This window comes from Suncus etruscus, chromosome 7 (assembly GCF_024139225.1).
Source record: "Suncus etruscus isolate mSunEtr1 chromosome 7, mSunEtr1.pri.cur, whole genome shotgun sequence".
Classification (NCBI taxonomy): domain Eukaryota; kingdom Metazoa; phylum Chordata; class Mammalia; order Eulipotyphla; family Soricidae; genus Suncus; species Suncus etruscus.
The window spans coordinates 41,110,761-41,399,118 of record NC_064854.1 but is presented as its reverse complement, the minus strand read 5'-3'; the positions used below and the strand labels follow the sequence as shown (position 1 = coordinate 41,399,118).

General features: G+C 44.6%; 2 protein-coding genes, 4 non-coding genes and 1 pseudogene across 7 annotated transcripts; 3 read left to right on the top strand and 4 right to left on the bottom strand.

The window, feature by feature from the left end:
* Positions 1 to 24,617: 24,617 nt before the first annotated feature.
* On the top strand, positions 24,618 to 24,720 carry LOC126015317 (U6 spliceosomal RNA). The gene has a single exon (XR_007498194.1). It is a non-coding gene; the product is annotated as a U6 spliceosomal RNA (small nuclear RNA).
* Positions 24,721 to 39,986: 15,266 nt separating this feature from the next.
* On the bottom strand, positions 39,987 to 40,124 carry LOC126014813 (small nucleolar RNA SNORA51). The gene has a single exon (XR_007497802.1). It is a non-coding gene; the product is annotated as a small nucleolar RNA SNORA51 (small nucleolar RNA).
* Positions 40,125 to 125,510: 85,386 nt separating this feature from the next.
* On the top strand, positions 125,511 to 190,329 carry TP53BP2 (tumor protein p53 binding protein 2). 2 transcript variants are annotated; one of them, XM_049776420.1, is made up of 18 exons: positions 125,511 to 125,554; positions 152,115 to 152,262; positions 159,839 to 159,952; positions 165,109 to 165,191; positions 169,047 to 169,148; positions 170,720 to 170,894; positions 172,377 to 172,558; positions 172,939 to 173,103; positions 173,427 to 173,655; positions 175,499 to 175,609; positions 176,406 to 176,554; positions 178,757 to 179,138; positions 181,124 to 181,899; positions 183,505 to 183,642; positions 184,358 to 184,491; positions 185,179 to 185,345; positions 186,222 to 186,421; positions 189,564 to 190,329. In XM_049776420.1, the coding sequence occupies exons 1-18, from the start codon at positions 125,528 to 125,530 to the stop codon at positions 189,603 to 189,605; spliced, it is 3,324 nt and encodes a 1,107-aa protein (XP_049632377.1). In that variant the 5' UTR covers positions 125,511 to 125,527; the 3' UTR covers positions 189,606 to 190,329. The 2 variants fall into 2 exon arrangements, with proteins under 2 accessions (XP_049632377.1, XP_049632376.1); XM_049776419.1 differs by having other exon boundaries at positions 178,676 to 179,138.
* On the top strand, positions 152,811 to 153,001 carry LOC126014905 (U2 spliceosomal RNA). The gene has a single exon (XR_007497854.1). It is a non-coding gene; the product is annotated as a U2 spliceosomal RNA (small nuclear RNA).
* Positions 190,330 to 195,945: 5,616 nt separating the features above from the next.
* CAPN2 (calpain 2) lies at positions 195,946 to 257,859 on the bottom strand. The gene is made up of 21 exons (XM_049776654.1): positions 257,587 to 257,859; positions 252,201 to 252,270; positions 222,101 to 222,219; positions 221,228 to 221,361; positions 219,326 to 219,494; positions 217,824 to 217,907; positions 216,745 to 216,830; positions 215,911 to 215,985; positions 215,145 to 215,305; positions 212,776 to 212,945; positions 210,941 to 210,952; positions 209,906 to 210,117; positions 209,292 to 209,328; positions 208,415 to 208,480; positions 206,720 to 206,777; positions 203,982 to 204,046; positions 203,109 to 203,177; positions 201,965 to 202,043; positions 200,414 to 200,530; positions 199,760 to 199,818; positions 195,946 to 196,214 (listed from the first exon to the last, which is right to left on the bottom strand). Exons 1-21 carry the CDS (start codon positions 257,821 to 257,823, stop codon positions 196,191 to 196,193), a joined length of 2,103 nt encoding a protein of 700 aa, XP_049632611.1. The 5' UTR covers positions 257,824 to 257,859; the 3' UTR covers positions 195,946 to 196,190.
* A 23,147-nt stretch (positions 257,860 to 281,006) lies between these two features.
* Positions 281,007 to 281,139, bottom strand: LOC126014675 (small nucleolar RNA SNORA51). Its single transcript, XR_007497677.1, has one exon. It is a non-coding gene; the product is annotated as a small nucleolar RNA SNORA51 (small nucleolar RNA).
* A 1,824-nt stretch (positions 281,140 to 282,963) lies between these two features.
* LOC126013435 (pre-mRNA-splicing regulator WTAP-like) lies at positions 282,964 to 284,200 on the bottom strand (annotated as a pseudogene).
* Positions 284,201 to 288,358: the final 4,158 nt, after the last annotated feature.

Sequence of the window (288,358 nt, the reverse complement as noted above, 5' to 3'; positions counted from 1 at the left end):
TCCAAATTTTAGCAAGCTAAACCAACACATTTCTTATTTCAAAGTTAGTGAGTAAGCAATGTGGGAAGAGCTCAATAAGAAACTCTCCTTCCTGATTTCTCATAAGGCTTCAATGGCTTCAATCATGGCCGATGTCTAAAGGCTCACCAGGGAAAGGGTAAGCTTCTAACCTCACTCAGATGGTTATTGACATGTTTTCCTCCTTGATTCTTACTACTTGCTTAATCAGTGTCAGTAAGAGGTATGTCCTCTTATTAAAATGTAAGTCACAATCTTCCAAAATTCAATGTTGCATCATAAAATTGTGTCTGGTTTATGTTACTGGTTGTTGAGAGATATCTAATTCCTTAGAATTTCCAGAGTTTAAAACTGTCTTTTTCCTTAAACTGAAGTGATAGTACAGGGGTGAAGAATCAAATAATTAATAATTGAGCTGAATGGAGGTGGATGGATCTTTCTCTCTGCCACCCCAGGCCACGTGGCTCCGCAACCCCCATCCAGCCAGCGGGTCCCAGGCCCAGGTGAACGGCGGAATCAGACTCATCCAGAGACAGGCATCAACTTTATTCATGCCCTATTCACCACATGTGTGTGGTCTATATCATAACCAATTAAGCATTCAGCCATTCTAGGCTCCCCTGCATCTTAATTCCTTTCAGCCATCTTCCTTTGACCTCCATCCTGGTCAAAGACCAAAAGAGGCAAAAACCCAAAAGCCAGAGAGCCCAGCAGGGCAGAGAGGACCCCTAATCCCCTGGCTCCAAGGCTTATCTACCTATTCCAAGACACCCCCCAGGAATGGGCGGGGTCTTGCAGGTAAGGTCACACCTAATATTCAGTTCCCAAGACCCCTCCCAGAAATGGGCGGGTCTCAGATAGGTACACCTACACAGGGGTTACACTTGTTTTGTATTCTACCTAATCTTGTTTGAATTTCCAATACCACATATAGTTTTTGGAGCACTTCCAGGAATTATCCCTGAACAGCGTTCGAAATAGCCCCCTGAGCACAGCTGGGAGTACCTCCTCCACCCCAAAGTGTGTTTGTTCTTCATAGTAGGCTTGTTGACCACCTGAAATGATGCTAATGGGTTATTTAGTACTAAAAGAGATTTGAGGGTTAGAGTTGTGTTTCTGCACCCCCCCACACACACATGTGCAATGCAGTGGTTAAACCCAGTGGCTCACACATGCAAGAAGGTGCTCTACTATATGAGGCACTAGAATGATAGCACAGCAGGTAGGGCAAACCTCTAGTCTAGAGGGTTGAAATTTTTAGCTGAATCTCCAGGTAGAGAAAGTGTTGGACATAGAGTTCAATCTCATGATCAATGATTAAGTCACTTATGCCCTGGGCATGATACTTTTATAAAAATTCTAGACTTTAAAGCTCTAGTGAATTCTTGAGTGAACACATTGGTGGGGGAGCTTTATACATCTTGGTTCCACAGAAAAGGGCACAGAAGTCATTTGACACTGTCAGATATTTGATCATATATGTCCCTTCGCTGGACCTAATTTTTGTCCTTTATGACAGAACAGTAATAGTATAGTACTTTCCTGACCACTGTGAGTTATTCTAGTGAGTTATTTAAGTGAAAGGGATAATAAGAATTTTCTAGATCTTTTACTAAAAAATAAATAATGATAAGAATAAAAAGATACTGTATAGATTGGGAGAAAATACTTGCCTACCACTCAGCAGAGTTACTATCCAAGACATATAAAGCGTTTGTAAAACTTAGCAACAACAAAAACAACACAGTCAATCCCAGAAAAGATGGAGAGAAGAGAGGAACAGAAACTTTCTCTAAAAAGACACAGAGACAGCCAATTGGCATATGGAAAAATGGTCTGCATCATTGATAATCAGGGAGGTGTAAATCAAAATAACAATGAGATATCATTTTTTACACTAGTGCAACTGGCACACATCAAAAAGAACAAAACAACCAAAGTTGGCAGAGACATAGCATAAAGGAACCCTTATCCATAGCTGGTGGGGATGTTGACTGGTTCAACTTTTTTGTATATGTGCTACTGAAGCAAGCACATGGTTCAACTTCGTGGGAAAGCAACAATGATACCTCTCAAAAACAAACAAACAAACAAACTAAGAATTAAGCTTGTATATGACCCAGAAATTTATTTCATGACATCTCCCCAAAGGCACAAAAGCTGTTTAGAAAAGACATTTGTACTCTTTAAGTTCAATGCAGCAATAGACAAAAGCTGCAAACAATCCAAATGTACAAAAACCAGATGATTGATATAAAAAACCTTGATACATATACACAATAGAATACCACTATTTCATAACAAAGAAGAAATCATGCCATTTGCCACTACATGGATGGAACTAGAGGATATATGTTGAAAGAAGTCAGTCAGAAGGAGAGAGAGGAGACAGAAATGATCACTATCATTTTGAGGATATAAAGAAGCATAGTAAAAGAATGACAAATGGTCAAAAGCAATAGAACCCAATAACTGGTCTACAAAACTGAGTTTTCCACAGCAGGAAAATGTGTGTAGATGGAAAGCTGATGGGGAGAAACCCTGAGACATGGTGGAGGTAAATGCACACTCTGGTAAGGGTTGTGGGTTGAAATGTTGTATGCATGAAACCCTATTGTTGACAGCACAGTATTATAAATCATGACAAAAGTAAAGTGTGTGTGTGTGTGTGTGTAAATTTTCTTAATCTGTTGTTTATTGCTCGGAAGTGACAGTGGCTTGGCTTCCCAAGCTTGTAGTTGGCAGTTGAATTGCAGGAAATACAGACAATCTTCTTGAAAACTGTGCCCTTAAATCTATGGTGTCTGCTTTCATTCTAGGTGGTTGGCAACTGATTGTGGTACAGATTGCACTTAATCATGAAGCAATAGCTCCTGAGTTTTGCTGTGATTCTGTGCAGTAGCAGCGAGTCAAGAGGCTCAGCCACAGCAAGGAGAGGAAATTACATAAAAGAACGAATACTGGGGCTGGAGTGATAACACAATGGGTAGGGCGTTTGCCTTGCACTAACCTACTCATGTTTGATTCTGGCATCCCATATGGTTCCCCAAACCTGCCAGAAGTAATTTCTGAGCACAGGCCCAGGAGTAACCCCTGAGCACTGCTGGGTGTTCCCCCACAAACAAAACAAAACAAAACAAAAAGAACAAATACAAAAAAAAAATAAGAGTACCTTGGGAGCCTGTCAGAAGTATTTCAACACATTGAATACAATGCCTTGTTGTGTTGGGGATCACCAGGACCACTGATGCTTAGGGTGCTTACAGCTCAAAACCTGGCCATGTAGAGGGTCTCCAGATATGTCCTCAAGTGGCATATCTTCAGATACAAACATAGCAATCATTCTTTGGGAATTTATAAACTGTCCACAGAGGATGATTTGTCTTAGAAAATTGGATCACAGTGGAAAGAATAATTTGGTGTTGTCTGGTCTAATTTTACATGTTAGAAATTCTTTCAAAATTTTTGTTTTATAGATTAAAAATATCTTCTTGGCAGTTGGAGAAATTATACATTGGGTCAGGTACCTTGCAGGTGGCTGATCGAGGTTCTAACCATGGCACTCCATGGTTTTTTCTGAACCCTTTAAAAGTTATCCTTGAGCTTAGAATCAAGAGTATAAACAGGTATGACCCAAAAATCAAACTAAGCAAACAAACAAATAAAAATCAACCCCTGGTTTTACGATAAGAAAACTTAAGTTTAGTGAAGGCATTATCTGCGAGGTAAGCAGTGAGTCAATGGAACCAGTGTCAAGGTCAGGACAAGAAACCAAGGCTTTTTCTCAGTACCATGCTAACTAAATGATCTAATCTAACCACCAAGTAAATTAAAAGAGTGGTAGATAAATGGTTACATTCCTTAGAGCATATTTACAAAGCTTCTGGCTCCTTTGCAGGGCAGAAAATGTTATAATGAAAGTCAGGTTGGGCCAAAGATTTAGAAAAGCAGAGATTTTAGCTGAGAAAATTATTGACAGCTTTTTCTTCACCTTCATGTGTTGATTTTTTAAATTGGAAAATCAAATTAAAAAGGAAATAAAGAGGGGCCGGAGAGATAGCATGGAGGTAGAGCATTTGCCTTCCATGCAGAAGGATGGTGGTTCGAATCCTGGCATCCCATATGGTCCCCTGTGCCTGCCAGGGGTGATTTCTGAGTGTAGAGCCAGGAGTAGTTCCTGAGCGATGCCAGGTGTGACCCAAAAACCAAAACCAAAACCAAAAAACAAACAAACAAACAAAAAAGGAAATAAAGAATAAAGGATTTTAGAGACTAGAAAACAGAATGCAGAAGCAAAAGAGAATGATAATTAGGAAAATAGTTTAGAGTATTAGTATATTCTCTAAATTGGTCCATAGAAAAATTTAGCTTTTGTAGGGGTTCCCAAGTGGTGCCCTGAGGTTCAGGGGGCCACCTTTGGCAATACTCTGTAAATCAGGCAATCAATTCAGTGTTAGGCACTCAAGATGGATGTTGCTTGAGCCTTGTAGTGTTGGGGACACTAGGACCATTGATGTTTAGGAGGGCCTCCAGGTCAAGACTAGACAATATTAGACAGTCTTCAGGGTTCTACTTGAAAGTGCTAGGGCAGGGAGAATTCAGTACAAGGAATAGAACCAGGGTCAGTACTATCTCCCTGGTCCTTGATTTCTGCTGTTTGATTGAACAGCATTGAGATGAGTGGCAGAGTTCAGAGTAAGTGCGGAAGTGATTATTTCACAGTCCACAATGCATTAGCAGAAATTGGATGATGAGCTGAAGTGGTTTGACCTCAAATAAGATGGGTAGAAAAAAAAATGCTATTAGGACATCCTAAAAAAGCTATTTGTGGCTTTTGCAATGAGTTGACAAAATTGCTTCAATTGTGGCCTGTGAACAAATTGTCCAGAAACAGCAGCCACTGAGAGTTACAGAAGCTGGAGGGAGTGGGCAGGAAGCAGTGCTGTACTGTAGTCTCAGCAAAGACCATAGGCAGCTTACAAAGTCAAGTGAAACCTTCAGATTCAGGACAGAGATCTGGTTAGCAGTAGGATTTTTGAATGAAGCAAGTCATTATATGATCTTCACCAAAAGATCACGACCTTCCATGTATAATTCAGAACAGAAACTTCCTGCGCTTTTCCTCCCCCCTAGTCAGAATCTTTTACTTTATCCAAAGGCAGACTTACATATTCTTCAGTCTCTCTGTGACCTTCTTGTCCTCATGCTGTTCCCTCATTTTTAGTTCAAATCTCCCTCAGTTTTTCTGGACTAGGTAAAAATTGCTCTTTTCTGGAAGTTTTATCACATGACTCCACTTAATCATGGAATAAAAAGCTTAGCACTGTGCTAATTGCCTCATAGTCACTCAACTTAATCCTTACCAGAGGAAGTAGAGACTTGTTACTAAAGAAGACTCAGCCCTAAGGAGCCAGTGATTTGAAAAGAATTCCAGAATCAAATTTCCCAAGACTTGATGCAGCAAACAAAATGAAATATTTAAAGCCATAAGCCCCACAAGTTACTAACAATTGTGTTTATATGTGTGTCCATGAAGGAAAGCAATAACTCTCCTAAAAGATTATTATAATTCTCAAAAAATCATGACATATCTTCGATACCAACATAGCAAACATTGTTTGGGAGTGTATAAACTGTCCAATATTTATTGTTTGGGGATCTGAATTAGTTTGGTGACTAATAATTTTTTTTTTTTTTTGGTTTTTTGGGCCACACCCAGTAACGCTCAGGGGTTACTCCTGGCTATGTGCTCAGAAGTTGCTCCTGGCTTGGGGGACCATATGGGACACCGGGGGATCGAACCTCGGTCCGTCCAAGGCTAGCGCAGGAAAGGTAGGCACCTTACCTCTAGCGCCACCGCCCGGCCCCGGTGACTAATAATTTTAAGTTATGTCTGATATGAAGTGATTTCTGCCCTAACTAGGAAAGCAAAGCTTATAATCATATTGGAAACAAGGCAGAGGTCAACTTTTGCTTCTACATTGTCCCTCACTCCTGCTGACCTTCTTACAAATTAAGAAACAGAAACAGTGAGAAATTAAAGTAATTTGCTTCTAGTCACAGGGTTGGCAAATGGTGGAACTGAGATTTGGTTGTAATCAGTAAAGTTCTGCTTAAGAATGTTGTTAATGCAGAGTTTCTCAACTTTTTTCCCCAATTGTGGTCTCCCTTTGACCTTCTTGTGCCCCCTTGGTTGTATTGATTGACACCCCTCTATCTCATGCTGTGGCCCCTCATTTTTGTGTATTTTTCATCCGTAGCCCTCCCTTTGTGTATTCAAGGGGCCCAAGAGAAGGGCCACAGGACACTGGTTGAGAAATGCTGCTCTAGAGAATCTCCCTTCTCAGAAAGTAGTTCAGTCAAGCTGTACCATTCATTTCTTATTGAAGAGATGAAGTGATAGCACAGCAGGTAGAGTGCTTGCTTTGCATATAGCAGAGCCTGGTTTGATCCACAGTGCCCCATATGGCCCCCCAAGCTTGCCAGTAGTTGAGTGTAGAGCTGGAATTGAGCTAGGAATAATCCCTGAGCACCACCAGGTGTGGCCCCAAAACAAATATCAAACAAAATACCCACAACCATTCATTGAGTGACATCAAGGTCTAGGCTCTTATTTCACTTTGCATGTGTTTATCTTACTTCCTCACTGGCTTAAGCATTAGTCTAGCACTATGCAAGTAGTTACTGCTTTATTAACATTTGTGGAATGGGTAAATCACTTTAATTTTATTTCCACAATATTCTACCCCAATAGTCATTATCCAATGCTTGTTATTCCTCAAAACTCACTATGCTCATGGTTACTAAAAGTACCTGCCTCATTGTTTGTGAGATCTTATTTGGGAGCAGCTACTCCTATACCTGAACTGAAGAATGTCTCTATTGGGGAAGGCCATTCATTCCCAGCTGCACTGCAACCAGGTGCCGGAGCAACTTCCAGATGGAGGAAGAAAGGGAACACCCTCGATCTAAGACAACCAGACAAATTGAAGCAAGAAATGCTTCACTCAATGAAATGTCACTCAATGGAGTGACAGCTGTCACAGCCTGGTCATCCTCACATCCAGTAGCATTACGTGTGTGTGTGTGTGTGTGTGTGTGTGTGTGTGTGAATTGAACCTTGCATATACTAGGCCTGTGTTTTACCTCTAACTCTTGTCCCCTTCCCCACAGCATGATCTCTGAACAAAAGTGGTTCCTTGGAGCGGAGTGATAGCGCAGCCGGAGGGTTTTTGCCTTTCAAGCGACTGATCCAGAACGGACCTCGGACCTCGGTTTGATCCCCGGCGTCCCATATGGTCCCCAAGCCAGGAGCGATTTCTGAGCGCATAGCCAGGAGTAACCCCTGAGAGTCACCAGGTGTGTCCCCTCCCCCCAAAAAACATGGCTCCTATTAGGATCCAGAAAGAGTTTCGGTAGGTAGAGGAATGTTCTGGCAGGTTATCTTCCTTCTTACTTGCATTTCTGAACTTCCAGAACCTTCTGAAATGAAACTGAAGGTCAGATTTATGCCATCCCAGATCCAAATAGCACTGCAACAGCAGTGCATTGAATTATCTGGTCAACTGAAGAATGGTTGTGGGGATCCCCTGAGGATTAAAAACTCTCTCTTATCTCTCTCAATATATATCTCTACCTCTATCTATATATAGATATATATCCTGGCAGGCTCGGTTGACCATATGGGATGCCAGGATTTGAACCATCATCCGTCCTGAATCGGCTGCATGCAAGGCAAACGCTCTACTGCTGTGCTATCTCTCCGGTCCCTAGACTTCTGTTTTTAAACTTTTATTTACATGTTTATTTACCGTAGGTTTGGGGGTCACACTCAGCAGTAGTCAGAAGCTACTCCTGGCTCAATATTGAGAAGCAGACTTCTGCTTTACTTATGTTATTATTTTAAGTTTGCTTATTATTTATTTGGGAGGCTCACTTGGAGATGCAGGGGTCACTCCTGGTTCTGTATTCTGGGATCATTCCTGGCAGTACTCGGGGATCATATGTGATGCTGGGATTTAACCTGGGTCTTCTACATGCAAGGAATGGCCCCTTGTCAGCACATCATTTAAGGAATAAATAGGTCTGGGGTCCAGAATGATAGAACAGTGGATAGGGCATTTGCCTTGCACATGGCCTACCTGGGTTGAGGTGTGATCCCCCAAGCACTGCCAGGAGTAATTTCTGAACACAGAGCAAACAGTGATCACTGAGCATTGCTGGGTGTGGCCTCAAAACCAATAAAAAGAAAGAAAGAAAATAGGAAACAAAGAATAAAATAGTTCTGGTCTGGAGCAATAGTGCAGCATATAGGGTGTTTGCCTTGCACATGACCAAGACAGGGTCAATCCCAGTATTACATATAGTAGCCCCCAACCCCAAATCACCACCAAGAGTGATTCCTGAGTATGGAACCAGGAGTAAGCCCTAGGCAGCACCAGATATGGCCTCCAAAACAAATGAAAACAATAAACAAAAGGATTATTAGCGAAGAACATTCTTTTTCACCTCATCCCATTTCTTTCCTCAGAAGCAATGATATGTAAATCTTTTTATTTTTTTTGGTTTTTGGGCCACACCCATTTGATGCTCAGGGGTTACTCCTGGCTATGCGCTCAGAAATCACCCCTGGCTTGGGGGGACCATATGGGACGCCGGGGGATCGAACCGCTGTCCATCCTACGCTAGCGCTTGCAAGGCAGACACCTTACCTCTAGCACCACCTTCCCGGCCCCGATATGTAAATCTTTAAGCCACTTCCTTGGCTATTTATTTTTATCATTTAATGTTTTTGGTAGAGAGGCATGCTCAGAAGTGTTCAGGGTTATTTCTAGTTCTGTGCTCAGGGCCCATCCTGGTTGTGCTTGGGGGCCCTGTAGAGTATTAGGGATCAAACACAGGATGTTTGCTTGCAAAACAATTATCCTACCCACTATATCAACTCTCTGGCCCAAGTATTTACTTTCTGTATTCAAACAACAGGCTTAGATTGTTATTTTTTGGCCTTTTCATCTTTGACATTATAAAGATTTGTAAGCCTCTTTCATACTGGCCCCTCTATATCACTGTCACATAAATGCATACACCCCAACCTGGTGAGAGGTCAAAATTGCCACTATTAGAACAATGTAAGAGTATTTACTCTTCACTGCACAGCTCCCCCCCCACTAGTTAATAATTATCCTGTTTTTAAAAAAGCTGTTGGACTAAGAAGCTATTTCACATAGTAGAACACCTGCCTAGCATGTAAAATGCTCTCTCAATCCACAGCCATCCATGCCCCTACCCTCTGCCTGAGCATTTCTGGATGTAGCTTGGGTGACCTCCAAGCATCAAAATTATCACAGGGAACAACTTCAGGCCCTCTGAGAACCACTAATGTGGTCCAACCTCTGAATGGTTCTTGAATAATTCTTCAGTCTACTTATTCTTCATATTCCTTATCATTTGGCTCTACTTTCTCAGAAATGCATTCAATTTTTATTTTTCAAGCTTTTTCTGAAAAAATCCATTGCTGCTTCTGGTCTTAAAATACTCTGATTTCATGAATGCATTATCTTCTCAATTTTTATCCACACCGGGAATCAATACAAATGTCTAGACTTAGCTACTTCTACTTGTCCAGCCCTTGCACTATCTTCTAACTTTTTGAAGTTATTCGTTAGAGTGTGCAACTTATTATTATATACAAATCGTCTGTTTCCCTCCATTGATTTTTTTTTGGGCCACACCTGGCAGTGCTCAGGGGTTTCTCCTGGCTGTCTGCTCAGAAAAAGCTCCTGGCAGGCACGGGGGACCATATGGGACACCGGGATTCGAACCAACCACCTTTGGTCCTGGATCGGCTGCTTGCAAGGCAAACACAGCTGTGCCATCTCTCCGGGCCCTACATTGATTTTTTTTTATGGGGAGAGGGACTTCCAAAATGTGCTCAGGAGGTCTGGGTACTGCACTCCCAGCGATTCTTGGCTAACAGGGATGGTGAGGGTTTGAGATATGCAGTGCTGTTTGGGCCTTTAAGAGCCATTGATTACCTGATTGCTTTAGTAGTGCTCAGGAACTTCAGGGCATAATCAGCAGTGCTGAGGGACCATTTGGCGCTGGGAATTGAACCAGGGCCTACTGCATTCAAGGTAAATGCCTTAATCTCTCCAGTCCCTGTTCTTGCCTTTGTCCTTTTTTTTTTTTTTTTTTTTTTTTTTGGTTTTTGGGCCACACCCGGTGGTGCTCAGGTTACTCCTGGCTGACTGCTCAGAAATAGCTCCTGGCAGGCACGGGGACCATATGGGACACTGGGATTCGAACCAACTACCTTTGGTCCTGGATCGGCTGCTTGCAAGGCAAACGCCGCTGTGCTATCTCTCCGGCCCGCCTTTGTCCTTTTTTGTTGTTCAATGCTTTTTGTGGTGATCTGTTTTCCCTGCCAAGATGGGAAGACTTAGCGGTCTCTCTTGGTTTTCCCTTCACCTCCCATTATTGTCTTTGCTATTGTTGAACCCCTGAGCTCACTCACACACACAATTGCGCTGTGGTACTCATAGATGGCTGCACACTGGACCATGGAGCTTTCACACTTGGTTTTGATGCTGGTTGAGGGTCTTTGCTCACTGCATTTGGTGGCGATGCTTTGAAGATTTTACACTGTGGGTCGCGATAGCACTGGGCAGGCATGGTTTTGTGGGATAGCACTCAGGATCTCAGTTCTATAAGACAGCCACTCTACCACTAATCTCTGGATCCCTGACATCTACTTATGTAGGAAAGTTATCCTTGGAGTCCTGGCATCTCGTCCATTGCAAAGATCAAACCCAACCTAAACAGTTCCCAATTTTTCATCCACATAGCCAAGCCTGAGTGACAGGATAGCAAGCAAGCATGTGGTTCTTAATAAGGAGGAAAAGGGGACAGATATTGTGGGAGTCAGGGAGCACTTTGTGTTCTGGGGTACCAAGAATAACATACCAAGAAGAAAACCCTGGATAAGACTAATCAATTGACTTGTCTTTCAGGACCATTGCCCTGTAGCTCAAGAATGCAGCCCTTGGGGCCGGTGAGGTGGCACTAAAGGTAAGGTGTCTGCCTTGCAAGCGCTAGCCAAGGAAGGACCGTGGTTTGATCCCCTGGCGTCCCATATGGTCCCCCCAAGCCAGGGGCAATTTCTGAGCACTTAGCCAGGAGTAACCCCTGAGCGTCAAATGGGTGTGGCCCCAAAAACAAAAACAAAAAAAGAGCGCAGCCCTTCATCTCTATGTGCTCAAAATATCCTCTAATCCCATCTTAATCTTTGTAGCCTAGACCTTTTTCCTAGGGTCTAGGGCTAGGTCCTTCTAAGACTAGCTGGATTGCTAGTTTGAAATAACAAAGAAATAATGAAAAAGAAAGTTACCTTGACTGCAAGCCAGAAACTGGTTTAAGAGCTTAAAAAGTGCCCTGGACAAGGATGAGGCCAGGAATTTACTTAATCCCATGTGCCATGGGTAGACTTTTAGAGGCTATTCTTGTTTTCTGCTCAGAGATTATTACTAGTAGGGACCAGGGGGCCATATATAGTGCTGGGGATTTAACTAAAGGTTAGAATCAGGGTCAGCACCTTATCCACTGTATTTCTCTCTTCACCTACTCAGTCTCTGATATTTTATTGCTAATATTGCTGCTCAAGGATGCTACCATACTGCCAATCAAAGAAGAGACACAGCAATGAGTCAAAAAGCTTTACTGGGGCTGGAGAGATAGCACAGTGGCAGGGCATTTTGCCTATCCAGGATGGACAGTGGTTCTAATCCAGGCATCCCATATGGTCCCCGAGCATGCCAGGAGCGATTTCTGAGTGTAGAGCCAGGAGTAATCTCTGAAAGCCACCAGGTATGACCCAAAAAGCCGAAAAGCCAAAAAGCCAAAAAAAAAAAAAAAAAAAAAAAAAGCTTTACTGGGGTTTGGGTGCTAGTAGAGCAGGTGGTAGGGCATTTGCCTTACATGCGGCTGACCCAGTTCGATCCTGGGCATCACTGCTGGTTCCCCAAGTCTGCCAGGAGTGATTCCTGAGCACAGATCCAGAGGAACCCCTGGAACCACCAAAGGTTCCAGAGGAACCATCAGGTGTGACCCCAAAACCAATCCCCCCAAAAAAACTTTACTTAGCTGCAGAGACAATTCAATGAACTGAACACATATTGGAGGCCCAGGTTTGATCCCTGTCATTGCTAAGAGCAACCATTAAGCACAGAAGTTCTGAGCATTGCAGTGTATAGCCCAAAGACAAAAAATAAAAAATAAAGAAAAAAGAAAAGAAAAATGAAGTTGGCAGCGAACTCTAGTTCTCAAAACAACCACCTTATTTGCACAGTCACAAGAACAGTCAAGAAAGAGGGGGCTGGGCCGGAGTAATAGTACAACACGGGAGGGCATTTGCCTTGCATGTGGTGAACATGGTTTGATCCCTGGCATCCCACATGATCCTCCCAAGTACAGGCAGGTGTACTTCCTGAACACAGAGCCAGGAGTAAGCCCTGAGCATCTTTGGGTGAGCTTGATATGGACTCAGAGCCACATACATCCTACAAACTTGAACAAAGTGAGGGTGAGGCTTTGGGGGAAGGGTAACCTGACGATAAACTGCCCTTATCTTTTTTTGCTTGTTTTTTTATGAGTCACACCCTGCTCTACTCAGGTCTTACTCCTGGCTCTGTGCTCAGGACTAAATCCTGGCAGGGCTTGGAGAACCGTATGAGGTGCCAAGAATAGAACTCCAGTTGGCTGAGCACATGGCAGGCACATTACCTGCTGACTGATGTCCTTATCTTTGAGCTTCAGGGCAAAAAACAGTTGTCTTGGTTTTATTAGGACAATTTTCATTTTCCTTTTGTAACTTGTTCCTTTAAATAATCTGTTCTGTTGATTTTTTACGTTTTTTAAGAGGCAGCAAAAGTAAACAGAATTTAGTCTGTCCACATAACTTAGAAGCCTCTCACCTACCTTTCTTACTTAACCCTTTGCTTCTTTGAGCCTATTCTTTTGTGTGTGAGTTTGTGTGGCATTTGTGTATGTATGTATGTGTGTGCGATTTACTTCCAAGTAGTGATCAGGAGGCTGGGAATGAGTTGGAAGGTTGGAGCACTGGTGATTATTGGCTAACCAGGCTCGGAGTTCAGTACAAGGGTCCAAGGATTCTGCTCAGACTCTGCTACTAGGGAAACCTGGGTCAACCCAGTGATGCTGGGGTTCTTCAGGGTCACACCTGGTCACGCCAATAGGAACCTCCAGGCTTTCACTGTAGGGGTCACCAATTAATACTGGGAATTGAACCCTTTACAGCATGTACCCTATACTGCCCTATCTTCTTGTCCCAAGCCTATTTCTTCCTTTTTCTTTGACTGTCTTATTCCTGGCTCATGCTTACTTAGGTTCTATTTCTTGCCTTTTTTTCTTATAGAATTTTTTAGCACTAAGAAAATGAAATTAACAGTGATATAATATATATTTCAAAAATTTGATGTATATATAAAAATGCATTATATATGTTTCTTTTTTTTTTTGGCTACACACAGAAAAGATGTATATATAAAAATGCATTATATATGTTTCTTTGTTTTTTTTTTTTTTGTTTTTTTTTTTTTTGGCTACACACAGAAAAGATGCTCAGGGGTTGCTCCTGGCTTTGAGCTGAGGAATAATTCCTGGTGAATCCTAGAACCATATGAGATGCCAGGGATTGAACGTGGGATGGTCGCTTACAAGGCAAATGCACTACCCTCTGTACTATCTCTGTTACCAATAGTAATAAACTTTTAAGGTCCTATAACTAAAATTAACTGCCTAACTGAATAATACAAAATCTAAAACGTACTACTCAACAGCTACACATATAAAAACAACTGTGAGATTGTCATAGCTTTTTGTAACTTTGTCTTTCTCTTTCCCTCTAATTTAGAAGCACTTTCTGGAGTTTTTTTTTTTTTTTGGGGGGGGGAAGGGGGTCACACCAGGCACCACTCAGGCATTACTCCTGGCTCTACACTCAGGAATCGCCCCTGGCGGGCACGGGAGACCATATGGGATGCCAGGATTCGAACCACTATCCTTCAGTGTCTAAGGCAAACACCCTACTGCTTCACTATCTCTCCCGCCCCACTTTCTGGAGTTTTAACAATGCCCACAAACACAGGTACTATTGATTCCTCAATTATTGTAATTGTTTTGTGTATATATTTTTATTTTTGAAATTTACCAGTGGCTGCTGCTTTTTCCTCCTTGGCTTATAGTCGAGTCACTAAGTTTTTCCAGTTTTTAGGATAAAATTAGGGGGCTTGCCTTATACTTGGGTTGGCTTATTCTCGAGTATATACGGTACTTACAATAGCCAGAATCTGGAAACAACCAAGATGCCCTTCAACAGATTAATGGCTAAGGAAACTGCAGTAAATATACACAATGGAATATTATGCAGCTGTCAGGAGAGATGAAGCCATAAAATTTTCCTTACATGAATGAATGTGGAAACCATTATGCTGAATGAAATAAGTCAGGAGAGAGATAGACACAGAATAGTCTCACACATCTATGGGTTTTAAGCAAAAAAAAAAAAAAAAGATATTATTGTAATAATGCCCAGAGACAACAGAGATAAGGGCTGGAAGGACCGGCTCTCGATGTGAAGCTCACCACAAGAGTGGTGAGTATAGTTAGAGAGATGATTACACTATCAGGACAATGTTAATGAGTGAGAGAAATAGAATGCCTGTCTTGAATACAGGCAGGGGGTGGGGAAGGAGGGAAATGGGGGACATTGGTGGTGGGAATGTTGTACTGGTGAAGGGGGGTGTTCTTTTTATGATTGAAACTCAACTACAATCATGTATTTAATCATAAGTGCTTAAATAAAGAAAATTACAAAAAAATCCCCACAGGGGCAGGCGAGGTGGCGCTAGAGGTAAGGTGCCTGCCTTGCAAGCGCTAGCCAAGGTTCAATCCCCCGGCGTCTCATATGGTCCCCCCAAGCCAGGGGCAATTTCTGAGCACTTAGCCAGGAGTAACCCCTGAGCATCAAACGGGTGTGGCCCGAAAGACCAAAAAAAAAAAATCCCCACAAACAAACAAAAAAAATCCCCACAAACAAATAAGTTTGTTACTGTGTTTTTTCTTTTTTGTTCTCTTCTCTTCCATTTTATTTTTTTCTTTCCTTTTTTTTTCAGTAACTTTGCTTTCACAAGTGTATTATGATTATGTTAACTATGCGATGCATTTTCTTAAAATAAATAAAAATAGAAGCACTCTTTGGAGTTAAAATGAAAATAGACAGATCTGAGGCTTGAATTTGGTGAGTGTGACAACCTTCTCAGGAGAAGCTACTCTGATGGATTCTCTTGACTCTGATTGGGCCAAAATTGAACTTGAAGGACACCTTTTTCACAGATAAGGATCCAGGCCCTGGGCAGAGTGGCAGCCAGTGGAGGCTGCACAATACAACCCATTTCAAACTCTCATCTCTTTGCTCTCCATTGTCATACTAAAAATACATCCTTTGAAACTTGAACAATAGTATAGTGAATAGGACATTTGCCTTGCACTTGGCCAACCCAGATTTGATCTCCAGCATCCCACATGGCCCCCCTTGTCCGCCAGGAGTGATTCCTGAGTGTAGAGCCAGGAGCAACCACTGAAGATCCCTGTGTGTAGTCCAGAAACAAAGAAACAACAAAAACAACCCCCCCCCCCCAAAAAAAAATCCCACAGGACAAGAGCAATAGTACAGCGAATAGGGTGCTTGCCTTGCATGTTGCTGACAAAAGTTTCTTCCCTGGCTCTCCCATATTATCCCTGGCACTCCCTGAGCCAGCCACAGTGATTCTCAAGTGCAGAGCCAGGAGTAACTCCTTAGCATTATTGGATATGGCCCCTCCAGAGACAAACACCTAAAAACACCCCCCAGGACATTTACCCATCACATATACATTTTCTATATGTGAGATGTGTGTCCACTGCATATGTACGCCCATCTCCCTCATGAATGTACATGAGTTTCCTGAAAAACTACTAGGATGTATCTTATCTATTAAGTCATTCTATTTCTTCTGCTTAAAATCAGGAAATACTCATTCCTACATGGGCTACATTGATAGAAGTAGAATGCTCAGATCAGAGGAGAGGAAAGGGTCTTTCTCAGTAGAAAAAAATAGGAAAGCATTCAAGACAGTTCATCTGTCTGCTGATACAAGCTGTTAGAACAGGCCAGAGTCTGACTGTTAGAACAGGCAACTGCTACAATTCTTCCTCATCTTGTGACTTATTTTTAGGTCAAAGTATCCTTCAGAGATGAAAGGCTTATACATGTGATTTAGAACCACCTTTCTCCCTTCTTCCAATGAAACTGAGAGCTGGCTGATCAGTGCCCGGGCAAGTTTTCTAGCCAATCTGCCCAACGCCCCACCTAGAATTTCTTCTCACCTTCCACGGTAACCATTTATTGTCCAAACTACTATGTGATTTGAAATCTAGTTGACCATTAGATGTTTTCAAATTAGATCAGAATAATAGTTTTCCCTTAGAATGGAATAAAGTTTACATGCTCTGCTTGTAAGCTTGTAAATGACTTTGACCTTCCTGGAGCCAGCACACCTCTAGCACCTCTCATGCTCAGGTCCTAATGCAAACTTAACTTGCCACCCACAGAGATAAAGACACTGTTGACTCAGCAGCAGCAATTCTGTTGTGTCATAGTTTTATTCAGTGCTTAATGCCAGAAACCTCACATGTGCATGGCATGTGCCCTATCAATGAGCTATACCTGATGATGTACATCCAAAGCGCTTTTAAAAGGCCGGAGAGATAGCACAGTGGTAGGACATTTGCCTTGCATGCAGCTGATTCAAACAGATGCTGGTTCAAATCCAGGCATTCCATATGGTCCCCTGCGCCTGCCAGGAACGACTTCTGAGTGCAGAACCAGGAGTAACCCCTGAGTACTGCCAGGTGTGATCCAAAAACAAAACAAATAAATCAAGTGCATATAAGAGCTATGCTTATGACTTAGGTTATGAGAGTCTCTCATTGGTTTCCTAGAATTCTTATTCTAAAACTGGTTTAGTTTCTATGTGAGTCCTCAAGTTCCGTATTTCAAATGAACTATAAAAGACTACTGATGTTCATAATATTCAATTTTTTTTTGAGAGAAAGGGCATACCCGGTGACACTCAAGGGTTACTCCTAGCTCTGTGCTCAGGAATCCTTCCTGGCAGTGCTGAAGGAACCATCTAAGATCCCTGGGATCAAACCCAGGTCAGTCACATGCAAGGCAAGTGTCCTACCCTCTGTACTATTGCTTCAGTTCCTCCAGTTTCTTTTTCTTTTTCTTTTTTTTGTTTTTGGACCACACCCGGTGACGCTCAGGGGTTACTCCTGGCTACGTGCTCAGAAGTCGCTCCTGGCTTGGGGAACCATATGGGACGCTGGGGGATAGAACCACGGTCCGTCCTAGGTAGCGCTGGCAAGGCAGACACCTTACCTCTAGCGCCACCACTCCGGGCCCTCCTTCAGTTTCTTTATTGTGCAGTTTAAGCAGATGGTTCTAGGTTTGTCTCCCTCAAAATTCATGTCCTGGCTAAGTTTCGCTTTCCTTGTCCAATGTTACGCATACTACTCTTCCAAAGTTTTTCTTCCTGCACTGAATGCCATCTTTTGTCCTGTCCCCTCATTGTTCTTTCTTACTCAGTGGTTGATGTCCCTTGCCCTGCTCCCCACAGTGCTCCAGGTCTGAAGTTTGCTGTTCTGGGTGTGTTGCTGAGGTTCTGGCTCCCCTACTCTTTGCCTCTTTTCCTTTGTTTTCCAGTTATGTGGATGCAGGTGAGAAATGGAGCTTTTTCTGCCATAGGCCTTGTAATGGGTCAAAGAGGAAGTTTCCTTTCCTGGCTCACTTTTTTTTTTTTTTGGTCTTTGTGTGTGGGAGGCACACTCTGTGACACTCAGGGATTGCGCCTGAGTGTCTATGGCTATGCACTCAGAAATTGCTCCTGGCTTGGGGGACCTTATGGGATCGAACCGGGGTCCATCCGAGGCTAACGTGGGCAAGGCAGATGCCTTACCGTTTGTGCCACCATTCCAGGCCCCTCACACCCGGTTCCCTTTTATGTGCTGGTATCTTTGTACCGTACTCTCTCTAACCTCCCCAGTCTCTCTCTCTCTCTCTCTCTCTGTCTCTCTCTCTCTCTCTGTCTCTCTCTGTCTCTCTCTGTCTCTCTCTCTCTCTCTCTCTCTCTCTCTCTCTCTCTCTCTCTCTCTTACTGGCCTTGCCTCTTGCAGGTGAGATTTTAAATAAGCAATCAAATAAACTATAATACCTGCTTCCTTTCCCTGCCTCCCTCCACTTTTCACTATAACATAACTAGCTGTAATATATAAACCTCACATATTATGTATAAAATATAAGGTCTATAGGAACTCAAATGTTCTCACACACACCCCAATTTAGAATATCTGTATGATCACCAAGTCTTTGTATTTTTATTTGTCTTTATTAATTAATGAATGGTGGTCTTGATCATTTCATACTAATAACATCTCTCCCTTCCCCACTCTGCAAGTGTTGGTCTGGTCCAAAAATCTAATAATCATAATTAAGAAAAGAATCATAAAAGTCTATAGTGAAGAAGGTGTTGTTTTAAATGAAACTGACCAGGGTTTAATATTGATATTCTGCATTCCACATGGTCCCTGGAGTCCTACAGAGTGATCCGGGGGCCGGTGAGGTGGCGCTAGAGGTAAGGTCTGCCTTGCAAGCGCTAGCCAAGGAAGGACCGTGGTTCGATCCCCCAGCATCCCATATGGTCCCCCCAAGCCAGGGGCAATTTCTGAGCGCTTCGTCAGGAGTAACCCCGGAGCATCAAATGGGTGTGGCCAAAAAAAAAAAAAGAGTGATTCTGAATGCAGGGTCAAGAGTAAGCCCTGAGCACCATTGGATGTGGCCTCAAAACAAAACAAACAAGCAAAAGGATTTGTGAAAATCAAGAATCTATGAAACGATTTAAATATTCTGGAATAAACTTAACCAAAGAAGGGGCCGGAGAGATAACACAGCAGTAGGGCGTTTGCCTTGCATGCGACTGACCTAAGATGGACCTGGGTTCGATTTCCGGCATCCCATATGGTTCCCCGAGCCTGCCAGGAGCGATTTCTGAGCATAGAGCCAGGAAGAATCACTGAGCAAGGCCGGGTATGGCCCATCCCCCCAAAAAAATTAACCAAAGAACTAAAGGACAATTTAGTCTTTACTTTAACTGACAATTACAATGTATATTGAAATTAAACAAAAGAACTGGAAATATATTGCATGCTTATGGAATGAAAGAATCAACATTGGATGGAGAGATAGCATAGTTGTAGGTTGCCTTGCAAGCAGCTGATCCAGGAGGGATGGTGGTTCAAATCCCAGCATTCCATATGGTTCCCTGTGCCTGCCAGGAGAGATTTCTGAGTGCAGACCCAGGAGTAAACCCTGAGGGCTGCCAGGTGTGACCCCCCCCCCAACACACACCAAAAAAAAAAAAAAAAAAGTAAAAGAAAAGAAAAAGAAAAAGAAAAAATCAACATCATTAAAATTATTCTGTATTATAGCTGGAGCCATTGTACAGTTGGTAGGGCATTTGCCTTGCATGAAGTTGACTCAGGTTTGATCTTGGGCATCCAATAGGGTTTCCTGTGCACCATCAGGACTAAGTGCAGAGCCAGGAGTAACCCCTAAATACCTTCAGGCGTGGCCCCCCCCAAAAAAATATTTGAAACTGGGGGCCGTAGGTATTGCCTTGTACACAGACAATCCAGGACGGATGGTAGTTCGAATCTCAGCATTCCATATGGTCTTTTGTGCCTGCTAAGAACAGAGCCAGGAGTAACTTCTGGGGGCCACTGGGTGTGACCCAACCCCCCTCCCCAAAAGAAACTGTAAAAGGGCTTGGTTTTTTGTTTTGTTTGGGGCAACACCAGCGGGGCTCAGGCCTACTCCTGGTTCTGTGCTCAAAAATTACTCCTAGCAAGCTAGGGGGATCATATGGAATGCCAAGGATCAAACCCAGGTCAGCCATGTGCAAGGCAAACACCCTACCCACTGTATTATTTCTTCAACCCCTGTAAAACACCTTGAGAAGCAAAACACTCCTGAGGAAAATGGACAGAATTGGGGGTATCATGATTCCAGACAGCAGACTGTACTACAAACAACATGGTATTAAAATAAAAACACATTTTTTCATGTTCTATAATATCTTCTATTTATCTATTTATTTCAATTTTTTTAAAAAAATAAAGTGACTGTGAAATTACTAAGTTATTCATGGGGCTGGAGTGATAGCACAGTGGTAGGGTGTTTGCCTTGCATGCTTCTGACCCAGGATGGACCCAGGTTTGATCCCCAGCATTCCATATGGTCTCCTGCCAGGAGTGACTTCTGAGTGAGAACAGAGCCAGGAGTAACCTCTGAGCACCGGTGGGTCTGGCCCAAAAACGAAAACAAAAGAAAACAAAAATTATTTATGACTAAGTTTCAGGTGTTTCAATGCCAATCCATTTCCTTCCAACAATGCCCTCTACTTCAATGGCACAGAAAACAAAATAAAAATCAAATGGAACTACACCATTTGAAAGTTTCTGCACAGCAAAATAAACTAGCATCTAAAAGGAAAAATATCCACTAATTGGACTAGAGGGTCCAATTAGGTAGTGTCTAGTAGAGAGGGCTCTTACCTTGCATGCAGCCAACTGGGGTCAGTCCCTGCCTCCCCATATGGTTTCCGTGCCCTACCAGGAGTGAACCTTGAGCACAGAGGCAGAAATAAGCTCTGCAGGTGTGGCCAAAAAATCAGACAAACAAGAAGTTAAAAACTAAATTCACGTTGGGAATATGATTTAAGTGGGTGAACATATATTATGCACGTGCAAAGGCCTGGATTCAATAATCACCACCACTGAGCAACACCAGGTATGGTGCTGGTGACTTCTGAGTATGATCAGAAGTTGTCCCCACAATAATGGAAAAATAAAATGAGACTGAAAGGATTCACTGAATAGAAGCAGGTATTTGTACATTATAATTCAGGCAGGGATTAATAATGTTCAGGAGCCAGAGAAATCAAGAAAAATTTTTAAAAAATAAAATAAAGAAAAGAAAAATTCCTGCCTTGTCTGCAGCTGATGAAATTAATCCCCAGCACCACTTCTGGTCCCAAACCCTGCTAGGAATTCCCTGAGGACAGAACCGGGAGTAAGCTTTGAGCACTGCCAAGGTGCATCTACCACCAAAAAACAACAAAACCGAAATGAAATCCCCCCCCCAAACAAAAACGAAACCATACAAAAAACAAATAAGGAGTTAATATTCAAAATATATGAAGTAGCAACAAAACTCAGAAATATGAAAACAAGGGGCTGGAGCAGTGGTGCAGGCAGTAGGGCATTTGCCTTGCATGTGCTAACCTAGGACGAACCGCAGTTCGATCCCCCAGCTTTTTATATGGTCTCCCAAACCAGGAGCAATTTCTGAGAGTATAGCCAGGAGTAACCCCTAAGCATCAATGGGTGTGGCCCAAAAACCAAAATAAAATAAAAACAGATTAAAAATGGAAATATTTGAATAACTACTTCTCCAAAGATTACATATAGATGACCAACAGGTACAAAAAAATGTTCATTTATTACTTAGAAAGTGTGACTAAAAATATTATTTTAAAAAACCACAATGAGCTACTACCACATGTCTCTGAGAATGGCTATTATCCAAAAGACCAGAAACAACAAGTGTTGGGAAGAATGCAGTAAAGCAAAAACACTTATATACTGTTGATGGGAATGTAACCCAGTGCAGTCATGGAAGTGGTACAGTGATTCCTCAGAGCTTAACAATGAATGGGTGAGCTACAGAGATGGTACAATTCTTGAGGCATTTGCCTAGCATGTGGCTGTGGTTTGACCTTGACTCAAATCTTGCCACTGCACATTGTACCCTGGGCACTGCTAAGTGTACCAGGGGCACTGCCCCTGAATACAGAGCCAGGAGTTGCCCTGAGCACAAAGCACAGCCAAGTATGGCCATTGAGTGCCATTAGGTATGACCCGAGATCCAAACAATAAGCAAAATAAGATAAATTAAAAAAAAAAAAAAGAATGGGAGTATGGCTCAGTAGTAGGGTATGTGTGATCTATATTGAAGACCATATATTTGATTCGATTCCCAGCAACACACACACACACACACACACACACAAATTAAAAATCAATTCCATGTGATCTTTTATCCCACTTCTGGGTACTTACCAGAAAAAACACAAGAACATTAACTTGAAGAGCTCATGCACTCCTGTATTTGTTGCATTGTTAATAATAGCTAAAAACTATTCCCAGCTCTTGGCTATTGTAATTGACTGAAAAAATGAATAAAGAAGATCTATTAAGGCACTTGGATGTAGCTGACCCTTTTTGATCCCCAGCATGATATATGGTCCCCTGACTACCACCAGGAGTGATCCTTGAGCACAGAGTCAAAAGTAAGTCCTAACGTGGCCCAAACCCTGGCCAGCCCATGCCATATGATCATAATGTGTGTATAAGATGGAATCTTCTTCATATACAGAGAGAGGAAACCCTGCCATTTGCAATAACGTGAATGGACCTGTTCAAATGTGAAATGTGTCACCTATTTTTCTTCTATTGATTTGATATTTTAAAACTAAGATTTTTGGGGGTTAAGGAGGCCACACCTGACTGTGCTCAGAGCTTATTCCTGGTGCTGTGCTTAGAGGTCACTATTCATGATGGGGCACTATATGGGAGACCAAACCCAGACCACATGGAAGGCAAGTGCTTTAATACCTGTATTATCTCTCTGGGCCAGAATTAAAGATTTCTTGAAGTAAGATAACAAATGTCCATTGCAAGGTGGTTGTAAGGACCCCTCTCTATTCCTCCAAGAAATCATGCAGACCTCCTCCATGTACAAGTTACCCCTAATACATTTCTACTTATCTCAAGGATGTGCCCACTTCTAACTTCGGAATCAAATCACCCTGCTCAATAGTAGGTTATGTAAGGAAGTATACACTAAAACCCTTAGCCACTGATTATGTGTATATTTGTCCTATAAGAATTAAGGAGTATGGGGCCGGAGCCACAGTACAGTGGGCAAGATACTTGCCTTGCACATGCCTTGCCAGCCAGAGTTCTGTATACAGTATCCTGTAGGGTTCCCTAAACCCTAGCAGAAATAATCCCTGAGCTCAGAGCCAGAAGTAACTCCTGAGCATCTCCAGGTGTGCCCCCCAAACCCAAACAAACAAAAAAGTATTAATGATTGTGGGGTAGGAGAAATAATACCGGTGTAATTATTCCTGCATGCCTGCAGAGCTCCAATCCCCTGACCATCATCCGGGGTCAATCCTGAGCACAGAGCCAGGAATAGACCTTGAGTTTTGCTGGGAGTGGCCCAACACCACCATCAAAGATTAACGATTGTGTTTGTGACTTCATAAATATGTGTGTTGTTATTTATTTATTTATTTATTTTTTGGTTTTCGGTTTTTGAGTCACACCTGGCAGTGCTCAGGGGTTACTCCTGGCTCTAGGCTCAGAAATCACTCCTGGCAGGCTCATGGGACCATATGGGATGCCGGGATTCGAACCACCAACCTTTTGCATGAAAGGCAAATGCCTTACCTCCATGCTATCTCTCCAGCCCCTGTGTTGTTATTTATTTACACTATGAGTTTAGTTATGGTATATATATATATCATATATATATATATATATATATATATATATATATATATATATATATATATATATATATATATATATATATGATTGGTACTGGGCTTATGATGGTGTTGCTCACAAAAAAATCAGGCTTTGGGGCCAGAGTGGTGGTGCAAGTGGTAGGGTGTTTGCCTTGCACACACTAACCTAGGATGAACTGTAGTTTGATCCCCCGATGTCCCATATGGCCCCCCAAACCAGAAGAGATTTCTGAGTGAATGGCCAGGAGTAACCCCTGAGCATCACTGGGAATGGCCCAAACCCCCACCCCACCACCAAATCAGGCTTTGTTTAATGGCTGCCTGATGGAAAGGGTTTTGAAAACAGCAAATTGTGGCAAAGGTTTTGCACACGTTGATTTTGTGATTTTGTTGGTTTTGAATTTCTTTCCTTCTTTTTTTCCAAATGTGTTTGTGTTGGGTGCATGGAGACGTGGGGGTATATCTGACAAAGCTGGGGATTACTCCCTGTCCTGTTCCCAGAGATGCTCAGTGCTGGGATTGAACTAGAGTAGGCCATATGCAAGGCAATCACCTTAACCTTAATCCCTTGTGCTGTTTCTTCCATCTAGTGCATGTGATTTTCAGTGATGTAAACCTTAAGCCAACATAAAATTATAATGCAACATAACTTCAATTTAACAGTAAAAAATATCTTTGTTCGCTGAACAAATGTTACAGAGTAATTCTGTTGCCAGAAATCAAGAATGGATCAGGGAGAAGGGATATAACTCAGTGGAAGAGCACTTGCCTTACATATATGCGAAAGGCCCTGGATTCTATCTCCAACGGTAAGATTAAAAAAGTAATCATGTGCTCGCTTAGCACATATACTAAAATTGGAATGAGACAGAGAAGATTAGCATGACTCCTGCACAACGGTGATATGCAAATTCGTGAAGCATTCCATAAGTTAAAGGAAAAAAAACAAAAACAATCATGGGCCTGGAGCAAAAGTACAGTGGTAGGGTGTTTGCTTTGCCAGAGGCTGACCCAAGTTCAATCCCCAAGCTTCCCATATGGTCAGTACCCCATGCCTGCCAGGAGTGATTCCTGAGTATAGATCCAGTAGTAATTCCTGAACATTGCCAGGTGTGGTCCAAAAACTAAAAAAAGAAAAGAAAAGAAAATCGAGGGACTTGAGCAAAAGTACAGAGAGTAGGGATCTTGCCTTGTATATGGGTAAGCAAGGTTCCTTGTCATCTCATATGATCCCCTGCACCTCCCAGGAGTACTGAGCCAGGTGTAGGCCCTAAACATTCTACCCTACTGTCCAAAAAAAAAAAAAAAAATAGGAATGGATTGGGACTGGAGCAATAGTACAGAAGATAGGGTGCTTGCCTTGCATGCCCCAACATCCTATATGAACCCCTAAGTACTGGTAGGAGGACAGAACCAGGAGAGTGACCCCTAGGAATCACCAGGTGTGGGCCCAACCATGCCCTTCCTAAAAGTAATTGGATTTGGAGAGGTGATCTAAATGATTGGTGCTGCAGACGTGTTGCATTGCTAAGCAGAACCTTCATTGGATCCGGGAACCTTTCACAGGGAGAGAAGCGGGAGCACGAGTGGACAAATATGAAATATGAAAATGAAATAAATGAGACCACACAAAATGCATTGTATGGGGACGAGAGACAAATTTACTTTTCAGCTGATGATATTTATAAGCACAAACTCTGGTATGCAAGGTGTCCACAAAGAGCAGGAGAGCAGTACAATGGGGAACCAGGCCTTAAATTTACATATTAAAAGACCGTTCTTCAGGTGAGAAAGAGCTCTGCTGGAGGGCAGTGACACCAGAGTTAGAGATGTTTTTGGCTTAGCAAAAAGCAGGTTTTTCAAGGAGAAGAGAGACAGAGATATTTATGATGTTTATGTAGTAGCCGGAAAATAGATTTTAGGGGGGGAACGGAAATAATTGTTTACCATCATAGAGCTAGACTCAGAAAAACAAGCTGCTGGCGCCAGGTTATACGAACTAGCCAGCAGGGAACTTTTGGCGGGTTTTTGGTACTGACATTTCTTTGTCTGTAGTAAAGCTGAGGCTGGATTTCTTTTCTCTTTTTCTTTTTTTTTTTTTTTTTTTGTGGTTTTTGGGTCACACCAGGCAGTGCTCAGGGGTTATTCCTGGTTCCAGGCTCAGAAATTGCTCCTGGCAGGCTCGGGGGACCATATGGGATGCTGGGATTTGAACTGATGACCTCTTACATGAAAGGCAAACGTCTTACCTCCATGCTATCTCTCCAGCCCCTGAGGCTGGATTTCTATAGTGTCCAAATAAAGAGAAAATGTAATGTTACAGCCATGTTGGAACTACCGCCAATGATCCACGCAAAGGGTCAAATGATTGACTTTGCTAAGCGGGCCTTTTGGCAAATAATTCTTTGGGAGGAAGGCACTGCCCCAGGAAGGCAAAACCCATGCCTGGTGCGTGCCCCCCCTAAAAAAAAAAAAAGCAGGGGCCGGGCGGTGGCGCTCGAGGTAAGGTGCCTGCCTTACCTGCGCTAGCCTAGGAGATGGACCGCGGTTCGATCCCCCGGCGTCCCATATGGTCCCCCAAGCCAGGAGCGACTTCTGAGCGCATAGCCAGGAGTAACCCCTGAGCGTCACCGGGTGTGGCCCAAAAACCAAAAAAAAAAAAAAAAAAAAAAAAAAAAGGAATGGATTGGGGCTGGAGCAATTGTACAGAAGATAGGGTGCTTGCCTTGCATGCCCCAACATCCTATATGATCCCCTAAGTACTGGTAGGAGGACAGAACCAGGAGAGTGACCCCTAAGAATCACCAGGTGTGGGCTCAACCATGCCCTTCCTAAAAGTAATTGGATTTGGAGAGGTGATCTAAATGATTGGTATGTAGGAACACTGGGTTCCATGCTTGGCAACACATAGTCTCCCAGTATTACTGGGGGTGGCCCCCTAGCACTGTCCAGAAGTCCCCAAGCATCATCAGATAGGGACCCTCCAAACTGTGCCCTCTATTCCTGAATGAACTAGGAGTCCAGGGAGGCATGTTGACAGGGAGAAATTCACAAGTCCAGCCAAGATCATCAGACCCAGGATCCAGCATCCAAACAATGTTGATAACGTTCCTTAGGGCACACTTGAGCCCTTGCATGTGTGGCATAAGCTTGGAAACCATTTGCCATTGTCATTCCACCTGAGCAGAAAGGGATAAAATTCTGGATCTATCAGCTCTGAGGGGCCATATGTTTTTCAACTGAATAGAAGCAAAACCATATGGGGGGAGGGAAATCAGAACTCTGCAGTTAGGGTATACTTCTACCAGAACACCAGTGAATTAATCTTTAGTGACATTCCTGGGAGATAAAGCACACTTGGGGTTGTAAATGCCCCTGTATCATGTTCAGAACTGATGGAGCTAAATTCAAAAATAGTTTTTCCTACTTGGTCAAAAAATGAGACACAATTCCCCAATATTGGGGTGTAGATAATTCTTCAAGCCCCAATCCCGAGGGGAAAAGGGAAGTGGGTCTGAAACAGGGCCACCACAGGAAATAATCTAAACTAAACTGGAGAGATGAAATGGGTCAGGGAATCCTTCTACTATGTGGAGAGAGAGTGAGATCTACTGGAGCCAAAGTCTATTGGGTAGAATAGGATCAGCCCCATGGGTGGAGAGCAGCTTGAGGTAGAGAGTCTATTTAGAGCAGGGGTCTCAAACTCGTGGCCTGTGGGCCGTTTGTGGCCCTCCGTACAACATTTTGTGGCCCACAGCCGGCCTTCAAATATCACAGTATTCACGATTATTCACTTACCCAATAATAGTAATAAAAATCTCATTAGTATGAAAAAATAGCATTAAACATTCGCATACCCCAAGCAGTTCTGTTCGGGGTATGCAAATGTTTAAAGCAATTTTTTGTGATTTTTTTCTTTTTTTTCTTTTTTTTTAGGTTTTTGGGCCACACCCTGTGACGCTCAGGGGTTACTCCTGGCTATGCACTCAGAAGTTGCTCCTGGCTTCTTGGGGGACCATATGGGACGCCGGGGGAATCGAACCGCGATCCGTCCTAGGCTAGCGCAGGCAAGGCAGGCACCTTACCTCCAGCGCCACCGCCCGGCCCCGTGATTTTTTTTCTTACTAATGCGATTTTTTTTAACATATGTATAAATTGCTTTAATCCTATACTCAATTCTTCTGAGGACAACCATCATGCACAGAGTATATAGCAAAAAACATCATTGTTTGGGTTGGAGAGATAGCATGGAGGTAAGGCATTTGTCTTGCATGCAGAAGGTTCGAATTCCAGCATCCTGAGCCTGCCAGGAGGGATTTCTTTTTTTTTTTTTAATATAATTTTTATTTTGATCATAGTGTCTTACATATTGTTGACAATAACATTTTAGGTACATATTTACATAAAATCAGGGTGGATTCCCATCACCAAATTGTCCTTCCTACCCCTCCGTTTTTGTCCTACCTCCCATTTCCTCTTCCCTCACCCCCAGGGCGGCTAGAATATGTGGTCCCCTCTGTATCCAACCCACTACTTAGTAGTCTTGCACCTGTTTGGTCTTGATGCCTCCCTTATCTCCCCCTCTAACTGTAGGCAGGACTAGCTAGTTCAAGTTGCGTGGTTTTGCCTGAAAAAGAGAAGATAAATAAACTGGGGTAAGAGTCTAACTAATGCGATTTTTTATTGTGAATATTCAGTAAGCGAATAATCGCAAATACTTTGCGCGCCTAGTGCAGACGTCATTTCCGCTGCTCCTGCCTGCTGTCCCTTGCATTATCGGAGACCTAAGGGAGAGAAGGGAGAGAAGTTTATTACAGAATTAGATTTTGTCATATCTTCATCATGACTTCATCAAAGCCTGCAGTGAAGAGAAAGATTGATGATGAGCACAGACAATTTCAGGAAAAGTGGGAGACGCTGTATTTCTTTGTTGAGCACAGGGGCATCCCCACATGTCTTATTTGCTCAGAGAAAGTTGCAGTGCACAAGGAATACAACTTGAAATGCCATTACTCAACTAAACATGCTGAGGAATGTGCAAAATATCAAGGAAATGAGAGAGCCAAATGGGTTGCCAGTCTTAAAGCATGTCTAATGAGGCAACAAGATTTCTTCAAGAAAGCAACCAAAGAGAATGTTGCATCAGTCAAAGCTAGTTAGTGGTTAGTGAGATGATTGCTAAGGCAGGAAAACCATTCACAAGAAGGAGAGTTTGTTTAAAAAATGCATGTTACAGGCTGCAAATATTATCTGTCTGGAAAAGAAAGGTCAGTTTAGCAAAATCAGCCTTTCTGCCAACACTGTGGCAGAGCACATTTCTGACATGTCAAGTGACATTTATCATCAACTGTGTGAGAAAGCCAAATATTTTAATGCATACTCAGTTGCTCTTGACTAGGGCACAGATATAACAGACACTGTGCAGCTCACAATTTATGTCCGTGGTGTTGATTGCAATTTTGAATTGACAGAGGAGCTGCTCACAATAATTCCAATGCATGGCCAGACCACTGCTAATGAAATTTTTCGGCATCTATGTGTTGCCATTGAGAATGCAAGTTTGCCATGGAAGAGGTTTGTTGGAATAATAACTGATGGAGCACCATCGATGACAGGAAGGAAAATGGACTGGTGGCACTTGTTCCAAAAAAACTTGAAGAGGAGGGTGTAGAGAAGGCCATTGCTCTTCACTGCATTCTCCATCAGCAGGCCCTTTGCAATAAATGCCTGCCGTGTGACAATGTGATGTCTGTTGTTGTGAAATGCATCAACCAAATCAGATCCAGGGACTTAAAGCACAGGAGGTTCTGTGCTTTTTTTTTTAGAGGAAATGGAGTCAGAATATGGAGATGTGCTCTATTTCACCGAGGTACGTTGGCTCAGCAGGGGAAATGTCCTGAAAAGATTTTTTGAGTTGAGAGAAGAAGTGAAAGCCTTCATGGAGAAGGATGGAAATGCTGTTTCTGATTTGAGTGATCACAAATGGCTCATGAACTTAGCTTTTCTTGTTTACATTACACATAAGCTGAATGTACTAAACAAGATGTTACAAGGCCCGGGACAGCTTATCAGTGCTGCCTTTGACAACGGGAGAGCATTCTCCACAAAACTTGTGTTATGGAAATCCCAGCTTTCTCAGACAAACCTTTGCCATTTCCCAGCATGCAAGGAACTTGTGGATGCAGATATACCATTCAGTGGTGAGAAATATGTTGATGCTATTTTTAAGCTAGAGAAGGAATTTGATCACAGATTTGCAGACTTCAAAAAGCAGAGAGCCACTTTCCAAATTTTTGTGGAGCCCTTTTCCTTTGATGTGCAAGATGCCCCTCCTGTGCTTCAAATAGAGCTCATTGATCTGCAATGCAACTCTGATCTCAAAGCCAAGTTCAGGGAGATTGGTGGAAAAGCAGACATGCATGGCAATTTTTGAGAGAATTGCCCCCCCCCCCCCAGCTTCCCTGAGCTTTCCCAAATGTTCAAGCATACCATGTGGAGCACATATTTGTGTGAAAAGTTATTCTCCACATTGAACTTACAAAATACAGGTCAAAATACTTGTCAAAATACAGGTCTAGACTTAATGATGATTATCTTCAAGCCATACTGAGGGTCTCAACTGCTTCCTCTCTAAAGCCAAAAGTGGTTCAGATTTGTGAGAAGAAGCGCTGTCAAGTCTCTGGCAGCAAGGAATAGGCAAAAGATGCCATGTTCAGAAGAACTGTTCATGATCTTCACTCAATGTTCTATTCATGTTCAGAAGAAACAATTAAAACGGTTAACAATGACGTTTGAGGACTTTTTTTTTTTGTGAAATCCCTTATGCGGCCCTGCCTCACTCCGACTTTGCCTCCTGCGGCCCCCAGGTAAATTGAGTTTGAGACCCCTGATTTCGAGGTTCTTCCCACCCATGTGGGATTTAGATATGGAAGAAAGAAGCTATCTTTGATTATGGTGAAGACAGTTAATCCAATACTGGGAACCTAGTTTAGTGGCTTCTTTCTCTTTCTCTATAGGTAAAAGTGGAATACTCCCCTTTTTTTGCTTTTGCAAGGATAGGGGGCTCTGATAGAGAGTGCTCCATGAGTCACCCAAAACATTTTTATTCTCCTGAGAAAGTTTGGGTGACCATAGTTGAAATGTTCAGTGACCCTTGATCGGGTCCTGAGTCCTGTAGTTTGAAATAATAAATGACTACCCACACTGAATTCACTGAAGGCGCAGCCACCTTTCGACTCTGTGTGTGTGTGTGTGTGTGTGTGTGTGTGTGTGTGTGTGTGTGTGTGTGTGTATTTGGACTACATCCAGCTGTGCCCAGGCCTTACTCCTGACTTTGCACTCAGGAATCACTCCTAGTGGGACTCTGGGACCATATGGAGTGCTAGGGATCGAACCTGGAATCTTCAATCCTTGGAAGTTCTGACCTTCTTTCTAAACCTTTTAATTTTCCTAACTTAAACTCATTTCATTTTTAGGAAGTATTATTGCTCCTCTTGATCTAGTCAAACAAGAGGTTTGGTTTTCTTTCCTCAACACAAGGGTTTGTACTAAAAAATAAAAAAAAGTGGGGGGGAGAGGTTTTTTTTTTTTTTTTACATTTTCAGTAGACTTGAGTATAATAAATAACCATATACTGGAAACTGTCTTGCTATCTTGGAAGTGAGGGGGAGGAAAGGATAGCAACAGAAAATTACATAAAATAGTTTCTGTGGTTGAAAAAAAATACTTGCAGAGGTTTTTTAATTAAATTCTTCTTAGTAGCAACTTCACATAAAGCCTGAACTATTTCAGGAACCTGAAAGTATTTTCTTAAAGACTCTCAGCGAAGAATTTATAGTCACTTAAGACATTTAGGCAAACACTTAAGGGTTGAATTTTTGCTAGATTCATTCTCCATTCTCATATGTTCTGTTCTAAAGGATTAAACCCCATGGTGATTGCAGAATACTTTGGGTTGTTTTGTTTTGTTTGTTTTTTGTTTTTAAGCCACACTTGGTGATGCTCAGGGGTTACTCCTGGCTATGCACTCAGAAATCGCTCCTGGCTTGGGGGACCATATGGGACACCAGGGGGATCAAACTGCGGTCTGGTCCATCCTAGGCTAGCGCCCACAAGGCAGATGCCTTGACACTTGCGCCACTGCAGAATGCTTTTGATTTTTAATTTTATTTATTTCGGTTTTTGGGCCACACCCAGTGATGCTCAGGGATTACTCCTGGCTATACGCTCAGAAATTGCTCCTGGCTTGGGGGACCATATGGGACGTGGGGGAAATCAAATCACTGTCTGTCCTACGCTAGTGCACGCAAGGCAGATGCCTTACGCCCTGCGCCACCACTCTGGCCCCTAAATTATATTTATTTGTTTTGTGATGCCAGGCATAAAACGCTGAACTTCACACATAAAGCAAGTTTTCTTTTCTTTCTTTCTTTTTTTTTTTGGTTTTGGTTTTTCGGTCACACCCATTTGATGCTCAGGGGTTACTCCTGGCTAAGCGCTCAGAAATTGCCGCTGGCTTGGGGGGACCATATGGGATGCCGGGGGATCGAACCGCGGTCCTTCCTTGGCTAGGGCTTGCAAGGTAGACACCTTACCTCTAGCGCCATCTCACTGGCCCCACTTTTCTTTTCTTTTTTGTTTTTGTTTTTGTTTTTGGGCCACACCCAGTGATGTTCAGGGGTTGCTCCTGGCTTTGCACTCAGAAAATCACTCCTGGCTGAGGGACCATATGGGATACAGAGATCAAACCACGGACATCCTAGGTCAGTCACGTGCAAGGCAACCGCCCTACCACTGCACCCCTGCCCATAAAGCAAGTTTTCTACCTCTAAGCAACATCCCTGACCTTATATATTTTATTATGGGGATGGGACGAAGCTAGCTTACTCCTAGCTCTGTGCTCAGGGATTGCTTCTGGCAGGCCTTGGGTGGAATCATACACAGTGCTGGGGATCAAACCAGGGTTCAGCTGAATATAAGACAAGCTTTATCCCTGAACTGCCTCTTTAGCCCTGTGCTTTGATTTTTTTTTGTTCTTGGGCCACACCCATTGACACACAGGGGTTACTCCTAGCTCTGCTCTCAGAAATCACTCCTGGCTTGGAAGGGACCATATGGGGGTCCTGGGGGATTGAACCGTGGTCCAACCTAGGCTAGCGCTTGCAAGACTAGGATTTTTAAATAAAATCATGAATTTATTTACCTTAAAAAATATATTGGGGCCAGAGAGATAGTAGAGTGGTAGGGCATTTACTTGCACATGGCAGACCTGGGACTGCCCTGGGTTTGATCCCTGGCATCCCATATGGTCCCCGGTGTCTGCCAGGAGTGATTTCTGAGCGCAGAGCCAGGAGTAATCCCTGAGTGCCACTGGGTGTGCCCCCCCCCCCCAATTGTCTTCTTTTGGGTCATACCTAGCAGTGCTATTTGTGTTGCTGGGGATTGAGGCAGGGACAGCCCCATGTAAAGCAAATACTTTGATTCATGTATTATCTCTCCAGCTCCCAGGAAAATTAACTCTTAAAGGAGGCCGCTATAGTCTGTAAAACTCTAGTTTATGTTTGGAACCCATTTTTATATTTGTAGTGCATCATAAAAAAAATAAAAAAAGGGCTGAAGACATAGTATAGCAGGTAGGGCACTTGCCTTGCACCTACCTGACCTGGGTTCAATTCCCTATATCCCATATGAACCCCAAACACCATCAAGAGTAGTTTCTGAGCTCGGTACCCCTTCTGCCAGCCTGTTGGCAGAAGCATATGATCATTCAGACCACTGGAATTGTCAATGACTCACTACAGGTCTCACTCAGCGAATACGTTTTGGCAAATCACTACATCTTTTTATCCCTCTCTTTCTCTCCCTCTCTTTCTCTCTTTCTCTCTTTTTCTTTCTGTCTTTCTGTCTTTCTTTCTTTCTTTCTTTCTTTCTTTCTTTCTTTCTTTCTTTCTTTCTTTCTTTCTTTCATCTTTCTTTCTTTCTTTCTTTCTTTCTTTCTTTCTTTCTTTCTTTCTTTCTTCTTCTTTCTTTCTTTCTTTCTTTTCTTTCTTTCTTTCTTTCTTTCTTTCTTTCTTTCTTTCTTTCTTTCTTTCTTTCTTTCTTTCTTTCTTTCTTTCTTTCTTTCTTTCTTTCTTTCTTTCTTTCTTTCTTTCTTTCTTTCTTTCTTTCTTTCTTTCTTTCTTTCTTTCTTTCTTTCTTTCTTTCTTTCTTTCTTTCTTTCTTTCTTTCTTTCTTTCTTTCTTTCTTTCTTTCTTTCTTTCTTTCTTTCTTTCTTTCTTTCTTCTTTCTTTCTTTCTTCTTTCTCTTTCTCTCTTCTTCCCTCTACTTCTTTTTTCCCATCTGTCCTTTACTCTTCATCCATTTAATCTATTGCACTGTATTTAATTATTCTTTTCTCTTCTCTCTTATCTTTTGTTTTCCCTTCCTTTCTCTCCTAAGCCATATCTTAACAAATTATTTATCTTTTCTTAACTCAGTCATATCTTAAGAGCTTAGACCCAGACTATGAGGGTCAATCTAAGAATAGAACACTAACATCTGTCTTTATGTGGGCATGAGTTTGTAGACAGTGGACTCCTTTTTGATTGCCAAACCTAAATTGCAAACAAGCCATGTTCAAGTTGTATATAGCCCCTCTTATATATTACCCCTCTTCCCCCCCCCTTTCAGAAATCCTTCTAGCATCTCATCTTCAAATCCTGACTCATTATCCTTCCTTATTTAACCTTCTTTATTAATAATTATAATAATAATCTTTATTAATAACCCTCCAGTTATTAGCCTAGTAAGGATCAACCTCCTGCTCCAATAAACCACAACCAAGCACCCAAATCAAAAGGACACCCTCGGGGCTGGAGAGATAGCATGAAGGTAGGGGCAGAGGCAGGTGGTAGGAGCAGGGGACAAAGTGACTGCTAAAGAGTAGTTTCCTTTGGAGTGAGGGTAAAAGGATGTTTTAAAAGTAGACTACAGGGGCAGGAGAGATAACACAGTGGCGTTTGCCTTGCAAGCAGCCTACCCAGGACCTAAGGTGGTTGGTTCAAATCCTGGCGTCCTATATGGTTCCCCATGCCTGCCAGGAGCTATTTCTGAGCAGATGGCCAGGAGTAAACCCCTGTGCACTGCAGGTTTGGCCCAAAAACCAAAAAAAAAAAAAAAAAAAAAGTAGACTACAGAAATAGTTGCAAGACTGAATATATTAAAAACACCATTGTAGGGCTGGACAGCTAAGCTGGAGGTAGAGCGTTTGCCTTGCATGCAGAAGAATGGTGATTCAAATCCTGGCATCTCATATGGCCTCCCGTGCCTGCCAGGAGTGGTTTCTGAGCATAGAACCAGGAGAAACCCCTGAGCGCTGCCGGGTGTGCCCAAAAAACAAAACAAAACAAAACAAAACAAAAAAGAAAAAAAGGAAGGACACACCACCAGCCCCACATCACATGTCTTGGCAAGAAATTACAACCAACCACCCCTGCTGATTCATGCTTCACAGCTCTTCTCACCTTCCTAATCATGGACTGTTGCATGCCACTGACTCAGTCCCAGAAGGACCCCAGTTCATGAACACTTCTCTCATGGTTACAATAATTTTGCAAACTCAACAAGACACGATGTGTGATGAAAAAATGCCCTGGACTCCACCCATCACAAGAACACCTGAAAAAACTCAATGGGGAAACCTATATTCCCTCTATGTGTTTAATACCTCTATAATAATACCTCCTAGTCTGTTTATTCCCCAAAAGTAAGTCAGCCTCATAAAAAGCATTTTTCTTTAATGCATTTTAAAAAATGTATTTTTATTTATTTTTTCTATTATATATCTATGTGGATATAGATATAATTTTTTTCCTTTTCTCTCTATCTCCAAACTCACCTGTTCTGGTTCTGCCTGGTATGAAAATCTACAAGAAAAGTCTTGCCTGGGATAAAAGTTCAGGTGAAAATCAGGGCACAAAGATTGTGCAGACTAATCATTCTTACCTCCAAATCCACCAGAAATATAATATGTCACCATATTCTTTTGCATAGGCACTCTAAATAAAGGGAAATATTATGCTCAAAAACAAGCTCTTATGTATTAGGGATAAGAACCCATATATTTTTTTAAAAATACAGGGTCCCCTCCCACTATAAGCATATGCATTATAGACCAACTTAGACTCCTCGTGATTGGACAGCAACCGTCCAATCCAGAACCCCAAATCCCAGACTTGGAACTGACACAGGTCCCAGCAACAGCACCAGGAACCAAACTCCTCTGGTGGAAACTCTGAATACCATCCCAGCACCAAGTTGCACCAATTTTAACATGAGATCCTGACATGAGGAAACAGCAACAACTTGAGCTAAGAGAGGGCTTGTCCCATCTTAGCATCTAACGATATGATGCAACCAGGAGACATGTCATCCTTTGCCCTAAGCAAAAACCTAAATCGCTATCTACAGAAGACCGACTTTGACAAATATGGACTGGACAGAACCTATCAAGAAACAATGAGGAAGTTCCTAGCCTAGGCCTTGGCCTAGGATTTGTACAAAAACCAAGATCTCTAATTCCAGAGGTCTAACTTTGACAACTGCAACTGAGCAGAACCTTCTGGAACTCTGCTGAAAGACTATATCCTAGACTCTGTCCTAGGTTCTGAATAAAACCAAGACCACTAATTACAGAAGACTGATTACAACAACAGTGATAGAACAGAACTCCTAGAACCATAATGAAAAACTTTCTTCTAGCCTTCACCCTATGATCTACGCAAATAACAAAATCTCCAGCTACAGAGGTGGGATGTCATCAACCACATCTGAGTGGAAAGTTTCCTGACACCATAAAAAAACCTTAGGGTGTGCAAATGAATGAGCATGGAGCCTTTAGTTGTTCCCATGGTAGTATGCTTCAAGAGAAGAAAAACCCTATATCTCTTAGGCCAATAGAATTCCCACAGTAATTTCCCCAATATTTACCGTGCCTATGCAAAAAACAGAAGAAGAAGAAGAAGAAGAAGAAGAAAGAAGAAGAAGAAGAAGAAGAAGAAGAAGAAGAAGAAGAAGAAGAGGAGGAGGAGGAGGAGGAGGAGGAGGAGGAGAAGAAGAAGAAGAAGAAGAAAAGAAGAGAAGAGAAGAGAAGAAGAAGAAGAGAAGAAGAAGAAAAGAGAGAAGAGGGCCCGGAGAGATAGCACAGTAGCGTTTGCCTTGCAAGCAGCCGATCCAGGACCAAAGGTGGTTGGTTCGAATCCCGGTGTCCCATATGGTTCCCCGTGCCTGCCAGGAGCTATTTTTGAGCAGACAGTCAGGAGTAACCCTTGAGCACCGCCGGGTGTGATCCAAAAAACAAAAAAACAAAAAAAAGAGAAGAAGAAGAAGAAGAAGAAGAAGAAGAAGAAGAAGAAGAAGAAGAAGAAGAAGAAGAAGAAGAAGAAGAAGAAAAAGAAGAAGAAGAAGAAGAAATACAACCTTTTTTTTTTTGGTTTTTTTTTTGGGCCACACCCAGTGACGCTCAGGGGGTTACTCCTGGCTATGCGCTCAGAAGTCACTCCTGGCTTGGGGGGACCATATGGGACACCGGGGGATCGAACCACGGTCCGTCCTAGGCTTAGCGCAGGCAAGGCAGGCACCTTACCTCTAGCGCCACCGCCCGCCCCCCCCCCCTTTTTTTTTTTAAGAAGTTGCTTGTCTGGCTTCTTTTTTATTTTCCTTTTCCATAGCTGATGGTTTTGGTTTTCGGTTTATTCTGAGTTTATTCTTTTTGTAATCTTGTTGGTACTCTCTGTTGTTTTTTGTTTCTGTTTTGTTTTGTTTTTACTACCTTTTTCTTTCTTTTCCCTTCCTTTTTCTAAATGGATATTTATAACACCTAGATGGACTCCTCCTAGTTTTTCTCTTTTTGGTTTGCCTTTTTTTTTCTTTTCTTCTTCCCCCAATGGTACCAAGGTCAGACAGTCGAATGTTTATTTGGTGGAAGTAAAAACTGATCAAGCATGAATACTAAATCCAAAGTCAACAACAACAGAATCAATACCCAATCTACAACAAGCTGTACAAGGGGGGAACAGTTGCATTAGCATTATGGGGGTAAAGGAGGAAGATGTGGGTTGCATGCTGGGAACAGAGGGTGGAGGGAGGGACAAGACTTGTGGTGCGAAATGCCCCTCATTCATTGTCACTATGTGCCTCAAATATTACTGTGAGGAGAATTGTAATTCACTTCGACCACAATAAAAATTTAAAAAAAATAAGAGAGTAATTTTTTTTTGGTTTGTTTTTGGGTCACATCCGGGCAGAGCTCAGGGGTTACTCTGACTCCACACTCAGAAATCACTCCTGGCAGGCTCGGCTGGGACCATATGGGATGCCGGGGATTCTAACCAATGCCTTCTGCATGCAAGGCAAATGCCTTACCTCCACACTATCTCTCCGGCCCCAAGAAGAGTAATTTCTGAGTGCAGAGCCAAGAGTAAGCTACTGAGCAATCACCAGGTGAACTTCTCCCAAGTTCCTTCCAAAATAATAAAAAAGGGGGTGGCTGGAGATGTGGCACAAGCGGTAAGGTGTCTGCCTTGCCTACACTAGCCTAGAATAGACTGTGGTTCCAATTCTTGGCGTCCCATATGGTCCCCCAGCCAGGAGTGATTTCTGAGCGCATAGCCAGGATTAAACCCTGAGTGTCACAGGGTGTGGCCCAGGCCCCCAAAACCAAAAACCAAACAAACCAAAATAATAATAATAAAAACCAGGGCTGGAGAGATAGCATGAAGGTAAGGCTTTTGCTTGCATGCAAAAGGACTGTGGTTCGAATCTCAGCATCCCATATGGTCCCCTGAGCCTGTCAGGAGCGAATTTCTGAGCATAAAGTCAGGAGTCACCATCTGAGCGCTACTGGGTGTGACCCAAAAGCAAAACAAACAAAAAACCCACAACACCACCACTATTAGAAATTGTATACAGTCTTGTATGTGTGGTATAGAGGAGGAAAATGACTGAAAGTTTTGTTTTCATAATAAACAAGTCTTGCTTTTTTGGGGGAAAAGATGCCTTTTCTGTGAGTCAAGATTTGTTCAGATAGTATTTTTTTCTGCGGATGGATAGATAAAGAGCTCAGCAGAGTTGTTTTGTGGGTCTTTCATGGGCTCTGCGTAATCAGAATAGAAAATGAGAAGCTGCATTGATTAGTGAAGCTTAGGATTTGCTGAATCTTGGAAGAAATTCTTATATTACAGAAAGTTCTGATGAGTGTTATAACTGACTGAAAAAATTAAGGAAAAGAAAGTGTCTTTTGGGGAGGGGGGGGAGTTTGGGTCACACCCAGCTGTGCTCGGGGTTCCTCCTGGCTCTACACTCAGAAATTGCTCCTGGCAGGCTTGGGGGACCATATGGGATACGGGATTCAAACCACCCGACCTTCTGCATCAAGGCAAATGCATTACCCTCCATGCTATCTCTCTTGGCCCAGGAAAGTGCCTCTTAAATGAGCAAATAGCAATGGAACATTCATGTCTCTGTCTCTGTTGCCAAGATTTGGGATGTTTAATGGTTTACTGAAGCTCCCTCATTTCCTGTCCTGCTCAGTGGCTTTTATTTCCCTTCATAAAGAGGAGTTTGGGGTTTCCTTGAATATTAGAGCTCTCACTGTCACCTTCTGAAATCTGTCCATCACAAAAGAAGAGTAGATATCCTTGTAGTGTTTTTGTTTTTGTTTGTTTGTCCCCCCCCTCCAATACTGTTTTAGTTTGTTTTTCAGTCACACCCAGCAAGGCTTGGGGGTCTACACCTGGATTTGTGCTCAGAAATTGCCTCCTGGAAGGCTTGGGGGACCATATGGGATGCTGGAGACTGAACCACAGTCCATCCCTGGGTCAGCAGTGTGCAAGTCAAATGCCCCTACCACTGCGTTATCAATCTGGTCTCTCCCTTGTCAGATTCTTGTTTTTTTTTTTTTTTATTTTGTTTGTTTGTTTTTTTTTTTTTTTTTTTTTTTTTTGGTTCTTGGGTCACTCCCTGTAGTTCTCAAGGTTACTCCTGGCCTCTACACTCTGAAATTGATCTTGGCAGGCTTGGGGACTATATAGGATGTCGAGATACGAACCACTGTCCTTCTGCATGCAAGGTCAATGCCCCTACCTCCAATGCTATCTGTCCAGGCCCCTCCCTTGTAGATTTTTTTTCTGAATTAAGAGATTTTTATTTTTATTTATTATTAATTTTTGTCCCCCCCATTTACAATACAGACCCAAGGCAAAGGGCCTGGTTTGAGGTGTATCTGGGGAGCATTTACTGTACCCTCCTCTTTCTATACAGTCAGTGTAAATAACACAGGCCTGTGGTAAGCATTGGGAGGCCCTCCCTTGTAGATTTTTAAGATACTTAACATCTATTACCTCTTTGTATGGCTAGTATCAAATGTTATTTTATTTAACTCAAGCTTGAAAAAGTGGATTTACTAAAATCTCTCTCCCTCTCTCTTCCTTTCTGGCTTGGTCTATGTCCATAGAATGTATTAGCAGAGCTGAAAGAAACATGATTTGTATATGTTGCCAGAACTGTCTAATACAAGTGTATCAGAGAGGGTTTCTGGCGGCAGGTGTTTGAATTTATATTACTAGCATTATTGTATTTTATTTTTATTTATATTTACTTTAAAGGTTTTTTTTAAAAAAAATTTTTTTAGCACAGTGGTTTACAATAGTGTGCCATGATCAGGGTGCATAGAAGCAGACTTTCAATCACCCAGCACCACAATGTCTTCTTCCTCTCATCATTGCTTTCTAGGTTCTCTGTAAGGACAACCCTAACTCTGTTTCTCTGCTCTGGTAAGCTCCACTTTTATAGACTAGTCAGTTTGGTAGACTTTTAGGGAAGTATGAGGAAGCCACCCATGTCTGCTTAAAGTGCTTAACAAATTGGCCTGCATACCATTCGGGACAAGCTAGTCTTATTTATTTATAAATGATATGTACTTTTTGGCGTTTTGTTTAATTTTGGGGCCCCCAAGCCAAATCAAACAAATAAAATCACCTGCAGTGCTCAGGGATAACTCTCTGATTCCTGCTCAGAGCTTACTCTTGCTTTGGTTTAAGGGCACTACTATCTGTAGAGGTACAGTGAATGTTGGCCAACATGGCCACCTGCTGCTTGTACCTTCTTATTTTGTGATGGGGCAGAGACTCTTGAAGTTTTAGGACTCATGGGCCATTCTTGGCCAACTGTCCTGTTGGTTATTACACAGGACATGAGGCTATGATGCTTCCTGGCCTTTCCAGTGCTGAGGATACCAGTCACTGGTGGTGCTGGAAGTCTCCAAGACTCTACTCGTTAAGCCACTCGGGACTCTATATTGTGCTGAGAATCTGAACCTGGGATTGGGTAGATGCTAGGCCTGCTCCTTAACTTCTTGTATCATCTCCTTGGTCCTCTGATTCATACTTTTTGTTAATTTAAAAATTAAAGTTTTTTAAGCACACTTGGCTAATGTTTAGGAATCAATCACTCCAGATAGGGAGGGGATTGAGGGGATCATATGTCTGAACCCAGGTCATTGAACCCAGGTTCCAACTGCACAAAAGGTATGCACATGGCATGCTGTACTAGCTCTCCAACCCTATACTTTTTTTTTGGGGGGGGGTCACACCTGGCAGTGCTCAGGGTCACGCCTGCGTTCTACACTCAGAAATCGCTCATGGCAGGCTCGGGGGACCCATATGGGAAGCCTGGATTCTGAAACCACCATCCTTTTGCATGCAAGGCAAAGGTCCCACCTCCATGTTATCTCTCGGCCCCAGCCCTATACATTTTTATTATGCATAACGTAGTTAAATTTCAGGACTAGAAAAACCCTAACATTTTACATATATAATATATACTTTCTTTTTTTTTTTTTCGGTTCTTTGGGCCCACACCCGTGACGCTCAGGGGTTACTCCTGGCTATGTGCTCAGAAGGTTGCTCCTGGCTTGGGGGACCATATGGGACACCAGGGGATCGAACCGCGGTCCGTCCAAGGCCTAGCGCAGGCAAAGGCAGGCACCCTTACCTCTTGCGCCACCACCCGGCCCACATTTACATATATTTTAACAATTGTCACATGTAAATTGAGAAAAGGGTCTGGGTGGGTGATATGATAATTCCAAGGAGAGACATGGGCTGTAAGCTCAAGATCATGAATTCAACCTTAGCTACTCTTGGTCCCCAGAACACTACCAGGCATCGGTCCTAAAGTTCCCCTAGCACCCCTGGACCTCAGCAGCACCATATTGCTGGATTTCTGACTCTTAATACTTAAACTGTTTGGCCCATTGTACAAGCTGAGTAGCATAGGAAGAGATCCAGGAGCACTGCCTGGGAGAGATTCCCCCCCTCCACAAAAAGAGCTTTCAGGGCGGCGAGAAAGCATGGAGGTAGGGGCTTTGCCTTGCATGCAGAAGAACGATGGTTAAAGTCCGGGCATTCACTATGGTCCCCGAGACTGCCAGGAGTGATATTCTGAGCATAGAGCCAAGAAGTAACCCCTGAACACTGCCGGGTGTTGACCCAAAAACAAAACAAACCAACACCAAACAAACAATAAGAGCATTCAAAATGGCCAAGGGATTTTCAGGGTGTTCCCCCATCTCACTCATAAAGAAGAAAACAGTAACAAAAGCAAATTCATCCAGAAAAACAAAAAGCACAAGAGAAGTAGGATATCTGGGAACCCCAAAAATCATTCCTTTTGTTTATCTTCATTCCTAGGTGTCCTTTCTTTTCCTACCCCTTTGCAGATGTCTGCAACTGCTGGGGTTCAGACCCCAGCTTGCAGGGCCTGGGGATGTAGTGGTTGTGCTTGTGGTGTCCTGAGGTTGTACTTGTTGTGAAACACAATGTGAGCTCTCTGAGGTGGCTTGTTGACTAGCAACGAGACTTCTGAACCTTCTGCAAGCAGGTACGCCTTCCTGCAAAAAATCACCACACAATAACCTGTTTTAGAAAACCATGTCACTTTCATGACACCCCCTCCCAAGTAAAACAAAGAGGAAAAAAAAAAAACCCACACGCATCATTCATCCAACAAATGTGCTTTGTTAATACAACCAGCCCAACAATCCTCTCTCAATCCAAGAGGTGAAAGAGGGGTCACTGGAAATCGAGCTTCTCCTGGCACTGGCTTAGGGCAAGGGTGCCAGTTATTCCCATCTTTCTAGTCAATCGTTTGAAAACTTGTCAAACTTCATGTGACATGTCATTCACCCCCTGCAAATCCTCTCTCCCCCCCTCCCTCCCTCCTTCCCTCCTTCCCTCCACCTCCCCCTTACCTCTCTCTCCACCTTCTCCTCCTTCTTCCACCACCGCTTCCCTCACCTTTTCTCTTCCTTCCTCTTCTCTCTCTCTCCTCTCTTCTCTTCTCTCTCTCTCTCTCTCTCTCCTCTCTCTCTCTCTCTCTCTCTCTCTCTCGTTTTTTGGGTTACACCCCAGTGACACTCAGGGTAACTCCTGGTTCTGCACCTCAGAAATCGACCCCTGGCAGGCTCAGGGGACCATATGTGACGCTGGACATCGAACCCAAGGACCAGTCCTGGAACCAGTCTTGGGTCCAACTGGTCCCTGGGACCAGCTCTGGCCAAGGCAAACACACTATCTCTGTGCTAGCACTTCAGCCCCTGCAAATCATTGTCTTAAGCTCTCAAGAAAAGAAAAGCTGTTTATCATTTGGTTGAGCTTAGGGGAAATAAGGCTGGCTTTGAAACCCTGCAGAATTCTTTTCCCTTCCTGAAAGGAACACACTGATAAACGAGGAGACCTCTTGCAAAATCAGACTACACTAAAAAAACAATCTGTTTAAAAACAAAACAAATCAAAAACCCACAAAACAGATCGAACTCTGTGTTCCCTCATAATGAAGAAACTGTGAGAGGTTACATAACAACCCAATGACAATCAAGTGGGCCTTGTGAGTTCATAAATTAGCCATGAATGTCAATGCATTTGCTTCCCTGAATCAGAAACCTAATTTGTCTAGATTAGAAGTGTTTGAAAAGCAAGGCCTCAGATAACATAAAACAGGAGCCCAAAGGAAATCAGCATTTCTCCTCCTGCTATCTAACCAGGCTTTCTTTGATTGTGAGGTTTACCCAGTGAGGCGGGACCCTGGATCCGCCCTCCTCTTCCACATCTCGCCTTTCACTCTTCTTCTTTTGTTTCCCCTGTAGCTACGCAATGGGCCTCTAGAGCAACTCTTTTAAAAGACTCGGCTTAGAATTCATTACTCTACGCATAGCTTCCATATTCCTCCCTGTTCTCAGGTCTGATTATGCTGCTATAAACTCTCTGGCTCAGGCTCTCTATCTATTCTCATCCTCCCTGTACTAAGATTCCTTCTACTGATTCTCTTGCTCTAGTTCTTGCTCCATCTCACCAAACAAAGCGATCACTTTTTCTTTACTTTGTTGCTGGTTTTCCCTTTTCCAAATGGAAATAGACAAATGATAATAAGTTTGTGAAGGATAGAGTGTTGGTTCTGATATCTCTTCAACTATGACTATCCCTGAAACAACCCCATCATGCCACGTAATTGTACTTTCTTTTTGTGTATGTGGAGGATAGTTAAGATGAACAAGTTTTATTTTACTGCAGTTTATTTTAATGCAGTTTCTCCCTCAACTGCCTTGGACCCTGCTAAAGTGCTAACATCACAGATAAAGGTAAACCTAAGGATCTGAGCACGTTAGGCTATGATATTTAATTTTGCAGAATTTCTCTGGCTTTGTTTATTTTTTACTTTTAACTTTTGGCCATTGGGGGCACTCCTGGTGGTCTCAGGGTTTTCCTCCTAGCACTGCACTCAGGAATCACTCCTAGCAAAGGTTCAGGAAGCATTTGCAAGTGCCAGGGATTCAAACTGGGGGTCAGCTTCATACAAGACAAGCACCTTACCCCCTCGTGCATATCTCTGTTTTGATTTTGCTTTTTTTGGGGGGAGAGGCACAGCGGTGGCACTCGGTTTACTCCTGCCTCTGCACTCAGAAATCTGCTCCTGGCAAGGCCTGGGGAACCATATGGGATGCCGGGAATCGAACCGGGATCTGTCTTGGGCTTAGGCCATATGCAAAGACAAATGCCCTTTTGTTTCTGGTATTGCTTTGGCCCCTGGTTTGTTATATTTATTTATTTAAGTTTCTTTTTTCTTCTCTCGTGAGTAGATGCCTGTGATAATAGATTCATTTCTAAAACCCAGAAAACCAAAAACTTCAGTCACTTTATTAAAACATCTCAAAGCTCAAACAGTGATGATATTGAGTTTCTTCCCAAGTACCCAGTGGCCTGAGAAGAGTAGCATCCTCCTCAATATGCTTGTCCTAATAATGATCACATCTGTTGTTTTACTTAAGCCTGCCCATGGTTCTCAAAACATTCCAATATTCTTTTATCAAAATATTTTACTTAGCAATTATTTTTTAAACTACCAAATAACATGCCTTAGTTAAAACTTAGCAAGAACAATGACTGTTGATGAAAATGCAAGCTCCTACCACATTTGACTGCTAACATCCCAAACGGTCAGTGTACCGTATACTTCAAAGCCAAATTAGCATTTGGGGGACATGGATGGCTTCTGGAAACTGAGGCCTCCTGGGGTGTGATACGAGGACCCTTTCTTGAAAATGAAAGCAAGACTTCTTGAAAAGCTGGAATAGGGCCCGGAGAGATAGCCAAGCGGCGTTTGCCTTGCAAGCAGCCCAATCAGGACCAAAGGTGGTTGGTTCGAATCCCGGTGTCCCCATATGGTCCCCCAGTGCCTGCCAGCAGCTATTTCTGAGCAGACAGCCAGGAGTAACCCCTGAGCGACGCGGTGTGTGACCCAAAAACCAAAAAAAAAAAAAAAAAAAAAAAAAAGAAAAGGCTGGGAATAAAGGAAAAAAGCTGGTAATTCCTTGCAATTCAGAATCCCTCAGAGGGATCATTGCAGCCTGCTTTGTGTTCAGTTACTAAACGCACTGGGGATGCGGTGTGAATAACACCAATGCCTTTATAATTGGATTCCCAGGTCTGCAGAGATAGTATAGAGGGGAGGATGCTTGTCTTGTATGTACCACACCTGGGCCTAGGGCTGGGATTCTCCATGTACCATATAAGTTCTGTAAGGTATCCTCTCCCCCCAACTTTCTTGTTATATCCCATTTGAATGATCAGAACTGTCCCTCACACCTGGAATGGGCAGGTAGAGGAGGCTGCCTGGGGGGGAGAGAGGGGATAAGGAGAGTTAGAGTCGGCAAAGGGTCAGTCAGCAAGGAAGCCTGAAGAGCAGCTGAAAGGAGACAGCTGCAAAGAGAGCTGGAAAAGCGAGCAGAGAAAGTGGCTAACTTGGAAATTTAGCATAGAAGCATGTGAGAAAATGTACATGGCAGTTAGAGCCGTGAAATAAAGCTGGCTGATTCCTGGAAACTTCATCTGACAACTTTGTGAATTTTTTCTACCATCAGACCCGCTAGGCCGTAGGGGCTTTGGAGCTTGGCTGAGCAAGAAAGGCCCTCAACCTCACCACACAACTCTAGGACACATTAACTTAAATATAACACACATGGTTCCTGATACCTACTGGGACTGATCCCTGAATACAGAGCCAGGGGGTAAGCCTTGAACACAGCCAGGGTACAGCTCACATTAAAAAAAATTTTTTTTCTTTACTCTTCCCACAAAAAGAATTGGACTCTCACAGTGGATGTTGGATAAGGCCATTTATCTATTGTATTCAAATGGTGTGTTGTGTGTGTGTGTGTGTGTGTGTGTGTGGCGGGAGGAGAAGATGGAGCAAGGGCACACCTGGCTGTGCTCAGGACTGTGCTCAGGGATCACTCCTGGCAGTACTTAGGACCTGTGTGGGGGTACTGGGGATTGAATCAGGATTGGTTATATGCAAGGCAAGTGCCTTATCTGCTATAACTATCACTCTGGCCCTCCAAATGTATTTTTAACATATAGAGAAAGGCATGACACAGTATAAAAGGAGATTTTTTTCAAAGGGAAAAAAGGACTAGATTCTCCCTGCTCCCCCACCATAAATTTCTTCCTGAAAGCCTTTCTGCAAGTGCTTCTCCTGGCTGCATGGATATAGATTCTTTTTCTATTATCTGCAAAGCTTTTATCCTTCAGCTACATATATATGACCACTAGAGAAGCTCATGGCAAAATCTCCCAGCCCTGTGGAACTAGAAGTCATGAGTTTGGATCTCTGGTGCTACCTACATGCAGCAAATAGTAGGGTTCTATCTATGATGTTTTGGTACCTCTACCCTGGCACCCCCCAATTAAGGGTTCAATATCTGGCATTGCCAGGTGTGTGTGTATAGCAACTAAAGTGTGTGATCCCAGCAAGTACTACTAGATACAGATTCTATGTGTGTGTGTGTGTGTGTGTGTGTGTGTGTGTGTGTGTGTGTGTGTTCTTATGGTGCAATAGGGACATTACAGGGATCCTATGTGAACTACAGCTTCAATGTGCTTGAGTAAAACACCCCTAATTGAAGGAGTTCAACCCCAGGCCAATTTGTGGGTATGTACCACAGATGCTTGTGTGATATATCCCCTGTCATCACAATGCCCACCAAGGGGAGGAGGAAATCATGTTTAGAAATGTGTCCCTCTTTACAGAAAACAGCTTTCCCCATATTGCATTTCGTCATCTGCTCTGGTTTGTTGGCTCTTATAAAGCACAGGAGAACAGGGTGTGACAGGGAAGGGCCAGGGCTTGTTGTTGATATATCGAATAGACATAAAGTTTGTAAGACTTTCCTCGGAAAGAAACCATCTTTTCTCAGGACCCAGAGTGACAGTACAGTAGGTGTAGCATTTGCCCTTCCAAACGAGCTGGCCCAGGTTTGACCCCTGAACTCCATATGGTTCTCTGAGCACTGCCAAGAGTGATCCCTGAGGTTCAGAGCCAGCAGTAAGCCCCTGACTACTGCCTGGTGTGAACCCAAACCCTTCTTCCCCCCATAAAAAGAGTGGCTGGAGCCATAGTACAGTGGGCAGGATTGTTTGCCTTGCATGCAGCCAACCTGAGTTCTAATCCCAGGCATCCCATATGGTCCCCCCCCAAGTACTCGCCTGAAAATAATTCCTGACAGCCAGGAGCTAAGAGTAAGCCTGGAGCATGGCTGGGGCTTGGCTCAAAACAAACAAAAACAGGGGCCGTGTGGTGGCCGCTGAGGTAAGGTGCCTGCCTTGCCTGCCTCTAGCCTTGGACGGACCGCGGTTCGATCCCCAGTGTCCCATATGCGTCCCCCAAAGCCCAGGAGCAAACTTCTGAGCACATAGCCAGGAGCAACTCCTGAGCGTTACTGGGTGTGGCCCAAAAACCAAAAAAACAAAAACAAAACCAAAACAAAAACAAACAAAAACAAAACAGAACAACAAAAATGTCTTTTCTCCTTGAAAATAAAAACCTAATCAGATAGGGGGGCAGTGGAGAGCTCAGATCAAAGGGCAATTTCAGGTCTTTGGCCTGAGAGATGAGATTCTTTACCCTCCCCAGAAGACTGACTGATTAATCAATAAAATGGAATATATGGGAATGGTGGCCTTCTCGGGAAGAATCTCACAGTGCCCATGCCTCTCTCTGATGCCTTGGTTCCCCTATGCAGAAAGTGGCAGACCCATGTGAGATCATTTTCCCTTTTGGAAGAGGATTTTTCTGTCCACCTGAGTTTTATCTACTGTTGTATATGAAATATTTTCCGTAAGATTATTCTTTGCCTGTTGTCCAACCTTGGACCTTCCAGCGTGGAGGCCGTTGTTGAGAGCCCGAATAAATAGTTTTGGGAGCGAGGTGTTCAGGGTCCTTTTGCCAGAGTAGGCTGGCTCACCCCATGTGTTTTGGAGCTAGCAGCAGGCTGACAAAGGGACTCTCTTCGCCCCAGCCTTTTACCCCTTAAAACCCTCCTGTCTGTGTGGATTATTTGCTGCAGATAAATATTACCCAAGATCTCTTTCCCAAAAAGGGTCAAGGGGATGGGAATCAATTTTTCATTCTGGGAGCTCTTTGCGGATACACAAAACAACCAATAAAGGAGTAGTAAATGGAACCTACAAATGGGTGGGTAACAATCTACTCCTCTCTACCATTGAGGGGTCACACTTGGTTGGTGATGAGGGTTTAATTTCTGGCTCAGGCAAGGATGGGGTGAGATGGGCTGGTGATTTTCCTAGTTCACTAAGGGCAGAGGTCATTTTATACTCTATGGTGAATCAATGTGTGTGGGTCAAGTATGTGCAACCCAAGCTAACCTGAGTGGCAGTGGCTTATTTTAAAATTCTTGTCTCTGTGAATGATTTTTGTGTTTTTTTTTAACTCTTTATTTTTATTGGGTTTAGTATTTAAACTGCTGACCATGGTTTCTCATGTACCTGCCACAATCACAAAAACAATCGGAAAATGGCAGGAATGGTGACACTTCCATTGGCTTAATCTCATATGTTTCCAACAGTTTTTGTTTTTCAGGTCACAAATTTTCCCCAATCTGGGAAGTGGCAAGAGGTGTTCAAGGGTATACCCAATAGTGTTTCACAGGGACTATATTTTTGGCTCAGGATCACTCTGACAATGATCAGGAGACCATATGTCCAGGGATCCTCAAACTATAGCCCATGGACCACATTCTGAGATCCTTTATCCAGCCTGAAGGATTGTTTTTGCTGTCATTATGTGTCCCTGTTTTAGCAGCTGACTTCGTCCCCTGGGCGCACAGTGTGCATGGGATTGTGCGCCTCACTCTCAGACTTCCCTTCCTCCTCTGTCTCTCCAATTCCTCCTCTCAGTCCTCAGGCCAGGGGACTCAAACTACAGCTCGCCAAAAAGTAGGCCCCATAGATCCCATTGAAATACTGGCAAGTTTGTTGATTTAAACTTTTACTTGATCTTCTTTTTAAATATTGTTTTTTTTTACTTCAAAATAAGATATGTGCATAGGAAGTATGCATAGGAATTTGTTCATAGTTTTCTTTCTTTTTTAGTAATTTCTTTATTTAAGCACCATGTATTCAAACAAGTTGGATTTTAGTCATAAAAGGAACACCCCCGCTTCACCAGTGCAACTTTCTCTCCAATAATGTCCCCCATTTCCCTCCTTCCCCATCCCCCTGCTTGTCTTCGGGACAGGGCATTCTGTGGGTGGATGTTGTATCCTTACGTTACTGTTTCCTTGAGTGCAGAAGCTTACTTAGATTAATGTTAGTACCATTTGTTTTATCTCTTCTTCCACTTATTTGGACAGTGGTGCTTCCTTCTTGAAGGTTCCTTTAGTCTCAATGTTATGGAGTGTTTTGCCTATATTTTCTTTTATATACCTTATGGTTCTGGGTCTGATATCAAGGTCTTTAATCCATTTGAATTTGACCTTTGTGCATGGCATTAAATAGAGGTCTGAGTTCTCTTTTTTGCATGTGGCTGACCAGTTACCCCAACACCACTTATTGAAGAGGCTTTCCTTGCTTTATTTTAAATTTCTTGCCCCTTTATCAAAGGTTAATCAATTGTATGTCTGGGAGTCATTCTCTGAATACTCAAGTCTATTCCTTTGATTTGAGGGTCTGTTTTTATTCCAATACCATGCTGTTTTAATGACTATTGATTTTTAATACAATTTGAACTTGGGGAAAGTGATGCCTTGCATCTTTGTTTTCCTAAAGGTTGCTTTAGCTATTTATGGGAGTTTATTGTTACAAATAACTTGCAGGAGTTTTTGATTCACTTCTTTGAAGAATATCATGAGTATCCTTAGAGGGATTGCATTAAATTTGTGCAATGCTTTGGGGAGTATTGCCATTTTATGTATTTATTTGTTTACTTATTTGGGCCACACCTGGTGATGCTCAGAGGTTACTCCTGGCTATGCACTCAGAAATTGCTCCTGACTTAGGACCATATGGGACACTGGGGATTGAACCCAGGTTCATCCTGGGATCTGCTGCATGCAAGGCAAACACCCTACTACTGTGCTATTGCTTCGGTCCCTGTATTGCCATATTAATGATTTTAATCATCCCAACACATGAGCAGGGTTTATGTCTCCATTTACTTGTGTCCTCTTTTATTTCTTGAAGTAATTTTTTTGTAATTTTCTTTATATAAGTCCTTCATCTTTTTAGTCAAATTGACTCCAAGGTATTTAAGTTTCTGGGATTTTTTTAAAAGTCTATTTTTTCTTTATCATTATTTGTGTATAAGAAGGTCATTGATTTTTTTGCATATTAGTTTTATAGCCTGTCACTTTGCTATATAAATCTATTGTTTCTAGAAGTTTTTGATAGAGTATTTAGGGTTTTCTAAATAAAAGCATCATGTCATCTGCAAACAGTGAGAACTTGGACTTTTTCTTTACTATCTGGACTGCCACTTGATTATTTTTCCTTGCCTAATTGCTATGGCAAGTAATTCCTGTACTATTTTAATAGAGTGGCAAGAGGGGGGGCAGACTTATCTTGTGCCAGATTTTTTTTTTTTTTTTTGGGTTTTTGGGCCACACCGGCAGTGCTCAGGGAGTTACTCCTGGCTGTCTGCTCAGAAATAGCTCCTGGCAGGCACGGGGGACCATATGGGACAACCGGGATTCAAACCAACCACCTTTGGTCCTGGGATAGGGCTGCCTTGCAAGGCAAACGTGCCTGTGCTATCTCTCCGGGCCCTCTTGTGCCAGATTTTAGGAGAAAAGGCTTTCAGTTGATCTCATTAAGTATATTTGCCATGGGGCTTGTGGGTAAATGGCCTTGACTCATATTTGAAAAGTTCCTTTCATTCTGTTTTATTGAGAGTTTTAAGATAAATAATAAATTGAACATTTTTCAAATGATTCCCTCTGCTTCTACTGATATGATCATATTTTTTAATGTTTCCTTTTGTTGATATGGCATATTACATTCATTGAGTTGTGTATTTTTTTAAATCACCCACGAGTTGTGTATGTTAAACTATCCTCGATCCCATCTCTAGAAATGAACTTAGTTGGTCATGGTAATTGATCTTCTTTATAAAGTGTTGGAATCCTATTGTGCTAGGATTTTGTTGAGGATCTTTGCATCTGTGCTCATCAGGGATATTGGTCTTGAAGTTCTCTTTGTTGTGGCATCTCTGTCTGCTTTTGTTATCAGGGTCGATTTTAGCCTTATTTTTTTGTCACACCCCTGAAGATGTTCAAGGGTTAGTTACTCCTGCCATGTACTCAGAAATCACTCCTAGCTTAGGGGACCATATGAGATGCCGAGGTCCATCCTGGATCATCTGCATACAAGGGCAAATGGTCATACCAATGTGCCTGTTGCTCTGGCCCCGTTTAGCTTCTTGATAACTAGTTGAGAGTGTTTTTCTTTCTTCAATTTCCTAGAAGAGCACTGAAAAGGATTGGTAGTAGGCCCTCTTAAAAGGTTTGAAAGAATTTGTTAGCAAATCCATCTGAACCTGGGGCTTTTGTTTTGGAAGACTTTTGATAAACCATTTTAATATTTCCTCAATGTGATGGGTCTTTTCAGATATGCTTGATCATTACTTTTCTTTTTGTTAGTTTTTGGGCCCACCAACCCCTGGGTGACACTTGGGGTTGCTCTCATCACTATGTTCAGAAATTACTCAGAAAATTTCCTGGAAGGGCTCAGGGTACCATATGGAATGCCAGGGATCAAACCCGGATTGGCTGAGTGCAAGGCACCCCACCCAGTCTGGCTGGGTGAAGTACTCTTGGTGAAACATTCATTACATTGAGTTTTGTTACTATTGTCACCACTGTGCTATTGCTCCAACCTCCCTTTTCATTTTTAATTCAGTTTATTAGTTATTTTTTGCCTCTCTCTCCCTTTCTTTGTGAGTTTTGCTAGTGGTTTAGCGATACTGATTATTTTTCTTTTTCTTTTTTCTTTTTTTTTTTGGTTTTGGGCCACACCCAGCGGGGCTCAGGAGTTACTCCTGGCTGTCTGCTCAGAAATAGCTCCTGGCAGGCACGGGGGATCATATGGGACACCAGGATTCGAACCAACCACCTTAGGTCCTGGATCGGCTGCTTGCAAGGCCAACACCGCTGTGCTATCTCTCCGGGCCCAGTTATTGCTTTCATTGATCTTTTGGATTGTTTTTTGGATTTCCAATTCATTGATTTCTGCTCTAAGCTTTATTATTTTCTTCCACCTGTCTATTTTTGGTTCATTTTGTTGATCACTTTCCAATCTTATAAGCTGAGTTTATTAAGTTGTTTATACAGGCCCTTTATTCCTTCCTGATGAGTACTTGCAGAGCTATACATTTTCCTCTTAATGGGGTCGGAAAGATAGCATGAAAGTAGAGCGTTTGCTTTGCATGCAGAAGGATGGTGATTTGAATCCCAGCATCCCATATGGTTCCCCAAGCCTGCCCCATGAGAGATTTCTCTGAGTGTAAAGCCAGGAGTAACCCCAAAAAAACCACCAAACATCTCCACTAAAACAAACAAACATTTTCCACCTTAGTAATGCTTTTGCTCGTTTCTCACAAATTCTGATATAATTTGTGTCTTTACATTTGTTTTCAGGGATCTCTTGATTCCTCTTTGTTTTACATCTCTGACCCACTGGTTGTTCAGACTTAGCTGTTTAATTTCTAGGTGTTTAAGGTTTTCCCTCTGTGTCTAGTTTGTAATTCACTTCTAATTTTCGTTCATTATAATCTGAGAAGGTAATTTGTTATAATGTATATTTTTTTAATTTTATAGAGGTATGTTTTATGAGCCAGTCTGTGGGTCTATCTTGGAGAATGACCCATTATGTATTAGAGAAAAATGTGTATAGTTTTCTGGGGATAGAGAGCCCCATCTACTAAGCCACTTTCTTCCATTTCTCCTTTCAGAAGCAATATATTCTTGTTAGCCTTTTAGGCTTAGTGGGATCTAGAAAGAGGTGATAGGGTGATATTGAAATATCTCAGTATTATTGTGTTACTATTTCTTTCTTTCTTTAATTTTGTCAGCAATTATTTTAAATATTTTTGGTCCCTTTGTGGGTGTGCAAATGTTTAGGAATGTGATTTTTTTTTGTTGCATAAATCCTTTGATTATTAGGAAATGTCCATCTCTGTCCTTTATAACCCTTTTAAAGTCTAAAGTCTGTGTCATTTTTTTTTTTTTTTGGTTTTTGGGCCACACCCAGCAGTGCTCAGGGGTTACTCCTGGCTGTCTGCTCAGAAATAGCTCCTGGCAGGCACGGGGGACCATATGGGACACAGGGATTCGAACCAACCACCTTTGGTCCTGGATCGGCTGCTTGCAAGGCAAACACCACTGTGCTATCTCTCCGGGCCCAAGTCTGTGTCATTTGATGGCCACTCCAGCCTTTCTAAGGGAGCTTTTTGTGTGGATCATTGTTCTCCAACCTTTGACTTTGAGTAGTTTTTGTTTTGACTATTCATATGTGTTTCTTGTAGGCAGAAAAACATTGGAATCAGCTTTTTGATCTGTTTTGCCATCCTGTGTTTCTTAACTGGTGCATTTAGTCCATTAAGGTTGAGAGAGATAATTGTCATGGGATTTATTAGTGTCATTTTTTTTTTGGTAAGAGTTTGGTGTGGGGCTGGGAAGGTGGCACTAGAGGTAAGGTGCCTGCCCTGCAAGCGCTAGCGTAGGACAGACCACGGTTCGATTCCCTGGCATCCCATATGGTCTCCCCAAACCAGGGGCGATTTCTGAGCGCATAGCCAGGAGTAACCCCTGAGCGTCAAATGGGTGTGGCCCAAAAACTAAAAAAAAAAAAAAAAAAAAAAGAAAAGTTTGGTGTGTCTATTGGTCTGTCTTGTCTTAAAATAGAGCTTTTTGTGGGGCCAGCGAGGTAGCGCTAGAGGTAAGGTGTCTGCCTTGCAAGTGCTAGCCAAGGAAGGACCACGGTTCGATCCCCCGGCGTCCCATATGGTCCCCCCAAACCAGGGGCAACTTCTGAGTGCTTAGCCAGGAGTAACCCCTAAGCATCAAATGGGTGTGGCCCGAAAAACCAAAAAAAAAAAAAAAAAAAGACCTTTTTGTTTGTCTTTTTTTTCCTAGTTATTTTTTTTTTATTTATTTTTTTTTTTTGGTTTTTGGCCCACACCCGGTGACGCTCAGGGGTTACTCCTGGCTATGCGCTCAGAAGTCGCTCCTGGCTTGGGGGACCATATGGGACGCTGGGGGATCGAACCGCGGTCGGTCTCCTAGGCTAGCGCAGGTAAGGCAGGCACCTTACCTCGAGTGCCACCGCCTGGCCCCTTTCCTAGTTATTTTTTTATTAAATATATTTTTATTTATTTATTTTTTTTTGGTTTTTGGGCCACACCCTGTGACGCTCAGGGGTTACTCCTGGCTATGTGCTCAGAAGTTGCTCCTGGCTTCTTGGGGGACCATATGGGACGCCGGGGGATCGAACCGCGGTCCGTCCTAGGCTAGCGCAGGCAAGGCAGGCACCTTACCTCCGCTCACCGCCCCCCCTAAATATATTTTTATTTAAGTAACATGATCATATTTGGGTTACAGTCATAACCAGAACACCCCCTTCACCAGTGCAACATTACCCCCTACCCCTTCCCATCTTCTGCCTGTTTGTTTGTCTTTTTAAGGCTGGTTTTTAAGTCTGTAAAGTTTCTGAGCTGTTGTTTATTTGTGAAGATATGTATACTTCCTTCAAACCTGAATATAAATCTGGCTGGGTAAAGTACTCTTGGTGAAACATTTATTTCATTGAGCTTTGTCACTATAGCCCACTACTGCCTTTGGACCTTGAGGATTTCTTGTGACAAATCTGCTGTAAATCTTAAGGATGATCCTTTAAATGTTATTTCCATTTTTTGAACCTACTGCTTTCTGTATTCTATCCCTATCTTTGGGATTTGTCATTGTGACTAGGATGTATCCTGGGTACTTTCCTTTGGATCTCTTTCTGCTGGTATTCTTCAGGCATGAAGAATTTTTGCATGCATCATTCTTTCACTCTGAGAGTTTCTCTACAATGATGTCCTTGACTGTTGATACTTCATGGGGATTCTCTTTCTGGGTCTCTGGAACTTCAATGATTCTCATGTTGTTTCTGTTCAGTTTATCAAAGACTTCTTTTTCATCTGTTCACATATTTTGAGGATTTTTTTTCCATTGCTTGACTGTTTAAGAATGTTTTTCAACCTCTTCTGTGTATGGAGTTGTTATGCACTCATCTTCCAGCTCACTAATTCTCTCCTCAGTTGCGGTTACTCTGTTGGAGACGTTTTTCAGGGAGCTTTCCATTTTGACTACCAAGTTTTAAGTCATGTTTTTTTCAATTTGAAGTTTTCTCATTTCTACTTGATTCTATTTGTGTTTCATTCAGCTCATTCCATACTTGATTTGAGATCTAAGAGCATCCTCTGTGTTTCTTCTCTAAAGTCTTTACTTTATCTGAGAGGTTAAATAGGTGATTTGTACTTTTCAGAGCTACCATCTTCATTCTCTAAGCATAGTAGAGGCCTGCATTGTTTTCCCATTGTCATTATTGTAGTGTAGTGTTTTCTACATGTCATCCTGGGGTTCATTAACTAAAGTGTATGGCCATGGGTGCTTCTCTGGCTCTGTCCTTGATGGAGGGTGTCACTTATGTGGCCTGTTTATAGTTTTGTTTAAATTATAGTCTGGCCCTCCAATGGTCTGAGGAACAATGAACTGGCCTCTTGTACAAAAAGTTTGAGGACCCCTACTGGCATATATGGTGCACATACATTGAACTGGGGCTCAGCCTCATACAAGGCAAATGTTTTAATCTTTGCACAATCTCTCTAGCCCTGAGATTAGTTTTTGGAAATTTGTTTTAGAAACACACCCAATAAAGCAAGTAGGGCATTTGCCTTGCATTTACTCAACCCTGGTTTGATCCCTCTATCCTTTGTTTCTCATATTGTTTCCTGAGTACAGCCAGGAATAATTTCTTAGTGCAGAGCCAGGAGTAATCCCAGTGCATTGCAGGGTGTTTGACCACCTTTCAAAAAGAGATCTACTTGGTTATCCTGCCTTCCCTCAAGAGTAGTTTTAGACAAAGAATGTGCCTCAGTGGTAGAGAATACACCTTGGCCTGTATAAGACAATGGGTTTGGGTCCTAACACTAATCAAAGAAAAGAACATTGGTGCAGAAGTCAGAGACAAATTTTTTTTTATTTGGTTTTTGGGTCACACCTGGCAGTGCTGAGGGGCTCAAGGGTTCCTCCTGGTTCTATGCTCAGAAATTGCTTCTGGCAGGCTCGGGGGATCATATGGGATGCCAGGATTTGAACCACAGTCTTTCTGCATGCAAGGCAAATGCCCCACCTCCATGCTCTCTCTCTAGCCCCGAGAGAGACAAAATTTTTATTTTGTCACTTCCATGGAGAATGTCTTCCAGGTCTTTCATGGAGCAGTTCTTAGAAAAGTGAAATGCATGAAACTTTCTGTGACTTAGTTACTTTATTTATAACAATGGGACTATTATAACCTATAGGTCTTTTTTTTTCTTTTTTTTTGGGGGGGGTCACACCCGGTGGTGCTTAGGGGTAACTCCTGGCTGTCTGCTCAGAAATAGCTCCTGGCAGGCACGGGGGACCATATGGGACACAGGGATTCGAACCAACCACCTTTGGTCCTGGATCGGCTGCTTGCAAAGCAAACGCCACTGTGCTATCTCTCTGGGCCCCCTATAGGTCTTTTTTTTTTGTGAAGTAAACACTATGATTAAAATATTGCCATGAATGTTCTTATTGTCAATGCTATCTTGATATTTTTATGTAAAATTTTTGGCTTGTTTTTGGGTTACCACAGCAGTGCTCAGGCTTCATTCTTGGCAGTGCTCAGAGAAAAATATGAGGTGCCTAGGATGAAACAAGGATCGGTTGCATGTCATAGAAACACCTTAAACTCTCTTCTTGCTCTCCAGCCCTATATTGATTATTAATTAGAGTAAAGTTTCTATTGTTATACTTCAACAGCTTAAGAGTACTATAAGTTCAAAGAGTTTGACATGTAAGCAAGCACTCACCTTTGTGACCTGCACAGAGATGAATGGCTGGGTGGTGAGTGGTGGGGAGAAGCTCCAGGACTGATGAGGACAGCCCAGGATTCACCTCCTATTCAGGAATTACTGTGCTAGCTCCACAGAGCCCAACGACCTGAGCCTGTGGCCTCAAATACTGCTTCACTTTAACTTACATTGGCAAAGCTGGAGATAAGATAGGGCTCTTGATTGTCCTTCGATTTTTGTGTTTTCCTTTTACTTATTTTTTAACATATTAAGTAAGCTCAATCTTACAAAAATTTTTCAAAAACAGTTACATTCTTTACACTTCACTTTTTAATATTTTGCCACATTTTTCTCATTCCATTTCTTATATAAATTAATATTTTTCTTTTTTGGGGGGGCCACACCCGGCGGTGCTCAGGGGTTACTCTTGGCTGTCTGCTCAGAAATAGCTCCTGGCAGGCACGGGGGACCATGTGGGACACCGGGATTCGAACCAACCACCTTTGGTCCTGGATTGGCTGCTTGCAAGGCAAACGCCGCTGTGCTATCTCTCCAGGCCCTAAATTAATATTTTTCTAACTGAAATAGTTGTGTTCCTTTGCTTCAAAATAAGTTAGCAAACATCTCCTAAGAACCAGGGAAGACTCTTTGTTTCATATTGAACGGTGCTCACGACTTACTTCTGGCTTTCTGCTTAGAGATCATTACTGCTGTGCTTGGGGGTGGTGGGAACCAAATAAGGTGCTGGGGATCAATACCAGGTAGGTAGAAATTTTATTTCAAAACTACATTATTTAAACACCATAGTTACAAAGTTGTTCATTATAGTTTTTTTCCACAGTTACAAAGTTGTTTATGATTGAGTTTCAGTCATACAATGTACACCACCCTTCATCAGTGCACATTTCCAGGTAGGTCTTGTGCAAGGCAAGCACCTAACCATGTACTATTGCTCCAGCTCTTAGGAAAGACTGTTATAGAATATTAGTTCCATGATAAAATTCTGGAAATCTAACCTTGATAGAATGCCTTTATCTAATGTATATAGTCACTCATATTTTATCACTTAACTCAATAATTAACTTGAAATGACTTCCCAACCTCTGCTGACCATTCTGAGTTTATTTTTTAGAAGTGTTTGAGTTACAGTACTAGAAGGACATGATCAAACTGGGTCAGCTACATGCAAAGAAAATTATTTAATTCTTGTACTATAACTTTTAAAAGTGTTTTATCTATTCACTCAATACCCATCAGCTAAGGGGCTAAAATCTAAGATATACAAGGTACTGATGGAACTTAACAAGAAGAAAGCATCTAATTCCATAAAAAATGGGGAGAAGAAATGAAAAGACACTTTCTCAAAAAAAAAATACAAGTGGCCAAAAGACACATGAAAAAATGCTCCACATTACTAATCATCAGGAAGATGCAAATCAAAACAACAATGAGGTACTATCTCGCCACATCATAAAGAATAAGAACAGGGGCCGGGAAGGTGGCGCTAGAGATAAGGTGACTGCCTTGTAAGCTCTACCAAGGAATGGACTGCGGTTCGATCCCCCGGCGTCCCATATGGTCCCCCCAAGCCAGAGGTGATTTCTGAGCACATAGCCAGAAGTAACCGCTGAGTGTCAAACGGGTGTGGCCCAAAAACCAAAAAAAAAAAAAAGAATAAGAACAATCAATGCTGGCAGAAATGTGGGGAGAAAGGAATTCTCATTCACTGCTGGTGGGAATGCCATCTAGTCCCACCTTTCTGGTAAACAATATGGATATTCCTCAAAAAACTGAAAATTGAGCTCCCATATGATCCAGCTATACTACTCTTAGGGATATACCCTCAGAACAAGAAAACACAACACAAAAAGACCTTTTGCACACCTACATTCATTGCAGCACTATTCACAATAGCCAGAATCTGGAAACAACCCAGATGCCCAACAACAGATGAATGGCTAAAGAAACTGTGGTACATATACATAATGGAATAAATAATATTAAGTTGTCAGGAGAGATGAAGTCATGGAATATACATGGATGGACATGGAAACTAGTGAAATAAATCAGAGGGAGAGAGATAGACACAGAATAGTCTTACTCATCTATGGGTTTTAAGAAAAATAAAAGACATTATTGTAATAATACCCAGAGACAATAGAGATGAGAGCTGAAAGGACTGGCCCACAATATGAAGCTTATCACAAAGAATGGTGAGTGCAGTAAGAGAAATAATTACACTAACAACTATTATGACAATGGTAGTGACTGAGAGAGTAGAATATTTGGCTTAAATACAGACAGGGGTTGGGAGAGGAAAGGTATGGTAGGTATTGGTGGTGGGAATGTTGCACTGGTGAAGGGTGGTGTTCTTTTTATGACTGAAACCCAACTACCAATTATAATCATGTTTGTAATCATAGTGCTTAAATAAAGATATTAAAAATAAAATAAAAGTGTTTTATAAGAAAGGTTTTTTTTTTTTTTTTGGGGCCGGGCGGTGGCGCTGGAGGTAAGGTGCCTGCCTTACAAGCGCTAGCCAAGGAACGGACAGCGGTTCGATCCCCTGGCGTCCCATATGGTTCCCCCAAGCCAGGGGCGATTTCTGAGCACATAGCCAGGAGTAACCCCTGAGCGTCAAACGGGTGTGGCCCAAAAACCAAAAAAAAAAAAAAAAAAAGAAAGGTTTTTTTTTTTGTTTGTTTGTTTTGGTTTTGGACCACATACGGCAGCACTAAAGGGTTACTCTTGGCTCTGCACTTAAAAGTAGCTCCTGGCAGGTTCGAGGAACTATGTGGAATGCTGGGGATTGAACCCAGGTCCGTCCCTGGTTGGCCATGAGCAAGGCAAATGCTCTACCACTGTGCTATCTCTCTGGCCCCAGGAACGTGTTTTTATAGAAAAACCCAATCAGCAGCAGTATTTACTGTAAATAAAAAAGTGTAAAAATGTGTGTATGTACATGTGTGTATATACAAAATTAATTAAAAGAAAACTATATATATATATAGTTTTTTTTTTTTTTTTTTTTAATTTGGGTCACACCTAGTGGCACTCGGGAGTTACTCCTAACTCTGGCTCAGAAATCGCCCCTGGCAGACTCTGGGAACCATATGGGATGCCAGGAATCAAACCCAGGCCTGCTGCATGTAAGGCAAATGCCCTACTGCTGTGCTATCAATCTGGCCCTTATATATAGTTTTCTAAAGCTCCTCTTATAGAAGCAGGTTGGTGTGAGGCAAAAAGGGAGTGGGAGGGAACCGGTGGAGGGAAGTGAACAATAGTGAAGGGACTGGTGTTGAAACATTCTAGGCCTAAAACCCAATAACTTTGCAATTTGACAGTGACTAATTAAAAAGTTTAATTTAGCCAGAGCAATAGTACAGAGGATAAGGTGTTTATCTTGCAAGCAATTGACCCAGATTCAATATCTGGCATCCCACATACAGTAGTCCCCTTAGCCTTCCAAAAGGAGTAATTCCTAAGTGCAGAGACAGGAGTAAACCCTGACCACCTTTGGATGTGGACCAAAATCAAACCAAAAAATTAAAAACTCAGGGCTAGTAGTAAGTCCTGAGTACTGCAGGGTGTAGACCAACCATCCCTGACAAAAAACAAAGGTTTTAGGGACTGGTGTGATAATACAGTGGGTAAGGCACTTGCCTTGCATGATATCTGCATGAGGCTGACCTTAGTTCAATCCTTAATACCCCATATCACTTCCCCCAGCACTACCATGGATATAATTTTTAAATGCAGACCCAGGAGTAACACCTGAGCACTACTGGGTCTGAGTACCCTCCAAAAATACCCCAGCCAACCAACCAAACAAAAAGTTTTAAAAAAGGAAATGGATGGGAACCAGAGTGGTAGTACAGCAAGTAGGGAGCTTGCTTTGATCTCTCATATTGTTCCCCAAGACCTCTAGAAATAATTCCTGAGCAAAGAGCCAGGAGTAAGTTCTGAGTACAGCCAGGTGTGCCCCCAAACAGAACAAAAATAAAAACAATAACAAAAATAAGGAAATGAAGGAGGGTTCTGGGAGCGAGAGGGACAGACAGGGTCTCAGGAATTCTTTTTTTTATATATATTTTATTTAAACACCTTGATTACATACATGATTGTGTTTGGGTTTCAGTCATGTAAAGAACACTACCCCTCACCAGTGCAACATTCCCATCACCAATGTCCCAAATCTCCCTCCTCCCACCCGACCCCCGCCTGTACTCTAGACAGGCTCTCCATTTCCCTCATACATTCTCATTATTAGGACAGTTCAAAATGTAGTTATTTCTCTAACTAAACTCATCACTCTTTGTGGTGAGCTTCCTGAGGTGTGCTGTAACTTCCAGCTCTTTTCTCTTTTGTGTCTGAAAATTATTATTGCAAGAATGTCTTTCATTTTTCTTAAAACCCATAGATGAGTGTCAGGAATTCTTTGTTGTAGCATTGATAATACTAACAGGGTGGGGGGGGGTGGACATGGAAGGAAGAGAGGACACCAAACCATTAAAACTGCTCAGGTTTCAATCCCTAAATAAGTAAATTATATTATTAAGTAAAAAAAAAAAAAAAAAAAAGGAATTGGACTGAGAGCACTCAAAGGGTAGAGTGCTACCTTGTATGTGGGAACACTGTATATCACCCAGCATCACCAATCTCTGGGCACTACCTGGGGGCTCAGAGCTGAAAAAAACAAAAGCAAAAAGCAAATGAAAAGAAAAGAAAAGGCCAAGTGGCATAGTGTGTGTGTGCTTTGTGACTTTGGGCCATTTCAGCAGTGCTCAGAGATTATTACCAGCTTTGACCTCAAGGATGAGTTCGGCACCACTCAGGGCATCATATGGGCTGCCAGCACTAGGCCTGTGCAAACTAGGTGCAGGCAAGTTCCCTGCCCTCTGCTCTATGTCTTGGGCCCAATAACTGATGTGTTGGAATTCAGTTAAGTAGAGGCTTCTTAGAGGAGAGACATAGTTTCTAAAAATTTTGGGGTTTTTTGTTTGTTTTTTTTTATTAAACTTTATTAATTGATTGATTAGTTTTTGGGCCACACTTAATGGCACTCAGGGGCTACTCCTGGTTCTGCACTCAGAAATCACCCCTGGCAGGCTGGGCTCTATCACTGTGCTATCTCCCTGGCCTTATTTCTAAAATTTTTGGTGTCTTTTATTCAAGTTCTTTTTGTATGTTCACTTCAATTTTAAGCTAGTTTGGAAAAACAAAAAATAATATTATATATTGCTTTTTTGTTTGTTTGTTTTTTTGTCTTTTGAGTCACACCTGGTGCCCTCAGGGGTTACTCTTGGCTCTGCACTCAGAAATTGCTCCTGGCAGGCTCGTGGGACCCTATGGGATATCAGGGTTCAAACCACCATCCCTCCTGGGTCTGCTGCTTGCAAGGCAAACGCCCTACCACAGTGGTATCTCCAATAATTTTATACATTAATGTAGTGAGATAGATTTAAGAATAAAACCCTAGGGAGGAATTTCTCACCCCCTCCCCCCAAGGCCCGATTAACCAGGCGTGGCCCTGAAGACCCACCTGGTGTGGGGGGAATCATGCTCTCCTGGACAAAGTGGTCAGCCCAGGGTCCTATGGCTAGCTGTCCTGCCCAGAGCCCCCATCATACCAGTCAAAAGCCCACGAAATCCTGGCATGTGGAGTGTCCTGGTCCCAGCCGAGCCTCTGTGGTTTTTGGATGCCTAGGAAGGATTTCTCACCCCCTCCCCCCAGGGCCCGATTAACCAGGCGTGGCCCTGAAGACCCGCCTGGTGTGGGGGAATCTTGTTCCCCTGGACTAAGTGGTCAGCCCAGGGGTCCTATGGCTAGCTGTCCTGCCCAGAGCCCCCAACATACCAGGCAAACACACCAAGAAATCCTGGCATTCGGAGTGTTCTGGGCCCAGCCGGGCCTCTGTAGTTTTTGGATGCCTAGGGAGGAATTTCTCACCCCCTCCCCCCAAGGCCCGATTAACCAGGCGTGGCCCTGAAGACCCACCTGGTGTGGGGGGAATCATGCTCTCCTGGACAAAGTGGTCAGCCCAGGGTCCTATGGCTAGCTGTCCTGCCCAGAGCCCCCATCATACCAGTCAAAAGCCCACGAAATCCTGGCATGTGGAGTGTCCTGGTCCCAGCCGAGCCTCTGTGGTTTTTGGATGCCTAGGAAGGATTTCTCACCCCCTCCCCCCAGGGCCCGATTAACCAGGCGTGGCCCTGAAGACCCCTGGTGTGGGGGAATCTTGTTCCCCTGGACTAAGTGGTCAGCCCAGGGGTCCTATGGCTAGCTGTCCTGCCCAGAGCCCCAACATACCAGGCAAACACACCAAGAAATCCTGGCATTCGGAGTGTTCTGGGCCCAGCCGGGCCTCTGTAGTTTTTGGATGCCTAGGGAGGAATTTCTCACCCCCCCCCCCAAGGCCCGATTAACCAGGCGTGGCCCTGAAGACCCACCTGGTGTGGGGGAATCATGCTCTCCTGGACAAAGTGGTCAGCCCAGGGTCCTATGGCTAGCTGTCCTGCCCAGAGCCCCCATCATACCAGTCAAAAGCCCAGGAAATCCTGGCATGTGGAGTGTCCTGGTCCCAGCCGAGCCTCTGGCATCCAAAAACTACAGAGCCTCCCTAGGCATCCAAAAACTACAGAGGCCCGGCTGGGCCCAGAACACTCCGAATGCCAGGATTTCTTGGTGTGTTTGCCTGGTATGTTGGGGGCTCTGGGCAGGACAGCTAGCCATAGGACCCCTGGGCTGACCACTTAGTCCAGGGGAACAAGATTCCCCCACACCAGGCGGGTCTTCAGGGCCACGCCTGGTTAATCGGGCCCTGGGGGGAGGGGTGAGAAATCCTTCCTAGGCATCCAAAAACCACAGAGGCTCGGCTGGGACCAGGACACTCCACATGCCAGGATTTCGTGGGCTTTTGACTGGTATGATGGGGGCTCTGGGCAGGACAGCTAGCCATAGGACCCTGGGCTGACCACTTTGTCCAGGAGAGCATGATTCCCCCCACACCAGTGGGTCTTCAGGGCCACGCCTGGTTAATCGGGCCTTGGGGGGAGGGGTGAGAAATTCCTCCCTAGGCATCCAAAAACTACAGAACCGCGCGGGAGCTTACGCCCCCGCGCGTACTTCATGTATTTCTTGTATTCAGAATATCCCTTATTCTTATGTTATGTTTTCCATATACAGAATGTTTATTTTGTATTCTCCCTTTCCCACACCCCTACAAAGCTCTTTTTTACTCCTTAACTCTCTAACACCTTCTCAAACATCACTAATCTAGTTTTCTCTTTTTAACTTCAGTAGTGTAGAATCGTAATCACAGTCCAAAGCTGTGCATTGTGTATCACAACCCCAAACTGTTTCAAGATACATAAAATGGACACGTATTTCTTTAGAATATTTTGTGTTTTTTCTCTGACAGCTATAATTCTTACTAAATGTTGTCTTATACAGTGATGATTCTAACCACTTTTTATCTTCTCTTTTTGAGCTGTTTATCAAGGAATTTTGGTGGAAGAGTCCCCCAGTTTAATGCTTATGATTAAATCATGTCAATGGAATCATTGTAATTGTTCTTATGGCCCCCATATGCGCCAATAACACCATGTGGCATTGCTTCTTATTTGCATAGGCACATTAAAATGGGAAAATAATATAAATACAAATAAGATCCTATCTAATAGAGATTGGAACACACAAACCTTGTAGTGCAAAGGGACCTTACACCCTGAACATTGACATAACGACCTGGCACAGACCTCAGAAGAAAGGGCATATTCCATTCTCCCCTGAACCAGGAAAGCCATCCACGAAACATCCAGGCTGGTCTATAACATCACCTGGAAGCAATCCTCTACCATGGAAGACCTACACTGCTCAGGCTTCGACCTGCTCAAAAGAGACTTCCCTTAACACTGAGAAGACTTAACAACAACAACGACCGGCTTACAGGACAGGGCTCCCTGCATTGCCCTTTGATTGTGAGGTGAAAGGAGAGGATGCTCCACGTCCTGACTTCAATGTAAGATATGCAGATTCCAGGATCTTTAATACAGAAACATGATACCAACAACAGAGACTGTGTGAAAAATAAAAGTGTGTTGGCACTACAGACAATGTATTGGATTGGACGATCTAGCTTGCTTGGAGCCTAGACTTGGTCTTGTGCCAGGAAACTTCAGGGGTCTGGTCTCTTTGTACTTAGGCCAAGGTTATTTCTTTCCATGTTCCTCATATTTTGGTGGGCCTATGCAAACAACAATTGCCACTCTAACACCATCCTTACTGTGCTCCTTTGACTCTAATCCTTAAAAAGAACTCACTTAAAATTTGAGGTTAACTTAAGCTAATATGCATGTATATGGAAATGTAAGAAAATACTATGCCTGTAATGTTTAAGGAGTTACGTAAGTTTTATGGCTTTAGATTGCCTTGTGTACTGTTAAGAAATATTATAATGTGTTACAATCTGGGGACTTGAGGGACAAAGTAATTGTACATGGATTCTGTCTTATTTATCTTAATGTTCTTTGGCTGAAATTTCAAAGTTAATATATCAGCAAGGGGACCTCTGAGAATTATGTTTTGGGTGATTGTCCTTCCACTGTAACTTTACCTTGTCCTCTTACTTTGCACCCTTGTCTCATAATTAAAAATAAAAATTAAAAAAAAAAAAAAAAAAAGAATAAAACCCTTGGGCCGGGGCCTGGAGAGATAGCACAGCGGTGTTTGCCTTGCAAACAGCCGATCCAGGACCAAAGGTGGTTGGTTCGAATCCCAGTGTCCCATATGGTCCCCCGTGCCTGCCAGGAGCTATTTCTGAGCAGACAGCCAGGAGTAATCCCTGAGCACCGCCGGGTGTGGCCCAAAAACAAAAACCAAAACCAAAAACAAAAACAAAAACGAAAAAAAAACCTTGGGCCGGAGAGATAGCACAGCAGTAGGGCGTTTGCCTTAGATGCAGAAAAAAGGTGGTTCGAATCCCAGCATCCCATATGGTCCGTCAAGCCTGCTAGGGACGATTTCTGAGCGCAGAGCCAGAAGTAACCCCTGAGGGATGCCAGGTGTGACCCAAACCCTCCCCCCCAAAAGAATAAAACCCTTAAAACATTTCCTGGCCAGGCCCACCCAGATTGAAGGACTGATGGGAACCATCAGAGGACCCAGTTCATGTGGAGGGTCCTAAACATTCTCTGTTGTTGGGGCCCAGAGATGAAAAGGTGGAGGGAAGAGGGGAGTTTCAGGTTCTAGGTGACTCATACTTGTTTTTCTGCTTCACACCTCTGGTCTCCATCTGACCACTCACTCAAGTAGAAATTGGACTGATGTCACTTAGTTTCCTGCTGTGAGTCACTCACTGTTATGACAAAGACAGGAATGGTCAGTTGAGCAATCAGGAAGTAGAAGTCAGCAGGAGGGGTGCTGGAACTAAAGCCCAGAGTCAAGTTTTGGCATCCAGAAGTTCCTTTCCACAGATACTTTCCTCTGCTTTTAAGTGTCACCGCAGAACTTGCCACCTGAGGGCTGTCCTTGTAGGTACCTTGTAGGGCTCTCCACAGCAGGATACTACTGATGACACGAACTAAAATAGACTCGAAATTAAATGCAGCCATTTTAATTACCCAAAGTATCCCAAAGGAGAAACAAGAGTTAGCTGACTGCTGGGAGCAATGTTCTATAATGAATATGCCATTACAAAATGACGGTGCATGGGGCCTGCGAGGTGGTGCTAGAGGTAAGGTGCCTGCCTTGCAAGTGCTAGCCAAGGAAGGACCACGGTTCAATCCCTCGGCATCCCATATGGTCCCCCCCAAGCCAGGGGCAATTTCTGAGTGCTTAGCCAGGAGTAACCCCTGAGCATCAAACGGGTGTGGCCCGAAAAACCAAAAAAAAAAAAAAAGATGGTGCAGACCGGAGAGATAGAAGAAGAGTTAAGACTGAGGGTGGGGGGAGGAGAGAGACAGACAGAGAGAGAGACAGAGAGAGAGAGAGAGACAGAGAGAGAGAGAGAGAGAGAGAGAGAGAGAGAGAGAGAGAGAGAGAGAGAGATGTCTGGTCCTTGCCTTTCTCTTGGAGAAAAGAATTTCAGAGGACATGAGTGATGAGGAGAGCAAGAGAGTGAGAGAGATGAGAGAGAGAGAGAGAGAGAGAGAGAGAGAGAGAGAGAGAGAGAGAGAGAGAGAGAGAGAGAGAGAGAGAGAGAGCAAATGTTCCATGGGCTGGGCAGTGCTTTTCGTGCAGGAAATGAGGGTCAGGGTTCAGTCCCCAGAACACGGGGTCCTCTGAGCACCTCCATGGTTCATCTTCTCCCACCCACAGCACAGAGCCAGGAGTTGCCTCTGAGCATCACTGGGTTTGGCCCCCAAGAAAACAGTCAATAAATGATAGTGAACAGCTAGTGCTCACCTTTGAGAACCAAAAGCACTTTATTGCTTTTAGTGTTTAATTGTAAAATGTATTGCTGAGTTTCTGGGGAAGTGGAGATGGCTCTGGGAAGAAGGAAAGGATGGCTTCAGGGTATTGAGTACTAAATCTGACCATTCCCCCAAAAGCATAACCCAGCGCCTCTTGGCTCTTGCTGAGGACAGGTAACAAGTGGTCAATATTTTATGGATGGAGGAGGGTCATCAGTGAAGTGATGTTGAGAAGAATGGTAACAAAGAGGAAAAGGAAGGAAAGGGGTTTCCAGAAATACTGGTGAGAAACCTGGAGCCAGTCAAGGAAGAGTTTTTGGGTGTGTGTGAAAAGTCCCGGTCCGTGGTGTCATTCTCGGATCTGGTCACCAGGTGGCTCACGTGCACTCTGGCCGTCAAGTCAAGCAGCCGGGTCAGCTCTGGGTGCAGGGAAGCTGGGACTCTACTAGTAATCCTGTCTGGTGCTTTAACTCATTAGTGCTCCTGGTTGTGTCTCCGTGTTTACCAGATGGATAGGCTCTTCGGAGGATTTGGGCAACTAAACTCTAATGAACATTTGCTTTCATTTTTGGGAAGGGGTTTGGTGGTTTGGGTCACACCTGGGAGTGCACAGGGACTGTTCCTAGCATTGCTCAGGATCCAACTGGATGAGCTGCATCAAGGCAGGACGCTACCGTGCGCTATTTCCTTCCCCTCCAGCCCTCAATTTCTACTTGAAACGTCTCAAAGTAGACTTGAATAAGATTATTGCAAAGTGGAACTCTGCTTTTAATTCAGCGAGAGTCTACACACTAACGTTTCATAACAATGCTATTTATTTCCACGTCTTTCTCACTTTTTTTCATTATTATAAATATTGATATGTACTTGAGTTTTAGGCTCCAAAGAAGAATCAAGGAATAAATTCACAGTTCTTGTTCTTTAGTACCAGGTTGCTTTACTGGAAAAAAATATTTTTGTTTTCCAATGATTGCTTTCTGCTAAAACCTTTCAATTTTATTACTGTTGGAATCTTGATTTTAAAAAACACACCTCCTTCCCTCTCCTCTCCTCATGTACCTGTTTTCTTCTCAGTTTAATAGACAAGTGTAATAGTTCCTTCTGCAGATTTTATTTTTCAGAGTACAAACAATGTATTATAGGGCCACAGGGATAGTATAATGGGGGAGGGCATTTGTTTTGCATGTGACTAACTCAGATTCTATCCTGGGCACTTCATATGGTCCCAGAGCCACTCTGGAGTAATCCCTGTGCACAGAGCCAGAAGAAAGCTCTGAGCACTGCCAGGTGTGACCCCCCCCTCAAACAAACAAACAAAATGCATGTTATGCTTGTGGGTCATAAATTCATGCATATGTGTGCTTTTGGTTGTGCTTATTTTTCCTCATCCTGTGCATGTTCATTTTTATTGGAGCAGAAGTGTCACTGTGGGGTGCGTGCCACCCAGGAAAAGATCCCTCCTGATCTTCCTGGGATCATTCTGGTCATATTTTCATTTTTTCCCCTGAAGCAGCTGTTCTTGCTGCCAGCCCCTTGGTGAGTGGGGCCTCTTGGGAAGAATATGTTCTCTTTTTCTTTGAAGCAATTCTATTTTCTGAGTCTTCCTGATGAGTAGTTGGTTCTTTGGAGAAAAATTCCTTCCTCTGAATCTTGGAAAGGCTTAACTTGTTCACTGCTAAATATTTCTCTTGAAACAGGTGTGTGTGTGTGTGTGTGTGTGTGTGTGTGAGAGAGAGAGAGAGAGAGAGAGAGAGAGAGAGAGAGAGAGAGAAGAGACAGAGAGAGAAAGAGTAAGAGAGAGACATGTCTTATATGAGGGGCACACCGCTGATGTTCAGGGGTTACTCCTGGCTACGCACTCAGAAATTGCTTCTGGCTTGGGGGACCATATGAGATGCCAGGGGATTGAACCGTGGTCCATTCTAGGTTAGTTTGAATAAGGCAAAAGCCCTACCTCTTGCGCCACCACTCAGGCCCTGAGATATGTCTTCTATTTGGGTGTGGAGAGACAGTTGAGTCTTCCATTCTATTCTCTTGAGGTGCCTTCTAGATTTCTGCTGTTTTGTTCTTTTTTGGTTGGATGGGAGGTAGACTCTAATACCAGGTGGTTCTCAGGGCTACTCATAGTTCTGTTCTTGGGGCGAGTCACTCCAGCATTCTTTAGGGAGCCATGCTGTTACACAGACAGCGTGGGCTTCACACCTACAAAGCTGCTCTCAGCTTTGTCTCTCTTGTTCTGTCTCATTGTTTTAACCATTGCAAAATATCTCGTTGCATGGATCTGAGGTCATTTATTAAATACTATAATCTGGATGGATTTTTCAGTTATTTCTAATGATTATCCCAATGTGAAACTTTTAGAAAGAGGAGCAAAGAGAGATAGCACAACAGCCAAAGTTCTCGACTTGCATGCCACCAACCCAGGCTTGATCCCCAACATTACATATCCTCCAAAACCCTCCAGGAATGACTCCCAAGTGCAGAGCTAGGAGGAAACCCTAAACAACATTGGTTGTGGTCCAAGCTCTCATCCCTCCCCAAAAGAAAAATAAAAGAACGTTATTCTGAAATATATATATATAGATACATATATATATATATAGATACATATATATATATATGTATATATATATATATATATATATATATATATATATATATATATATATATATATATCCCTGAACAAGGGAGGATGTCATTTTGTAAAGACTACATGTTGTAAGATACATGTTAGGCTTTCTCAGGCCTCTTTCCATAACACTGCCCCAAGCTACCTGGCCATACAGGGAAGGACATATCAGGGAAGGACAGAAGGGAGCAGTAGGAAGGTACCCCTAGACAATAGCCAGTCATTTTAAAGATCATCAGAAGCTAGAACCTTCTTATAGTCTCTCCTTATATAATCTGATTTGTGACCTTGAGCATGGTAGTCTTTTCAGAAAGACGGCCCTGATCAGTCAATATGGGGCTTGTGGCTGGCAGAATAAAGCTTTGCTCATTGTGGGGTCTCATCCTTTGACTCCAGACCCTAATAATGAAATTGCCAGTTTAACCTTTTGCTTGGGGGTGTGCACATACAGTAGTACTCAGGGGCCTGGCTCTGTGCTCAAGGTCATTCCTAGCAGTGTTCAGGGTACCATATGTAGTGCTGGGACTAAACCAGAGCCTGCTGCATGTAAGGCAAGTACTTTTCCCTCTGCACTAGTTCTCTACCCACTTTATCAAGCCTTTAAAATGCACCGTTTAGTAGTACTAAGAGCTTTCACATCCCTGTGCAGCCACCTCCAGCATTCATGCCTGTAACTGCTTTCAGTTCATAAAACTCAAACTATTCTGCCAAACAGTGCCTCATTTGTGCCTCCCACCGTCCTAGCAACCATGACTCTTAGCTTTGTCTATGAATTTGCCTGTTTGGTCTCCTAGAAGTGGAGTCACAGAAGCTGTTGTGACTAACTCCACTTAGTGTAATGTCCTCAACTTTCCTCCAGGCTGTAGCATTTCCTGTCTTTCTAAGCTGGAAGGTTCAATCTGCTTACAATTCGTTGAGGTAATTCATTCGGTCCTCAACTTGCTCTTAGGGTGGCTTCCGTGCTTTCGACTTGTGAATAATGCTGCTTGGAGATCCCACTTCCTGACTTCCCTTGGGTTAGATGCCCAGAGAATTGCTGTAGCACAATTTCCATTTCTTGTTATGATTCCCTCTCCACTCCCTTCCCTTCATTGTTGTTGTGGATGTCATTGTTGCAATGGCCAGGGGTTCACACACATCCTGGCTGTGTGGATAAGGTCAGGTTTTGGTAATAATATGCATGCTCACTAGGGATACACTCGTTTTTGCGGGGGAGGGATGAGATGGGTTTCCCAAGGGGCCTGGGGCCCCTCCATCCTCTATGTGCTTCTTGGTCAGCCAGGTTGGCAATTCAGGGATCATTCCTGGTGGGCTCAGGGGACCATATGGGGCACCAAGAATCAAACCCAGATAAGTGCCCTACCTACTGTTTATTATTACTCCACCTCTATTTTTTGTTTGTTTGTTTAGAAAACAGAATTCTGATCTGCTCATGTCACAAAGAAATTGGCTTGTTTATTGGTAATTAAAATTAAGGAAAACAACGGAGGTAGGGACGTGACTGAATGATAGCGTGCATGCTTTGTATATGCCAAATCCTGAGTTCACTCTCTGTAGTACTTGGTCTCTTGAGACTGCTAGGAGTGGCCTCCAATAAAAAATAAAACAAGATAAAATTGGAGGTAAATAATAGAACTGTTAATCCATGGATTTTTCTTTCTCTAAAAAACTGAGTTACTCTGCTGCTACTAGCAAAAACTATCCAAAGACTCAGTTCCCAAGTGAGATCACTCACTTCATTCATTCATTTGTTCATTAACTCATCTTTTCAATCAAAGAGCTAGATTTATCATGGCCAATTCACTGAGTCTAGACTGGGATGGATACCAAGACAAATAAAAAATAAAACTTGAGGGGAGGGGCAGAGTGATAATATAGGGAATAGGGTATTTGCACTCAGTTAACCTGGGTTCAATTTCCAGTACCCTATATTGTACATACCCTGCCTAGCGTAATCCCTGAATGCAGGAATACCAAGCACCACTTGGTATATCCTAAAACTAACTAAAAAATAAAAAACAAAAGAACTGAAGCGATAGCACAGTGATAAGGTGCTTGCCTTGCACGTGGCTGACCTGGGACAGACCTGGGTTTGATTCCTGGCATCCCATATGGTCCCCCAATCATGCCAGGAGTGATTTCTGAGTGCAGAGCCAGGAGTAACCCCTGAGCACTGCTGGGTATGGGGAAAAGAAAAAAAACTTTCATAAACAAGCAAATAAATGAAATAAACTTAGGTTTTCCACATGTGACTGCATATCCAGGAAGGAGCTAAACCCTAGGACAGAATGCAACAAAGTCCAAGTGACAAGAGAGTCTTGAAAAGGGAGCCAAGAATGTGTGGGGTGTCTGGCAGAAGAATTTCAAATGTTAAGCCTGAAGAATTAGAATTAATGGGACGTGGAGCAGGAGAGATAGCATGGAGGTAAGGTGTTTGCCTTGCATGCAGGACAGTGGTTTGAATTCTGGCATCCCATTTGGTCCCCTGAGCCTGCCAGGAGTGATTTCTGAGCATAGAGTCAGGAGTAACCCCTGAGCGCTGCCGGGTGTGACCCAAAAACCAAAAAAAGTAAAAAAATAAAAAGAATTTATGAAAGGTGTTATGCCAATGAGTCCTGGAAGGGTGGGAAGGGTTTGGAGGGAAGGAATTTCAGTCATGTCTTGAAGAGCTAGTGGGAGTGCCCATTCCTGAGGCCCTAAACAGAGGAGGAGGGAAAATAACAAGGCTGAGTTGGAGCAGCAAACGGAAAAGTTATCTGCAAGAACTGAAAAATTCCCAAAGAGGATCAGAAAAATAGTATAGGGGCTAAGGTACTTGCCTTGCATTGGATCAAGCCAGGTTCAATCCCCAGTACTGTAGGGTCCACTGAGCATCCCCAAGCACAGAGCTGAGAGTAGTCCCTGCCAGGTGTAGCCCCCAACACACACACACACTAAAAAACTCAAGATGAATTAATTAAAGTTATAACGGCAGGGGTGGGGGATGCTGTTAAAGGGTGTCCAGAGAGTGGCCTTAGCTGTGGGAGGCCTTGTTGGGGTTTCCTCTGTGGTTTTAGGGGGAGCGGATTTCAATGCAAACTGCAGCCAGACTCTCCAAGGAGAGGGGACTCCAGAGTCTGCACCAAGGCAGGGTCACTCAGCATCTGTCTAGGGAGTGAGTGCTCCATGTGTTAGCAACAATGCCCAGTGGGATTGAGGCCTGTAAGACAGTTTGTGGGGAGACTATACAGGATTTTGGTTCTCAGACCAAATGCAAGGCACTGTGTCTACTGTTCCATAAAGAGTTAGGCTTGCTTATTTTGCGGGGTTACACTTGGTGGTGGTGCTCCAGAGCTACTGTCAGCTCTGCATTTGGGGGGGGGGTCACTTCTGGCAGTATTTTGAGCGAGTAGTTGGCAGTGATTAAACCCAATTTTCTTGTATGGAAAGCCTGTGCCCTCTTTGACCTATTTACCACACCCCCCACTCTGTTTTTTTAGTTTTTGGGTCACACTCTGCGATGCTACAGGGTTACTCCTGGCTCTGTGCTTAGTTAGGAATTACTCCTGGCAGTGCTTAGGGGGACCATATGAGATGGCCCAAGCCCAGATTTACTCTTAGAGCTGCACTCAGGAATCATTCTTGGTATATAAACTCCTAGCCAACCCAAACAAGGTTTTCCCTTTCCCCTTCCTTCTCTTTCTCTTGTTGTGACGACCAGGCATTTACACACTTATGTGTTGTGCTTTTGCACCCGTTGCTTGTAGGACTCATATAGGTCTCACACATCTGTTTGGACTCTGAGGATCCACAAGAGCAGTGGGGGAGGTGCCCAGGATGGAACTGGAAGCAGCTTTTGGCCCCTGAGCTATTCCTGAGCGCCCCCACCCCCAGTTTCCTGTCTATCTTTCAGATCTTTGTAACTAAATACTATTTTAACTTTTGCTCAGTCATTACCTTTTTAAGGACACACAGGCTGGTGTGACTGTACTTGTGTGGGTAAGGCATTTGCTTTGCACATGGCTGAGAGGGTTCTATTCCTAGCACCACATACGGTCCCCTGAATATGCCAAAAGTGATTCCTGGAGGCTCAGGAGTAAATCCAAGGCACCTTAGGGTGTGGCTTCAAACCAGAAAACAAAGGACACAGTCATATTTTCTAATCCCTATTGTCTCTATACCCCACTTCCCATAAAACCAAGGAGAGAAAAGGGTGTGGGGTGGTGGTGAAGGATTTCCTGGGAGCAGGGAATGGAGCTGGAACCAATGGAGCTTAGACCATGTCCTGGAGTACCAGGAAGTCATAACAGGAGGCCTGAGCCATGTTAGGGGCTGGGCCAGTAGCTCATAGAATAAAGCAGCCATCTATCTTCATTGGTTAACTGAGAAAGGGCCGGGCCCTTCCCCTTGGCCTGGTGGGTTAAGGGTAGGATCATTCTGGATAAAGGATTCTGCCGTGAACATTTGGCTATGGGAACATGTCAGTGTGCTTGTTTGTTAGGGCCAACTGGGGTCCCAATTGGCTCTTGACACTGTGGGGTATGACAAATTATGGCAATGCAGGAAGAAGATTGGGGGGTATGTGTCTGTTATGTATTGAGTGCAGTGGGGGTACCATGCAGGTAGTCCTGTGTGCAGTCTCATACTTAAAAATACAAGAGGTGAGGCTGGAGAGATAACATGGAGGTTGGGCATTTGCCTTTCATGCAGAAGGTCATTGGTTCGAATCCCGGCATCCCATAGAGTCCCCGAGCCTGCCAGGAATGATTTCTGAGCATAGAGCCAGGAGTAACCCCTGAGCGCTAAAAAACAAAAACAACAACAAAAACAGGAGGCAAGGCACTGGCCTTACACGTGGCTAACCCTCAGCTCTGCTTTTGGTTCTCTGAGCCCCACCAGGAGTGATCCCTGCGCACAGGCCCTCTACCTCAATGTGCTCTCAAAACAACCAATATTTTTTTAATTTTAATGACTTTATTTAAACATTATGTCTACAAGGTTGTTCATAATACAGTTGCTTTTTTTTTCACACATACAAAGTCATTCATGATTGAGTTTCAGTCATGCAGTGTACAACACTCTTCACCAGTGCACATTTCACACCACTAAAGTCCCAATTTCCCTGTTCCCCTCCCACTACCTACCTGCCTATAGGGCAGACAGTTTTCTTCTTCTTCCTCTTTATCTCTCTTTCACTTTCTTTCCCCCTTTTAGACACTATGATTTGTAGTATTGTTACTACAATATGTATGAGCAGTATCATACATATCACTCTTTTCAGCACCCAATTCATTTTCATTTCCAACTATCATTGTCATAGTTGTCCCTTCTCTGCCCTAACTGCATTCTTCTGCTATTTGTGGGAAGCTTCGTGCCATGGACTGGTCCTACTGGCCCACAGCTCTATTGTCTCTGGATATTATTATTATACTATCTTTGTATACACACCCACACATATCCCACATGAGTGCAATCATCCTAAGTCTATCCCTCTCCCACTCACTCATTTTACTCAAAATGGATACTATCCATATCTAAGCAAATTTCATGACTTCTTTTTTCTTAACAGCTGCTTAGTATTCCATTGTGTAGATGTAACAGCATTTCTTTATCCACTTATTTGTTTTCAAGCACTTGAGTTGTTTCCAGATCTGGCTATTGTGAATAGTGCTGCAATGAATATAAGGATACAGATGACTTTTCTTATAACCAATATTTCTAAACTTATTTGACCTACTGCTCTCTTTTCAGGAAAAAAAACCTCACTCAGTAGGGACCAGAGTGATAGCACAGTGAGAAGGCATTTGCCTTGCATGTGGCCAACATAGGACGAACCCTGGTTCAAATCCCAGCATCCCATATGGTCCCCCAAGCCTGCCAGGAGCAACTTCTGATCACAGAGCCAAGAGTAACTCCTGAGCTGCTAGGTGTGACCCAAAAACAAAAACAAACAAACAAAAAATCATTCAGTGACCCCACTGAAATCTATTTAGGGACTGTACGGAGGGGGGTTCACACTTGGTAATGCTTATAGTTTATTCTGGCTCTGCACTCAGGAGTTACTATTACTGGTGGGCTATATATGGGATACAGAGATTGAACTTGGGTTGACTGTATGCAAGACAAGCCCCTACCCACTGTACTATCCCTCCAGCCCCAATCTACCAGTTCAAAAAGTGAGCAAATAGGACATGTTAGTTATCCAATGGCATTTGAGGTCACTAGTGTTCACCCACTAACATGAATCTATTGCCTAAGTGTTCAAATCCTCTACTTTGGGGGAAGATTGCAATAAATAATGAAACATTTGTTCTCCTCAGAGGGTATTTCACTCAAAGGACACAGGATTATGGCCCATATTCCTGGGTTCAAGATCTGGGACAGAGAGATGCTGTGGGCTTTTTTTTTCTTTCTGAACCCATCTTGCCTTCTCTCTGGAATATTTCTTTTAATTCATTAATTTATTTATTTTGGTTTATGGGCCACATCGGTGATGCTCAGGGGTTACTACTGGCTAAGTGCTCGGAAATCGCTCCTGGTTTGGGAGACCATATGGGATGCTGGGGTTCGAATCCAGGTTCATCTTGGGCAGCTTCATGCAAGGCAAATGCCCTACAGCTGTGCTATCGCTCCGTCCCCTGAAATATTTCTTGTTTTATTTGTTTGTTTGCTTTTTTTTTTTTTTGGAAGGGGATTGGGCCAAATCTGGCAATGCTTAGGGGTTATTCCTGATTCTGTGCTCTGGAATTACACCTGGAGATGCTCAGGGGACTATATAGGATGATGGGGAATCAAACTCAGGTCAGCCAAGTGCCAGGTAAATGAACTACCCACTCTTCTATCTATCTGGCCCACTGACTTTAGATTTTTGCACCACTAATGTTTAATCAAGGACTGTATTTGACTTGGCAGATGAAGCTAGTTTAAGTCCACAATATTTAAGAGGTTGCTAACAGCCTCCACCAATAGGATTTATGAAATCAGGACTCGTGACAGGATTTCTGCTCTTCTGAACTTTTTCTCATTCACTTATGTTGGGAAATGCAGGGGCCCCTTCCCAGCAGCCTGTCCTCTGCACCTCTAAAGTCAGATGAGCAAACCAGAAGAGAGAAGCAATTTGGAGCCCTCACAGACCCCCACAGCACACTTGTTCCCCTTGATTTCCAATATCCTCATCCCTAGAAGGGGGAGATTCACTATGAAAAGGAGCCAAGATCTTTCTCTTGACCACAGCCAAGTGTGTGGCCTGGGGGAGCTGTGGCTCTGCTCAGAACACCCTGACCAATTACAAAGTTAGTTGCCTTTGAAACAAGGCCTATTTAGGGTTGTTTGTGTAGCGTATGTTCCAAGAAAACACGAGAAAATCACACAGCGGAGATCCCTGGTAGCCACTCTGGCATTCTCTCACAGGCACCAAATCTGTAGTAGAAAACCAAGAGGAAGGGCTCTAACGGAAACCCCAGAGGAGGGAAGGAGAAACGGCTCTGCAGGAGTGAACAGACACCTTCAGGGGTGCTGGCAGGTTTGTTGGGTGAGCAGCAGAGAGCATGAGTCATTTGAGGAAATGTAATCCTGGGCAGGAGGTGCCCCGTGCACCCTCCTGTTCCAGTTAACTTGTTAGTCCCCAAGGGATGAGGTGAACCATTTGCCTCTCTTCTGGAAAGTAAACCTGAAAAATCCATGTAATTCCAAGAAGGAGGCTAGAGCTGACGGCCATTGACCCCAAGGTGGGGGATGTGTTGACCCGGTTTAGGCTCCACAGTGAGTTTCAAGCCCCCGCTTGCCCCCCCCCCCCCAGTTCAAGTTGCATAATGGAGAAGTGGAATTTGGACAGAGTTGAGATACCTGAGAGACCTGGGTTTTCATGACACTCCTTCCACTTACTCTCCTCATGCAATATTACCTTTTGGGGTGGTTGGAGTTTTCCCTTTGAAAGACAAATATCTACTAACTACTTCATGGAATTGAGAGACTGGTAAAAATAAACTTATAAAAGTGCTCATTGAGTGTCCAATAAACGAGATCCCTTGTTAGTTGGGGGATCTGAAGATGATACTGGTTTGTTTTGCATTCAGCGAGGAGAAAAGACAGTGGGTAGGCCTTGGATGTCATCTCTGGTTCTATAAAATTCTGGAGATTAAAAAATCTATAGGATATTTGGGGTTTTATCTTGTCATCACCTTGTGGGCCTTCTAAACAGTGCTTAGGAGGTATTGAGGACCCTTCTGGTGATTTTTCACCAGCCAAGCCTGGGGTTCAATATAAGGACCCTATTTGCATCCTCAGGCCCTGCAGTGCTGGGGTTGCCTGGGCCACCCTAGCTGTTCTGGTGGCCTCAGGGTTGCAGCCCACAATGTTCAGGGGACCGTGTGTTACTCAGAAATCAGACCAAGTCAAGTACATGCTTGGAAAGTTCCCTAACTGCTGTATTATCTCTCTCCTAATCCCAGTGGCATTTTATTTTTTGTTTTATTTTGACCACATCTGGCAGTGCTCAGGCTCTGTGCTGACTGACTCTGTGCTTACTCCTGGCTCTATGCTCAGGGATCACTCCTGGAAGGGCTCCGGGGACCATACGTGAAGTCAGAAATTGAACTCATGGGGGCTGGAGAGGTGGTGCTAGAGGTAAGGTGTCTGCCTATCAAGCGCTAGTGTAGGATGGACGGAGGTTCGATTCCCTGGCGTCCCATATGGTCCCCCCAAGCCAGGGGCGATTTCTGAGCACTTAGCCAGGAGTAACCTCTGAGCATCAAATGGGTGTGGCCCAAAAAAACAAAAAAAAAAAGAAAAAAAAAAAGAAATTGAACTCATGCTAACTGCATGCAAGGCAAGCACGCTCTGGCCTGGTATCTTTTTATAAGAGCCCCACCCGGTCGTGTTAGGGGTGTTGGTGTCAGGAATAAGATTCATGGCTTTGCACATGCTATGTTTTTCTGCTTCCATTATCCCATCCAGCCCTGGCTCGAATTTTTTTTCTTTCAGTGTAATTGAGGTTATTATACTACTCTAGTTTTATTAGAGAACACACCACCATCAAAACATTTTCTACTCTTGGTATTCACTGTTTGCAAATAAAGATGAAACCTTGCATCTGATGTGCAAGATGAAATATTGCATCTTACTAAACCAATGTAGTAAGTTCTAAATTGGTTTCAGTAGATTGAGAACAGATAGGTTCTGAGTACATTAGTCAAACAGTGCTACTTCGCATGTGACAGCAGGTGAATCTAGGAAAGGCCTTAGCGATGACTTACTTCCTGAGTGTCATCTAACCTGTTTTTCAGTCCCTTGCATTTTCTGTAAGCCAGAGCTTGATCCTTCAGGTTTAGTAAACTATTATGATCCATCCTGTAAAATCAGATCTTGATCCTTCAGAGTTAATAAACTCAGTAGAACATGTTGAGTCAGAAGTAGTACATGGGTTAAGGCACTTGCCTTGCATGTGCTGACTCTAGTTCGAATCCCCAGCACCCCATATAGTCCCTGAGTACCACCAGGGTCACTCTTGAGCACAGAACCAGAAGTAGATTCTCAGCACTGATGGATTGTAGCCTAACTCACCACACCCAACACACACAAAAGATTGTGTTAATGGGGCCGGAGAGATAGCATGGAGGTAAGGCGTTTGTCTTTCTTTTTTTTTTTTTTTTTTTTTTTTTGGTTTTTGGGCCACACCTGGCAGAGCTCAGGAATTACTCCTGGCTGTCTGCTCAGAAATAGCTCCTGGCAGGCATGGGGGACCATATGGGACACCGGGATTCGAACCAACCACCTTTGGTCCTGGATCGGCTGCTTGCAAGGCAAACGCCGCTGTGCTATCTCTCCGGGCCCAGGCGTTTGTCTTTCATGCAGGAGGTCATCTGTTCGAATCCCGGCATCCCATATGGTTCCCCGTGCCTGCCAGGAGCAATTTCTGAGCCTGGAGCCAGGAATAACCCCTGAGCACTGCCGGGTGTGACCCAAAAACCACAATAAATAAATAAATAAATAATTGAATAAAAAGATTGTATTAAGGATTTATAGCCAAATATGTCAATAAGTCTCAAAACTCAATAATAGAAAACAACCCGATTTTTAAAGGGGACACAAAATTTGAACAGATATTTTATTTAGAAAGATATATATGAAGTAATTAAGTACATAAAAATACTCTTGACATTATTAGTCATTAATTTAAAAGGGGGTTTATTGAGCCACACCTGATGGTGATCAGGGACTACTCTGGCCTATGATCAAGAAGAAAACATGGCCATCCATACTCAGGAGACCATCTGGTGACATTGAAGGCAAGTGCCTATTTTTCTGGTCATACATTAATTTTTAGTTTGTTTTGGGCCCACATCTAGTGGTGCTCAGGGCTTATTCCTGGCAATGTGTTTAAGGATCACTCCTGGCAGGCTTGGGAGACCAAATGGGGTGCCAGAGATTGATCCTAGGTTGGCTCAATGTAAGGCAAGTGCCCTACCTGCTGTAGGGCCACATACACTTTAATTTTGTTCTCATTTTTAATAACACCATGATTTACCAAGTTGTTCATAATAGTCATGTCAGGCATTAAATATTCAAACACCAATTGCACCACCACCAGTGTGACCTTTCCTTCACCAGTGTCCCCAATATCTCATCCACCACTATAGCCTGCTTCATGCAGGTACAAATTTGCTTCATATTGTTTGTTATAACACAAAGGCAAATGAATCATCAAAATTTAGATCAAGAAGGTTAATTTGAAATGATTTTTTTTTTTTTGGTTTTTGGGCCACACCTGTTTGACACTCAGGGGTTACTCCTGGCTATGTGCTCAGAAATCGCCCCTGGCTTGGGGGGACCATATGGGACGCCAGGGGATCGAACCGCGGTCCTTCCTTGGCTAGCGCTTGCAAGGCAGACACCTTACCTCCAGCGCCACCTACCCGGCCCCTTGAAATGATTTTTTTATCTCCCCATTATCATTAAAGTTATTAAATAATTTTTTTAGGGAAAAATTAGAGGGGTAGGCTTATACTCGGGTCGGCTTATACTTGAGTATATATATATATATATATATATATATATATATATACTCAAACAAAAGGAAAGCATGTATATTTTTTTTTACTTTTAAATATTACCTTTTATAAAATTTTTTTTTAACACCACCCATCACCAGTGCAACATTCCCATCACCAATGTCCCAAGTCTCCCTCCTCCCCACCCGACCCCCGCCTGTACTCTAAACAGGTTCTCAATTTCCCTCATACATTCTCATTATTAGGACAGTTCAAAATGTAGTTATTTATCCAACTAAACTCATCACTCTTTGTGATGAGCTTCCTGAGGTGAGCTGGAACTTCCAGCTCTTTTCTCTTTTGTGTCTGAAAGTTATTATTGCAAGAATGTCTTTCATTTTTCTTAAAACCCATAAATGTGTGAGACCATTCTGCGTTTTTCTCTCTCTCTCTGACTTATTTCAGATCTTCAACAAAATCCTGGCAAATAGGATTCAATGCCTCATTAAGAAGATCATCCACTACGATCAAGTAGGTTTCATTCCAGGAATGCAAGGCTGGTTTAACATCCGTAAATCTATCAACATAATACACAACATCAATAGCAAGAAAAATAAAAATCACATGATCATATCAATCGACGCAGAGAAAGCATTTGACAAGGTCCAACACCCATTCTTGATCAAAACTCTCAGCAAGATGGGAATGGAAGGAACCTTTCTCAATATAGTTAAGGCCATCTACTACAAACCAGAGGCAAATATTGTCCTCAATGGAGAAAAACTGAAAGCCTTTCCTCTAAATTCTGGCACAAGACAAGGCTGTCCTCTCTCACCACTCCTATTCAACATAGCACTGGAAGTACTCGCTATAGCGATTAGGCAAGAAAAGGATATCAAGGGAATCCAGATAGGAAAGGAAGAAGTCAAGCTCTCACTGTTTGCAGATGACATGATACTCTACTTAGAAAACCCCAAAGACTCTATCAAAAAGCTTCTAGAAACAATAGACTCATATAGCAAGGTGGCAGGCTACAAAATTAACACACAAAAATCAATGGCCTTTCTATACACCAATACTAATAAGGAAGAAATGGACATTAAGAAAACAACTCCATTCACTATAGTGTCACACAAACTCAAATATCTTGGAATCAACTTGACTAAAAATGTGAAGGACCTATACAAGGAAAACTATAAAACTCTGCTCCAAGAAATAAGAGAGGACACGCGGAAATGGAAGCATATACCCTGCTCATGGATTGGCAGGATTAACATCATTAAAATGGCAATACTCCCCAAAGCACTGTACAGATTTAATGCGATCCCCCTAAAGATACCCATGACATTCTTCAAAGAAGTGGACCAGGTACTTTTGAAATTTATTTGGAACAAAAAAAAAGCATGTATATTTTTATAATAATAACTAAATAACTAAAAAGTTATTAAAGTCAGAGTCTAAGGATTTACTAGGCTGTGATTGGTGCTACTTGAGCCTTCTGAGTTACTGTTCAGGTTCATTGAGGTTAGTAGATTACTATGCTAGGTTCCCATTAGATTTCCTGTGAAACGACTAATCTGACACTAGTATAAGACCCGTTACGTGACTGCATGTGGTTGTGTAGTTCAGATTTATAGATCTAAACAAATTTGATGGCTTGAAAGTTTGATAAGGTTAAGTTGAAGAGCTGGGCCATTTCTTTGGGAGGGTGTAGGATGTGTGCTGGGCTGATGTAATTCATGCAGAAAGGGGAATCTGTTTCCCCTCCCTTCAGAGAATTCCAGAAGTATCAGCCAGGACGCAATTACCTAGGAAGTATCCATTGTCATTGTAGTCTTTTCTTTCTTTCTTTCTTTCTTTCTTTCTTTTCTTTCTTTTTTCTTTCTTTCTTTTCTTCTTCTTTCTTTCTTTCTTTCTTTCTTTCTTTCTTTCTTTCTTTCTTTCTTTCTTTCTTTCTTTCTTTCTTTCTTTCTTTCTTTCTTTCTTCTTCTTTCTTCCTTCCTTCCTTCCTTCCTTCCTTCCTTCCTTCCTTCCTTCCTTCCTTCCTTCCTTCCTTCCTTCCTTCCTTCCTTCCTTCCTTCCTTCCTTCCTTCCTTCCTTCCTTCCTTTCCTTCTTTCTTCTTTCTTTCTTTCTTTTCTTTCTTCTTTCTTTCTTTCCTTTCTTCCTTCCTTCCTTCCTTCCTTCCTTTCCTTCCTTCCTTCCTTCCTTCCTTCCTTCCTTCCTTCCTTCCTTCCTTCCTTCCTTCTCCTTCCTTCCTTCCTTCCTTCCTTCCTTCCTCTTTCTTCTCTCTCTCTCTCTCTTTCTCTCTCTCCCTCCCTCCCTCCCTCCCTCCCTTCCTTCCTTCCTCCTCCTTCCTTCCTTCCTTCCCTCTCCCTCCCTCCCCTCCCTCCCCCCCTCTCCTCTCTCTCTCCTTTCTCTCTTTCTCTCTCTCTCTTTTCTCTCTCTCTCTCTCTCTCTCTTTCTTTCTTTCTTTCTTTCTTCTTCCTTCCTTCCTTCCTTCCTCCTTCCTTCCTTCCTTCCTTCCTTCCTTCCTTCCTCCTTCCTTCCTTCCTTCCTTCCTTCCTTCCTTCCTCCTTCCTTCCTTCCTTCCTTCCTTCCTTCCTTCCTTCCTTCCTTTTCTTTCTTTCTTTCTTTCTTTCTTTCTTTCTTTCTTTTCTTTCTTTCTTTTCTTTCTTTCTTTCTTTCTTTCTTCTTTCTTTCTTTTCTTCTTTCTTTCTTTCTTTCTTTCTTTCGGATCACAACCAGCAGCTCTTAGGGGTTACTCCTGGCTCTGTGCTCAGAAATCACCCCTAGCAGGCTCAGGGGACCATCTGGGATGCCTGGATTTGAACCACTATCCTTCTGCATGCAAGCAAACGCCTTACCTCCATGCTATCTCTCCAGCCCCATGCCATTATTTTCTTTTGTTTTTGTTTTTGTTTTTTGTGGTGTTTTGGTCACACCCGGCAGTGCTCAGGGGTTACTCCTAGCTCCATGCTCAGAAATTGCTCCTGTCAGGCATGGGGGACCATATGGGATGCCGGGATTCGAACCGATGACCTTCTGCATGAAAGGCAAACACCTTACCTCCATGCTATCTCTCCGGCCCCGCCATTATTTTCTTTTGGAGCTTGGTGGAGGAGTGAGTTGGGTGATGGTGGTGAGTTGGGCTGCTGGGTTTTTTGGTGGGTGAAGGCACCTTGATCCAATCCCATTTCAAAAGTTAAGACCCAGAGTTTTCAGTCCTGCTATACACTGTAATTAAAACAAAATTAGCACCTTAAAGAGATATCACTGACAAATTGATTTAGAATGACTGAAATGAAAAAGACGGGCCAACTAAGATGTGGAAAAGATGTGGAAAAACTGGAACTTGAATAAATTGTTGTAGGAGGTTAGATAGTACAAACACTTTGGAAACAGCTGGGAGCCTTTTTTTAAATTTATTTGTATGTTTATTCATTTGGGGGGGGTCACACTCAGCAGAGTTCAAGAGTTACTCCTGGTTCTGCATTCAGAAATCGCTCTTGGCAGGCTTGGGGGACAAAATTTGTGCTGAAAAACAAGAACTCGGCTTATACTCGGGTCGTACAGGTTATTTGATTTGGAGCTTGTGCACCAAATCAAATACACGGAGTCTCCAGTCGTCTTCTGGCATCTGGAGGGGGCAGCGCTTCAGCTTCAGCTCTACTGCTTGTACCACCTTTGCAGCCCCTATTTAAAGTTTTAAAGTTACTGTTGCTAGTTTACAGGTTTTCTTTAGCAATAAATATTGAAAAACTTTTACCCTACTGATTCCTCAATTATTGTCATTGTTCTGGGTATATATTTTTATTTTTGAAATTTACCAGTGGCTGCTGCATTTTCCACCTCAGCTTATACACAAGTCACTAAGTTTTCCCAGTTCTTAGGGAAAAATTAGAGGGGTAGGCTTATACTCGGGTCGGCTTATACTTGAGTATATACGTATATATACTCAAACAAAAGGAAAGCATGTATATTTTTATAATAATAATTTTTATTTTGACCAAAGTGGATTACATATCTTTCACAGTAATATTTTAGGTACATATTAACACTGAAACAAGGGAATTCCCACCACCAAAATTGTCCTCTCTCCACCCCCATTCCCAGTATGCATCCCTTATCGCCCTCCCTGACGCCCCAAGCTGCTAGTATAAGTGGTCCCCTCTGTGTCTAGCTTGTTGTAGGTTGGGTATCGACTCTGTTGTCGTTGGCTTTGAATTTGGTGTTTAAGTCGGATCATTTTTTTATTACTACTTAGTGATGTTACAACTGTTGGAAAGCATGTATTTATGCAAATATTTGTACTGTAATGTTCCAATTGGCTCCCTCCCTCTTTTAAAAATTGAAGTAACATAGATTTACAAGACTATATTTTAGAGGAATTATTTTACCCTCTTCAAAATATGTTTTATTAATATCACATCCACCTATCACATCCAAGACCCATCTTCTTCCACTGTCATCCAATGCCTTCTCCTCTCCCTCTTGTTTGGTGACTTTGCTTGGTTCTATGGTCAGAGTTCAAATTTGTTTTCTTTTGACTAAGTTTTTTTTTTCAACATCACTCAGATCACAACAGTGTTCATTTGACTTTGTTTTGTTTATTCATATCCGTAGATGAATGAGATCATCTGGTATATATCTTTTTCTTTCTGACATACTTCACTTAGCATGACTCTAATTCCATCTACGTCATAGCAAGAGGGAAGGATCATCTTAGATTGTTTCTGGATCTTGGCCATCATATAGAAAGCTACCATGAGCAAAGGCACGTATATGTATTTTCAAACTAGCATTTTGGTGTCATTTAAGTAAATGCTCTAGAAATGGACTTGCTAGATCATAGACTAGATCTTCTTTTAATATTTCGGTAACTCTGCATTTCTGTAGAGATTGGACCAATTTGTTCTGCTGCCAGCAGTGTCCATTTCTTTTTCTCCATACTTCTACCAAGTTTTGTTTTCTCTAGATTTTTGGAGATAGGCTACTTCACAGGTGCAATGATGTTTCTATCATTGTTCTTTTTTTCTGATTTGTATTTCTCTGATTATAAGTGAGGATGAACTCTTTGTTTTTCTATATGTCTGTTGACCATTTGTGTATTTTGAAAGCATGTCTATATAGAGTTTTGTATGTAAAAGTAGCCCTAAACTGGCATCAACACTTTAATGGAGAAATAAACTGTGAAAAAAAGAAAAAAAAAAAAGAAAAAAGAAACAAACTGTGGTATGGTCAAATAACAGAATGCTAATTAATAGATACAAATTATAAATATATTATTTTTTTGTTTTTGTGTTTGGGTCAAAGTCAGTGGTGCTCAGCGGTTACTCCTGGATCTGCACTCAGAAATTGTTCCTAGCAGGCATGGGGACCATATGGGATTCCAGGATTTAAATAACCGACTGTTAAAAAAAAAAAAAGCAAAAGAAAGAAAAAGGGCCGGAGAGATAGCATGGAGGTAAGGCATTTGCCTTTCATGCAGAAGGTCATCAGTTTGAATCCGGCTTCCCATATGGTTTCCCGTGCCTGCCAGGAGCAATTTCTGAGCATTAAGCCAGGAGTTTCCCCTGAGCACTGCTGGGTGAGACCCAAAAACCACACACATACACATACACACACACACACACACACACACACACACACACACACACACACACACACACCAAAACAACCGTCTGCTACTGCTGCGTGCAAGGCAAATGCCCCACTGCTGTGCTATCTCTCTAGCTCCATATTTTTGGTTTGTTGGGTCACACCTGGTAGAGCTCAAGGGTTACTTCTGGCTCTGTGCTCAGAAATCGCCCCTGGCAGGCTCAGGGGATCATATGGTTTGCTGGGAATCAAACTGAGGTACATTGGAGTTGGCCACGTGCAAGGCAAATGCTCTACTAATGTGCTATTGCTCCTGCCCCCAAATTAAAAATATTAATATAAATACAAACATAGATGAATTATAAAATAAACAGTCTGATTCCATTTTATAAAAATTGAGAATTGGGGCCGGAGAAATAGCACAGTGGTAAGGCGTTTGCCTTGCATGCAGAAGAACAGTGGTTCGAATCCCGGCATCCCATATGGTCCCCCGAGCCTGCTGGGGGCAATTTCTGAGCATAGAGCCAGGAGTAACCCCTGAGTGCTGCCGAGTGTGACTCAAAAACAAAAAACAAACAACAACAACAACAACAACAACAAAAAGAATGGTTTGATCTGGTTTTGCTGGTGCAGGCCATGACCCCCATAACCCAAGAAATATAACAGCTTCTAGAAAGTAGAAACAGTGCTCATTTCTGCCAAGAAAAAAACAGGCTTTCAGCTCTGTATCAACAAGGATCTGAATTCTGACAGCATTCTAAATTAGTAAGAAACTGAATTGTGGGGCCGGGAAGGTGGCGCTAGAGGTAAGGTGTCTGCCTTGCAAGCACTAGCGTAGGACGGACCGCGGTTAGATCCCCCCGCATCCCATATGGTCCCCCCAAGCCAGGGGCAATTTCTGAGCATATAGCCAGGAGTAACCCCTGAGCATCAAACAGGTGTGACCCAAAAACCAAAAAAGAAAAAAGAAAAAAAAAAAAAAGAAACTGAATTGTCCCATAAAACTTCCAGAAAAGACTGTATCATGCTAAAGTTTAGTCCAATGAGCCCCAAATTTACCTCTGACCCTCAGAAAAATAAGATTGTAATACTGTATTGTTTTTCAGGCCAGAGCAATAGCACAGTGGGTAGGGCATTTTGCCTTGCACACAGCTGACGCGGATTCGATCGTGGACACCACATATGGTCCCCCGAGTGTGCTAGGAGTAATTTCTGAGTACAGAGCCAGTAATAACTCCTGAGTACCATTGAGTATTGCCCCCGCTCAAAGAAAAAAAAAAAGATTGTGTTGTTTTCGGTCTTTGTTGTATGGCAATTTTGTTATGGTAATCTCGAATCACTTTCTAGTGAAGGCCTCATATGGCAGAACATTTTTTTTGTGTGTATTTTGGGCCACACCTTGTGATGCTCAGGGCTTACTCCTGACTCTACCCTCAGGAATCACTCCTGGAAGTGCTCAGGGTATTGAGCCTGGGTCTGCCATGTACAAGGCAAATAGTCCTATTCACTGTATTCTGGCTCCAGCCCAAGGCAGGGCTTTTCTTTATTGATTAATTCAACTAATCCTTTGATATTCTCTTCCTTGTATCTAAGCTCTCTTCTGTACATGACACTTTTAAATGTTTGGAGAAGTTTCTTAGGCTTTTTTACGTTATTTAAATGTATACAAAATAGGGGCTGGGGCGTTTGCCTTGAATGCAGAAGGATAGTGGTTCGAATCCTGGCATCCCATATGGTTCTCTGAGCCTGCCAGGAGAGATTTCTAAGCATAGAGCCAGGAGTAACCCCTGAGCACTGCCGGGTGTGACCCAAAAACCAAAAAAAAAAAAAAGTATACAAAATGGAGAAAATAGTTTACTGGACCCACTCTATGCATCCTATACTTCTATTTCACTATTATTGATCCTAGGCAAATCTTATTTGTTTGCTTTTTTTGGTTTTGTTTTTGGGTCACACCCGGCAGCACTCAGGGGTTACTCCTGGCTCTATGCTCAGAAATCGCTCCTGGCAGGCTCAGGGGACCATATGGGATGCCGGGATTTGAACCACCGTCCTTCTGCATGCAAGGGAAATGCCCTACCTCCATGCTATCTCTCTGACCCCCCCCCGGCAAATCTTTAATTTATATTTCAACTACCGCTGCCATCTTTTATTATTTTGAATCAAATACTAATGACTATATAATTATGTGTGTTTTAATCTGCTAGATTAAAGATAAAGGGCTTTTTTGGGGGGTTATTGTATAGTGAGTTGGGTGCTGGTCTTACACACGCTGACCAGGTTTCATCACCGGCATTCCAGATGGTCTCCTGAGCCTGCCAGGAATAATTCCTGAGTTCAGAGATTTCTGAATGCAGAGCCAGGAGTAATCCCTGAGCACCACTGGCCCAATAAACAAAAACAAAAAAACAAAACAAAAACTCAAACAGAGATGCTAGATATGAAAAACAATGAAACAAAAACTTCCATATGAAGCACAGCAGACTGCATTGATCTTACAGAGGAAGGTAATAGCAAAATGGAAGATAAATGTCAATAACAGAGCCAGAGAGAATGCTCAATGGACTGAGTATATGCTTTGCATGTAGGAAGCCAAGGTTTGATGCCCAATATCACTTTTCCTCAGCACTACCGAGACTCACCCCTGGACACAGAGCTATTGATAATCACTGAGCACCCCTGAATATGCCCCTCCATTTCTATAATGAGTCAAATGAAAGAGGAGGAAAACATAAAATAATGAGTATATCAGGAGATAGAAAAGAAAACTTCCCCCCCCCCAAAGGAAACAATAGCTGAGACGTTCCAAAATATAAGGAAATAACTGAGTCAAGAAGACTTACATTGGGGGCCAGAGAGATAGCATGGAGATAAGGCATTTGCCTTGCATATAGATAGAAGGATGGTGGTTCAATTCCCAGCATCCTATATGGTACCCCAAGCCTGCCAGGAGTGATTTCTGAGCATAGAGCCAGGAGGAACCCCTGAGTGCTGCTGAGTGTGACCCAAATACAAAAAACAAAAACAAAAAGAGATTTACATTACAAGCTGATATTACATCAAAATTTGTAAATGTTGGCACCAGAGAGATAGTAAGGGAGTAATGTGCTTACCTCGTACATTGCTGTCTCTGGTTTGAAGCTTCGTTGACGCTGATTTGAATTCATGATTTTTCAAGTACCACCAGGAGTCACTCCTGAATACAGAGCCAGAAATAGCCCCTAAGCATCACCAAATATGGCCCACAATACAATGGATGCAAAATCATGAAGTTGAAAAGACATGCATAATTCTATTTACTGCAATGTTGTTATAATTACAAAGATATGAAAATTACCAAGGGCTCAACAACAGAGGAGTAAAGTTGTGGTGACTATATGGAATGAAATACCACTTAGCTATAAGAAAAGATGAAGCCAGACTTTTTGTTTTAACAGGAATGAAGATGGAGGTGAAATAAGTCAGACAGAGAAAGCCAATACCAGATAAAATCCCTCTTAGGTAATGTTCAAAGAAATAAAGTAGGGACTGAGGAGGTAGCCCAACGGGCTAGTACACATGCTTTGCATGCTAGATTTAGGCTGATCTCCAACATCTCATGGTCCCCCAAATACTTCCAAGAGCAATTCCTGAGCACCAAGTTGGCTCCTAAGCACTGCTGGGTGTGACCCAAAATTTAGTCAAACTAAACCTCAAATACACAAAGCCATGGAATTAATAATATTCAATGGAAAAACTAGTAGATCTTGATAACAGAATTGAGGTTGTTTAAGGTGGGAGTGGTGAATTAAAGAGAAGAAGGCTCTGCACTCAGGGATCATTCCTGGAGGAACTTGGGAGACAAATATATGGTGCTGGAAAACACACTTGGGTTGATTGTATTCAGGGCAAGTATCCTCCCTACTATTATTGGGTTAACATCTCAAGCATCTTTTCTTTTTTTATTACAATGGTAATCTAGCAGTCAATCACAGAAGAAAATTGGAATGAATGATCTCAAACTTGTGGAGAGTTGACATTTTCCTGAATAATGATGAACTGTAAACTATGAACTTATAAAATTGTAGTGGGTTGTTATTGGCACATTAATGGTGAGCCTGGTCTGATAAAATTGTAATCCTACAACATTTTATATATATTTTTTAATAATGTCTTTATTTAAACACCGTGACTACAAACATAATTGTAGTTGGGTTTCAGTCATACAAAGAACAACCTCTTTCACCAGTGCAACATTCCCACCACCAATGTCCCCCCTCCTGATCTCCTTCCTCCAACACCCCCTGCCTGTATTCGAGACAGGCATTCTATTTCTCTCACTCATTAACATTGTCATGGTAGAACATTTTATATTCTTTGTTTTGTTTTGTTTTGTTTTTGGATCACACTTGGCAGCGCTCAGGGATTACTTCTGGCTGTACGTTCAGAAATTGCTCCTGGCAGGCTCGGGGGACCATATGAGATGCCGGGATTTGAACCACGTCCTTCTGCATGCAAGGCAAACTCCCTACCTCCATACTATCAGGAGTAAGCTCTGAGCACTACCGGGTGTGGCCCAAAAACAAAACAAAAAACAAAAAAAGTAACCACCTAATTTTAACCTCAATAAATGTCAAAAACCAAAATATTTAATAATTTATCTTTAGATACAAATAAATTATGAAAAGTGATGACCCTAAAATAATACACCTTTCTTAAACAAATAGTAAAAAGAAACTATCAGGCTGAAATGATGATTCAAAAAGCTTGAGGGTCCATGCTTTGCATGCAGGAGCTTCAGCTCCATACCCAAAACCACTGGGCCTCTGAAGAGTGCTGGGAGGGATCCAGGAGCACCATGTCGGGACATGCTCTGTAGCATCACTGGGCGTAGCTCCTAAACAAACAAAAATGTTATTAATTAACATGTTGGCACTGATGACGCTACTGGTGGCTCACACTTAAATGTAGTTTAATTAACACAGATTGTAGCGCTAATGTCAGTATGTTAAACAATAAATATTTATACTCCCAAGGAAGGTGTGCTTAAATTTATTTTTAAAAATATTTTTGCTGTTTTTGTTTGTTTTAGGCCACATCCAGTGATACTCAGGGGTTACTCCTGTCTCTGCACTCCTGACAGCGCTCCGGGAACCATGGGGTTGCCAGGGATAGAACCCAAATTGGCTGTGTGCGAAGCAAACTCCCTACCTGCTGTCCTATCGTGGCAGTCCCTAAAAATTATCAATGTATGTAAAGATCTCAACAGATCACTTAACATTAGAGGTGAAGTTAACATCAGATCATCCTGACCCAAAAAAAAAAAATAATAAGAATAAGAAAATGATCTTAAAAGAAGTAATTGATTGGGGCTGGAGAGATAGCATGGAGGTAAGGCATTTGCCTTGCATGCAGAAGGACAGTGGTTTGAATCCTGGCATCCCATATGGTCCCCCGAGCCTGCCAGGAGCAATTTGTGAGCATTGAGCCAGGAGTCCCCTGAGCGCTGCCGGGTGTGACCCAAAAACCAAAAACAAAAAAAAAAAGTAATTGAGGGCTGGAGTGATAACACAACAGTTGGGTGTTTACCTTGTATGCTGCCAACCCAGAACAGACACGGGTTCGATTCCCCAGCCTCCCATATGGTCCCCTGAGTCTCACAGGAGTGATTTCTGAGCACAGAGCCAGGAGTAACCCCTGAGCACTGCTGGGTGTGGCCCCCAAACAAACAAACAAAAAACCAAACAAAAACAAAATAATAAAAAGAGTAATTGATTAGATGGAGTTAATAGGCATATCAAAAAATGTTCAGGGGCCGGCGTGGTGGCGCTAGAGGTAAGGTGTCTGCCTTGCCAGCGCTAGCCTAGGACGGACCATGGTTCGATCCCCCGGCGTCCCATCTGGTCCCCCAAGCCAGGAGCGACTTCTGAGCGCATAGCCAGGAGTAACCCCTGAGCATTCCCGGGTGTGGCCCAAAAACCAAAAAAGAAAAAAAAAAAAGTTCAGCCCAAAGAAATTACTGCATATTTCAAATGCACAAGGAAAGCTGGAAAGATAGGACAGTGGTTAGAATGCTTGCCTTGCATGTGGTCAACCTGGGTTTGATCTCCAGTATCCCATATAGTCTCCTGAGCCCCACTGGGAGTGATTCCTGAGTGCAGAGACAGGCCTAACCTCTGAGCATTTCTGGATATGCCCCAAAACAAAACAAAGCAAAACAAAACAAAACAAAAAACAAAACTCCAAAACCCAAAACAAAAAAAAGGCAAAAGATGATATGAAAGATAAACAAAACCAAGAACTGGCTCTTTGAGTGTAAAAATAACAATGATAATCTTTTTGCTAAAGAAAACTTTCACAGAAAGAATCACGAGGGCCAAGAATATGGTTCAAAACACTGGAACATATGCTTTGCATACATTACGTGAGAGATCTATCCCAAGAAAAGGGGTCTGTCACTTTAAGAGCAAAGGGTCCTCTCCATTAGTAACTCCTGTATTAAATTGAGAAGATGTTGCCCTGGTCGAATTAGTACCATTGCTGGAATACTGTGGGGATGGAGAATTGTTGGTGGAGATTATTGGTTGGAGTGATTATTGACGATTGTATTGAGGACTGGCTGGACTTCCTGAATGGCATTGCTGTAAGACCCTGGCCCCCCCTTTTTCCTGATTTGTCCTATTAAATCTTTTATTAAAAAAAAACTCCTTACTTGGCTGGAGTTGTTCCTGAGCAACAACAGGAGGAAGGCATGTTTGTTACAGTCTCCAGCATAGCTGGGCCTTCAACATTGCATCAAGGGCCCCAGACATTGGATCATCTGAACTGCTGAGCTGAGAGTGGTCCTTGGGTCCCTGAGCATTGCTCTCAGAACAGAATAAGGAGTCAGAGATGCAACTGAAACTGATTCTGCATGAGCAGGAGAGATAGTACAAGGGTTAAAGTGTTTGCCTTGCACATGTCTGACCCCAGTTCTATTACTGGCATTACATATGGTACCTAGAGCACCATTAGGAGTGATCTCTGAGCACAGAGACCAAAGACAGTTCTGAGCACAGCTGGATGTGGTGAAAACAAATTAATTTTGTTTTAAAAAAAGCATTTAGTATGAACATTGAGTAGAAATAAAAGATGATTAGACTTAAATACCAAATCCAAAGTCAACGACAACAGAATCGATACCCAATCTACAAGCTAGACACAGAAGGGACCACTTATACTCACAGCCCAGGGGCAAAGGAGGGGGATATGGAATGCATGCTGGGAACAGGATGGAGGGAGGACAAAATTGGTGGTGGGAATGCCCCTGATTCAATGTCACAATGTACCTAAAATATTACTGTAAAGGTTTGTAATATACTTTAGTCAAAATAAAAATTATTAAAAAAAATGTATTTAGGGCCCGGAGAGATAGCACAGCAGTGTTTGCCTTGCAAGCAGCCAATCCAGGACCTAAGGTGGTTGTTTCAAATCCCGGTGTCCCATATGGTCCCCCGTGCCTGCCAGGAGCTATTTCTGAGCAGACAGCCAGGAGTAACCCCTGAGCATCACCGGGTGTGGCCCCCCCCCAAAAATGTATTTAGAAAATGAATTAAACATTTGGATGTAAAACCTGAAATCAGGGCTGGAGAAATAAGTCAATAGGCAGAATTTGTGCTTTGCATGCGCAGCTCAGGGGGTTAAGAAACATTTGGGAAGTTGAGAAATCAATCATGGGCTCTTTGACAGGGGGTAAAAACTTTATTCAGACTTTCAGGATAGTAATGTTCAGGTTTACATGGGGGGTGAGAGTGCAGGGATGTTGCTAGAGGTGGAGCATAGGCCTTGCATGTATGAAACCCTGGGTTTAATCCTTACCCCTACCAAACAAACAAAAGCCCTCAATAAAGTTAATGTCTCCACAGAGTTCACCATTATATAATTATGCATTTTCAATCCAGCAAATGTCTATTTTGGTCAATATTTTCTGTTTGTTTTTTGTTTTTTGGGGTCACACCTGGTGATGCTCAGTGGCTACTCCTGGCTATGTGCTCAGACATAGCTCCTGGCTTGGGGGACCATATGGGATGCCAGGGAATTGAACCGAGGTCTCTCCTAGGCTAGCGCCAGCAAGGGAGATGCCTTACCGCTCCACACCACTGTTCCAGCCTTGGTTGTCAATTCAGCTTCTCATGGGATAACTGAAACTGAGCAGGTCCTTATTGACCCTTGGTGAAGAGTTTCCTCACTATAACAGGTCTTTTTCGGCCTCATACCAACAAGTCAAGAAGCTTGTTATTTCTAAGCAAATCTTAGAAACTAGGCCATGCTACCATGCCTGCCTCTTCACCACTTGCTCTTCCTAGGGTGCCCTCCTTGCCCCCAGAATATCTATCTCATCTTGAAGTGCTGCTGCTGAGGCTGTTGTGGCAACTCACTTTTAGTTCCCACATCTGTCCTGAAATGTGCCCTCTTATCCCACAGTTCTCTGTGTGCAAAGCACCTCTACTTTAAAAATTAAAGAATGAGCTTGAAGAATGAGCAGCCAGGTCCCCAGGCATCTTGCTAACTGCTTGGGTCCTAAAACCAAGGGGCAGCTTCTCTCCATCACTCCTCTTAAGTCATTTCAAGAGGAGCCAGTTCTGTTCTCCTTCTGTCATCCAAGCTGGGCCTGTGGCCTCTTCACTTGCTCTCTGCTTCCTTCCTTCTTTCCCCTATCTCCAGCCACTGCTTCCAGAAACACCCAACTCTTTTTTGGGCGGAGAGAGGGTTGGGCCACATCGGGCAGCACTCAGAAATTACTCCTGGCAGGCTTGAGGGACCATATGGCATACAGGGATCAAACCTGGGTCAGCCATGTGCAAGGCAAACGCCCTACCAGCTGTGCTGTCACTCCGGCCTCAGACATGACTCTTATCTCATGACTCTTATCTCAGGGTGACATGACATGTCACAGAAGGAAAAAGAACCATGACAATCCTGCAACGTAAGAGAAGCAGGCTCAATTGTTATCCTCATTGAAACAGAGCCAAGTGGGTAGGGCTGGAGGAAGCACATGCCCATAAAGGAATGGCTCAGTCAAAGATCACCCAAGGTCAGAGAGTTCAGGAAAGGAAGAACTAAGGAAGGAAGAACTAAAAGAAGGCCTAGACTCCTGCAGGTGTGCTCTGTAGAACTGACACAATCCACAGTAGTCCCAGTTTTGAGGTGTGTATAGGTATGTCTGCGTGTGTGTGTGTGTGTGTGTGTGTGTGTGTGTGTGTGTGTGTGCGCGCGCGCGCGCGTGCCTCGGGGTAAACCATGAAACAAGCTACAATTGGTATAAGAATTCTTTGAAGAGCTGGGGATGCCTTGCATGCATCTTTGTGGGAGGCCCAGGTTTGATCCTGGCATCGCAAGGTCTCCTAAGCAGTGTCATGTGCGGCCCCAAAATAACAAAAAGACAAACTGGCCACCACAATATCCAGTTGTAGGCAAAAGTGCATGAAGCTAATGCTGGCACGGTGTATGTTCCCCAGTCCCCTTTCCCTACCCCGCCAGGAGTGGGATGTATCACAAAATGAAGAGGCTGGAAAGACAATACAGTGGGTGGCACTTGCCTTGCATACTGCTGACCCAGGTTTGATCCCTGGTATCACATGTGGTCTCCAGAGCACCTCCAGAAGTGATCCCTGAATACTGAACCAAGAGTAACCCTTGAGCACTGTTGGGTGTGGCCCCCAACCATCCAAACAGAAAGGATTCCTTGATGGGAAATTTCTTTTTTTTTTTTTTTTGGCCACACCCTGTGACGCTCAGGGGTTACTCCTGGCTATGCGCTCAGAAGTTGCTCCTGGCTTCTTGGGGGACCATATGGGACGCCGGGGGATCGAACTGCGGTCCGTCCTAGGCTAGAGCAGGCAAGGCAGGCACCTTACCTCCAGCGCCACCGCCCGGCCCCTTGATGGGAAATTTCAACTGTGTTTTGTTGCTGTTTCCTGCAAAGAACTTGGAAATGGTCCTGATCTGTCTAGCTACCACACTGACTCCTTGGATCCACTCATTTTTTCCTTTGAAGGAAAAACAAGTGATTGTTGCATGTTTTGCAGCTGCCCTTCCTTAAGAAACATTCTTTTCAAATAGAGCAACAACGGAAAGGTCTGACTTGTGTGGGTGTTGGTCTGGCTTTGGATCTGTGTAAAACTAATGGCAGTTAGACCTTAGTTGTCTTTTATTTCTGTTTGTATTAAGACCACACTTGGTGATGCTAAGGGGTTACTCTGGGCTCTGCACTTAGGAATTACCCCTGACAGTGCTTAGAGGACCATACAGGATGCTGGGGATTAAAGCAGGGTTGCCACATGCAAGGCATTCACTCTATTTGACATACTATCTCTCTAGTCCCATGGTTGTCTGTTTTTGACTTGGTTTTGCTTTTAAGCCACACCTGGCAGTGCTCAGGATTTAATCCTACTTTGCTCATGAATCACTCCTGTTGGAGCTCGGAGGACCAAATGGGGTGTTGGGGATTAAACCTGGGTTGGCTGTGTACAAGGCAAGTGCCCTACCTGCTATACAATCGCTCCAGTCCCGATCTCAGTAATCTGGGGCTGTAGTGATAGCACAGTGGTAGGATGTTTGCCTTGCATGCTGCCAACCTGGGACAGACCTGGGTTCATTCCCTAGCATCCCTGATGCCTGCCATGAGCAATTTCTGAGCGCAGAGCCAGGAGTAACCCCTGAGCATAGCCAGGTGTAGCCGGCCCTCCAAAAAACCCAACCAACCAACCAGAAATCAATCTCAGTAATATTTTACTCACTTTATAAAAAAATAACAGGCTTACAAAGATGCGAAATGCCCAATGTCACACAGCTGTTAAGTAACCATGGAGGCTTTCTGTAGAGTTCTATGAGACAGGAAGACCATGATTTAACCAGTCTGCTAGTTTCTTTCTTTTTCTTTCTTTCTTTCTTTCTTTCTTTCTTTCTTTCTTTCTTTCTTTCTTTCTTTCTTTCTTTCTTTCTTTCTTTCTTTCTTTCTTTCTTTCTTTCTTTCTTTCTTTCTTTCTTTCTTTCTTTCTTTCTTTCTTTCTTTCTTTCTTTTCTTTCTTTCTTTCTTTCTTTCTTTCTTTCTTTCTTTCTTTCTTTCTTTTTCTTCTTTCTTTCTTTCTTTCCTTTCTTTCTTTCTTCTTTTCTTTCTTTCTTCTTTCTTTCTTTCTTTTTCTTCCTTCCTTTCTTTCTTTCTTTCTTTCTTTCTCTCTTTCTCTTTCTTTCTTTCTTTCTTTCTTTCCTTTTTCTTTCTTTCTTTCTTCTCTCTCTCTCTTTCTTTCTTCTCTTTCTTTCTTTCTTTCTTTTTCTTCTTTCTTCTTCTTTCTTTCTCTTTCTTTCTCTTTCTTTCTTCTTCTTTCTTTCTTTCTTTCTTCTTTCTTTCTTTCTTTCTTTCTTTCTTCTTTCTTTCTTTCTTTCTTCTCTTCTTTCTTTCTCTCTCTCTTTCTTCTCTCTCTTCTTCTTTCTCTCTCTCTTTCTCTTTCTCTTTCTTTCTCTCTCTTTCTTCTTCTCTTTCTCCTCATCTCTTTTCTTTCTCTTCTCTCTCTTTCTTCTCTCTATCTTTCTTTCTTTCTTTCTCTTTTCTTTCTTTCTTTCTTTTTCTTTCTTTTCTTTCTTTCTTTTCTTTCTTCTTTTCTTTCTTTCTTTCTTTCTTTCTTTCTTTCTTGCATTTGGACCACACCTCCCTGCAGTGCTCAGTGCTTACTAATGGCTCTGTGCCAGCAGGGCTCAGGAAGGGCACAGGAAATCAAATGGATGTCAGGGATTGAACGCAGGTTGGTTTCATGCAAGGCATGAGCCCTATCTGCAGTACTGTCTCTCCAGCCTCCCAGTCTGCCATTTATTTATTTATTTACCATATTTATTTACTTCACAAGTTCTTTTCATAAAAAGTGGAGGTAGGGGCCGGTGAGGTGGCGCTAGAGGTAAGGTGTCTGCCTTGCAAGCGCTAGCCAAGGAAAGATCGCGACCGCAGTTCGATCCCCCCAGCGTCCCATATGGTCCACCCAAGCCAGGGGCAATTTCTAAGCCCTTAGCCAGGAGTAACCCCTGAGCATCAAACGGGTGTGGCCAAAAAAAAAAAAAAAAGTGGAGGTAGTTTGGGTCATACCTGGTGATGATGCTCAGGAGAATAATCTGTAGTGCTGGGGGTCAAACTTGGATTACCTGCAAGCAAAACAAGCACTTCATCTTTCATCTCTCCATCTCTGGGAATGAAATCTTAAATACACAAGTATGCTTTAATTCAGGGCAGAAATTAGACAGGTGAATTCAGCTTGCCTCTAGTTCAGGGGCCTCAAACTCTCAGCCCGGTGGGCTGCAAATGGCCCTCCGTACAACATCTTGTGGCCCTGCCCTAGAGGAATCTTCTTTTGTTTTGTTTTGATTTAGTTGTTTGGGTCACGCCCCCCAATGTTCAAGGCTTACTACTGACTTTGCACTCAAGGATCACCCCGACTTTGCCTCCTTTGGCTTCCCAGGTAAATTGAAGTTTGAGACGGTCTAGTTCAAGGAGCTAACTTTCCCACGCTATGCTAAGGAATATCAACAAAGACTCAGAAGTTCTTTGATCTTGAGTTGATCAACCGGTTGCTGTCCTGTGTTTTTTATACCTAAGAGCTAACTTGTATAGTAGAGGGCACCTACTAGCTTGTCAATAAATTCTATTATAATAGTCCTATCCCTTTCACATACTTATTCTTTGGCTCTTGTAGAATACAGGAAATTAGACTGCTACCATTTTCTTATCCATCAACAGCTACCAAGATCTCTGCTTAGACCTTGGGTTCATCCATTTTGGGGTTTTCAGCTGGCTGAGGGTGTAGATATATTAGATCTCCATAGATTCAGCCTTCTTCCAATATCTTTCCCCAGGGTAAAAATGTCACTTAGTCTATTCCTATTGAGGTAGTAGTGTTGTCTCAGCTTTCTGAGCCTTGTCAGCATTGTGAAAAGAAAGAGAGAGGAAAAATTCCTATTAACCTAATTATGGTCTATGAATATGGGTTCAGCTGAGAGTAACTTAAATGCTAAGTCTCATATGTTTACTTGAGGACTGGTCCTCAGTGGGAAGCATTTCATGCTGGGATGGGGAATGGGCAGGGAGGGGACACTTTGGAGCAGGAAGGGGTTCTGGAAGGTGGTGTTATATAAGAAACCCTATCAGTAACAATCTGTTACGCTGCAGTTCCTGAAAGGGAGGGGAAATGCCTGTCATAGAGGCAGGTTGTTAAGGGAGGGGGCGACTGGGTCACTGACAGAGGGAAGTGGACACTGGTGGTGGGATTAGTGTTGAATCACTATGTGCCTGACACTCAATCGTGAATAACTTTAAAAGCTACAATGCCTTAATAAAAATGTAAAAAATAAAACGAACAAGCCCTCCCCCCTTTTTGTGCACTTCAGAGCAAAAAGAGTTGGGTAGAGGGTAATTGAAGAATCCGCTTAAGGGCTGGAGAGATAGTGCAGTGGGTAGTACTTGCTTTGCATGCAGGTGACCCAGGTCCCCTCTCCCCAAGTCCCCATTAGGAGTAAGTCCAGAGTATAACAACCAGTGTGGCACAAAGAACCCCCAAAAATTAATGAAGGAAGAAGAAAATAACCAGCTTAAATGGAAACTCCTTGACTAGGATATTAGTACAGTGGGCAGAGTGCTTGTCTTCACGTTGTTGACCTAGGACGGATCCCTGGTACCTAGCACTGTTAGGTGTGATCCCCTAAGCCACTGCTGAGCATAGCCTCAACAAAACATACACAGAAAAGTAACCCCTAAATAGATCACAGATCTAATATAAATACTCAAAATGAGAAAAATATTTATGAAAAAAATTATGGGGCCAGAGTGGTGCTGCAGTGGTAGGGCATTTGCCTTGCACACCACTGACCTAGGTGGAATGTGTTTCGATCCCCCAGCATCCCATATGATCCCTCAAGCAAGGAGTGATTTCTGAGCACAGAGCCAGGAGTAACCCCTGAGCATCACTGGGTGCGGCCCCAAACCAAAAAGTAAAATTTATAAACCAACACATAGTGAAATAATTATGAAAACTTGGGTTAAATAAAATTTCTTTAGACACAAAAAGTGAGCAAAAAGAAAACATAAACTAAATTTTATCAAAATGGAGATTTTTCTTTTTTTGTTTTTGTTTTACTGTGCGTCACTGCTTCAGCCCCAAAATGGAACTTTTTCTAAGAAGATGCCATTGAGAAAATAAAATGGAGCCTGAGGATGGCTAAATGGCAAAAAGCACCTGCCTTGGGGCCAGTAGTAGGGTGCTTGACTTGCACATAGTCCAACCTGTATTTGATACCCAGCACCTCATATGGTTCCTGAGCACCATCAAGAGTGATCTCTGAGCACAAAGGCAGGAGTAACCTCTAAGTAGGCCAAGTGAGGCCCACAAATACAAAACAAAACACCTCCCTCGGAAGCATGAGGTTGCATGTTCAATCCAATAGTGCCACCCACGCACAATGGGCGTGGCCCCAGCTAAGGTGCTCAGTGAATCAGCTGGTACTGCAACAATGTGTGATCTTTGAGGTGTCATAGTAGATAGTGCAAGCAGGAAAATTAAAGCATGAGACCAATCCCCAGCACTGCTATATCCAGAATGGGCTTGAATATCACAGCTAAAGAGCATAATCCTGACGAGCACGCATGCGAACTCGACAAATGAAAAACTGTGAGCGGGGCCGGGAAGGTGGCGCTAGAGGTAAGGTGTTTGCCTTGCAAGCGCTAGCGTAGGACAAACCGTGGTTCGATCCCCCGGTGTCCCATATGGTCCCCCCAAGCCAGGGACAATTTCTGAGTGCATAGCCAGGAGTAACCCATGAGCATCAAACGGGTGTGGCCCAAAAACAAACAAACAAACAAACAAAAAAAAAAACAAAAAAAAAAAAACAAAAACAAGAAAAACTGTGAGCCCTGGAGAACACCAAGGCCAAGTGTGCCAGCATTACAACCAAATGTTTGTGTGATACCTGATCATTAGCAACAATAGTGATGACAAAGGGAAAGCAAGGGCATGGAGGGTGGGTAAAGAAAACATGGTAAGTAACATATAACTTATGTAAGTTATGTATTTCTGTAAGTACATAAATCACATGTGTGGCAAAGGATATTTTCACAGAATATAAAAAAATATTTTTTAGAATATAGAAAAATATAACTCAAAAATAAATATTTTTTAAACCCCTAAAGAGGGCCAGAGAGGGGTTAAGGTGCTTGTCTTGCACGGTTCAATGCTAAGTACCACATACGGTTATCTGAGCATGCCAGGAGTGACCCCTGAGAACAGAACTAGGTATGGCCCAAGAACTGAACCAAATCAAACCAAAACCAAACCCAAACAACTATAACAACAACAACAAAAACCAAAAAAGTATTACAGTTATGGGATTGGAGAGATAGTACAGTGGGTTGGGCCTTGCATGCAAGATGACCCAAGTTTTATTACTTGTATCCCACATGGACCCCAATGAACCGCAAGGAATAATTCCTGAGAGAAGAACCAGTAGTAAGCTCTGAGCATGCCAGGTGTGGCCCAGCACTGCTATATCCAGAATGGGCTCGAATATCACAGCTAAAGAGCATAATCCTGACGAGCACGCATGCAAACTCGACAAATGAAAAACTGTGAGCCCTGGAGAATACCAAGGCCAAGTGTGCCAGAATTCTCAAATATGTGAAGAAGCCATAAATCTTTTCCCCCCACTTATTTTTGGTATAGTACAAAATGGTATAATCACTTTGACAATTTTGTCATATACACAAACTAATTGGCAGATATTTACTGAACAAATAAAAATGTACATATAGAGAAATATTTCTCATGAATGCTCATAGAAGGTTTATAATAGTAGGCCATGAAATAATTCAAATATTTGTTCATAGGTAAAGGATAGGTCAACAAGGAAATGCTACTGAACAATAACAGGGATTTGAATGAATCCCAAAAGTAAGCTAAATAAAAAAAGTGGATCAGTATATACTTTGCACTTTATTTCTTTGTCATCCTAATCAGACAAAACTATGATCAGGCTTTCATTTTTACCTTTGCAGGACATAACACATATAAATTCACCTCCAAACTGCTGGATGTGCCCCCAAATAAAAAAGAAAAAACAGAGTTTGCACACTGAATATAAAAATTAAACTTCTGGGGCCAGAGAGATAACATGGAGGTAAGGCATTTGCCTTGCATGCAGAAGGACATGGTTCAAACCCCGGCATCCCATATGGTCCCCTGAGCCTGCCAGGAGCGATTTCTGAGCATAGAGCCAGGAGTAACCCCTAAGCTCTGCCCAGTGTGACCCAAAAACAAAAACAAAACAAAAACAAAAAAACCCCCAAAAAAACCTTTAAACTTCTTGGGCTGGAGAAATAGCATAATGGTAGGGCATTTGGCTTGCATGCAACCGACCCAGGATGAACCTGGGTTCAATTCCCGGCATCCCATATGGTTCCCTGAGCCTGCCAGGAGCAATTTCTTTTCTTTCCTTTTCTTTTTTCTTTCTTTTTTTTTGGGGGGGGGGGGCTACACCCGGTGGCACTCAGGGGTTACTCTTAGCTCTCTGCTCAGAAGTTGCTCCTGGCAGGCATGGGGACCATATGGGATGCCAGAATTCGAATCACTGTTGGTCCTAGGTCAGTCGCTTGCAAGGCAAATGCCCTACTGCTGTGCTATCTTTCCAGCCACTGCCAGGAGCAATTTCTGAGCACAGAGCCAGGAGTAACCCCTGAGTGCTGCCGGATGTGGTCTGAAAACAACAACAACAACAACAACAACAAATAAACCCCCCAAATACCCTTAAACTTCTGTACTCTTAAGTTATGTAGAGTTCATTATATGTAAATGTTTCCACAGTAAAATTTATATAAAATTTTTGCTTGTTTGTTTTGATTTGGTTTGGGGCTACACTCCAGTGTGCTCAGGGTTTACTTCTGGTTCTGGGCTCAGGGATCACGCCGGAAGCACCTGGAGGAACATATGGGATGCTGGAGAAAAACCTGAATTGGCCATGGGCAAGGTATTCTCTCCAGCCCCAGTAAATTTGATTTAATAAAAGGGAGGGGGGTGAGATTTGATGGATAGCTCCATGGGCTCCATGAATGCTTACAGGCTTTGCATATAGAAGACCAAGGTTCCATGATTAGCAGCACCTCATATGATCCAAGGGTACCATATGGAAGTGACCCCAAACATTGAGCCAGAGTAGCCCCTGAGCAACACCAGGTGCGGCAGTGGTAGTGGTCCTGAAATCCAAATCAAACAAAATCCTTGTAGCCTCCCCTCCACTTTGAGTGACCTGACAACAATGCAAAGACAATAAAAGACATCAATCAATAAAATGAGAGTGTGAACTGAGTCTGGAACTTCTCTGTACAACTCCACTATCTTCCAGAAGATACAGATCTCAAATCAAATTGCTCTCTCCATAAACACGGTTATTTTTTTTAAACTTGAGGAATGATTGATATATAAAATAAGATTTATTTCAGATGCATAACCAAATGATTTCGTATTTGTGTATATTACAAAATAAATATTAAAATGAGTTTATTTCACATATCTCCATATGTAATCAGAGGGTTAATTTTTTTAAACTTTTAAAAAATTTCTAGTAAGCAGTTCTGCAGAGATAGCACAGAGGTAGGGTGTTTGCCTTGCACGCTGCCTACCTGGGACAGACCCAGGTTCAATTCTTGGCATCCCATATGGTCCCCAGAGCCTGCCAGGAGCGATTTCTGAGTGCAGAGTCAGGAATAAACCCTGAGCACCGCTGAGTGTGAAAAAAAACCAAAAACATATCTAGTAAGGGGACTTCACTGGAACCATCCTTGCATCAATTTCATAGACTTGTGTTGTGGATATAGTAAGTCATAAGTTATTTCAGAGCCTGCTATGGAGCTCTGAAATAAAATCAAAGTAAATGAAAATCAAAGGTGATTCTTATTACCACTCGTCATGGAATTTTCTTCCTAATCATATCATGCAAGAATGTGATTCATGATTCATCTTGTCTCGAGAAGTGCTGCTGCAACAAAGCAAGTGTTCACCTCTACCCACCACCCACAGACCCCCACAGGCAGATCACGCCCTAGGAAAACACTACCTTTCATGCCAGCTATCAGTGGGGAAATTTTGTTCAATTTCTCCCCAGCTGAGCTGAGAGTAGTACTGTTTGGCTACAGAAAAGAGGCCCAGCCTTGAGAGACAGAGTGAAATTCTTTTTTGGAATATGGGGAATACACACAGCAATGCTCAGGGGTTAATCCTGACTCTGCACTCACTCCTGGCAGTGCTTGGGGGACCATATGGGATGCTGAGGACCAAACCTGGGTTGGCTACATGCAAGACACGTACCCGACTGTCTGTACTATGGCTCCAGTCCTATTGAAATAACTCCAGGTGGACTGGCATTAGGGTGGGGTCATCTGGCTCAAAGAGGTGTCAGAACATGTCTATCTTAGATATAATGTATGATGTTAAGTTTCACTCAGTCTTTCTGCCCTCCTTATCTATGACAGCCTGCCCAGGGAAACTTGAAACTACTTGCCCACATTGTGCCATTTGCCTTACAATTGCTATCTCAGTAACAACTCCTATCTGAACCTACCCTCATCTTCCAGAAGTGCACCACTTTAATCACACCCAGCTATCCTTGCACTATCTCCTGTGCAACTGCTCACTAATGTGGTTCTTAGCTTCTCATGTTCTTCCCTTTGGAGACTCAAGAAGCAGGGACCCAGGGCTGAAGAGATAGTAAGAGCTGACCCAGGTTGGATTCCCAGCACCTCAGATGCTCCCCTGAGCACTATCAAGAGTAATTCCTGAGTGCAAAGCCAGGAGTAACATCTGAGCATCTCCAGGTGTGCCCTCTCCCAAACAAAATAAAACAAAAACAAAGAAGTGGAGACCCTTAGACAAATACTCTTCTGTTGTCACCTGTGAAAAATGGCAAGACTTTTTTTTTTTTACATGAACCTTATCTGAACTTCTAATCTGTAAGGAATTTCAATCTAAGATAAGATATGGCAGATGCATCTGTTAGATGAAGCTGGGTGGGGTACTGCTTAGTGAAGCCTTCCTTGTGCAAGACTTTCTGCTGTTTTGACGTTTGATTTCTTCCATTCCCTTTCTTTTTGAATTGGCCCAAGTTCACTTTAAAGCAAACTTGGCAATAATAACATGCCGAGTATCATTTGACTTTATTGCTTCTTAGTGGCAAAGCGGGCTTTGCTTTATGCAGACCTGAATTTGAGTATCATCTCAGTTATTTAATAGCCTTGTGACCTGGGCTAAGACCTGTTCTAGCTACTTTGGTCTTTCTTTGATTCATATCAAGCTCTCTTCTCACATCTGCCTTTCAGGGTCCTGTGTCATTATGAAAATGGGCTTATTTCTGAGTGCATGGGTTCTTGAGTGTTGCATGAACTTGCCTTGTACAGATTAACCTGGTTTAGATCCACAGCATCACAAGAAGTGATTGCTGAGCACAGAGAAAGGAGTAAACTCTGATTTTTATTGATTTATTTTTTGTTTTGGGGCCACACCCAGTGGCACTCAGGGGTTCTCCTGGCTCTGCTCCCAGAAATCACTCCTGGCAGGCTCGGGGGACCATATGGGATGTCGGGGATCAAACCTGGGTCCATCCCATGTTGTCCGCGTGCAAGGCAAACACTGTACGTGGTGCTATCACTCTGGCCCCAGGAGTAAATTCTGAGAGAAAAGGAAGAAAAGAAGGGGGGCCCGGAGAGATAGCACAGCAGTGTTTGCCTTGCAAGCAGCCGATCCAGGACCAAAAGGTGGTTGGTTCGAATCCCGGTGTCCCATATGGTCCCCCGTACCTGCCAGGAGCTATTTCTGAGCAGACAGCCAGAAGTAACCCCTGAGCACTGCCGGGTGTGGCCCAAAAACAAAAAAAAAAAAAAAAAAAGGAAGAAAGGAAGGAAGGAAGGGAGGAAGGGAGGGAGGGAGGAGGGAGGGAGGAGGGAGGGAGAGAGGGAGGGGGAAGGAAGGAAGGAGGGAAGGAAGGAAGGAAGGAAAGAAGGAAGGAAGGAAGGAAGGAAAGAAGGAAGGAAGGAAGGAAGGAAGGAAGGAAGGAAGGAAGGAAGGAAGGAAGGAAGGAAGGAAGGAAGGAAGGAAGGAAGGAAGGAAGGAAGGAAGGAAAGGTTTTGTATAGAAAACTGCAGATGTATATAAAGTTATAGTTACTTCTTTAACAGCTTTGACAAGGTAGTTTTGGATTCCCAGTGTTCTATGCCCAGGTCTTATACTGTTTTCAGAGTAGGTAATGCTTGGTTTGTGCTGGTGTCCTGATAGTTCTATTCCCTATAATCCTTTTTTATGTCCCTCTGGTTCTATTCTGGAAGTCCATATTGATTTATCATTGTTTCTATCTCTAGAAGTCCACTCCTGGCCTCCCAGTCTGTTGCTGTTGCTCTGTAGTCTGCTCTAGACTCCAAAGTCTAACCTCTCAGACTGTACCCAAGAGCTATTTGTCCCGTGAGCTTTCCTTGGTTTTCTGGCCACAAGTGTATGGGTGAGAAGTGTTGCTTTTCCTGCTTCCTCAGAGCACAGGTGAGAGGTCTGGGAGAAACTGCCCCCTGCCTGGGTGAGACCGTGGGGTCAAAGAGAACATTATGGTGGAGTTGGAGGGTACAGAGGCTTGGGCATTTGTCTTGCATGCATGCAGCTAACCTAGTTTTGATCCCAGCATCCCATAGTCCTCTGAAGACCTCCAGGAGTAATTCTTTTTTTTGGGGGGGGGTGGTGCACACCTATTTGACGCTCAGGGTTTACTCCTGGCTATGCGCTCAGAAATCGCCCCTGGTTTGGGGGGACCATATGGGACCCAGGATTAGTACTTGCAAGGCAGACGCCTTACCTCTAGTGTTACCTCTCCGGTCCCCAGGAGTAATTCTTGAGTGCAGAACTAAAAATAAGCCCTGAACACAACCTACTGTGTTCAAGAACAAAACAAAACAAAACAAAACAAAAAAAGAAAGTTACCTGGCTGGGGACTCTCTTTTATCTCTTAGTATTTCCCACCCTGAACCATTTTATTGTCTATTTGATTAAGCTGCATTTTCAGTGGGTAAAATTTTTCTTTTCTTTTTTTAACTAGAAATGATATTGTGTCTTTTTGAAACTTTTTTTTTGGGGGGGCACACCCAGTGACACTCAGGGTATGACGCTCCTGGCTATGCGCTCAGAAATGGCTCCTGGCTTGGGGGACCATATGGGACACCCGGGGATCAAACCATGGTCCATCCTAGGCTAGTGTGAGCAAGGTAGATGCCTTACCACTTGTGCCACTGCTCTGGCCCTGATTTTTGGAGCATTTTTAACTTCAGACATTTTTATTTATTTTCTATTTTATTGAATCATTTTATTTATTCATTATTTATTTATTTATTTTTGAGATTTTTGGCCACATCCGATGGTGCTCAGAGGTTCCTCCTGGCTCTGCTCTCAGGATTCATTCCTGAAGGGCTTGGGAGACCATATGGGATGCCGGGAATTGAACTTAAGCTGGCTGCATGTAAGGCAAACATCCTACTCACTGTACTATCACTTCAGTCCCTATTTAGTTAATCTATCTATTTGGGAGGGGGCCATACCCAGTGGTGCTCAGGACTACTCCTGTCTCTGTGCTCAGAGGTCACTCCTGGCAGGGCTTGAGGGATCATATGAGGTTGCTGAGCCCATTTTAGTTGCATGGCAGGCAAGCATCCTACCAGTTGTAATGTCTCTCTAGCCCCTATTTTTTTTTTTTTAATCAACTTTTAGGCACTATGACTTACAATACTGTTACGGACAGGATTTTATGCATACAATGCTCCAACACCCTACCAGTATAAGCTCAGTGCTATAGAACAGTGAGTGAAATTTAAAAGAACCATTTAGGGGCTGGAGAGAGTGCAGAGGTTAAGATTATTGCCTTATGTGCGGCTGACTACTTCAGTTTCCTGGACATCACCAGGAGTAATCTCCGAGCACAGAACCAGGAGCACAGTTAGGTATGGCCCAAAACAAAACAAAAAATAAATAAAAACAACCCAAGGGTGTCATAAAGGTAATACAGCTCGTGAGGTACTTATCTTGCACATGATAGACCTGGGTTTGATCCCCAGCATCCTATATGGTCTCATCAAGCATGCCAGGAGTGATCACTGAGTGCAAAACCAAGAATAAGCTCTGAGCACCATTGAGTTGTCCCAAAACAAAACAAATAAATAAATAAATAAATAAATAAAAAGATTGATTAAATTGACTAGATTACATGGCACTCCTTCCCTTTTCTCAATGTGGATGTAGAAATATAAATTCATATTATAAACATAAAATGCCAAATTTATTGCTTGTTCATTTATTTATTTATTTATTTATTTTTGTTTTTGTTTTTTTGGGTCACACCTGGCGGTGCTCAGGGGTTACTCCTAGCTGTCTGCTCAGAAATAGCTCCTGGCAGGCACAGGGGACCATATGGGATACCAGGATTCAAACCAACCACCTTTAGTCCTGGATCGGCTGCTTACAAGGCAAACGCCACTGTGCTATCTCTCCGGGTCCTTGTTCATTTATTATTAATTATATCCACAGTTAAGTTTTCCAAGTCTCTCACCTTCTCTACAGTGAAATGGAGATAGTGGTACCTCCTTATTGAGACAGTGAAGATTATAGGAGAAATATTTTTCAAAGGCTTCCTGTGATGTTTGGCACATAGTGCACATGGACATCAACATGAAATAAGTTTTTAGGATCTCTACCCTTATTCCCCCTTATTCAGTTTATAAATTTCTCTAGGTCACAGATTATGCATATTTGTTTGTATCATATAGCTCCAGATTAGATACTCAATGTAGCATTATTTAATGATAACATTTCCTATTAGTAAGTCAAGGTTATAAATAAGTGAAATAGAAAAATATACTGACTCAAGGTCAGCTCATTTTTCAGACTCAGCATAAGCTCTTCTCCCCACAATATGTCTCTGGACCATCTATTCTGCAAGGAAATTAGGCTCCCGTGAGGAATTCAACTAGTGTTTCTGCATAGTTTATATCACTCATGCTCACTGATATTTTTCTCTACTAGGGCTCCATGTGCTTTGAACTTTATCTTTTTATCCTCCTGACTGGCCCAAGCCTTTTCCTGCTCAGGAAGGGAGTGTGGAAGCTAGAAAAGCAGTCAGAGATGATTGCATAGGATGAAGGACACAGATATTGTCCTTGAAGTACCTAGATTCAAGCTCTAAATTCAAGCCTCTAGTGCTTGAGGTTTCAGACAAATAGCTTATCCTCTCTGTGCCTTAAGCTCTTCATTCAAAACATGAAGACAGTTATTTTGGGATTCAAGATTCACTATACTTAAGTTTTTCAAATATACCCTCAATATTGTAAGTTGATTCCATGTAGAAATGTGCTTTTGATGACCACTAGACTTTCAGCAATAGTATTTATTGAATGAAATGAAAAAATTTGCATGTAAGATGAAGGGTTTTTTTTTTTGGGGGGGTACACATATAAATATTTTATTGGACAGGGAAAACTTATGATGGAAAGGGTTGGGTCATACCTGGCAGTGCTTAGGGCTTACTACTAGTTCTATGCTCAAAAGACCTTACATAGTGCCCAGATCAAACTGTGGTTGGCGACCTGCATGGTACGTGCAATAACTCCTGTACTCTCTTTCCAGCTCCAGAGAGAATATTTTATAATTGTTCACTTGCATAAATATATATATACACACACCTGGCTTTTAATTTTATTTTTTATTTTTTCTTTGGTTTTTGGGCCATACCCGTTTGACGCTCAGGGGTTACTCCTGGCTATGAGCTCAGAAATTGCTCCTGGCTTGGGGGGGGACCATATGGGACGCCCGGGGATCGAACCACGGTCCGTCCTACGCTAGCTCTTGCAAGGCAGACATCTTACCTTTAGCTCCACCTTCTCGGCCCCTAATTTCATTTTTTCTATTAAATGTGCTATTTGTGAAAAGTTTCATAATGATTGGATTTCTACTTTCTGTTAAGTATGCTAATCTATTTATAACCAATAAATTGATTTATTAACACCAAGAAAAGATAAAGAAAAAAGTGTTTAATGATTATAGCTTTGGGATTCATCTAGCTGAACTGTAACATTTCTCCAAACAAAAGGTACTGTCCTTTTTCAGTTTTAGAGACTTCTAAATTTACATTTTTATTTTATTTGACTTGGAAGACACCCAGGTGCTATTCCTGGCTCTGTGCTCAGGAGAGATTCCTAGAGGTGCTCAGGAGACCAGACTGACAAGGACTGAATCAAAATTGTCCACTTACCTCCAATACTATCTTCCTGGCCCTAAATTTACCTTTTTAAAAGGTATCCTCTAGGGCTTAAGAAGAATAGTGAAATTCAAGTTTGTTTGTTTGTTTTTGGGCTATACCCAGCTGCATGTTCAGGGAACCATATGGGATTTCAGGGATTAAACCCAGGTCAGCTGTGTGCAAGATATGTACCCTAAACACTGTACTATCACTCTAGACCCTGACCAAGACTTTTAGAAATTATTTCTCCTGGGACCATAAAGTTAAGTCTACTGAGTAGGGTACTTATTTGCCTAGCATGTGGTCAACCAGGGTTTGATTCCTTGCACCCCACATAGTTCCCCCAGCAATGCCAATAGTATGATCTCTGAATGCAGAGCCAGGAATAAGTCCTGAGCACCACCAGTTGTGCCCTCTTCCCTGGGGGGAATAAAAAAGACTCCTTCTTACAAATCTATATGGGTCCCTCCAGGGAGTGGGCTGTTCTTAAAGTTAGATAGTGAATAGCTCCAGTGTTACAATTACCTGCTATCAGACAAGTGACAGACTTTAGCTTAAAAGTGCTGACCTAGAAAATCTTTGATTAGTTCTCTTCTGTTTATTTATCTTTGTCAATGGGGAGAAGAAAATTTCATAGTGGCAATACAATTATTGCATGATTGCAGTCATTTAATGATTAATTGACACCTTATATGCTAGATGGAACTTGGACCCTTTATCTGTAAAACCTGTGCGATTTACATCATACCCTTGAAAAATACTCAGATCAACTCTAAATTAAAGATTTATTTTAGCTTGCATTCAGGAATCACTCCTGGAGGTGCTTGAAGAACCATATGGGATGCTGGAGATCAAACCAGGGTCAGGCATGTGCGGAAGTTAACACCCTATCCACTATTTCTCCAATCCTAAAGATGGCTTAAAGGGCATTAGAAGGACTTGAACTCAGCTTATATGGCTTTAATAAAACCCATTTAATAGAGAACAGGAAAGAACACCCATGCACGACATAAAACATAAAACACAACCTATTTTTTCACTGGGACAAACAAGTCACAGCAAGCTCTGTAGAAGGTCAAAGATCTCAGTGATCCTTGGCAGCTGAAAGGGTTTGTTTAGAGTATTTTAGACTAGATTTGCCCTTGGAGGTCAAGTGCAGTTTCTGAAATCTCATCAAGTAGATTTTCTTTTAAACTGCTTCTTGATTATTATATAGTCATTTATGAATGATAACACAAAATTATCCAATCATCAGAAAGGTAAGTAAGCACTTGAGGCTTGTATTCTAATTATGGTGTAAGTTCCATAGATCCTTCACCCTCACATTACCAGAGTCTTCTAGAGGCATTTAAGATACTATTTGAGGGGCCGGTGAGGTGGCGCTAGAGGTAAGGTGTGTCTCCCTTGCAAGCACTAGTCAAGGAAGAACTGTGGTTTGACCCCCCCAAGTCCCATATGGTCCCCCCAAGCCAGGGGCAATTTCTGAGCACTTAGCCGGAGTAACCCCTGAGCATCAAACGGGTGTGGCCCGAAAAAAAATAAGATACTATTTGAGTAGCAGGCATAATCTCTGGCCACAGGACTGGTAATACACACAAAGAATGGCTGTGGACTGTATTTTATGTCTCCCTGAAATACATGTGCTGCAGTACTATGAATGTACTATGAATGCTGTACAATGAATGTCATAGTACCAGAGGTGGGGCCTTTGGGAGGTAATTGGGTCTGATGAGGTCAGGAGGGCAGGGCCTTACTTTGGGATTAGTGCAAAAGACAGTATACTTCCTCTTTCTCTATCAGGAGAGGATACTATGAAATGACAACCATCCCCAAGCTGGGGAGAGAGCCCTCGTAGGGAACCAAATCCTTTGTACCTTGATCTGAGACTTCCTTGTCTCTAAACTAGGAGGAAAAAAAATCTTATTATCTAAGCTAGAGATTTTCAATTTTAGCTGTGTCAACTGGTACCATTCTGCTGGTATAAAAAGGTTGAGAAAAGCTAGGGGTTTTTGTTTGTTTGTTTTGGTTTTGGGTCACACCTGGCAGCTCTCAGGGATTATTCCTGACACTGCACTCAGAAATCGCTCCTGGCAGTTTCAGGGGACCATATGGGATGCCAGAGATTGAACCCATGTCTTTCCTGGGTTGACAACATGCAAGGCAAATGTCCAACCGCTGTATTCTGTCCCCCTTTCTTTTTTTATGTTTGTTTTTGGGAGAAAAGGAAGTTTGAAGCCAACCAATTTTGACATGTGGCAGCCTAGAGCTGGTCTTATGCCAGGAAACTTCAGGGGTAGGATCTCTTTGTATTTAGGCCAAGGTTATTCCTTTCCATGCCTCTCATATTTTGGTGGGCCTATGCAAACAACAATTGCCACTCTAACAACGTTTTTACTGTGCTCCTTTGACTCTAATCCTTAAAACGCACCCACTTAAAATTTGAGGTTAACTTAAGCTAATATTCATGTACATGGAAATGTAAAAAAATACTATGCCTCTAATGTTAAAGGAGTTACGTAAGTTTGATGGCTTTAGATTGCCTTGTGTGCTGTTAAGAAATATTATAATGTGCTACAATCTGGGGACTCGAGGGACAAAATAATCGCACATAGATTCTGTTTTATTTTATCTTAACGTTCTTTGGCTGAAAGTTCAAAGTTAAGATATCAGCAAGGGGACTTCTTCTGAGAATTATGTTATGGGTGATTGTCCTTCCACTGTAACTTTACCTTGTCCTCTTTCTTTTCATCTTTTGTTCTCATAATTCAAAATAAAAAAATTAAAAAAAATGTAAAAGTAAAAAAAAAAAAGCCTGAGCTAATCAAGGTATCAGCTTTAAGCTATGTGGGCTTCATAGATATAGACAACTCAGTAGAGAAATGAACAATTCATTAATTCACTCTCTTGTTCCTTTGATTAAACATTCTACTACTGTGAACTGGGGCCCATTTTAGGTCCAGAAGAACCAATAATAAACAAGATGAGTTCCATTTGTGGCTTAGTAGTAGGACCATGATTAATTGAATGACATTTGTAACACAAACCTATTCTAATATTCAATGGTGACACGTGGTACAAAGGTGAGATCCTAGAAATAATGCCACAGCATATGCTGGAGGAAACTTGGGGGACAAAGGGAACTGTAAAAGATGATGTACATTGGGCCAGAGTAATAGTGGAGAGGGTAGGGCATTTATCTTGTATACTGCTGATCTGGGCTTGATCCTTAGTATTACATATGGTTTTTGCCAGGAGTGATCTGAGCATCGTTGGGTGTATGTGGTGGTGGTGGTGGTGGTGGTGGTGGTGGTGGTGGTGGTGGTGGTGGTGGTGGTGGTGGTGGTGGTGGTGGTGGTGGTGTGTATGTGTGTGTGTGTGTGTGTGTGTTTGTGTGTGTGTGTGAGAGAGAGAGAGAGAAGAGAGAGAGGAACAGAGATAGATAGAGAGAGAAGAGTAAGAAGTGGGGGAGAGGGGGGAGAGAGGTGAGGAGAGAGAGAAAGGAGAAAGTGAGCTGTGGTTTCATTTTTTGGAATCTAGGAAGGCTTGAGGGTGGATGTACAAGGCAGAGATGGTTTCAAGGGCTTTGAGATCAGGTTGAAGAGAGAATTTAAGCAGAGTTAGCCATAATCAAACTTTTGAAAGAGGACAGTAGTGTGGAAGCTTGTGGTGATGGAGAACAGGGAGTTTGAAGAGATCTTTGAAACAGAAAGAAATAAAGTCATGGGGCCAGAGAGATAGCATGGAGGTAAGGCATTTGCCTTGCATGCAGAAGGACAGCGGTTTGAATCCTGGCATCCCATATGGTGCCTGGAGCCTGCCAGGAGTGACCCCTGAGTGCTTCCGGGTGTGACCCAAAAACAAAACAAAACAAAACAAAACAAACAAACAAAAAAAGAAAGAAAGTCATGTGTCTATCTTGAAAAAGGGGATGAATGAGCACTTATGCCATTCACTGGTAGATAGCAAGGAGTGTGAAGAAAGATTGTGTTTTGATAGCAAGGAATGTAAAGATTGTGTCTTTAGATCCAAGTGAAGTTTGAGATACTTTCAAACATTTCAGAGGAAATGCCTAAAAGGCAGTAGGATCAAAGTATAGATAGACAACATTTTTTTTCATTTTTATTATTATTATTTTTGTTTTGAGGCTACACCTGACTGTGCTCACGGTTTACTTTTGGCTCTGTGCTCAGAAATCACACCTAGTGGGGATAAACAGCACCTTTTAACAATATTTTCTGCATTTAAGGAAGTGGTCTCTATTTGCACTAGTATTTTATCACTCTAAGTGTGGCCATTTAAGTTTAAATTAATTAATATAAAATATGTAATCTCTGAGCAGTATTGGCCACTTTTAAGTTCTCAGTCACTATATGCAGTCACTATATGGCCACTTTCACATGGGGTAGTATTGTTCCAAAGTAAAAAAAGAAAAAGCACTTAAATTGGGGAATACAAAAATGTGACCCCTAGGACTGGAGAGAGTACAGGGGTTAAGGCACTTGCCTTGCAAGCAGTCAACTCTAGTTCGATTACCCAGTACCTCATAGAGTCTTCTGATCATTGCAAACGTGATCACTGAGCAGAGTCAGGAATAAAAAGTAAGCACTGTCAGGTTGGCCAAAGCCACCTCAAAAAACAAAAACAAAGCACCCAACACCAACCTAACAAACAACACTTTTTTTTTTTAATCCTTAAGGGGTTTGTGAACATGACTCAGTGGTAGAGCACATGCCTCACATGGGTTCTATTCCAAGACCACACACACACACACACACACACACACACACACACACACAATTATTTTCAATCTATGTCAAAATTTCTTTACAGGAAAAAGGCAAAGAAAGATGCACAGTAGTTAAGGGTGAGGAGGATGTCTTGAATCATTGCAAGATAGCAAGCCCCAAAGCCTTTTTTATGGGGAGGGAGTTCATCATCTAAAAGGGGGGTTGGGATGTGATGTTTTGAACAGCATATGAAAAGAGAAAGAAAATAACATGGGGAGGGGCCGGAGAGATAGCATGGAGGTAGGGCATTTGCCTTGCATGCAGGACAGTGGTTCGAATCCCAGTATCCCATATGGTCCCCCGAGTCTGCCAGGAGCGATTTCTGAGCATAGAGCCAGGAGTAACCCCTGAGCGCTGCTGGGTGTGACCCAAAAACAAAACAAAACAAAACAAATAATATGGAGAGGAAATTGGTATTTAAATATTTGAGCTTAAGCCAATCAGAGAATTAAACTGCATTCTGCCTTGGGAGTAAAGTGAGGCCTTGAAGAGAAGGCTTAACGAATATAACTTTTGTTTGGAGTTGAATACAGATTTATAAAATTAAGAGACCCAAATGAAGTTTAGACAGAAGCAGGTGCAGGTGAGAGTGAAGACAGAAAGCAGTACTTGGAAGGGGAAAACAATCCACTTGGGAGCTACAAGGACATGGTTTGAAATTTGAAGGAATAAAATCAAAGCACAGACAAGGTTGCTTGATTTTATGCTCCTAGGATTAAAAAATAATATGAAGAAAGGAAAACAAAACCCTCACTATAAACATACCTGCTATTTGGCAACAGGAAACTCTCAATTGGCTGCAAGTGAGTTTCAGGACACGGTGCCAGCTGCTGTTCCATCACTCTCCTAGGACAGGGCTTCTGTGAGAACTGGCAGTAAGGAAAGAGAATTGAACATCTACTTCTTTTCTTGTCTCTCTTTTCAGTTTAGTAATCAGCTAAAGACTCTAATGCTCATAGTGAACATAATTTACTACACTCTGTGACCAATATTTCTGGATGAGCATGGCCACAATGTCTTAGGATGTTGTTGAGATACTTTTGTGTGCCAGAAGTAACAAAAATCAGTGTCCTGAGAGGTGTTTTTTTGGGTGCTAATAGTTCCTTTATGATCTGAAAATTGCTGCAAAGGGTTCTTGCTGCCCATCAAATGGGCTGGATATGAGGATGAGCCTTTTAAAGCTTCTTTTGAAGTGTCTCAAAGCTGGAACCTTGGGATTTCTTAGTGGAGTGCCTGTTTTGCAAGCATAAAGTCCACAGTTCCATTCCTGGTGTTGACTCTGGGCAGAAGGCTTTGCGGTTCATGCTGCTATCAGTTATCTTCAGCACCATCAGCAACTATGTTAGATGTGTGTGTGTGAGCACCACAATTAATATGGAGCGCAACCCCCGGCGAGCACTATGAACAGAATGTGTGTGAACACCTCAAGTAAAAGGCGTCCGGCTCCTAGCAAGTGTTGTGTACAAGTAACACCATTCAGTGATCGAGGAATCAGGAATCAGAGGGCATGTTGAAGGTCTGAATTCTATCTCTAGCACCATAATGGATGTGGGCCCTTGAGCATGTGTAATATGGCTTCCATAAAATAAATAAAAACAAAACCATAAAGGAGTAAGAATTTCTCAAAAACAAAAACAAAAACAAAAACAACAACAAAAAAAAGAATTTCTGCAGTATCAAGAACAAATGTGCAAACACATTAGCCTGATGTGCAACCCCTGATGAACTCTACAACTAGGTGTGTGTGTGTGTGTGTGTGTGTGTGTGTGTGTGTGACCCCTGTCACTACAGCAATGGCTCAGAGTGGAAACTGAGGTTCTTTTATTTGGGGGGGGTCACACCCAGCCACGCTCAGGGGTTACACCTGGCTCTACACTCAGAAATCGCTCCTGGCAGGCTTGAGGGATCATATGGGATGCCGGGATTCGAACCACCGTCCTTCTGCATGCAAGGCAAACACCCTACTTCCATGCTTTCTCTCCAACCTGGAAACTAAGGTTCTTAAGGCTAATGGGATTTCTTTTTTGTAATGTGCTCCACTTGTGGGCTTTACTATCTGGTGGTGGGAATTTACATCCGTTTGGACCTAGACCTTGAGCTCAGTCTTGACTTATTTCTTTTATTTTTATTTCTGTATTTATTGAAAATTTGTACCACACAGGTGGTGCTCAGGGCTTACTCTTGGATCAGTGCTCAGGGATAATTTCTGGTGGTGTTGGGTATACCATATATGGTGCCAGGGATTAGCACTTGGGTTAGCGACATGCAAGGCAAGTGCCTTGACTCCTGTACTATCTCTCTTGCCCCAACTTCTTTTTCTTATATTCCGTACTAAATCCTACAGACAATCTTGTGGGTTCAATCTTCCAAACAATTCAGAAGTGGACCATTTTTCTTCACTTTCATGTTTTGCCTGGATTGTTTTTAGAGTTTTGTCTTGTTTTGTTTGGGGGGCCACATCCAGTGGTGCTCAGGGGTTATTTTTGACTGCACTCCAGAAGCAGTCTTATGGGCTCAGGGGACCATGTGGGATGTTGGGGATCGAATCTGGGTTGGCCAATTTCAAGACAAGCACCTCACCTGCTGTATTATTGTTCTGGCCCTTCCCTAGATTGTTGCAAGAGCTTCCTACAAATTCTCTGCTAATGATGGGGTTGTTTGCTATAGTAACTAGAATAATTCCATTAAAATATCAGTCAGCTATAGTACTCATCAATTCTAAACTTTTTCATGGCTCCAAAGTCAGTGTCCCTAGAGATCTAGTACATCACTGCTCTGATATGGTCTCATATTTCACCTTATGACAGCTATGTCTATTTCTAATTCATTGTACTCCAGTTATCTTGGTTCCCTTAATGGTTCCCAAGTAGCCAAGCAGGTTCAGATGCTGAAGCCTTCCTTAGTACTGCTGTTACATCTACCTGGAATACTTCCCTTTGCATCAGTGTAGTTTACTTCTTCAGGTCTGTACTCACACTTTACCTTTCAGTGTGACTACCTTAAACCCCTTATTTAAAATTACACCCCCATGCCTCATCCATAAACCTCCTTTAATTTCTTTCTTTATAACTATGTGTAGTAATTGATGTCATTATTCATAATGCTTAGATGCTGGTTTTATTACTTAACTCTTGTTTTGTTCACCTAACATACTCCCAGCACTTAAAAGAATTCATGACATACATCTGATATTTATTGATGAGCAAAGGAAAGAATTACCTCTACTAATAAAGGACAATCTTCTTAAAATAATTAGATTTATTTAGTTAGTTCTGGGACTACATCTGTAGTGCTCAGGGCTTCTTCTTGGCTTTTTGCTCAGGGATTACTCCTGAAGGTGCTCAGGGTGATATATATGCTGCTTGGGATTGAATCTGGGCTGATAAAATACAAGGCAAGCACCTTACCTGCTATACTGTCTGTATGGCCCCAAGTAATTGCAGCTAAAACTTGAATTTGGGACAAAATTGAATTATTAAATAATCCATAATTTAAATTATAATAACATGATGTTTAGTGGAAATTCTGGTCAAAGATGTATTAGACTAAGACAGTATTGTGACTTCCTACGACAAATCAGAACAGAAAGCTATTGGGATAAAAATATGCACACAGATCAATGGAATAGTATTGAAATAAATTTTTACACCCAAGAACAGTTAACTTACAACTAAGAAACATACAGTGAAAAGAGAAAAGTCTCTTCAGCAACTTGGTAGCCACATGCAAAAAATAAAACTGGACCATTATCTCATACAGTGCAGAAAAATTAATTCAAAATAGATTAAAGGCTTGGATGGTAGACTCCAAACCATAACAAAAGAACAGAGACAAAACATCCTCCGATACTGGCTTCAGTGGTGTCTCTGGGGATTCTTACTCCATGACAAGGAAAATAAACAGAGAGGCACTGGGAGATAGCTCCGTGCCTTGAACGACTGCACTGCAAAAATGTGTCAACATGTTTGATCTCTTGTGGTGTTATATGCTCTCAGTTCCATCCAGGCGACTCTTACTTAACCCCACAAACAATTTTTGGATACATGACACCCAGGTATGTGTGAAGATCACAATAAAAGGGGTGGCGCCTGGCAGGCTCTAGAAGATGTGTAAGTGCCATGGCTGGGAAGTGCAGTGCCTGAGAAGCACCTATATGAATTGTACTGCGGAAGTGTGAAAACATAATGACTAAAGCCCAGTGACTCCTAGAGTCACTTGGCTGTGGCCAAGTGTGTGAGTGGTGTGACCTAATGTATGAGCCTTGGTTAGCACCATAAAGAAAAATGTGTGAGTACTACTGCCAGGCATGTGTGACCTTTGGTCATGGCCACCACAATAATAAAGGGAAGGGAGGTGAGGAAATAAATACACGGAATTACATCAAAGTGAAAAATCTGCACAGCCAACTTTGAGGTAACTCAAAGGGGTGGAGCACATGACTTTTATGTGTGAAGCCCCGAGTCTCTCTAGTACCCATATTCCTGATCCTCCCAAAAGAAACCTCTGAGCATAAGCCCTCATTGCTTGGGGTGGCCCTCGGTGTCCCCAAGCAAAACAAGGTAGGCCCTTCCTCTTTACAAAACTGTCTGTGGACCTAAGCAATAAATAGTACAGTGGCTAGGACATTTGCCTTGCATATGACTAACCTGTTGGATCCGAGTATCCAACTTGTTCCCCCAGTCTCAGCAAGAGTAATCCCTAAATACAGAGGCAGGAGTAAGCCTTAAGTGCTATGGCCCCAGTACTCCCAAAAGAAACTATCATTAAAACAAAAAGATACACTGTGCATTTGACAGAGTTCTAATATTCTATATGTGTGTGTGTATGCATTCAGCATATCGCCAATGTGCTTTTAAAATTAGTTGTCACTATCTTTTTTTTTTTAATTTGTTTTTGGATCACACCCAGCGGCACTCAGGGATTATTCCTGGCTCTACATTAAGAAATAACTCCTGGCTGGCTTAGGGGACCATATGGGATGCTAGAGATCAAACCAGGGTTAGTTGTTCATATCTTGAGAAAGGTTCCTTCGACCTCAATTTTTCTGAAGGTTTTAATCATGATTGCATATGCCAATATATATGTCTCTATATATAAACTATATAAAATATATTATATATAGACTATATATTTGTTAGGTTTTGAGTATATATACAGATATATACTCAAAACCTAACAAAATATATATATACTCGAAACCTAACAAAAACCAGACAACTCCAGGGGCTAGAGAGAAAGTACAACAGGACAGGTACGGCATTTGCCTGGGGCACAACCAACCTGGATTCAATCCCTGGCATCTCATATGGTTCCCTGAGCACCATGAAGAGTAAGTCCTGAGCACAGAGCCAGGAGTAACCCCTGAGTACCACTGGGTCTGGCCCAGAACAAAACAAAACAGACAACTTCATAAAGAAAATGGAAACAAAAATATAACCAGAAACTTCACCAAGCAAAGAGTAAGCAGATCAATTGCACATGGAAGAATGTTCTCAAACCTATGAGATATCCCTCCAGGAACAGGAAGTACTGGTGGGTATGTGGAGAACAAAGCACCCTCATTTACTGGTACTGGGAATGTATACTGTACCAGTTCCTATGGAAAGTATGGAGATTTATCAGAAAACTGAAAATAGGTCTTTGGTGTGATGAGTAGTTTCTGGGAATCTACTTGAAGGCAGCTATCCAAATAAAAGCCACAGAAAGCACTCATTTAGAAAGATACATATGCACACTTTTTTTTTTTTTTTTTTGGGTCACACCCGGCGGTGCTCAGGGGTTACTCCTGGCTGTCTGCTCAGAAATAGCTCCTGGCAGGCAGAGGGGACCATATGGGACACTGGGATTCGAACCAACCACCTTTGTTCCTGGATCGGCTGCTTGCAAGGCAAACGCTGCTGTGCTATCTCTCCGGGCCCATGCACACCTTTTTGTTGCAATATTATTATTATTTTTTTAGTTTGTTTTTGAGCCACATGTAGTGCTGCTCAGGGGTTATTCCTGGTTCTGCACTTAGGAACAACTCCTGGCCATTTTGATGGGGGACCATGATTGGATGTTGAGGACCAAACCCAGATTGGCTGTGTGCAAGGCAAAAGCCTTATATCCTACTACTTCTCTGGTTCCTATTTGTGAATTTGAATTTGTTTGGATTTTTTTTGGGGGGGAGACACACAAGGTTATGTTCAGGGATCACTCCTGGTGGGACTGTGGGAACCATATGTGGTGCCAGATTTTATGCAAGGTAAGTTGTCTTATCCTTTACATTCTCTTTGGCCCCACACATATTTATAATTTATAACAATATTTATAATAGCCAACACCTGGAAACTGGCAGAGTCCTAAAGAACATGTAAATGAATAAAGACACTGTATGTACATTCCATGGAATACCATCCAGTTATGAGAGAAGATGAAATCTTGCCTTTGACACTGTGTGGAACTGGAAGGAGTGATGCTAAAGTAAATAAGTCCGGAGACACATACTATCTCACTTCTGTGATATTAAAAAGAAACAAAGCAAAGTCCAAGGAAAACAAACCGTTAATATTAATATATGGTTCTGTTCTATTGTTCACATTGCCATAGTTGGGCTCTAGACTAAATAAATGAAAAATGGCTGAAAGGAATTGTCCTTAGGGGCTGCTGATATTTCCCCATTATCTCAGTGGGCCAGATAATTCAGTCTATCAAACGAGTAAGAATTGACTAATGGCTGGCTGGAAGGATAGTACAGCCAGAAAGGCGCTTGCCTTGCACACCTGATCCGGGTTCGATCCCCAGCATTTCGACTCCCCCACACCAGGAGTGATTCCTGAGTTAACCCTGAGCATCCCAGGATTGTGGTTCCCAAACCAACCAACCAACCAACCAACCAACCAACCAACCAACCAACCAACCAACCAACCAACCAACCAACCAACAGAATGAGTCTCCCTGTGATAGTCTCAAGGAATCTTCAGGCTTCACTCTCACATCACCTTCAGGAACTCAAACCAGGCCTGAGAGATAGTGTATCGACTAAACACTGACTTGGGTATGGTCAAACCCAGTTTGAGTTCTGGAGGTAGATATGGTCTCCCAAGCACTGCCCAGAGTGATTCCCCTGAGCGCCAGAAGTTAGCTCTGAGCACAGCCAGGCCTGGCCCAACCCTGCTGCCCCCCAAAATAGTCAGCTTCCCTTAAAATGGATCTCCGCAAGCTCCCCACTTACGGACCTGCCCACGTTGGCATGTGGGTCCTAATAAATGATTATCTTTGGGACACACCCAGCAGTTCTCAGTGTTTGCTCCTGGCTCTGCACTCAGGGATCAGTCTTGAGGGGCTCAGGAGGACCATTGGGAATCTAAGGATCGATCCCAAGTAGGCTGCATGCTGTACTATCGTTCAGGTCCCTGTACTTTGTTCTTTTTTTTTTTTTTTTTTTTTTTGTGGTTTTTGGGTCACACCCGGCAGTGCTCAGGGGTTTTTCCTGGCTCCGTGCTCAGAAATTGCTCCTGGCATGCACGGGGGACCATATGGGACGCCGGGATTCGAACCGATGACCTTCTGCATGAAAGGTAAATGCTTTACCTCCATGCTATCTCTCCGGCCCTGTACTTTGTTCTTGACTGTGATAAATTCCTTTACTATTCAGCACACAATCTATTCATTTAGGACCACTGGCATTTGGGCGGTGGGCGTGGCTGGTAACATTGTACCCCTGAAAATTGAGCCTTAAAATCCGGTTAGCTCAAGTGAAGAAGAATGTAGCCCTGGCTGTCCTTAGTAGAGAAATCCAGGCATCCCTGGAACTAGAGTCTGGGAGAAAAGCACTCAGGCTTCCTAGGCTGGGCTGGGGTTCCTGGGGTCCAAGTTATCCCCTTCTGTGCTCCCATTTCTCAGACTCGGCCCTGCCCTCCCCGCAGCGGGACAGTCTGGAACCTCTGCACTCGATTTTCTGGAGTGTGTACCCCATACTCCGCGCTGGTGAAACCCAGAGGAGGCCTTGAGCGGCCCCTCAGATGCCTCTTCACACGTTTTGCACCTCATTTGGGTTTTATCCTGGCGAAGTAAACCCGACAGCCCTGGAATGGTCTGTCCTCATTTGAAGCAACCTTTGAAAAAGAAAATCATTAAAAGTTGCACGGAGGGGCCGGAGAGATAGCACGGAGGTAAGGTGCTTGCTTTGCATGCAGAAGGACGGTGGTTCGAATCCCGGCATCCCATAGGGTCCCCCTTTTGAGCCTGCCAGGAGCGATTTTTGAGCGCAGAGCCAGGAGGAACCCCTAATTCAGCGCTGCCGGGTGTGACCCAAAATCAAAACAGAAAACCCCAAGACAACAAAAAGCCGCGCGGAGAAATCGAAGTTAGCTCCCCTCCATCCCCAGAGGGCCGCCTCACATTCCCCGGGACGCCCCGGGGCGCGCGCCCGAGTGCGGACCTCTCGGTGGAGCGTCCACGGGCGAAGAAAGAAAAGTCAAGCTCGCCCCGACCCCGCGGGCACGCGCAGGCCTCCCCGTCAAGACCCCGCGGGCACGAGCACGCCCACTCCAGAATCCCGCGGCCACGCGCACGCCCCCGCCAGGATCCCACGAGCACGCGCAGGCCTCCCCTTCAGAGCCCGCGGGCACGCGCACGCCTCCCCTTCAGAACCCCGCGGACACGCGCACGCCCCTTCAGGATTCCACGAGCACGCGCGGACCTCCCCTTGAGGATTCCGCGGGCACGCGCACCTCCTTTCAGGATCCCTCGGGCATGCGCAGTCCTCCCCTTCAGGGCCCCACACCCCCTCGCCTCGCCCCGCCCCTCGGAGGGCTCGCCCGGGCCCCGCCCCTCTCTCCTGGCCGCGGGGGGCGGAGCCGGCGGGGCCAGCGGGGCTCAGGCTGAGTCGGCTGCGAGCGAGCCGCGGTCTCGGCCTGTCGCGAGCGCTCCGACACAGACAAAGCCGCTCGCTCGCTCGGGCCCGCGGAGGCGTGTCCTGGGGTCGCTGCGCCCGGGCCGAGCGGGGCGGGAGCCTGACGGACGCCCGGACGGACGCCGAGGTTCGCCGACTCCGCAACAGGTCGCCCGCGCTCGTCCTCCCCGCGGTCCGGTCCCCGCTTCGATGCGCTTCGGAGCCGAGATGATGCCGGTAAGGGCCGGAAGTTGAGGTCTGGGCCCGGGCTGGACTGAGCTGGGTTGGGGGGCCCAGTTGGCGGGGGGGATCGGAGACGGCGCCGCGGGGGGTCGTTACGTTGCAAGCCAACTTTTGGGGAGCGGCCGCTCTGGGTTCCCGGCACCGCCCCGAGTGGGAGTGGGAAGTGGGGAGACCCCCCCTTACCCCCCAAGGAATTGCTCGCTGGCCTTGCTCCAGAATGGGTCTTTGCAAACTTTTTGCCCGGACTTTGCAATTCCCCCCGAAGTCGATAACCGGGGAGCCTGTTGTTTGCTTAAAACAATGCAACACAAAAAAGCACACCCCGAACTTTGTTGTTTTGTTGTTGTTGGGTGAAATGCACCAAAAAGCTTACTTGCAAGAGCGGCTCCCCCTTTTTTTGCAGATTTTTTTGGTGAATGCAACCCCCCCCCTTTTTTTTTTGCAAACTGGCTTTTTTTGGTGAATGCAACCCCCCCTTTTTTTTTTGCAAACTGGCTTTTTTTTTGTGAATGCAATCTCCCCCCCTTTTTTTTTTTGCAAACTGGCTTTTTTTTTTGTGAATGCAACCCCCCCTCTTTTTTTGCAGACTGGCTTTTTTTGTGAATGCAATCCCACGATTGTGGGTAAGCAGGGAAACGAGCGAAACGTGTTGGCTCCCCCTATTTTTTTTTTTTCCCCACCTCTTGTTTGCTAGGCTGCATTTCTGCAGAGGATTAGTGAGTTCCCCAGTGTGCTCCACAGGCTTTTATTTTATTTATTTATTTATTTATTTTTTTGCCTTGGCCTCCAGGCCACCGGTGAGGCGGTGCTGAGACTCTGGAATGTCTTTCCCATAGTCGCTGCAGGGCTCCTGCAGATTTTTAACAGTTTCTACCAAGACTTCCCCCACCCACCGAAGAAGTGGGGTCATTTCCTATAGTCACCAGATGTCTTGGGTTTTTGATTTGCGCACAGAAACAGTTTTCCTTTTATACCATCTGTGTAACAAAGCCATGACCAATGCTATTTGCACCCTCAGAGGAAATGTTTAATATCCTTCTCTGCCCACCACCTAATTGTGTCCCGGGAAGGTGCCCCAAACTTTCAGACTGGACAAAATGCGTCAGAATAGATCGTTGATTTGAGATGGTTTGGGATATTTTCACTTCCCAGGATTAAAGGTGCAGAACATGTTAACATTTATATGCTGTTTATGAAGTCAGTTTTGTTATGCGAACGCCCAATTATGGTTCACGGTTTATATGGGTAAGGGAAAGATCTTACTCTTAGAATGTTTATTTCTAGGATTGACGTTTCTTTGTCTTTATTGTTTTTGGTCTTGAAAGAATTTTTGCAAACTAGAATTTTTTACTTTCAGAATAGGATCAAGAACTGTTACAGTATTATGATTCCTTAAAAAGAAAAAGAGAACCTTATGCCAAGTTTTTTTTTGTTTTTCTTAAAACTTAAAAACATTTCTTTTCAGGTACATACCAGATCATCAGTGTTCATAAAAAAAATTAATGTATCAATGGGCCGGAAACAACACAGCATCACAAAGGTGACCCGGATTCCTTCTCTGGCATCCCATATGGTCCCCAGAGCACCTCCTGGGAGTAATTCCTGAGTGCAGAGCTAGGAGTTGCTCAGGGAGTGCAGGCTCAGAATTGCTGGGTGTGGCCCCAAAACAAACAAAAAAAGTTAATGTATCTGTTGATCCTACATTTTTGTGGAAGGAGGCTGGAAGTTTTGGCAGGCTCAGGGCTTACTCTTGTTAACTGTGCTCAAGGATCAGCACTCTTGGTGGTTTTGAGGGAGCATCTAGGTACAACCGGTGTTGACTTCATGCAGTTTAAGCCCCTGGCATCTTAACTTTTGTACTTCCTCTCTGATTCTTAGGACTGCATTTAATTTAGTGTTAGGTCACTTTTTTGTTTTGTTTCTGGGCCTTATTCAGCATACTCCTGACTGTATGCTCAGGGATCACTCCTGGCCGTGCTTCATGGGCTGATACAGGGATAAAACCCAGGTTAACTGCATGCAAGGCAAGTGCCCAAACTGTACTGTCTCTCTGGCCCTCTTTTTGGCATTTAGCAATGCTCAGGGCTTACTCCTGGCTCTGTGCTCAGGGATACTCCTAGACAGGATTGAGGGACCATATGGAAAGCCAGGGATTTAACCTGGGTTGGTTTCATGCAAGGCAAGCAATTCCTGTCCCATTTTCTATTTGCTTTAAATATCACAGTAATATCTTAACATACACTCCATGGGGTGTGGTGACATACACCCCAGTTTGGAGTCTACACTTAAGTATTTTCTCAGCTACTACTAACATGACAGTAGACTTTATTTTCATTTTGTGTTTTTTGACGCCACACCCAACTATTCTCAGGGTGTCTCTCATGGAGGTACTTTGGGGAACTTAGAGTGCCTGTGGGTCGACTACATGCAAGGCAAACACAACTGTTTCTCTAGCCCTGTATGACCAGAGGCTTAAAAAAATTAGACTTTAGTTTCATCACTTTAAAAAAGGTGATAAAAATAATACCTAGGAGCTACCTCTTGGGTGGTTTGAAGGCAAGTTGCTCTTCCTTGGTATAGGTGTTAGATAAGGCTAAGCATATTTTTCATCCTGTGGCTGAAGATATAGTAATGTGGGTAAAGATACCTTTGCTTCACAAGTATTACAAGGGGCAGCCCTGAAACCCCTGAGCACAGTTGGGTATGGCCCCCAAACAGAGAAACAAAAAAAAATATATTTTTTATTTTTTGGGCTACACCTGGGAGTGCTTAAGGAACCTAAGCATATGATATGTTAGGGATTAAATCCAGTCTGGCCATATGCAAGGCAAGCACCCTGCCTTCTGTACTTTCACTCCAGTCCCATATACGTGTATATTTTCTTCTTGGTTGGAGAGATGGCTCAGAAAGTTGGAGAGCAAGATGCATTTGGGAGCTCCAGGTTCCATATCCTGCACCACATGGTCCTCAGACCACTGCCTAGAGCAAGCATGGATCCCAAGTTACAGGGAATAACCTTGAGCATTACCAGGTGTGGCCCAACAGCCAACAAACACAATATATGTCTTATCTTTAGGAATTTTTTTTAAAGGGGGGGATGAGGAGGCCTCCCATCTTCTCCCAGAGATCCTCAGTTTATCAGGCAGGCATTTCTCTAGGGTGTGGTGCTCCTCAGGTTTTGTGGGACTGGGACTGCCTGGTCCCCCACTCTCCCTCCCCTGGCATCGCCTTGGGCCTCCAGAATCACACCTGGCAGTGCCCTGGTGCAGGGGATCAAAACACAAGTCAGTTGTTGGGACCTTAACCTCTATGTGTTATCTTTTGGCTTCTCCAGTTTATAATTTACTTGGATTCTTTTTTTTTTTTTTTTTTTTTGGTTTTTGGGTCACACCCAGCAGTGCTCAGGGATTGTTTGGGGGACCATATGGGATGCTGGGATTCAAACCACTGTCCTTCGGCATGCAAGGCAAACACTCTACCTCCATGCTATCTCTCTGGCCCCCTGCTTGGATTCTTTTTTGTTTGTTTGTTTTTTAGTTTTTCGGTAACACCCAGCAGCACTCAGGGGTTATTCCTGGCTCTATGCTCAGAAATCGCTCCTGGCAGGCTCAGGGGACCATATGGGATGCCAGAATTCAAAGCACTGCCCTGGCATGCGAGGCAAACTCCCTACCTCCATGCTTTCTCTCCAGTCCCTTGCTTGGATTCTTATTCAAATGTTGAATGTGGTTTCTTACTCTATTAATTGGAAAAATTAGAACCCATTTCTTAAAACAAAGTGTTATGTTGAATGAAAAAGAAAAGGGTGGCCTCAGAATGCAGAGACTTTCAGATAGGATTTTTTTTTTTTTTTTGGTTTTTGGGCCACACCCATTTGACGCTCAGGGGTTACTCCTGGCTATGTGCTCAGAAGTCGCTCCTGGCTTGGGGGACCATATGGGACGCCGGGGGATCGAACCGCGGTCCGTCCTAGGCTAGCGCAGGCAAGGCAGGCACCTTACCTTTAGCGCCACCGCCCGGCCCCTCAGATAGGATTTTTTAGTTGTGGTTGATTAAATGTTCATCCCATCAAAATGACCATTTTAAGTGTCCTTTCTTCTGTGATATTAAGAGGACATGCTTTGATTTGCTTTTAAAATATTGTTAAGACAATAGTTTCTTGGGCCAGAAAGATAGCATGGAGGTAAGGCTTTTGCCTTGCATGCCGAAGGATGGTGGTTTGAATCCGGCATCCCATGTGGTCCCCCGAGTCTGCCGGGAACAATTTCTGAGCATAGAGCCAGAAGTAATCATTGAGTGCTGCCCGGTATGACCCAAAAACCAAAAAAAAAAAAAAAAGGGGGGGGGCCCGGAGAGATAGTATCGAGGGAGAGCGTTTGCCTTACATGCTGAAGGATCGTGGTTCGAATCCTGGCATCCCATATGGTCCCCCGAGCCGGCCAGGAGCGATTTCATGGTGTAGAGCCAGGAGTGATCCCTGAACGCTGCCGGGTGTGACCCAAAAACCAAAAAAAGGGAAGATAATAGTTTCTTATGTAGATGGCATATTAAAATTCTGCAAATTGTGTTCACACACACCAAGTGGTAGAGAAGCAAGTGACTTTCATGTGGGACTTGAAGTGATAATTGGACCCAAAACCAGAAGAGGGAGATATATTTCAGTAGGCTAACTAAAAATAAGTAGACAACTGCTGGGAATCACAATAGGGCTAATGATAGGGTAGTGCAGAAATGGGTGTGATAATTGCACTTGTTTTCAGATACCTGCCAAGTTAGTCTCTCTGCTTCTCTGATCTCTCTGCAACTTGGTGAGGAGAAACTGATTAATCATCAGACGCCTTAGTTTTCTTTGTCAAAGAAGGCTCCTTTGCTGTTTGAGTGTAGGACTGGTTAGTGAGTTACACTCATTGTATTTGATTATCAAATGGAAATAATCGTTGAAAGCAAACATTCTCAGCTCTTTAAAACTGTATCAGATCTCTCCGTTCCTTTAATTTTGTGAAGGGTGGAAGTTGAACAAAAAATAATATTAATGGAAGCATTCATAGGGTCTAAGTGGCCTCTCTAGATGGAGACATGCTTGCATGCAGAAGCCCAACTTCCAGCCCCACATGGTTTCCATGAGCACTCCAGGAAGTGAACTGCATTGAGTATGCGTCATATTCACTCTTCCGTGTGCTCACACATGCTGGTGCTCATTGGAGTTCATCGGAGTCTTGTCTCGGTGCTCATACATCTTTGTCTTTATTTCGTGGTGCCTGGGATCGTGCTAAGGCCAGAAACATGCCAGGCTATTCCTCTAACCATTGAGCTCCTTCCCCTGCCCTTATATGTATTTTGTAGTTTTGGCATTTGTCAAGGGTTGCACTACTTGGTTGTGAAGTACTCTCTCTCTCTCTCTCTCTCTCTCTCTCTCTCTCTCTCTCTCTCTCATTCCCCCTCTCCCCTCTCTCATTTTCTCTCCTACTTTTCCTCTCCCTCTTTCCTCTCTCCCTCTCGCTCTTGCTCTTTCTCGCTCTCATTCTCTCACTCTCTCTTCACACACGCTTGTGGTGTTGCCCCCAAAAGCTTTAATACTGTGGATTTTGGAACATGGAACTGCCAGATCACATGCCAGATATGCAGAGATTGAATTTGAGACATTAGGCTTGCAGGGTAGGTGTTCAAAGACACCTAGCTATAGTCCCTTCTGTACATCTTTATGAAATTTGATGTTTGTCTCTGCTGCTGAAATGGGAAAATAAAGTATGACAGAAACTGGGGCAGAGAAATAGTGTAGCCAGTAAGGTGCTTGCCTAGCTCTTAGCAGACCTGAGTTTAGTCCCTGGCATCTCATACAGTCCCTGAGCCCATCAGGAATTATCACAGGGTGTAGAGTCAGGCGTAAGCTCTGAGCATCACTAAGTGTGGGCCCCAAACTAACAAAATAACAATAATTAAAATTGTAGAATAGGAAAAAAAAACCCAAAAGCAAAAAGGTTGGAGCAATAGCACAGCAGGTAGGATGTTTGCCTTGCATGTGTCCAATGTGTCCAACTTTATTTTGATCCTTGGCATCCCATACGGTCTCCCAAACCTGCCAGGAGTAATTTCTGGGCACAGATATCAGAGAAGCCAGGAGTAATCTTTGAACAATGCTGTGTGTAGCTGAAAAACAAAAACAAGCAGTCCCCCCTACACCCCCTGCTGCTAGAAGAGCCCTTTGGGTGTGTGGTTTGTGAGCCTAGCAGGATAGAAATGTGTTATCTCTATGTGGGCTAGTCTGGTAGCCACCAGCTGCCTCCAGCTACACTTAACATGGGATGCTAATGGGGCCAAGGTCCGGAGTTTCAGTCCTGTCTAACCAGCCGCATATGTCTTGATGGCCCCTGTACCAACTATGTAGTTAGACAGTAGCCTAGAGAGTAACTCTACATTTGAGTCATTTTTCTGCAGCTTCTTATTCCCATTAATACTTAAAAAAGAAATGAGACTAGCAATTGCCCTTTTATTCCTAAACACTCGGAGAAGGAGGTTTCCAGTATTAAATGTTTTATCTAAAAGACAAAGCATCATACGTAGCTCTAAAACAGATGATCCTTTCCGAGAAAAACAATGGTGGTTTATTTGAAAACACTTTAGGGTCCGAGTTGATACTCAAGTGGTAGAGCACATCTGAAAAGCCCTGGGTTCTATCCCTAGCACTGCCAGGTATAGCTCTGATGATTCCCCTGTCCCCCCAAACACTGCTAAGTGTGGTTCCTGTTATAAAGCAAAGCAGGGGTCTGAGACAGTATAGAAATTTAAGGTAAATGCCTTGCACAAAGATGACCTTGCATCCTGGTTTTAGCCTGGCACCACATGGTCTCTGAGCATTGCCGGGTATTCCTGGAGGCCTAAGTGGTGATCTCTGACCTGTTTGCCAAGAATTTGTCTCCTGAGCATTGCTTGGGATCACCCCCCCCTCCATCACCCCCAAAAAAGATAGACAAAAAGTAGCTTAGTTGAACTGGCTGGGATTTGACTTTATGGCATTTTATCTTCCAGTTTATATGCCAGCATGTCATTGTTACTCTCTGATGCTGTAAAATAATCTCTAATTTTTTTGTTTGTGGGGAGACTAGGACCAAAAAAAAAAGGATATTATAGTATTTGCTTAGTAGCTTGATGCCTGGTTACTAGGATCGATAGCATTTTTTTGGAGGGTGATATTTAAGGTTATACCCAGCTCTGTACTTGGGAGTTGCTCTTGGCATTGCTCAGGGGACCATGCAGTGGCTGGGATTGAATCTGACATCCCAGCATGCAAAGCGTGGGCTCAGCCGATTGAACTATCTTCCTGGCAGATTTATATACATTTTTTTGGGGGGGCACACCCGTTTGATGCTTAGGGGTTACTCCTGGCTAAGCGCTCAGAAATCACCCCTGGCTTGGGGGGACCATATGGGATGCTGGGGGATCGAACCGCAGTCCTTCCTTGGCTAGCGCTTGCAAGGCAGACACCTTACCTCTAGTGCCACCTCACCGGCCCCAAGATTTATATAATTTTTTTTTTTTAGATTTATATAATTTTAAAGGTACAATTTGTGCTGTGCCACAGAGCAGTAACCAAACTTTCTCTTAAGTACTTGTCTTATTTTCACATAAAACCTTAGTTTTACTTACACATATTTTTCATGTTGAAATTGCATTTGTTTGATTTTGGGGCTATACCTGATAGTGTTCAGGGGCTCCTCTCAGCTCGGAGCTCGGAGCACCCCAGTGGTGCTTTGGATTAGGCAGGGCCCGAGACAAAGAACCGACCTCTGGCATGCACAGCTTGTGCACTAGCCCTTTGAGCCATCACTCCAGCCCTGAAGTTCTATATCGAAATCTAAAAAAATTTAAGCTATGGATTTGGAACATTGTGTTTTTATTATACTACGTACTGAAAGACTTTTGTTGTTGCTGCGTTGAATTAGGTCTTATGTGAAGTTTAAAGTGGGTTTTCTATTTTTACAGAATTGTTAATTCTGAAAGGCTGTGAAGCAGCCTTTCAGTCACCTATTTAAAAGAACATATCACCTATTTAAAAAAATGTGCAAAGTATCTCACATTTCCTATGCTGTCACGAGGATTTTTGCCTTGTGACTTTTGTTATATTAATTAAAAGCGTTGAAGCTTTTCTGAATTTTTAATCTGCTTCAGAGAAACCAGATTTAGAAATGATAAAGAAATGACACAAGTGTTAACTGCTTAGGTTGAAGTAATTTAAGGGAAGAGGCAAGGGACTCTGGAAGGGACTTGGAAATCATTTATTCATGCATGGCCTTTGAGAAATTTTTTTACATCCTTTATGGCCCTTCCAACAGCAGACAGTAAAAACAATAAAAGAGTTGTCATTTCTGGAGAATCCTACACCAGATGATGCTCAAGGATCACCCCTGATAGGCAAGAATCTTTACCTGCTCTGCTAGCTCTCCAGCCCCTCTTTTCTGGAACTTCTATTTTATTTATTTATTTATTTTTGTTTTACATTTTTGGGCCATACCCGGTGATGCTCATGGGTTACTCCTGGCAATGCGCTCAGAAATGGCTCCTGGCTTGGGGACCATATGGGACGCCAGAGGATCGAACTGCCTGTCAGTCCTAAGTTAGCACCTGCAAGGCAGACGTTCTACCATTTGTGCCACCGCTCTAGCCCCTTTTCTGCTTTTCTGGAACTTTTAAAGAATGCTATATACCTTGATCTCTTTTGATAATTGACAGATTTGTAGCAGGCCTTAAGGAGTCTGTCTGGGTGTTCAGCCTCCTCTGGCGCTAGTAAATGCAAAATATTTTGCCACTGTGTTTATGCAACTCAATACTGACCAATTTTTGCGTGAGAGTTCAGGAATCCAGAGTGTTCTTTTCAGTCCCTGCCATTTCATGAAGTCAGATCTTGAAACTTGCTGTGTGTGCACTGGTGGGGTGAGGTGAGATCCTAGAGAGGGTGCTCCCAATTGTTGCTCAGGGTCCTGGGACTACCCAGATTGATCCTTGGCTAATTGTGCTGTGAGGTTCAGTACTCAAGCCCTGTGATGTGAGGCTGCTTGGACACAATGGTTCTGAGGTCACCTGGCATATTCTGTGGTGCTGGGGTAGGGGCATTTCATGAAACTTAGGGCCTTGTGCATGCAAAACATCATGCTTCAACCCTTCCATTTCTCTCTGTCTCTGTCTCTCTGTCTCTCTCTCTTTCTCCCTCCCCTCCTCCCTTAAGGGTCATCCCTAAGTAACCTTAGGGGTTATTACTGACATTATACTCAGGAATTAGTCCTTGTGGTGCTTGGAAGATCATGTGTGATGTTGAGGGTTGAATCCTAGCTGACCGCATGCAAGACAAGTGCCTTATTCAGTATACTATTTCTCCAGCCCCTTCCACATCTCTGGCCCCTAGGTACTTGTTTTTTGATGTTGTGCTAAACTGCAATAAAGAAAAGTATTGTTTTAAACGTCAGGTATGGTTATGAAGAAGAAAGAAGTGGACGACCTGTTCTGGTGTTGGAGTGGGATGAACAGTTTTGCTCTTGTTGGGGTGAGCCAAGGAGGTTCTGTCATCAGAGATCCTTTAGGAGCCTCTGAAGAAGACAGTGAGTCATAAGGCACTTTTCATACTGTTTATTACAAAATACTAGCTTATCAAAAAATGCAAATACTAAGCATAATTTAATCACTGGCAGGAAGAGGAGCTTTATAAACTCTGCAGCTGTGGTCATTTATAATTTTTTTCCCACATGAAATTTGTCCCAAAATAGATGATTATTTGGATGACGTGGAACCAGATTTTCATAGAATGGTTCATTGGCCAGTTAATGATAGCCTTGCATGCTTCAGTTGTTTTTCTAGGGATACATTTATAACTTAATACTACTTCACATTTTGGGGTGGTGGTGGGCAAGCAGCTGGGCCTGTGGTTCAATGTTAAGGTTTAAGGACGCAGTGATGATTGGACCCTGCAGTTGCTGATGATGTTTGAGGGCACAGAGCACCCTGTAATCTCAAGTAACCCTGTGTTGCCAGGAGTCTAAATTGGGGCGGTTTGCATGTACTTTAACCTCTGTACTATTTATTTCTAAGGCTCTACTTGATCGAGATTTAAGCCTTTAAACTAGAAATCCCTGAAGCATAAGCTTAAGAAGTAAAAGAAGGGACCGGCAAGGTGGCGCTTGAGGTTAGGTATCTGCCTTGCAAGCGCTAGCCAAGGAAAGATCTCGACTGCGGTTCAATCTCCCGGCGTCCCATATGGTCCCCCCAAGCCAGGGGCAATTTCTGAGCCCTTAGCCAGGAGTAACCCCTGAGCATCAGATGGGTGTGGCCCGAAAAACAAACAAACACACACACACAAAAAAAAAAGAAGTAAAAGAAAACCATTTTTCTTTTCTAGAATTCTAGAATACCAGTTTTTTGTTTTGGGGCCATACCTGGCAATGCTCAGGGGTTACTCCTAACTGCACTCAGGTTTTACTCCAGGCCGTGTTCAGGGGGACTATATGGGATGTTGAGGATCAAACCTTAGTTGACTTTCAAGGCAAGTGCTCGACTTGCTGTGCTTAGGCCCCTCAGTGCTCTTTTGAGTTATGGATATGGGAGAGAAAAATCAGTGTTCAGGGAACTTGCTTGTCATGGAACTAGAGGGTATTTGCTGGGGGAGGTTACAAGTTAAAAGAAAAACCAGGAGCATTGAGTCAGGTGACATTGGGGAGGTGACATTTCAGGTGGGGCCTGGAGACAGAACCAGTGAGGGGAAGATTGAATGGGGACTAGTCCTGCTGAGTTCCAGAGGACTAGTGTACAGTCATAGGGGCTGGCACTTAAGGTAGGTACATCTTTGGTATATCTTTGGTACAGAGGTGTGGCTCTCAGATCTTTGTCCCCGGGGTAAACAGTTGTCATGTGGTAGGAGGCAGGTGGTGTCCCCAGAAGAACCGTCAGCAGCAAAGGAAATGGAATCTATGTCACAGAAAAGATCCTTCTATGGAGCCGGAGAGATAGTGTAGTGTAGGGCGTTTGCCTTGGGTACAGCCAACCCAGGATGGACAGTGGTTTGAATTCTGGCATCTCAGGTGGTCCCCCAAGTGACTTCTGAGTGTAGAGCCAGGAGCAAACCCTGCACACTGCCGATTGTGACCCCAAAACAAAACAAAACAAAAAAGAAATACCCTTCTATGATGTGGCGTGTGGATTGTGGAGGAGCTGGCGACACTGGGAAAACAGCATGTAGTGGAGGCTCATCTTCAGAGAGTCATGGATGTCAAGTCTGAGCCTGAATCCTGTCCAGGGCCCCGTGGCAGTAGGAGTTAGTTGCAATCATAGCCTATCACATTTCATGCGGTGCTTTGAAGACCAAGTTGAGGAGGGAAAGCAGTGCTGTATATCCCGGCCTGAGCATGGGAGCAGGACTGGAGGGGACGAGCTCTTTTGACTATGGTGGGACTTGGGGAGGAAGCGCTCCCTCTCCCCTTACCCTTTTTGGCTGCTGCTGCTGGTATACTTGGTGTAATAATCAAGTAGGAGTGTCGTGCATGCCTTTGGTGGGTTTTTTTTAGGGCCACCCACAGCAGTGCTCAAAGCTTAATCCTGGCTCTGTGCTCAGGAGACCTTGTGGAGTGTTGGGGATAGAATCCGGGTCAGTCCTCGCCTCTATACTGTCAGTTTTTTCTTTCTCTTTTTGGGGAGGTGTCATACCTGGTAGTGGTCAGGGGTTACTCCTGGGTCACTCCTGGTGGTGCTTAGGGGCCATTGGCAGTGCAAAGGAATTCAGCCTGGTCAGCTCTATATAGATGCAAGCACCTTATCTTCTGTACTATCTCTCTGCCCCCTAAATAAAATTTTATGTATTTATTTTGTTTCTTTTGGGGGATCACACCTGCTTGTGCTCAGGTTTATTCATGGCTCTGTGCTGAGGGATCACTCGTGGTGGGGCTCATGGGGCTATAAGGGGTGCTGGGGATGGCAGGAACCTGTGTTTATCACATACAAAGCAGGTACCTTTCCAGGTATACCATCTCTCTGGCTCCCCTAAATAACAGTTTGAAGGTGAAGGGCTCTTTCTCTAGTAGGTTTTGCTGGTGGTTTTACTAGTTGGACATTGTCATCATGCTGCCTTTCTGACTATCTCCTTTGGCACAGCTGTTTCTCAGTGATGGACCTGAACTCTCCTCTGGTCTCTGCTGCCTCTTCTGCTCTATTATTCTGGCTGGGGTTCTGACTTCCCCCCATTTTGTAGCTTCTCTTTTTTTTTTTTTTTTTTTTTTTGGTTTTTGGGCCACACCCGGAGGTGCTCAGGGGTTTCTCCTGGCTGTCTGCTCAGAAATAGTTCCTGGCAGGCATAGGGGACCATATGGGACACCGGGATTCGAACCAACCACCTTTGGACCTGGATCGGCTGCTTGCAAGGCAAACGCCGCTGCACTATCTCTCCGGGCCCGTAGCTTCTCATTTTTGCCACTGTGTTCAGCACACTACTTCTCTGGTGGTCTGTCTGGAGGAGAAACCAGTCTTTGTTCCTGAATTCTTAGACTGATGGTTCCCTACAATGTATGCGACAGCCTCCTTAGCCAAAACCATTGTGTTACTGTGTGGCCCAGTGGGCTTCAGTCTTTTTGGGTCAGTTCTGTGCTTTCATTTTAGAATGTTTAACCTCACTGTGGAGGTGATCCCGAAATTCTGAGTGGAGTTGACAGTTGGAACTGGAGAGATAGGAGAGTAGACTAGGTGTTTACCTTGCATGCAATCAATTCCACTTTGATCCCTGGCACCACATATGGTTCTCCAGAGTCTTGCCAGGGCTGATCCCTGAACTCTGCAAAGTATGGTCCCCAAATAAAAACTTAGGGGCTGGAGAGAAAGTGCAGCAGATAGGACATTTGCCTTGCATATAGCCTATCCCAGTCCCAGCCCCAGTGCCCCATATGGATTCTTGAGCACAGCCAGAAGTGATCCCTGAGCACATACATAGTCAAGAGGAGTAAGCCCTGTACTCTGATGGATGTGACCTCTCTCCCACAAAAAAGAGACAAAATACAGCCCCAGTCCTGGGGATGGAGAGAGTGGGCCTAATTAGCAGAGCATAGGCTTTGCATACAGGGAACCTGGACTGGATCCCTTTCACTGCATCACCTGTGACCATCATTGGAAGTAACCTGAGTGTAGAGACAGGAGTAATCCTTGAGCACTGTTGGGTGAGAACCAAAACAAAAAAAAAAGCTACCAAAATTAAACCCCAAAGAGACATAAATCACAGACTCCATCCCCTCTTTCTCTCTCTCTCTCTCTCTCCCCCTGATGTTAAATGAAAGCTTTTTTTAAGCACATCTGAGACTCTTGCGATGAGACCGGGCATGTCCTTTTTCATGTATGTGCCTAACCTGCTCCCCAGAGAGGAGGGGTGGCATGACATTTCTCCCCTGCTTTTGTGCCTTTGCTGCTTCAGGTCCTATTTTTTCCACCTCACAGGTTCTCCTTGCTGGTATTGTTGCTGCAGACTCCTGACACATTGATTCAAGGTGGCCATACTTTTTTCCTGACACATTGATTCAAGGTGGCCATACTTTTTTGTGCTCCTTCTGAGTCTATCCCAGAGGACAGTCTAACTCTGTGTGTGCTGTGAGGGCATGGACCATGTCTTTATGGGTTTCTAGCACTTCACATGGTAATTGACACACTGTAAGGATTTAATAAATGTTCTTGTTTTCCTTTGGGTAGGGAAGTTATCACTCATTGAAATTATGATGCCATTATTTATTTTTTAGCATTTTTTGTTTTGTTTCTGTTTTTTGTTTTTTGGGTCACACCCAATGGGGCTCAGGGGTTACTCCTGGCTCTGAGCTCAGAAATTGTTCCTGGCAAGCTTGGGGGACCATAGGGGATGCCAGGAACCGAACCCAGGTCTGTCCCCCCAAGGTTGGCTTCATGGAAGGCAAACATCCTGCTGCTGTGCTATCATTCTGGCCCAGTTTTTTGTTTGTTTTTGTTTTGGGACCACACTTGGCAGTCCTTGGGTGCTACATTTCACTCTTTTTTTTTTTTTTTTTTGGTTTTTGGGCCACACCCGGTAACACTCAGGGGTTACTCCTGGCTATGCGCTCAGAAGTCGCTCCTGGCTTGGGGGACCATATGGGACGCCGGGGGATCGAACCGCTGTCCGTCCTAGGCTAGCGCAGGCAAGGCAGGCACCTTACCTCTAGCGCCACTGCCCGGCCCCTACATTTCACTCTTTACTTAGGGATCATATGGTATGCTTTGGGGGTTGACTTTGGCCTCTTGCATTCACATAGCTCATACATGCTCATCTTGTTGGACTATCTCTCTGACTCGGGTTTTGGTCTGCTAAAATATTTTTACAGGCATGAAATCATTGAAAATGGAGTAACAGTTTTTTTTTTTTTTTTTTGGTTTTTGGGTCACACCCTGCAGTGCTCAGGGGTTACTCCTGGCTGTCTGCTCAGAAATAGCTCCTGGCAGGCACGAGGACCATATGGGACACCGGGTTTCGAACCAACCACCTTTGGTCCTGGATCGGCTGCTTGCAAGGCAAACACCTCTGTGCTATCTCTCCGCGCCCGGAGTAACACTTTTAAAGAACTTTTTTTTTTTGGTCACACTCAGCAGTGCTCAGGGGTTACTCCTGGCTCTACGAAGGCAGGCTCGGGGAACCATATGGGATGCCGGGATTCAAACCACCAGCCTTCTGCATGCAAGGCAAATGGCCCTACCTCCATGCTATCTCTCTGGCCCAGAAGTAACACTTTTATAGCAAAGCACTGGTCAGACAGGAAGGAAGGAATTAGTTGAACTCAGGGACATCTTGCTTTGAGACTAAAGATAGAAAATAAGGTGAAACCTGTGACAGTAAGTTGCTGTAAAAAAGAACTGGAGCCCACAAACAAGTGCTCAGTTTAGGAGAAAAAACACCAACTTGATACATCTGGGGAATTACATGTCGAAATATATGTTAATTTTTTAAAATTTAAACTTCACTTCTTTCTTCATAACATCATCAAAAGCAGGGTATCCTAAAGCCAGTTGCTTTGGAGGATATATGTGAAATTTGAGACTTTCTTTCTTTTTTTTTTTTTTTTTGTTTTTTTTTTTTGTTTTTGGTTTTTGGGCCACACCCAGCGGTGCTCAGGGGTTACTCCTGGCCGTCTGCTCAGACATAGCTCCTGGCAGGCACGGGGGACCATATGGGACACTGGGATTCGAACCAACCTTAGGTTCTGGATCGGCTGCTTGCAAGGCAAGCACCGCTGTGCTATCTCTCCGGGCCCGAAATTTGAGACTTTCTTAAGTGAAACTTCAGGCCTCATTGAAACCAAGATGAAAAATTCCTTAATGTCGTTGTCTTCTGAATGAGCAGAGTTGCTTGATATTGCATGTTGGAGACACTCTCTGGTGCTGCTGAAAATCATTTGGAAGCTCGTCCATGTGCTCCTGGCGAGAGTTTGCTGGAGCCTCATGACACAAGCCGAGCCTTGCTTGCTTGTGCTGCAGCCTCTAAACATTGTCATCTATTGAACTTGGGCTCTCTGAATTGCAGTTTGAGTGTGGTGGAGCAAACATTTTGTATAAGGTACTGAGATCCCTGTTTGGAGGGGAAAGGGGAAAAAAAACAACCTGGGGGAAGCATTGAAGCAAGCTAAAGCTCGGGTCCTTAAGGAATTTATAGAGTAGCAAGAAAGATAAGAGAGGAATTCAAACAGCTGTAATGTGAGGGGCCATCAGAAGCAAAGGGCAATCTTATTCCTGGCTGGTGAGGGCCATGTATGGGCAGGGATGATATTGAAGGAACTTGGTGACACTTAAGTTATTACAGAAGAATGGGGATGTCTTGCACAGGTTTTGGGCCCAAGATTTTTAGATTTCTCATGTGCTGATGATTCAAAATGCATTTTCCAGCTTCACTTTCTTACATGAATGAAAAATTTCTTCAGGTTCAAAACTTGTGTAGTATCAGTGCATCTGGATCTGCTCTTTGATACTGTCGTCCCCCCTACCCCCCCTCGTTTAAGTGTTAGTTTATAGTAGTTACATGCTGTACAACTTACAATTCACTGCGATATTCTTTAGTAGTGAAGCAACTCTGTGTCTAAGATTATTCATAGTAGGTTTCTTATTATCCTTGCTGCATTGTACTTCAATGCCAAGCTCCCCAATTTTTATATTAAAAAGGGGTTTTATTTCAGGAGGTCTGGGCTGGGAGAGGTGGTTTAGACATTTGAGTTCTGACCATCTCTGGCCATGCTGGTACTATTCTGGGGAACCACAATGCTGCTGTAACTTGACTAAAGTCTGCATTTCTTCATTTCCTCCTTTTTCCCTTACTTTTTTGGGACTACACCATGTGGTGCTGGGGGATCCTGTGATGCCAGGGATAGAACCCCGGTTCTGACATGGAGCACATTTCCATCATTAATTTTTTTTTTTTTTTTGGTTTTTGGGTCACACTCAGCAGTGTTCAGGGGTTGCTCCGGCTCTATGCTCAGAAATCGTCCCTTGCAGGCTTGGGGGACCCTATGGGATGCCAGGATTTGAACCACCGTCCTTCTGTATGCAAGGCAAACGCCTTACCTCCATGTTAGCTCTCCGGCCCGCCATCATTTTTTTTTAAAGCCACCCCCCATCCTCAGTTCCTGAATACCTTTGCCCACAAGGACTGTTGATCTGCCCTTGTTCACACTGTGTGTCTTGCTGTGCGGCTTCATTCAGTTTTTGGAACAGACCATACTCACTCCTCTCACAGGCCTCTGTGTGGGCCTTGTCACCTTGTCACCCTGAGTTATGCTCATCACTTTATAAACCAGGCTCTGGGGCTTCTATCAAATCTTTCCCTCTTTCCCAGGTCTAAAGCACATGCACGCAGGGCCTGAGCGTTGGTTATATGGTAGGCGCAAGGCTTTCAGAGGATGTGTGAATGAAAGCCGTGGATGTCAACAGTGGACTTGGGCTTTTGAGAAAGACAGGAAGTTTTTGGTCCCTGACCCTCCCTGCCTTTCGTTGTTCCTGCTACCACACACATTTGATTCTGTGCTATCCCAGTCCTGTTGTGGTGCTTGCCAGGTGTTGACCCCCTTGCTGGAAGTCTGCCTTCCCGAATGGCAGGATTACTCCAGGTGTGTGTTGGTGAGCATAGCATCAAATCTGTGGTTTTCTGCTGGCCGGGCAGTGCTGTGACACTAAACCACTCCAGCCCTCTAGTCTGGGAACATCTTTAGGATGGTCTTGGGTAGAAGAGCAAAGTCTTAGGAAGGACATTGATGTTACCTGCATTTTTTTTTTTTTTGGTTTTTGGGTCACACCTGGTAGTGCTCCTGGCTCTATGCTTGGGGGACCATATGGGATGCCGGGATTCGAACCACCGACCTTCTGCATGCAAGGTAAACGCCTTACCTCATGCTATCTCTCTGGCCCCGTTACCTGTATACTTAACATGTTTGTCTTAGTTTTGGGGCCACCCCGGGGGTATCCTGGGGACCTCATGGCACTAGGAATTACTACTGTAATTCTACTACTGTTTTTCTGAACTGTTTTTCTGCCTTGTTTGCTTCTGTTAAGTGGTTCTGTAGTTGGGCAGGGAGGACTAGCATGCCATTTCTGAGGTCTTCATTTTCTCTAGGTAATGACATTTTCCCACAGTTAAAGTAATCATTTCATATTTGCTCTGTCATTCTGCTTATCTCTGAAAATGAGTGTATTCTCTGGGTAACGACTGAATGAATTATTTTCTTCTTCAACTGTTCAAATAGGTATTGAAACTCAGGGAATGTCAATTTTTTTTCATATTTTCCATACTTGCTATTATACTCCAGGGAATGGCTTGTGAAGGAAAGAGATCTACTGAATCTGATTTTTATAACTTTGCCTTAAATAATTTCAATTTGGTAGAAACCCATGAGCTGATATTAAAAATATGCTGTAGGGACTGGAGTGATAGCACAGTGGTAGGGCATTTTCCTTGCATGTGGCTGAACTGGGACAGACCCGGGTTTGATCTCTGGCATCCCATGTTGTTCCCTGACCCTGTCATGAGTGATTTCTGAGCACAGAGACAGGAGTAACCCCTGAGTGCCACTGGGTTTGTTTTTTTTTGGCAAACAACAAACAAACAAACAAAAATATGCTGTGATAGAATGGAGAGATAGATAGGCCAGAGGACAAGGCACATGTGTTGCATGCAGCCTCCCCAATTCAGTCCTCTAACATATGACCCCTCGCATACCACTGGGACAAGCCCAGAGGTTCCAGATCATCAAGTGTGATCCTGTATCCCCAGAGCATTGCTGGGGTAACCCATACAGTCTCTGGTACCACTGGGTCTGAGCAGCACCTCATCCTCATGCAGGGGCCCCTGGACCTCTTAAGTATGCTTGGCTGCCCCACACCCCAATAATCATGAAAATCTTTTTGTACATGTAGTATTAAAATATTATTGTGGAAAAAACAACCTGCATATCCCCCCAAAAGGGATAAAAAAGGAACAAAATTAATAAAAATATAAAGAAAAAAATTAAAAAGTGAACAGGTGAACCAAACAGAAACAAACCCTTACCACAGAAGGTGGAGAGGGTATATAGAATAGGTGACATTGGGGGCCTGAAGAGATAGTATGGAGGTAGGGCATTTGCCATGCATACTGAAGGATGGTGGTTCTAATCCTGGCATCCCATATGGTCAGGAGCGATTTCTGAGTGTAGAGCCAGGAGTAACCTCTGAATGCTGCTGGGTGTGACCCCAAAACAAATAGAATAGGTGACATTGGGGTGGCTTGTGTGACATTCATTACTGAGACTTGAAGCTTTGGTGAATCATTGTGTCCTAACCTTCTGACAACTTGCTTCCTTTCCTATTTTCCTTCCCGTCCTACTGATCAGCCCTCTAGACTCATTCCTCTACCCACAACCCGCCAGACCCTCACTGCGTCATATGCAGTGTTCACCTGTGGTACTTTGAAATATCCTGTGGGCCCTCCTGGGGTTTCTGGAAAAAAAAAATGCTGCTTTAAATTAGGTTTTTCAGTCCTAAGTGAGGTGCCATGGTCAAAGCTTAAACCTCACCTCAGAGGTCAGAGCAACAGTACGACAAGCAGGTAGGCACTTGCCTTACATGTGGTTGATCCAGATTCATAAGGTTCCCATTGCCATCACTCAGGAGTGATCCCTGAATTCTGAGCCAGGGGTAATCCCTGAGCACCACCAGAGATGGTTTCAAAAACAAAACAAAACAAAACAAAACAATAGAGCTTAAGCCCCAGGTCTCCCTCAACTGTTGGCATTGTGCTGTGGTTAAGAAAGCCTCTACCTCAGTAACTTCTCTTATGAAGAAGGTCAGGCCTATGGCTGTAGCCACTAACTTCAGGGGGATGAATCCGCCTGTGAGTCTAGGGATGGACCTCATGGCCATCTCATTGGCTAGAGATTTCTGGTTAAAGGATTGAATCCCGTAAGTCTTTTGAGATCAGTCTTTAGAAGTAGTCTGTAAAAACGCCCATATTGAAGTGAAAGCTGGTCTTTCAGCCTTCTGTCCGTAGTCCACTTCTCTGCCTTGTATTTAAGCAAAATTCCTTTGTGCTGTAGAGCAAGGCCTATAAATGAAAGCTCCCAATACCAGTGTACTACCTATCCCCAGTACGTCCTCTGCCTGGGTCACCTTGTTTTTGCTGGCCTGAGCATTGAGCCCTTCAGCCTGGTATGCTGAGTATCTCTGGGAGTAGTCCCAGACCCCTCTAAGCTTTGCTAGGAGGCCTTCCTTGAAAGGAAAAACCCAAAGCCTAGCGTTTCTCAGCAGTTAATCTGCATTATATCTCCTCCTGTCAAGGTGATCAACAATCTTTAACTTGTCAGATCTCGGATCCCTTGTTAGCCCTCATTTCTGATGTCTCTGAGCTTCATTCAGCTTGGTTAAAACAAAAACGAAGACTTTTTTAAGTTAATATTTTGTCCACGACTTCCAGATTTCTTTTTTCTTTAAAGGTCTTCTAGCAGGTCTTCTTCAGCTTCCTTTTCTGGACCCTTGACAATACTTCATGGCACCTCTATGGTCCCACCCAGCTGTCCCTGTTGTCAGTATCTGTTCATCTCTTACCTTTAGCATTCCAGTCAGACTTGTATAGAAAACTGTCTCCTCCCAGCTCCATTTGAATTTCTGGCCCATATCTTGCATTTTAGGTGGTGTCTTCCACCCTTTTTTGGGCCCTTCTCCAGCCTCTTTCTTATCTCAGCAAATTGCACTGCTGTCTGCCCAGTTCCTTAGCCAACAGCGCAGTTTCACTCTTAAATTCTTCCTTCTACTTTCATTCCTGACTTCTGTCCATCAAGTGGTATTGTCCCTGCTGTATGCATCCAGCCCGATTCTCAGCATTTTGGCCACGTAATGTTTATTTTATGATGAACAAAGTTATTCAGAGTTGAGTTTTAGGCATACTGTGTTCCAGCACCAATCCCATCACCAGTGTCAACCTCCCTTTACTAACAAGTGTCATCATGTTCCTGCCTTCCAACCTTACCCCACCCAGTCCCTCACCCACCAGCCTGCCTCTTTGACTGGCATCATTTTAAGATTTAGCTGTTGTGATTTGAATCTCCTGCTTTCATTTTGGTTGGTTTCGGTCTAGAACTAGATCACTCCTCTATGCCCCAAATGTACCTGGCATCCTTGACCCCTGCTCCCATTATTTCCTGTCTTTCTTCCCACCCACCTCTGTCCTTTTCCTCTCTGTACTCTGGGATCAATGGCAATGTAGGTACCCCCTTCCTTCAGTTGGTTTTTCCATCCCTGTCTCCCTATAGTGTTTATATAATAAGCCAGAATGATTTTTTAAAAATGGACATAAATGGGGCTGGAGACATGACTCAGCAATAGAGCTTGTGCCTTATATCAAAGATCTGGATTTAGTTCCCACTAACACCCTCTCCCCCCCTCCAGTTTGAGAGGATAATATGCCCACTTTGAAGGACAGCTTTTAGTATATCCAGTTTGTACAACTATCACCATGAATTTTAGAGCATTTATAATCCCCTCCCTTCACCAAAGAAGCCCTAAGCCTGTTACCAGGAGACTCACCCTCATTGCCTCTCCCAACCTCTAATCTACCATCTAATAGTCTTTAGTAGCCTCTTAGATTAAAATCCAGATTCCTTGCTCTGGTTTTAGAACAATGGTTTTCAGCTTGTGATGTCTGGAGCAGCATTATCAAGCCTCCATGAAGTCTAAAAGCAAACTCACTCCCATCCTGATTAGTGAGTTCCAAACTCCAAGGTGGCACCACCTTCTGTGATGAGCCATCAGGGACCAGTGGCCTGGTCTTCTAGGATCTGGTCTCTACTGCCTCTGTGAATTCATCTCTGAAATTCTTTCCCCTTGTCCCCTTTGCTGTGGCTTCTCTCCTTTCTATAAATGTGACAAGCCTGGCCTTTCCAGACCTGTATGCTCCTGCTTGTTGGGCCATTGTTTTCCAGGTTAGTGTTTCCAAGAGTGGTTCCCCAGCACCCTGCAGTGTTGGGACAATTCAGTGGGGGAGGAGCCAATTGGTGGGCTTATTCTGCTCAATTAAAGAAGGTAGATTTGGGGCTGGGCACTGTGGGTAGGGCATTTGCCTTACACACCCTGGTTCAATCCCCAGCATCCCATATATGTAGTCAATCCCCTGAGTCTGCCAGGAGTGATTTCTGAGCACAGAGCCAGGAGTGCTGCTGGATGTAGCTCAAAAATAAAAAAAGAAGGTGCTGAATGATTTGTGATTTGATTTTTTTTTCTTTCTCTGAGATAAGATCAGTAGGCCAAATCAGTTTGGGAACATTGGTCCTAGACATTGGTGCTTTGATTCTTGCTCAAGTTCTCTCTCTCTCTCTCTCTCTCTCTCTCTCTCTCTCTCTCTCTCTCTCTCTCTCTCTCTCTCTCTCTCTTTCTCTCTCTCTTTCTCTCTCTTTCTCTCTCTCTCTCTCTCTCTCTCTCTCTTTCTCTCTCTCTCTCCCTCGCTCTCCCCCCCCTCTCTTTTTTCCCCTCCCCTCCCCCCAAATCATTGATGGTGACTGCTGTCCAGGATATCTTCTGAGTGACTGTCCAGATTCAATCTTGGCCCATGTCTTCTCTGCCTGGGGTTTGAGGGGTTGAGTGGTATTCATGTCAGGGGGTGTCTGCTTGGGTTTTCTTAGTGAGGAGCAGTAAGCTGAGGTGAAGGAAGGAGCCATCCACATTTGAATGATCTCTTTGGTCCTGTTTAGCCCAACTTGACTTTATTTTTTACTGTGACATTGACTGCTTAGCAAAGGTATTAGAATGAAGACTAGAGTGTGGATGAAAGTTCATGTGGAACCCCCGTCTCCATATCTAAAATAAAACCATTGTTGTCACATCAGAGGTGACTGAAGAAACAAAGATGATCCAACCACCCATCTACCACCCTACTCCCTCCCTCCCTCCCTCCCTCCCTCCCTCCCTCCCTCCCTCCCTCCCTCCCTTCTTCCCTCCTTTCCTCCCTCTCTCCCTTCTTTCCTCTTCCTTTCTCTCTGTCCCTTTCTCCCCTCTCAGAATTTCAAGGTTCTGATGATATAACATTGAGCAAAGACAAACCCAGATTGGTATAGTTCTTATATTTGAACAGGGAAGAGAGAATATAAGTTAAATATATGGTACCTTGTTGAGTTTACAAAGGAGTTGGGCAAAATCCTGTGTTTGTGTGTGTGTGTGTGTGTGCATTGGAATTTTAGGAAGGGGGCAGGCAGGCTGCACTGAGAGGTGGCAGTGATCAAGTCACTAAGGGAAATGGAGTGAGGAATGTCAGACACAGAACAGCAAGTGCATTGGTTCCAGGAGGAACAGAGCTGTAGTTTTGAGGAGCTGAGAGGTAAGTGGGAAAAGGAGTTGGGGTGAAGAGATAGTGGGGGGCTGGCCTCAGTGTGATCACAAGCAAGCCCCTTTCCCCTCCCTACCCCTCCCATCACCCTTGTCCCAGTTACAAAGAAAACCTGGGTTTCAGCTGAGTTTATTCTCTTCCTTTGAATTGTTTCACTTCCCACACCATTTATTCCTACTCTCATTTAGCCCCCAGATCTGTGTTGGGCCCAGTTGTCTTTCTTTCTGTGCCTCAGTTCCCCTTTACAGTGTCTTCCTTAGAGGGGTGTCTCTCCCGGGTCAGTTTGAGGCCCTTGTTGAGATGCCAGCACCCTGCTTTCTCAGTGAAAGTCGGCTCCAGACAAGTTAGAGACTCTTATTTTGAAGCCCAGGTGGGGACTGGGGAGGAGGCCGGGAGGCTTTACTTCCGACTGTGGAACTAATCATTAACCTACCCAGCCTCGAACTCTCATCTTCTGGCTGGGCAGCCTTGGAGCAATGTGACTTTTGCTGGCCCAGCTTGGAGCGAAGTGTGCCCCTTCCCTCCCTCCTTCAGTCCTTCTGTATAACGATGACAATGCCTCAGCACTAAATCCTCCTTCATGAAAGGTAGAAATGGGGCAACCTCCTGCTCTTACTGTTCATGCTGATTTAATGAGTGGGGTTTGGGCTGAGACTTCCTGTCCTATGCTCAGGAGCCTGGGAGCCACTCTGGGTGGTAAGAGGCCTGGGTTGTATCAGGCCTGCTGGTTTGGTGGTCTTCAGAGTTTGGGTCTGGTGCTACAAGACATGGGGTGGTGTTGCTGGGGTTGACCTCAGCACTAATTAGACCCCCAGGACTAATCTGGTGGCACTCAGGAGGCCATGCAGTACCCAGAATCAAACTTGGGGCTTCTCACATGCCAGGCAGGTGCTCCAGACCCACCTACTCCCGTTTAAGGAGAAAATAACCTCAAACTGAACGTATCCCTTCTTCTATTTTGTATTTTACTTTAAGAAAATGAAGCTGTTGTTTCCCACAAAGTAAACGAAAGCTGAGGTTACTGTGGATCATTAGAACATTTTCTGGTGTTTTCCACTCTCAGGAAAAGATTCAAGAGTAATAGATGTATCTGGAGAGTTGAATTGGTTCCCTGATCTTGTCTAAGCAGCCAGGGAGATTGCATTGTCTTTTTCTCACAAAAGAGACCATCAGACTTGCTCTGCTTTCTGAGAGTTGTTGATGATAAATAACATCCTGAGTGATATGCACGTGAAAGTGTTTTGGAAAACAAAGCACACCAAGTAAGGTGTTATTATTTTAGGTCATGGCCTTTTATTTGTTAATACAGTGTGTGTTTAGTATAGACTCTGTGTACTCAGCATTTCTGTAAATACCTCTTCCATCTCATATTTGCAACCCAAACAGTTTTTGACACATTGATATTTCAAAGGAAAAAATTGGTGCTGGTGGGGAGAAGAGAGAAAATAACCTCTTTATAGTTTTTAATCCCCATAATTAAATATGCTATTTATTTTAGCCTCATCAACTGCATACAGTGGACTTCTGTAAGCTTAATCTTTTCCCTCCCCTCCCTTCTCCTCTCCTATTCCTTCTTCCCTTTCTTCTCTTCCTCTCACTTCTTTTTTTCTTCCTTCCCCTCCTTTGTCCTTTCCTTTTTATTTCCTCCTCTCTCTTTTCTTCTTTCTTTTTGTTTGAGGGGCCTACATGGCTTGTGCTCAGGGATCACTCCTGGCAGTGCTGGGGCCATATAGGGTACTGGGGATCAGATCTGGGTCAGCTCCACGCAAGACAAGAGCTCCTGTACTAACTTTCTGGTGCCTGTCTTTTTTTTTTCAGGTAGTTTTTACAGACTTTATGATTTTTTCCCTTTTATTTTATTGAAGCTATAGTGATCTACAGAGTCCATTGTAGTTGAATTTCAGACATACAGTGAGTCAGGGCCATTCCCATCACCAGTGTCAGCCTCCCTCTACCAAAATCCAGAGTGCATCCTATACCATCACTCTTTGCACCTTGGCCTGTCAGTATAATAGGCCCACTTTAGTTTAGATCAGGGGTCTCAAACTCATGGCCCAAGGGCCATGCGGCCCTCTGTACAACATTTTGTGACCCTGCCCTAGAGGAATCTTTTTTTGTTTTGTTTTGTTTTAGTTGTTTGGGTCACACCCCCCAATGTTCAAGGTTTACTACTGACTTTGCACTGAGGGATCACCCCAACTTTGCCTCCTGCGGCCCCCAGGTAAATTGATTTTGAGACCCCTGGTTTAGATTGTTAAAGTTTAGGTCTCTTGATTCTATTGTCGTTGACTTTGGCTTGGATATTTACAAAGTTTAGGGTCTCCTAAGTCTGCCAGGAGTGATCCCTGAGCACAATCAGGTGTGACCCACAGTCAAAAAAAGAACACATACAGTTATTTTTTTGTGTATTTTTTTCTTTATTGTGGGGAGGGGTTCTATTTTAACATCCATAGCTACTATTTTAACTCTGGGTCACATTCTAGTTGTCTGGATTATCTCCTATTCTGCTTGTTTGTGTAGCCTAAGAAGTGGAGCTTTGGACTGCCTAAGTAAACATTGACTAATGAGAAAGGGGCTAAAGCAATAATAGTACAGCAGGTAGGACACTTGCCTTGTACCTGGCTGACCTTGGTTTGACCCCCTGCATTCCATATGATCTCCAACCACTGCCAGGAGTGATTCCTGAGTGCAGAGCCAGGAGTAACTCCTGAGCAACACTAGGTGTGGCTTCATCCCACCCCCCACCTCTCCACCCCTCAAAGACAAAAGTTTCTGGGAAGAAACAGTAATGTAAATCTCACAAAGGAGAGGCCGGAGCAGTGGCATTTGCCTTGCATGTGCTAACCTAAGACAGAGTGCAGTTCAATCCCCCAGCATCCCATATGGTCCTCTAAGCCAGGAACAATTTCTGAGCACATAGCCAGGAGTAACCCCTGAGCATGACCGGATGTGACCCCCCCCCAAAGAAAATTACAAGGGAAAGAACACCTGGTATTTGAAGTGGTTGATAGTAGCTGCAGGACCTAGAAAGCTGTGGGTTAATGAGAATAATTACATGACATCCCCTAATGATCTATACAGGATTGGTAGGAAGACATTTTTTTTTTTTTTTTTTTTTTTTTGGTTTTTGGGCCACACCCGGTGACGCTCAGGGGTTACTCCTGGCTATGTGCTCAGAAGTCGCTCCTGGCTTGGGGGACCATATGGGACGCCGGGGGATCGAACCGCGGTCCTTCCTAGGCTAGCGCAGGTAAGGCAGGCACCTTACCTCGAGCGCCACCGCCCGGCCCAGGAAGACATTTTTGATATGAGCCTGGCACACAGCTACCTAAGTATTAGCAAAAAATGAAATTACTCTCTGTTGTTGTTAGAGGGCCACCCACATTGGCTGTATTTAGAGGTTATCGTAGGGGATGCTGGGAATCAAACCCTACTAGGTCACATGCAAGAGAAGGCCCCTATCTACTATTACTCTGGCCCTGAAATTCCTTGAATTCTCCAGGGCCTTGCCAGTACTTCTGGTAGGCAACAGGTAGGGTCTTCTCTTGGTAAAGCTCCAGATTCTCCCCCAAAGTTGATGGGGTTGAAGGACAGCCACCTATTCTTCTGTGCCAGGATGTTGTGGAAAGGCATCTCGAAATGAAGGGGTGCAGAACCGAAGCAGGGATGGTGCTGTAACTCTTGTATCTTTCTCTTTGCTGTCAGATGTTTCTCACCGTGTACCTCAGCAACAACGAGCAACACTTCACTGAAGTTCCAGTCACTCCGGGAACACTGTGCAGAGACGTGGTGGATCTGTGCAAGGAACCTGGGGAAAACGAATGCCACCTGGCCGAAGTTTGGGGCGGCTCTGGTAGGAAACTGTCTCATGCCCTAGCTTTACTCTATTTTATTGTTCTTAGATGTGACAGTGTTTGATGCTCAGATTTATCCAGAAGACAATGTAGAAAAAGGGTCAGGAATGTGACTTGAGACTGAAGGCCTTGCATGTGAGGTCCTGAGTCTATATCCTGGCACTCCTTGCACCCCTAAGCACTGCTGGAAGTGGTGTCTACACCAGTACAAACCAAACAAAACCAAAATGGAAAAGCAAATCCAGTGGGAGCTGTGCTCTTGAGTCAGCACTGCCATGATGCTGAATATCTATTTTCTTCTTCAGTAGGACAGTGAAGATATTGCAGTATTAAAAGTAGAAGGACAAGGGCCTGGAGAGATAGCACAGCGGCGTTTGCCTTTCAAGCAGCCGATCCAGGACCAAAGGTGGTTGGTTCGAATCCCGGTGTCCCATATGGTCCCCTGTGCCTGCCAGGAGCTATTTCTGAGCAGACAGCCAGGAGTAACCCCTGAGCAACGCCGGGTGTGGCCCAAAAAACAAAACAAAACAAAAAAAGTAGAAGGACAATCGCTTCTCGGCCTTTTGGCTAAGATCAAGTGTAGTATCTGTTCTTATCAGTTTAATATCTGATACGTCGTCTATCCGATGACAATATATTAAATGGATTTTTGGCACTAGGAACTGGAATAGGAGCTTGCTCCGTCCATTTCACGCATTGACCTGGTATTGCCGTACCTCTAGGAACGGTGCACCAAAAAAAGGAAAAAAAAAGTAGAAGGACAGGTTATACCACCTTTAGACTAGGTGGAAGCTTTGGCCATATTATGGTCATATGGTGGTGCTCAAAAATTTTTATCTTGGAGCCAGGAATGTGGCCCAGTGGTAAAGTGTGAAAGCTAGGTTTAAGCTCTAGCAGATCAAAAATAGTTATTATTATTACTGCACTAGGGATCATACGCAGATCCTCTACTTCCGTACTGCATTCTTAACCTTTAAAAATTATGTTTTAGGGATTTGGAGAGATAGTACAGTGGGTAGGCCTTACATACCACTAATCTGGATTTGATCCCCAGTGTCCGATATGGTTTCCTGAGCCAGGTATAAGTCCTGAGCATCAAAGTTTGTTTTGTATGGCTAAGCTTTTCTTCATTAGGAAACTGAGACAATCTGAGCATTTTGCTGTCAGATTTTCTAAGTTTTGTGTATGTGGAGGTGGTTGGGAAAGGCATTTTTATAGTCTTGAGATCAGCCCCTCTGTATGAATTTTGGAGCTCTAAAGTGGGGTGTCCTGCTTTCTCTTTGGAGTATGTGAATGAGGGAATAAACTTTCTGACCTGCTCCTGCAGAGCCTTGGTGAACTCCCATTGTTTCTTTTTCTCTTCTGCAGAAGCCAAATGGCCCAGCACAAATTCAATACCATGGTGACTGCAGTCACACCATTCATGACATCTGACTTACCCTGAGTCCTCACGTTGTACCACACAGACTCTCTTATTCCTCTTTGGCTGCTTTCCTTCAGTTGAGTGTTGTAAAAGGGCCTCGCTGCATTCCCCGACTGTTTGATTCTTATTTTTTCTGCAGAGGAGATTAGATCAAATCATTTGCATGACTTAAAGAACCTTAGTGAGAGCGAAGGATATGGCTCAGTGGTAGAGCACATGCCTAGCTTCTGCAAGCCCTAGCTTCGATTCCCAGCACCACTTCTATCTATGTGCTGCTGGGAGCATTACTGAAGCACAGACAGGTGTGACCCAAAAACAAAAAATAAAAGGGGAGAAAGAAACGACCCTGCAAGGGCCATGGAGATGACTCAAAGGGCTGGAGTGCATGCTTCTTGTGTTCCATGTTGGAGTCTGGGTTCAGTCCACATTCTAGTGGCAGTGATTCAGAATTTAAAAATAATAATGATAATAATAAAAGGAAGCTTTGAACATTTTTGTCAGTGAAAAGCTGACAATTTGGCTTTCTTGCTTAAACTCCTTACTGGCTTCCTCTTCTACTTAGAAAAAATGTTTGTTTTCCTGGCAGTGCTTGGGGTTTACTCTAGGTTCTATGCTTGCATTGCTTTCTACAGTGCGTAGGGACGAGAGTCCAGACCTTCTGCATGCAAAGAAGGAGGCATCAGCCTGTTGAGCTCTCTGACACCTTTACTTAGAATTAAATCCAAACTCTGGTCTTGCATTGTGAAGTTCTCTGTAGGAATTTCCTGTCTTTGCTATCCTCTGTTACCTCTTCCTTGTACCCTTTTCTGCTTAGTCCTCTCCAAGGCTTTTGTTGATATTCCTGAATAAATGAGTTGGCTTCCACCTGAGAGTAATCTGCACTCTCTTCCATGGCCTCTGTTTTCTTCCCTCCAGATGTTATGAATGCTGGTTCATTCTGGGCTAAAATATTACCTTCTTTTTTTGTGTTTTGTTTTTGGGTCACACCCAGCAGCACTTAGGGGTTACTTCTGACTCTACACTCAGAAATTGCTCCTGACAGGCTCCGGGGACCATATGGGATGCCGGGACTCGAACCACCGTCCTTCTGTATGCAAGGCAAATGCCTTACCTCCATGCTATCTCTCTGGCCCCAAATATTATCTTTTGGAGAGTTTTTTCCTGAGCTTGTTTAAGTAGCCATGATAATCTCTGCGGTCTTTCTTTTTGAATCCTTTGCAGAACATATGTCATTATTGTTTTGTATGTTATTATCATGTTTCCCAAAATGGGTGCTATTGAAACTACCCAGGTGGTATTGGGGGAGTGCTTTTTTATTTGCTTAGTGAAGATAGTAGATTTAGGGGAATGAGGAGGTACTGGGTGTTTTTGATTGGTCATTTTTTTTTTTTTTTTTTTTTTTTTTTGGTTTTTGGCTCACACCCAGCAGCTCTCAGGGGTTACTTCTGGCTCTATGCTCAGAAATCGTTCCTGGCAGGCTCAGTGGATCATATGAGATGCCGGGATTCAAACCACCATCCTTCTGCATGCAAGGCAAACTCCTTACCTCCATGCTATCTCTCTAGCCCCCTTTTTTTTTCTCTTTTTAAAAGGAAGCATTAGGTCAAATAAGTTTGCTAATCTCTGGTTTGTTAGTTATTGCCTCTTATAATTTCATACATATGGGGAAAAAACACCTTCTAACTTGTATCTCATGCCTATGTGTCATTTAACAAGCCCTTTGCAGGACACTCAAACTCAGTTTACCTGGGGGCCGCAGGAGGCAAACTCGGGGTGATTCTTGAGTGCAAAGTCAGTAGTAAGGCTTGAACATTGGGGTGTGTGACCCAAACAACTAAAACAAAACAAAAAAATATTCCTCTAGGGCAGGGCCACAAAATGTTGTACGGAGGGCCGTTTGTGGCGTTTGAGACCCCTGTAAGCATAAGCATATTCTCCTGATATTTTATTCTGTAACTTCAAATTTTTTTAAACTTTTGGCCAAACCCAGGGGTGCTCAGGGGCTACTCCTGGCTCTGTGCTCAGGGATCACTACTAGAGGGGTTCAGGGGACCATAAAGGTGCCAAGCATAGAACTTGTCACCTCTGTGTAAGGCAAGAGCTTTACCAGCTGTATTATTTATTCAATCCTCATTTTATAATCTTTTTTTTTTTTTTTTTTTTTGAGAGGGAAGCATTACACTCATCTATGCTTAGGTCTTATTCTTGGTTCTGTACACAGGAATTATCCCTGGTGGTACTCAGAGGGACCATATAGGATGTTGAGTTGGCTTGCAGGCAAGGAAAGCACCCTATCTGCTGCATTACTGCTTTAACTACTGTTCTGCAGTTTTTTTAAGTCCTGTCCTTCCTTTACCTTTCTTTTCTCACTAATTTTTGTGAATGGTCTAAACAACATGTCTATATTTTTCTTAAAGTAGACATACAATTCTTTGATGTATTACTGAGAAGTTGGTTTCTTCACTACTAATCAATGTGGAATATCAATTTTTATCTTACATTTTGTTTTATAGAAATTAATTTCTCTAAACTTTAGTCCTTTATTGTTTATGACAAAACCAATTAGCTTTGACTACTGTTTATATTTGGATTATATATTATTATAATATATATATATTTTTTTTGTTTGTTTGTTTTTGGGCCACACCTGGCGGTGCTCCGGGGTTACTCCTGGCTGTCTGCTCAGAAATAGCTCCTGGCAGGCACGGGGGACCATATGGGACACCGGGATTCGAACCAACTACCTTAGGTCCTGGATCGGCTGCTTGCAAGGCAAACACCGCTGTGCTATATCTCTGGGCCCTATAGTTAAATATATTATATATGGATTTCTCTAAGGCAAAGTACTTATTCTACTATTTCAAAAATAGGTGAACTGTTTTATATTATGTATATCTGTATGTATTTGATGTTGGGTCTTGAACCAGGGTTTTATACACATAAAGCATGTGTTCTACCACTGAGCCACCTCCCTAGCACCTTCACTTTAATCTATTTTTCAGGTAAATTTTGGAATTACCTTGAAATATTTTAATTAATTACATTGAATTTATAATTAGAGTTGTTTGGTGTGGGATTAAAACAAGGTCATAGGTATCAAAATTGTTTCATTACTTGCATCATATCTTTAGAGAAAATATTTAATCTCTATAATCCTTAAGTATTTTATCAACAGAATTGGGATAATAATAGTTTTATCTCACAGAAACCTGTGTAAGGTGTTCAGGAGATAGATAATATTTGAAAGGGGTTTATATATAAAGGGGGCCTGGCATTCACTTTTAGGGGTCACTCCTGGCAGGCTCTAGGAACCGTATCTGGGATCTAACCTGGATTGACCACATGCCTATGTGCAAAACAAGTGCTCTGTGTGATTTGCGATCACTCTGGGCCCCTCTGTCTGTTTTCAAGAACCTTCCACGTATTTTTTTAACTTGAAGGTGCTCTGCTCTAAAACTGATATCTTTCTTTAGATTTGTTAGTTTTTCATTTCTTATCTTTTTTTTACTGGCATTCTTTTTAAGTGAGTCATTTTTTATTTCATGTGAGTCATTTTTATTTGCTATCCATTTCCTTAATTGTTTGCTTATGGATTATTTCTTGGATTACTGTCATGTATGCTTGATTGTGAGTGAATGTCCCCTGTTTCCAAGTTCAAGCTGATGTTACTGAAACAAAAACTATTGATGGCTGTGAGTCCTGGGCAGATGGAAGGGGCTGAGGCTGGTATCTGTGCTGGGATGGTGCATGCAAGGACTACTAGGGAGACAGAGCGATAGGTGTGGTGGAGTGTGGGTGTTAGTAGTATGGGGCTTGGGGAACCTTTGGATTCTGTTTAAACTGTACAGGATTAAGTCTGATCTTGAAGTTCATTTCACCATGATATAGAGATTATTTTTCTTTCTTGAATTCTCTCTTTGTCTCTAGAACTTGGGGATTTTACCTCTTGTCTTTTGAAATAAAACTTTAGTGTATATATCCTCTGTGAGGGAGCTGGAGATGGGGGTGGGGGCACTTATTCAGTTGCTTTGTGAAAGGCAATCAACTCAGCTATGGATATTTCCCTATTTTGGGTATCTTGGTTCAATTTTTTTTTAGTCGGTTTTTTTTGGCCACATCCGGCAGCGTTTAGGGGTTACTCCTGGCTCTGCCGCTCAGAAATCTCTCCTGGCAGACTTGGGGAACCATATGGGATGCCGGGAATTGAACCCTGGTCTGTCCTGGGTTGGTCGTGTGCAAGCCAAATGTTCTTCCACTGTGCTGTCGCTCAGGCTCTTGATTGAATTTTTATGCTTTCTATATTTGGTACATTGTATTCTGGAATAGGACAAGAACTGTACTTGTTGAAGCGAAGATGAAGTTCAGGATTAATTCACAAAAATTGTCTGTGAATGCTTGGGCTACTTTATTCCCTTCTCATTTTATTTATTTAAGGTGCTTAGATTTTGTCTTTGATTACTACCAGCGTATTGTGTTTTCTTGGCCTGTTTTGGCTTTCTCATGTTTAAAAATTGTATTGGCATTACTGGAGTTAATTTGATTTTAAGTAGTGACATCTTTAGGTATTATTATGTTTTGGGTTTATATCTAGATCCTTTGTGACTTGAGGATTTCTTTTTTTGTGGGAGGGGGTGGAGGACATACCTGGGTGGTGCATAGTGATTATTCCTGGCTCTGCACTCAGGAATTGTTCCTGGAAATGTTTGGACCATGCCAGGAAGCCAGAGTTCGAACTTAGGTCGGCCTTATGCAAGGCTAGCTCCCTTACCTTATGATGGCTCTGGCAACAACTTAAAGATTTTTTTTTTTTTTAAATTTTGGGTTACACCTGGCAGTTCTCAAAGTTTACTTGGTCCTGACTCTGAGCTCAGGGGTCATTTTAGGCAGTGCTTAAAGGACCATATAGGATGGGACCCAGGACTGAACCCAGGTCAGCCGTGTGCAAGTCAAATGCCCTACCCTCTGTGCTATTGTTCTGGCCCCCAACTTAAAGATTTTTTTAAAGAGAGCTTGGAATTTACAGTTTTTCCTGAAGCTTTGATTTATTAGGATTTTTAGCTGTGCTTATCTTGTTTCTCAAAAAGTTCTGAGGATTGATATATTGGGAGAGAACTCACAAAAATAGGTTTTCATTACAATAAATTGCTTTCTAAAAATAGACTCAAATATCTGATTATCTAGCATAGTTTAAATGAAAATTTTACCTAATAGATAGTAACAGCATGCTGTTATTTAGAAAGGGCTTTTTTGGGGCTCGGAGAGATAGCACAGCGGCATTTGCCTTGCAAGCAGCTAATCCAGGACCAAAGGTGGTTGGTTCGAATCCCGGTGTCCCATATGGTCCCCTGTGCCTGCCAGGAGCTATTTCTGAGCAGACAGTCAGGAGTAACCCATGAGCACTGCCGGGTGTGACCCAAAAACCAAAAAAAAAAAAAAAAAAAAAAAAAAAGAAAGGGCTTTTTTGTTTTGTTTTGTTTTGTTTTGTTTTGTTTTTTTGGGTCATGCCCGGCAGCGCTCAGGGGTTACTCCTGGCTCTACGCTCAGAAATTGCTCCTGGCAGGCTCGGGGGACCTATGGGATGCTGGGATTTAAACCACTGTCCTTCTGCATGCAAGGCAAACGTCTTACCTCCATGCCACCTCTCTGGCCCCAGATGGAGCATTATTAAAAAAAAAAAAAAAAAAAAAGCCAGGGCCAGAGAGATAGCATGGAGGTAGAGCATGCCTTGCATGCAGAAGGACAGTGGTTCGAATCCCGGCATCCCATAGGTCCCCCGAGCTTGCCAGGAGTGATTTCTGAGCATAGAGCCAGGAGTAGCCCCTGAGCGCTGCCAGGTGTGACCCTAAAAACAAACAACAACAAAAAAATAATGCTCCATCTGACAATTTAGACATTCATAGAAACATTGGCAATACTTCAGAGGCCATTTTATAAGACAGACTACAAAATCCTAGATCTTTTTTCCCCCAGCACTTTATCTAGATTGGACACTGATCATAGAGGTTGTGAAGTGTGTGATATTTCTCATGTTCTATTAATGAAAAATTTTCTGAAATGCTAAGTATTTCCTATGTTGCTAATGCATTATTTGTGGGGAAAAGGAATTGTCAATATTTGTTTTGATTTAATGAGATTTCTTTTTGTCCTTCAAGAGCGACCTGTGGCCGATAATGAACGCATATTTGACATTCTACAGAGATTTGGAAGCCAGAGAAATGATGTTCGTTTCTTTCTTCGTCATGAGCGGCCCCCAAGCAGGGATATAGGTAAGTCCGGTATTATGAGTCATAACACCAATTGGAACTTTTTGCATTTTTTGGAGCCACACCTAGGTAGTGCTTGGGGTTTAGTCCTGGCTTTGCTTAGGGATCACTCCTAGCAAGTTTGGTGGACCATCTTGGTTGCTGGGGATTGAACCTGAGTTGGCTGCATGCAAGAGAAATATACTACCCACTGTACTACCATTCCTTTTGTTTTTGTTTTTTGGGCCACACCTGGCAGTGCTCAGGATTACTCCTGACTTTGCAATTGGGAATCACTCCTGGCTGGCATAGGGGACCATATGGGATGCTATGGATCAAACCTTGTTGGCTGTGTGCAAGGCTCTCACCCTACCCACTGTACTATTGCTCTGCCCCTTAATACAATTTAATATGGTTAATGGGGACTGAAGGAATAACACAGCGGGTAGAGTGTTTGCTTGCACATGGCCAACCCGGGCTTGATCCCTGACATCCCTTATGGTTCCCCTGAGTCTGCCTGGGGTGATATCTGAGCTCAGAGCCAGGAGTAGCCCCTCAGCGCTGCTGGATATGGTCCCAAATACAACATAAAGCAAACCAAAAAGACAAACAAAAAATAGAATTTGGTATGGCTAAGTTAATGCAGGATTCTCCAGAACTGACCAAGTGTGTCTGTGCCACCCTGTGATCAGAACTGCTGATGCACGGGGTTAAGTGACTGGTCAGAGGCTGTCTAGAGGCAGAGCCAGGAGTGGAACTGCACCCTCTTTCTTCTTGTCTTTCAGTGCCACTGGTTCTGTTACTTGATGTTAAATAAGATCATGCTCTTTGTCTCTGTGCTGCCTTCACTGTATTTTCAAGTTGGCATTTGCATCTTATTTTATCTTGTTATTTCACATGAATCGCTGTACACATCCTCCTCTGTTAAATGTGTTGAATTTTACCTGATGTCCCTCTACCAGTTTAAGTATCTTCCTGCTTAGCACTGGGTGAATTATTCAATAGTCTCTCAATAGTACAATACACACTTTCAGTGTGTTGTAATGTGAGAAATATCATCTGAAAGACAAAGGAGCAGTTTTGCATTGTTATAAAACACCAGTGCCACATAGTGTTTAAATTGGGATAAAGCAGAATTGCATTTTGGTTTCCATTAAGAATGGTGGTAAACATTTTTACTGTATACTTCTAGATTGCACATTAGGAGACTTACCTGTTTTTATTATTGTTTTGTCCTCCAATTTAACTAGGAACTGTGACTCAGAGTGTATATGCAATTAGATTAAAAATTATTTTTCTTTTGCTTCTTTGGGTCACACCAAGTGATATCAGGGGTTACTCCTGGCTATGCTCTCAGAAATCGCTCCTGGCTTGGGGGACCATATAGGACACCGGGGATTGGACCAACATCCATCCTGGATCAGCCACATGCAGGGCAAACACCCTACTGCTGTGCTATCACTCTGGCCCCTAGATTAAAATTTTTTGTTTTGTTTCGTTTTGTTTTTGGACCACACCTGAAAGTGCTCAGGACTGCTGGCTCTTCTGGCAGTGCTAATTGTCCATATTGAATGCCGGGGATTGAACCTGGGTCAGCCTTGTGCAAAACAAATGCCTACCCATTGAACTATCGCTAGGTTCTCCCAAAGTAGTTATTATTATTATTATTATTATTTTGTTTGTTTGTTTGTTTGTTTTTGGGTCACATCCGGCAGCACTCAGGGGTTACTCCTGGCTCTATGCTCAGAAATCGCTCCTGACTGGCTTGGGGGACCATACGGGATGCTGGGATTTGAACCACTGTCCTTCTGGATGCAAGGCAAATGCCTTACCTTCATGCTCTCTCTCTGGCCCTGCAAAGTAGTTATTTTTAAGTGGTAGTTGTGATCAATTACCAGGGTGCTTAGAGAACTGAGCAGTCTTTAAAGATAAAGCTAATCCATTAAAGTTAGGTATTCAGTGTGATGTCTGACTCTAAGGACAGACATTGATTTATTAGCATGGGAATTTGCGTTGTTTCAAGAAAGAAACAATGGCCATTTGATTCTGAAGAAATTTTAAGACTTAAAAAAAGAGAGACTGATTCACCTCCTTTCCCTCCATTGTCATTTCTGTGATAACAGAGCTGGACCACACATTTGGATTCTGGTATTCGCACACTTAGCTGGGGTGCTGTTCAGTGGACTGGGGAATGGGCTCACACTCGTTGGCGTTAAATGCTGACTAGGCGTCACACACAGTGACGTTTGATGCTCATGTGCTTCGCTGTGGTCCCACCAGAAGATCGTAGACCAGCCTTCTGTGTGCTGAGGTGTCCTGTGGCCATCAACGGTTTGGTGTTGGGAATCCCAAGCCCGGGTGGTGCCATGCTGCGAATCACAACACCATACACCATTCAGCCTGATGGGCCCCTCACAGGAAGTTTAATAAAAAAAAAAAATGAATGTGGAAGGGAGCATGTGCCCATGCAGTGCTCAAGGTGCCCAGGTGCCATTCCCCATGATTCAACTGAGAATACTGGGCCCAGGAAGGCACTGAGGATATACTGCCTCTGCCCCATAGTGCCGGACAGTGCCAGGGCCTGAATAGAGGTTGGGAGCATGAAAATCATGTGTTCTATAACACTCCTGAGCTAGCTCCTTACTTCCTTAAATAAATCCTTATTTATTTATTGTATTTAGGGGCCACATCTGGAGATACTCAGGGCTTACTCCTGGCTCTGTGCTCAGGGATCCGGAGACCCTCTGTGGTTCTGAGGATTAGACCCAGGTCAGCCGCATGCAAATCAAGTTTACCTTACCCGCTGTTCTATCTCTCCTGCCCTGTTAAAGAAATTTTCATTGGGGCCAGAGTGATAGCATAGTGAATAGGGTGTTTGCCTTGCACATGGCTGATCCAGGCTCTATTCCTGGCATCCCTTATGGTTCTCCAAGCATGTCAAGAGTGGTTTCTGCATGGTGTGCCAGTAGTAACCTCTGAACACCACTGGGTATGGCTCAAAAACAAACATTTTTTTTCCGCATCAAAATTTTTGGTATGGGGCCTCCCAAGCAATGCTCCAGGTGACCAAGAGCTGCTCTCAGTGATTCTTGCCACCAAATCTAGACTTCCTCATACCCAATGGTTCATACCAATTGGGGGGGGGTGGGCTCCAGGTAACCACACAGCAGGATTTGAGGGTTGGGATAGGGAGAGCATGCAGTGCCAGGGATGGAATTTGGTCCTGTTGCATGCAATGAGTTATCTCCCTGGCTCCTAATCTAAAATAGTTTAGGAAACAATTTTCTAATTCTCATTTCTGGGAAATACAGGTAATTTTTTTCTGTCTTTTCAAAGTCTGCTGTGGATACTGTTTGTGTTCTTACAGATGTCTAAGTTTTTAAGACTCCTTTCTCTTTATGCACTATTGTGTAGTTCTGAGAGCTCCAAATATTCTGATATGGATTTTTTTTTAGAAAAAGGGCAGGGGCTGGAGTGATAGTACAATGGTAGGGTGTTTGCCTTGAAAGTGGCCGACCCAGGACAGACCTGGATTTGATTCCTGCATTCCATATGGTCCCCCAAGCCTGCTAGGAATGATTTCTGAGTGCAAAGCCAGGAGTAACCTGAATGCCGCTGGGAATGGCTCAAAAACAAAATAAAAAGAAACAAAAAAATAGTTTTCTTTTAGTACTCATTTAGTATTCAGAATACCCATTAATTTTTAAATTAAGAAAATGGAATTATCTACATACATAAATGAAAAATACTTTATAGTACTTATGAACTACCATAAAATGTTTTAAGTAGGGGCCGGAGAGCTAGCATGGAGGTAAGGCGTTTGCCTTTCATGCAGGAGGTCATCGGTTCAAATCCCGGCATCCCATATGGTCCCCCATGCCTGCTAGGAGCAATTTCTGAGCCTGGAGCCAGGAATAACCACTGAGCACTGCCACACACACAAAAAATATGTTTTAAGTAATTTAGATTTTAAAAATCTTAATTGTTTTCAATTGCTCCCTTTCTCTATAAGCTATCATCTTGTTAATGTGCATTAGATGGGTTCATTTTATTTATTTTATTTCTTTCAATGAATCTATTTTGATTTTACTAATTAGTGGATAAGTTAAATCATGAACTAGGAGGAACAGGGGGGCCAGAGTGATAGCACAGTGGTAGGCCGTTTGCCTTGTACACAGCTGACTTGGGACAGACTCAGGTTCTATTCCAGACATCCCATATGGTCCGCCAAGCCTGCCAGGAGCAATTTCTGAACACAGAGCCAGGAGTAACCCCTGAGCGCTGCTGGGTAAGGCCCCAAAACCAAAACCAAAACCAACCAAACAAACAAAAAAACCAAAACGAAACTAGGAGGAATAGCTATAGACAACTGGTAGGAGTTACCCATAATCACAGAGACATTAATTTTGTTGTATTTCCTCTTTTGGTATCAGAAAAATGGAGCTTTCTTTGGGAATAGTTAGCATATGTCTTTTATTTTTTGTGCAAATCATTCACCATTCTAAATAATTGGTTTTCAAAAACAGGATAAATTATGAGATTTTTAACCTCACTATCATTAGAAATTATTTTTGTTATAATTATACTTTCTTTTTTTGTTTTGTTTTGTTTTTGGGTCACACTCGGCAGTGCTCAGGGGTTACTCCTGGCTCTGCACTCAGTAGTCGCCCCTGCTAGGCTCAAGGACCTTATGGGATGCCGGGAATCGAACTGTGGTCTGTCCTGGGTTGGCCACGTGTAAGGCAAAGACCTACCACTATGATGCCACTCTGGCCCCAATAATTATACTTTCAGTTTATAGGATTTAAAAAAAAATGGGGGGGGCGGAAGGCCGGTGGGATAGGCTGGAGGTAAGGCATTTGCCTTCCATGCAGAAGGACAGTGGTTCGAATCCCGGCATCCTATATGGTCCGTGCCTGCCAGGGGTAATTCTGAGCGTAGAGCCAGGAGTAAGTAACCCCTGAGCGCTGCCGGGTGTGACCCAAAATCCAAAAAGCCAAAAAAAAAAAAAAAAACAGTACTAGGGACCAGGATTGTTGCTCAGTGTGCTCAGTGGTAAAGTACATGTTATGTACATATGAGATCCTGGACAGGAAGCACACAGCATACTAGGTGAGAAATAAATACTGTTATCTGCTAACTTTTGTCATAATACATATTTTTTAAATTTATATTTATAGTTAGTGGACCCCGGTCTCAAGATCCAAATCCAAAAAGAAATGGTGTAAAAGTTCCCGGTGAACAGAGAAGAAAGGAGAATGGGGTAAGTTTGCATTTTAATATGTGCTATCTTTGTAATAGTGATAGCTTAATCCTTCTATCTGTCATTGCTACTTTGCTATTCAGTGAATTATTAGGGGTTGGGAGCTGGAGAGATAGCATGGGGTAAGGCATTTGCCTTGTGTGCAGAAGGTCAGTGGTTCGAATCCCGGCATCCCATATGGTCCCCTGAGCACTGCCGGGTGTGACCCAAACCCCCCCCCAAAAAAAGAATTATCTTTATTTATTTATTTATTTATTTATTTATTTATATTTATTTATTTTTTTGTTTTTTAGTTTTTTTGGGTCACACCTGGCGATGCTCAGGGGTTACTCCTGGCTGTCTGCTCAGAAATAGCTCCTGGCAGGCACGGGGGACCATATGGGACACTGGGATTCGAACCAACCACCTTTGGCCCTGGATCGGCTGCTTGCAAGGCAAACGCCGCTGTGCTATCTCTCCGGGCCCAGGGATTATCTTTATTATATAAAAAAAAAAGTTATTTTGGAGCCAGAGAGAGAACAACAAGTAAGGTGCTGGCTCTGCAGTCAGAAATTACTCTTTTTCTTTTTTGTTTTGTTTTTTGGGCCACACCTGGTGATGCTCAGAGATTACTCCTGGCTATGTGCTTAGAATGCACTCCTGGCTTGGGGGACCATATGGGATGCCGGGGGATCCAACCATGTCCTGTCCTAAGCTAGTGCAGGCAAGACAGATGCCTTATTTCTTGTGCCACCGCTCTGGCCCAGAAAGTACTCTTGGTCTCTTGGTGGTGCTCAGAGGAACCATTTGGGATGGCTGGGATTGAATCTAGGTTTGTTGCATGCAAGGTAAACAGCCTACTACTGTTTTGTCTCTCCAGCACTCACAAACTTAGAATTTTCAATTTGGGATCAGCACATTTATGTTTCTTCAGTCTTCGATAGATTTTGGTTACAATCCAATTCATCAAAAGTGCCATTTGCTTTTACTCTGCCTTTCCAAGTTCTTCCTGTTCCTCTTCTTTGATCTTGTTATTTTAGACAGGAAAGGCTGGATGGAAATGGTCTCAGTCATTTACTGAATTAGAACATACAATGTTATCTTTGTTCTCAGTTTGTTCAAACTAGTTGTGGAAATGTGATTGTCAGATATTAAACTGCGCATATTTCATGGACCTAGTTAAGTTTGACATGTATGTATTTCTTATTTCTAGCTTCATCTTCAAGTTCTTCTAACTTGTCCACTTTTTGTCACAATAAATTAGTTGCACTTTCCAGAATCTATATGAATTGTATCACTGAATAAGCTTGCATATTTGGGCATCTGAATAGATTACAATTTGCTTATTTGTTCAGTTGTTGATAAACATTTGGATTGTTTAGGTTTGGGGCATTCCATATCAAGCTGCTGTTAATGTTTGGATTGAAGTCTTTCGTAGAGACATATTCTTATATTTCTCTTGAGTGGAATGTTTGAAATGTATGATGTATATTACATTTTGGAAAAGCTTCCAAACTTTTTTTTTTTGGGGGGGCCACACCGGGCGGTGCTCAGGGGTTACTCCTGGCTGTCTGCTCAGAAATAGCTCCTGGCAGGCACAGGGGACCATGTGGGACACCGGGATTTGAACCAACCACCTTTGGTCCTGGATTGGCTGCTTGCAAGGCAAACGCCGTTGTGCTATCTCTCTGGGCCCCCAAACTATTTTTAAAGGGATTATAGTATTTCACATTCCACCAGATGTTTCCATACCTTTTCAAGATTTAATATGGTCCTTTATATTTTGTTTATCTAGTATGTGCATTGTGATTTTATTTGTATTTTTCTAATGACTAATGATGCTGGGATTCCTTTCATCTTATTTGCTATTTTTGTATCTTTCTTAGTGAAATACTTGTTCAATTCCTTAGTTAATTTGGGGCTGGAGGTTGGGCCTCACCCTGCTGTGCTCAGGGCTTAATCTGGGCTTTGCACTCAGGGGTCACTTATGGTAGGCTTGGGGGACCATGTAACCCTGCCCATTGTACTATCCCTTCAGCTCTCAATAGTTCTTTTATTAGTTAAATGAATTGCAAGTATTTTTCCCTTTCTGTTACTTTCTCTTAATTTGGGCTATTTTTGTAGTTTTAGCTCTTACATTTAAGATTATGGTACATTTTGATTTAACATTTGCCTGTGGTATGAACATTGGAGCTCAGTTCTTTTCTATGTATGTATCTTTGTTGTGCAAGTTATTTAGTTTTTTTTTCCCATGCAGTTTTCTTTGTGCCTTTATCTAAAAATCTGTTATGCCACATCAGTTTGCATTTCTTTTTGTACTCACTATGCCCTTCCAGAGATTATTTTATCTGTCTTGACATCAATGAAACATTCTGTTGCTTATTGAATTCATGTTTTGAATTCATGTAGTTTTAAATTTCTCATATTTATTCTTTTCTAAATTGTGCTATTCAAGATCTTTTGCTCATCTCAAGTTTTAAATTTTTCTTGTCAGCTTATACAAAAGAGCCAGTTGAGATTTGATTAGGATTTCGTTGAGTTGTGTTTTGTCAGTTGATAAACCATCACAGTATGGCTCTAGGTTTGTTTAGTTGTTCTTTTCTATGTAAGTGATATTTTCAAAATATTTCCGTAGTTGAGTTGCTGATTATAGAAACATACTTGGTTTTTGCACTTTGGTCTTTTTCGTGCTAAATAGCTTATTAGCTCTCATAGCTTTTTTCCCCCTTTTTTCCCCCTTTATCTTATTTATCATACTGTTATGCAGGAGTTTCATGCAAACGATGTTAGTATCTTTTTGGGTAGATTCCATGTCATTTTTTTCCATAGGTGATTATATGGTTTGTGAGTAAAGAGTTTACAGTGGAAGATAGCTTTGTAATACTTTACTTCATTTTCTGCTTCTAACACAGTGGCTAAGAATCTCTAGGGCAGTCTTGAACCCCTGTTGAGAGTGAACTTCTTGCTTTGTTCCCATTTATCTTGAATTTTGGGAAGGGATTTTTATTTTATTTTTTTGAGAGGATTATCATTGGTGGTTCTCAGTACTTACGCCTAATTCTATTCAGGGCTCACTCCTGGTGGTGCAAGGTAAGCACCTTAACCCCTATACCATTTCTCTGTAAGCACTATCTGAATTTTGTTTGTTTTTGGGCCGTACCCGATGGCACTTGGGTTACTCCTGACTATACACTCAGAAATCGCTTGGGGGACCATATGGAGCCCCAGGGGATCGAACCGCAGTCTGTCCTAGGTTAGTGTGTGCAAGGCAAATGCCCTACTGCTTGTGCCACAGCTCCGCCCCATCTGAAATTTTTTAATGATAATGCATATTATGTTTAAAGGGTATTGAACCTACTACATTCAAGGTTTGTGCCAGTCCTTGTTGTCATATTTAATAATTTCAAATGCCACTTTTTAATTAAAACAACAGCAAGGTAACTAAAATTTTTAAATTATGTCATCTTTGAATCTATTTTAAAATTTGCAACTTGAAGTCAGTTTTAGTCTTGTCTCTAAGTCTGTTTTATATCTTAACAATTACTATAAAGGTTGAGAGTATATGGGGAAAAAGGTAAATACTTTTTTACAATTATCTTGGGAAAAACTTGTCAATACAGCTTTAATATTTAATAAAGACTCTCTGATTTTTTGTTTCTTTTTGTTTTGGGGCACACCCCATGGTACTCAGGAGTTACTCCTGGCTCTGTGCTCAGAAACATTCCTGGCAGTCAGTGCTTGAGGGACCAAATGGGATATCAGGGATCGAATCTGGGTAGACCATGTTCAAGGCCAATGCCCTACCTGCTGTGCTATTACTCTGGTCCCTCTCTGATCATTTTATAGTGAGTGGATTATTTGTGTTTTATTTTGTAGGTTAATAACCCTAGGATGGATCTGACTCTGTCTGAACTTCAGGAAATGGCATCTCGGCAGCAGCAGCAGATTGAGGCCCAGCAGCAGATGCTAGCTACTAAGGTAAGAGCTTGTGTTTGTTTGATTGTTTAGTGTTTGGGGCCTTGATGTATAGGTGCAGAGGGCGTACACCAACTTTTGAGCCATCTTCCTGCACCACTATAATGCCTTGTTTTAAAATTTCTTAAGGATAGGAGCCGGAGAGATAACACAGCGGTAGGGCATTTGCCTTGAATGTGGCCAGCCCTGGACAGACTTGGGTTCGAGCCTGCCAGGAACGATTTCTGAGCTCAGAGCCAGACCTAACCCCTGAGTGCTGCTGGGTGTGGCCCCCCCCCAAAAAAAAAACAACCCATAATTCTTAAGGGTGCCACTTAAGTTTTATTTAGTTTGGGGCCACACCTGGAGGTGCTCAAGGCTTACTTCTGGCTCTTGTGCTCAATGATCCCTCCTAGTAGTGCTAGGGGTTAGTCATCTAATCTGAACCAGATATCACCAGACTTTCTTTAAAGATCTTTGAGGTTCCCTGCCAGTTGGCCTGTGGTTTGATTTCAATTTTGCAGGCAATGCTGTCTCAGGTCTGCAACTGTAGCAGGGAAGCAGGTCTATTAGTGAATATTTTCCAGTAAAACTCTTCTGACAGAAAGAACTGCAAGGGCTAGTTGACCTTCAGGCTGTAGTTTGCAAGGTCCAAAAAAAAAAAGACCAAACTCAACTGACCAATCTCTCAGTGACTAAATTTGCTGAAGCAGTATTGGGCAGTTAATGGTATAATCTATAAAATTACCAGGCAAGGGTTTCAAGTTCTAAATAGCCAGGGAATGAGAGCAAGCCAGTGAGTGAGAGAGATGTTGAGAGATCAAGAGATGATGAGGGAGAGAGAGAGAGATGTTGTGCTCATCTAGCAGTTCTCAGAGGCTACTCCTAGTTCAGTGCTTAGGGGACCATTGGTACCAGGGACTGAGCCCAAGTCTCCTGCTCACAGAACATGTGATCCACCCAACATATAGAGAGATCTCTCTGGCACCCCTTGAAAGGCTCTTAAAGGGAGTGCTCATCATGCACTGTTGCTTTCCTTGTAATCATTTATACATTTGTTTGTAGTATGATGCCAGGCGCCAGCTTCCTCAAAATCATGTGTCTCATTGTTTTTCAAATTTTAATTTGCCTACAGCTCACTAGGAATCTTACTGAAAATGAACATTCTGATGTTTTTCATATGTGAGTTGGGATGGATAGTTTGAAGTTTTAGCAAGTTCACAGGTGAATAGAAAAGACATAAATTTAAGTTGTCCTTATAAAAAATAAAAGGTTGATTTCTGGGACAGGAGAGTAAGCAGCGAGTAGGGAGCTTGCCTTGCACATGACTGATCCAGAGCATCACCGGGTGTGACCTAAAAACAGCAACAAGAGAAAGCAAAAAAAAAAAAAAACAAAAACCAAAAAACCGAAACCTAAAAGAACATGAGCTTGAGCTCAGGACAGTCTGTTCTTCACAAATTTACTGAAGTTATTCAGAGAGCATTGTCCTGGGACGATGGGGAGCCTATCTTCCCAAGGGACACAATTTCATTATTTGGGGTGAGCTATATACATCTGTTTACAATTATGTGCTGGTGACTTTTTTTCTTTAGGAACAGCGCTTAAAATTTTTGAAGCAACAAGATCAACGTCTCCAGCAACAAGCAGCTGAGCAGGAGAAGCTTAAGAGGCTAAAAGAAATAGCTGAGAGTCAGGAAGCAAAGCTCAAAAAAGTGAGAGCACTTAAAGGCCACGTCGAGCAGAAGAGGCTGAGCAATGGGAAACTGGGTGAGTGCTTAACCAGAAGGCAGCTGCATTTGAGATTGCTTTGGTAGAAAGTGGCACATCGCTGTCAAGTGTCTAGATAAATGTGTAGGAAGCAACAACAAGATGCGACTTTATAAGGATAGTCTTAATTTGGGCTTTTGTTTATTTGATTTTGGTTTGGGGGCCAAACCCAATGTTGCTGAGCAGTTTCTCCTGGCTCTGACCCAGGCATTACACCTTGCGGACTCAGAAGACCATTTGGGATTCTAGAGATTCAACCTGGGTTGATTGCATGCAAGGCAAATGCCCTGCCTACTGTACTGTTGCTCCAGTTTCTGATTTTTTTTTTTCAGTGCTCAGGAACTACTTTGGCTTAGTGAACAAGGACTGCTTTCCTAGTATTAAACATGGGCCTGTCTGCTTACAAAGCATGCATTTTAATCTGTTTTTTGTTTGTTTGTTTTTGATTTTTTGAGTTACACCCAGAGGTCAGGAATTACTTCTGGTAGGCTCAGGGATGTGGGCTCAGATTTGGCCATGTGCTCTGCAAACACCCTACCCGCTGTGCTACTATTCTAACTCCTGTGCTAACTCTGAATGCTCTCCCTGGCCCTACAAAATTTTAGAAGAAATTTTTTTAACTTTAATCTCCATGCTTAAATAAAGTTGGTGAATATTCTAGGCAAGGTTTTAATGTTAATATTGAAAACATTGAATAATAACTTAATTAAAAAATATTATTTTTTTGTTGTTTTGGGTCATGCCTGGCTGTGCTCAGGGTTTACTACTGGCTTTACATTCACAAATCATTCCTGGCATATGAGATGCCGGGAATTGAACCCAGATCAACCGCATGCAATGCAAATGCCTTACCTGCTATGGTATTGCTCCTAACTTAAATCTTTTTGATGGAAAGATGATTCCTTTATTGTATGGTTTTTATTCACACACTAGCTCCATTTTTTGTAATAGCGTTATGGTTAAAATTGTATTTAATAATTCTATCTTCCTGGGGCCGGAGAGATAGCATGGAGGTAAGGCGTTTGCCTTTCATGCAGGAGGTCATCGGTTCGAATCCCGGCACCCCATATGGTCCCCCGTGCCTGCCAGGAGCAATTTCTGAGCCTGGAGCCAGGAATAACCCCTGAGCGCTGCTGGGTGTGACCCAAACACACACACACACACACACACACACACACACACACACACACAATAATTCTATCTTCCACTATGAAATAGAGATTAAAAGATAGAAAAAATTCTGTTTTCAAAAATTTGGAGTTTAAGTCATAACAACATGAAGCCAATTTTGCTAAAGATATATTTAGACAAAGGTACAGACATTTCGGGGTGTCTGTGTTCTTTTTCTTTGCACGCAAAAGTTTCTGGAACACTTGGGGGAAGTTTCTTTGCTTTCTCTGAGAACATTTATTGTTAAAGCCCAAGCCCAGAATGTGGTTGGTTCTTGCTTTTCAGCCCTTGTTGTTTTTGCCATTCTTATAGTGGAGGAAATCGAGCAGATGAATAGCTTGTTCCAGCAGAAGCAGAGGGAGCTCGTCCTGGCTGTGTCCAAAGTAGAGGAACTTACCAGGCAGTTGGAGATGCTCAAGAACGGCAGGATCGACGGCCACCATGACAACCAGTCAGCGGTGTCAGAACTCGACCGGCTCTACAAGGAGCTGCAGGTGATGCCTGGGTGTGGGAAGGTGGGAACCTCCTTCCTCTCCAGGCACTGCATGTCCCTGGTCCTGGCAGGAGGGACTAGGCTTCAGTTACTTTTCTTTCTTCATCATGGAGAGGGTGGAGACCGTGGGCTCTAATCCCCAGAGCAGCCCGAAGAAGGTTTCTAGAAGCCCAGGCAGGCAGCCTGAACTTGCCCTGCAACCACAGCGTGGTGGTCTGGGCCACTCCGAGAGGAAAAGCGGGACTAGGAGAGTGACCTCACACTTTGAGAAATTATGTAATAGTTAACCATGTGATAGTTCATTTGAGAGGTATTTGTTTTGCTTTTAATTCTTGCTCCTTGGTCCTCCCTCCCCTTCTCCCCCCTTTTTATTTTATTCAGTTAAGAAACAAATTGAATCAAGAGCAGAATGCTAAACTGCAGCAGCAGAGGGAGTGTCTGAATAAGCGCAATTCAGAAGTGGCGGTCATGGACAAGCGTGTTAATGAGCTGAGGGACCGTCTGTGGAAGAAGAAGGCAGCCCTGCAACAGAAAGAAAATCTGCCCGTAAGTGAAGCTGTGTGTGCTGGGCTTGGGAGCGAGCAGGAAGACAGCAGTCCCAGGGGTAAAGTGGGGGGGGGGGTGTCAGTGAGACACTGCGGCTTCTTCCCTCTTTGCTCAGTGCTCCCTCAGAGTCTATCTATAGTTCTGTTCTCTGACTCTTCCATGTTCTTACCTGTTTTTGTCTCATCTGAGACTAAAACATGGGGGAGTGGGCACTGGGCACTATCTTTGTTTTTGGAAGTCTTTTTAGGCTGGGTGGCTAGAAGCTGACAGTGCAATTTTGGGGGGACACTCGGGATCTGTGCTTGTCTCCCCCTCCCTTGCAGGTGTCATCTGATGGCCATCTCCCTCAGCCGGGCCTCGCTGCCCCGAGTCGTGTGGCTGCGGTGGGCCCCTACATCCAGTCTTCCACCATGCCTCGGATACCCTCGCGCCCCGAACTTCTAGTGAAGCCAGCATTGCCGGATGGTTCCTTGGCCACGCAGGCCTCCGAGGGACCGATCAAAGTACAGACGCTGCCCAATATGAGGTCTGGGGCCACTTCACAAAATAAAGGTAAAAAGCAAGTCGTTTTGGTATTTTTCCGCAGTTTAGTTCCACCTACCCTCCCTATTATTTTTCCTTGGGTTTTAGAAAAATGTCTTTCTAATCTGTGTCTAATTTGTAAGATTCTCCTTGACCTCTCTGAGGGCCATGTTAAGTTTCTTAAACCCTAAGTGCTTTCCTTCTAGGCAGGAAATGAAATCTAGTGACCCTTCAAGTTAGTGAGAAATTGTGATTCAGTGTTAATAAGTGGGGAGCGTTTCTGGATGGGGAGAGCGCTGTGCTTATTAATAGGGTCCTCTTTGAAGAATGTGAGGTGGCAGTCATATTCTGCATAGGGTCACTGTGCACTTAGGGGGAGAATTAGCCTCTGACAAGGTTTAGAAAGAAGGGAAAGGAAAGCTACGGGAGACAAAGGCAGAACTAACAGAGGCTCCTTGTGTTTGTGATCTTTGCACTGTGTGTCCTTCTCAGTTACCGAGGGGGTACTAGCCCCAGAGCTTGTACTGGGAGGAGAAAAGCAGAGTAAAGACACTCTGCAGTGCCTTTTTATTCAGTCCCCTGAGAGAAGAATATAATGGCCAGGATTGTCTCTTCCCCAACCAGTGCCCTGGCCAAAAAAAAAAAAAAAAAACCCAAAACCTCTAACTTTAATATTCTTCATTACTTTTTTTTACCATAATGACAACTGTGAAGCAATAGTTAGTGCTTCAATGTTTGAATTTAATGGTAGGGAGAATTACTTTGTTTCTATAAGGAAGAAATGAAAGTTAAGGTTTTAAAATTTTAAGTTTCAGTGTAGGAAAAAACCTAAATATGGTGATTTGTGAAGGACAGGTCAAAACCTGGGTTCAAAGTCCACCTTCTTTGGAGCCAGAGCAATGGTACAGTGAGTAGGGCTTTTTTTTTTTTTTTTTTGCCTGGCACACAGCTAACCGAAGTTTGATCTCCAGCATCCCATATGGCTCCCTTGAGCCCATCAGGAGTAATTCCTGGGTAAAAAAAAAGCCAGGCAGGAGTAACCCCTAACAATTATAATTACCCCAGCTGCGCTTTCTTTTGGGAGTTCTTGGAACCATTCATAGAAGTGTTCAAGGTTTACTCCTGTTCTGTGCTCAGGGATCAATCCTGGTGGTAGTCAAGGACTAAACCTGGGTCAGCTGTCTATGTGGCAGTAGTTTTAACTCTCCACCCCCATTTTGTCTCTAGGGCCGCAGATTCTACCTTTTTTTGAAGGGGCCCTACACTCAGTGGTGCTCAGGACTTACTCCTGTCTCCACAGTCAGGATCACTCCTGGCAGCGCACAGAGGACCGTACGGGGTACCAGGATCAAATAGTTGTCATTGTGCAAGACAAACAATTTAACCACTGCAATGTCACTGTACTGGTGGCCTCAGGTTCCACATTTTTGCCCCTTTGTTTTGTGTGTCAGTGATGCTGCTGGTCTCTAAGATCCATCCAGAACCCTGGATCAGTTGGAAGTGGCTTTGGGGTCCAGTAGGGATGTTCTCTTACCCAGGGAAGGATAATGTGCTGTCTCTGGCCCAAGCTTAATTTGTTTGCTGTGAATAGTTTTAAGTTATTTCCGAATGAGAGAAAATCTTAAATTGGAAGTTACAAAATCTGTTATTTTCTAAGTAAGTTCACTGACATTGTTATGGCGCTAGATTATAAGCATGTTTTTAGAGATTAGAATTTTTATCAGCCAAGTGAGTCCAGTGAGACTTCACAGAGCTAAAGAGGAAAAGTAAAGACAAGTGTGTGAAATTAAAAATTAAAGAGAATGGGGGCGAAGGTGAGAAAAATTTAAAGAGAAAGTTTAGAGTTATTTATAGATACATCTCTGCATTCTAGGCTCTAAAATCCATCCACTTGGCCCTGATTGGAATCCTCCAAACACAGATCTTTTTCCCAACCAAGCCTCTGCTTCTGTCCCTAAAAACTCTGGGACCACGCCTGATCCAAGTGAGGTTTATTTTTGTATTCCTGAATATTCTCTCTCTCTCTCTCTCTCTCTCTCTCTCTCTCTCTCTCTCTCTCTCTCTCTCTCTCTCTCTTTCTCTCTCTCATTTGGGCATTGTACTGTCTAGTTTTTAGTTTTAAAATCAAATTAACCTTGACCCCAGAATACAGGAAGGAGAAGGATTATAGAGAAGGAAAGAAATCAGGAATGTGGGGTAACAAGAAGTGGATGGGAAGTAATAGGGTGGGTAAATAGTAGTCAGGAATCATAGTGGAGTGGTCTAGCTCTATATCCACACCACAGATTCAACAACAGCCCAGTTATGCCTATCAGGAGAGGCAGGCTGGGAGGGTGGGGTTGAGTAGGAGGGAATTTGGCGGTTGGTACTGGAACATAGTTGTTATGTTTAAACTCAGTGATGAATATCTTTGTATTTCATAGTGTGTTAATAAAGAAAATTAAAAAATATTTTATTTAAATACATACCTGTGCAATAATAAAGTGGGTATGGCACTTGCCTTGGATGTGGCTGACATATGCTTGCTTGATCCCTGGCTCCTGTTATGGTCCCCTGAGCCTCGTCAGTAGTGATCTCTGAATCCAGAGCCAGGACTAAGCCCTGAACACAGTTGGGTATGGCCCCAAACCAAAAACCAATTAAAAAAAAATTTAAATCAGCTTTAAAATGAGAAAATATTTAGTAGGTATAGGTTCCAAAAAGATTGAGGAGAGAGAAAATTTTGCACCAAGAAGAAATCTCATTGCACACAGTTTGAATGTGAGTTTTTCCATCTGCAGTTGATGATGGGGAGGTTCCGTTGAGGGAAAAAGAGAAGAAAGTGCGCCCCTTTTCCATGTTTGACACAGTGGACCAATCTGCAGCCCCCTCCTCCTTTGGTACTTTGAGGAAAAACCAGAGCAGTGAAGATATCCTACGGGATGCACAGGTACTGAAGAATATCTCCATTACAAACATTAATTGCTAATTAACATGACTTGTTGGGGGGGGTACGGTGGATGACTGGAGGGTTTGGGGAGGACACTTACTTGGTGGCGGCCAGGGTTTATTGCTAATTCTGTGTAATAATCCCCTACTCCCTGGCTGCCAGCTGTTTGGAAGATATACGGTTTTGAGGTCGAACCTTAAGCTTGGACAAGCTAGGCCAGGCAAACACCCTACCTGCTGCTTTTTTTGTTTTGTTTTGTTTTGGGGTCATACCTGGCAGCGCTCAGGGGTTACTCCTGATTCTGCGCTCAGAAATTGCTCCTGGTAGGCTCAGGGACCATATGGGACGCCGGAATTCAAACCACCATCCTACATGCAAGGCAAATGCCCTACCTCCATGCTATCTCTCCGGCCCCTTTTGTGCTTATTTATTTATTTATTTATTGGTTTTTGGGTCACACCTGGCAGCACTCAGGGGTTCCTCTTGGCAGACTCGGAAGAACCTATGTGATGCCGGGATTCGAACCACCATCCTTCTGTATGCAAGGCAAATGCCTTACCTCCATGCTATCTCTCCGGCCCCCTTTTGTGCTTTTTTTAAAATAAGTTTTATATGAGAAAGAAACAAAATATACCTGGTGAATAAAAAATATGGTAGTATTCTGTTATTTCAGTTAATTAAAAAGTTTTTTATTTGCATTCACTTATCTGGAAACATAGTCAGCTATGTCAACTGTGTGGTACATTTTCTTTAAAGTAAAAAAATAAAAGTCTTTATACTTCAGGTAACATAGTTGCAATAGTGTTTACATTTATAGCATTGATGAACAAAATCACCAAAGTGTTATCTGTCTGCCACTATCCATGTCCCCTTTGGCTTGACCTTTATTCCTTTCCTCTTACCCCTTTACTTGGTAATTGATTTTGTGATCCTTTCATTTTTGGAGTATATTTGGTCACACACAGTATTGGAGAATCATCTATTTCAGGGACTCATTTTGTTTCGTTCTCCAAAATTGTTGAAAGCCACAAAGAACATCTTATTTGTTGTTGTTTCTTTTGGGGGCCAGACCTGGCAGTGCTCAGGGCTTACTCTTGGCTTTGAGTTCAGGAATTATTTTGGAGGGGCTCAGGGGATCATATGGAACCAGGGATTGAACCTGGATTGAATCATGATAAGGCAAACACCCTACCTGCTCTACTATGGCTTCAGCCCTAGAACATTCGATTAGTGGCATCCTGTTCGTGCTGCTGAGTTCATTTATTCAAAAATTTGTACCTGAAATGATGATGACGATCAGATGATTTGGTTATGGATTTTCTGTAATTGTGGTCCCTGGTCTGCCAGCCAGCTTGTGACTACTTGCTCTGTAGTTGGTTAGTTTGTTACCATAGCCACCTAAGTTATACAACTTTCCTGGAACTGAGACAGTTCTCATTTGTAATGTCTTCTGGGACCTTGTTAGAGGGTTAAGAGTTTTCAGGTGGGCCACAGAGATAGCACAGTGGTAGGGCATTTGCCTTGCATTCTACCACCACAAGACAGACTGTGGTTCAAATCCCGGCATCCCATATGGTCCCTGAGCCTGCCAGGAGCTATTTCTGAGCGCAGAGCCAGGAGTATGAGTGCCGCTTCGTGTGACCCCAAAACAAAACAAAACAAAAAAGAGTTTTCAGGTGAAGGGCCCTGGGCACTGCCAGGTGTAGTCCTGGTATCCTCAGCACCACTAGGCCCAAATACTCAACCATCTGGCCCTATTAACTGTTCTGCTTGGTTGGCTCTCAGCACTCCTGAGCTTCGGAGAGCACCACTTGAGGTAATTCAAGTTTTGGGTTCTTTCCCTGGCATTGTCAAAAAAGATCTAAAAAAAAATTCAGGTAAACATTAAATGGTTTTTCAACTAGGATAAGGGGCAAAAAGAAAGTATAGTAGCAGGCAATTTGCTGCATGATTGAAATACTCATTAAATGTAACTAAAGGGAAAAAAAACCAACATAACCCAGAATGATTTGGAGTGCAAATATTTTTGTGTATGCCTTTATTTTTGTAATCAAGTCACTTTGAATATCCCGGGTTTCCACTTCAACAATATTTAAGCCGGCTTCTGTGTGTGTTTTACAGGCTGCCAATAAAAATGTGGCAAAAGTACCACCTCCTGTGCCATCAAAACCCAAACAGATTAATTTGCCTTATTTTGGACAGACAACTCCGTCACCAGCAGACGTTAAGGCGGACGGAAATCTGCAGCAGTTGTCGGCAGCTGTTGTTTCTGTGGGAAGCAAACCCAAAACTGTGGGCCAGCCACAGCGCGTTGTGCTGTCCCCTGGGGCACCTTCAGCTGGCCAAGATCAGACCCTTTCTTCAGTTGCTAAGCAAGAAAGCCCACCTGCTGCTGCAGTCCGACCTTTCACCCCACAGCCTACCAAAGACGCCCCTCTTCCACCTTTTCGAAAACCCCAGACAGTTGCTGCCAGCTCAATCTACTCCATGTACACACAGCAACAGGCCCCCGGCAAGAACTTCCAGCAGGCTGTGCAGAGTGCCTTGACCAAGACACATTCCAGGGGCCCGAACTTCTCCAGCAGTAAGTCCATGGCTCTCCCTTCATCTTAGGGGTGATCTGTGTGGGCCCACAGAGAGTACCCTGCCCTGTCTGCTCCAAGTTTGGCTGATGCTATTTATTTATTTATTTATTTATTTATTTATTTATTTATTTATTTATGTATTTATTTATGTATTTATTTATTTATTTATTTTGGTTTTTGGGTCACACCCAGCAGCGCTCAGGGATTATTCCTGGCTCTACGCTCAGAAATTGCTCCTGGCAGGCTCCGGGGACCTTATGGGATTCTGGGATTCAAACCACTGTCCTTCTGTTTTAAGCATTTTGAGTAATTGTGGCTTTCCAAGTCATAATTGGTAGTTTACAAGGGTTTCTGCTAACCTTTGATTACCAAAGAAAACTAAATTAAATGAAATATAAATATAGTGAAACATAAGAGAAAGAATGAATGCATGCATGCATGAATGAATAAATGAATGAATGAAAGAGAGATGAGTGAAATTATAAACTGTTTAGTTGAAGTCAGCGCATGGGTAATTATAATACAGAACCTATGTGTATACCCTAAGGTTTGTTTTTAGTGTTTTTGTTTATAAGTTGGGGGTAGAGAGCTCTCAAGCAGGCCTTGGGAAGCCCAGGGGCCACTCCTGGTATTGCTCAGCCAATTGACTCAATGCTAGGATTGGAGGTTTGAAGCCCTATGTAGTGTTTTAGGGCCACGTAATACCACTGAGCTTACTCCATCCTTTTACCTTAGGTTTAACTGTAGGAAAGGGAAGCTTCCTTGTGGGTCTTCTTATAAGTCTTTGTTTTCGTAGTGCTGAGAATTATACCAGGGCCTTGTGCATGGAGGCATTATATTTACCACTGAGCCACATCCTTTGCAGATGGGTATATTATTTTGTTTGTTTTTGTTTTGGGCTCAAACCTGGTGGTTCTCAGGAGTTACTCCTGTCTCTGCACTCAGGGATCCTCCTGGCTGTGCTTGGGGAACCATATGGGATGCTGGGGATCAAACCCAGGTCAACTGCATGCAAGGCAAGCACCCTATCTGCTGTACTGTCTCTCTGGCCCCTTTGATGGGTATATTTTATTTATTTTTAATCTGGGGGTGGGGGGGCCCACACTCGCCAGTCTCAGGGATTACTCCTAGCTCTGCACTCAGAAATCATTCCTGCCAGGCTCGGGGAACCATATGGGATATTGGAGATCAAACATGGGTTGGCCACATGCAAGACCAAACACCCTACTTGCTGTGCTACCTACTCTAGATGGATATATTTAAAGAAACCAACATTCTACTATTTTTCTTAGAATACTACTTCTTATTAAATATAAAAGCATGAACATATTATTTTTATGTTAAATATACATAATGTGGTAATTTATAGGCTTTCCTAAAGTTCATTGGTTAACTAAATTAGAGTAAGATTCACGAAGGTTTTTTTGTTTTTGTTTTTGACCACAACCAGTGACTCTCTGGGGTTATTCCTGGCTATGTTCTCAGAAATTGCTCCTGGCTTGGGGGACCATATTGGACACTGGGGATAGAACCGAAGTCTGTCCTGGATTAGCCGTGTGCAAGGCAAATGCCCTATCGCTCTGGCCCCTAGTTTCTTAATTGTATAAGCTGAATATAAGTTCACACACTGAAAATTATGGAAGATGGGACAACGCAAAATTCATTTTAATCTGAACGTACAAGTGATCGCCTTGACTTGAAACCTTGTTACATTTTTAAATTGGAACCTTACAGTGAAAGGTTTCTTCCAGTTATAATTGGCAACCATTTCTTTCCTATTGATATTTGAAACAATGGTCAGTGGGGGGTTAGATTCTGTAAGAAGTTGATTATGCAGTGATGGGAGCCTTGCTTTGTCTTTTCTTATTTCATAAATTAGTTGCAGTGAAGGGTCTTCTATGATAACTGTGAAATAAAAAGAGGCTTTAATTACTGTTAGCTATGCCTGTTATTCAGGGTTTTAATTTTGCCTGTTTCCAATTAGTCTATGGCAAGCCTGTGATTGCAGCTGCCCAGAATCCTTCTCAGCACCCGGAGAACATTTATTCCAATAACCAGAGCAAGCCCGGCAGCCCCGAGCCAGACACGGAGCCCGTTTCTTCACTCCAGGAGAGCCAGGAAAATGAAAGGATTCCTCGGCCTCTCAGCCCAACCAAATTGCTGCCTTTCTTATCTAATCCTTACCGAAACCAGAGTGATGCCGACTTAGAAGCCCTCCGAAAGAAGCTGTCGAACGCACCAAGGCCTCTGAAAAAGCGCAGTTCCATTACAGAGCCCGAGGGGCCGAATGGACCAAATATTCAGAAACTTCTGTACCAGCGGACAACCATCGCTGCCATGGAGACCATCTCCACTCCCTCCTACCCTTCCAAGTCGACTACAGTGACTGTCAGCCCAGAAAGCCCCTTGGAAATCCAGAATCCCTATCTGCATGTGGAACCAGAAAAGGAGGCAGTCTCCTCGGTTCCTGAGCCTGTGTCCCCACAGGAAGCAGGGGGTGTCTCGACAGAGCACAGCGGCATGCCAGCTCCTACTCCGGGTCTTGAGTTTGTACCTGAAGGAGTCCCTGACAGCAGCCCCAACTTCCAGAATAATGTAGAAGAACCAAACTCAGAGGCCCCCAATCTGCTGGAAGTCTACCTGGAGGAGTACCCCCCCTACCCACCACCCCCATACCCTTCTGGGGAACCTGAGGGACCCGGAGAAGACTCTGGGAGCATGTGTCCACCTGAGGTCACCGGGCAGGCCCCTCTTCCTCCCGTAAGTAATGTGGTACCTCACAGTTATTTCAGGACCCCTCTCCCCCTCTTCTAGTCAAACAGCCACTTGCAAAGAGGGTTTTTATTGAAACCATCTAATATAGAAAACATACTATACAAAAATTTTTTGTCTTCTTTTTTTTTCTTTTCTTTTTTTGGTTTTTGGGCCATAGCAGGAGACATTTGGGTTACTCCTGGCTATGTGCTCAGAAATCACTCCTGGCTTGGGGGACCAAATGGGGGTGCTGGGGGATCAAACCGCGGTCGCTCCTAGTTAGTGCATGCAAGGCAAACTCCCTACCACTTGCACCACTGCTCTGGCCCAAGAATCTGTTGTTCTGGGGCTGATGAGATAGTATAGTGGATAGGGAACTTCCCTTGCATGTGCCTGAGCCAGGCAGGTTTGAACCCCAGCATCAAACATGGTCCCCTGAACACTGCTGATGTGAACTGTGATTTACTTCCTTTTTCAAGAAATGAGTATTTTTTATCATTGTACATTTGTGAAATATATTGCCACTTAGTGTTTCTCACAGCTCAGTAGTTTTCCTATCTGAAATTGAATGAGGTTTGTGTACTGCAGTATCCATTTGGAAAATGTTCTGCTTTGATGTGTTGTTTCAAATGATGTGTTTCCAGTGATTGGATTATTGATCTATTCTTTACTATTTTTCGTTTTAGAGGTGAATGATTGACTTAGTAAAATATAGAGAGACTTCATATATTCATGTGTTTTGGGTTTGTTTTATGTTTAGGGGCTGTTCCCAGCTCTGTGCCTGAGGGGATCACTCCTGGCAATTCTTGGGGTGTGCTGCATTGCCAGGAATTGAACCCATCACCTTTATTTAAAGCATGTGCTCCAGACTTTTGACCTGTCACTCCAGCCCTTCCTAATCAAATAACTTGAAGTCTAATTAAAATTTTAACACAAAGTAATGATAGCATTTTAAAGCTTGGCAGGATTCCTTGTTGATTTATCTAAAGACTAATAATTTTCATTTATTTACCATAATTATGTACTTTCCTCCAGGCCTTTTAAAAAGAGGGACTAGGAGAAGTCAAATTAATTATATTTAAGTTTCAGTTCAGATGTTAATTGATTTGTGCCTTAATTTTCTTATCAGTAAAATGTGATAATAGAGTTTTTTTGTGAGGGATAAACAAAGCCGTCAGTAGTCATTACATTTCATAAATGTTAGCAATGGAAATTCTGAGTTGTGCTCTTACTCATTTTCATAATCTTGGTTTCCTTGACTACTTGATTTGAAGACTAGTCTTCCTTATTTGGATAAAAACCCAGCTTATACTTTTAACTCATACATAATATGTATCTATGTATGTATATACACATCTATAGACATATACACACATGTATATTACCTGCATATCTCACTAGGCTTTATAAAATTAACTTTTCACTTCACTATATTGGTATCTCTCATGTTGTGAAAATTCACTTCTCTGTATTGTTATATATATACTTTCTCATTAATGTTCGACCTCAGTAGACTTTGTGAGTTTTAAAGTTCCTGGAAAACATTAGCTACTATTCTGCCCCTTTGTCTTTGCCTCCTTTTCTTACACCAGGATCCTTAATTTTCCATAGGGCAAAAGGACAAACTTACGGAAAATTGGCTCAGAGCGGATTGCTCACGGAATGAGGGTGAAGTTCAACCCGCTGGCTTTACTTCTAGATTCCTCTTTGGAGGGAGAATTTGACCTTGTACAGAGAATTATTTATGAGGTGAGGATTATTTATTATTTTAATTACCACATTCCTGACATGAGGATTTTTGCTTGGAAACTGTAAAGTTGGAGTTTTAACTTGCGTTCGTTGTGGGAGGTGGGGTGATAGTGGGGAATTCTTGAGAATGCTTTGTACAGACTGGGCAGTGCTCTGTACAAGGCATGGCTGTCCCTTTTCTGATAATGCAGAAGATGGTATTTGCACTGGAGTCACTAGAGCTCTGCCTTGCCCTTCCCCCACTTCTCTTTTCTTTCTTTTCACCTTTTTTTCCTGTTTCTCTCTAGGCTTTCCATGTGTCGGTCTATACTATAAAGTGTTAGATTACAGGCGTGGCCCTTACTTTTCAGAAGCCTACTATTTAAAATATTTTTAGTTGACTTATTTTTCTTTTCTATGGTCACTAATTTGTGGTAAGAAATCTGAGAATAAGTAAATGAAAACGACTAGAAGGATATAGTTTCTGATTCCGTTCCTTCAACTAAGAAAACAATTCACTTTCTATAGCAAACAATTCACTTTCTATAGCAAATGCCTACATCATTTGGTCACACTGTCTTATTTCTAGAATTCTCAATATAGTTTTCTTGGTTACTGTGCATCTTAATTACGATTTTAAAAAATATCTCGAGAATTTCTGTTCTCTTGATCCTAAGGAGCTGGTTAATAGAGACAGTTGAGGTGACGAGCATTTGATTGCTGATTGCTGTTCTAGGTTGATGACCCGAGCCTGCCTAATGATGAAGGCATCACAGCACTTCACAATGCTGTGTGTGCCGGCCACACAGAGATTGTGAAGTTCCTGGTGCAGTTTGGTGTGAATGTAAATGCTGCTGATAGTGATGGATGGTAAGATTTCTTTTTTTTTTTTTTTGATGTCTGGAGAGATAAAACAGTAGTTAGGGCATTTTTCTTGTATGTGGCTACCCCCAGGTTCGATCCCTAGCATCTCATATGGTCCCCTTATCCCTGCCAGGAGTGACTCCTGTGCTCAGAGTGTAACCCAAATCCACTAACAACAACAATAAAATAGTTTAAGAGCACTTACCATGTGGGTTGGATTTTTCTAAGATGAATCTGATTTAAAATAAATCTGTGTTATGGGGCTAGAGTGATGGTGCAGGGCTTAAGGCATCTATCTGCCTTGCCCACACTAGCCTAGGATGGGCTGCAATTTGATCCCCCGGTGTCCCATATGGTCCCCCAAGCCAGGGGCGATTTCTGAGCATATAGCCAGGAGTAACCTCTGAGCGTCACCGGGTATAGGCCAAAAATCAAAAAAAGAAAATACTCTGTATCATGGGGCTAGAGAGGTAGGGTATCAGGTACTACATTTGCTTTGCATACAGCTGACTTGATTCCTGGGACCCCATGTGGCCCCCTGACCCCTACTGGAAGTGACCCATGAAGCTCTGAGCACTTTGGAGTGTCACCCCCCCCCCCCCCCAAAAAAAAAAAAGGTTTAGTAGCTGGTAGATGGTGATGCTAGAACTTTCAGGAGCACACTGCCTGCCCTCACTGTGTTCTTATCCCCAGGACCCCATTGCACTGTGCAGCTTCCTGCAACAACGTCCAGGTGTGTAAGTTCCTGGTGGAGTCGGGCGCTGCTGTGTTCGCCATGACCTGCAGCGACATGCAGACCGCAGCTGACAAGTGCGAGGAGATGGAGGAAGGCTACACCCAATGCTCCCAGTTCCTCTATGGTATGTGGCACTAGAGCTCAGTCTCTGCATTCATGGAGCTCCTATCTCCAGGGCATAAGCCTCCAGTTCTTACTCTTCTTTGGATGATTCATAGCTTGTCCTGCGCACTAGAAACAGAATTGCCTCAGTTGCAAACAGTGATGTACTTTTTGCCTTGTGCCTAGTCCTGGCTCTAGTGAGGATGATCTTCAGCTCTGAGAGACAAAGATGCAGCCTCTGACACTCATCTCTCTGTGGCTTTTTGCTCGTCCTCTACAAAGGCAGTGTGCTGCTTTGCTTTGTGAGGGATGATGCAGCTTTGTGAAGAAGCAGACAATCCCCTCATTTCTTGGGGAGCAAGTATAGTGCACTGTTAGGGTGACAGAGCCAGAGGGGCCCAGGTTTCTATAGAATTGACAGGTCACAAATGACAGCAGCACCTATTCTGGGTTTTGTTTTGTTTTGATTTGGGGGGAGGGTGTTGTTTCGTTTGGGACCACACCTGGCAGATGATTGGGTTACTCCTGGCTCTGCACTCCAGAATTATTCCTGAGGTACTTGAGGGACCACATGGATGCTAGGTATTGAATCTGGGTTGGCGGCTTGCAAGGCGAGTTCCCTACCTGCTGTGCTATAACTCCAGCCAATACTTACTCTAGAGTGAAGCTTTTTTGGCTTGCCAGGAGCAATTTCTGAGCACAGAGCCAGGAGTAACCCCTGAGCACTGCCGGGTGTGGCCAAAAAAAAAAAAAAAAAGCATCATATACTGATGGTCGTGTTAGCAGCTCTAACATTTGGTCGTGTTCCTGTTTCTTTTGCTTTGCTAGAACTCAGAGTTCCTAAGCATGGCGCACTCTGAGTTACACACTATTCTGTGTCTCTCTGTTCTGATTCTAGGCGTTCAGGAGAAGATGGGGATCATGAACAGAGGAGTCATTTATGCGCTCTGGGATTATGAGCCTCAGAATGACGACGAGCTGCCCATGAAGGAGGGGGACTGCATGACGATCATCCGAAGGGAGGATGAAGATGAAATCGAGTGGTGGTGGGCACGGCTCAATGACAAGGAGGGCTATGTCCCCCGCAACTTGCTGGGGGTAAGTGACGGAAGCATTCAGGATATTTTCACTTGTTTCCATGAGGGGTGTTGTGAAAAACTATGAGTGAGGGTGACCAGGCAACTTACTGCCCTTTGTTAACAACACCTGAGATTCCAAAGTTTTCAAGTCACCTTTATATTGGTTTCTATTCATGATGACTTGCACATTTATAGGCTTGCCAGCTCCTAGGGGTCCTGAGTACTGTCTTATTATAAATAAAGATCAATGGATCCAATTGGGAATTGGGACGGAAGATTGCACTTGTGGCATTTGAACTCAATTTTAATTTTAATTGAGCAGCTTTGCTGCTCAAGTTGAAAGCTTAAACAGGGCCCCAAAGATAAAAATTTGTGTCCTTTCCAGTTATTAAAGTTTCATAAACAACAAGGAAAATATGGGACCAGAGAGATAGCACAGCAGTAGGGCATTTGCCATGCATGCTGTCCACCTGGGACAGACCCAGGTTCTATTCCCGGTATCCCATATGGTCCCCCGAGCCTGCAAGGGAGTGATTTAAAAAAAAAATTATTAATTGGTTGGTTTTGGGGGCCACACCCAGCAATGCTTGGGTTACTACTCCTGGCTCTGTGTTCAGAAATCGCTCCTGGCAAGCATGGGGAATATGGGATGCCAGGAATCAAACCGGGTCCTTCCCAGGTCGGCCACATGCAAGGCAATTGCCCTACTGCTATGCTATCTCTCCGACCCCAAGGAGTGATTTCTGAGTGCAGAGCTAGAAGTAACTAACCCCTGAGCACTGCTGGGTGTGACCCAAAACCAAAACCACAACAACAACAAACAAGGAAAATAAAGCAATCATACAAGCACATGTAAACCAGCCCCAGAGCTGCTGAATCTCAGTTGAATTTTCCTGGGGAAGTCTGGTACCGTCACACAGGAAGGGAGGCCAGATTACCATCTTCCTTCCCAGAGGTTCTGGGAAAGTTTATTCCTTACATGTGTGTAGCAGGCCACTGTGTGAAAGCAGTGGAGTATGGGAAAGATCACTGAGATAGGAGTTGAGTGCTGGCACAGTCCCTGTTAGGAGAGGCCAAGGAAAAGGCAGGGCCAGTTGTCCACCCTGAGGCTAGCAGGTGGGGGAGGTAGAAGGAAGGTGGGAAGGGCTTAGACTGATTCCTGACACTGCTGGCCCATCAAAGCATGAGTTTGAAACAGAGCCTGGGATGGACTTTTCTGGGTGTTTCCATAATCTGTGCCCCCTTAGAGCCTGACTCCTCCCTGGATCATTGGGTTACTCCTGGCTCTGCACTCCAGAATTATTCCTGAGGTACTTGAGGGACCACATGGATGCTGGGTATTGAATCTGGGTTGGCGGCTTGCAAGGCGAGTTCCCTACCTGTTATGCTATCACTTCAGCCAACACTTATTCTAGAGTGAAGCATTTTTGTCTTGCCAGGAGCAATTTCTGAGCGCAGAGCCAGAAGTTTTGTTGGTGAATTCGGTTTACTACCAAGGCATTTCTGTCCATGGAGCGGGTGGAAATGACTCAACACCAGAACTTGGCTGCCTGGAGTCTGCAGTGTTTGTCCCTCCTTGCCTCTTCTTTCTGTCCATTGTTATTTGCAGAAATGACCTCACTGGTCCCAACCACTGCCCTCCTGACAGCAACACATAACTCAGTGGGGCTGAAAGACCACACTTATTTGTGTGCTCATAGAGGATAGAGAATCATAAAATTTTAAACAACAGCCACAAAAAAGAACAACAAAAACCATGGAGTCTTAGGAAAGCTTTCGGATTTCCAGACAATAATAGAAATATAAACATGGTTGTCTTTTGAGCACTCTTGTTTTCTTCTGCAGTCTAGCTCCGAGAAGAATCCCCTGCTTGTGGTCACTTTTCTTCTGTAATAAACAGCAACAGCTAAATCCAGTTCTTTTCTGTTCTAGTTTTGTTTCTGAGGAAAGCCCCACCTCTTGGAAGCTGGCTACTTATTTGAAACATTCCTTATAATTTCCTTTCCTTGTTTTATATTTTTATTTATTTTTATAGCCACACATGGCAATTCACAGCATTATTCCTGGCTCTGCACTGTGGAATTACTCTGGCAGTGCTGGGGGACTGTTTGAGGGACCAAACCCAGGTTGGCTGCATGGAAGACAAGAGCCCTCCCTACCTGCTGTACTTAATCACTCCAGCCCCTTAATTTTCTACCTAAGACGTCCTGTGATTATAGAAACATGGGGAGAATGATTTGCCTTCAACGCTTGGAAGCAGAGGACCAGAGACTTGAGTTCTGCTTTGTCTGTGTGTCTCTCAAAAGGCTCTGCTGAAACTATTCTTGGATGGACCAAAGACTTGCATTTTTATTCTGACATTCTAGTATGTTTAGTCTTGCGGAAATCTTTTCTGGAAAAAAAAAAAAGTGGCCTCTATACTTTGCTGTTTCTTTGGCCCTTTAAAAAGGAAATTGCACAAATACCACATTTTTAGCCAAGGGTTATATATGAGTCTAGAAACTTGTATTGGCTAGCTTCTCTCAGAAAAAGAAGCCTTTGTATAAATAACACTGGCCCAGCAGTGAATTTAGACCTGGAAGTCAGACTCTTGTTTCTTTTCTTTAGTTTAAGGAAATGAAGGGTTTTTATTTTGAGTTGAATTACTAGTTTGACTTGTTTTGGGTTGCAAAAAGATCTTAAGATCTTCACTAACACTTCCCTCTCTGTTATGGAAAGCACAAAACCTGAAAATCCTGAAACAAAACTCTGTGCGTATCTGTCCTTAAATCTGCTCTGAAGTAATTGGTTGGATCTTGAAGCTTTAAGTGCTAAGACCCCTGGTTATCTATTAGAGACCAACCTTATCTCTTCTCAGGAATATAAACCCTCCAAGTTTGTATTCCTTTGATTTACTCCCTCAAGAATCTTTATATTGCTGAAGTGTTGTCACCTTTCTATTCAGAGTTCCTGACCTCTTGGTCTGTATTTTGCAGCTGGATTGCTAAATGTGGCACTGAAAGTGTCCTGGTAGTTCTGGGTATCTCTCATGGCAGAAATGAGTTTTTCCTTAGTTTTAATTTCTTTGCTGTGATAGCAGGCTCCCTGCCACAGGATTTCTTGGCAGTTTCATTCTTTTGAGTTTGTCTGATGTGTAAATATGTTTCAAAACTCTCTTGCAGCTATATCCAAGAATTAAACCAAGACAGAGGAGCTTGGCCTGAGACAGCCTTGGAATTGAGTCAATGAACAATGAATGAATCTCTGTTATCACTAAAGAAATACTCTGGTTGTCCCTGGCACACATTTTATGAGATTGGGTGACATCATTCTTTGGAAGCATGAAGAATATGCTCTGGAAGCAAATGAAGGTTGGGAGGATTTGATATTCATGGAGAACATTAAGCATGATGACGTAGAGCTCCTGAGTCTGTTAGTCTACCCTACATCAAGATGAAAGTGGCACTGGGAAAGACAGACAGGAAATCTAGTTCTCTGCCAGAAGTAGAACCATGTTCTGAGCAACTGGAAAACGAGTTGGATGTCCTACCCCTCTGGTGCTTCTTGGCTCTTGAATCTGCTCCCAACATCCCCCACAAGGACCACCCAATCAGTGCCCCCTTCTGGGGACACATGTGAAGGCTGGAAGCTTCTGAACGCTGTGTGTTGTCAGGGAAGAGTTGTTAGTTGGTTATCAATGCACAATAACTTTCTTACATGACTTCTTGTAGCTGCTTAAGATTTATAAAGATATTTGAAAGTCGAATCTAATCTACAATATAGGTGATGTGATTTAGAATCTCATTTTTAGGCTGAATTTGAATCTATATTTATTATCTTTTTGTATCTTGGAAATTACAGACTTGCGATAAACCTCCCCATGTTATTTGTCATGATCCTAGCTGACTTTGAAAACAGTTGTAATAAAGCGAAACTTTTGGACTCAAAGCTTGTCATTTTTGGTGTTATAAACTGGGGTCCTGGGTTCAGAACAGAGGTTTATAACATGGAGCGGTTTACAAAATTTACCATGTTATAAACCTCTTAGACTTCTCTTTCTCAAGACTAAGTTTCCATTAACACCGCCCCGAGCTACCTGGCCAGACCTGGTAGCCTATCTGGTAAGGACATGAAAGAGCAGTAAGAAGATATCCTAGAGTATAGCCAGTCAATAGCCAGTTGGTTTAAAGATCATCAGAAGGGCCGGAGAGATAGCATGGAGGTAAGGCATTTGCCTTGCATGCAGAAGGTCGGTGGTTCGAATTCCGGCATCCCATATGGGCCCCCGAGCCTGCCAGGCACGATTTCTGAGTATAGAGCCAGGAGTAACCCCTGAGTGCTGCCGGGTGTGACCCAAAAACAAACAAATAAACAAACAAAAAAAACTAAAAAAAGATCAGAAGCTAGAACCTCCTCATCTTCTCTCTATATAAACTGACTTGTAACGTGTGTGTGTGTGTGTGTGTATGTGTGTGTGTGTGTGTGTGTGTTCTGTGGGAGGTGTCCCTGGCTAGGTAGTGTGGGGCTTGTGGCTGACTGATAAAGTCTTGCTTTGCTTGATTTCAGTCGTGCAATCTTGTCCTAACAAAACAACCTTATTTGAAGTTCAGAAGCCATTGGTATATCTTACCCAGAACTAAGAGTTCTTTCCTTATTATGTAATTAAATATAAGAAGCATGGGCCAGAGAGATAGCACAGCGGTAGGGCATTAGCCTTACACACAGCTTATCCAGGACAGACCATGGTTTGAATCCCAGCATCCCATATGGTCCCCCATGCTTGCCAGGAGTAAACCCTGAGCGCAGCTGGGTGTGATCCCAAAACAAACAAAAAAGTAGTAGTTTAGGGCCTGAGCATTATTAACACAGTGGTAGGGCATTTGCCTGCACAAGGCTGACCCAGAACAGACCGGGTTTGATTCCCAGCATCCCATATGGTTTCTCTAGCCTGACAGGAGCAGTTTCTGCATGCAGAACCAGGAATAAATCCTGAGCACTGCCAGGTGTGACCCAAATACATCCCCCCCTTCCCCCAAAAAAGCAAGTAGTTTATTGCTACTTAGAAAATTCAGTTTTTGTTTTTGTTTTTTGGTTTTTGGTTTTTGGGCCACACCCGGCGGTGCTCAAGGGTTACTCCTGGCTGTCTGCTCAGAAATAGCTCCTGGCAGGCACAGGGGACCATATGGGACACTGGGATTTGAACCAACCACCTTTGGTCCTAGATCGGCTGCTTGCAAGGCAAATACCGCTGTGCTATCTCTCCGGGCCCGAAAATTCAGTTTTGCGATTTCTGAGACTGGTGGTCATCTTTCTGAGACTGGTGGTCATCTTTGATAGAGAGCTGTTTTGTTTTAAAATAAATTTTTAGAGGCCTTGATAAAAAAAGATTGCTTTGCCTGTGCCCAATCCCATTTTACACCTATGTTTCATGATACAGATCAGGAGTGTTCCCTGAGTATAGATATGGCTAGGGATATGTCCTGAGCACCACGAATGTAATTTAGAGATCACAGTGATAGAAATTTGTACCTTTACTTACAGCTTCTAACAGTCTGTTTCAGTCTCATTCCACTTGAGACGGTTGGGGAGTGAGAGTTGGGTTTAGGGGCCATACTTGGTAGGGCTTGGGCTATTCCTATCTCTGTGATCAGAAGTCACCCCAGGCAATGCTCAGGAAGGAACATAAGTGGTACCCAGAATTTGAACCCAGGTCACTGCCAACACAGCCAAGCATTACCTCCTGTACCAGTCCTGCCCACTGGGAGTGTTTTTGTTTGCTTTTGTTTTTTGATGCTCAGGGGTTACTCCTAGCTTTGCATTCAGGATTATTCCTAGCAGTGCTCACGGCACCATGTGGGATGCCAGGATCACACCTGGGTCAGCTGCGTACTAGACAAATACCTTCCCTGTTGTACTATTGCTCTGGCCTCCCAATTATGGAGTTTTTTTTGTTTTTGTTTTTGTTTTTTTGTTTTTTCGGGCCATACTCGTTAGATGCTCAGGGGTTACTCCTGACTAAGCACTCAGAAATTGCCCCTGGCTTGGGGGGACCATATGGGACTCGGGGGGATCGAACCACGGTCCTTCCTTGGCTAGCGCTTGGAAGACAGATACCTTACCTCTAGCGCCACCTCACCGCCCCCCCCCTTTTTTTTAAGATAGATGTTCTTTTACCAGCTTCCTTTCGTATTCTCCCCTGGTGCTAACCAAGTGTTAGATGACCACCAGTGACCACAGATCTCAAAATTGGTGAGAAAACATGACAAGCAATCTCAAAAATTCTTGTGTTGAACCTCCCCCCCTTCTTTTTTTTTTTTTCTTTTTTTCTTTTTTTTGGTTTTTGGGCCACACCCGGTGACGCTCAGGGGTTACTCCTGGCTATGCGCTCAGAAGTTGCTCCTGGCTTCTTGGGGGACCATATGGGACGCCGGGGGATCGAACCGCGGTCCGTCCTAGGCTAGCGCAGGTAAGGCAGGCACCTTACCTTTAGCGCCACCGCCCGGCCCCCTCCCCCCCTTCTTATATTTAGTTCCCACTATCATAAATTAGGATGTAAGGCCTTTGGGGGTTGATTAAGTTGGATGAGGTCATGTTGGCCTTCATAATAGGATTATGCCCTTATAAAGAGTAACATTAGGGCCAGAGCGGTGGTGCAAGCAATAAGGTGTTTGCCTTGCACGTGATAACCTAGGACAGACTGCGGTTTGATCCCCTGGTGTCTTATATGGTCCCCAAGACAGGAGCATTTCTGAGCGCATAGCCAGGAGTAACCCCTGAGCATCACCGGGTGTGGCAAGAAAAAAAAAGGAAGAGATATTAGAGTTTCTTCCCTGTGTCTTAGCCATTGAAGACTCCAGAAGACTGCTATCTGCAAACCAGCAAGAGAGCCGCGATTTCCACCCGCACCTTGCTCTCCTGCCTTTCCAGGCCAGGAAAAGTGGGTGTGCAGTTATAGCCCCTCACTCTAGCATTTTGTTATAGCAGCAACCTGAGCTGACAGCAAGAGGTCTGTTTTTTTCCCAAACATGCACCAATCTAAGAATTCCTGTGAGGGACTTTTCTCATGTCATTACATTTACTTATCAGCTGACCTTAAAGCAGGCTGAGAATCCTGGGTTCTCCAGGTTGGCCCAGATAGGACCACCCCATCCATTCTGGCCTTGACTCAGCATGGTTGTCTGTAGTAGTTCACCTGGGCCATGTCCAGGTTCTGTGGAGCACGTGGCCACTTCACACGTTTTGCGTCTCATCAGTGGTGCTCTTCATGGAAAGGAACGTTTCAGTTTTTGACAAACCGGGGAATAAAGCAACTGCCGAAGTAGGTAAAAGTGTAGAAGCTTTTAAAAAGCGTGAACAAAAGCTTTAAAAAGTGAACAACTGTGTTCAGTTGAAAGCAGTGGAGCCATGGAGACATTTTAGGTTATTTTATTATTTTGTTATTATTATTTGACGGAAAGAGTGTTGTTTTGGAGCCATGCCCAATAGTCCTCAAGGCTTACTCCTGGCTCTGCTCTGGGATCACTCCTGGTGGAGTTGAGGGACAAAACAGGGATGCTGGAGATTGAACCTGGGTAGGCTGCAAATGTAAGACAACTTCCCTACCTGCTGTGTTATTACTTCACCTGCCACAAATTAAGTCCAGGGACAGATACAGGGAGAGGTGCAGGAAACTTAAAAACTTTCCTGTGAGTTCACTAAGGCATTAGGTCAGTGGAGCTCCTACAGGTCAGTGGTCTGCAGTCTTCATCCCTGTGACCTGTCCATAGCCTGGCAGTTAGAACCAAGGCAGTAGACCAGTGGTTTTCAGCCTCTCCACCTGTGGACCTGTGGCTGAGGACCACACTGGAACAATTGGGAAGAGTGGCCATAGTTAGCTCCTGGAAGATGAAACTGCGGGGAAAAGACACTTTGGGTGACTGATGCACCTATGTTACAATCAAAGCAGAGATGGCTTTGCCAGGGGTGGTGGGAGGAAGCAGGGGTGAAGGCTGGAGTTTGAATAGTTCCTAGAGGTCACATGTTCTTTCCGGTAAACTAAACAAGGACAAATGTTAGGTGGGAAACTCAGAATGCTTGGTTGTTTTCTCCCCTTTCTTTTTAGCATTTTGGTTTGAGGGCCACACTGGCTGTGCACAGGGGTTACTCCTGGGTCTGCACTCAGATCCCTCCTGATTAGGCTTAGGAGACTATATGGGTTGACAAGGATTGAACCTGGGCTGGCTTCATGAAAAGCAAGCTGTGTATCTGCAGTACTATTTCTTAAGTCTGCACCTCACTTTTTTGTTTGTTTTTGGGTCACATCAGTAGCCAGGGGTTACTCCTGGCTCTGTGCTCAGAAGTCCTGTCAGGCTCGGGAGACCATATGGAATGCCAGGTTTTGAACCGGGTCAGTCCTGTATTGGCTGCTTGCAAGGCAAACACTTTTCTTCTATGCTACCGCTCCGGCCCCTGCTCATCACTCTATATAACTCTATAGAACAGATGGATCCCTCAGGGTCTTCCTCTGCAGCCCTCAGCCTCCTACCACACTGGGCAAGAGAAAATTAAAACTAGCTGGCATGGAATTTGGTAATCCAGCAACCTCTCTCCTTCCAGGAGTCTGTGGTTCCAGGATGGTTAACAGCAGTCCTGTAATGCTCATCCTCTTTGCTCATTAACCCCCTTTTAATCTCCCCAATCCAGGGATCTGTCCAAAACCAGATGTAGGTGACAGTGACAGGAGAGTTGAAGGGCAACTGGCCTGGTTGTCCTTTGAGAGGCCACAAAGCATCAGTGAGCAGTAGTCACTTGAGGGCTGATATTCAGCATTTCCAAACGTGTAGAAAAGTCCTCAATTTACTTTGAAATGATCTCTCTCCTCATTGGGGAGGTGCTTGTGGAAGACCAGCCATGAGAACTGTGTTCAGGACAACAGCCAACCCTTGTGATTGGCCCAGGCTTCTTTATTGAACAGTTAGATCGGCATAAGGTAAGGCAACATCGCTAGCATTTTCCCCAGGGAAATCAGAAAACAAGCTTGTGTTCCCTCTCCCCAAGTGGGGCTCCACTATGTCCCTCTCACCCCATGCACATTCCCTGGTGATAATGTAGTTCTGGAGGGTTGGACCTGAGCAGCATATGGCGTGTGTGTGTGTGTGTGTGTGTGTGTGTGTGTGTGTGTGTGTGTTGCGTTGCTCTCTCCTGGTTATCAGTTTCCTAACTCTGTGTGTGTGTGTGTGTGTGTGTGTGTTTTCCTGGTTATCAGTTTCCTAACTTCTATCTCCTTGAACCCAGTGACATTTGCTTCCTCCTCTGGCCTCTTCAGGTGCCTTGGCAAGATCACTTTGTGAGGCAGCAGAACTTCCATTTGGCTGAAGGAACTAATTTTTTCTTGCTGCTGTGGGCTAAGTATAGTGCCACAAACTGTGGCTCCAAACGTTAAGTTGCTTTAATTATTCCCAGCAAGAAGACTCCTGTGTCCTGAGGATGATTTAATGTTTGCTCAGCTGTTAGATAATTCCCTGCGTTATTTTTATGTAACATGGCTACAGACAGGTGCATATATGAAAGTAAAAATGTTTGACATATAGGTTTAAAGCTTTCTTTGGGTTTAGGAAGGGCCTTAGGGCTGGACTAGTTTTAATAGGGTGATATGCAGACCTTTGGTAGCTGTAAGGTCTATTTCAGTATTACTTTCAGCTATGATCATCAGTTTAAGTAAATATTCCATAATTCCAAGGTCCAGATAAAATGTTAAAAATTCCCTGTGGAAACTGAGTCCGTAGCTGAATTTCTTTCACCAGAAGTCCTCAGGCAGATGGAAGACAATTTCAAAGTACAGAAAAACATAACCACTGCAAAAAAGGAAAAAAAAAAGTCAGTTTGGTTGATCATTTTTACAATTCAATGCTGTTTAAGGGCGTGGAAGACACATTGGTGGTACCTGGGGCTATTCCTAGCTCAGATCTTGAGGAGTCACATAGTTCCTAGCAGAGCTTGGGGGGCGGGGCATCTGGTTGTGGGTGGGGCTCTAATGAGGCCTCCTGCACACAGAGCATATGCTTAGCCCTTGAGTTGGGGCTTCTCAAAAACTATTTGGCTTTTATCTATCCCAAAAGATAAACCCAGAAAAGCCGACTGAAGGTGCTAAGAGATGGTAGTGTTCTGTGTTCTTAGTACCAGTACTGTAATCCTCAGTGCAGAATCTTATATATATTTTTTGTGGCCAGAGTGATAGCACAGCAGTAGGGCATCTGCCTTGCACATGGCTGAACTGGGATGGATCGGGATTTGATCCCCAGCATCCCATCTGTTCCCCAGAGCCTGCCAGGAGTGATTTCTGAGTGCAGAGCCAGGAGTAACCCCTGAGTGCCGCCAGGTATGGCCCCCCACAAAAGTGACTTATAGAGGTAGAGAGGGTGGAGTGAGCATTGGAGGGAAGTTGACACTGGTGAAGGGATTGGTGTTGAAGCATTGAATGCCTGAAGCTCAATCATGAATAACTGTCATTTCACTGTGACTAAATAAAAAAAAATAAAACATTGTTTTAAAAAGGCTTAAGCCACTGGTGCACTCATTACATGTTGTCTTCACTTTTAATAGAACAATGATCCGTATGTGGTTTGGACCCAGCAGCTACTGAGCACATCACAGGGCTGGCTACAGGCTGTGAAGGTGACCCTCAGGCAGCCTGGGAAGGGGTGTGTGCCTCCTAGGTCTCTGAGGACGGCCCAGCAGTGAGCAGGGTGCTGCTACCCTTCAATCAGTGGTTTTCAACTTTAGACCTACTGGAGTCATCTGGGAACTCAAAACCAGATTCCAGCAGAACTGGTCATCAGGCCTTTGGCAAAGCTGCCAAGTGAGCTCGCAGGCCCGGGAGCTTTGTTTCGGGGCAGTAGAACTCCAGTATTGCTCACAGGCTATTGTAGATTTAGTATTTGGGGGTTACTTCTGAGAGTGCTCAGAGAATCAGGGTGCCAGGAATCACATCCTGAGCTGTCCCAGCTCCAGGGGAGATGTTTTAGATGCAGCTCATCCTCAGCAAAGACAAGCTTGGCTGACAATAGGAAGCAAAGCCAGGGAGAAGATGATTTTCTGGGTATAGGTGAAGAGGACTGAGGGCCAGTGCAGGCCAGGAAGAGCTGGGGAGAAGTGGGCTGGGGTCTCCGGCTTAGAGGACACAGGGGCCAGGGATGTGGCTCTGTGATAGAACATTTGCTGTATATTTGGGGTCCTGGTTCAATGCATAACATTGCAAAAGGAAAAACAAGAGAAAATGGCATCCGTCATTCTGTCATATGGGTGGCCAGGGATGGTTCAAGGTGAACAGAGGGTATTAACTTTGCTCCAGCACTAGCTCTTGGGCCTCACCTGGTGCTGCTTAGAGGATCATGTTGTACTGGGAACCAGGTGGTCCCCTCAGCACCACCAGGTGTAACCCAAACTCAAACAAAATAGGAATGGCAGAGCAGGAGAGATCATGCAGGCTTAAAGCACTTGCAAATGGCTGAGCCCCTTGGGCCCCTGATACCTACCACCAGGACTCACTCCTGAGCACAGAGCCCCAGACCAATGCAGGACATGCATCCCTTTCCCCCCAAAACAAAAGTAATACCAAAAAGGTTAATGCTAAAAACTTAATGCTAAAATGAGTTCTCAGAAGATAATAGGCAGCATGTTGTATGTTACATGTCCCTGGTTTCTGACTCAGGGTAGGTTTATTTCCTAGAGTTTTAAGCAAGTGAGTCAAAATGTACAAAAATCAATTCTCTGTTACTTTTTTTTTATAATGCTCAGAGCCAAAGCTAAACAACTATCTAGCTTCTGCCAGAGTTTATTTGTTTTTTGTTTTTGTTTTTGGGCCACACCCGTTTGACACTCAGAGGTTACTCCTGGCTAAGCGCTCAGAAATTACCCCTGGCTTGGGGGGACCATATGGGATGCCAGGGGATCGAACCACCGTCCTTCCTTGGCTAGTGCTTGCAAGGCAGACACCTTACCTCTAGTGCCACCTTCCCAGTCCCTTCTGCCAGAGTTTAAAATTCAAGAAAGTATTTTATACCATCCCTGTGCCTTGCCTAACTCGGACCCAGGGTTTGAGGAGCATTTACCCCATTTACCCAGTGCTGCTCCACTTTGTAGCCTGTGCCTGCAACCTCAAGTTCCAGGCTTATTCCTCTGAGTCTAGAGGAATGGCGCCTGGAAGCCAGAGGTGCGTAGAAGACCAGCTGGCTTCTTGCTATACAGAACTTTCTGTCTTCCGGGATGAGATGAGAACATTCTACACTCTGCTCTGTTGTGGAATGGATATACCAACTTAATTTGGGCTGGCTCTCATTTCAGAGGTGTGCATGACTGGGCCTTCAGACACTGGAGCACACTAATTATGCATGATGAACTCATTTACTGCTGTTTGTTTTATTGGAGAGGGGAGGAATGAAAGGAAAGTAATTTACTCAGAAAGTCTTTAATTGGCTTCCTTCTGAGAAGGCCAGATTTTCCCTAAACCCATTTGAATTTCCCCCAAAGAGTTTACATAACTATCTTTTCCCCTGCATGCTAATCAGATGTTCACATTCTAGAAGGAGCCCAAAGTCCTCCTATCCGTCTTTCTCTTAACCTTGTGCAGTGCAGAGTTTCTGGGAGGAGAAGCTAGGAATGTTTTCTTAAATTCAACAATCAATAAGGGACTTGAAAAAAGAACTGCAGAAAACCAAGCATAGATCTGTTCCCAGGAATCCAAATTATTTTTTAAAAAAGTCTTTTTTCTGGGGCTGGTGAGGTGGCACTAGAGGTAAGGTGTCTGCCTCGCAAGTGCTAGCCAAGGAAGGACCACGGTTTGATCCCCTGGAGTCCCATATGGTCCCCCCAAGCCAGGGGCAATTTTTGAATGCTTAGCCCCTGAGCATCAAATGGGTGTGGCCTAAAACCCCCCCTCCCCCCAAAAAAGTATTTTTTCTGTTGTTGTTTTGTTTTGTTTTTCGGCCACACCCAGTGACACTCAGGGGTTGCTCCTAGCTATGCGCTCAGAAATCGCTCCTGGCTTTGGAGACCATATGGGACGCGGGGGATAGAATTGCAGTCTGTTCTAGGCTAGCATGCGCAAGGCAGATGCCTTACACCCTGTGTCACTGCTCTGACCCCTTAAACTAAAGTCTTTTTAAAAGGTCCAGGGTCAAAGATATATTCCAGGAGTAAAGGCATTTGCTTTGCATGAAGCTGACCCAGGTTCAATCCCAGTACCGTAGGTGGTTTTCTGAACACCACCAGTTGGGCACTCCTGAGCACTGAGCCAGGAGTAGCCGATGAAAAGCACTGAGTGTGGCCCCAAGTCCCCAAATGCCATCAAAAGCTGTAAATCTCATGTCTAGTCAGCAGGGAGGTGGTGGCTTCGACTTACAGAGATAAGATTGAGCTCTATGGTTCCAGTGTTCTCGGGATCCAGCTGCTTAAATATCTCTGTGGAGGAATTCAAAGAGGGAGATTGAGTGAGTGAGCATCACAGGGGTACCCTCCTCCCCAATTTCATCCAACATCCCAAACTATTCTTTCTTCCCTTCTTGACCCAATTAAAAGAGGATTTTCATTCTTTTTGTTTGTTTGTTTTTTGGGGCCAAACTCGGTGGTGCTCAGGGGTTACTCCTGGCTATATGCTCAGAAATCACTCCTGGCTTGGGGAACCATATGGGATGCCAGGGGATTGAACCACCGCCCATCCTAGACTAGTGCACGCAAGGCAGACAGATGCCTTACTGCTTGTGCCACTGCTCTGGCCCTCAAGATTTTTTTTTTTGTTGTTGTTTGTTTGTTGTTTTGGGGCCTCACCCGGTGACACTCAGGGGTTACTCCTGGCTATACGCTCAGAAATCGCTCCTGGCGTGGGGAACCATATGGGACTCTGGGGGATCAAACCAAGATCTGTCCTAGGCTTGTTTCTGCAAGGCAAATGTCCTCCCATTGCACCAGTGCTCCAGCCCCTGGATTTTCATTCTTGAAGGAGCAGGTGTCCTTCTGGGCTACTCTAAGACAGGGAGAGAGAGAGAGAATCACTCACTGAAAAGTGTTTCCAGTCGGACCAAGCAACGGACGAAATTGTCAAAATCGATGATTAGATCGTCGTCTGCAAACCGAGCCACGATGACTTGGTGCAGTTGATTGGGCAGCTTGAAACCTGGAGTTCAAAGGAACAAGCCTGCTGACTGCTTTGCATTCATCCCATTGCTTCTGTTCTCACAGGTTGTTAGCAATTTAAGTGAAAATTATATTGCTTTTGTCCCTTGACTGCTCTACTCTGCGGCTGCTTTTGCTTCTCTTTCCATGCTGTTTCCCTTTTGCCTGATCCTATCCAAGACATCTCATGCTGCTTCATCATGTTAGTAGCCAAATTCCTGTTGTGCTAAGTAGCTATGTTCCTGTCATGTCAGGTAGCCATGTTCCTGTTGTGTTAGGTACCCAGATTCCTTTTAAATGCTGGCTCAGCTTGGAAACTAGCCTCATCCTGGATGATGTACATTGCAGAAATTCTGTAGCAAATGAATTGTTTCCTTTTTTTTTTTAACCACAGAAATATAATTTGGAACCAGGGGTTCAGCCCTACTAAGCATTGCTCAGGACTTAGTCCTGGTTCTGTGCTCATTCCTGGCAGTATTAGGGGACCACATGGGGTGCCAAAGATCAAACTAGGATTGGCCAAGGGTAAGGCAAGCACTCTCTACAATGTGCTATCTCTGGCCTCCTTTATTATTTTATTCAACAGATTACTATTTAGAGAAAGAGGGATTTGGGGCACACTAAGTGGTGATCAGAGCTTACTCCTGGCTTTGTGCTCAGGAATCATTCCTGGAAGGATCCCAGGGACCATATGGAGTACCAGGGATTGAACCTATATCAGCCACATGGAAGGCAAGTGTTCTACCCACTTTATTATCTCTCTGGACCCCCAAAATAGTCTTAAATGGGCACAGGTTGCCCAGAGTCAAGACTGTATTTCCTGGCTTCCCTGTGACATCTGCTCACCCTTTCACTTCCTGGGCTACTTGAGTTGAGTGGTATGTGCCCAAAACCAGCTGCCACCACCCCTTGTCTTCCCTCCTTCCATCCACCTGTTGCTAGAATGTATTGGTGGGGGAACAGCTGAGCTCTCTTGTGGAACCAGTGATTTGAGGCACTCTGCATCAGTCCCATAATCCAACTACATAGTAACAATCACCTGTAGTCATATCTGTCCCCAAAGCAACCAGTTACACTCAGCCACCCATGGACTTGTGTCTCTTGTGGAAGTGTCAGTTTTGCCATAGTCCACCCTGGCTGGAGCTGACACATCCCATTTCTGCCTAAGCACCACACCCTGGAAAGGGGTTGTTCTGCTGGTAACTAGCTTTGCCAGCTTGACCTTCCAGGTCTCTGGGAGGGATATTTCGGAGAAGGCAGAGAGGTCAGTGCACCCTCCCTGCAGGTCATTGGAGCTGATAGCCTTTGTGGGGGCGGGGGCAGGCAAGGTTGTTTTGCAGACTCAGCACAGACTTGGTGGGTGCACCGTCACCTGCAGAACCAAGTGCTCCCATGTCCCACAGACCCACCAAAAGAAGCCCAGCTGTGGGCTCACCTGCTTCCTCTAGTGCTTTCCGCATCTCATAGGAGTTCATGGTCCCGGAGCGATCCACATCGATTTCCCGATAAATTCTCTGAAACATATAAAACTGTCCTGAGAACCAGAACCCCAAGTATAGCCTATAATGTCGAGTTAGCTCTAAGCTATATCCTGTGTGGGAATGAAGGTGGCCTGACTTCTTGCCTCTAGTCTGATCTTGGAAGAACAACTCATGTTTCAGCTTGAAGAAGTTAATAATATTTTGCCTCTCTTTAGGGCAGAGTGAGGAATATATGACCCATGGGACATAAAGGGTTATAAGACCTTTGGATCTGGCCCTGGCACATGACAGGACAGAGACACATGAGACTCATTGGTGACAGGTAGCCCATGCACCTGTGTTGTATGGCCCATGAATGATGTTAGAATGATCCAAATAGGGGTTGGAAAGATAGTACAGTGGGTAGGGCACTTGCCTTACATGTGTCTGACTTGGGTTCAAGCCCCAGTATCCCATATGGTTCCCCGAGCCCACTGGGGGCTGAGTGCAGAATTAGGAGTAACCCCTGAGCACTGTTGGATGTGCCCTCCCAAACAAAACAAATAAATATCCAAATAGCCCTGGACTGGAAAAAAGGCCTGATAGCCCTGATCTCTGAGCAGGTTTGTGTAGGCTTAGTTAGCCCATTGAATCAACTGGGCCACGACCATTGCTCCACATCTCACCTTAGTAGTCTGGACTTGACCTTTCCACAAAACTGGCAATGAGCATCCACACCACCTGGCTCTGCACTCAAGAATTATTCCTGGCAATGTTCAGAAGACTAAATGGGGTGCCAGGGATCAAATTGGAGACCAGCTGCATGCAATGCAAGTGCCCTACCCGTTGTACTGTCCCTCTGGTCCCTATACAGCCTTTTCATGAGGGGGTTTCAATGACCCCAATATAGATCAAAAAAAAAAAAAATCAAGAGAAGTTGGGGAAGTAAACCATGGGACTGAAGTCTTTGCTTTTACTTACATTTGTCTGCCATGGCTCCTGAGCAATATTAGAGGTGAGACCTCCCTGCCCTTTAGTTGCTGCAGCTGGATCTGTGCCCAGTGGTTGTTTCCCTACACAGCCCCACTGCCCCTATCCTGGGCCCTCCCAGGCACTCACTTGGTATTTCTGAATCTTGGTCCAGAGGATGTAGAATTCCTTCAGCCCCAGCTTCCCGCTGCCATCCTCCTGCCTTAGTTGAGGAAAGAGCTTTGAATCTGGACCCCCAGGGCCTAGAGTCCCTGCCTGTGCCCAAGACTGGAAAGCTGGACAAGACAGACCCAGGCCTGCCCTTCACACTGGCCAAGCCACATCTAAAGGGCGATGCAAGGGTCAGCTTCTAATGTTGATTCCCTCCTCCTTAACTGTGCTTGCTGATGGCCCCAGAGGGGTTGAGGTCCCAGGTCCTGCTAAAAGCAATTTCTAATGGCTGGGCCATTTCTGAAGCATTGCCCCTGAGCATTTCTAAAACATCTTGAGGTGCTCCCATGTGAACCCCCTACACAGAACTTCAAGGAGTCTCAGATTTCCCCTCCTGGCTTTACTCATTAAGTAGAGGGGCAGGCAGACACTAGGAAAGAGCTAGAACAAAGAGCTCTCAGGGAAGGTCCCTTGGCTGAAAACCAAGAAGAATATTATATCCCCAGAAAGCCTTCTTACGAGCATCTCTGTAGTTATGGAACCTTTTCCTAGAGGAAATGGGGCTCACACGGGTCCTTAGGAGGCAAACAAGTCCAGGCAACTGGTAGGGTGTGTGTTGGCAGGAATTTTCCTGTGTGGGAGCTGCTGAGGGGCAGGGGAGGGTGCTCCGTCACTCTCACTGGAGTTGCTCGTAGTTTCTGGGCAAGGTGCATCAGGGCCCAGGATACCCTGCAGCCCAGCCAGGTGGAGCCAGAGGCCTTTCAGAGGAGGCCACAGCTCAAGTGTATCTGGAGAAAGTCTCAAAGATGTATCTGGAGAAAGCCCTGTTTCAGGGGGCACAAGTAAGGATACATCCAACATGTCAACCATGATCTTGCACGTCTCGATGCTGAAGCCATTCGTTTTGATATCTTGGCCTAGGAGAAAAAATCAACATGATAAGAATGTGATCCAGGGGCCGGGCGGTGGCGCTAAAGGTAAGGTGCCTGCCTTGCCTGCGCTAGCCTTGGACGGACCGCGGTTCGATCCCCCGGTGTCCCATATGGTCCCCCAAGCCAGGAGCAACTTCTGAGCACATAGCCAGGAGTAACCCCTGAGTGTTACCGAGTGTGGCCCAAAAACCAAAAAAAAAAAAAAAAAAGAAAGAAGGTGACTTGTGGGCCAGAAAGGTGGCGCTAGAGATAAGGTGTCTGCCTTGTAAGCACTACCAAGGAACGGACCGCTGTTCGATCCCCCGGCGTCCCATATGGTCCCCCCAAGCCAGGGGCGATTTCTGAGCACATAGCCAGGAGTAACCCCTGAGCGTCAAACGGGTATGGCCCAAAAACCAAAAAAAAAAAAAAGAATGTGATCCAGAACTATGAGTGACTGAAGCCAAAGCACAGCAGGTAGGGCACTTGATATGTACATGACTTGGGTTCTATCCCCAGCATCCCCTGTGGCCCCTCCGAGCCCGTCCCAAGTGATTCTTGAGTCAGGAGTGACCCCTGAGTACATCCCAAAGCAAAACAAACTAAATTAAAAACAAACTCTAAACCCCCAAACAGAAAAACTCTGAGCGGTCTTTCTATGATAGCAGCAATGCTGCTTGACCGCACCCTCCCCAGTCATTAGTATACAGTCATGTGTGGCCCATGGCTGCCACATGGAAGCGTAGGAAAGGCTTCGTCACACCTGTCTACTGCCTGGTACATGCCATGATTAAACAGGGCTTAATAACTGCTTCCTATGTTTTGTTGTTTTAGGAGAGCCACACCCATTGTGCTGGGGGGCTACTCCCAGCTCAGTGTTAGAGGGTTACTTAGGAACCATATGGTGCCAGGCATCGAACTCGGCCCCTTTCACGCAAAGCATACACTCCAGCTCATTAGGAAGCCTTTTCTCCAGCTTCCAAATTCAGAATGAGGGGTCAGAGCAATAATATTATCAGGTAAGACTCTGGCCTTGCACACAGACATCCCAGTTTCTTCTCCACCTACATCTCCCTGAGCCCACCAGGAGTAATCCCTGAGCACAGTCAAGTGTGGATCTCAAACTAAAATAAGTGAAGGAATGATAAAGTTCTCAGAGGGGACGAAGCCCTGGCCCGTGGTAGTCACACTGGGAGCAAAGTCCAAGCCGTGTGTGTGTGTGTGTGTGTGTGTGTGTGTGTGTGTGTGTGTGTGTGTGTGTTTTGGTTTTGGCAGTACTCAGGGGTTACTCCTAACTCTATGCTCAGAAATCGCCCCTGGCAGGCACAGGGAACCTTATGGGATGCTAGGATTCGAACCACTGTACTTCTGCATGCAAGGCAAACACCCTACCTTCATGGTATTTCTCCAGCCCCCCAAACTGTGTTTTACGCTGTGCTTGGCCTGAGGAGTGAGAAGGTTTTGGTGCAGCAAGTGTGCCAGCTTCCTGGAAGGCCTGCAGACCTCACTACTCGTGTGTGTGTGTGTGTGTGTGTGTGTGCGCGCGCGCGCGCGCCAGGAGGCAGGAGTTAAGAAGCAGCCAAGAGGGCACCAGCTCAGGAGCACGGAGCAGGTTGGGTCCAGCCTCTGACTGAGTCTGCTAGCCGCCCCAGCAGGCCCCAGAGAGAACAATGAGGCCTTATTGCTGCTGGAGCTGAGACAGCCCGGTCCAGAGCCTGGTGACCTCATTGTGTCTGGCAGCTTCAGGGTAAACACCCTTCTCTCCTCCCCCATATGCAGGGGAGGAAGCAGCAGGCCTGCATGGGGGAAGCCCAGCCCCGGACCAGCTGAGCTTCCCTGCTCAGGTTTTAACCCCCTGCTTAGAGCTGAGTCACACACACTGGTAGAGCCACTTGGCTGCAGACCAGCAACAGTTCCTAGGGTTCCGTGTGCTTTCACCTTCCGAGAGGGCTCAGTTAGACTGGATTCTTTTGGGCTCAACAGAGATTTGCTCTCATCTCGGGGAGTTAGGTCAGAAGCTGAGGATGTCTCATGATGACCCAGAGGTGGGATGTTCAGAATCTGATAGGTGTTAGTGTGTACTCCAGACTTCTAAATTCTGACACTGTTAGAACCCTGTTTGGTTCAGCTGCATCCGATTTATCAAAAGTAGCAGTTCTGAGGATAATTCGAGAGGAAGCATGCTGCGAATGTGTGTGTGTGTGTGTGTGTGTGTGTGTGTGTGTGTGTGTGTGTGTGTGTTTCCCCCTCGCCTGAGTGGTGATAATGGTGGAAAGGCTGAACTATCAATCCTTTGGAATATTTTTGTCTTTTGGGGGGGGGGGGGGCGGCCAGACCTGGCCATGCTCAGGTCTTACTCCTGGATCTCTACAGAGGGATCGCTCCTGGCAGGGCTTAGGGGACTATATGTGGTACTGAGGATCAAATTCAGGTCGCAAATCAAGTACCTTCCCCCTGTACTATCTCGCCCACTCCTCATTTATTACTTTTTTAATCTGCATCTGTGGAATCCCTTTCCTGCAGTCCTGTGCTGGCAGTGGTGATGCTGGTGGTGTTTCTATGGAAGTAGGGAGTGAAGGCTCAGCACAGCAGCAGGGGGAGGAAAATACCCTCACCATTCCATCATGTCCACAAGGAAGAAAAGAGGGGGAGAAAGGGCTAGTGAGATAAAGTACTTACGCTTGGCGAGAACTCGTTTCAGGATGGTCTGCAGCTCAAAGGCAGAAATCTCAGCATCCTATGCACAAAGAAGCAGGGTTGTGAATGGCTCCGGGCACACTGCAAGGAGCAGTGGCAGCAATGGGCACCTGCTCCGGCCAAATACTGGGCAAGATGCATGAGCCATGCCAGCACTTCCAAAGAGCCCCCAGGAGAGACTGCTGCCACCCTGCCCACATAGGGATCCCACACCAGTGGTCTTTCCAGTACAGAGATACATGTACCAAAGCTCTAGGTGGAACCCACTCCAGACCTTTGGCTGTAGCCCAATCTAAAGCATGACTCTGTTTTGGTCCTGGTCTCCCTTCCAACAGGACCTCCCCATCCTGGCACCTGGCTTCTAGGAGAGCTTCTTTCAGCTCTCCTTACCCCATTCTGTTAACATTCTGTTAAAGTGGAGAGTGAATCCCACTATTAAAGATCACAACTGATGAATCACTGTGTGTTGAGCACTGTGTGTTGAACCCACTCCAGACCTTTGGCTGTAGCCCAATCTAAAGCATGACTCTGTTTTGGTCCTGGTCTCCCTTCCAACAGGACCTCCCCATCCTGGCACCTGGCTTCTAGGAGAGCTTCTTTCAGCTCTCCTTACCCCATTCTGTTAACATTCTGTTAAAGTGGAGAGTGAATCCCACTATTAAAGATCACAACTGATGAATCACTGTGTGTTGAGCACTGTGTGTTGAACCCACTCCAGACCTTTGGCTGTAGCCCAATCTAAAGCATGACTCTGTTTTGGTCCTGGTCTCCCTTCCAACAGGACCTCCCCATCCTGGCACCTGGCTTCTAGGAGAGCTTCTTTCAGCTCTCCTTACCCCATTCTGTTAACATTCTGTTAAAGTGGAGAGTGAATCCTACTATTAAAGATCACAACTGATGAATCACTGTGTGTTGAGCACAGGGAATGTCCCAACTAATCAAAGGGTAAATAAGACTCAAGTAATCCCAAATAAAAAGGGAGGAGGAGCATGTGGAGGAGGAGAGGAGAGGGACAAGGGAGGAAGGAGAAGGAGCCACTGGAGCAGAGGAGGAGCAAGTAGAGGAGAGGAGGAGGGGTAAGGACCAGATGGAGGAAGAACTGAGAAAGGGGGAAGAGCAGGGGCAGCTGGGCACCCTTTGATGATGAAGAGGCTGTTTTGGGGAGCCTCATATGAACTCCCTGTGGAACACCCTTGAGAGCTAGATTCTGGGTGGGAAGAAAGGTGGCCATTTTTTTTCTCCTCACCCTTTCTCTTCTTCCTAAGAGTTGTTGGGAAGGAAGAGGGTTGGCTGATTCCTAGGAGATGATACTCTAACCCCCTTACTGCAAATTCTCAAGAGCAGAATCTAGCTGACAACCCCTAAGTCACTTGCACTCTGGACATTTAAAATCGTTTCCTCTTTCTGTATATTGTGTAGAAACCAAGGCTATTTCTACATCCAAGGTGAGGCCCAGAGTTCTATGCAGATCTGATGGTGAGAAGGGGAGTGCCTGAGGGAGGTCGTGAACAGGGAGGACAAGCAGAAATCTGTGCTACCTCAACCAGTAAATCCCTCTTGGCTTTGTTTGATTCAGTAACTCCCCACCCCAACACACACAGACACAGTTTTTCTTGAAGACAAAAACTGTTTTCTATAGGTCATCTAGAGTGTTTCAAGAGATTTGGGGAGTCCTACCTCCCCAGCTAGTTGGGCAAAGAGCCTCCTGAATCCATCATCGATGTCGTCTTCGTTGGCATCAATCTAAAAGGTGAGGGAGGGGTGGAAGAAGGAAGGCTCAGAGATGAGAATGAGAGCAAGTCATCTGCCTTCCTTTTCTGGGTCCCTTCTCTGCCACCCTCAGAACTGAATTCCAGGGAAATGGAAATAGTGTGAAGAATCTTTCTGGGTAAGACGAGGGAGGGGACATGAACTAGTGGGAAAAAAACTACATTCATGTTCCTCACACTGGATACTACCTTCTCTAGCAGCCAACCAAAATGGCTTTCTGGGGCACATTCTAATGGGGATTCAGGATTGTCAGGAACAGTAAGAATGTTCCAGAAGGATCTTGACAGAGGCAATGAACACAACTCATGAGGTTCTTTGGAATTTCTGGCCTCTGACGGGACATGTGACAACACGGAGCTTCAGGCGCCATGAAGGCAAAGCTTAGCTTAACTTTCTGGCTCCAGACAAAGGGGGGAAAATTCTTCCTGCGTCTGTAGATGTGTTTTGTCTTCCACTTCGGATTTGTAAATGCTGGACCACATGTTTTCCTTCAAAGTGCTTTAGGTTTCACCTCTGAACCACAAGCCTTGGAACTAAAGGGAACCCAGGAGAACTTGTCACCCAGAGCAGCATTCATTTTAGAGATGAGAGAAAAGTCTAGGGAGAGGACTGAGTGGCATAACTTCATGGTAACCCCCTTTTCTCTCTGACAGCCCCAGAAGGAAGACAGAGATGAATTCCCAGGGGAGGGCAGTGTCCTTAGCTACAAGATGTACTCAATGAACGAGGGATCTTATCGCTTGTTCCCCTGTTGTGTAGACCGCATGGTGAGGGACAGAATTACCTCTTCAATGTTGGCATCAATTTCATCATCAACAACTCTGAAACAGAGGAAAACTGGAGTTACCGGAAAGGAGGGGGGAAAAGGAAATGCAGAGAAATCACAGCTGAGAAGGAAGTGAGAAGTTCAGAGCAGAATGGGGTATCTTTGTATCCCACATTTCTGGGACCTCACATCCCATACACAGCAGAAATTAAGGCAGGGGTCAGAGTGAGAGAGCTTGTCAGGCTGAGTGCATATTTGTCTGCAAGAGGTCTAGGTCTGCTCCCCAGCTGCTTAACTGCTGATGACTGAGCCAGGTGGAGCTCCCAGCACTATGGCTCAAATAGCAAATCAAAAAAAGGCAAAAGTGTTTTCAGGGGCTGTAGAGATAATACAGTGGGTAGGGGTCTTCCCTTGCATGCAGCTGACCTGAGTTTGATCCCTGGCACACCATATGGTGTTGAAAGGAGAATAAGGCCTGAGCACTGATAGGTCTGGCTTCCCTCTCCCCTCAAAACGTTTCTTTAATATAGCATCAAATCCCTCATTAACCCCTGGATGCAGGTGAGTGTCAGAGAAGAAGAAATAGACATTCAGAGAATGAAGAAAGGCGGGAGAAGGGTGAGGGGGCCTACTGGTAGTCAGCCTTCTTCTCAGAGAAGACCCGGATGCAGAAGTCGCCATCCTTGTTGGGCTCAAAGGTGGAGGGTACCAGGATGTACTCGCCAGGTGGCAGTTTGAATCGGTTGAGCACCTCCCGTAGGTTGATGAAGGTGTCCGACCGCTCCCTCGCTCTGTTGGTCAGGAAGAACTTTTTGTTGAGGTGGAGGTTGGTCTGTCCCGTCAGCTAAGAGAAAAGTGGAGACAAGAGGGAGTCAGGGTTGCAGGGGGCTCCCAACCAGGCCCTTCCTGCCATAGAAACAGAAACCAAAAATGACAAACACCCATTCAGGAGTCAGCAAGGATCCCACAAGGGCCCCTCAGGGAGGCCTTGACATCTACTCTGTGAGCCCTGGAGGCCAGTGGGGTCCCATAGAATTCCAGGTGCTGCTCAACAGATTACAGCACAGCTAGGCCTTGGTGTACACTGGGGTCCTACTTCAAGCCAAGTACAGCTGGTCTCACTAGCACAGGCCAGTGAATGAAGCACTGGTGTTTGGGGTGCCCGGTGGCCTTAGTATAAACGTGTCCTTTACTAGTTATTTTTGAGGGGCAGTGCTCAGGGAACCAAAAGAAGTGCTAGGATTTGAACTATCACCACAGCAATGGCTGCATGTAGAAAGTGCTTCTACCTCTGTTCTATCTTTGGCCTATCACAGCAGCCTTTCAAGACACCTCTAGCTCCATGTTGTCTCATATCACACATAAGTCCTGGACCTACTGTGCTGTCGTGTAATGACTGTCCATATGTGAGTCCAGGGAAGTGGCTGGTGACCGGTTCTGCTGGCACAGAACTGACATTCTGAAGATGGGAACTGAGCTCAGCTTTTCCCTTGTCTCCTTCTGGGCACGATGATACCACCTTCCCAGAGTCCTAGAGGGGCAGGACTCCTTCAGGGCTACCAGCTCCTGCCCAAGCTTCACAGATCCCCAAAGGGGTGGTTCAAGCCTTATCTGTGATCAGTGAGAGCCTCCAAGAATGGGGCCCACTTGCTGCTGCACACACGTACCTCTTCGGGGACCTGCAAGACAAAGGAGAACACGTTGACATCAGCTCTTTGTCACTGTCACTGTATGTCTTGCCAAGTTAGTGACATTAATGACACCAAGAAAGCACTTCTGCAAGTGGCTCAGAGCATTTCCACATGGAAAACAAATGTCTTCTGAGCCAGCAGCTAGTGTGCCTTCAGCTAGTAGCCTTCTAGAAAGATTGGGCTGCTTTGGGATTTGGTACAAAAGGAAGACACTTAGGGGTGAGCCTCTGTGGGGCCAGGAGAGTCTGGGGGGAGTAGTTGGGGTAGATGGGAGGAACATGCTGGCTATGGTCTCCTGTTCTGAGTTCTCCACCTTCCAGGCCAAGGTCACAGCAGGCTGATGCTGACCCTAGCCTGCCAACATTTTCTGCTGTGACCCAGAGTATTCTGTTCACAGACTGAGTCTTCTCTGGGCTCTGGATCTAACAGGCTCAGCAATGCCAGGCCTGGGACATATGAGAAGGGAGGTAGTGAGGCCTCTAGAAAGAGGTGACCCCAGCCAATGGCAGGGACCTTCCTAGATAACTGCACCCAAGCCAGGTTGGTTGACAGCTTTGCTTGTCTTCCTCTGGGGCCCATCTTTAGCTTTTTAATTTGGAAGGGGGGGTGTTTTACACCCAGTTGCACTCAGGCTCTATGCTCAGAAATTGCTCCTGGCAGGCTTGGGCGACTATATGAGATAATCGGAATTCAAACCACTGTCCTTCTTTTTTTTTTTTTTTTTTTGGGGGGGGGGGGGGTCACACCTGGCAGCGCTCCTGGCTCTATGCTCAGAAATCACTCCTGGCCGGCTCAGGGGACCATATGGGACACCGGGATTCAAACCACTGACCTTTTGCATGAAAGGCAAACGCCTTACCTCTATGCTATCTCTCTGGCTTCATCAAACCACTGTCCTGCATGCAAGGCAAACACCCTACCTCCTACTGTCCTTCTGCATGCAAGGCAAGTGCCCTACCCCCAAGCTATCTCTCTGGCCCCTAGCTCTTTTATTTTTTAATTTTTTTTTAAATAATTTTTATTGTGACCAAAGTGAATAACAAATCTTTCACAGTAATATTTTAGGTACATAGTGACAATGAATCAGGTTCATTCCCACCATCAGGGTTGTCCTCCTTCCACCCCTTTTCCTAGCTTGTGTTCTGAATCTCCCTCCTTTGCCCCCCTCCCTTGGAGTGCTAGTGTAACTGTTCCCCTCTGTGTAAAGCTTGTTGTGGATAGGGTATCACTTCTATTGTTGTTGACTTTGGGTTTGGTGTTTAAGTCTGATCATTTTGTATTTCTATTCAATGATCATACAGCTGTTTGGTCCTGGTACCATTCATTTTTATTTTCCCCCTCAATTCATGAGGCAGAACAAGATGATTCAAGTTGTGTGGTTCTGCTGGAAGACAAGGAAGAATAAGAATAAGAATAAGAATAAGAATAAGAAGAAGAAGAAGAAGAAGAAGAAGAAGAAGAAGAAGAAGAAGAAGAAGAAGAAGGAGGAGGAGGAGGAGGAGGAGGAAGAAGAGGAGGAGGAGGAGGATAGCTCTTTTATTTTTAATCATTTGTTGGAAGGCCACACTTTCTGTGTGTGTTCTGGTTCTGTGGGTTTACTTCTGACTCTGCTCAAGAATCACCCCTGGAGATGCTTGAGGGACCCTATGGGATGCTGGAGATTGAAAGGGATCACTGAGTGCAAGGCAAATGCCTTAACCCCTTTACTATCTCTCTGGCCCCTCGCCTCCAGTTCTTGCCCCTGGTACTTGCTGCCTGAAGGCTGTGCTAGCAAGGGGTGCAGGAGGTGGTTCCCACCCCAGCTGCCTCACCTCGTAGATGCCAAAGCCGATGGTGTGCATGTCTTCACCCATCTTCCTTTGGCGCCGCCGGTGCTTCTGGATGAGGCCCACCAGAAAGGTGCAGCCGCTCTCTCCATCCTCATCATCCTCGTCCTCCTCCTCCAGCTTGATGAGGTACTGAGGGTTCATCCAAAAGGTGTCTGTGGCCAGACCAGAGGTGCTGGTCAGTCACTCAGCTTGGGAGATGCCCAGCTTGAGCTGTGGTGCCTGGCAGGGGGTGGGAGCACTAGGCAGGGCCTGGGGTGTCACCCTGAAACAGGGTGGTGGGATCTAAGGCATCTCCTAGGCCTCAAGCTCATGGGCTGGCCAGCCTGATGGAGCAGATGCAGAACTCTCAGATTCCCTTCCAGGAAGCCGGAAACATCCTGCAGTCTCAGTCCCTTTTTCTGGGCCCCTTGTCCATCTGACCTGGACCCTTGGAGGTCAGGGGTCACTGCACTCCTCACTTCAAGAACCTGCTTTACAAAGTACCATTCTCAAGTTTGTTCATGTTTAGGAACAATTATATTTATCTCTTTTCCTGACTATATGGAGTAAAATTAAGTATGAGGGGGCCAGAGTGATAACACAGCAGGTTGGGCATTTGCCTTGGATCCAGATATGATCCCTGGCATCCCATATGATCCCCCGAGCCTACCAGGAGTGCAGAGCCAGGAATAACCCCTGAACACTGCTGTGTGCAGCCTGTAAACCAAAAAACAAAACAAAGCAAAAGCCCTCCAAAACAGTGTGAAATAGGGTATTATCGTGTGTGTGAGCTGGCAAATGAAGATACTGTGGGATTGTGAGTGACCTTTTTTGTTTGTTTGTTTGTTTGTCTTCGGGCCACAACTGGTGACGCTCAGGGGTTACTCCTGGATATGGCTATGTGCTCAGATCACTTTTGGCTTGGGGCGACCATATGGGATGCTGGGGATCGAACTGAGGTCCTTCTTGGATCAGCTGCGTGCAAGGCAAACGCCCTACTGCTGTGCTATTGCTCCGACCCCAGACCTGTTTTTTTTTTTTTTTTTTTTTTTTTTTTTTTTGGATTTTGGGCCACACCCGGCGATGCTCAGGGGTTACTCCTGGCTGGCTGCTCAGAAATAGGTCCTGGCAGGCACGGGGGACCATATGGGACACCGGGATTCGAACCAACCACCTTTGGTCCTGGATTGGCTGTTTGCAAGGCAAACACCGCTGTGCTATCTCTCCGGGCCCGGGAGACCTGTTTTTATAAATAAAACTTTATTGGGATATGGCCAAGCTCACTCTGAAAAAAATCACCACAGAGCAGCGTGGGAATATCACTTTAGGCCTACAAAATCATGGTGTCTGGCCCTGGTATATAGCGCACAGTCACAAACACTGCTTGTCAGCTGCCCTCAGCTCATCTGCTTGCACTGAATGGCCTGTGAATGATGCTCTAAATTTCCAACTGGATCCTGGCAGCCTGAGGGTTCCCCATCCTGATAGAATGGTTGATTCTCCAAGTAAAAGCATTTACTATCTGGTCCTGAAGAGAGAATTTGTCAATGCTGATCTAGCAGATAGGAGAGAAATTGGGGCAGTGGGGGAAAGGTCATCTCTAGAACCACCACTTGGTGAGGCATATTCTGAAGGGGCACTTATCAGCTGGCTCAGTCTGACCAGCAGCTGATGCTGGGATGCCGTTTAGAGCCTTCATTGGTAACGCCAACCTCTGGACCCTGGCAGCAGGGTTAATCAGCCTGCTAGACCTCTCTAAGCCTCGGCGCCCCCATCTAAAAGGGAGAAGACAAGGACATGTTCTTCTCAGGGAGAATCCCAGGGATTGATGGGTTTAAGGATATCGGTGACCCAAACTGGGATGGTTCCTCAGCCAAATGTTTGCTCCCTCACTGGTCAGTTTGGAGGGAGAATGGGGGCCAGAAACCTGCCTGGATGGGGAGATGAGAGTGTGCACAGGGGATGGGGTAGCAGGAGAAGAGAAGGGTCTAGGGACGATCACTCAGGAGCAAGAGGGGGACTCTGGTCCAGAAGTTGCCCAGCTCAGATCTCTCTCTCTCTCTCTCTTTCTCTCTCTCTCTGTCTCTCTCTGTCTCTCTCTCTCTCTCTCATACACACACATGCACAAACTCACATCACACATCCCTCTAACATGCACACAGTCTTATACATACTCATTCTCATACATATCAAACTTATATTCACTCATATCACACACTCTCACATATCATACGCTCATTCGTACTCACAAATACACAAATACACACATCACACACTCACACCTTCTAACATACTCACACAAACTCATCACCACTCACATGCACACTTATACCCTCATTCTCACTCACACACTTAAGACATGTCCGCCTTACTCGGGTAGTTCCTGCAGCCGCCCGCAGTGGAGCCCCGCCGCCAGCTGCCGTCCATCTTGGTGAGTTTCCACTTCTTGTAGGACTCGCTGGTGAGGGTGTCGGGGGTGAGGTTGCAGATCTCCAGGCGGGAGTAGTGCCGCAGGAAGTCCCCGAACGACATCCTGGCAAGGGCAGGGACAGCCTTGGAGTTATCAGAGGACACTTCAGGAGTTGGGCCTGGCCCCAGGCAGCCAGCAGCCAGATCCCTGGGCTGATCACAGGTTTCTCTGGGGAGCCACATCAGTTTCTCCCAACTCTAGTATTAAGGCAGGAGCCTGACATGGGGCTCAGAGAGCAGTAACAACAGTTGTGGGAAGGCTCCATCTTTCCCCTATTTTCTTTCAAGATCTGACCTAATAGCGATTCTTCTTGGCCTTTTGGGGGGTAGGGAGTATGTGGTGATTTGGGCCTCAACCCCAATGCTCTGGGACTGTTCCTGGCTCTGCACTCAGGGATTAGTCCAGGTAGTGCTGGGGACCATATGGGGTGCTGGAGTTGGGAGGTTTGTCACACAAAGCAAACCTTGGCCTCCTATTATCCCTGGCTCCTCAGCCTCCTTTAGGAAGCACTTGGGGGAGCCCTATGCTTGCAATGCACCAGTGGGGCTTCTTTTGTTCAGGTTCCATGATACATGGAAAACATCACCCAAGCAGGACCCCATGCTTGGTGGCCTGGCTAGTCATCTCACTCATTTTCAGGAGAACCTGGGCACAGGCCCTGCACTCACCAGAACTCTCCATCTTCCTGCCGCATGGTCAGCCTCTCCCGCTCCTCTGGGTCAATAGTGTTCCAGTTGGGGCAGCTGGAAAACAAAGCAAGAGGAGAGGCACTGAAATTCTGGCAGGTTGGTGGCTTCTCTACAGCACCCCAAAGGTGGAAACCAGGGGTGCTTTGTGGCCTCTGAGGGCCCAGATCCAGTCAAGGAGCAAAGGAAATGGTTCTCTTGGCTGCTGGCCTTGAGAGAGAAACCTCAGCAAATGACCCATTGAGGGAGGGAGGGAGGGAGAGAGAGAGAGAGAGAGAGAGAGAGAGAGAGAGAGACAGAGAGAGAGACAGAGAGAGAGACAGAGAGAGAGACAGAGAGAGAGACAGAGAGAGAAAGAGAGACAGAGAGACAGAGAGACAGAGAGAGACAGAGAGAGACAGAGAGAGACAGAGAGAGACAGAGAGACAGAGAGGCAGAGAGACAGAGAGACAGAGAGAGGCAGAGAGACAGAGAGACAGAGAGAGAGACAGAGAGAGACACACAGAGAGAGATGCTTTGCTGGTCCCAACACAGTTCTTCCCAGGGCAACTGAAAAGTCAAAAGAGAAGCAGTTTATCTTGGCCTCTGCTGGGGGTCTGTTGCTGCCTGTCTGGAGGGACAGAGGGGTCCTGGGAACAGGCAAGGAAGGGGTGATAGAACTGAAGGTGAAAAAGAGGAGGGGGATGGAGGAGAGGAGGGATGAGGAAGAGGAGGACACCCAGACTGCGGGGGGGGGGTGGGGGGGGCTTAAGCCTCTACGCAGGCAACAGAGGAACCCCTTTCCCTTGATCCTGGCTGCCCCTCCTTGTCACTCACTTGTCGCTCCACTTCCCAGTCCACTCCACCTGGCCCCAGGGGTTTCGGATTCGGATCAGCTTCTGCAGGCTCCCACGGCTTTCCACCTGGAGGGGTCAGAGGAGCAAGATGGGAACCAGATGAGGAATAGGGGAGCAAGATGGACCTGTCAGCTCTGAGGTAAACACTGGGCTCCATGACACTAGTCCTATATATAAGTATGTTCATGATTCCTTGAATCCTGATAACACAGCAGTCATATATGGTAACAATACATGTGGGGCTAGAGTAATAGTACAGCTAGTAGGATGCTTGACTTGCATGTGGCCAACCTGGGTTCAAGTCCCAGCATCCCATATTGAGTGCAGAGCCAGGAGTAATCCCAGAGTATCACCAGGTGGGGGCCCCAAACCAAAAAGAATATAATACCTTGTACATAAGGTACATTATACACGTGCATATATTAATATTCTTATGTACTACTTGAAAATCAGATATATTTTCTATAACTAACATAGCATATACTTATATGAAGACTAATAGTTACATTTGCAGTAATTACTATGATTACTCTGGAGTTCCTTCATATATTTATATGATTTTTAACAGCTGGAGAGCCACAGCTTAGAGGGATGATCTCTCATTCCATCACATCAACCTTCCAATGAAGATTATGATTCTTTCTAGCTTGGCCTTCCCAGCAGTGCTTGGGGCCACAGGGTGGATGGGGAGAAGGTGGGGGTGCCCAGGGCTGGAATCTAGGGCCTTGTGCACGTCTCCCTGCTCCTATTTTAGGCCCCAGAGTTACTAAGAGGCGAGTCAGCCCCACTACCAGGCTTTTGTGAGAGCAAATGTGAAAAGAATCTCAAGAGAATAAAGCGCTACAGATGCCAAGTGTCTGGTTACCTCTGAGGCCCCAAGAACCGGGTCACTGGTCACTTTGAACGGATCTGTGACAGTGGCCGGCAGAGGGCAGCAGCGAGGACGACTTGGAGAGGCCCGTGGGAAAGTGCATGCTGGGTGGCTGAAGGCCTAAGCCCAAGCAGCTTTATTTGGTTCAGAATAACCCCCCCCAAAAAAACGATCCTTGCAGGCCTTACCTCCTCTGCTCCGGTGACAGAATATGCATGGCCCTTCACCAGCTTCTGGAAGGTGACGGCCTCGGAGTCAGCTGCGCTGGTGATCTGGAACGACAGACAGGATGGATGGGGAGAGCATCAGTGGGGCCTCCTTTTTCCTTCCTCCCTGCAGCAGCCCGAGAGCAGGGCCCTGCTGGAGGGTGCAGGGTGCAGACTGTGGGGCTAGGTGCGAGGTGCAGGGTGGGAGCTGCAAGACTGAGTCACACCTGGGGGCAGGCAGAGTCGAGGGTCCTATGCACCCCAACAACCTGGCGCCTGGTAAGCTCCTGTAAGTGCACCCCTGACTGGCTCAGGACAAACACTGGGCCCTTGGGGCCCAGATGGACTCAGATATGCTCAGGGGCTGCGCTAGGTTTTGTTTTGCTCTGTCCCGACTTCCTCCAAGTCCTTTTCTCCTGTGAACTGGGCGAAGGCAGCTCCCTTAGGTAGGGGAAGAGGCCTCCAGGGCAAAGGGCCCTTTGCTTACATCTGGTCTGTGGGGAAACTGAATCTCTGTTCAGATTCTGGGAGAGAGATTCAAGCCGCAAGGGCCTGGCTTCTTGTTTCTGTCCCTGGGGAGAGCTCCAATGGGTCAGGACCCAGGAGGGGGGACCGCCCTTGCCTGGTGGTCCACTGGGGACAGACATTGGCTGCCTGCCTGCCCCTGGAGAGGTAGCTAGCAGCTAACCTGAGGAGCTGCTTTCCTGTGTTGGCAGAAGCCTACCCCCCCCCCCCCCCCCGTCCCCCTTAAATTTAATTTGTTTATGCCTTTAGCCAGTACGATTCTATTGTTTGTTTTTGGCCCAGACCCAGCGGTGCTCAGGGGTTACTCCTGACTCTGCACTCAGAAATCACTCTTGGCAGGATTAGGGGACCGTATGGGATGCAAGGGATTGAAAGCTGGTCCATCCTGGGTCAGCTCCATGCAAGGCAAAGGCCCTACTGCTGTGCTATCACTCCGGTCCAGAATTCACTTTTTAAAAAAGATTTTTGGGCCACCCCTGGCCATGCTCCGGGGGTTATTCCAGACTTTGCACTTAGAAATACCTTCTGCTAGGATTCTGGGGAATATATGGGATGCCAGGGATCAAATCCAGGTTGACTGCATGCAAGGTAAATGCCCTTCCCACTGCTCCACTCATATTATTATTTTTTAAAACTTTTATTTACAGTACTGTGGTGGACACACACACACAGATGAGGGAACTTTATGCAACAGCACTGGGCTGGCTGGTTTTCTCCCTGCTGCAGTGGCAGAGAAAATGTCTGGAATGGCCCTTCAGGGAACCCTGCAGATGGCAAGGGGCTCTTTCTCAGTAACCTTGTGACCTGCAGGATGACTCACAGAGGCTGAGGGTGGGTTAGGGTATGAGAGTCTAGACACCCTGGGTTATGGCCTGTCCAGCCCGATTTGGGGATGAGGTGGTCTGGGCTGAGGGTGTAAGTGGGGTGGATGGGTATGTGGGTGTTTAGGGAGCACTTACATCAATGGAGCAGCCCATGAGCGAGCCTTTCTGCAGGGCCTTCTGGATGATCTTGAACAGATTGGGTGGAGCTTTGTTCAGTTCGTACCACTCGGCGATGCCTCCTGTGAAGTCCTCGAAACCCTCAGTGGTGGCACCCCCAGAAAGGGCTTCATAGCAGCCGTTGATCCTGAGGTGTGGGGGTAGATATGCTGTAGCAGATTACACCATCTGCCTGCAGACGTCCTCCCATCCTGTCTGGTGGATGCTTTGGCAGCTCTGCTGTGCGACTTCCCTTGGACCCGTCTCAGCCCATGAAGGCAAGAACATCCCCAACGAGGTACTCTTCCCAGAATGCTGTGAAGCTCTTGGGTGGGGTTGGGCTGCTCCGCAGTGCTCAGGAGACCTGAGTATGCTACCAGAACTACTCAGACAACCAAGATAAGCCTTTCAAAGCCCAGGGGCCCTGAGGTGCAAAGAACAGTGCCAGGGATTGGACTCAGGGCCTTGCTCTAGGAACTAACATGGCTTCACCTAGTTGTGATGCTTTGAAAAATCTCTAGGGTCTTAGAATTAGAAGGACCTGAGTGAATAACTTTCAATTCTGCCCTGTTGGAGAGCAGGGCTGCTTCTCAGTGGCCATTTGGTCTTTATAACATGCCAGAAACAACATAGTCCCAGGCTATCTTACTGCATAGGGAACTATGTTGGGTGTGGGCATAACTAGGGGCCCAGGTGAACACTTCTGGTTTCTCTACCTCGGTATTCACCCACATGGCTCAGGGCATGGGGGGGTTCTCACACTGGGCATGGCAGTGTGGCCCTAATTCCTACCAGAGTTGGGAGGGACAAAAGTCACTCAGGGTCCAACAGGGTACTGGAGAGCACAACTAGGGAAGTATAGGGGAAACCATTTTCTATCTCACTCTTTATTTTATTTTTTGATTTTTGGGTCATACTTGGCAACACTCAGGGGTTACTCTTGGCTCTACTCTCAGAAATCGCTCCTGGCAGGCTCGGGGGACCATATGGGATGCCAGGATTCAAACCACCATCCTTTTGCATGCAAGGCAAACACTCTACCATCATGCTATCTCTCCTGCCCCCTCTTTTTTTCTCATTCTTTTTTTATTAGCTTTTTATACTTAGGCAACATGGTTATAATAGTATTACTGTTTATGGTACTAACAATATTGTCACTGTTTATGGTCTTAATGCACCAAGCTACTGTACCTCACTACCATCAAAGTGCCACTGTCCTTATGCTACCTCTAATTGCCTCTCAAAGGGAGAGCTTTTTTTTAATCAGACACACCTGTGATTTACAATCTTGTTAATAATAGGGTTTCAAACATACAATGAGCACAATCATTTCTCATCAGCAGAGCCATATCTGGGCTCATTCCCATCATTTCCTAGCTCTGTGTTGTCTACATCTGCCCCTTGGCAAAAATTCTTTGCTGCACTTAGCTGATGTAAAGGATAAGAGCTGCCAAGAAAACAGAGGTTTACCCAAGGCCTTGCAGTGTGTTCCACAATCTGTTCCTGCATATTTGATTAAATATGGCAAACTGGGAACCAAAGAGAGTCCAGGGATAAAAAGGTGCTTGTCTTGCATGCAGCTAGCATATTCTGAGTCCCTGGCACCACCACCAGGGGTCACTCCTGAGCAGAGAGCCAGGAATAGCCCCTGAGCACTGCCAGAAAAAGGTGAGGCCCCCAACCAACCAACCAACCAACCAACCAACCAACCAACCAACCAACCAACCAACCAACCAACCAACCAACCAAACAACCAACCAACCAACCAAACAAACAAACAACCAAACAAACAAACAGGACAGTCAATGGCAAAGCCTATGACTCAAGCCACAGTCCTCTAGGCCAGGACTTCAAGTGGCGCAGGTTTTGGGAATCACTTACTTGGCATAAGCCTTCTCCAGCAGGGCGCTCCAGAACTCACTGCCCTCAGCCGAGTGCACAAACATCAGCTCTCCCTCCTTGATGGGCAGCCTGTCGTCCACCACCACATCCACCCACTCGCCGTATTGCCAGAACTGCAGGTAGAGCCGGGCAGGGACTTAAGTAGCGGGAGGAGTGGGGGCAGAGTGCCCCGCCTCCTGCCAGAACCTCTGGTCCTCCTGTCCCATCTTCCCTAAGCCTACACTGGAGTAACCCCTGGTTTGGGCAAGTCCTTGTGAAGAAAGGATAGAGGCACACGTGCTTCTCGTTTCCCAAGCAATCTCCCCTTTATGGTTGGTTCAGTTTGGGGTGCTGAGGTGGAAAGGGCGACTACTTCTAGTCAATTCCTGTTTGGTCCCGACCTCTACCTGAGCACAGAGCAGGAGTAGCTCCTGAGCACTGCTGGGTGTGTCCCCATATTTAAAATATGATTTATCACTAGTGTGACAGAAAGAGGGGAAGACACTCTCATTTAGTCTCAGATCCTGTACAAGGAACTGCTCTTAGATTTGGGAGTGGATCTTTTGGGCCCCCTGCCCTACACCCTCCTCACTAGACCCATGAGCCTCCCCCTGACCCCCATATGGGAACCAAGTCAGGGGTTCCCAGAGAGTGTCCTGCCATCCCTCATTTTCTTCAGAGAGACACCACTGGACAGGGGCTGCACATATAGGGGCTGCCCTGTGCTTCCAGGCTTGGTTCCTCCCCTGTTCTTTTCCCCTAGGACCTACTTTAGGGCTTCCCTTGCCCCCTATTCCAGACCTGTCCTTAACACTGGGACCTGCTTCTGCTCCCCAGGACTGTTGGGAAGGAACTTGAGTCACGCATGGTTACCTGGAAGTGGAAGATCCCTGCATAGTTTTCCTGGAAGCTCTGGTTGGGGGGGACGACACGAGCCAGGACCTCTTCGTTCAGGGTGAGGGAGGCGATGGCGGCCAGCAGCCAGCAGTCACCTGCAGAAACAACAGAGTTCTGCTCCCAACCAGCTCTGGAGCTTGCTCCAGGGAGGCTACCCAATGCCCTCTGTGCCCAGAGTGAGCCACAGGGCCCGTGAGCAGAGGGGACAAACGTTTGAGTGGTGGCAGCCCCAGTGGAGGGAGAAGAGAAAATGCACTCTCAGAATATGTGACTGAGGCCACTGGGCTCCAGCTTGTCTGTGCCCAGCATGTCTGAAGCCTCAACCCTGAGCCCGGGTAGCAACAGAAGAGAGGAAGACAAGTCTTGGAGCTGCGTGTTCCCACCTTCCCCCCCACAAAGGGATGCAGGCAATGGAGAGGGGCAGCAGGGGGAGTTGCCAAGTGGAGGGTGACAGACGGAACTATAGATATGCCAGCACTGTACAGGAGCCCCATTGACCCATTTTTATTGTCACAACAGCTCCATGACGGCACAGTGACCCACATCTCCACATGACCCTGTGCTGCTGATAGAGAAGCAGGAGAGCCAAGTCCTATGTTTCTCCTTTCAGATCTTAGAAAGGACCTGCAGGGCCAGAGTCCTCGATAAACCAAAGCAGAGGTGCCAGAGAGATAACAGAGTAGGCAGGGCACTTGCCTTGCACACAGCTGCTCTGGACTCTATCCCTGGCACATCATATGGTCCCCTGAGCCCCACCAGAAGTGCAGAACCAGGAATCAGTCATGAGCACTTCCAGGGGTTGGTCCATAAACAATCAAAACAAGCCAAAAATAAGTGGCTTGATGAGAATTGACAGTGAGTTCTCAAGCTCTGGCAGAGGAAAGAGGAGGGGCTGGGAGAAGAAGGAGCTGAGGCGCCTCTGAATGGGGGGATGGGAATCTAATAGGGGCTTTAGGAAGCCTACCCAGTGCCTGGTGTGGACCATAGGTTCAGCACAGGACACAACCTTCCAGTCTTCTGAGGATTCAATACGCTACCACTTGGTCTGATCAAACAAAACAGTTCATCCTAGACACTCAGCTGTCCTGGGGTCACAGATGCTCCTTCTATTTTGGGGGGAGGGTCTCCCTAGGGATGCTGAGGTCTAGGGCGACTTCCGGTAGCATTTCTTTCTTTTTCTTCTTTCTTTCTTTCTTTCTTTCTTTCTTTCTTTCTTTCTTTCTTTCTTTCTTTCTTTCTTTCTTTCTTTCTTTCTTTCTTTCTTTCTTTCTTTCTTTCTTTCTTTCTTTCTTTCTTTCTTTCTTTCTTTCTTTCTTTCTCTCTCTCTCTCTCTCTCTCTCTCTCTCTCTCTTTCTTTCTTTTTTTCTTTTTTTTTTTTTTTTTGTGGGGGGAACACCTGGCAGGCTCGAGGGACCATATAGGATGCTGGGATTTGAACTGGGGTCCATCTTGTGTTGGCCTCATGCAAGGCAAATGTCTTACTGCTGTGCTATCACTCTGGCCTCTTGGTAGCATTTCATTACCGAGGCATGTCCATGCTTGGTGTTTGGGTTCTGCTGCATTGGTGATGGGCAGAGGACCCTATAGTAAGAGGGAAGGTAGGACCTCCAGCGTGTCAGGCGTGCACCTCAGGTCTTTGAGCTATTTGCCTTGTCCTGACACCCTCCTTTCCTTCCTCCTCTAACCTTGGGGCTTCTCGGAATGTTACATTTGGGAATCTGGAGATGCTTATGCTTCTCTGATTGTGTGTGTGTGTGTGCGCGCGCGCGCGCGCGCGCGTGCACGCATGTGCACATACGCATGTGTATTGTTTGTTGGGCCACACCTTTTGACACTCAGGGGTTACTCGTGGCTCATGTTCAGAAACTATTCCTGGCAGGCTTAGGAGACCATATGGGGTTGGATGCCAGGAATCGAACCCGGGTTGATTGAATATACCTACCCGCTCTGGACCCACTTCTAAATTTTTTTTTTAGATTTTTCCAGAAAATTTGCAAAAGTACTTAAATTTGACCCTGTCAACACACAGGAATAGAAAGTGGATAAAATGGATCTTAGGGTTTGAATTTGAGCCCTGAAGTACAGAAGCCTGCCCCTTCTTCAGTCCCTGAGTGTCCTCCTTTTCCACAGAAACTGCACAAGCATGGGGGAGGCCTTCATGCTCCCTAAGGTCAGAATGCTCAAGGACACACTTCCCAGGCTGCCAGTCATGGGATAATGAGTAAGTTCTGTGGAGGGAACAGAAGTGAGTTTGTCCTCAGGCAGCAGCAAAACTATGTGTGTGTGTATGTTGGGGGGTGTTTGTCAGGATTTCTGTGTGTATCTGTGCGTCTGTGTCTGGTCAGAGTTTATATATCTGTGAGACTATGTTTATGTAAGGGTTTGTGTATGCATGCTTATGTCAGGGTTTTGTCTTTGTTTGTTTGTTTGTTCATTTTTTGGGTCACACCCGGCAGCTTTCAGGAGTTACTCCTGGCTCTATGCTCAGAAATCGCTCCTGACAGGCTCGGGGGACCATATGGGATGCTGGGATTCGAACATCCTTCTGCATGCAAGGCAAATGCCTTACCTCCATGCTATCTCTCCGGCCCCAGAGTTTTGTCTTTATGTGTGTCATTATCTGTGCCTGTGTGTGTACCTGTGAGCCTATGTTTGTTTTTGTGAGTCTGTGTTTCTGACTGAGGGCTTGTGTCTATCTGTGTTTGTATGCATCTATGAGTCGATGTTTGTGTATTTATGTGTGCTGAAGTTTGTTTCTGTGTTAGGGTTTGGTTCTACATGTTTCTGTGTTTGTGAGTATATGTTTGTGCGGCGTTTGTGTGTCTTTAGAGAGGAGGGTCAGCCATTACTTCCCTATTCCCTGGGCCCCCTGCACCCACACACAAATCAGTGGTGTGCTTCTGGGGTCCAGCTTTCTTTCCCCTGGCCGCCACCCCCCACCCCCAGAACAGAAGAGCATCTCGGTGCTTCTGAGAGGATCATTTCCCCATCCTTCACCCATTCCATCCCATCTGCATCTGTGGCTAGACCTCACAGTCCTGAGATGCTTCTTGAATGATGAAAGTGGATCTAGGGGACTTCTTGGGTCTTTAGTCCTTCATAAGGGCAGCATGAGGCTGAGAGGCCAACTTGGTTTCCACTTTCTGTTCTTTCTTATCAATAAATGGAACTGACCGCCACAGTGACCAGCTCACAAAGGACTAGGACGCTGTCTCTTACTTCTCAGTTTACAAAGAACATGTTACATCTTTGATTTGGTCTTCTTAGAAAGCATATGAGTTAATTATTCTTTTTTTTTTTTTTTTTTTTTTGGTTTTTGGGCCACACCCAGCAGTGCTCAGGAGTTACTCCTGGCTGTCTGCTCAGAAATAGCTCCTGGCAGGCATGGGGGACCATATTGGACACCGGGATTCGAACCAACCACCTTTGGTCCTGGATCGGCTGCTTGCAAGGCAAACGCCGCTGTGCTATCTCTCCGGGCCCAAATTAGTCTTTATAGTGCACCTTTTTTGGGATAAAGATATTGAGCTTAGAAAGTCTATGTATTGGATCATTGGCAGGGATAGCAGACAAATCCTCTAAAATTTAATCTAGGGTTTTGTTTAAAAACTACACCTTGGGGCCGGAGAGATAGCACAGCGGTAGGGCGTCTGCCTTGCACGTAGCCAACATAGGATAGATAGTGGTTTGAATCCGGCATCACATATGGTCCCCCAAGCCTGCCAGGAGCGATTTCTGAGCACAGAGCCAAAAGTAAGCCCTGAGCGTCGCCAGGTGTAACCCCCTCCAAAAAAAAAACAAAAACAAAAACAAAAAATATAAATTACACCTTGGATTAGAGTGATATTGCAACAGGTGTGGCTTTGCCTTGCATGTGGTCAACCCCAGGTTTGATCCCTGCTAGGAGCGATTCCTGAATGCAGTAAGTGATAACCCTGGAGCATTGTCATGTGTGGCCCCCCCAAAAAAAAAATCCCACTGCACCTTGCTAGGGCTAGAAAGGTAGCAGAGGGGTTAAGGCAGATGACTTTACCTGGCTTTGATTCCTCAGTACTATGTGGTGCTCAAAGAGCAACACAGGTGTAGTCTGGGGAATGCCTGGCACCACATGGCCTGAACATACAAACTCAAGGTCTCCTCAGCACTGCATGGGAGACCAAAACAAAAATAAATAAACAAAAATACATATCTTGTTCGAGATTTCTTGGTTAAGGGCATCTGATTCCTTTAACAATTCCACTGGAATATCCAACTGCAATTCAGATCTAAGGGATAACTAAGGGGCAGCAAGCTGGTAGTTTCCAGAAACTCTGTCTTAAATTTTATAACCAAATACAATCATGAAATATTGAAGCAGCACCTCACGGCTCTGTAGCGCATGCCTGGCATTGAGAAGGTCATGAATTCAATCACCAACAGTGTGTAGAACCCTGAACTCTAAGAGACTTATATCTCTTTTGGGAGTACCCTTCAAAAAAAAAACCATGCATATTATATGCATATAAAGGCAAAAAAAAAAAAAATCCCAGAAAAACCTGGTCTTGTTACATAGACAATGGCACTGGGGTCACAGTAACAGCAAGAGGAAGCAAGAGTGAGATGCATTTTACAGTGCAAATTCCAACAGTGTAATGTTCTTTTTCAAAATGATTTTCATTGGCATCCTTGGTTCTGGAATCTGGAGACTTAGAGAGTCTCTAGAAGGGAGAGTTAAAGGCCAGTCAGAGGCCTGAATTTCTAATAAAGTGTGAGCATTAGATTTTTTTGGTTTTTTTTTTTTTTTGGGGGGGGGCCACACCCAGCGTTGCTCAGGGGTTACTCCTGGCTGTCTGCTCAGAAATAGCTCCTGGCAGGCACGGGGGACCATATGGGACACCGGGATTCGAACCAACCACCTTAGGTTCTGGATCAGCTGCTTGCAAGGCAAACACCGCTGTGCTATCTCTCCGGGCCCAAGTGGGAGCATTTAAAATCCACTTTTACACTTCCAGTTCACTCATTTTCAGTTTGCCTCATGCCACGTGTCAAAATATTTTTGTCTTTGTCTGGAAATTGTCTTATGTTTATTTAATTACTATCTGCTCACATGAACTGCCAAGGGATAAAACCTGGATGAGGATTCTGTTAGTTAGCATTCATGAGAACTGCTAGGTGCTGGGTGTCCACACTACAAGACCATCTCAGAGAGGTAACATCATGCTGCTCTGTCAAAGGAGCCAACATTGGGTTTATGGAGACTAGCTCATCACTCAAAAGTCATGGCTCATGAGGGGCTGTCTGAGGAGTCGGAGAAAAGTGTGTGCTTTACTTCTGAGTCAGGGTTTCTTAGGTTTTTGCCACCCGCAACCAACCCCTTTCTTTTTTTTTTTTTTTTTTTGGTGGTTTTTGGGTCACACCCGGCAGTGCTCAGGGATTATTCCTGGCTCCAGGCTCAGAAATTGTTCCTGGCAGGCACGGGGGACCATATGGGACGCCGGGATTCGAACCGATGACCTCCTGCATGAAAGGCAAACGCCTTACCTCCCATGCTATCTCTCCGGCCCAACCAACCCCTTTCTGAAACATCTACATGTGACTCTGAGTAAAGAGGAGTATAAAATAGGTATGCAAAACACTGGTAATGAATCATAAAATGCTTTTTTATTTTGTTTTGTTTTTGGGCCACACCTGGCATTGCTCAGAGGTTACTTCTGGGTCTGTACTCAGGAATCTCTGATGGTGGACTCTGGGGATCATTTGGAACTCTGGGGATTGAACTCTGATGCGCTATGTGCAAAGCAAATGCCAGACCTGCTGTACTATCTCTCTGGCCCCCTATTTATATGATTTTTGTTCTGGAGCATACTTGGCAGTGCTCAGGAGTGGCCCCTGATGTTAATCAATATACGTATCATGTGCTGTGCCCAAGAACAGAACCGGGCTTGGTCAAAGAGGCCACACTCAAGGTAAATGCTGCATCTTCTGCACTTTCTAGCTCAAGAAATTTACTTTTCTAAAAAAATAAAAAAATTTTTTTTGCCACGCCTGTTGGTTCTCAGGTTTGAATCACTGTCACGGCTTCAGCCATATGTGAAGCAAATGCCTTATCCTATGAACTCTCTCTCCAGACCCAATAGATTTTAAAGGTTTTTTTTCCCCACAAATCCTTACATTCAGTTATTTACCCTTTCTGGAGACTTGTAGTTTAAGAGGCTGGTCTCCTTTGCAAAATAGGTGTTGACTTTGATTTTTGGGTCACAAGTGATGGTGCTCAGGGTTACTCTAGCTCTGCACTCTGGAATTCCTTGGGGTACCATACAGACTGTCAGGGATCAAACCCAGGTTGGCTGTGTGCAAGGCAGGCACCCTATTTGCTGTACTATCTCTCCAGGCCATGGCTGGGGTGCCTGTAGGTGTTGGCTTTTAATTCACCCAATTCCCAGGAGATTGCCTTGGGGAATCTATCTTGGGTGACTGACGCCTGGGTTTCTCTACCACTTTCTGCCCACTCCCGCTGCCTGGCCTCCCTGAACTCAGGAAGAGAATCTCTTCCAAGCCTTGCTCAGTTTGTACCAACCACTGTTTTTGTTAAATGGAAACTGTTCCCACCTCAGGAATCAGTGTAGCATGTACCAGGGTCCAGAGACCTACACTCAGGACTCCCTCCTTGTTAGCAATAGCTAGGATGAATTCACTTGCAAATAAACCGCGCCTACCCTCATATTTCTCTGGGCTGTCTGTTCCTTGGTCAGATTTCTGTAACTTTTTTGTGGTGGGTCACACCTGACAGCACTCAGGGGTTACTCCTGACTCCGCACTCAGAAATCGCTTCCGGCAGGCTTAGGGGACCATATGGGATGCTGTGATTCGAACCACAGTCCGTCCTGGGTCAGCTGCATGCAAGGCAGATGCCCTACCACTGTACTATCTCTCCAGCCCCAGATTTCTGTAACTTTTCGATCCAATCCTCAGATCACCCCACTATGCTCAGATTATCTAAAAATGTTCTTTAAAAATTTGTCTCTGGGCAACCCAGCAGAGACTTGCTCTTCTTGTGGGGGAGATCTGATGGCAGAATCACTGCTGCTGGCAGCGATCGGGTCAATCCCACCCCGGCTAGATGGAACCAGGTCACAGATAGGATGACTGGGTTAATCCAGCGCCAACTGGCTTCAGCTCAGGACAACCCTGTAGCCCAAGAGAAAAGTCGCTTTAGAATGGATGGCTATTGACAACCTTGTGATCTTTGATTACTCTGCTTAGCTCAGAGAGGTTGGCATGGAGGCCTAAGAGCTGAATTGTGGTCGGCTGGTAGTGGGTCCTGCTACATTCCAGTTGCTTCTTCAATCTAGTCTCCATTTTGCATCCACTCTGCTCCAAAGTGGCCCCCATTGGGGGAACAATGGGCTCCAGGGCCTCTGGCTGCTGTGGAATTTTGCCAGTGTGGAGCCCAGGAGAGGAGAGGAAGGGATGGGGGACAGGAGATGGTATTTGTTCTTTGGCTCCCTTTGCACAAGCTTACTTTAGCTGTGACCCCTTAGCTGTGATCCTGGCATTGCTGTTTCATAGTCACATTAGCTCACTCAGTTCTAGAATCCTGACAGCTCAGAATGTTCTTCTAGGAGAGCTTTTGTAATGCTGCCTTTTTTTTTTTTTTTTTGGTTTTTGGGCCACCCCCGGTGATGCTCAGGGGTTACTCCTGGCTATGCGCTCAGAAGTCGCTCCTGGCTTGGGGGACCATATGGGACACGAGGGGATCGAACCGCCGTCCGTCCTAGGCTAGCACTGGCAAGGCAGACACCTTACCTCTAGCGCCACCGCCCGGTCCCTTTTTTTTTTTTTTTTTTTTTTTTTTTGGTTTTTGGGCCACACCCGGTGACGCTCAGGGGTTACTCCTGGCTATGCGCTCAGAAGTCGCTCCTGGCTTGGGGGACCATATGGGACGCCGGGGGATCGAACCGCGGTCCGTCCTAGGCTAGCGCAGGCAAGGCAGGCACCTTACCTCCAGCGCCACCGCCCGGCCCCCCCTTTTTTTTTTATTTTTTAATAAAAAACTGGTGATGCCTCAGGAGTTACTCCTGGCTCTGCACTCAGGAATTACTCTTTTTATTATTATTATTATTATTATTATTATTATTATTTATTATTTATGTCTTTCTTTGTGGTGGTAGTGGTGGGTGGGTGGTTTGGTGGTAGTGGTGGTGGTGGTTGTGGTGTGGTGGTGGTAAGAAGTGGTGGTGATGGTGGAGTGGGTGGTGGGTGGTGGTGGGTTGGTGGACATGAATTATTCTTGGTGGTACTCAGGGGACCATAAAGGGGTGCTGGGGATAGAACCTCGGTCAGCTGTGAGCAAGGCAAACACCTTCCCTGCTGTATTATCCCCAGTAATGCTGCTCCTTGATTACAAAAGGTCTCTGACACATTACATCTAAGTGTCCAAACACCTCTACTAATGCGGGCTGGTCAATAGTGTTGACCACTTGAATTATCACCCTAATTGACCAACTGCTAAGCATGTCTTGCTTCAAGGAGTTCAGAAGCATTTATCCCCTGAAAAAGCATCCCTATACAGAGCCAAAAATTTCATCCTCAAGGGTCAGAGAGTCAGTAGAGGGGTTAAGGCACTTGCTTTGCACCATGCCAACCTTTGTGGTTCAAATCCCTGGCACTCCAGCATGATTCCCAGAGAACTGCCAGAGATCACTCCTGAGCACAGAGCCAGCAGGTATAGTACCAGAGTATAATAAGCTTAATGTCATCCCATCAAGGAACAGGATTTTTTCTTTTGGTTTTTGGGTCACATCCGGTAACGCTCAGGGGTTACTCCTGGCTCTGCACTCAGAAATTGCTCCTGGCAGGCTCAGGGGACCATATAGGATGCCAGGAATCAAACCACCGTCTTTCCTGGGTCGGCCAGGTGTAAGGCAAATCTCTGTGCTATCTCTGTGCTATCTCTGTGCTATCTCTGTGCTATCTCTCTGGCCCCCTGGGACAAGATTTATTTAATTATTCAATTATTCATTTATTTGTTTGATTATTTATTTTGGTTTTGGGGCCACACCTGGCTACACTCAGGGGTTACTCCTGGCTATCTGCTCAGAAATCGCTCCTGGCAGGCATGGGGGACCATATGGGATGCCAGGATTCGGACCACCTTTGGTCCTGGGTCAGCTGCTTGCAAGGCAAATGCCCTCCCGCTGTGCTATCTCTCCAGCCCCCAGGAACAGTATTTTTTTTAAACAAAAACAGAAAGGGTACTCAACCTCATTCATCATAAAATAAAGGCAAAGGGGCCGGAGAGATAGCATGGAGGTAAGGCATTTGCCTTTCATGCGGAAGGTCATCGGTTCGAATCCCGGCGTCCCATATGGTCCCCCGGGCTTGCCAGGAGCAATTTCTGAGCATGGAGCCAGGAGTAACCCCTGAGCACAGCCGGGTGAGACCCAAAAACCAAAAAAAAAATAAAAAAATAAAAAAAATAAAGGCAAAGTCAAACCACACTGTGGTATCATTTTTGCCTTCCAAACTGCAAAGTTTAAGCAGTGTGATAATCTGGAGAGACAGTGGGAAACTAGCTCACACCCCAGTGGAGAACCCCCATCTGTCATCCCTGAAAATTGTCTGAGATACCATCCACAGCCCCCAACATCTCAGAAAGGAGAAGCCTGCTAACATGGGAAAAGGAGGCCACTTACAACCATTTCACAGAAAGACTGGGAACAAACTAAATATACATCTATAGAGGCAAAACGAATGAATCCCTCTCTACAAAGAAATTCTAGCAAAAACAAAAATGCTCTCTTTGTTAGTGTGAACATTAAGACAAAACAAGATTGGGGCCGGGTAGGTGGCGCTGGAGGTAAGGTGTCTGCCTTGCAAGCGCTAGCCAAGGAAGGACCGCGGTTCGATCCCCCGGCGTCCCATATGGTCCCCCCAAGCCAGGGGCGATTTCTGAGCGCATAGCCAGGAGTAACCCCTGAGCGTCAAACGGGTGTGGCCCAAAAACCAAAAACCAAAAAAAAAAAAAAAAAAAAAAAAAAAAAAAAAAAAGACAAAACAAGATTGATCCAAAACTTCATGAGAGGCCAACAAGAAAGCCATGAGGGAAAATGAAAAATAGAATAAAGGACAAATGGGTGGCACTGTTCTGGCCTCTTCTGGAATTCAAATCTCCATAGTCTGATGCTATATTTTAGCTGCCTTGCAGCATGTCCTGTGTACTTGGACTATGGTTTTATTACCATTCACCCTAGTTCATGGCCTGCAATAGGTAATTGGTTATGTTGCTCCTTATATAATCTGTTTAAAAGCCTAATATGTTATTCTAAATGAAAATTATTTTTCTGCAGATCTTCCATAAAAATTGGTTCATATAACATTATAGTAATTCTGGTGTCCCCCAAAGAGTGCTCCACAGAGACACATCTCTTAAGAAGGGTGCAGACATTCCTTGAAAAGTGGGCTTATGCATCTTACGAAGTAGTAATGCAGCAGCAGCCAGGCTCATAGGGAGACTTTCCCAAGGCTGGAGGAAGTGGACAGAAGATGCTTCCCCAGAGTCCCTGCTCACCCCCAGACTCTCCTAGTTGACATCTGACAGCCAGTGGCCCAAGGGCAGGAGAGCCCCTCACCAAGGCCAGCCTGCTTGGCCATGGCAGCCTTTTGTAGCTGGCTCATCCATAAATTCTCAGCAGCTAGGGTGCCTGACCCCTGACCTTCCCTGGGTTCAATGGGTTTCTTCTTGGTTACTAGACACCTACGCTAGGCTCAGGCCCTCACCCCTCACCCCATAACCATATATATATATTTTTATCTTTCTCTGCCTCTTACTCTCTCCTCTTTGTGGTGGTCCTTTCTCCAGAATGGATTAGATTTCTTGACAATACATGCTGTGGGTTTCAATAGTTTTTGCTGGGCCTTTAGTACAGGGAGGAATGAAGTGAAGCTTTCAGAAATACTAACACATGGGGTCTATGTCCCCTTACTTTGCGACTCTTTGCTTCTCCTCTGCCTCCCACATCCTGGTAACCACATGACTGCCAAGGTCTATGTAGACCCAGTGAGGATCGGGGTCTGGGCTGCGTCCCTTACCACAGGCCCTTGGATGCCCTTTGGTCAGGCTCTGTCTCCCCAGGGAGGAAGCTTGTGGCCTGGCACATGTTCCTCAGCAGAAGGCTCTTGCCATATCTCATTCAAGGCAGCAATAAAGGCCTTGTTGCACCCTGACAGGTTCCTAGGGTTCCTGTGGGCCAGACCCAGTGGCCATTTCATATCCAGCCTTCCATACCAGTTATACTCTGTCCCTTCTTCTGCCTTATAAGACCCTCAGCCACTGGCTTCAGAGGGCAGCTGGGCCTTTCTATCCTGTTTCCTCTTCGAAGGCCACCTGGATACCCCAACTGCGCACAGCCAGTCAGGTAGCTGCTACCTGTGGGGATTTCATTCTTCCACACACCTGCCTGGAGTCTCACCTTATCTAGATTTAATTCCCTTAAACACTAAAATAATTTCTTTTTAAGTTTTGTTTTGGGCCACAGCCTGCAGTGCTCAGGGCTTTACTCCTATTTCTGTGCCCAGGGATCATTCCCAACGGGGCTCAGGGGCCATGCAGGATGCTGGGATTATATCTGTATAGGCTGCATGCAACAAAGTACTTATCCATTTGATATAATTACTCTCTCCAGCCTTTAAATTAAGAAAAAAAATTAAAGGGTGGAATGATAGTGCAGCATGTAGGGTGTTTTACTTGCTTGCAGCTGAACCAGGTTTGATCTCCGGCATCCCATAAAAATTTTTTTTGTCTTGCATGCAGCTGACCCAAGAGGAGCGATTTCTGAGTGCAGAGCCAGGAGTAACTCCTGAGCACCACCGGGTGTGGCCCAAAAAACAACAAAAAATTTTTTTAATTAAAAATATGTTTTGGTGGGCCGGAGAGATAGCATGGAGGTAAGGCGTTTGCCTTTCATGCAGAAGGTCGGTGGCTCAAATCCTGGCATCCCATATGGTCCCCTGAGCCTGCCAGGAGCTATTTCTTTAGCGTAGAGCCAGGAATAACCTCTGAGCAGTGCTGGGTGTGACCCCCCAAAAAAACAAACAAACAAAATATGTGTTTTGGTGAGCTCTGTTTCCTAAGGGTGTGGAGGGGACACCACCAGACCCCACCATGTGAAATTGAGGGGGTGTCATTTGCTGGGGACTGAACCTATGCCAGGTGTGCCCTCTGTCCTCTGAGTCAACTCCAGTACTAGACTTAGATTCCTTCACAGTGACCCTCTCACCCCTCCTGGTCAGACTCAAAAAACAGCTACCAAGAGGGATGGTGGTTTTCAGCTGTCAGTGTGAACACTGAGCCATGGAAGGTTATTGGAAGCTGAGGTGGGTGGGACAGGGTAACTCAGCTCCCTGGGAAGAAACACACCAGAGGAAGCTGCAAGATGTCCCCTTTATAATGAAGTTGGGTTAGGCCTGAGGGTACCTCAGTACCCCTGTGAAAGGTGTAGTCACTAGAAGCCCATTTCTTTTTTTTGTTTGTTTTTTGGGTCATACAGAGCAGCACTCAAGGCTTCGCTATGCACTGAAATTGCTCCTGGCAGGCTCGGGGGACCATATGGGATGTCAGGATTTGAACCACCGTCCTTCTGCATGCAAGGCAAACGCATTACATCCATGCTATCTCTCTGGCCCACCACAATTTTTTTTTTTTTTTTTTTTTTTTGGTTTTTGGGTTACACCGGCAGCGGTTACCCCCGGCTCTACATTCAGAAATCACTCCTGGCAGGCTCAGGGAACTGTATGGGATGCTGGGATTCAAGCCACTATCCTGCATGCAAGGCAAACACCTTACCTCCATGCTATCTCTCTGGCCCCAAGAAGTTGATTTCTTGCCTGATTGTCCAAGGACAACCATCCCAGACTGCATGTCTGGCTTTGTGCAGCCTTTGCTCCCCTGTAGGAGCCTGTCCCAGAAGTCAGCGAGGGCTGCTCCACCTTCACAAGGCCTCTATTCTGGCTCTTGGCTGCCCTCTGGGTCCTCTCTGGCTATTTAGTTTGTTCCTCCAGCCCAGTCCCTAGGAGCCCCTTCCTGTCTCGCTTTCCTGAGCTGTGTTCCTATCCACTCTATTCTATCCGGGTGCCCTCTCTGCAGGAGGCTTCTGCTAGCTGCATTCCAGCTTCCAGACATGGGGCTCAAGGGGCCCCCATTTAGTCACAGGTAACTCCGGAGCAGGAAGGAAAGACAGGAAGGCTCTCTAGCGAGGCCTCTGGGGGCCCAACAGGATTGTGGGAATGACTGCTCACAATGAAGAGTCTCATTAGCACCACAAAACTTCGTGCTGAGCAACCCTCTTGTACCCCAGAGGCAGGGAATCTTGTAGGGAGTAGTCTTGCCCTCTTGTCGCACCCCCTTTCTGCCTGTCAAAGTTCTCAGTTTCCTGCAGCTGCTCATACCCTTTTGTGGGGAGCCTAGCTAATGAAACCTAGAACATAGGACACCTCAGTAATTCCTAATCTGGTCACCCACGTGACCAAAGGCGCCCATGCCTTGAGAACAAAGGAAATAGACAAATACTAAAGTAATTCAAAGCAGCTCAATACATCCAGCCAGAAAGAAAAATATAGAGCCACTTGTCTTTGTGTTAGCAAAAGGTTACTAGGATTACAGCTGATGTTTTATTTGTGCTTGCTGAGTGGAATTTGTGGGACTCTGTTTGGATCTTGTGTTTTCTATATAAACTCTCTTAGTATAAACATGTGCTCAGGTCTACCTCTTTGCCCCTCCCTATTACCTGCCCCCAGCTTATGCTAATGAGTGCTCACAGTTGTAATTGGTGGAAAACTTGTAACACCCTCTGACGTATTTCAGCCCTTAAAAGCTGATTCCCCCCGACAATAAATCCCTTTTTGAACAGCATGCATTGTCTTGAGGGCCCTTTTTACTAACTTCTCAAGTTTTTCTTTACAGGTCGGTTCTGCTCGGGCAAACCCGCGAATGACTAGCAACCTTCATTTCCACACCCCCGCGGGTCGGGGGGTCTCCCACAGGAGGTTGCACCCTTTTCCTTCAATTGCAAGTGGGAGCCTCTTCACAAATATTCTATTTATGCAGCTGAGTTTCTTTTGTGTGTGTGTGTGTGTGTGTGTGTGTGTGTGAGAGAGAGAGAGAGAGAGAGAGAGAGAGAGAGAGAGAGAGAGAGAGAGAGAGAGAGAGAGAGAGAGAGAGAGAGAGAGAGAGAGAGAGAGAGAGAGAGAGAGAGAGAGAGAGAGAGAGAGAGAGAGAGAGAACAGTCCCCATTGGCTCCAAAGGAATCTATCTCGGGGAAACTCTAAGAGCGGGGACAGGGTTCTCAACCAGAGTAAATAAAGAGGAAGAACAAGCAAGAGGGTGGGTATAAATAAATGCCCTGACTTAGAACTCCAGAGTAATCACTAATCTTTCCTCTCCCTCCCCAGCGCAGGGTGGGTTCACCATGCACTCCTCCCCTCAGTGCTGCTGCCCAGAGCTCTGTAGCATCTCTCTGCTTCTTCCCCTTAAGAAACATACAGCAGAAGCAAGAGGGTCCTTTAAGGCCCAAAGTGCCTGCAGCCTCTGGACACATCTGGGGGGTGTAATCTTGGTCCCCACCCCCAGGGTACTCAACTGCTGGTTTGCTGTGGAATTGTCACCATTTCTGTGACCATGGCAGAACCCTTGTCATGTGTTCATTTGTTTAACACTATTTGGAAGCCCACCCAACAGTGCTCAGGAGCTACTCCCAGCTCTGTGTTTAGGGGTTGCCAGGGGGTTAAAGCCCTGCCTCCTGCAAGCAAAACATGTGCTCCAGCCTTTGACCTGTTTCCCAGGCCCTGAAGTCTCTTCTCATCAGGGTCCAGGAAATCCCTTTCTAAAGCCCCTTCCCCTATTTGCTCAGGAAAAGTTGTGAATAGGATTTGGGGATCATAAAACACAGCGGCCTGACTCATCAGTGCCTACCCAATGAAAAGTCTATCTCCAGGGGGGCGGCGGGGTCCACCTCTTCCAGACCCACCCCGTGTGTACACAGCCTCCCTCCATGGTACTCACTTGGGGACCACCCAGACTCCCTTAGAGCATTCCCAGCAGACTTCGTGAATGGCTCCTTTCAGCTCCTCTGAGAAGCAAAGTTTAAAGAACCTTGTCAGTACATTTCCAGACTGGCCTGTGGCCTGCGGGCTAGCTCTGTGCACAGGTGGGGTGACAGGAGATGCTGTGACACAGTGCTAATGTTTGAGGCAGCTGGGAGATTCTTCTCAGACGGGAGCAAAATATTTGTTGTGTGCTGTGTTCTCTCCTTTCCTTTACGCTCTCTGCCCTTCTACCACCATCAGGAAGGGATGCAGAATCCAGGTTGTGCTGACTTGTCTATTTTGTTTTGATTTCATCACCTTTTCTTGTTCCCAGTCTCAGACACACATTATCTCTCTCCCCCTCGCTATCTCTCCCTCACAGGCATATTATCTCTCTTTCCCTCATTCTCTCTCTTACACATAGAATCTCTCTTTTATCTCCCTTTCATTCACACTCTCTCTTTCTCTCTGACATATATACTCTGTCCCCCCTCCTGCTCTCTCTCTTTCTCTCTCTGTCTCTCTGTCTCTCTCTGTCTCTGTCTCTGTCTCTCTCTCTCTCTCTCTCTCACACACACACACACACACACACTTTTGGCCTCCTGAGCAGTACTCTGCTCTGAGGAATCGGGGTCACTCCTTGGGTAATTCAGGCAAGTGGCTAGTAGTTTAGGGCAAAAGCCCAAGGATGTGGTGCTGCTTGGGCCAAATGGTGTTGGGACCATCAGGACCTGGTGATGCTTGAAAGGCCCTTTAGTGCTGGTGATCAGGTGTGTATGAAGCATTGCACCCTAATCCCTGCACTGTTTCCCCAGTACTCCACAGAACATACTTACATACTTTAAAAACAGACTGTGGAAAGTCTTCATTGTGGAGAAAGAAAAGACAGAAAAGGGAGCAGGGATAAACCCCCCCCCCCCCCACACACACACCTAGCTTTTTTCTTTCCCTCACTGTTCTCTCATCTAGGCCTGACCTGCATGTCTCCCCAAAGCCTAGAACTGGTGGATACAGGACCAGTCCTCTCCCTCTATCCAGCATCAGGATTCAGGATTGCTACATACCCCATGTTAACAGATCTGAGACCTAGGAAGGCACCAAATTTAAAAAGGCCCTAACTACCTGAGGGAAGATTTAAGAAAAAAAATACCCCCTAATGCAACAATAGGATAATATGGCATTGTTCCTTTTGGCATAGACACACTAAAATGGGAAAATCTTATGTATAAAAACAAACTCTTATCTACTAGGGATAAGAACCCATAAAGTTTATAATACAGTGGCACCTCCCACCCTGACCATTTGTTATGGGAACTCGACTTAGACCTCATGTGATCGGACATCAACCATTCAACCCCGAACCCTGAATCCCAACTTTAAAGCTGACACAGTTTCTTGCAACAGCACCAGGAATCAAACTCCCCCAGGGGAGTCTCTGATATTGCTTTGGCACCAACTTGTGTTCATAAGACATCCTAATAACAAGGAAGCAGCAACAACTTGATCTAAAGACAGATGATCCCACTTATCACCTAATGGTAAAATGAAATCAGAAGACACTCCATCCTTCGATCTGTGCAAAAACCAAGATCACTAAATACAGAAGACTGACTGCAACAACTGTGACTGAGCAGAACTTCTGGAATCATAAAAAAAGACTCTATCCTAGACTTTATCCTATAACCTGTGCAAAAACCAAGATCACTAATTACAGAAGACTGACTTTGACAACCACAACTGAGTAACAGAATGTTCTCTGGCAAAATAAATAGACCTCAAGGTTTGACAATGAACATGCTGGAACCTGTAGTTGATCCTATGACTGTATGCTTCAAGGGTAGAGAAACCCTGTATTTCTTAGGCCAAAGGAATTTCCTTTCTAATTTTCCTAATACTTACTGTACCTATGCAAAAAAAAAAAAATAAAAAAAAAGCTTGCCACACCATTCCTCCTCTCGTTTTTTTGTTCTGTTTTGTTTTTTCTTTTTTTTTTTTCCTTTCTTCTTTTAAATTTGTATTTGTGGCTTCTTGACAGGGCTCTTCCTAGATATTTTTTTTCCTCTTCAACAGAACCATAGAACATGAATCATCTTGTTCTGGCTCATAAATTAAGAAAAAAAATAAGTGAATGGTAGGTACCAGGGGCAAACAGTCCCATGAATATTGAGCAGTAATAAAAAATGATCAGACCTAAATACCCAACCCAAAGTCAATGACAATAAAATCAAGAGACCCAAACTACAACAAGCTATACACAAAGGGACCTGTTATGCTGGCAGTTCTGGGGGCTAAGATGGAGGTAAGGAAAGCGTGCTGGGAACAGGTGCAAAGGGAGGTCAACAGTGGTGGTGGGAATTGCCTTAATTCACTGTCACTATGTACCTTAAATATAACTGTGAAAGACTTGTAATTCACACTGGTCTCAATAAAAAGAAAGCCATCTACTATTATAGGAACTTTTCAAAGCAGCCTGTACTTAGCTGAGAAGATAGCATGTAAAATGACACATGTTCGAAAGGATGCTTGAAAAAATAACCTGTACTCACAGGCATTAGGGCCCTGAAAAACCTTGGCTGCCTGTCCATGAGGCATTCAGGAAAAAAAAGAGACATAGCATAAATATTAATTGAGACATAACTTCAGCTGACATTTTAAAAACAACTCTAACATTTGTGTAGATTACATATTTTTATTTAGTCTTACAGAATAATTACCCTCAAATCTAATTTTGCTGTAGCCTATGTGCAGTCATATTAAGGGTTAGTTCAGAATGCATAAAACCAAAACAATTCTGAACTGACCTTGCTAACTGAGAAACTTCCGATAGTAAAAACAGCTATAAAGGTGAAACTGCTCTGTGTCAGTATATGCTTTGAACAATTTGCCCCTGTGCTTTTTGTTTTGTAAGAATTGCTTTGTCTGAAAATTATGACTGATCAGATAGATGATCACCTATTGATCAGGTGTTGGTTAACCAGATGCCATCCCACTTAGTATATGCCGTGTTACTCACTGGTTGGAAACATCTTTGAATGTCACACCTTGGACTGGTGTTTAGACCACTTGATCTCCACCCCAGGGTGTGGTCTGATTCTTCCCAATAAATATTCTGGGTCTCAGGAAAATTCTCTTTTGTTTCCAGATTTCTTCACCGAACTTCCAGCTTCTTAGGAGCAGAAGGCTTATGTGTTGGATCCATTTCACTCTTTAGTGTGTGTATGAGTTATTTCCTACATCAATGTTTGCTTTCAGACCTGCGTCTCTCTAGAGGTCATCACTTTGGAGCTTGAGCCTTAATTATCAGAGTTGGGAGAGGTGGGACAATGTGGGGATTTCCTTAAACCCCCACAGAAGCCAATGCTTTGAAGGGAACAGTGGGAAGCACCAGACCCCAAGTCTGGATAGTGCAGAGAAATGGGAAGCTTAGAGTAAGGAGCTGGACTGGACTGGAAGAGCTGGGATGCTGTGACTCTGCAGGGCTTATGGAGAGATCAGAGATAGTACAACGGGTAAGGCGCTTACTTGCTTGCAGTCTACAAGCTGGGTGCAATTCCTGGCAACTCATATAGCCCCCAAGCTTGCTAGGAATAAGCTGTGAGCATGCTGGGTGTGGCCCCAGAACAACAACAACTACAACAAAACCAAAGACTTGTGGAGGCTTTGTGGAGGCATGGAGGCTTAGTGCCAGAAGTAGACCAGGACTGAGGATGGAGATTAGGTCCAACTCCCTAGGACCTATGTAGGTTCAGGCCTAGAATGAGCCCTGAGGCATGGAATTGATTGTTTTGTTGTTGTTTGGGGTCACTCCCAGGGGGGTGGGATTGCTCAGGGGCTACTCCTGACTGTGCTCAGAAATGACTTCTGCTCCTTTCTCAAGGGGGTATAGGTGGTGCTAGGGATTCAAACCAGGACTGCAGCTGCCTCAGTTCATGCAAGGCAAGTGCCTGCATTATCTCTCTTGTTTTTAATGACTTGACTTGTTTTTATGGTTGGTTCACACCCAGTAGTGCTTAGAGACTACTCCCAGTGGTACTCAGGGGACCTGAAATAGTGCAGGGAACTAAACCTGACAGGTTGCCTCAAGAACACTAAACAGAACACTAAGGAGCCCTGAAATAAACAGGATCAGACCCACAGCTCCCTTGGGCCAGCACATTGGGAGGTTCCAAAAAACTGCATTCCCCACCATGATGGTGGGTCAGAGTGGCCAAGGACACTACTAGTGAAAGACGGGCAGTCAAGTGGGCAGGGAGGACACAGTGGCCATACTCTTTCTTCTAGAAGCTGTGTCAGGTCTAAGGGCACAGTGTCCACCCCCTGAGTCCTGGTAGGCTTACTCAGTCTCTAGGAAGTGGCAAGGGACATCTATGACTTTAGACTTGGTCTCCAAAGGTGGAATGTCACAGGCTCTCTCCTAGGGCACATGAGAGTTCAACTACCGCAAAAGCCATCATGCAGGGAGATTCAAGAACTGAATTCAAGTCTGATCCAGCTATCAAGCATGTGGGTGAGGGGCCTTTGGTGGACTCCAACCTAGTCTCCTGTGAATGAAAGCTCTGAGAGAGGAGCTTTGCAGAGCCCTGTCATGCAGACATGACTGCAGTTCTAGCACAGACAGCAGGGGGCACTGGGCCACCCTAGGTACAGCCAGGTGCATCAATTTGTCGTGTGTGTGTGTGTGTGTGTGTGTGTGTGTGTGTGTGTGTGTGTGTGTGTAAGGGCTTCCCAAGAAAAGCAGAGTCACCAAGGAGCTATGCCAATGCCAGCATGCTGTGCCAACAACCCCAGCTGCCCAGTCACTCTGTGTCTCCAGGGCACCCCAGACTCTGAGCAGAATCAGGGAAGCTGGTGAAACAGCAGCCAATTGGAGAAAGTGGGGCAGAAAATGGGGAAGGTGGGGACTGCTTTCTTTCACTCGCCTCTACTGCTGGGACAGTTGGGGCATCTCCCACTATGTTGTGCCTCCTGTATCCTTGGCTGGAGCCACAGCTGGAGCCAGTGGCATATGGAAGCCTAGACCTGGATGGTGTCCAGTCTGGCTGGCCTTAGGCACACTCAAGGACTATGTGTCCCACAACAATGATGAGCACACTGGGCCTTAAGGCTGCTACAGTTCGAGTTGCCCATTCCTGCTGCTCTTCATACTGAGGAGGCAGCCCCAGAGGGAGCCCAGCTCTGAAAGCTGGGGAACAGAAGCTTCTGAGAGGAAACCCACACCCTGCTCGCCTAGCCCGCAGCCAGGCCTGGGCCCTGGTGGCTGATGAGTCATGTCACCCCTCCCTCTGGTCCCTCCACTGCAGGCCTGGCAGCTGTTCAGCTAAGAATGTCCACAATGGGAACCCCCCTTCCCCTTAAAGCAGGGGAGAGGAGAGGAGTGTGTGTGTCCCCTTAAAGGACTGGGCAGGGCCTGGAGGCTCCTCAGCATGGGCCAGCCCGGTTAACCAGTGACTACGGACCCAACCCCAGGCCCTCTCACTTTGCCCCAGCTGCTCCTGCCACAGGGGACCCTCCAGGGAGAAGGGAAATGGGCAAAGGATGCTGGAGGTGAGGCCACTTTCATTCTGAGTGTGGGTGCCCTCCTCAGTGTGCAGAGGGAGCAACTAACTGGCTATGGGGCCCCACCCTGCTCTGGGCCACACCCTGGAGCAGAGGAAATCAAGGCTGCTACCCCTAATACTCCTCCCCTCCTGTCCTCTCTCTTCCTACTCTTCTCCTCTCTTCTCTCCCCTCCTCTCTGCTCCCATTCTTTCCTCTCTTCGCCACATTCTCCTCTCCTCTCCCCTGCTTTCTTCTCTTCCTTTCCTTTCCTCTCCCCTCCCCTGTCTTGCCATTTATTCCCCTTCCTTCTGTCTTCTGGGGGCTATGCCAACAATTTAGGCCTATGGTTCATTGTAAGGGTCTGAGGATAAGATGCTACTAAAGGCCTGCAGTTCTGGAGATTACCTGGGCCAGCTCTCGGCCAGGACCAAACAGGTGCTTGGAGACTTTTAGTTGCATCTCATGCGCCTAGGCCAGATGCAACTTAGGGCCATAGTGATAGCATAGCAGTAGGGTGTTTGCTTTGCATGCGGCTGACTCAGGACAGACCTGGGTTTGATCCCTGGCATCCCACATGGTTCCCTGAGCCTGCCAGGAATGATTTTTGAGTGCAGAGCCAGGAGTAACCCAAGAGAGAGAGAGAGAGAGAGAGAGAGAGAGAGAGAGAGAGAGAGAGAGAGAGAGAGAGAGAGAGAGAGAGAGAGAGAGAGAGAGAGAGAGAGAGAGAGAAATGCTCCTTTTAGTTTTTTGTTTTTGTTTTTTTTTGGGGGGGCCACACCCGTTTGATGCTCAGGACTTACTCCTGGCTAAGCGCTCAAAATCGCCCCTGGCTTGGGGGGACCATATGGGATGCCGGGGATCGAACCACGGTCCTTCCTTGGCTAGCGCTTGCAAGGCAGACACCTTACCTCTAGCGCCACCTCACCAGCCCAAGAGATGCTCTTTAAGCCCTGTGTGGTCCTTCCAGCTGTGAGGTTGCCCCTCCCCAAATGCCATATGTTAATATCATCTGGATGGTCAGACCCACCCACACCTGGGAGGGGTCTGAGGTTTGGAATAAAGGTGTTGCCTGGGGATGGTCAAGGGGAGGGAGAAAAAGGAGCAAGGAATCATGGAGAGCAGCATGAAACTGCTTGGAAAAGGCTTAGCATAGAAGCCATGTGAGGAAATGCACATGGTGGTTATTAGGGCTGTGAAATAAAGCTGGCTGACTCCTGAAACTTTAACTGACTGCCTGTGAATATCTACTCCCTTATCCTGTGCCTTTAGATATGTGGGTGGAAGGGGTAAAGGTGCTATGCCGAGAAAGGCTTCATCCCAAACCTAGGACTTTATATTTTATATTAATACAACAGCCAGCCTCTCTTTCACCTCTGTGGTTCTGCTCCTGATTTCAACCCCTGGGCCAATTTGTATGGACACTACCTGACACTAGTGTTATTTGGGGGAAAGGGGCCCACGTAGCAGTGGTCAGGGACTATTCCTGGCTCTGTGCTCCTGGATCACTTCTGGCTGCACTCAGGGAACCATATGGAACCATAGTCAACTTCATGCAAGCTAAGTACCCTACATATTGTTCAAGCTCTCCAGCTGAATGCCAGCATTTTTTTTTTATTTTGTTTTGGTTTGAGGGCCACACCTGGTGATGCTCAGGGGTTTTTCTTGGCTATGCACTCAGAAATCGCTCCTGGCTTGGGGGACCATATGGGATGCCAGGGATCAAAAGGAGGTCTGTCCTAGGTCAGCTGCATGCAAGGCAAACACCCTACTGTTGCACCACTGCTCCAGTCTCATGGATGCCAGCATTTTGGGGGGGGTTTGGGCCACACCTGGCATTGCTCAGGGGTTACTCCTGGCTGTCTGCTCAGAAATAGCTCCTGGCAGGCACGGGGGACCATATGGGACACCGGGGTTCGAACCAACCACCTTTGGTCCTGGATCGGCTGCTTGCAAGGCAAACGCCGCTGTGCTAGCATTTTTATCTGCTCTCAGAGGTGCTGTTCCACAACGGACAATGGGACCTGGTCCTTTCTCCCCTAAAGCCTGCTAACTAGGCCCTGCCCTGGCTGTCAGTTTCTATCCTCAATTCTGGCTGCCTGGAAGTATTCCTCACCTCCAGATGTAACTGCCAGCTGAGAGCATCTAGGGATATTCCAAGGGTGGAGCCAAGGGGAACATGGTCTCATTCTGGATGGAACAGCAACAGGCAAGAGAAGCATCAGTCACAGACTGGCCCAATAAGAAGGAAGGTTGGAGAATTCCTCATGGGAATCCTGGTCCTCAGAGACTGAGCAGAGCCCAGTACCCTGGGTTCCAGTGACATTTGCAGTTAACGTGTTTTTCATGCTTAAAGCTTGAGAGCAAAGAAAGGACCCCAAATCACATGGGTAAATGGAAGCACGAGGCACCCTGGAGCTCCAGGTATGCATGTGTGTGTACATGTGTGTGCATCTGTGTGTGTCTGTGAGTATATGTGTGTGTGTGTGTGTGTGTGTGTGTGTGTGTGTGTGTGTGTGTGTGTGTGCTGGAAGAGAGACAGCAGGGAGCTTAGCATGAAGGACCTTTGGGGAACAAATATCAGGAAACAGTGGCAGTAACCTGATCCTCTCAGTTGGAGCAAGAGCCGTGACTGTGTTCCACACTTCTCCAAGTACCCTCTCCTTTTGGGGGTAATGAAAGGATGTGCTTGGGCCTTATATAAAGAAGTGCTCAGAAGTTGCTCCCAGCTTGATGCTTGCTCCTGGTGAGGCTCAGGATACCATACAATGCTGGGGATACAACTGCTCCTGGCAGTGCTCAGGTGCTGGGGATCAAACCTGGGTTCCTGCACATTCAGCCCATTCAGCATTGCCTGGGCCCTGAGCACAGCTTCACCCTGGGAGACTGCCAGGGTCTGGGAGTGTGTCAGGTATTCCAGACAGGCTAGGGCACACCCCAGCTGACACACTCCACACAGGCCCCACGTCCCAGAAGGTGATGACGTGTACAGGATGTTTGTGGCGCCCTCAACACATCTGACACTCAGCTGAACAAGGTAACTCTATCAGGCCCTAGCCCTGAGAAGGAACTAGCTTCATTCCTTCCTGAGAAGATGACACTACAGCCCAGGGAAGAGGATTTTCCAAAGCCACTGAGCCAGTGGGGAAAGAAGCAAGAGGCCAACCAGACCCAATGACCCAGCCAAAATCATACAGATGTGTATGGAGGCTCTGGGCCGGCGCAGGCTCTGAATGTGAGGTGCTACCCAGGGCAAAGTCATGACAGACTGCAGATCTCAGGGTTCTGGCAAGTACCCAGTGGCTGCAATAACGCAAGGATCTTTATTTACCTCCATGACACTAAATACAAACATAAACTAGGTTTCTTGGCAGTACTGGTGTGGACACTCATGGTGTCCTTGGGTTCCCCAAGCAGCTGCCCACACTGTGACCCCTCATTTCCCATGCTCCTCCACCCCCCTGCTGCATGCTGAGGACCTTCAACCACTACCAACCCTCATGCCAACATGGGCTCTGAGTGCTGCTGCCTGGGGGCTGATGTGATGAGGCTCGAGACTCCAGGTGGGGGCACCATTGTTCATACATCTGAGGTGAAGAAGGATGAGTGGGGACACATGTGGGGGGACATGGGCGTGGGGCTGTGAAGAGACTGCATATCTGAAGTAGTCAGGTATTAGAGGAAAATGGGAAAAATAGAGGCAGGAGCTCACAGTGACCCATTCTAGGAGCTGGGCAATGACCAATAGGTGATAAATCACAAAATTTAGGAAAAAACAGAGCAAGGGAACATATGTGACCAGGTTGAACGGGTCACAGAAATAATTAATAAATGTCTGTGTGGAATTTAAAGGCAAATGGTTGTCATCACTGATTGCATCAATCTTTGTATATGTTAGCAAACACTGAATAGTTAAATAAAAAAAATTCTCCCCTAGAAGTAATGTAGCCTGTAACTAGTGCATCAGAGCTCGGGGTGAAAAGGACTTTAGGCTCTTTAGAAAGCCAGATAGAGTCCGCACTTATAAACTGACTGGTTGGGGGGCTCCCTCTCATCTTCCTAAGTGCCACCCATTTCTCTGTAAGACTCTTAGGGGAAGTCCCCTTTTCTGACAATCTGCTGAGACCAGATCTTGGAGAGGGAAGATGTTTAACAAAAGATCAAAGTCTCCTCTCTGCTGCCCCCTGCATCGTTCGACCCCAGTCCCCTCCCTGTGGGTCCAAGGCACAGTGGAGTGCTCGAGCAGGGGTCCATCTAGGCAGAGGTTTCTTATCTCCTCCTTCTGTGAGATGTCAGCATAGGGAAGGCTAGAGAGGCCTCTCTTGAGGCTGGATGCCCTGTGAAGGGCCCAGCCGGGCTACAGTGCCCCACAGGTATTGATGGGCAGGGGATTGAGTTGCCAACTCATCTTCTGTGTTGAGGGTCTCAGAGACAGAGGGAAGCACAGAGACAAGCTGGGGCAGAGGCTAGTAAGCAAAGAGCAGAGAGGAAACCATGACTCAGGGGCAGGAACAGGCAGCATAGGGTGGGGTTGTGGTGGGAGGCCCTGACAAGAGTGAAGGGAAAGTATTTACTGTCTCAAAACAGCACAGGCTGACTTACTAGTCCTTCTCTTTTTAAGGACACAACTATGTTTTCTTTTTAAAGCACCTGTAAATTCCTACAGAAGGATACCCTACAGAGAATCCTGACCAGTTCTCCTCAAAACTCAGTGTCCCCTAAAACAAGGAGCCTCTGAGGTACTGTCTCAGCTCAGAGGGCTTGAGGCAGGACAAGGCCCTCGATGTGAAATTCTGGGTGAGATCTTGTTGCAGTGCAAGGCCTGTCAGGAGAGCAGAGAGATTCTAAGTCATGTGGGATTTTGCTGATGATACTGCGACAAGAATGTCACATTAATTGGAGACAAGGAGACACATAAGGCAAGACATTAATAGGGAAAACAGGCAAGTGGAGCATGGAATTTTCTGTACTATTGACTCCAATTTTCCGGGCAACACCCCTTGCTCCATTAAAAACTGTTGTTTAAAAAAAAAAGGATTAATTTTGTTTTGTTTTTGGGACACACCTGGCTCTAAGCTCAGGAATCACTCCTGGCAGGTTTAGGGGACCATATGGGATATTGAGGATCAAACCCTAGTTCAATCATATGCAAGGCATATACTCTACTATGTATTACATATGTACTATCACTCAGGCCTAGATGAATATGTTTTGGAAGGTAGTAAAATAGGAATGATGGTCAAAATGAGTTTTTAAAATGAAGTTATTTAAGAATCAGGGGCAGCAGGGAGAGGCTGGTTGGAAGAAAGCTATAAACATTCTAGAAACTAGAAGATGAAGATCTGAGGAACTGACTAGTGTTGGTAAAGTGAGAGAAGGACTGGCATTCGCTAAGAGTGAACCTCATGTTTTCCTCTCACCCACAGAGAAGAGTTTTAAAAAGGAAGCACATCCATCTTCACAGCTATCATCTGCTCAGAGCTGTATCGCTCTTTCTCTGAGAGTCACCATTTGATTAATCAAAGATAAGTACCAAGTTCATGTTCTCTCCCTCTCCCCACTTTGGTTGGCTAAATTTTCTCCAGTTTGGTCTAGCATTGATTGCTAGCTCTGCTTATTTCTTTTTTCTCCTCTCTTTTCTCTACTGTTCTCTTCTAGAATTTTGCAAAGGGGCTTTTGACAGAGCATGACTAGGCCTTGCCAAATTTGCTTAGGATTCTATTATTTGCTTGTCTTTTGAAAATGGCCTTAATTTTGGGCCGGAGAGATAGCATGGAAGTAGGGAGTTTGCCTTGCATGCAGAAGGACGGTGGTCAAATCCCAGCATCCCATATGGTTTCCCATGCCTGCCAGGGTTGATTTTCTGAGTGCAGAGCCAGGAGTGACCCCTGAGCACTGCCAGTGTGACCCAAAAAACAAAACAAAAATAAATGGCCTTAATTTTGGAGGAATTTGGACCATACCCTGCAGTGATCCTGATTTTGTACTCAGGACTGATCCTAGGTGGGGGCAAGGGACCATAAGCAATGCTGGGAATCAAACTGGGGTCAGTCACCTGTAAGGTGAGTGCCTCACTCCTTGTATATCTCTCTGGTCCTGATTTCCTATCTTTATTTTTATTTCTGGGCCATACCAGCTGTACTCAGGGAATGCTCCTGGCTCTGTGCTCAGGTGCCTGGGATCAAACCAGAGTTGGTGGCATGCAAGACTATGCTTTATCCCCAGAACTATCTATCTTTCCAATCCTGAGTTTGCATGTCTTTTGTTTTTTTTTTTTTGTTTCTTTTCTTCTTCTTTGTTTTCTGAATCACAGTTACAGCACTCAGGGCTTACTCCTTACTCTATGCTCAAGAATCATTCCCTGATGTTGAGGATCGAACCCGGATTGGTCACATGTAAGGCAATTGCCTGCCCTGCTTTACTTGCCTGTTTTGCCCTCACTTTCCACCACAACCCTGGGCAGGCAAGACTGGCTCTATTCCCAATTTCAAAGCAGGAAACTGAGGCTCAGAGAGGTTGGTTGCTATGCCATAGAGAAGAGTAGCTAGAAACTTCCACCACCCTTCTCCACACCACTACTGAGCTGGCTTTGAGAAGAGGCCCCTTTATAACACAACACTTCTGGTTAATCTCTGAACCCATTAATATTGGACCAGAACTAAAGCACTGATGTATTTTTTTGGGATCAAGAGAACATCAGGCAGGTTACAGTAAAGTGAGGAGCCCAGACCAGGTTGGGGAGCAGGGCTGTGGGGCCCAGCAGGACCTCAGCAGTGGCCAATGGGAAACCAAAAAGAGGAGATTTTCAGTTTCCCAGTGCTCTCAACAGAGTGCTGATTACCAGTAAGAAAAGGGTATCACCAGCAATTCCAGAACTGGCCCCTTCCCCAGACTGAAGGGTTTTTCTCCATGTTAGCCCAACTGAGGACTCCCAAAGCCTCAGCAGAGCTGAAGGTGCCACAGATAGGCATCAGGGAATGTCCAAGTCCAAGAACTATCCCTGATAAGTTTCCCTGGGATAGAAGTTCAGAAAACACATCGCATCTGGAGTCTTTCATGTCCTCAAGCAGAAGCAGATGGTGAGATCAGGGCTCCAGGGATATATATTTTTTTTGTTTTGGGGCCACACCCAGTGGTGCTCAGGGGTGACTCCTGGCTCTGCACTCAGAACTTACTCCTGGTAGGTTTGGGGAATCAAATGGGATGCTGGGCATTGAATCCTGTTGGCTACTTGCAAGGCAAATGCCCTACACACTCCGGCCCAGAGCACCCTCATTTTTTGATGAAGATTTGAGTTACATCCAGCAGTGTTAGGGCCTATTTCTCACTCTGTGCTTCGGAGACCATAGGTGATGCTCTGGGTCATTCTATATACAAGGCAAGCTTCCTCCCCCAATGCTACGGCCCCTCCTATATCTGAAGAGAACAAGTGCTTGGCACGGACTGGTTCAGAGCTGCTGGATGAAAGGCGTGTCTCAACTCCCTGAGTCTACGGGGGGCAGAAACTGCTGCCATGAATCATTCCTGATGCTTCTTAACCTACTGGGACTTGGGTGAAGGTCAGGCCTCCTCCAGATGCCCAGATGTCCAAATAAAGGTGATTATTCAAAGTGACCCACCTCACAGATTTATATCCAACCAAGATCCTCTGACTGATATCAAAGATTGAGAGAGCAAAATGGCCAGTATGACGTAAAAACACTATGACATTACAATTGACCAGAACAATAATATAGTGGGAATGGTGCTTGCCTTGCACTCAGCCAACCCAGGTTTAGTCCTGGGCATCCCACAGGGTCCCCTGAGCACCTCCAAGCTTAATTCCTGACAGTTGAGACAGGAATAATTCCAACAAAAGGGATTTAACAGTTCATTTTGTTTCCTTTTGATTTGGGCAATTTGCTACCAGAACTGTCAGCTTTACCTGTGTCCTTTTCAAATGGCCTGGAAGATTTGAACAGGACACAGATCCTGTTTGCTATTTGCAATTTGACCTTTATAGTGTGAGGGTCTGACTTTAAAGTGGATGTTTAATGTGGTGAGGAATTAATTCTGTAGCTAAACCATGTGATAGCCGTCGGATTTCTCTTTAGATTTTCTAAAGCCCACAGGAAGGTCCAGGTCCCCACCAGCATCCAGCCCCATTAACCCCCTTCTTGATCACGAGTCTTCCAGGAAAACATGTACACATGATTCTGGCCAGCTGCGTTGTTCTGTGGGGTAGAGCAGCTGGGAAGTGGAGGTGTGGCAGGAATGCTCAGGTAGGAGTAAACTCTGGCATCCTTGGAATCTGTGCGCACGCCTATTTGCACAAAGGTTCTGGTGACTACAGTTGCCCTGGTGTCCCTCAGGGACTAAGATCCTTTTCTAAGTCCCCTTGTGCTGTTTTGCTTTTGTTTGGGGGCCACACCCGGCGACTCTCAGGGGTTACTCCTGGCTATGCGTTCAGAAATAGCTCCTGGCTCGGGGGACCATATGGGACACCAGGGATCGAAGCGAGGTCTGTCCACATGCAAAGGAAATGCCCTACCACTGCGCTATCGCTCCAGCCTTCTAAGTCCCCTTTTAGTGGGTGTAGCTCAGGGATCAAACACATGATCATGTGCACCCCAGCCCCCACTTCAGCTATGCAAGAACCATAAATAAGGTACTCCATGACCTGAGTGTTGTCACCCTCGAAGGTGGGAATAACAGTGAGCTTGCATAGTTTAGCAACAGGCCGGGAGCTCACACTCAGCCCATAGGGGCTGTATTTAATCAGATCCCAAATCCCTGGATGAGATACAAGGTGACCAAGAAAGAGCCAAGGCTCGCTGGCCAACTTTGTTATTGAAGAATCAGTTACTGGGGAGTTACTGGAGAGCGATTTGAAGCTGGAGGCTGGAAACAAGTGTTTGGTTTCTTCAAGTAAATAAGCTGTCCACTAAACAGAGAACCCATATTTGTTATGAATTAAAACCAAACAAAACCAAGGGTGGAGTCTATGCTAATCTCAATAGAATACAGCCAGTCAGGCGCCACCGGGAGACTTTCCTAGAACCAGAGGAGTTTTTTAAATCAAACAGGAGAGCAATGGCTCCAGTTCTTAGAAGTGACTGTGTTCAGACAAACACCCTTCTGACCTCCCCGACGCAGATGGCCCAGACCATCATGGTGCCATTGATGCTTATTGCCCAGCTCATGGGACTCAAACCAGCACCACAGTTCCCTAGGGGAGAAGCCTATGAGGGCTCAGTCTCCTTGTGGGGGTACCTTTGCCTCTCAGCAGCAGAGACAAAAGGGAGAGCTCAAGCCTGGCTGTGTACAGGATGCCATGTGCATAGAGAGGATGAGAAATTTCTAGAATACCAAGCTACTGGGAAGGGAGTGAGGTCACAGATCATGCTGACCTAGCTCCAAAGCCTTGCTGAAAGACCACCCCGTGCTCAGATGCCCATACTCACCCAGATAAGTCCTCCCATGCTTGGACACCCACACTCACCCAGGCCTCCCTGGCAGATGTCAGTGCGGGTGGCACCTTCAAGAATGAACTGAGGGTCATCGCAGATCTCCTGAGAACGAGAGCCACAGTCAGGGTGCTGGATTCCAGGGGGGCTCTGCCCCTCTAGGGACAGTTCTCCATTTAGAGTTACAATGGCTTCTCCTCGGAACCACATTTGAAGACCCAGTTTAGAGTTGGGTGGGGGAGCAGAGACAATCCCAGCTATAAAGGACCGTCACTGTGCCCACACGCACTTCTTCACTGGATTCCATTTGGGGGCTATGTCAGCCTCTCCTGCTAGCCACAGAGACCATCCACATCTTGGCATGGCACCTATGGCACTCTAGCTCTTTCCTATGTTCTTGCAGGGGCATTAACTAACCCAGAGTGAAGTTTTCCCTTCCAGACCCTACTCTTTTTTCACTCTGTTCTACCACTTTGGTTTTTTTGTTTTTGGATTTTTTTGTTTTGTTTTGTTTTTTGGGTCACACCCAGTAGCACTCAGGGGTTACTCCCGGTTCTGTGCCCAGAAGTCGCTCCTGCCAGGCTCGGGACCATATGGGGTGCTGGGATTTGAACCTGTGTTGGTCGCATACAAGGCAAATGCCCTACCGCTGTGCTATCACTCCGGCCCCATGTTCTACCACTTTGAAGATGCATTTCCCCCTCCTTCAGGAATCCGTCCAGCCTGCTCAGTCCTCATCCATCCCTTTGATCCTAAGTCTAAGGATCTGAACTCTGCAATTTTGGATTTCATGGTGCCCTGCCCAGTGGCCAGTGAGGCTGATGGATATCCCTGTTTTTTGTTTGTTTGTTTGTTTTGTTTTGTTTTTGGGTCACACCCAGCAGCGCTCTGGGGTTACTCCTGGCTCTACGCTCAGAAATCTCTCCTGGCAGGCACCGGGGACCATATGGGATGCCGGGATTTGAACCACTGTCCTTAGGCATGTAAGGCAAATGCCTTATCTCTATGCTATCTCTCCGGCCCCCAGGATATCCCTATTTTTTTGGGAGCTGAATTTTGCCTGCTTTCTCCCATCAAGTCATGACAATTGGAGCCTCCTTAACTGTCAGCCTACTGTCCATATGCTGCCCAGTGCCCAGTTCAGGGCCACAGGGAGCCTTCTCATGGCCACAAGATAGTTATGCTCCCATTTTATAGATGGGAAACAAATTAAGGAGATAAAATCTGTGTCCCTGATTGTCTGTAAGTCACTTCTAGCTCTATCCTGCCTCTGTCTACTTCTGCTACAGCCTTTCCCGGGTCAGCATCTCAGGTGTTAAACCTCAGCAGTCAATAGAAGTCACCTTGTCCCATCTCCGGCCCTTTCAGCAGTTTCTTCAGGTGTATTTCCTGGTTTGAAAGAGTTTTATCCCAAGGCCACAGCTTAAATCAGGACAAAGATCTGGGCAGCTGTGTGTCTAGGCAGCCTTAGGTATGGGAGTTACCATACCCCTTGGTATGTTCCTCTTCATTACAGGAGCTTTTCCTTCCTTCCTTTCTATTTTTTTGGGGGGCAGTTCTTGGGCCACAAGATGCTCTGTGCTCAGAGATCACTCCTGGCTTGATTCAGAGGACCATATGCATGCTGGTCCTAGGTTGACTGTGTACAAGGCAAGTCCCTAACCCCTGTATTACCTCTCAGCCTCACAGAAGCTTTATCTGACGAGACCTTAAGCCAGATCTTGACCGTCTGGCTTTAACTCTAGAAGCTTCTGTTGGAGACACATTTCTCGAATGCATACCCCACTACTGCCTTTCGCTGCTCAGGTCCATCTGCTGGGGAATAGCAGGAACAGTGAAAACACCTTTCTGCTGAGGCAGACAAACTGCCTGAGCCTGCCAGCCAAGCACTCACTGAGTGGATGGAATGAGCTGGGTTTATTACTGGGCGTCCAAGAAAACATATCGACAGTTCTCAGCCAGCACTTTCCCCAGAAGGATTTTTCCATTAGATTTCCGAAACTTTCTCAGGCCTTGGGCAGCCTCTCCAAAGAAGGTAAAGCCCAGAATGGGACCTATTGAGATGTGGTAAAAAGTGGATTCTAGAGCTCAGCTTGGTGGAAAACTGAAGTAAATATGGAATGTGTAGAAGAAAAAGAAAAACAAAACAAAAAAACACGAGACAGCTGTGCTTACATTCAGACTGGCAATGAACTTCAGACCATCCTGGTTCTGCCTTTTTTCTCTGCTAGCTGACCCTGATCAAATTCAGGCACCCCATGAAGTTGGGGATGACACTCATGAGCTACCAGGCAAAAGTTTTGCGCTTGGGAAGTATAAACATGTCAGAGCCTTGATGGGTTTGGGGACCAGTGGCCCTGCTGCTTCCACCTGGCAGTGCATGCGCAGTGCCCGCTTCCTTTTCTCTGTGGCCAGCATCCTCTAGCAGCTCATGGGGACTCTTGGCAACTTTCCCTTTAGCTCCTGCAAAAGCCTCTCTCCTATAGTCCCTATTCTCCCTGGGACCCGTCTCACTAGCATCTTTGGACCTTGACCGGTAGGTATATCAGGGTCCTGCCTCTCTAGAGACTCACTAGAGAATACATACCCATTGTTCATTTCTGAAAAGGTCTCAACACCAAGGTCCCCCTCTCTCCCTTCTCTGCACAGGCGCATGGCTACAATGAATTAATCCCCGCCGTTCTTTCCACTCTTTTATTTGGCAGCCAGTTTCTTCCTTTCGGAATCACTGAAAGTAGCTGGTATGTTCAAATCCAGGGAGCATTTCTAGTTCTCCTGTCTGATCCCAACCTCATCCAGGTCTGAACAGGTAAGATAGAGGTGAAGGGGACAGTTGTAAGCTGCCAGCTCTAGATACCCACAAACTGGATGCAGTACTGGCTCTGCTGTGCAGACCTGTCAGAGCAAACATTTCAGGGCAGTGTCTATTTCTTCACCTGAAAAAAGGGGTGTAATTGCCACCTGGTGGGGATATGCATGTCTGTTGGCTCTAAGCAGGTCCTGGAGCTCAATTTCCCATCTGGATGTCCAGCGGGCATTTCCCTCTGCTGGTAACTTGTGGCTTCCCCTCACTAGCCTCCAGGGTCTTCAGAGACAGAAAGATATGCCTTTTATTTATTGGTACCCAGAAAGGTTCATCATGTAAATAAAAGAATAAAGGAGTATGGAAATTCACTTAGTAAACTATAAAGGTAAGGTCACTATGTTCTCTTAAATATTCCATTCACAAAACTAGTTTCTTTTCTGTTTGTTAATTTTGTTTTTATTTTTTTTTGGGGGGGCACACCTGGCAGTGCTCAGGGGTTTCTTCTGGCTTTGTGTTCAGAAATGATTTCTGACAGGTTCAGGGGACCATATGGGATGCTGGGAGTGAAAACTGGGTTGTCCACAGGCAAGGCAAATGCGCCACCTGCTCTGCTATTGCTCCAGCCCCTACAAACCTAACTTTATTTGAAGCTCTTTAGAACTCTGCATTCATTTATTCACTCAGTTTATAAATGACTCACTCCTTTAGTCACAGATGCAGCAGAAGCATTTTAGGCAGAACCCCAAATACACCAAGGCACTCACTGATTGAATGAATGAAATAGTATGAAAAGCACCCCCAGGACTATCTTGGGGGTGGGGTGACTTTGAAAAATAACACACAAGGTGCTGGTGGGAAGGATGAGGACAAGTAATTATATGTATAGTCTGGGAAAGCACCAGGAAGGAGATTGATTAGAAGGGTTTGGAGATAAAAATGAGATGGAAAGGAGAATGCTAAGATTAGTCAGAAAAGGTCTCAGCGAGGGGACAGACAAAGTTTTCTAAATGAATGAATTGGATAAAGTCCCAAAGACTGAGCATGAGTCAGACCCCAGAAATCCAGGCCAATACAACCCTGCAGGAAGACACTCAGTGAGGGAGAGTTGGGTGTCTGTGAGAAACTGTTGGATGACTGGGCCAGTGAGTGGGGCCAGAGAGAAAAACACCAGTTCTGTCCTGTTAGTGAAGGCTTGGATGCAGAGAGAGTCCATGGCTCTGCCGGGGACCCCCAGTAAGTGGAGAAGAAATGAACTCAAGGTGTTTGCCTTGCTCTCAGCCAACTCTAATTCAATCTCTGGTTTCAAATATGATTCTCAGAATATGGACAGGAGTGATCCCTGAATATAGAAACAGAAATAAGCTCTGAGCACAACCAGGTATGGCTTCATCAAAACAAAACAAAACAAAAAGTGGAGAAGGAAGAAAAGGAGGGAAGTAAGAAGGGAGGGAGGAAAAAAGAAGGAAGGAAGGGAGGAAGAAAGAAAGGAAGAGGGAGGAGGGAGGAAGAAAGAACGGATGGATGGATGGATGGATGGATGGATGGATGGATGGAAAGAAATAGCGAGAGAACAGTGAGTAGGGCACTTGCTTTGCTTGCAGATTATCTGAGTTCCATCCCAGGCACTCCATATGGTCCCCTGAGCACTCGAAGGAGTGGTCCCTAAGAGTGCAGAGGTAAGACCAAACCATCATCACTACATCACATTTGCTGCCCCTCACTGGGGTCAAGATCACAGCAGGTGCCGGGAGGCTTGAAGGAATGAAGTTGGGCGACCTCTTGTAAGATAACTGATGCTAGGTCTCCTAAGAGTCTAGTTTAGGTTTGGTGAGAAAAGGCCAGAAGGTGTCCTGCAGGAGACTGAGCCAGTATCTTGTAAGATAACTGATGCTAGGTCTCCTAAGAGTCTAGTTTAGGTTTGGTGAGAAAAGGCCAGAAGGTGTCCTGCAGGAGACTGAGCCAGTAGAGGGATCCCAAGGAAAAGAGAACGAACCTCTAGTTAGGAAAGAATGGTCCCTTAATATCTAAGGGGTTGGGTAGACAGAGAGCCCGGGCAAAGATAAGGCAGCACCAAGTTTCAGGGAGAAGATTACCGGCTTGTGGAAGGAGGAGGAGGAACTGACTATTGAGGCATCTCCCCTGTACTTTGTATAATCACCAGCTCCCCCTTGGGAAAATAAACAAGAAACTCTTGGTTGGAGAAATCCAATCGGGACTGCAGGAGATGAACCTTAGTCACACCAAGGCAGGGGACACAGGGCTGCTGAAGCAGCCAGGAACAACACAGAGTGTCCAGAGCAACTGTCCTCCCGGCAATGCCTTCTGGGGTCCAAGAAAAGTTTCCCTAGGCTCCCTACGGTCACCTCAAGTTTTTGATCAGTCCAGAGGCCACTCCCTGGCTTGGAGGGCGGTGCCGCCGAGGCCCAAACTCGGCCAGGCGGGTGCCAGCGGGCTTCCAGCCGGCCCCAGTGACCCAGGCCACCTAGGAGACCGCCTGGGAGTAACGGGGTTCGGTGCAACGCAGTGGGGCGATCACCGTGACCTGCCCGGGGACCCTGGGGTCCCTCCCCTATTGCGGCCCCCGCCCTGCCCGGCCGTCCCGCTGCGCCTCCTACCGTGGGCCGCTTCCACTCGACGCCCCGAGTCTTGCTGGAGTAGGGTCCCAACTCCTTGTAGCCCAGGGCGGAGGGGATGGCCGGGAAGGCGGGGTCCTGGAAGAGAGTCCCCGATTGCAGACACTCGTCCCGCAGCTGCTCGTAGTCCTGGTTGAGGTACTTGATGGCCCGCTCGTGCGAGCCCAGACCCTCGGCCGCCTCGCGGTCCCTTGCCAGCTTGGCCGCGATGCCAGCCATGGTGCCCGGCAGGCAGGCAGGCAGGCAGGCAGGCAGGCAGGCAGGCAGGCGCGAGTCGGGGGCGCGGCGGAGGCTCCGCAACGGGACTGCGCCGGCCACGGCCGCTGATTCAGCCGCGGGAAGCGCCCGCCTGCCCGCGGGGTGTGGCCTCCGCTCGGCCTGCTCTGAGCCGCCGGGTCGGGCCGGGCCCGCCTGGCCTGTCCTGCACCAGGCGGGCGGCCGGTGCTGCCCCTGGCGGACGGCCGGGGATGGGCGGCGAGACTTGGGATCGGGCCGCCCAGGGCAAGGGCAGAACCGGCTCGCCACCTCCGCAGAGAGGAAGCCCGAGAGTTGACAGGAGTGGGGCCATTTAAAAATGGAGTTTGGTGCAGTGGAATGTGCATGGAAATGGTCCGTGCTAGAACCATGTTCCCTGAAAATATAATAATAAAACGGCTTAAAGGTAAATGAAAAGAAAGAAAAAGTGAAAATGCATGAATAAGGGGCCAGAGAGATAGCATGGAGGTAGGGCGTTTGCTTTGCCTGCAGAAGCACGGTGGTTCGAATCCTGGCATCCCATATGGTCCCCCAAGCCTGCCAGGAGTGATTTCTGAGCGTTGAGCCAGGAGTAACTCCTGAGCGCTGCAGGGTGTGACCCAAAAAGCAAAACAAAACAAAACAAAACAAAAGCAAAAAACAAAGGGTGAGTGGGAGAAAGAAAGGGAGAAGGGGAAGGGAGGGGGAGAAGAAGTAAAGAGGGAAGACATTGGGGCGGGAGAGATAGAGGTAGGGCGTTTGCTTTGCATGCAGAAGAACGGTGGTTCGAATCCGGGCATCCCCTATGATCCCCCGAGCCTGCCAAGAGAGATTTTTGAGCAGAGAGCCAGGAGTAACCCCTGAGCGTCGCCGGGTGTGACCACCCTCCTCCCCCCAAAAGAATGAATCAATTGAAGCTAAAAATGAATGACATGTAGCCAGAGTGACAGTCCAGCAAATACTGTTCTTGCTTCGCCTTCCTGTATTCCATATAGTCTCCCAAACCCGCAAGGAATGCTCCCTGAGCACTTCTGGGAGTGCTCTCTTAAACAAGTAAACAAAAATCCAACCAAAAACACTGGCCTTGGGCCGGGAGCGGTGGCGCAGGCTGTAAGGCGTCTAACTTGCGTGCACTAACCTAGGACGGACCGTGGCTCCATTCCCCCCACGTCCCATATGGTCCCCCAAGCCAGGAGCGATTTCTGAGCGCATAGCCAGGAGTAACCCCTGAGCATCACTGGGTGTGGCCGAAAAACAAACAAAAAACACAGGCCTTTTTTCCTTCCTTAGGACACTTTCTGATTTTCTACCCAAATCCTTGCTCCCCAAATTACATCTCTACTTTCAACTCTGGAAGCCCCCCCCCCACCCCACCCCCCGGTTGTCCCTTTATTTTAGGTTGCTGGAAGACAGTCCTTGACCCCCTAGTCCGGTGCCCTGCAACTCTCCAGGAAACACCCTGTGAGCCAGCCTGTGAGTCAGCCGATCAGGAAGTGGGATCCAGGAGATGAAAATAGCTGCTATCAGTTGGGTGCTGACTCAGTGCCTCAGACTCTCCTGAAGGCTTTGATCCTTCTCCTGCGAATGCTCCCTGTCACCCCATTTTATAGGAGTGGAATCTGAGCATGGGTTGGGGGGGGCTTAGTGACACTTCCCAGTGTTTCACAAGAGTCTAAGTCATAGGAGGCAGTCCAAGCCCCTGGGGGTTTGTTTTTGCTGGGGGCAAACTTTCAGTCAAACAGGGTTGGTGAGTTAGAGCAATAGTACAGTGGGTAGGGTTCTTGCCTTGTATGCAGCGGACCCAAGTCTGATTCCTCAGAATCCCATAGGGTCTTTGGTGCACCACTACGAAATATTACTGAACTCAGAGCCCCTCCTGAGCACTGATGGGTGTGACCCAAAATTTACAAAGAGAGAGAAGAAAATAAAACATAGAGAAAAAGTTAAAAAAAAAAAAAGAAAAGAAAAGGTAAAAAAGAAACCACAGATTTGGACAGGGCTGGCAGAGTAGGTGGGTGCTTGCATCTCATGTGGCCAACTTGGATTTGATCCCCAACATCCCCCATGGTCTCATGAGCCCACCAGGAGTGAATCCTGAGCTCAAAGCCAGAATTAAACCCTTAGTATTATTGTGTGTAGCCTCAAAACAACAACAAAAACAACAAATAAAAAAATCCCCAAAAAGGTTTGTCAAGGATGATGTCTGAGGTAGGGGCCTCAGTGTTCACCCTGTTAGGCAGTAGCCTGAGAATGTCAGCTCATATGCAGAGAATTGGGTGCGTGCCTAAAAGTGTGGACTGGAAGACAGAACCTCAGTTAAGGAGAATCCATATCAAACAGGAAGACTTGACGATATTGTTCATTTGATTGGGGGAGAAGGACGTTGGGGCACACTTGCAGAGATGAGGGACTATTTCTGGCTCTGTGCTCAGGAGTGACCCCTATCAGTGCTTAGGGATCCTTATGTAGTTCAAGAGATTCAAACTATGATTGAAATATGCAAGCCAAATGCCTTACCCTTGTATTCTCTCCAGCCCTGGAAACTAAGTATTGTTTAGAACACTGGGTCTTAACTAGGACACATTTTTCTTTTCTCCCTCCCCACCCAGGGGAGATTTGTCACTATTTGGAAAAGTTTATGTCATGCATGGAAGAAAGAATATGTTTAATCTTGCAAAACCCAGAGTAGGCTCCCCGTTCCCCACCCCCCAACACAGAACTAAATGGTTCAAGATGTCCATTCTGTTCAGAGTTTGCCATCCCCTTTCAGAGTATCTGACTCCAGCCTTTCTTTGTTACAGAGTTATTTCCAACTCACAGTTGCAAGGAAAAACTATTTTTATGTATAGATGTAAGTGAATTTTATTCAGCAGAGAGAGGTACTTTTCTCCCCACTATGGAGAATTTTCTATTCCTTACCACATTCATCTCATGCTTCCAATGAGGATCTTTTTAAATTTATCACTAGTTCACAATACTACATAAATTTCAGGGCATGTGTACAATCTTTCCAATGCCCCCCCCCCCACGTCAGTATTCTTTTTTTCTGTTTGTTTTGTTTTTGGACAACATCTGATGATGCTCAGGGGTTACTCATAGCTCTACACTCAGGAACTACTCCTGGCAGTACTCAGGACCATTTAGGATGTCAGGGAATCGAACCAGGGTTGGCCTTGTATATGGCAAGTACTCTGGCCCCTAATTTAAAAAAAAAAAAATTTTTTTTTTGGCCATACCCTGTGATTGATGCTCAGGGGTTACTCCTGGCTATGTGTTCAGAAATCACTCCTGACTTTGGGGGGACCATATGAGACAATGGAGAATTGAACCATGGCCCGTTCTAGGCTAGTGCTTGCAAGGCCGATGCCTTACCTCTAGACCACTGCTATGGCCCCTAATTTTATTTATTTATTTATTTATTTGTTTGTTTGTTTTAGGTCACACCTGGCAGCGCTTAGGGGTTCTTCCTGGCTGTCTGCTCAGAAATCACTCCTGGCAGGCTCGGGGGACCATATGGGATGCCGGGATTCGAACCACTGACCTTCTGCACGCAAGGCAAACGCCTTACCTCCATGCTATTTCACTGGTCTCTAATTTAAAATTTTTAATTAAGACAGTTTATTTTTCTTTTTGGGCCACACCCAGTGATGCTCAGGGGTTATTCCTGGCTATACACTCAGAAATCGCTCCTGGATTGGGGGACCATACGGGATGCTGGGGGATTGAACTGTGATTTGTCCTAGGGTAGCACATGCAAGGCAAATGCCCTACGACTTGTGCTATGGCTCCTGCCCCCCCCTTTTTTGGGTTACACCCGTTTGATGCTCAGGGGTTACTCCTGGCTATGTGCTCAGAAATCGCCCCTGGCTTGGGGGGACCATATGGGACGCCGGGGGATCGAACCACTGTCCGTCCTATGCTAGCGCTTGCAAGGCAGACACCTTACCTCTAACGCCACCTTCCCAGCCCCTGGCTCCTGCCCCTAATTAAAACAATTTAATTAAGAAAAATTAAAAAATTAGTCATCTTGATTTAAAATATTGCTAATGATAGGGTTCCATGCATACAGCATTCCAACTCCTTCCACCAGAATGACCATTTCCCTTCACCACTGTCTCAGAGTCCTCCCTCACCCTCCCTTGCAGTATCCCTGACAAAGTAAACTAAATGTAGATCAGCTCTCAGATTCTGTATGCCATTTGTTATTCCCTTACTATGCTTCATTATATGCCACATATGGGAGAGATTATTCTGTCTGTCACTCTTATTCTGACTGACTTTACTCAACATGATACTGTCCAATTCCATCTATGTAGCAGCAAATTTCATGATTTCATCTTCTCTTATGGTTGAGTAGTATTCCATTACATATATGTACCATAGTTTCTTTATCCAGTCATCTGTCCTTGGACACTTGCTTGGGTTATTTCCAAATTTTGGCTACAGTGAATAATGCTGCAATGAACATAGGAGAACAAATGTCTCTTCTGAATAGTTTTGTTATTAATGTTGTTGCTTTACCACTTTTCTCGGGTATTTACAATATACTGTTATTATACTGTATTGGGATTTACAATATACTGTTAGTTATACTTCTCCTATAGCTTTCATATACCACACCAATCATCAGAGTTCCCAAGGACCCCTCCAAGCTATGCCCCTCTTTCCATGTAAGCTCAGTTCTATATACAAAATCTGTAGGCAGTTCCAATGACTTTAGCCATTATTTGTTGTGTTTATTTATATGCCATATATGAGAGAGAACTTTTTGTTTTTATTGTGGAGATGGTGATACCTGCACACATATAGATAAATAAAGCTAAATAAAGCTAAATTCTTAGGACCAGAGCAATGGTACAATTGGCAGGGTCATTACTTTGCATGCAACTGACCTGGCACCATGATTCCTGACACCACAGAAGTTCCCCAAGTCATTTCAGGAGTAATCCCTTGGTGCAGAGCCAGGAGTAAGCCCAACCATCACCAAATGTAGTCCCAAACCAAAAATAAATAAATAAAGCTAACTCTTGAAATTCTACAAAATTATAAATCAAAAATAAAATGATAAAAATTTTGAAAAACTGCATACATTTTTATAGGTATATAAATCTAATTATAAAATTAGTACTATAGGGATTGGAGCAATATAGTACAGCAGGCAGGGTGCTTGCCTTGCATAAGGCCAATCTGGTTTGTTCCACAGCAATGGGGTATGGTATCCAGAATCTGCCAAGAGTGATTCCTGAGTTCAAAGTCAGGAATAACCCCTAAACATCACCTGGTGTGGCTCCCAAACCCCCCAACCCCAAAAATCAATACTACAAATAATATTATTCAATTAGTACTAAGTTCTTTTTAATTTTCAAATTCACATAAAATACAAAAATCATAAAAATGCATAATTTAGAATGAGTAATAGAAGGGCTAGAGAGATAGTCAGTGGATAGGTTGCTGGTGTTTCTTTGTATGCGATCAACCTGGGTTCAACCTGGCATCCCACATGGTACACTCATATCCTGCCAGGAGTAACTCCTGAGGACAGAGTTAGGAGAGATCCTTGAGCATCACAATGTATGACCCAAAAACTAAGAAAAAAAAAAAAGTGAGGTAAAGAATTGAGAAGATTTTTTGTTTGTTTTGGGCCACTCCTCACTCTGCACTCAGGAATCATCTGGGCAAGCTCTGCAAACCATATGGGATGCTAGGGATTGAACCTAAATCAGGTGCATGCGAGGCAAGCACCCTGTCCTTCTGTGCTATTTTTTTTTTTGGCCCTCAAGAGAATTGAGAATGTTTTAAGAAAAAAAAAAAAAAAAAAAGAAAGAAAACACGTCAATAGGCCTATAAAAGTGTGATTTTTGGTTTTATTTAGTTTGATTTTTGAGCCACACCCGGGAGTGCTGAGGGCTTACTCCTTGCTCTGTGCTCAGGAATCTATCCTGACAGGCTCAAGAAATCTTATGGCAGGGGTGGTGAACACCCAGCTCTCGAGCCACATGCGACTCCCGGCCAAAATGAATGCGGCTCTTTGCCTCTTCTCATTATTTTGTATATTGTAGCTCTTTGCCAAGTTTGGATTTTGTTCTGCTGCTTCTAAGGAGGGACCTCTGAGGAGAGATCTCCGAGCGCGCAGTCCCACCCCCAGACTGCGGCATCCTGTCTCTCATCCCTCGGAAACAACTGCACAGGCCAGCGAGCTGGGGGGACCCGTGTGTCACATGTTGGGTCACATCTTGCCGTGAGTTCTGAGTGTGGAGGACGCAGCACACCCTCACCATCACTGCAGGATTTTGACCCTCACTCAAAATGGCAAAACGCAATATGTGTTTAATAGATTATTGTTAAAATTAGATGCTTTTGTGTGAGTGTTTGTCTGTTTTGGCAGGTCACTGCGTGGTGTGGCTCTCTGACTCTCACAGTTTAAAATTTTGGCTCTTTGTGTCGAACTTGTTCGCCACCCCTGCCTTATGGTATGCCAGGGATTAAACCTGGGTCAGCTGTGTTCAAGGCAAATGCCCCACCAAATATCACTCTGATCGATCATCAAAGTGTGTTTCATCCTGAAAGGGCAACATTGATTTTGTATTTAAAAATACTATATTAGGGTTGGAAGCATAAGTCAGTGAAGAGAACACAAGGACAGTAATAGAAGGGAAAGTGCCTGTTTTCGAAACAGCTGGAGGAGTGGGAGGAACGTTAGGGAAATGGGTGGAGGGAAGTGTACCTGGTGAAGAAATTAATGTTGGAATATTATATTTCTGAAACATACTAGTGAATAACTTTTAACTCTGTAATTCAAGGTGATTCAAACATTAAAATTATATTATGGATATGCTTAAGCATCTGTATTGATAAGTAAAATATTGAAACAAGGGTATCTATGATATAAGAAGTCATATAAAAGATATAGCATATTCAATATAAGTGTAATGATAATTTATGACTGAAAATTATAAAATCCCTTAGCAAATTATGAATTAACACATTATTCTTCATCTAAGAAAGGGCAACAATACCATGTGAATGCCATATTCAATGACAAAGTTCTGGGAAAATTGTTTTGTCTTTTGAAGAAGCTCTTTTAATGCTTCTTGCATAATGGGTTTCACAGCTATGAAACCTCCGAACTATTGTCTATTGTTCTAACTATCTGTTATTGTCTATATATGAAGCTCTGTAAATTCCTTCAAATGTGAATGATGATCTAGCTGGATAGATTCTTGGTGATGAGTTCATTTCATTGGGTTTTGTACTATTCTTTTTTGCTTATAGAGACTCATTTGATAGGTCTGCTGGAATCATATGGACTTTCCTATGTATGTACATTCCTTTTTTGATCTTGCTCCTTTCAATATTGTGTCTCTGTCTTTGACTACTATTATTCTGTTTATAATGTGTTATAGAACTTTCTATTTGTGTTTATTTTCACTGGAATCCTTTGAACATCTTGGATTTCAGTGCCTACATCTCCCCAACTTTGGGAATTTTGTGGGGGAGGTTGGGCCATACCCAGCGGCCCTCAGGGGTTACTCCTGGCTCTGCCCTTAGAAATCACTCATGGCAGGTTTAGGGAACCATATGGGATGCCAGGGACCAAACCCAGGTCTGTCCTAGGTTGGCTGTATGCCAGGCAAATGCCCTACTGCTGTGCTATGGCTCTGGCCCCAACTTTTGGAAATTTTTATCTACAACTTCTTTTAAAATTTATTTTATCTATCTATCTATCTATCTATCTATCTATCTATCTATCTATCTATCTATCTATCTATCTATCTATCTATCTATCTATCTACCTACCTATCTACCTACCTACCTACCTACCTATCTATCTATCTATCTATCTATCTATCTATCTATCTATCTATCTATCTATCTATCTATCTATAATCTATGTTTTGGGGCCACACCTGGTGGCTCTCAGGGGTTAACTCCTGGCTCTGCATTCAGAAATTGCTTTTGGCAGACTTGGGGGATCAGATGGGATTCTGGGGATCGAACTTGGGTCCATCTCAGGTGGGCAGCATGCTATTGCTCTGGCCCCAACAATTTCTTTAATTAATTAATTAATTACTTTTTTAGATTTTGGGCCACACCTGGCGGTGCTCAGTGGTTACTCCTGGCTATCTGCTCAGAAATAGCTCCTGGCAGGCATAGGGGACCATATGGGACGCTGGGATTCGAATCAACCACCTTAGGTCCTGGGTTGGCTGCTTGCGAAGCAAACGCCGTTATGCTATCTCTTCAGCCCCAACAATTTCTTTTTAATAAGCAAATTCTTTGATTGAATCACCATGAGATACACAGTGACAAAGCTGTTCATGATTGAGTTTCTGTCATAACCCTTCTCTAATGCACATTTCTCACCACCAGGGTTTCCAGTTTCCCTTCTACCCTTCCCTTGCTTACCTCTGGGGCAGATCTTTTTCTTTTCTCTCTCTCTTCCTTCAATCTTTTCCATAATAGCTAATATTCTGCTGCTTGGGCCATTTATTGAGGGTTTTTCTAATTATTTATTTATTTTGGTTTTTGAGTCATACCTGGCAGTGTTCAGGAGTTACTCCTGGCTCTGAGTTTAGAAATCTCTCCTGGCAGGCTCAGGGGACCATATGGGGTGCTGGGAATCAAACCCTGGTCTGTCCTGGTCATATGCATGCAAGGCAAATACCTTACTGCTGTGCTATTACTCTGGCCCCAAGTTATTTTTTTGTTTTTTGTTTTTTGGCTCAACCCAGCAGCGCTCAGGACCATATGGGATGCAGGGATTTGAACCACCGTCCTTCTGCAAGGAAGGCAGATGCCTTACCTCCAGGCTATCTCTCCAGCCCCAACCCCAAGTTGTTTTTAAATATCATCTACATACTCTTCATTTCTGTAATTTCTGATTCTATTTTTTTTTTTTAATTTACTGTCTTGCACTTGCACTTTGCTGACTACCTGGGCTATCATTTCTTAGAGCTCTTTAAACATCTACGACAGTGTCAGTAAAGTCTTTCTGAGAGTTTATAGAACTGGTTGATACTGGTGGAACCTTTCTTGTTGTGGCCAGAATGGTGGCACAGTGGTAGGACTTTTGCCTCGCACGTGGCTGACCTAGGATGGATAGTGGTTTGATCCCCTGGTGTCCTATATCGTCCCCTAAACCAGGACCGATTTCTGAGCACAGAGCCAGGAGTAACCCCTGAGCATAACCGGATGTGGCCCCAAAACAAAAACAATAAAAAGAGAACTTTTCATGTTATTATTTTGAGCTTGATGGACTCCCATATGTTTGCTGTGCTCCTGCTCTTCTGAAGGTGCATCTTTGTAGTAATCAACCCCTCCCTCAAGCCCCATTCTGAGGAGTTAGGCTGGATGTGGGTCTTCCCTGCCTGCTTAACTCAAGGGCAGAAGATATAAATGTAAACAGTGTGACATGTGATGAGTTGAGCGGTTGTGTGGCCCATATAATTACTAAGTTGTGAAGGTGGACCTGCTGAGATGGTGGTGGACCTGATGTCAGTCATTTTTCTTCTTTGAACCTAAGTCACTTCTTTGCACTCTCCTTTGAACCAGTAATAACATCTGCTTAGTAACCTCATTGAATGCTGAGTTATGTGCAATCATTATGTTGTTAATTTTATACCTACAGGAGAGTCACAACTTTACCTTTTTTGGGCTTTTGAGAAAGAATATTTTAGAACAAGGAAGACTAGGTAATGATCTGTGGGAAAGTGGCTTGAAAGTTGGTGTAAAATTAACCTTGAAGGATTGTTTGAAATCCATATGAAAGTTGTTTTCTTTTTAAGTTTTAGTCACACCTGGAGATACTCAAGGTTTACTCCTGGTTCTGTGCTCAGCAATTACTCCTGGTGTGCTCAGAGAATCATATGAGATGTCAGAGGTCGAATCCAGATCGGCACGTTCAAGGCAAGCACCCTACCTGCTATACTATTGCTTAGGTCTTCCAATATGCAGGGTTTTCCTTCCAAATGATGGTAAGAAAACACAGAACCCTTGGGGGAAAAAAAACCTCCTGTGTATTCCAAAGAGAATGAGGAGGAAGAAGCCAAACACACTACCCATGGTATCATCACACCCATGCTATCTGTGATGAGCAATTTCACAACTCTGTAGAAGTTAAGTTGGTAGCTCTGTGATCATCTTGTGCAAATATATGCAAATAAATTCAAATAAACCATTTCATGTAGAAGGACAATCAAGGAGTTTTTCTTTACTGGTTTTGCATCTATTAACAAGTTCAAGTCCACATGGCAAATCGACTATTCTGGATTCTCCCTGGGATAAATTATGAACACCCACTGGTTCCTTCATTTGCGGATGATTCAAATGGAATCTTTGAATATGCTCATTTTATAATTTGCATGAGATTCTTTTATTCTTTAAAAAGTCTCCTTTAATGGCAGAGCACATACCCTGCATGTGTGAGGCACTGGGTTTAATCCTGGCACTGGAAGCTGGGGAGGGAGGCATGGAGAGAGAGAAAGAGAGAGAAAGAGAGAAAGAGTCTCTTTATAAACAATCTGGGTACTGTTTCTTATATTTTTTGTTTTGTTTTGTTTTGGGGTCACATCTGCCAATGCTCAGAAATTACTTTTTTTTTGTTTAATTTAGTTTAGTTTTGTTTTGGGGCCACACTCGGTGATGCTCAGGGGTTACTCCTGGCTATGTCATCAGAAATCGCTACTGGCTTGGGGGACCATATGGGACCCTAGGAGATTGAACCGAGGTCCGTCCTAGGTCAGCCATGTGCAAGGCAAATGCCCTACCACTTTGCCACTGGTCTGGCCCCCAGGGATTACTTTTGACTCTGCACTCAGTAGTTACTACTGGTGGTTCTTTTATCTTTTATCTTTTCTTTGTTTGGTTTTGGGGCCATACTTGGTGATGCTTAGGGGTTACTCCTGGCTATGACCTCAGAAATCACTCCTGGCTCAGGGACCATATGAGACAACAAGATCGAACCCAGGTTCTTCCTGGTTAGCTGAGTGCAAGGCAAATGCTCTACTGCTGCACTATCTCTCTGGCCCCCACTACAGTACTAGTGGTTCTTAAAGGACCAAATGGGATGCCTGGAATTGAACCCAGGTTGGCTGCTTACAAAGAAAACTCCCTATTCACTGTCCTATTGCTTTGTCCCTGGCGCCTCTATCTTAACCTTTGACATGTTACATATACCTGATAGCTTTTAGAGGATGCTGGTGAAACGATTAAAATGGATGAGAAGTAGTTGAAATATGTGAAGATGTTTTTCTCAATTTAAGAGAAGGGCAATGGATATTTGAGGCAATCAAATATTTATAGGGTGACATGGAGAATATTCCCAAACAATGAATTTAAATGGACATAGTTTTAATTTAATATAAAAAGTCAGTATATATACAGATTCCAGGATCTTCAATACAGAAACATGATACCAACAACAGAGACTGTGTGAAAAATAAAACTGTATCGGCAGTACAGACAATGACCTGGATTGGACAAACTAGTTTGCCTGGAGCCTAGAATTGGACTTATGTCAGGAAATTTCAGGGGTAAAGTCTCCTTGTATTTAGGCCAATGTTTTTCCTTTTCATGTCCCCCATACTTTGGCGGGCCTATGCAAACGATAATTGCCACTCTAACACTGTTTTTACAGTGTTCCTTTGACTCTAAATCTTTAAGAAACCACTTGTAAAACCATCTGGAACTGCACTTTTGTTTTTGTTTAGTTTTAATTTCCATTCTTGAATATGTCTGTTGGTGTTTTTTGCTATTTGTTCCATTAAGTCTTGAATAGCTGTGAGAATCTAAAACTATGTTTATTTCCTCTGGATGATTCAATTTAGTTAAAGTTAGTCCAGACATTCTGGATGGGGGGAGAGGGAGGAAGAAGAGGGAGAAGAGGAGGGAAGAGAGTAGGGGAGTGGAGGAAAGGAGAGAAAAGAAAAAATGTATGTCCCAGAGACAGGCAGGGGAAAAGGCATAAAGGAGGATGGGAGGGAAATTAGAGACATCAGTGGTGGGAAATGTGCACTGGTAAAGGGCATTGTATATTGTATGACTTTAACTGTGGAAAAACAACAACAAATGTATTATGAACAATCTTATAGCCATGGTGTTTAAATAAAGTAATTAATTAAAAAAAAAAAGAAGTCAGATACCCAAAAAAAAAGAAAAGTCAGTATAGAGTGTCTGGAGGACAGTCTGTCACGCCTTTCAGAGAACTGCTCCCCCTGAGGTGGAAGTTCACCTAAATTATCGCTCATTTGGCTAGGCATCACAATAATGGGGGGCATGGGATAAAATATAGATTTTATGCCTGAAGAGGATATGCAGATCCAGTAGATCAGGTTTTGCCTCTATTGTTTGAGGGTGAGCCAAGGTGGGGATTGTATGCAGGACTGTGGCCTTGACATAGGAGGTCCTTTGGCACACAGATGTGCAACTTGTAGGGTTACTGGCAGATACTCTAAACCAGCCTGGAAAGGTTTCCTTCACTCTCCAGCCACAGCCATTGTTGTGATGACTGGGTAGGGCCTGAGATACTGTGGGGCTCCTACTGTGTTAAAGGTGGCGCTTGCCAGAGTGGCACTTAGTTGTGATGCTCCTGAGGTTTGTCCCCTTTAGACTGGTGTTCCTGGGGGTCACAGTCTTAGTGACCCACCTCTAGCTGTTGTCGCTCTAACCACTCTCAGGCTCCCCAGGCTCCCAGCAGCGTCACTTCCCTGGGTGTGGTTTGCTCATGTTGTTTCAGTTGTGGTACTTGCCAGAAGTCACAACCATTCTTTTGTGGCTCTGGTGAGGCTGCAAATGATAGTGCCTGAGATTGCAACAGAACGCAGTATGGCATGACTCAAAGGGCAGAGATGTTGGGATAGCTCGTGGCTTCTCCAGGCCCAAGAAATCCAAGTTAAGAGGAATTTTCTTGAAGGAATTTTTTGTTTCAGTGATGAGACTTCATATATATATATATATATATATATATATATATATATATATATATATATATGTGGCAAGTGCTCCACTGAAGAGCCACTTCCTAGATTCTTCTTAGTTTCTGTGGTTTTGTTTGGCATAACTTTGGTGACACACCCAGCACCTTTGTGTTCATCATTGTTCCCAGGAGTGTGCAGGGGACCATGTGATACATGATCCAGCCTGGACCTCTTGTATACAAAGAATGTACGCAGCCCTTTGAGGAATCTTTTTGGCCCTGATTCTCCTTAGTTTTGCTATGCCTTTTTTTTGTTTTGTTTTGTATTTTTTTGGTTTTTGGGCCACACCCGGCGGTGCTCAGGGGTTGCTCCTGGCTGTCTGCTCAGAAATAGCTCCTGGCAGGCACGGGGGACCATATGGGACACCGGGATTCGAACCAACCACCTTTGGTCCTGGATCGGCTGCTTGCAAGGCAAACGCCGCTGTGCCGCTGTGCTATCTCTCCAGGCCCAGTTTTGCTATGTTTTTATTGTTGGTTACATTTTGTTTCATTTGGGGGCCACACCTGGAGATGTTCCTAGGCTACTCTTGGGTCTTTCTTTGCTCAGGATCTCTCCTGAAGGTGCTTGGGGAGCTATATGGGATACAAGGGATTAAACCTGGATCTGCTACACACAATAATACCCTTGGTACTATTGCTTCAGCCCCAATTTTTTTTTGGGGGGGTCACACCCAGCAGTGCTCAGGGGTTCCTCCTGGCTCTACGCTCAGAAATTGCTCCTGGCAGGCTTGGGGGACCATATGGGATGCAGGGATTTGAACCACCGTCCTTCTGCATCTAAAGCAAATGCCTTACCTCCATGCTATCTCTCTGGCCCCAGCCCCAATTTTTCTTAAAGTTAGCTCTGCCTTATTTCTGTGAAGAATGGAAGAGTATATGACACACCCTGTTGTATTTCTGGATTTGGGGGTCATATCTGGCAGAGCTCAGGATTCATACCTGGTGCTACACTGAAGACCCTATATGGTGCTGGGTTCAAACGAAGATCTTGCCTGCATGGTCAGAAGAATGGAAGAACAAGGAAGACAGAATAGGCTGCTGAGTAGTGGATTGTCTGCTGACTAGTAGGTACCAGTATGAACAAGAAAATCTCTTGGGCTAGTCCCCTGATGCATGATCCATTTAAACTACGAACTTAATGAAGTACCAATCAAACTATTGGAGGAAGGGTAAACTGAGGACAACCTGTCTTTATTTTTGAGAGGGATTTGGGCTTCAGTGGTCTTTAGGGCTTATACTTGACTCTGCTTTTAGGGATCACACATAGAGAGACTTAGGGGAGCTTATGCAGTAGCAGGAATCAAGTCCAGGCCAGCTGCATGCAAGACAATTGCTTTATTCCCTGTGCTATGACATGGGATTCCAATCTATTCTTATCTCTAAGCTGTCTCTCTCTGTTGGGAGACAGCCTGTTTGTCAGTTGTACTCAACTCCTATTTATCTCTCTGAGGACAGTTGCTCCTGAGAAAGCTCCTTCCTCCTGCTAGGCTGGCAGCTGAGAGTATCCACCAAGTCCTCTGAGCAGCATAGGCCTGGTAGGCTAGTATCAGCACAGTCAGACTGGCTTCCTGCAGCCTCCAGCACAAGAGTTTCCTGGCTCGCCCTGCTCTGGCTCTCTCCACCCTGGCCACACCACTTCTCGGCAGCCCAGCCCATGAATTTCTCAGTTTCTGGGGCCTCACTCCCCATAGACCTTGCATTTATGTATTGATACATATAGTGATGGGCACAGTTTGTTTAAGAGCAGAGTACATGTTGCTCTTTATACTTGTTATTCTCACATCATGCTATTGGATCTATAGAATCTCCCTTTGACAAAACAGACACAGATTTGGAGGGTCTTATCCTAGAGACATTCCTGGAATGAGTCACTGTCATTGAGGGCAGAGGGTGAGTCAGAACAGCTGGGATTCCCCAAAACTGCCTGGGTGTGGTTCACAGTATGAGTGAGTGAGTGAGGTGAGTGAGTTAGTGAGACTGTGTGTGTGTGTGTGTGTGTGTGTGTGTGTGTGTGTGTGTGTGCGCGCACGCGCGTGTCTATGAATGTAATGAGTGTAATGGCCCCAAACTCTGTATTTCATTTTTTTTTGTTTTTGATTTTGGGTCACACCCAGCAACGCTCATGGGGTTACTCCTGGCTCTATGCTCAGAAATCGCTGCTCTTGGCAGGCTTGGGGGACCATATGGGATGCCAGGATTCGAACCACCGTCCTTCTGCATGAAAGGCAAATGCCTTACCTCCATGATATCTCTCCAGCCCCCCCCCCCCCCGCCAAAAATGTATTTCTACCCAGGGTCTGGAGCAAGGGTAGCAACAGGAAATAATGTAAACTAAGCTGAGAGTGAAATATGTGTAGCCGAGTAACAGACTGTCTTGTCAAGCTAAGAGAGAGCTGCTTGTCAGAATTGCAGTTTTTATTGAGTACAAAGACCATGCTAGGTGGGGGACTAAGGACAAATGCCTATCCTGAGCCACGCTATCTCAGTTTGCTTGAGACATATAAAATCTGTTAAGTTGGAATATGGAAAATCTCTGTTTTGAAACCAAATTGTAAACAAACAGATACAAAGAAACCAAGGAGGATCTTTGTTTTGGATTGTAAATTGTAAGCCAACAGTTCCCCCTTTTTTGTTTACTGAAAAGCAGAAAATATGAGATAAACCAGAATAGTGCTCTAAAGATCTAGATAGAACTTTAGAATGTAAGAGTCTGGGTGAGAACCCTCAAATAGGAGCTCTAAAAGTGGCTGTTATTTTGCATAGGCATAGTAAAAGCTAGAAAAACCAAACAAACAAACTTTAAGCCTAGATAGGAGTAGGGTGGCCTTTACCAGAAAGCATTTTGTCTAAGTTTTGCTTAACCCCAGAAAGTCTTTCTTCTATGTCCCAAGTAAAGTTCTTCTCCCAGCAGCTGTCATTGTAGGCATAGTACTAAAGTCCTTGGGCTCTCACTAGCCCTATGTTGTTGAAACATGCCTGGTTTTACACATCATTGTCAGGGGCAGGAGAGATAGCTCAGTGGTAGGGCATTTGCCTTGCAGGCAGCAGACCCAGGACGAACAGTGGTTTGAATCCTGGCATCCCATATGATCCCCTGAGCCTGCCAGGAATGATTTCTAAGCACACAGCCAGGAGTAATTCCTGAGCGCTGCTGGGAGTGACCCAAAAGATAAAAATAAATAAATAAAAATACAAATCATTGCCAGGGTATTACGAAGGATGCTTGGGTTTGCAAGTCGTTGCTAGGATAGCTTGAAACCTATCCCTGAATTCCTTGTTGTCAAGGTGGCACAAAACCTGTCCTTGGTTCCTGTGATGGGACCCAAATGAGAGTATGTGTGAGAGAGTGTGTGAGAGTGAGACTATATGTGAGTGTGACAGTGTGACAGTGTCTGGGTGTGTGTCTAAGTATAAAAAAATTTGTGAGGGGCTGGAGAGATAGCACGAAGGTAGGGCATTTGCCTTTGAATGCAGAAGGATGGTGGTTCGAATCCCGGCATCCCATATGGTCCCCCGAGCCTGCCAGGAGAGAGTGGTTTCTGAGCATAGAACCAGGAGTAATTCCTGAGCACTTCTGGTGTGACCCCAAAACAAAACAAAACAAAAAGAGTATGTGTGAGAGTGAGGCTTTGTGAGTGTGACAGTATGAGAAAGTGTGTGTGAGAATGACTATGGGTGAGAGTGCTGTGATCGTGTGAGAGTGAGAGTATGTTCAAATGTGTGGCTATGTTAGTTTATGTGTGTCTAAGTCACACAGTTCTGAGGATCAAAGGATAGGGAGTAAATCTCTGAAGCCCCCCCCCCCTTTTTAATATCATCTTTCCTAAGTAAAAAGAAGCATTGGGGCTATACCCACCCCTGTACACGGGCATTTGAGAAGTCTCTGAGGAGTAGCTGACAGGCCTACATCCTGCAAGGCTCAGGGGGTGCTTCCTGTTGTGGGTGGTGGCTCCTAGAGGTGCTTAATGACAACATGGTGTAAGGGTCAAGAATAAGCTGGGATAAGTTAGGTGTAATAGGTATAATTTATTAGGACTAACCATATTCATTCTGGATTCTGTTTTTGCTTGCCTTTAGAAATTCTTGAGTTGACTCTTAGTTGACATAAGCTCTACCATTACAGGCTGCAATTATAAGTAAAAAGACTAGGCCTGAAGAGGCAGTTCATTCCTGGAACCAAACCTTAGGGGCAGAACATCAGGCCTCAAGATAGCCATAAGAGCATTCCAACACAAGATATCTTAGGTCACAAGAGGGAGGGACTGAAAGGGCCATATGGAGGGTACAGGCAATATCTTTACAAACCATCAGGATGTGGGCTAGGATGACTGACGTCAAAAAGGGATTTGGGATAGTTAAGGAATAGCACTTTTTTCAACTTGCATTATTGGATATTTTTGGATTGTAACAGTTGTGTGAACCAATAAAATGTTTGAAGTTTTTTTTTTTTTTCCATATAGTTTAGGGGATCCCCATAGCATTTTTATTTAGAAGTTATACTAATATACATAAAATGTGTTAACTTTGCATTGTAAAATGTTCCTCACCCCTCAGAGTCTCATCTTCCCAGAACACTCTTGGTTTTCTCCAGAAATACCAATCATGTGTATTAGTTCATGGAGGGGCTCCACAGACTGTGACATTAATTCAGAGAATTCAGAAGTGCTTCCATCTCCATCCAGATCCTTTAGCCCTTCTGTTCTACCCTTTCTTGTCCTCTTCTCTTCACTCCTTGTCATTACCTTCTCAGATAAGCTAATAACTTTCAATGTTGCCCCCCCCCCCAAGTACCTGTTTTTATTCTCTGCATTGGCAGCTCCTGATTGCATCAGAGTCAATTGATGATTTCACAAAAGCACTGGGAGGAAAAACAATCATTATTCTGGAAAATATTCTTTTCACTATGAAGTTTCCAGCTATCAGTTCTCAAGAACTGGAGCTACTACCTTGCAGAAGCATTTTAGTGTAGTTATCCAATTACTTCTCTGAAGTTTACCCTTGCAAGACGACATCATCTTCCACCCTCTTCAGCAGCTCTATTTTTCTTCAAGGCACAATGGTGAGATGAAAGCATCATTCACTGTCACTGCTCTGATGGGATAATGGTTGGCATTGCAGGGCCCAGATGAAAACCCCAGAATAAGCAGCACTTGTCTAGAGGCAGGAATGATAGTCCAGTGGGGAAGCCCTTGCCTTGCACACAGTAGGCCCAGGTTTGATCTCCAGCATCCCACGTAGTCCTCTGTACCCCTCAGGAGTGATTCCTGAGCACAGAGCCAGGAGTAACCCCTGGGTGCTGCAGGGTGTGGAGCCAAAACAAAAACAAACAACAATCTGAAGTTTTAAACCTTATTATCATATAAATTACTATAAAGGCCCTGGGTTTCTTTTTCTTTCTTTCTTTTTTATTTTGGTTTTGGGTTCTGGGTCACACCCGGCAGCGCTCAGGGGTTCCTCCTGTCTCTAAGCTCAGGAATTGCTCCTGGCAGGCTCGGGGGACCATATGGGATGCTGGGATTCGAACCACCATCCTTCTGCATGCAAGGCAAACACCCTACCTTCATGCTATCTCTCCAGTCCCAAGGCTCTGGGTTTCTAAAGCTTGGGGTTCCACCCGTGAACCTGCTGTGTCAGAAGATGGTGGACCCCAGAGCTCTGAATCAATAAACCTTGTGCTGCTGAGTTCATTCTCTGAAGGTTCATGGTCTTTATTTGGGGCGGTGGGCTTTAACAGACCCTTTAACAATGGTATGGAAGCTGGGTCTTCTGCATCCAGAGCCTGAGCTCCAGGCCATTTGAGCCAGTTGGAGCCTCATTTCCAAAATACCTTTTCCATGGGCAAAGTTTCCTGCATCCTGTACATTAGTGCATTTCAATGTGACTACACTCAGGGAAGACTTTCTTTTCTCATTTCAAAGATGAGAAAATGGAAGCCAGCAAAGCAGTAACTAATGTGTGACAATGATCCCACTCCTTGCTTAGTTTAGCTGAGAGGATAGATGGGAGCAGATTTGTTTTCCCCAGGGCAGAGACTGAGGAAGAAGCAGATTCTCTCATCCCTTCAGGCCTAAGTCTGCAATTGATGGAGATAGGAAATGGGAAAGGAGGAAGGGGAGGAAGGTGAAGTGAAAGCAGGAAGAGAGAGGAGGAGAGAAGGGAAGGGGGAAATGAAAGAGGAGAAGTTGTAAGGCTTGATTCACCTTAATCTAACCCCGGAAGAATGGGTCTGGAGCAAGATCACTGTGACAATTAATAATCCAAACCAAGCATAAAGGTATGGTGTGTGTGTGTGTGTGTGTGTGTGTGTGTGTGTGTGTGTGTGTGTGTGTGTGTGTGTGTGTGTGTGTGTGTGTGTGTGTAGGGTTTCAATCTTATGGTCTGGAACCAGCCAAACTGACCTCTCTTTATTGACCAGCTCAATTCACAACCGAGACAGGGAAGGGTAGAGAGTGACAAAGTACCTACCTGAAGCTAATCCAGTCTAGGAGTGTTGGGACCTGAATTCCCAACAAGGAAGGATGCCATTTTGTAAAAGCCACATGGCAGGCTTCTTCTCAGTTTCTGGGCAGGGAGAAATGATGCCATTTTGTAAGGACCACATGGTGTAAGCCACATGTTAGGTCTTCTTCACAGCCTGTTTCCATAGATCCCGCCCCAAACTACCTAGCCATATCAAGTAGCCAATCAGGGAAGGACAAGGGAGTAGTAGTAAGGTGCCCCTAGTGGTCCTCAAACTATGGCCTGCGGGCCACATATTGTATTTGTATCTGTTTTGTTTCTTCATTGCAAAATAAGATATATGCAGTGTGCATAAGAATTCATTCATAAGTTTTGTTTTTACTATAGTCAGACCCTCCAATGGTCTGAGGGACAGTGAACTGGCCCCCTGTTTAAAAAGTTTGAGGACCCCTGATAGCCAGTCATTGTAAGGATCATCAGAAAGCTGGAACCTCTTATATCTCATCCCTATATAATCTTACTCACGACTTTGGGTGGGGCTCATCTGCTTGGGGAAATGGCTCTGGCTGGCCAGTGTGGGGGCCTTGTTGGCAAATGAATTAAAGTATTAAAATGTTATTCCAGTTATGTGGTTTTGCTCTTCTACTCGGACCCTAACAGTGGGCCTTTTACTTGCAAAAAGAGGTAGATGAAAGAGGACCCTGGGGTCTGGGGAAGGTCTTTGTTTTGAATAAACAAAAAGACCCACAAGAGGTGAAGGGAGATGGGTGAAGTGGAAGAGGAAGAGGAGTGAAGGGGAGGTGGGTGCCTGGAGAGGTGAGACCAGGAGGGGAGGAGAAGAGGGAATAGGGAGGGTATGTGAGGATGAAGTGTGGGAGAAGAGAGCAAATAGGGAAGAAGAAAGGAGAGGAGGGGAAGAATTGATGGTGGTCCTGCACATGGTTTCTTTTCACAGGCATCTTTCCAATTTGGAGCAGCTCAGGGCTTATTCTTCTCTTAGGACTATCACTGAGGTTGCCTATGCCTAGTGGATGCCACAGGGGGTACATTAGGGGGGCTTTCTGTAGGGCTCCAGAGGCTGAAGAGAAGATGGGGGCGTGGATCCTGGACTGTGTGGCAAAAGGTGGGAGATGCTAAGATTAAGAGAGAGAAAACTTTAGAAACCTTCAGCAGGGGCCCGAGTGGTGGCACAAGTGGTAGGACATCTGCCTTGCATTAGCTAACCTAGGACAGACGCAGTTCGTTATACCAGAGTCCCATATGGTCCCCCAAGCCAGGAGCGATTTCTGATAGCATAGCCAGGCGTAATCTCTGAGTGTCACTGGGTCTGGCCCCCAAACAAAACACAACAAAACAAAAAGAAACCTTCAGCAGCCTAGACACTTCCCTGGGTCCTGTGTTGATGCTACCAATATGCTGGAGCTCAGGGTAGTCAGGACCTAGCTCTAGCCTCCTGTGTGCAAAACATTAGCCTAGCCAATGAAAAACTCTCCAGTTCTGAAAGGCATCCTAACAATGTCATAAACTATAAACTTGGAATATCCCTTTTCTAAGGTCTTATGTTTCTTTTAATAGTGACATGTTGTTCAATGTTTAAATCTTTTTTCATCTTAATTAGGGTGATGCCTCGGTATTTTATTCTATTTTTGCCACAATTGTAAATGGGATTGCTTTCTTGACTTTTTCCTCCTGCTGATTGTTGATTTCCTCTTGTTGATTGATTCTAGTCATGCAAAGGTTTTTGTATATTGATTGTGTAGCCTGCTAGTTTACCATATTGCTTCATTGTCCCTTTTTCTTTTCTTTTTCTTTTTCTTTTGTGTAACACTGGTGGCGCTGAGGGTTTACTCCTGGCTTTGCTCATTAATCACTTATAGGGGACCAGATGGGATGCTGGGGCTAGAGCCTGCCTATGGCCAATCCCAGATTCCTGGCATCCATCTGGTCCCCCGTGCCTGCCAGGAGTGATTTCTGAGCGCAGAGCCAGGAGTAGCCCCTGAGCATTGCTGGATATGACCCAGCATTACCCCCCACCCCCCATAAGAAACTAGAAGGGAATGTTACGATCTAAAGTTTGATTTAGAATTAACTGTAACCTAGCTTTGCTGTGAACCTAAGTACAACCATGACAGGCCCAAGTTTTAAGAAACAAAGACTAGGCCAGAAAAGTCACCTGGAGGGCTGTGGGTAGATAAGGTCATGAGTGTTCAGTGGATACCTCGTCCCTCCTCTACTACTTTAGCTAACTCAGACCTCAAGGCCCCATAAACCATAATATACCATTCTAGATATCTAGGTATCTAGCCATAAATAGGTATACCTAGACTACAGCCAATCAACTTAAAGGTTAACTGTGATGGTTTGAAGCCTCTGTAACCCTATTAAAGGAGCCTAAGAGCTAAGTAAGGGGTCATGGCTTTAGAGGGGTGAATCAGTAAGCTGGTAAATAAACTCCCATGCCTTATTGCATGGTGGTCTTTGTGGGATGGATCTCAAATCCAAAGTTAACGTTAGAAGTTAACATGTACAAAGCAAACGTCCTACCTGCTCCAACCTCTGTTCATTATTTCTAATATTTTTCATGTAATTTTTGGTTTTTCTATCTTTTTTATTATGTCATTTACAAATAATGATAGCTCAATTTCTTTTCCAATTTGGATCTCTTTTATTTCTATTTTCACTCAATTACTTTGGCAAGTACTTCCAAAACTTTGTTGAATAATAGTAGTGAGAGAGATTTCCTTCCCTGGTGCCTAAAATTTTCATTGTTTCATTGAGATTATTAGTTATGGGTTTATTGTATATTACCTTTACTACATGAGGTAAATTCTATTTCCATTTTGTTTATAACATTTTTCTATCATAAACTGATGTTAAAAGTTGTTCAACATTTCTCTCTAACTATTAATATGGTCATATAACATTTAACCTTTTTATTGATGTAGTATATTATATTAATTATTATGCATATATTGAACCATCCTTGCAACCCTAGAATAACTCCCACTTGGTCATGATTTTGAAAATATTGTTGGATTCTATTTTATAGGTTCACTTGAGGATATCTGCATTTATTTTGCATTTCAGGGAAATTTGTCTGTCATTTTGTTTTAATATGTTTCTGTTTATTTTTGGTATCAAGGTAATGTTAACCTCTAGAAATATATGGACAAAGTCCTGTTTAGTTAGCTTTATGAAAGAATTTGAGAGGAATAGACTACTAATCATTTATGAAGGCTTGGTAGAACTCATTAGTTAAACCATTTAGATCTGGGCTTTTGTTTTGTGAGACACTTGAGTACTGTTTCAATTTTTTTTTTTAATCTATAATTGGGCTGTTGAAGTCGTCTATTTCCTCTTGATTCCTCTTGATCACAGGAGACTGTGACCCTTAGGGAACCATATGAGATGCTGGATATCTAACCCTGGTTGGCCACATGCAAGGCAAGTGACGTATCTGCTATTGATCCAGCACGATCCAGCACTCATTTTGCTTGTTTGTTTGTTAGTTTTTGGGCCATTCCTGGCGGTATTCAAGGTTTACTCCTAGTTTTGCACTCAAAAATTACTTCTGGTGGTGCTTGGGGGACCATGTGAGATGCTGGAGATTGAACCTGATTCAGTCACATGCATAGCAAATGTCTTACCTGCTCTAATCATCACTCTGGCCCCAATTTTTTGTAATTACTTAAGCCATGAAATTAGATACCCTTTCTTATTTCAGCTTCAGCTTCCATGTCCCCCCATTCACAATACAGACCAGGCAAAGGTCCTAGGCTGAGGTGTATATGGGGTGCACTTACTATACCTCCTCTTTCTATACAGTCAGTGTAAAGAACACAGTCTGTGGAAAGCATTGGGAGGCCCCCTTTCTTATTTCTGGTAAAGCCTATATTGCTATGAACTTCTCTTATAGTACTGCTTTAATTGTTTTCCATATGTCCTGATAACTTGTGCCATCATTTTTATTTTTTCCCAGAAATGAATTTATTTTCTTCTTTGATTTCTTCATTGACTTAATAATAAGTTGGCTATTGACTATTGACTTAATTAACTCAATAACCGTTTAGTATCATTTTTGTTAATTTACAAATTTCTGAGTTTTTTCAAGCCTGATTTTAAATATTATTTAACTTTTTTATGATGTTCCAAGTACACTGAGAGGAATATTATTCTGCTTTCCTATTGTTGGGGAGCCTTGTGAATGAACATATTTTTGTTTGTTTGTTTGTTTGTTTCTCAGCCACACCTGGTGATGCTCAGGGGTTACTCCTGGCTATGCACTCAGAAATTGCTCCTGGCTTGGGGGACCATATGGGATGCCGGGGGATTGAACTGTGCTCTGTCCAAGGCTAGTGCACACAATGCAGCTGCCTTACGCCCTGTGCCACAGCGCCAGCCCCTATATTTTAAGCTTAGTTTTTCCCAAATTCTTGTTTAAGACTTTTATTTCCTTATTTATTTTCTGTCTGATTGATCTGCCTAGTGTAAAAAGCCAGGTGTTAACATTCTCTACTACTGGGACCAGAGAGAGAGTACACCAGGGAGGCAGGTGGAGCATTTGCCTTGTATGAGGTCCAACTGGACTTGATCCCTAGAGCTACATATTATCCCCAAAATACTAAGCCCTGAAAAACACTGGTTATGATCCCAAACCAAAATAAGAAATAAAATAAGGAGGCTGGAGCCATAGCACAGTTATAGGGAGTTTGCCTTGCATGCTGCTGGCCCAGGACATACCTGGGTTCATCTCCAGTATCCCATATGGTCAGCTAAGTCTGCCAGGAGCAATTTCTGAGCAAAAAGCCAGGAGTAAACCCTTGAGTGCACCCGGCATTGCCCCCCCCCACCAAGAAATACAATAAAATAAAACAAAATTCTCTATTATAACAGAAGTCTCTCTTTAACCTGTTATAGTTGAGACATATATGTTGATGCCCCATTTATCCTTCAGCTCCTAAGAAGGAAAGCAGCTTAGTGTAGTGGAGGAAATCTGAAGAATGAGCTCCTGCCTTCCTCAGACCCCTACTTTTTTTTTTTTTTACCATAAAATCTTGTATTTCGGTTTGGTCAGTACAGGTGAGATATACTAGAGTCACAGAGCAAATGCATTAACAGAATACAATAGTTCATAAAAACTGAGTTAACTATGCACACAAATTTCTTAAACAGTCACCTAAAGAGAAAATGCACAGATATATGGTGGAGAAAACTGTATCTAACACTGAAACTACTTGAGGACCCCATCAACAAGTCCAACTTTTAGTGATAAAGCTACAGTACTGGGCACACTTGGCAGTTGTGACCTGACATCTACTCTACCAATCCTGAATGGTGTAGAAGTCTAAAAGAGCATGAGGAAGAAGTCCCGACACAGCACAACTTCTACAGATATTTTTTATACAGACATTATTGTGTTTATACTGGAAGAAAGATTTCCATTTACAACTTCACATTAACTCAACTTGGGCCTACACAAAATGTTCATTTTTTAAACAACAAAGCAATTAACTGTTACACTTTTCAAAGTGGCAGAAGTATAGAAGGAAAAAGAGAAGGGAAAAGGAAAAAAAGAAGAAAAAGAAAACACCCACAAAAGAGGCAAATTGTGACCAAAGTATGCATTAATTTCTGGACAGTATCCTCTCCCAAACGAAATGACACTGTATAAAAATCTGCTGGAAAAAATATTACAAAATGGAACCTTGTACACTTCCACTGAAGTCCAAGCCATCGTGGACTTGGCGGGAGCCCGCAGTTCTGTTACCTTTCCCACTCACGGCCTTCTCCTCCTGAGGGTCATGGATGGAGTCTGTGTCATTTGAGTGGTGCGTGAGAGAGTTCTCACTGCCCATGGGGGAATCTACACTTTCATACTCCCCACTGAGTTGGTTTACATAACCCCTACCTCCTCAGCCAGTTCTCTCCTCAGAGCTGTCTGAGGCCTAATTCCAGTTCCCTGGAATGGAAGGAAAATCATCTTCGGTTGTGACCCCATCCCTGTGAAATCCAGACCCAGACATTCTCTGGAGGGAGGAACTGCCATTGCTTGGTCCGTTGGCTAGCCGACTGCAGTCTTTACCTGCGGCCTCTGCCTGCCCCACGGGCTCCGCAGCTGTAGTCCTGCTGGTGCCAGGGGCGGAGGCTTGGGTCTGCTACTGCTGGTACTGAGCAAGCTGTGTCTTCTTCAGCTGCTGCTGCAGAACTAGAATGATGCTCTGCATGCCCTCCACCTCCTCGTCCAGCTGGATGATGGTCATTCAGCTCATCCTGACTGCTTTTAAGCTCCTCACTATACTTCTGTAAAGCCAACTCTGCTTCAAGCTGTGCAATACGTCCCTGGGACAGCTGCCTTCCAAGCTCTTGATTCTCTTGGATAAGCATTCGACACTTCGCCATTAACTTTTTGCCCGTTTGGCTATCGGGCGTAAACTTCCAGGCACTTAGTTCATGTTGAGCTTGTTCCAGTTTGTCTTTAGTCTGTTCCAGTTCACCTTTCATTTTTAGGAAAAACAAGTTGATCGCCAGGTCTACCATAGTTGATCTCAGTTGGGCAACACTAGGCTGTTGAACTTGCTTGAGGTACTGGATCTGAGTACTGCATCTCTTGTTCCTTGGTCGCCGGTCGCATGACAAGGATGTTCTCTCTTCGAGCAGACTCTTGCTGTTGCTGCTTCAGTTTCTCTTCAGACTCCCTTAAGCCAGTCACATCATTAGAATTAAGGTCTGCGTACTTGCTCTCCAAAGCTAGCACATATGCCTCATATTGCTTCCACCTTAGAATTAATTCATCTCGTGCCATAACTTTGAAGTCCGTTTCACTTAGTCGAACTTTTTTGGGAAGAGGTTCCTTGTTGGTCATTTTGAAACCTCTCCCGATGGGGCCGCGCGAGCGCCGCCCAAGCCCGTCACATAGAAGCCGAAGCCGAGGCCGAGGCCGAGGCCGAGACCCAGGCTCAGGCCCAGGCCTCGCTTACCCGCCAGGTCGCCACCCTGGGGCCTCGCCTCCCCATTCTTTGAGACCCCTACTTTTATTGACAAGAACCAGACCACACCCTACGGTGGGAGAGGAATACCAAGTAGTGGAAAAAGTCAATAATCCCATCACCAGATCACACAACTTAGGATGGAGTTTGATTAGGGTGGGACCAGTAAAAAAACACATACCTATTAATGATCATTAACACTTCATAATTCCTTGATCCTTAATCTTTATGTAATATTAATTTCTGTTTCTTACTAGAATCTATTTGTCAGATACAAGTATGGCCATTTTAGCTTTTTAGGTTATCATTTGCTTGTATGATTTTTTTTCTCGTGTGTGTGTGTGTGTGTGTGTGTGTGTGTGTGTGTGTGTGTGTGTGTGTGTGTGTAGGGAGGAGCCTGGCTAGACCCATCGGTGCTCAGGGAGCACTTTTGGTGGTGTGTAGGGAGCACTCCTGCTATACTATATAGGGTGCCAGCAATTGAACCAGGGTTGACCACATAAAGGCAAGTGCCTTAACTCTATCTCTCTGGCCTTTATCTGTAGGATTGTTTTCCACCATTCATTTTGAATCCATGAATCCACATTGAAGCTTATGTGGGTCTCTTGTAGAAGAGATCTTGTAAACGATCTCTGGAGAAGGTAGGTTTTTTTTTTTTTATTTCTTGTTCTATCCAGTTTCTGTCTTTTAACTGGTAAATTAAGACCATTGAATTTTAGTGAAATAATTTTTTTTTTGGTTTTTGGGTCACTCCTGGTAGTGCTCAGGGGTTACTCCTGGCTCTACACTCAGAAATCGCCCCTGGCAGACTAGGGGAACCTTATGAGACGCCAGGATTCAAACCACCATCCTTCTGCAAGCAAGGCAAACACGCTACCTCCATGCTATCTCTCTGGCCCTGAAATGATTATTATTTTATTAGTTAAATTACGAATTTAAATAATTTATTGCCATTTTTCCTATATGAAATCTAGGTACTTCTTTTTTGAGGACCACACCAGGAAGTGCTCAGGAGTTATTTTTGATTCTGAGCTCAGGGATCAGTCCTGGTGGTGTTTTGGGGACCACATGGGATGCCAGGGATTGAACTCAGGTAGACCAAGTGCAAGGCAAACACCTTACCTGCTATATTATCTCTCTGTCTCATATCTAGGTATTTCTGAAGGTTGTTTTCTTTTCCTTCATTCTTTGCTGTTGTAGGTTTTTTTTTTTTGGTTTTGGGGCCACACCCAGCGTTGCTCAGGGGTTACTCCTGCCTGTCTGCTCAGAAATAGCTCCTGGCAGGCACGGGGGACCATATGGGACACCGGGATGTGAACCAACCACCTTTGGTCCTGGATCGGCTGCTTGCAAGGCAAACACTGCTGTGCTATCTCTCCGGGCCCGCTGTTGTAGGTTTTTATTTGTTTGGGGGCCACACCAAGCAATGTTCATGAATTACTCCTGGCTCTGTACTCAGGGATCACTCCTTAGAAACCAGGATACTATATGGAGTGACAGGGATCAAACAACATTTGTCTGTGTATAAGGCAAGCAACTTAAACCCTGTTAGGTTGTTGTTTTCTGATTCTGTTTTGTTTCTAAAAATATGTTAGCTCTGGCCCGGAGTGGTGGCACAAGTGGTAAGGTGTCTGCCTTGCTCACACTAGCCTAGAACAGTCGCTGTTCGATCCCCTGATGTTCCATATGGTCCCCAAACCAGGATCAATTTCTTAGCACATAGCCTGGAGTAACCCCTGAGTGTCACTGGGTGTGACCAAAAAACAAAAACAAACCAAAAATATCTTAGTGTGAGGAGCCGGGAGAGTAGAACTCCCCCAGTGTTGCTATGCATTGCCTGCTTGCCTTCATGCCTGCCTGATTGTGAAGAATGGGAACCGAAACCAGAAAGTCTGCAAAGGACAGGCCAACAGGAAATACGCAGCTCAAAAAAAATATGTCAGGGACAAACAGTTCTTGCCAGTTCTCACTGTGATCAAGAAATCATGGCCATGAAAAAGGAAATAGTGTCATACAGGTTTATGAGTACCAGTAACAAAACCTTTTACATCAGTAGCATAAAGAACAACATGTTACTTAAGAATTTAACTGTTGGTCTCTGGTAATCTGTAACTGTCATCTGAAAATGTGTACGTGACATCCGTGATTTGTGGTTTTTTCACTCAGCCCCACTAACTTCACCCGGCTCTACTGAGGGCTGTGAGCAAAAGACTAATCTGGCGAAATATGATTGGTGATAGCCATGCCTTTCCCTACCCCCGCTTCCCCATCGCTGAAAAGTATATAATCACATCCTGCCTGAAATAAAACTACTCTTGATTTCTCTTTTGATCTCATGAGTCATTACTAACTTTTGCCTCCACAGGTACTCAGAAGAGCACGAACCCTATCACGTTGTGTGGCTCTCCACAGGTTTCCTCACTGCTGGCCAGTGTAGGATAGGGCCCCCGATATAGGGGTCCCCTCTGGGGAGCCACATCTGGCGCCCAACGTGGTTTTCCTGCTCTTCTCCCTCGTCGCCGGTCGTTCCCGGGAATTCTCCGCGTCTCCCTTTTCTTTCCGTGAAGGGTGAGTTTCCCTTGCGCAGACGCGTTAAGAATTTCATGCATGCATCCCTCAGGGTGACTCTTCGTCTCCCTCCCAGGCGACCCCCGCCTTCTGGCCTCTCGTCCGTTGGGACCCCATATATCTTTCCTCTCCCTCCTCTTTCTTTTCGCTATGGGCTCTACACTCAGTACCGAGGAAAAATTCGTTCAATCCCTTCAGGATGAACTTATATCCAGGAAGGTTCATGTTTCTAAGGCAGACCTTTATCAATTTTTTAACATCCTTCATAAAGCTTCCCCTTGGTTTGTGTTTACCGCCCCTAAGATCGCCCGTTCCACTTGGTTGAAAATTGGGCAGGATTTGACGGATTTTTGTAACACACAAAATGATTCTGCTTTTAAGGACTGCATTCTTCAATATTGGAAACTCCTCGATGGCCTTATTACTGCAGCTCCTATCTCTTCCTCCTGCGCCGCTATCATCAAAGAGGGACAGGCTATCCTTACTAATGCTTCACGTTCTCATACTCCCTCCTCTCCCATGTCCCCCTCGCCTGAGACCTTTCGGCCCCCGCCATACGTCCCTGTTCCTGCAGATTCCTCTGCCTCGTCCTCTTTCGTTGCCATTACTCAGGCTCCTTCTCCCGACCACCTCTCTCCTGAAGACGCAGCCACGCTTGACGCAGCGGCTGCTGCTTACACTGCCCGCTCCCCGTCTGACCCCCCTGCTCCCTCCCACAGCTTTTCTCCTCCCTCCACTGCCTCACAGCTCCAGCACACCATTGATAAACTCTGCTCTTCTCTCAATCAAGTTCTCTCTAAGCTACAGTCCCCTAGTCCTCCTCAGGTTTACCCTGCCCTCCTTAAGCCTAAGGAGCAGCCTCCTTCTCAGCACCCTATGATCACACGTTCCCGTGCTCGGCCCCGTTCCCGTAGAACTACCCCTGCGCGCCCTGCTGCGCAGGCGGATGGCGAGGCTGCTGACGACCCTGATGGAAACGTTATTGAGGCCGATGACGAAGCTGACGCAGATGAAAATCAATCTGCGGGCGAGGAGGAGGCTGCCGTCTCCGGCGATGCCTCTCCTCCTGATGCCGACGCTCCCACCCAACGAGCTACCGGCCGTATTTTTCAAGAGGACATTGAAATTAAGGAACTCGATCAGGGCTCCCTTAAGGAAGTCCGCAAGGCCGTCCTTGAGTACGGTCCCCAGGCTCCCTATACCCTTTCTTGCCTTGAATCTCTCTCCTATGGCGGCGCTCTTTTTCCTATAGAATGGCGCATAACTGTCCGCCGCTGCCTTAAGCCCCAGGATATTGTCCTCTGGGAGGCTGAATTTCAAAATAATTGCAAGGACCTTGCGGGACCCAGTAAAAAGGAGTATCTCCAACTTTCTGGCTCTGCGCCCTATGACACTATGCAGGCTCAGCGCCGCCTTCCCTATCACATTCTCAGTTTAACCTCTCAAGCTGCTCTTAAGGCATGGAAAGCTGTCGGCTCTTCCTCGGGCCCTGCTCTTCCTCTTGCAAAAATCTTGCAGGCAGATGATGAGC

Bases quoted from the DNA above. Each gene is read 5' to 3' on its own strand.
- TP53BP2 (XM_049776419.1), top strand. From the start codon at position 125,528: ATGCGCTTCGGAGCCGAGATGATGCCG. The intron at 173,656-175,498 runs GTAAAAAGCAAG...TCTGCATTCTAG, and splicing joins GGCCACTTCACAAAATAAAG to GCTCTAAAATCCATCCACTT. The intron at 175,610-176,405 runs GTGAGGTTTATT...TTCCATCTGCAG, and splicing joins TGGGACCACGCCTGATCCAA to TTGATGATGGGGAGGTTCCG.
- CAPN2 (XM_049776654.1), bottom strand. From the start codon at position 257,823: ATGGCTGGCATCGCGGCCAAGCTGGCAAGGGACCGCGAGGCGGCCGAG. The intron at 219,495-221,227 runs GTAAGTGATTCC...CCCACACCTCAG, and splicing joins CTGGAGAAGGCTTATGCCAA to GATCAACGGCTGCTATGAAG. The intron at 212,946-215,144 runs GTAAGGCGGACA...GTCTGGCCACAG, and splicing joins CGGCTGCAGGAACTACCCGA to ACACCTTTTGGATGAACCCT.